Here is a 279,769-nt window from a genome sequence, read left to right on the forward strand (position 1 = left end):
GACGTGCCCGTAATAGGCGCGGGCAGAATCGCGATCTGCCCGCACCTATTAACTAGTTAAATGCCGCTGTCAAACGCAGACAGCGGCATTTAACTACCGCTTCCGGCCGGGCGGCCGGAAATGACGTCATCGCCGACCCCGTCACATGATCGGGGGTCGGCGATGCTTGTGAATGGTAACCATAGAGGTCCTTGAGACCTCTATGGTTACTGATTGCCCGTCGCTGTGAGCGCCACCCTGTGATCGGCGCTCACAGCACACGTGCAATTCTGCTACATAGCAGCGATCAGCAGATTGCTGCTATGTAGCAGAGCCGATCGTGCTATGCCTGCTTCTAGCCTCTCATGGAGGCTATTGAAGCATGGCAAAAGTAAAAAAAAAAAGTTTAAAAAAATGTGAAAAAAATAAAAAAAACATAAAAGTTTAAATCACCCCCCTTTCGCCCCAATCAAAATAAATCAATAAAAAAAATATCAAATCTACGCATATTTGGTATCGCCGCACTCAGAATCGCCCGATCTATCAATTAAAAAAAAGTATTAACCTGATCGCTAAACAGCGTAGCGGGAAAAAAATTCGAAACGCCAGAATTACGTTTTTTTGGTCGCCGCGACATTGCATTAAAATGCAATAACGGGCGATCAAAAGAACGTATCTGCACCAAAATGCTATCATTAAAAACGTCATCTCGGCACGCAAAAAATAAGCCCTCAACCAACCCCAGATGATGAAAAATGGAGACGCTACGAGTATCGGAAAATGGCGCAATTTTTTTTTTTTTTTTAGCAAAGTTTGGAATTTTTTTTCACCACTTAGATAAAAAATAACCTAGTCATGTTTGGTGTCTATGAACTCGTAATGACCTGGAGAATCATAATGGCAGGTCAGTTTTAGCATTTAGTGAACCTAGCAAAAAAGCCAAACAAAAAACCAATGTGGGATTGCACTTTTTTTGCAATTTCACCGCACTTGGAATTTTTTTCCCGTTTTCTAGTACACGACATGCTAAAACCAATGATGTCATTCAAAAGTACAACTCGTCCCGCAAAAAATAAGCCCTCACATGGCCAAATTGACAGAAAAATAAAAAAGTTATGGCTCTGGGAAGGAGGGGAGCGAAAAACGAACACGGAAAAACGAAAAATCCCCCGGTCATGAAGGGGTTAATAATCGGGCCAGCTCGGCTACCTTGGTTTCACCGTTTTTCTGCAATTCTGGGTTCCATCCTCGTTTCTCTTCTGGACAGGTTGAGTCTTCGGACTGTCCTGGTGTGGATACTGTGGTGGACAGGTTGCAGCAGATTTGGACTCATGTAGTGGACAATTTGACCTTGTCCCAGGAGAAGGCTCAACTTTTCGCTAATCGCAGACGCCGTGTGGGTCCCCGACTTCGTGTTGGGGATCTGGTTTGGTTATCTTCTCGTCATATTCCTATGAAGGTTTCCTCTCCTAAGTTTAAACCTCGTTTTATTGGTCCGTATAGGATTTTTGAGGTTCTTAATCCTGTGTCTTTTCGTCTGACCCTTCCAGATTATTTTTCCATACATAACGTATTCCATAGGTCATTGTTGCGGAGATACGTGGCACCTATGGTTCCATCTGTTGAGCCTCCTGCCCCGGTTTTGGTGGAGGGGGAATTGGAGTACATTGTGGAGAAGATTTTGGATTCTCGTGTTTCAAGACGGAAACTCCAGTATCTGGTTCAATGGAAGGGTTATGCTCAGGAGGATAATTCCTGGGTTTTTGCCTCTGATGTCCATGCTCCCGATCTTGTTCGTGCCTTTCATGTGGCTCATCCTGGTCGGCCTGGGGGCTCTGGTGAGGGTTCGGTGACCCCTCCTCAAGGGGGGGTACTGTTGTGAATTCTGTGGCAGAGTTCACTCCTGTGGTCACAAGTGGTACTTCGGCTGATTCTCTCTGGGATCTTCCGTTTGAGGAGGAAAGTGGTACTGCAGCTTCTGAGTTTCCTCCCTCAGGTGATCTGGTGAGCTCGTTAGCTTCTTCTCTACTTAACTCCACCTGATGCTTTGATCTATGCTTCCTGTCAATGTTTCAGTGTGGGACTTGTTTTTTCCCTGGATCATTCCTGTGGCCTGCTGCTCTGCAATGCTAAGTTTTGCTTATGTTATTTTGTTGCTATTTTTCTGTCCAGCTTGCTTTATTGGTTTTTCTCGCCTGCTGGAAGCTCTGAGACGCAGAGGGACCACCTCCGTACCGTTAGTCGGTGCGGAGGGTCTGTTTGTCCCCTCTGCGTGGTTTTTTTATAGGTTTTTGTGCTGACCGCAAAGTTATCTTCCCTATCCTCGTTCTGTTCAGCTAGTCGGGCCTCACTTTGCTAAATCTGTTTCATCTCTATGTTTGTGTTTTCATCTTACTCACAGTCATTATATGTGGGGGGCTGCCTTTTCCTTTGGGGAATTTCTCTGAGGCAAGGTAGGCTTATTTTTCTATCTTCAGGATTAGCTAGTTTCTCAGGCTGTGACCAAGCGCCTAGGTTCTGGTCAGGAGCGCTCCACGGCTACCTTTAGTGTGGTTTGATAGGCTTAGGGATTGCGGTCTGCAGAGTTCCCACGTCTCAGAGCTCGTTCTATTATTTTGGGTTATTGTCAGTTCACTGTATGTGCTCTGACCTCCATGTCCATTGTGATTCTGAATTGCCTTTCATAACAGCCCACACCTGACATGGTGCTTATGGAAGCAACTGTGCCCGAGGGGAAGCGGGAGGTGCGCATGTCTCTCATCTCCTGACGTCTGGAGCGTCGCACTGGGCGCCTGATAGTGACGCGTGCGGGGATCAATGACGTCATTGGGGATTCCCCTGTGACCCGCACCGCCATGGGCTGCAGAGTGTGACGCACTTCCGGTGCAACTGATGAGACACATGCACCGTGAACGCCCAAAACACCGGCACACAATTATAGAGCCCTATAAAAAGACCGCTGGGACATACCTCAGGCATGTTCCCCCCCCCCCCCCCCGAAGAAGCCATCGCGAAACGCGCGTTGGGGCTATGGTTGTGGAGTCTTAAAGGACTATCTCGGGATAGGCAGTGGTGTTTTTTATTTATTGGTATATGGCAATTTATGGACTCTGCTTACTAGTGATTGCACATAACTAACATGGTGCCATATCAATTTTGAGCATGCTCCTTTCCATCCCAGCATTAGCACTTTATATATATTTATGAATTATTGATATATTTTTTGACGCACATTTTTTGTTATCAATCCCTCTCTGTATTAACTATTGTTGTCATAGTACAATTTTGTAAATTTATGTGCCTTTTTGTGATATAATAAATAAAAATATTTTAGTGCACTTTTTCTTTTTGGACTAATTACTCCCGGTTTTCTGGTTTTCATATTGATGAGGAGTGTCCATATGGGTATTACCCAAGCCCCAACTTTTCAGGCAAGGGACTATAATGTTATAACTATGTATTCTGTTCTGATTCTCCTGCTTCCTACTCAGCTTACATTGCCTTCTGTAACACACAGACACCGCTATATCAGAGACAACGCCGTGTTATTCCTTTTATGAATAACACTTATGAAGTTAATACTAAAATACAACATTATCATAGATTTATAGGTATTTTTAATTGTCTAAACAATAATCAAAGCATAAATATTTTCCATAACATGCTTCAACCATTCCTCGATCACACCCATCCTCAAACAGCCCTCCCTTGACCCATCCTGTGTCCAGCTATCGCTCCATCTCACTTCTCCCCTATGCCTCAAAACTACTGGAACAACACGTCCATCTTGAACTGTCCTTCCACCGCTTCTCCTGCTCCCTCTTTGACCGCTTACAATCTGGCTTCAGACCCCATCATTCCACTGAAACTGCCCTGAATAAAGTCTCCAATGGCCTACTAACTGCCAAATCCAAGCGACACTACTCTGTCCTCTTCCTCCTGGACCTGTCATCTGCTTTTTAGAAAGTCAACCAGTCCCTCTTACCACAGACTTTCATCTCTTGGCACCACAGATTTGGCCCCATTGTGGATCTCTTCTTACCTAACAGACTAAACATTCAGTGTCTCTCACTTGCTCATCACCTCAGTATCATCTCTATGCTGATGACACACAGATCTACCTCTCTGGGCCCGATATCACCTCATTAGTAACCAGAATCCCACAATGTCTGTCCGCTATTTCAGCCTTCTTCTTTGCTAGATTTTTAAAACATAATTCATCATCTTTCCCCCATCTCACTCAACAGACCTATCCGTCAAAGTCAATGCCTGCCCACTCTCCCCTGTCCCGCAACCTCGCGGTAACCCTGGACTCTATAATCTCTCCTTCAAACGACATAGCCAAGTCCTTCCCACTTCCTGCAAATTTCCAACTCAAAAATATTTCCCGGATCCGTACATTCCTTAATCAAGAATCTGCAAAAACCCTAGTCCATGCCCTCATCATCTCTCGCCTGGACTACTGCAACCTCCTGCTCTGTGGCCTCTGCTCTAACACTCTCGCTCCCCTTATCTATCCTAAACTCCGCTGCCCGACTAATCCACCTGTCTCCCCTCTATTCTCCAGCCTTTCTTATCTGTGAATCTCTTCACTGACTCCCCATTTCCCAGAGACCACTTAAAAACCCTCACCATGACATACAAAGCCATCCACAACCTGTCTCCTCCATACATCTGTGACCTCGTCTCCTGGTACTTACCTGCAGGCAACATCAAATCCTCAAAGATCTCCTTCCCCTCTTCCCAAATTTGCATACAAGATATTTTCCGTATGCTCCTCCTACTCTGGAACTCGCTACCACAACATATCAGACTCGCCTACCATGGAAACCTTCAAAAGGAAACTGAATAACCACTTCTTCTGGCTGAGTTACAACCGGCAGTAACCCTTGTTCTACCATAGCACTGCATGACCAGCTCTTCCCTCACCTACTGTATCCTCACCCATCCTTTGTAGACTGAGCCCTCCCGGGCAGGATCCTCTCCTCCTGTACCAGTCGCTGAGTTGTATTGTTCATGATTATTGTACTTGTTTTTATTATGTACACCTCTCGTCACAAGAAAACCGCCATGGAATGGCGTTATAATAATAATATAAGCGGAGACGATGTGGAGGCAATATATTAGAGGAGACCATGTATCATAAGAGGGACAGTGTGGATGTAAATTATTGTGCACGGAGCACAGTGGGGCGCTATTATTTATTCAGGGTCACAGCACAGACTTTTTTATGGCACAGCAGGGACAGATATTTTTATTCAGGGGGCGTTATAATGACCCTTATTGTTAAGGGCGCTGTGTCATCATATGCTGCAGAAGACCGGGAAAAAGGACATCTGTGGAGACGAGCTGTGGATGTGAAAACTTACCCTGGAATCAGGAGCAGAGGAAGAAAAGGATGTGAACAACGCAAATCAGAGAAGACGTCACCTATAAGGTACCGGGATTAAGGAGGTATTTACACTGGTCAAACGCGGCCTTTACATGATCACCTACCAGTTATATAATGCCGATCGGCAGTGGTTTAATAGTCTGAGAGCAGAGAATAGCATTGTTCTTGGCAGCACGTTTACACAGGATGATCTGCGGCCCAGAACAATATTTAGGCTTAAAAATGATTTCACCAAACAAACTAATGTTCTGCTCGTAGATCGGGTGATTGGCCGCCTGTTTAGATCGTCCAATCGGTACTGATTATCAGCCAGTGTAGACGCACCTTGTAGAGTAACTAAACTTTGGGAAGATTTTTATTTTGTGTTTTATGTAATTTGGTTCTGAGCAGATCGGTGGAGAACCCGATCCTGAGACCCCACCAATCACACAAAAGCTGTATTAAAGGTGCGAGTTCAGTAGACAAGCGCACACTCACACAGCGGGGTACAGATACAGAAGAAAGTCACAGAGGAGAATGGATGTAGTCACACATCGGGTAATATCACGGATCTGATAGTGAGATCTGTGACACTCAGAGCAGGAAATAATCTGACCCGATTTGTGACTCAGACTCGGACATTCAGGTCTATGGGGATCCATGAGGCACAGATGCAGATCGGAGGCTCCACATATTCTCCCATTTTCCATCACGGATCTGTTGCTTTGTGACAATCTTGAATGAAAATGTGACGGACAAAGGATTTTGTTATTGGCTTGGAAGCGAGGACCCCTCTACACACAGAAGCATCCAGGGTACAGCTAGGAGGACACCTGAGAAGATCGGTCTATTTGACTCAGAATGTAACACACGGATGTGGGAACATAGCCTTAGACTGTGAGACGAACCCGTTGATATCGGCGGGTGCGGCCTATATTAGTCTAGTGAGTATAAGGGGTTATCCAGGATTAGATCATTGTTTTACCATGCGCCTAAGAACAGGCAACTAGCTGATGTCTCCCAGCACGGAGCTGTTACAGACCGCTCCTGGCGGCGATTCTAAGGCTTCTGTTGATGTCACTTTGAAAAAGCAATGGCCTCTGTTCTGCTTTGTTGACAGACATGACTGTGGAGCTAGCTCTCATTCACCATGACATCGGCTGTAACACCCCATCGACAGAGCAGCCCGGAAGAGGAAGAACTGCTCTATTGCTGTGGAGCAGCTGAATCACCGGCAGCAGCGGTCAGTGACCGCTCTGAGCTGGCGCCGGACAGAACAGGCAGGAAGTTACCAACTACAGTAGTGTTCAAAATAACAGCAGTCCAATGTGACTGACCCGATTAATGACCATTTTTGGTATAAATTATATCAACACCTGTCACACATTTTACCAATTAGTGCTGTAGATTGTAAGAAAACCACCAGACTCCGCACTCATGATCTGCAGGTTTCCGAGTCTCTGTATTAGAATAATTAATTGAAAGGGGAAAGTGTTCCCAATAATATCAGTGTGGAGATGAATTACTGAGGTCAATCATTCTGTGAAGAGACAGGTGTGAATCCGGTGGCCCTTATATAAGGGTGAAGCCAGGACATGCTGTACATGCATTTATCCTTGGATGTCGGAGAAAAATGAGTCGTTCGAGACATTGTTCAGAAGAGCAGCGTACATTGATTGGAGAGGATAAAACTTATAAAGAACTGCAGACAATGAGCGGCTGTTCAGCTAAAATGATCTCCAGTGCTTTATAATGGAAATCCAAACCGGAGATGTGGAAGAAAACGTAAGACAACAATACTAATGGATGGAAGAATGGTAAAGGCTCAGCCAGTGATCGGCTCCAGGATGATCACAGACCGTCTCACGTTACCAATGATAGGCTCCAGGATGATCACAGTCTCACGTTACCAGTGATCGGCTCCAGGATGATCACAGTCTCACGTTACCAGTGATCGGCTCCAGGATGATCACAGTCTCACGTTACCAGTGATCGGCTCCAGGATGATCACAGTCTCACGTTACCAATGATCGGCTCCAGGATGATCACAGACAGTCTCAGGTTACCAGTGATCGGCTCCAGGATGATCACAATCTCACATTACCAATGATCGGCTCCAGGATGATCCCAGTCTCACGTTACCAGTGATCGGCTCCAGGATGATCACAGTCTCACGTTACCAATGATCGGCTCCAGGATGATCACAGACAGTCTCACGTTACCAGTGATCGGCTCCAGGATGATCACAGACAGTCTCACGTTACCAATGATCGGCTCCAGGATGATCCCAGTCTCACGTTACCAATGATCGGCTCCAGGATGATCACAGACAGTCTCACGTTACCAGTGATCGGCTCCAGGATGATCACAGACCGTCTCACGTTACCAGTGATCGGCTCCAGGATGATCACAGTCTCACGTTACCAATGATCGGCTCCAGGATGATCACAGTCTCACGTTACCAATGATCAGCTCCAGGATGATCACAGACCCTCTCACGTTACCAGTGATCGGCTCCAGGATGATCACAGTCTCACGTTGCCAATGATCGGCTCCAGGATGATCACAGACCCTCTCACGTTACCAATGATCGGCTCCAGGATGATCACAGTCTCACGTTACCAATGATCGGCTCCAGGATGATCACAGACCGTCTCACGTTACCAATGATCGGCTCCAGGATGATCACAGACAGTCTCACGTTACCAATGATCGGCTCCAGGATGATCACAGACCGTCTCACATTACCAGTGATCGGCTCCAGGATGATCACAGACAGTCTCACATTACCAATGATCGGCTCCAGGATGATCACAGACCCTCTCACGTTACCAATGATCGGCTCCAGGATGATCACAGACAGTCTCACGTTACCAATGATCGGCTCCAGGATGATCACAGACAGTCTCACGTTACCAGTGATCGGCTCCAGGATGATCACACACAGTCTCACGTTACCAGTGATCGGCTCCAGGATGATCACAGTCTCATGTTACCAATGATCGGCTCCAGGATGATCACAGACCCTCTCACGTTACCAATGATCGGCTCCAGGATGATCACAGTCTCACGTTACCAATGATCGGCTCCAGGATGATCACAGACCGTCTCACGTTACCAATGATCGGCTCCAGGATGATCACAGACAGTCTCACGTTACCAATGATCGGCTCCAGGATGATCACAGACCGTCTCACATTACCAGTGATCGGCTCCAGGATGATCACAGACAGTCTCACATTACCAATGATCGGCTCCAGGATGATCACAGACAGTCTCACGTTACCAATGATCGGCTCCAGGATGATCACAGACAGTCTCACGTTACCAATGATCGGCTCCAGGATGATCACAGACAGTCTCACGTTACCAGTGATCGGCTCCAGGATGATCACACACAGTCTCACGTTACCAGTGATCGGCTCCAGGATGATCACAGTCTCACGTTACCAGTGATGAGCTCCAGGATGATCACATACAGTCTCACGTTACCAGTGATAGGCTCCAGGATGATCACAGACAGTCTCACGTTACCAGTGATCGGCTCCAGGATGATCACAGACAGTCTCACGTTACCAGTGATTGGCTCCAGGATGATCACAGTCTCAGGTTACCTGTGAGGATTGTGACAGAAGACATACTCACCTCTCATTGCTGGGGGTCAGGTGCCGGTGTCCTGAGCAGGCAAGGACACTGGCACGCTATGGGGGACAGGAGCCGGAGTTGCATTTGCGATATTCACCTGTCCCCGTTCCACCACCGTGCACCGCTGTGTCTTCTGGGTCTCTACGGTGACTGTTCAGGCAGAGGGCGTGCACTAAACACGTCATCGCAGCCTCTGACCTGAACGTCACAGCCAGAGAACGTGTAAGACACAGCCCGGTGGTGGAACGGGGACAGGTGAATATCGCATGGCTCACCCTCTTCCATCATACTCACCGTACTTACGCGGTCTCTGCACTTCCCTGCTTCTCTGATGGTCTCCAGCACCGGCAGCTCCTTCCAGTACTAAGTGTTCACATGGTATCGCTCATTAAAGTAATGAATATGCGCTCCATGCCTATGGGAGTGGTGTCACGTGCATATTCATTACTTTAATGAGCGGTATCACGTGACAGCTGAACACAGGAAGAGCTGCCGGCACCGGAGACCATTAGAAAGTGGAGAGACCACGCCAGGAGGGGGTGAGTATGATGTGACAGACGCCGGCTCTTGCCGCTCCCCCTCCCCCCTGGGACAATGACTCGAGTATAAACCGAGAGGGGCACTTTCAGCTTAAAAAATGGGCTGAAAATCTCGGCTTATACTGTAGTATATACGGTACTTATTTTATACACTGACAAAGATCTAGCAGAGATTGTGAGACCTGGTTGTTCCTTCATTGCTAAGAGGGACGTTATTATCGGTAACATCATTTCTCCTAGTTTATATCTCTACAAGGAAGTCAACCGACACATGGGAGACAAATACCAAAGGTTTTATTGGATGTGGTCGACCTAAATGTGGTTTGTACAAGTATGTGCCCAGAGCAAAAATGTTTCCTCTACTGAACAGAATAATATAATATTGGACATCTCATTAGTTGTGGCTCCACACGTCACTGACATCATACAGTGTGAAGATTGCCCCCTGCAATATGTGGGGTGCACGGTCAGAATCTTAAGTCTCCACATTGGGGACACATTAGGGACATTCTCAGCCCCACAACACGTAATACATCTGCAGCATCACAACATTTCATACAACACAATAGGAATATCGGCACTTTACAGTTGTGGGTAGTGAATATGTTACCAGACCAGATAAGGGGGAGATTGGTATAAAAAGTACACCCCAGAGAAGCCTCGTGGATTCTGGAATTGGACCCCAGATTCCCCAGTGGTATGAATCTTCGTTCAGACCTCGCATCAATTTATTGAATTTTGTTTTTCTTTTCTCCTTTCTCTTGTATAGTAATTCTACATAATATACACATTATAGATGCTCACTCTTCATTCTTGTATAGCACGTATGCTTTCTGTTGTGGACATGTGATCATCCATAGGGGTAATGTAGACATATCGCACATGTCCATTTGTGGTTGACAGTTTCCTCTCTGCATGAGACACTGTGATGTGTATAAGACACAGGTTACTGGTTATTTATTATCACAGGAATAAGAACTGAACACAAATACCAGGTCGAAATACTTTTTGCTGCTATCCCCAGGATTTCATGCTTTCTTTTTAATCTTTCTTTAATTTTAATTTGGATTTTTCAATAAAAGTTTGTTTTTTCGTTCACACTGGAAACATGTGCTGGATTATCACTAACTTTCTAAGTCCCATTCATTCCTCCCAACCAGGATTTCTAAACCGAGCACTTCCCATGGATATCACCAAGCATGGAGAGGTGAGCTGAAAGCAGTTCTTTCTATAGATGAATGGCATGTATGGGTGATGTCTACATAGAAAGTATCTACTAAAGCCCATGCAGAAAATAGCCGGCCTATAATCTGCCAGGACACATGCTCAAAAATATGAAGACTCCTGGGACTAAATGTTTTTGGAATTGGTGGCTTCGAAACTGTATGGCACTGTAAAGGTGAGGACTACGATGATAAATGCACGGTACCTACAGTGAAGCATGGTGGTGGCAGTGTCTTTATGTGGTGCTGCATGAGCGCTGCTGTTGTCGGGGTCTACATGTCATTGATGGGATCATCAATTCACAGATGTTCTGCTCTGTAGTGAAAGAGAAGATGCTGCCATCACTCCGTGCTCTTGGTAGATTTGCATATTTTCAACATGACAATGATACAAATCACAAATCACACATGATCCACCCACGGCTGGTAAACGGTTAAATGCTGCTGTCAATCTCTGACAGAGGAACGATTACCGGAAGCGCTTCGGAAATCCCGCCCATCGGTGGACCCGTCACATGATTGAGGATCACTGATGAGTCGGTATTACAACCAGAGGTCTGAAGCAGACCTCTATGGTTGTCATTGCCAGATTGCTATACGCGCTGGCCCAATGGTTGGCGCTCATAGCAAGTGAGCATTTCTGCTACACACAAGCGATCTGATCATCACCTGTATGTAGCAGAGGCGATCAGACAACTGCAGCTTCTATTCTCACAGGGAGACTATTGAAGCATGCCAAAAGTAAAAAAAAAATGTTTTTAAAAGTACTAAAAATATAGAAAAGTTCAAATCACCCCCCGTACCATTCAAAATAAAACAATAAAAAGAAATCAAACCTACATATATTTGGCATCACCGCATTCAGAATCACCCAATCTATCAATATAAAAAGAACTAACCCGATCGCCAAAAGGTGTAATGAGAAAAATTTTTTAAAAAGTCAGAATTAAGCTTTTTTGGTCGCCGGTACATTGCAATAAAATGTAATAACGAGCCAACAAAATATTGTATATACAACAAAGTGGTATCAATAAAAATATCAGCTCAGCGGAAAAAAAAAAAGCCCTCACCCAGCCCAAGATCATGAAAAATGGAGACGCTACAGGTCTCGGGAAATTGCACTTTTTTTTTTTTAAACCAAAGTTTGGAATTTATTTTCACCGCTTAAACATAAAAAAACCTAGACATGTTTGGTGTCTATGAACTCGTAATGACCTGGAGAACCATTATAGCAGGCAGCGTCGGACTGGAGCATCTTGGGCCCACCAGAGAAAATCATTCTTGGGGCCCACTATGTAGCTACATAGAAATAGATACAAGACCACCAATTGTGTGGTAAAAAGCGCTGATATCAGGGTATAATATAAGGTAGTACACATCTTAATAATGTAGAAAGGGTTGGGGTAGCCCCCTCACAGAATATAATGTAGCCCCCTGAGAGAATGCAGTTCCACCACAGAATAAAATGCAGCCCCCCCATAGAGTATACTGTAGCCCCCCCATAATATAATGTAGCACCCTGAGTATAATGCAGTTCCCCCACAGAATATAATGTAGCCCCCCAGGGCCGTATTTCGATTTTCTGCTGCCCTAGGCACTTTTAGTGCTGCCTCCCCCTTTGGTGAATATGACACTATCGGCAGTGACTTTGGCAAGAATCGCTGTTGTGAAAGTCGCCTTTTGCAGCAGATCCGGCAATTTTTCTGCATCTGCCGCGTAACGGATCACTTACAGCAACACTGCGTTCGGCCTCATTCATTACCTATGGGATTTGCGGCACTTGCCGTGATCTGGCAAATGTGGTATCATACCTCCCAACTTTTGAAGGGAAAGAGGTATAAAGTTTGCGGCGCGCGTAGTGCGCTGCGGCAAATTTTAGGCCACTGTTATGAAAGGCAATTCAGTATCACAATGGACATGGAGGTCAGAGCACATACAGTGATCTGACAATAACCCAAAATAATAGAACGAGCTCTGAGACGTGGGAACTCTGCAGACCGCAATCCCTGATCCACTCCAAACACAACTAGAGGCAGCCGTGGATTGCGCCTAACTCTGCCTATGCAACTCGGCACAGCCTGAGAAACTAACTGGCCTGAAGATAGAAAATAAGCCTACCTTGCCTCAGAGAAATACCCCAAAGGAAAAGGCAGCCCCCCACATATAATGACTGTGAGTTAAGATGAAAAGACAAACGTAGGGATGAAATAGATTCAGCAAAGTGAGGCCCGACTTTCTTAACAGAGCGAGGATAGGAAAGATAACTTTGCGGTCTACACAAAACCCTAAAGAAAACCACGCAAAGGGGGCAAAAAGACCCTCCGTACCGAACTAACGGCACGGAGGTACACCCTTTGCGTCCCAGAGCTTCCAGCAAAACAATTAGACAAGCTGGACAGAAAAAATAGCAAACAAATAGCAAAGAAAAACTTAGCTATGCAGAGCAGCAGGCCACAGGAATGATCCAGGGAAAAACAAGTCCAACACTGGAACATTGACAGGAAGCATGGATCAAAGCATTAGGTGGAGTTAAGTAGAGAAGCACCTAATGACCTCACCAGATCACCTGAGGGAGGAAACTCAGAAGCCGCAGTACCACTTTCCTCCACAAACGGAAGCTCCCAGAGAGAATCAGCCGAAGTACCACTTGTGACCACAGGAGGGAGCTCTGCCACAGAATTCACAACAGTACCCCCCCTTGAGGAGGGGTCACCGAACCCTCACCAGAGCCCCCAGGACGACCAGGATGAGCCACATGAAAGGCACGAACAAGATCGGGAGCATGGACATCAGAGGCAAAAACCCAGGAATTATCTTCCTGAGCATAACCCTTCCATTTAACCAGATACTGAAGTTTCCATCTTGAAACACGAGAATCCAAAATCTTCTCCACAATATACTCCAATTCCCCCTCCACCAAAACCGGGGCAGGGGGGTCAACAGATGGAACCATAGGTGCCACGTATCTCTGCAACAATGACCTATGGAATACGTTATGTATGGAAAAAGAATCTGGGAGGGTCAGACGAAAAGACACAGGATTAAGAACCTCAGAAATCCTATACGGACCAATGAAACGAGGTTTAAACTTAGGAGAGGAAACCTTCATAGGAATATGACGAGAAGATAACCAAACCAGATCCCCAACACGAAGTCGGGGACCCACACGGCGTCTGCGATTAGCGAAACGTTGAGCCTTCTCCTGGGACAAGGTCAAATTGTCCACTACATGAGTCCAAATCTGCTGCAACCTGTCCACCACAGTATCCACACCAGGACAGTCCGAAGACTCAACCTGTCCTGAAGAGAAACGAGGATGGAACCCAGAATTGCAGAAAAATGGCGAAACCAAGGTAGCCGAGCTGGCCCGATTATTAAGGGCGAACTCAGCCAAAGGCAAAAAGGACACCCAGTCATCCTGATCGGCAGAAACAAAGCATCTCAGATAGGTTTCCAAGGTCTGATTGGTTCGTTCGGTCTGGCCATTAGTCTGAGGATGAAAAGCCGAGGAAAAAGACAAGTCAATGCCCATCCTACCACAAAAGGCTCGCCAAAACCTCGAAACAAACTGGGAACCTCTGTCAGAAACGATATTCTCTGGAATGCCATGCAAACGAACCACATGCTGGAAGAACAATGGCACCAAATCAGAGGAGGAAGGCAATTTAGACAAGGGTACCAGATGGACCATCTTAGAAAAGCGATCACAGACCACCCAAATGACTGACATCTTTTGAGAAACGGGAAGATCTGAAATAAAATCCATAGAGATATGTGTCCAAGGCCTCTTCGGGACCGGCAAGGGCAAAAGCAACCCACTGGCACGAGAACAGCAGGGCTTAGCCCGAGCACAAATCCCACAGGACTGCACAAAAGTACGCACATCCCGCGACAGAGATGACCACCAAAAGGATCTAGCCACTAACTCTCTGGTACCAAAGATTCCAGGATGACCAGCCAACACCGAACAATGAACCTCAGCAGTGGCGTAGGAAGGGGGGTGCGGGGGGGGCGGTCCGCCCCGGGCGGCACAATGCTGGGGGCGGCCGGCGCTGCAGGAGAAGAAGATAAAAAAAAAAAAAAAGACGCCCCTTTAAATCTTCGGGCGGCGCCGTCTGCCGCCACGACCAGGGCCAGCTCCCCCCACCCCCGGGTCCCGCCCCCGCCCCCCGCTCTAATACTCACCTCTCCTGGTTCCTGCGGCTTCAGCGTCCTCTGACTCTGCGACGTCTCAGAGCAGAGGGCGCGATGACGTCACTACTGTGCGCGCCGCTCTGCCTCTCTGTCCTGAGCGTCGCAGAGCCGGAGAGGCGCTGACTGCACCGGACCTGCGCTGGGAACGGGAGAGGTGAGGATTTTACTTTTTTTTTTTTTTTCTTTATGTCTGACTGTCTGGGGCTGGGGCAATGCTGGAGACCATGGGGCAGATTGCTGGACACACTGGGGCAGTACTGGAGACCATGGGGCAGAATGCTGGACACACTGGGGCAATACAGGAGACCATGGGGCAGATTGCTGGACACACTGGGGCAATACAGGAGACTATGGGGCAGATTGCTGGACACACTGGGGCAATACAGGAGACCATGGGGCAGATTGCTGGACACACTGGGGCAATACAGGAGACCATGGGGCAGATTGCTGGACACACTGGGGCAATACAGGAGACTATGGGGCAGATTGCTGGACACACTGGGGCAATACTGGAGACCATGGGGCAGAATGCTGGACACACTGGGGCAATACTGGAGACCATGGGGCAGAATGCTGGACACACTGGGGCAATACTGGAGACCATGGGGCAGAATGCTGGACACACTGGGGCAATACTGGAGACCATGGGGCAGAATGCTGGACACACTGGGGCAGTACAGGAGACTATGGGGCAGAATGCTGGACACACTGAATACTGGAGACCATGGGGCAGATCTCAGGACACATTGAGGCAATGCTGGAGACCCTGGGGCAGACTTCTGGACATACTGGGGCAATACTGGAGACCATGGGGCAGATTGCTGGACACACCGGGGCAATACTGGAGACCATGAGGCAGAATGCTGGACACACTGGGGCAATACAGGAGACCATGGGGCAGATTGCTGGACACACTGGGGCAATACTGGAGACCATGGGGCAGAATGCTGGACACACTGGGGCAGTACAGGAGACTATGGGGCAGAATGCTGGACACACTGAATACTGGAGACCATGGGGCAGATTTCAGGACACATTGAGGCAATGCTGGAGACCCTGGGGCAGACTTCTGGACATACTGGGGCAATACTGGAGACCATGGGGCAGATTGCTGGACACACCGGGGCAATACTGGAGACCATGGGGCAGAATGCTGGACACACTGGGGCAATACAGGAGACCATGGGGCAGATTGCTGGACACACTGGGGCAATACTGGAGACCCTGGGGCAGATTGCTGGACACACTGGGGCAATACTGGAGACCCTGGGGCAGATTTCTGGACACATTGAGGCAATGCTGGAGACCCTGGGGCAGACTTCTGGACACACTGGGGCAATGCTGGACACTGGGGCAGATTGCTGGACACACTGGGGGTAATATACTGGACACACTGGGGCAATGCTGGACACTGGGGGTAATATGCTGGACACACTGGGGCAGACTGCTGGACACACTGGGGAAAGGCTGGACACTGGGGCAGATTGCTGGACACACTGAGGGCAGATTGCTGGACACACTGGGGGTAATATGCTGGACATACTGGGGCAGATTGCTGGACACACTGGGGGTAATATGCTGGACACACTGGGGCAGATTGCTGGACAACATGGGGGTAATATGCTGGACACACTGGGGCAGATTGCTGGACAACATGGGGGTAATATGCTGGACACACTGGGGGCAGGACTTGAGGCATGGGCAGAATGTATATACGGGGCATGATTGGAGACACGGGGCAGGATTGGATCATGGGGCAGGACGGATACGATGGAGGCTGGTGGGGCAGGATGGGGAGATCATATGGGGTAGAATGGATACTCATGAGGGCAGGATACGACAACATATGGCTGGAGCCAGGAATGAGATAAACGGGGCCAGGGTGGGGAATATTATTACCATAGGGGATAATTAAGGGATATTGTTACTGCAGTGATGTATTTATTTTATTTTTTGAGTATACTGTTTTAAATGGGGGGGCGGTCCTGTTACTGTGCAGAGTGACACTATATCACCTTTTTTTCTTCATGTGGTGTAATGTAGAAGTTGTGAAAAATTAAGTAATGTGTTCTGCAAGCGGAGCTCGAGATAACTGTGTTATTTCCTGCAGAAACGAGTCCTTGCTGGAAGGAATGATGGCGGTCTGTGCTGGATAAAAGATGAAGGACTTCACCTAGAGACGTCACTGGTGAGTCAGTGTTACCTATACACTGACACTATACACTGTATACTATATAGAGGTCCTGTGTATAATGTCACCAGTGATCTCTATTACCTCTACACAGACACTGCATACTAAGTACAGATCTCCTGTGAATACTGGCACTTATGGTGATAGTATTGTGGGTTTTTTTTTATTACTGATCAGTATTGTAGTATTCAGTCACTATGTGGTGGTAATATGTGGTCTGGAAATGGTGCGGTGGTATTTGTCCCTTGTATGTAGTATTATTCGGTCACTATGTGGCCTGGTCATGGTGTGGTGGTATTAAGTCACAGGTGTGGCATGTGGGGGTGACACCATTAGGCCCAGTTTAAGTTCTACAAAACAGGAAAACCATTTTTGGTAACCTTTGTGTGTATTGAGCTGGGGGGGGGGGGGATGGGGGGGGGGCGCCAAACTCGGGAACAGCCCCGGGCGGCAAAAGCTCTAGCTACGCCTCTGAACCTCAGAGATAACTTTATTTGTCCACCTATCCGGGACAAACAGTTTCTCCGCTGGACAACGATCAGGTTTATTAGCCTGAAATTTTTGCAGCACCCGCCGCAAATCAGGGGAGATGGCAGACACAATTACTCCTTCCTTGAGGATACCCGCCGGCTCAGATAAACCTGGAGAGTCGGGCACAAAACTCCTAGACAGAGGATCCGCCTTCACATCTTTAGAGCCCGGAAGGTACGAAATCACAAAGTCAAAACGGGCGAAAAACAGCGACCAACGAGCCTGTCTAGGATTCAAACGCTTAGCAGACTCGAGATAAGTCAAGTTCTTATGATCAGTCAATACCACCACGCGATGCTTAGCTCCTTCAAGCCAATGATGCCACTCCTCGAATGCCCACTTCATGGCCAGCAACTCTCGGTTGCCCACATCATAATTACGCTCAGCAGGCGAAAACTTCCTGGAAAAAAAAGCGCATGGTTTCATCACTGAGCAATCAGAATCTCTCTGCGACAAAACAGCCCCTGCTCCAATCTCAGAAGCATCAACCTCGACCTGGAACGGAAGAGAAACATCTGGTTGACACAACACAGGGGCAGAAGAAAAACGACGCTTCAACTCTTGAAAAGCTTCCACAGCAGCAGAAGACCAATTGACCAAATCAGCACCCTTCTTGGTCAAATCGGTCAATGGTTTGGCAATACTAGAAAAATTGCAGATGAAGCGACGATAAAAATTAGCAAAGCCCAGGAACTTTTGCAGACTTTTCAGAGATGTCGGCTGAGTCCAATCATGGATGGCTTGGACCTTAACAGGATCCATCTCGATAGTAGAAGGGGAAAAGATGAACCCCAAAAATGAAACCTTCTGCACACCAAAGAGACACTTTGATCCCTTCACAAACAAAGAATTAGCACGCAGGACCTGAAAAACCGTTCTGACCTGCTTCACATGAGACTCCCAATCATCCGAGAAGATCAAAATGTCATCCAAGCACACAATCAGGAATTTATCCAGGTACTCTCGGAAGATGTCATGCATAAAGGACTGAAACACTGATGGAGCATTGACAAGTCCGAATGGCATCACTAGATACTCAAAATGACCCTCGGGCGTATTAAATGCAGTTTTCCATTCATCGCCTCGCCTGATACGCACCAGATTATACGCACCACGAAGATCTATCTTGGTGAACCAACTAGCCCCCTTAATGCGAGCAAACAAATCAGATAACAATGGCAAGGGGTACTGAAATTTAACAGTGATCTTATTAAGAAGGCGGTAATCTATACAAGGTCTCAGCGAACCATCCTTCTTGGCTACAAAAAAGAACCCTGCTCCTAATGGCGACGATGACGGGCGAATATGCCCCTTCTCCAGGGATTCCTTCACATAACTGCGCATAGCGGTGTGCTCAGGCACGGATAAATTAAACAGTCGACCTTTTGGGAATTTACTACCAGGAATCAAATTGATAGCACAATCACAGTCCCTATGCGGAGGTAGGGTATCGGACTTGGGCTCATCAAATACATCCCGAAAATCAGACAAGAACTCTGGAACCTCAGAAGGGGTGGATGACGAAATTGACAGAAATGGAACATCACCATGTACCCCCTGACAACCCCAGCTGGACACCGACATGGATTTCCAATCCAATACTGGATTATGGGCTTGTAGCCATGGCAACCCCAACACGACCACATCATGCAGATTATGCAACACCAGAAAGCGAATAACCTCCTGATGTGCAGGAGCCATGCACATGGTCAGCTGGGTCCAGTACTGAGGCTTATTCTTGGCCAAAGGCGTAGCATCAATTCCTCTCAATGGAATAGGACACTGCAAGGGCTCCAAGAAAAACCCACAACGCTTAGCATATTCCAAGTCCATCAAATTCAGGGCAGCACCTGAATCCACAAACGCCATGACAGAATACGATGACAAAGAGCAGATCAAGGTAACGGACAGAAGAAATTTTGACTGTACCGTACCAATGGTGGCAGACCTAGCGAACCGCTTAGTGCGCTTAGGACACTCAGAGATAGCATGAGTGGAATCACCACAGTAGAAACACAGCCCATTCAGACGTCTGTGTTCTTGCTGTTTAACTCTGGTCAAAGTCCTATCGCACTGCATAGGCTCAGGTTTAAGCTCAGGTAATACCGCCAAATGGTGCACAGATTTACGCTCACGCAAGCGTCGACCGATCTGAATGGCCAAAGACATAGACTCATTCAAACCAGCAGGCATAGGAAATCCCACCATGACATCCTTAAGGGCCTCAGAGAGACCCTTTCTGAACATAGCTGCCAGCGCAGATTCATTCCATTGAGTGAGCACTGACCACTTTCTAAATTTCTGACAATATACCTCTATCTCATCCTGACCCTGACAAAGAGCCAGCAAATTCTTTTCTGCCTGATCCACTGAATTAGGCTCATCGTACAGCAATCCAAGCGCCAGGAAAAACGCATCGATATTACTTAATGCAGGATCTCCTGGCGCAAGAGAAAATGCCCAGTCCTGAGGGTCGCCGCGCAAAAAAGAAATAATAATCAAAACCTGTTGAACTGGATCACCAGAGGAACGAGGTTTCAAGGCCAGAAATAGCTTACAATTATTTTTGAAACTCAGAAACTTAGTTCTATCTCCAAAAAACAAATCAGGAATAGGAATTCTTGGTTCTAACATAGATTTCTGATCAATAGTGTCTTGAATCTTTTGTACTCTTGCCGAGAGCTGATCCACAAATGAAGACAGACTTCTAATGTCCATCGCTACACCTGTGAACTGAACCACCCAAATGTCTAGGGGAAAAAAAGGCAAAACACAGTGCAAAGAAAAAAAAAATGGTCTCAAAACTTCTTTTTTCCCTCTATTGAGAATCATTAGTACTTTGTGCTTCCTGTACTGTTATGAAAGGCAATTCAGTATCACAATGGACATGGAGGTCAGAGCACATACAGTGATCTGACAATAACCCAAAATAATAGAACGAGCTCTGAGACGTGGGAACTCTGCAGACCGCAATCCCTAATCCTCTCCAAACAACACTAGAGGCAGCCGTGGATTGCGCCTAACTCTGCCTATGCAACTCGGCACAGCCTGAGAAACTAACTAGCCTGAAGATAGAAAATAAGCCTACCTTGCCTCAGAGAAATACCCCAAAGGAAAAGGCAGCCCCCCACATATAATGACTGTGAGTTAAGATGAAAAGACAAACGTAGGGATGAAATAGATTCAGCAAAGTGAGGCCCGACTTTCTTAACAGAGCGAGGATAGGAAAGATAACTTTGCGGTCTATACAAAACCCTAAAGAAAACCACGCAAAGGGGGCAAAAAGACCCTCCGTACCGAACTAACGGCACGGAGGTACACCCTTTGCGTCCCAGAGCTTCCAGCAAAACAATTAGACAAGCTGGACAGAAAAAATAGCAAACAAATAGCAAAGAAAAACTTAGCTATGCAGAGCAGCAGGCCACAGGAATGATCCAGGGAAAAACAAGTCCAACACTGGAACATTGACAGGAAGCATGGATCAAAGCATTAAGTGGAGTAAAGTAGAGAAGCACCTAACGACCTCACCAGATCACCTGAGGGAGGAACCTCAGAAGCCGCAGTACCACTTTCCTCCACAAACGGAAGCTCCCAGAGAGAATCAGCCGAAGTACCACTTGTGACCACAGGAGGGAGCTCTGCCACAGAATTCACAACAGGCCACGCCTCTGACTAAACCCATTTCACAACTAGTCACACCCATATCCACGTCCCAACCACACCCATTTAGCACGGCTGATCACACTGTTTTATATACATTAATTATAAACAAAAAGAAATATGGCAACACATAATGCTCCATACTGTATAATGGCCACAAATGATGCTCCATACTGTATAACAGCCACACATGATGCTCCATACTGTATAACGGCCACATATGATGCTCCATACTGTATAACGGCCACACATGATGCTCCATACAGTATAACGGCCACACATGATGCTCAATACTGTATAACGGCCACACATGATGTTCCATACTGTATAACGGCTACACATGATGCTCAATACTGTATAATGGCCACACATGATGCTCCATACTGTATAATGATCCCACGATGCTCAATACTGTATAATGACCACACATGATGTGCCATACTGTATAATGACCCCCCCTCCTGTATGCATGGCGGCTCATATCCTCCCCTCCTGTATGCATGGCTCATATTCCCTCCCCTGCATGCACGGCTCTGGCTCATGTTCCCCCCCCCGAATGCATGGCTCATATTCCCCCCTCCTGACCTCCTGAATGCATGGCTCTGGCTCATATTCCCCCCCAATGCATGGCTCATATTCCCCCCTCCTGTTTGCATGGCTCCGGCTCCTACTCCCCCCTCCTGTATGCATGGCTTCTCTCCACCACCACCCCACCCCCCCCGCTCCCGCATGGCGCGCCGGCTTATGTCCTCCTTCATCCCCCCCCTGTCCCTCATACTCACCCCGGCGTCACCTGTCCCGCACACCGCGTGGCCACGCCGACATCCCTCTGCCCCGACGCAGCACCTTCTTCCTGCGTGAGCGGTCATGTGATACCACTCATTAAGGTCATGAATATGCGCATATTCATTACCTTAATGAGCAGTACCACGTGACCGCTCATTCAGGAGGAGCTGCAGACGCCGAGACCAGGCATCGCTGGAGCAGGGTCAGGTGAGTATCGTCTTCAAGGAGGGTGGGTGTGAGGAAGGCGAGCGAGCGCGCGGGGGGGGGGGGGGTCCCTGGAGCATTGCCTGGTTCTCCGGTGGGCCAGTCCGAGCCTGATAGCAGGTCAGTTTTAGTGAACATGGTAAAACAAAAAAATCTGTGGAATTGCACTTTTTTTTTGCAATTTCACTGCACTTGGAATTTTTCCCCTTTTCCAGTTCACGATGTTAAAAACAATGGTGTCGTTCAAAAGTACAACTTGTCCTGCAAAAAAGACCTCACATGGCCATATTGATGGAAAAATAAAAAAGTTATTTCTTTGGGAACAAAGGGAGCGAAAAGCAAAAACGAAAATACCTCTGGTCATGAAGGGGTTAAAAAACATGGAGGCCATTACAAAATACTAGCTGTAGCAGTGTTCGATGTTGGGTGGACTCCTGTTTGCATCAACTTATTTGAGTAAAACTGAAGATTTTGTAATGCGAGTTATATGATTAAACTAACTTTCATGTTATTGGTTAATAATAATGTTCTATTCCGTATTGGCAACATATTAGCCACGTGTACTGTCGGCTGCTGCAACATTGACTTTAATGGTACAATCTCTGCTTCCTGTCATCTGCTGCCTATCATCCTGCAACAATTCCTTTAATGGTATATACCAGTGCCTGCTGAATGTTTGCTAAATTCATTTGTTGCATTGTATTCAATACTTACTGCTGTTCATCCATGCCGGGGTCACAGGAGATACTATCAGATGCAAGGTGTTGTAGCCAGGCCCAGTGCTTTTGATCTTGTAACCTCCCCTGGTGTTGGCCAATTTCTAATTTATCCCAAATAATGTCCCACAATCCCTCTCACCTGATCCTCTACTTAGTTCTATAAATTTAGTAGCATTCTAGGGGGGCACGTGTGCGGGTCAGACACGCGTCTCCCGGCAGCAAAGTATCACAGCAGCTAAAGTATCGTGAAGTAAAGTTATTTCGAGGGCAGTTAGTCACGGCATGAGTCAGGACCCCACTCTATGTATCTGTCTCTTTTGGGTATTTCTGCGGAATAAGCACTTCTTACTACTTTCAAATTACTAATACTGACCTACAAAGCCATCCATAACCTGTCTCCTCCATATATTTCTGAACTAATCTCCGGTCCTCCCAAGACCTCCTTCTCTCCTACACACTTATTCCCTCCTCACCCAACCGCCTCCAAGACTTCTCCCGAATATTATTATTATTATTTATTGTTATAGCGCCATTTATTCCATGGCGCTTTACATGTGAGGAGGGGTATACATAATAAAAACAAATACAATAATCTTAAACAATACAAGTCATAACTGGTACAGGAGGAGAGAGGACTCTGCCTGCGAAGGCTCACAATCTACAAGGGATGGGTGAGGATACAGTAGGTGAGGATAGAGCTGGTCGTGCAGCGGTTTGGTCAATCGGTGGTTACTGCAGGTTGTAAGCTTGTCGGAAGAGGTGCGTCTTCAGGTTCTTTTTGAAGGTTTCGATGGTAGGTGAGAGTCTGATGTGTTGTGGTAGAGGGTTCCAGAGTAGGGGGGATGCGCGAGAGAAATCTTGTATACGATTGTGGGAAGAGGAGATAAGAGGGGAGTAGAGTAGGAGATCTTGTGAGGATCGGAGGTTCCGTGTAGGTAAGTACCGGGAATATCCCCCATCATCTGGAATTCTGTGCCCCAACATGTCCGACTCTCATCCACATTAGCATCCTTCAAACGGAACCTGAAAACCCATCTCTTCAATTAAGCTTGCAACCTGTAATGACCTCATGGCCACCTCAACACCATCGGAGCTACTGCAACCCTGGACCTACTGTCTCCTTCCCCATAATCCTGTAGAATGTAAGCCCCCAAGGGCAGGGTCCTCGCCCCTCTGTATCAGTCTGTGATTGTTAGTTTACTGTAAGTGATATCTGTAATTTGTATGTAACCCCTTCTCATGTACAGCACCATGGAATCAATGGTGCTATAGAAATAAATAATAATTTGAGAAAGTGTTCTCGTGTTCAGTGAGGTATTAAAATCTTACTTATAAATCTTACTTATAAATCTTACTTATAAAGCACAGTAAACATAATTAGTTTCTTTCCTGTATGACTTCTCTTATGTCTAACAAGATTTGATTTATTTTTCTTTTCTTCTTATTCCACAGCTCTTTACAGATATTATCATCGCTGTCCCCAATGGGGCTCACAATATAAATTACCGTATATACTCGAGTATAAGCCGACCCCCCCCCCCTAATTTTGCAACAAAAAACTGGGAAAACTTATTGACTCCAGTATAAGCCTACGGTGGAAAATGCAGCAGCTACCGGTAAATGTCAAAAATAAAAAGATACCAATAAAAGTAAAATTAATTGAGACATCAGTAGGTTAAGTGTTTTTGAATATCCATATTGAATCAGGAGCTCCATATAATGCTCCATACAGTTCATTATAGCCCTATAAGATGCTCCATATACAAATATGCCCCATATAATGCTTCATACAGTTCATTATTGCCCCATAGATGCTCCATATAACAATGTGCCACATATAATGCTGCTGCAATAAAAATAAAATTACATACTCACCTCTCATCGCTGCTCCTCAGCGTCCTGTCTTTCCGCACTGACTATTCAGGCAGAGGGGGGCGCGCACACCAATACGTCATCGCGCCCTCTGACCTGAACAGTCACAGCGAGAGGACGGGAAGACGGAGCGACGCCCAGCGGGTGGAACGCGGACAGGTAAATATGAAATACTCACCTGCTCCAACGCGGTCCCTGGCTCCTTCTCCCGGACAGATAGTCTCCGGGCACGGCAGCTTCTTCCTCATCAGCGGTCACTGGTAACGCTCGTTACAGCAATGAATATGCGGCTCCACCCCTATGGGAGTGGAGTCCATGTTCATTACTTTAATGAGCGGTACCACGTGACCACTGAACAGAGGAAGAGCTGCGGCACCCGAAGACCATGGGACAGCGCCAGGAGCAGGTGAGTATGCGACAGTCCTCTCTCCCCCTCACCCGCCGCCGACCATGACTCGAGTATAAGCCGAGGGGCACTTTCAGCCCAAAAATTTGGGCTGAAAATCTCGGCTTATACTCGAGTATATAGGGTATATATAATTAATAATCAGAACTTTTTAAAGGGAACCTGTCACCCTGAAAATCGCGGGTGAGGTAAGCCCACCGGCATCAGGGGCTTATCTACAGCATTCTGTAATGCTGTAGATAAGCCCCCGATGTTACCTGAAAAAGGAGAAAAAGACGTTATATTATACTCACCCAGGGGCGGTCCCGCTGCTGGTCAGGTTGGATGGGTGTCTCTGGTCCGCTCCGGCGCCTCCCATCTTCATTACAAGACGTCCTCTTCTGATCTTCAGCCACGGCTCCGGTGCAGGCGTACTTTGCTCTGCCCTCTTGAGGGCAGAGGATAGTACTGCAGTGCGCAGGCGCCGGAAAGGTCAGAGGCCCGGCGCCTGCGCACTGCAGTACTTTGTCTGCCCTCAACAGGGCAGAGCAAAGTACGCCTGCGCCGGAGCCGTGGCTGAAGATCAGAAGAGGACGTCTTGTAATGAAGATGGGAGGCGCCGGAGCGGACCAGAGACACCCATCCAACCTGACCAGCAGCGGGACCGCCCCTGGGTGAGTATAATATAACGTCTTTTTCTCCTTTTTCAGGTAACATCGGGGGCTTATCTACAGCATTACAGAATGCTGTAGATAAGCCCCTGATGCCGGTGGGCTTACCTCACCCGTGATTTTCTGGGTGACAGTTCCCTTTAAAGAAAACCCAATCGGAGGGTAACACTTCATCAAAAATTAATACATAATGACCAATGACCATAGTGATGCCTCCAGAAAAAAGCAGAGCAAAAAGCTTGTCGGGGTGGAGGGATGCAAGACTTTCGTTACCTGTGGATACCCTTTCAGGTAAAACTAATTCCTTTAAACTTGTATTTATATCTACTGACTTTATTGGGATCCACTCTAGGCACTAAAAATTATAAACTGCACTTCGTTATCTTGATTCACATGCATACAGCACACTGGTACTATGGTGTCAGGAATATGATATATTTGATTGTCTATTATCACGCACACTGAGCTCTGCTACATCCAAGAGCTGAGTACAGACACACGATGTGGGCTTTTCCGACCTCCCTTCCGCCCAGCATTCCCCTTGCTGGCAATAAAGCTGTGATGTGAAACCAGTGTGCTCGGAGCAGACCTACTCCGCTTTGTGTAAGAGCATGGTCGGGGGCATTCCCTATGTTCTCTTAAACTAGTATATAATCGCATAGCTTAGGTCTGGAAGCAGGACAAATATATTTTTGGCCTCTGCATCAGCCAGGCCATCACACAGTGCAGTTTATAAGCACAGCGCCTAGCAGTGACCGAACCAGAGATGGACCCAGAGCAGGTTCCAGAGTGTTACCGTGGGGAAGGGACCCCGACGTTGCTTCTGGCTGTCCCTAGCCAGGAGTTCCATGCTGCTCTGCAATCAGATGCAAGCCTGGAGAATTTGAGACACCTTGCTGAGATGCCCACCTCCGTGACTGATAAGGAAAGGGTGTTCTGGGAACGAGGGAGTTTACTGGGAGAGAGTCCCCAGTCAATACCAAAAGGAGTGGTTGATAGGAAGACAGCTGGTGGTCCCATACCAATTCAGGGGTGAGTAGTTGCGAGTTGTTGCAGACTGCCCACGAGATCCCACTCGCTGGACACTTGGGGAATCAGCAAAACTAAGACCCGGCTACCTAAACACTTATATTGGCCCAAGATGGGGACAAATGCGACAAACTACTGCCGCTCCTGTATCACCTGCCAAAGAGTGGGGAATGCGGGGCCTGCTCTTAAGGCTACCTTGATCCCTTTACCAGTGATAGAGGAGCAGACTGGGAGCAGTACCTCCCATACCTGCTATTTGCTTACCGAGAGGTTCCGCAGGCCTCAACGCGAATCTCCCCCTTCGAGCTCCTGCACTGCAGGCGAGTCCGGGGACCCCTTGGGTTGGTAAGGGAATCCTGGGAAGAGGAGCCGAACCCTTCGGAAGTATCCATAGTGGAGTACGTCATGCATTCCGTGACAAAATGCAGACCTTGACGCAGTTGGTGCATGACAACATGACGCACTCAGGCTGACCAGAAGCACTGGTATGACCAGAACACCCGGGAGCGGACCTTCCAGGTTGGTCAAATGGTGTGGGTGCTGGTCCCCGTACCAAAGGATAAGCTTCAGCAGCCTGGGAAGGCTGGTATGTCATCCACCAACAGCTCAACCCAGTTGCCTACATGGTTTCGCTTGACCACGCTCGGGGTAAGTGAACGAACTATCACGATAATATGATGAAGGCTCATCACGAACGTGAAGCCTACGTCCTACCGGTTTGCAACCTGCCCGAAGACTAGGAGGAAGACCCCCTCCCGGACGTGCTGGCCCAAGCCAAGGCCGGTGGGTCTATCGAGGACGTGGAGGTAAGCGCCTTGCTAACCGAGCCCCAGCGGTTGCAGCTGTGAACCAGTCTGGAACCCTTCCGGGCCGTGTTCTCCAACCTGGAAGGACTGAGTTATCGGTCAACGAGGTGCAGCAGGTTAGGCACCAGGAGATGGATGAGATGTTATAGCTGGGGGTGATTCAAAGGTCCAAAAGCGTGTGGGCCTCACCTGTAGTCCTTGTGTCAAAGAAGGATTGGACCACCTGGTGCATGGACTACAGGGGGCTCAACGTCATCACAGCCTCTGACCCGCACCCAATGCCATGCATCGAGGAGCTGCCTGAAGCGGTTAGGTGGCACAAAATATCTGTCAATTATGGATTTGAGTTGGGGATACTGGCAGATTCCCCTGAGCCCCGAGGCGCAGAAGTCCACTTTATCACACCCTTCGGACTGTACAAGTCCACGGTCATGCTATTCGGCATGAAGGATGCCCCTGCCACTTTCCAGCGGATGGTCAACCACCTGCTTCAGGGACTGGAGAAGTACACAGTGGCGTACTTGGATGACATTGCCATCTTCAGTTCCTCCTGGGAGGAACACCTGCAGCATCTACAGGAGGTGCTCAGGCGAATTTACCAAGCAGGACTGACCATCAAGCCGGGAAAGTGCCAGATGGGCATGAGAGAGGTCCACTACCTGGGGCACCGGGTAGGCAGGGGCTTTATGAGGTCAGAGCCTGGGAAAGTGGACGCGATCGCATCCTGGCCCACCCCCAGGACCAAGAAACAGGTGATGTCCTTCCTGGGCACTGCAGAGTACTATAGGCGCTTCGTACAGAACTATCTCTCCCATGCTAAAAGCAGTCGACAGCAGTTGACTGTTCATGTTAGACTGACGCCAGCGAGTTTGGCCTCGGTGCTGTGCTCAGCCAGGTTGACTTGGGGAACCAAGAGAACCCCGTGTTGTACCTGAGCCGGAAGCTTCTGCAGAGGGAAGTGGCCTATTCCACCATCGGAGTGCCTGGCCATGGTCTGGGCCCTGCAACGTCCACAACGACCACAACCCTCTGCGCTTGCTACAGCCTGTGTCTGGTATGTACGGAAAAATATCCCCCCTGTGATTCATGACATATGGATATTAAAATTGTGTAGGTTTTGTTATAATTGATGCCTATGCAATATATTGATCTGTATCTCTCTTTGGGATGAGGCACCTCATTTTATATATTTTTTTGGTTTTAATATGAGTAATAAATATACATTTTTTTCTCATCTACCTCTTTTTGTACACTTCTTGACCTGATATTTTCTTCCATCGTTATTATATATTAAGATTTGATTTATGTATAAACGTGTGACGCCGAGTCACTACTTACAGACAAGCATAGAGAAAGGGTAGACAGAAGGTCTGAGGTCAGATACCTGACCATGTCTTTGTCCTGCTGCTCTTTATCTTGTGCCCTTCTGGTAACAGTCCGGTGTTGAATACCAGGAGGGTACATCAAGACTAGGGAGTAAGAAAAACAGACAGTCAGAGGCCAAGTACAGGGTCAGGGTTAGAGCATCAAGAGCAGAAGGGATAATCCACATGAATAGTCACGACAAATCCTACATCCGGCGACGAGATCAGAGAAAGACACAAATCAGACAAAGCTAAGCCCACACCAAACTAAGCTCAGCTATAGCTGACTCCAATCTGCTCACAGCTAACTAGCTAGAAAATGACCATCTGGGGAAATGCCTGAAGGCTTGACCAGATTGAGCAGCAGGGCCGTTGATCAAAATGCTGCGAGCCCAGAATGCCCCAGGATCGGATTGGATGAATGGACTGTCACTCACAACACTGACAGTCCAGCATACACCACATCCCATTGTGAGGTTGAGCCATTACTCACAGCCTCCCTAGTCCAGAGTAAAGATGAGACCATGACAAAAAGATTTCTCACATTCTGAATATGATTACAGCTTTTCTCTGTATGACTTCACTCATGTCTAACAAGATTTGATTTATTTACTAAAGATTTCCCACTTATTGAACATGAATATGGCTTAACTCCTGTGTGACTTCTCTTCAGAGATGTGATAATAAAATAATAATAATCTTTATTTATATAGCGCCAACATATTCCGCAGCGCTTTACAGTTTAACAGCTTCAAATACAACAGACATAAGTAACAATGTTAACAATACAATAATTAAAGCAACACAAGACGACCCTGCTCGTGAGAGCTTACAATCTACAATGAGGTTGGGAAATACAAAGTACAGGTGTGTATTTACAATGATGTATTTACAATGATGGTCCAGCCATCTTCAGGGGGTTGGGGATAGATGGAAGTAGTGAATGGGCTACACACAAACAAAATAACTGATTAGGGAACATGATAGGCCGCTCTGAACAAATGTGTTTCTAATTTCTTGGGGTAGAGCATTCCAGAGGATTGGCGCAGCACGAGAGAAGTCTTGGAGTCCGGAGTGGGAGGTACGGATTAGTGCAGAGGTTAGTCGAAAGTCATTTGCAGAGCGCAGCGGTCGGTTAGGCCGATAGACAGAAATGAGGGAGATGTAAGGGGGCGCCGCACTGTGGAGAACTTTGTGGGTGAGAACAAGTACTTTGAATTGTATCCTGTAATGAATAAGCAGCCAGTGTAATGACTGGCGAAGAGCGGACGTGTCCAAGTAACGATTAGCTAGATAGACGACCCTGGCTGCTGCATTAAGGATAGACTGGAGAGGGGAAAGTCGAGTGAGGGGGAGGCCAATTAATAGAGCATTGCAGTAGTCCAGGCAGGAGTGGATCAAGGTGACAGTGAGGGTTTTTGTTGTTTCTATAGTGAGAAAAGGGCGGATTCTAGACATGTTCTTTAGGTGTAAGCGGCATGAGCGGGCAAGAGATTGTATATGAGATGTGAAGGAGAGATCGGAGTCAAACAGAACACCCAGACAGCGTGCCTGCTGACGGGGTGTTATTATGGTGCCACCCACAGAGGGAAACATTAGGTTTAGGGAGGTTAGTGGAGCAGAAGTTCAGTTTTGGAGAGGTTGAGTTTCAAATAGAGAGCGGACATGATGTCAGAGACTGCGGACAGTCAGTGGTGTTCTGTAGTACAGCAGGAGTAAGGCCAGGGGATGATGTATATAGTTGTGCGTCGTCGGCATAAAGATGGTACTGAAAGCCAAATATGCTGATGGTCTGTCCAATTGGGGCCGTGTAGAGGGAGAAGAGAAGGGGGCCAACAACTGAGCCCTGAGGTACCCCGACAGTGAGAGAAAGAGATGAAGTGGAGGCAGAGAACAGAACACTGAAGGAACGGTCAGAAAGATAGGAGAACCAGGAGAGAGCAGTGCCCTTAATGCCAAGTGACTGGAGCCTACAGAGTAAGAGAGGGTGGTCAACAGTGTCGAAAACTGCAGAAAGATCGAGAAGAATGAGCAGAGTGGTCACCGTTACATTTTGCTGTCAGAAGGTCGTTGGTCACTTTGATGAGTGCAGTTTCTGTCGAGTGTAGGGGCGGAAGCCGGAGTTGTGAAGGGTCTAGGAGGGAGTGAATGGAGAGGTAACGGGTAAGGCGGGAGTAGACTAGGCGCTCCAAGAGTTTAGAGATGAAGGGGAGATTGGAGACCGGTCTGTAGTTGTTTGTGCAGGATGGGTCGAGGGTGGGTTTCTTTAGTAACGGAGTAATGATAGTGTTTGAAGGACGGGAAAATGCCTGAGAGTGAGAGATTAAAGATTGTAGTTAGGTGATTAGTGACGGCTGGAGAGACTGGAGATAAGAGGGAATGGGGTCGGTAGAGCATGTAGTCAGATGAGAAGAGAGGAGCCTGGATACGAATGGTTGAGGGATTAGATACTCTATTGTTTTAATGATGGTAGTAATTAACAAGATGAGCTGCTTTGTGGGGTGGGGGTGGGGGGCTTTGGGATCGAAGGGGGCTGTTTGAAGGGGGAGGGGGGGGAAAATACTCTATATTGAAAATGTAAATGTAACATGTTAATTGCCTTGTTATTCTAAATAAAAATTTATTTGAATTAAAAAAAGAGAGGAGCCTGGAGACTTCTTCTTTTGTGATGGGATCAAATGCGGAGAGTGAGCCAGGGGAGATGCAGGGAGCGATGGGAGTCACTGAACTTTGTGTCTGGGAGCGGATTTTCTGACGGATATTGTCTATTTTCTCTATAAAGTGGGAGGCCAGGTCATCAGCACAAATGTCTGTGATAGGGGCTTGAGCTTTTGGCCTGAGGAGGGAGTGAAAGGTGTCAAAAAGTTTCTTGGGGTTGTTGGATAGTGAGGAGATCAGAGTGGTGAAGTAGGTCTGTTTGGCAATGTGAAGGGCAGAGTTATAGGTTTTTAACATAAATTTGAAGTGTATGAAGTCTTCTGGTGTGCGAGTTTTCCTCCATAAGCGTTCAGCACACCTAGAGCATCGCTGGAGAAATCGGGTTTGTGATGTCAGCCAGGGCTGTTTTGTTCTGTGTTTGGAGGTTCTGAGGGTGAGGGGAGCTACTTGGTCTAGGGTTCTTCTAAGAGTGTCATTGAAGTGATGTACAGCCAGATCAGGACAGAAAAAATTTGGGACAGTGATGAGTGTAAGGAGTCTGACAGTGTTTGAGGGTTAATGGCTTGTAGATTTCTGACTGAATGGTAGGTAGGAGGGTGCTGGGGTGAGCGAGGAATTGTGAGCAAGGAGAGAATATTGTGGTCAGAGAGGGGAAGCGTTGAGTTATTTAAGTAGGAGATTGAACACAGCTGGACAAAGACCAGGTCAAGGGTGTTACCGTCCTTGTGTGTCTCAGAGGTTGAGAGCTGTGGTTAGTGATAGAAGCTGGGATGCAGATGTAGAAGTGGGGTTGTTTATGGGGATGTTGAAGTCCCCCAGGATAAGGGTTGGGAGTTCTGAGGACATGAAGTGCGGCAGCCAAGCAGAGAAATGGTCCAGGAAGTGGGTGGGTGAGCCTGGGGGCCAGTATATGACCGCTACTCTGAGGGAGAAGGGACGGAAGAGCCTGATGGTGTGGACCTCAAAAGAAGGAAATGAGAGTGATGGAGTTGGTGGGATGATCTGGAAGGTGCATTGTGGGGAGAGGAGTATGCCAACTCCACCACCAGGTCCGTTTGTGGGTCTCGGGGAATGGGAGAATTGTAGGCCACCATGGGAAATGGCAGCAGGGGAGACCGTGTCAGAATCCTGGATCCAGGTTTCAGTGAGGGCCAATAGATTTAGAGAGTTGTTCAGAAAGTAGTTGTGCAGGAAAGGAAGCTTGTTACATACAGACCGTGGATTCCAAAGGGCACAATTAAAAGAAGGAGATGAGGGAGTGGAAGTAATATTAAAAAGGTTAGAATGGTTTTGATATGAGGTAGGGTAGTAGTTGGAGTTGTGGGATGGTGGACCAGGGTTGGGTGAGATGTCTCTCGAAATCAGTAGGAGTAGCAAGATAAAAAGCAAGAAGTTTTTGGAATTGTAAGAAGTTTTTTTGTGCAGTGTGTTTTGGCAAGATGGACTGAGGTTTTTCAGGAAGGTGAGAAGTGCATGGGAGCTGTACATGGGAGGGAAGAATAAAGGGGATGAAGATGTGATGGAGGGGGGATTGGGCGGTGGGTGTGGATTGCAAGGGAACACAGGAGGATAGGAATAAAGCACATGGATAGCAGGGAGAGCAGAGTGTGGGTTACCTAACTGCCATGGAATAACTGCTATAACTTGATGCTTAGCTAATGCGATGCTTTGCTGAATGCGTGCAACCCCACACTTGCGTGCACCCCTAAGAATGAATCTAAATTTATAGGCCCCCAGTGCAGGGAGAGGACAGCGGGATTATGGGAGCTGGTTAGTTATAAATTAGGGACAGCTGCTCAACACATCCTGGTGTGGATAGATGATCAAAGATGCTCAAAGATGCAATCCTGGTAACATCTCTATACTAACACCTCTTCTGTGATAAGCATCTACAGAGACACCCCCTGGAGCTACAACAGTGAGTACTGAAAACCATGTAACTGATGATGAATTCTAGCACAGGAGTTGAATGACATGAAATTACCATTCAGGGAGCTAGCTGACACACAGAACATCATTGCAAGATACAGAGCATTCAGGATCCAGGGAGAGCTGGGGATATTCACTGCATACCATTCAGGGTGCTAGCTGACACACAGAAAATCATTGCAAGATACAAAGCATTCAGGATCCAGGGAGATGTGATTTATGTATAAAAGATTTACCAAATTCTGGACATGAATACGGCTTCTCTCATGTGTGAGTTCCCTGATGTTTAACAAGTTTTGATTTCTCTGTAAAGCATTTTCCACATTGTGAACATGAAAACGGTTTCTCCCCTGTGTGAATTCTTATATGTGTTGCAAGATTTATTTTTTGACTAAAAAATTTCCCACATTTTGAACATGAATATGGCTTCTCTCCTGTATGAATTCTCTGATGTCTAGTAAGATGCCCTTTAACCGCGAAGGACTTCCCACATTCAGAACATGATAATGGCTTTTCTCCTGTGTGAATTCTCTGATGTGTAATAAGACTATAGTTATGTTTGAAGGCTTTCCCACATTCTGAACATGAAAATGGCTTTTCCCCTGTGTGAATTCTCTGATGTTTAAGAAGACTCCCTTTATCGGTGTAGGATTTCTCACATTCTGAACATGAAAATGGCTTTTCTCCTGTGTGAATTATCTGATGTCTAATAAGACTCCATTTATCTGTGAAGGACTTCCCACATTCTGAACATGAAAAGTGGTTTTCTCCTGTGTGAATTCTCTGATGTCTAATACGACTTGTGCTATGTTTGAAGGATTTCCCACATTCTGAACATGAAAATGGCCTTTCTCCTGTGTGAATTCTCTGATGTCTAATAAGATCGCCTTTATCGGTGTAGGATTTCCCACATTCCGAAGATGAAAATTTGTTTTCTCCTGTGTGAATTCTCTGATGTCTAATACGACTAGTGTTATGTTTGAAGGATTTCCCACATTCTGAACATGAAAATGGCCTTTCTCCTGTGTGAATTCTCCGATGTCTAATAAGATCGCCTTTATCGGTGTAGGATTTCCCACATTGGGAAGATGAAAATGGCTTTTCTCCTGTGTGAATTCTCTGATGTCTAATAAGACTAATGTTATGTTTGAAGGATTTCTCACATTCTGAACATGAAAATGGCCTTTCTCCTGTGTGAATTCTCCGATGTCTAATAAGATCGCCTTTATCGGTGTAGGATTTCCCACATTCCGAAGATGAAAATTGCTTGTCTCCTGTGTGAGTTCTCTCATGTATAACACATTTTGATTTATTTGAAAAGCATTTCCCACATTCTGAACAGGAGTATGGCTTCTCTCCTTCATATTTGCTTTGAGTTAGATAATCTGAGCTTTTAGTAAATTCCTTGTCACACTGAAATCTTGTATCCACTTTGCCACCTGGAATTGTGGTAACAATACGAGATTGCTCAAAAGAGGGTTCCTCATTATTAGGATTATAAGAAAGTGAAGTGCTGTGAAGTCCAGGAGGTCCGTGAAGGGTAAAGAGGTTTTTTCCATTAGAGTGCTTCCTGATATCTTCTTTTTTACAATTTAGTGATAAACTGTTATTATCACAAGGATTTCCTATAAGAACGAAAGATAAAATTCACAAAAGGGATTTTGAAATTTAATGGAGCTCAAAACGAAGACCCTTGTCAGTGAAAGTACCAGTAATCTAGGACTAATCTCTCCCTAGATGAGCACTAAAGTTCACCTTACCTGCCAGCGGAGGTTAGCACCCTAGCTGTAGACGTGAAGGCACCCTCTCTGAACATCGGTAGCCCTAGGGACCCTAATGCACCCTGAACATCCTACACACTATAATATACATAAAAAAAATACACACATACAAAAACAATTAAAGGGAGTAACCAAGATATAAATATCTCAGTTATTGCTGTATGTTCCAGGAGGGATGCAGACAAGATGTGTAGTTACATTAATACCCCAACAAAGATTTGTGCAATCCATGTTACTGATGAATGTCTGATTATCTGACTGAAACGTCTATATTTTTTGGATTGCTTGCACAAATAAAAATAAGTTTAGTCTGCATTATATACGAGTGGCAAATTTTCTCCTCATTAATAACTCCCCATTGACACCTCTTAAAGGTGATTGTGGGGCACTACTACCTATGCTGCCATGATGCCTGTCGTGTTCGTACGCTTATGACAGCAACCGACTGGTGTAGGAGACCGTGAGGTTTGGTGCACACAGAAATATTGTGGTATTTTGTGTATAGCACAAGCGATTGAACCATCATAGCTTCATGTACCCTAAGGAGGCTACAATAGATTGAAAACATTTGAAATTAAAAAATAAAAAATAAAAGTGGAAAAAATAAAATAAAGAAGATATAACAATTTGACTCACACTTCCCGCCCATCAAAAATAACAGAAAATATAAAAATGCACGAGGTATCGCTATGTTTGGACTTTTACAATCTATAAAGATGTAAAATTAATTAACCCCTTTACCCCCAAGGGTGGTTTGCACGTTATTGACCGGGCCAATTTTTACAATTCTGACCACTGTCCCTTTATGAGGTTATAATTCTGGAACGCTTCAATGGATCCCGGTGATTCTGACATTGTTTTCTTGAGACATATTTTACTTCATGATAGTGGTAACATTTCTTTGATATTACCTGCGTTTATTTATGAAAAAAAATGGAAAATTGGCGAAAATTTTGAAAATTTCGCAATTTTCCAACTTTGAATTTTTATGCAATTAAATCACAGAGATATGTCACACAAAATACTTAATAAGTAACATTTCCCATGTGTCTACTTTACATCAGCACAATTTTGGAACCAAATTTTTTTTTTGTTAGGGAGTATAAGGGTTAAAAGTTGACCAGCAATTTCTCATTTTTACACCACAATTATTTTTTTACGGACCACATCTCATTTGAAGTCATTTTGAGGGGTCTACATGATAGAAAATACCAAGTGTGACACCATTCTAAAAACTGCACACCTCAAGGTGCTCAAAACCACATTCAAGAAGTTTATTGATCCTTCAGGTGTTTCACAGGAATTTTTAGAATGTTTAAATAAATATGAACATTTAACTTTTTTTCACAAAAAATTTGCTTCAGCTCCAATTTGTTTTATTTTACCAAGGGTAACAGGAGAAAATGGACCCCAAAAGTTGTTGTACAATTTGTCCTGAGTACGCTGATACCCCATATGTGGGGGTAAACCACTGTTTGGGCGCATGGCAGAGCTCGGAAGGGAATGAGCGCCATTTGACTTTTCAATGCAAAATTGACAGGAATTGAGATGGTACGCCATGATGCGTTTGGAGAGCCACTGATGTGCCTAAACATTGAAACCCCCCACAACTGACACCATTTTGGAAACTAGACCCCCTAAGGAACTTCTCTAGATGTGTGGTGAGCACTTTGACCCACCAAGTGCTTCACAGAAGTTTATGATGCAGAGCCGTAAAAATAAAAAATCATTTTTTCACAAAAATGATCTTTTTGCCAATTTTTTATTTTCCCAAGGGTAAGAGAAGAAATTGGACCCCAACAGTTGTTGTCCAATTTGTCCTGAGTACGCTGATACCCCATATGTAGGGGGGAACCACCGTTTGGGCACATGCGAGAGCTCGGAAGGGAAGGAGCGTCATTTGGAATGCAGACTTAGATGGATTGGTCTGCAGGCGTCACATTGCGTTTGCTGAGCCCCTAATGTACCTAAACAGTAGAAACCCCCCACAAGTGACCCCATATTGGAAACTAGACCCCCCAAAGAACTTATCTAGATGTGTTGTGAGAACTTTGAACCTCCAAGTGTTTCACTACAGTTTATAACACAGAGCCGTGAAAATAAAAACAAATCTTTTTTTTTTCCACAAAAAATTATTTTTTAGCCCCCAGTTTTGTATTTTCCCAAAGGTATCAAGAGAAATTGGACCCCAAAAGTTGTTGTCCAATGTGTCCTGAGTACGCTGATACCCGATATGTTGGGGTAAACCTCTATTTGGGTGCACAGGAGAGCTCGGAAGGGAAGGAGCACTGTTTTACTTTTTCAACACAGAATTAGCTGGAATTGAGATCGGACGCCATGTCGCGTTTGGAGAGCCCCTGATCTGCCCAAACAGTGGAAACCCCCCCAATTATAACTGAAACCCTAATCCAAACACACCCCTAACCCTAATCCCAAAGGTAACCCTAACCACACCCCTAACCCTGACACACCCCTAACCCTAATCCCAACCCTATTCCCAACCGTAAATGTAATCCAAACCCTAACCCTAACTTTAGCCCCAACCCTAACCCTAGCCCTAACGGGAAAATGGAAATAAATACATTTTTTACATTTTTCCCTAACTAAGAGGGTGATGAAGGGGGGTTTGATTTACTTTTATAGCAGGTTTTTTAGTGGATTTTTATGATTGGCAGCCGTCACACACTGAAAGACGCTTTTTATTGCAAAAAATATTTTTTGCGTTACCACATTTTGAGAGCTATAATTTTTCCATATTTTGGTCCACAGTCATGTGAGGTCTTGTTTTTTACGGGACGAGTTGACGTTTTTATTGGTAACATTTTCGGGCACGTGACATTTTTTGATCGCTTTGTATTCCGATTTTTGTGAGGCAGAATGACCAAAAACCAGCTATTCATGAATTTCTTTTGGGGGAGGTGTTTATACAGTTCCGCATTTGGTAAAATTGATAAAGCAGTTTTATTCTTCGGGTCAGTACGATTACAGCGATACCTCATTTATTTCATTTTTTTAGGTTTTTTTCGCTTTTATACGATAAAAACTAGTTTACAGAAAAAATTATTTTTGCATCGCTTTATTCTGAGGGTTATAACTTTTTTTTTTTCGCTGATGATGCTGTATGGTGGCTCGTTTTTTGCGGGACAAGATGACGTTTTCAGCGGTACCATGGTTATTTATTTCTGTCTTTTTGATCGCGTGTTATTCCACTTTTTGTTTGGCGGTATGATAATAAAGCATTGTTTTTTGCCACTTTTTTTTTTTACTGCGTTTACTTAAGGGGTTAACTAGTGGGACAGTTTTATAGGTTGGGTCGTTACGGACGCGGCGATACTAAATATGTGTACTTTTATTGTGTTTTTTTAATTTAGATAAAGAAATGTATTTATAGGAACAATATATTTTTTTTTTTTGGAATTTTTTTTTTTACACATGTGAATATTTTTTTTTTACACTATAACATTGCCCCAGTGGGCCCCATCATGTTATAGTGTAAGATCGCTGATCTGACACTTTGCTGTGCACTGTGTCAGATCAGCGATCTGACATGCACAGCTCCAGGCTTCACAGTGCCTGCTCTGAGTAGGCGCTGTGAAGCCTCCTCCGCGGCCATTTTGGATCCGGGCCTGCTGCAGAGAGGAGAGGTAAGAGACCCTCGCAGCAACGCGATCGCGTTGCTCCGAGGGTCTCAGGGAAGCCCGCAGGGAGCCCTCTCCCTGCGCGATGCTTCCCTATACCGTCGGCACACTGCGATCAAGTTTGATCGCGATGTGCCGGGGGTTAATGTGTCGGGAGCGGTCCGTGACCGCTCCTGGCACATAGTGCCGGATGTCAGCTGCGATAGTCAGCTGACACCCAGCCGCGATCGGTCGCTCTCCCCCCGTGAGCACGGCTGATCGCGCTGGACATACTATTCCGTCCTTGGGAATTAAGGCCCACCCTACATGGACGGAATAGTACATCCAATGACAGAAAGGGGTTAATTAACCCAGTCAGTAAACTCTATAAAGGGTGAAAATTGTGGAAGGTTTTGGCTGCTGCAAACACTGCAAAATCTGCAATAAGAGAAGATCAAAACCTCGCACCTACCCCAAAATGATAGCAGCAAAAATTGAGCTTTTTTTAAGCTTCACATCACTTGGAAATTTTTACTGCTTCCCCAAAGAGGCAAAAACAAAATACCGCACTATTAAAATTCAATAATTTATTTCACATATATATTTTTTTTTAAATAAAACAAGGGAATTTCAGATAATTGCTGAGGGTAAAACAAAGATCAGGGACTTGAGCAATGGGACATATATAATTACTGCCGTATTATTATTTATTATTATAGCGCCATTTATTCCATGGCGCTTTACATGTGAGGAGTGGTATACATAATAAAAATGGGTACAATAATTCTTGAACAATACAAGTCAGAACTGGTACAGGAGGAGGGAGGACCTTGCCCGCGAGGGCTCACAATCTACAAATTACACCTAATCAATTTATGTCTTCAGCAGTCAGCCAACGACACTTTGTAAAATGCCCAGTGCAATAAATCACTGTTATGCTAACTGTGTTAAAGTATAATGTAGGATGTAAAGTGCCTAGTGCAAATAGGTGCATTACCATATGCTAATGCCCATGTCTCAACTGAATCATAATACTTACATAAGTGATAGTCCCGTTGCCTGCACCCTCAGATACCCTGACAGTGCCGTTTCGCCGTACTGGCTTCCTCAATAGGGGGCATGTGCTGCCATTAGAACTGCCCGTCTATAAATATCCCCATGAATAGCTGATGTTACTGTCGGCCTCTCCGGTGAGGTTTTGCGCATGTGCCGGTCCTTGGACTTCCTCCCTTGTGAATAGTGACTTCCAGCTCATCACATCTGGAATGCAAGCGTGGAACGCTATGGGTCACCATCATGAGTGAGGCAGGAAAACACGGGGTAGTCCTGACTTGCGCATGCGCCAACTGGGCGCCGAACAACAAAGAAATATTGTATAACACTACAAGGAGAGATGGGCAGATGATGCGGTGCTGGTATTATAGAAATAAAAACTTTGTTGGATAAGGGCTTATGTGTATACTTTATAAACCATCAATCTGTAAGGTGCAATACAAATATTAATGGGTCAATTAATCTTATTTATACATACAAGGGAAAAACAATTAACCCAAAAAATGCTATATTACAAGTGTAATCAATACTCCCAGTATGTATGTAAACATATACAGTGGGGCAAAAAAGTATTTAGTCAGTCAGCAATAGTGCAAGTTCCACCACTTAAAAAGATGAGAGGCGTCTGTAATTTACATCATTGGTAGACCTTAACTATGGGAGACAAACTGAGAAAAAAAAATCCAGAAAATCACATTGTCTGTTTTTTTTAATCATTTTATTTGCATATTATGGTGGAAAATAAGTATTTGGTCAGAAACAAACAATCAAGATTTCTGGCTCTCACAGACCTGTAACTTCTTCTTTAAGAGTCTCCTCTTTCCTCCACTCATTACCTGTAGTAATGGCACCTGTTTAAACTTGTTATCAGTATAAAAAGACACCTGTGCACACCCTCAAACAGTCTGACTCCAAACTCCACTATGGTGAAGACCAAAGAGCTGTCAAAGGACACCAGAAACAAAATTGTAGCCCTGCACCAGGCTGGGAAGACTGAATCTGCAATAGCCAACCAGCTTGGAGTGAAGAAATCAACAGTGGGAGCAATAATTAGAAAATGGAAGACATACAAGACCACTGATAATCTCCCTTGATCTGGGGCTCCACGCAAAATCCCACCCCGTGGGGTCAGAATGATCACAAGAACGGTGAGCAAAAATCCCAGAACCACGCGGGGGGACCTAGTGAATGAACTGCAGAGCTGGGACCAATGTAACAAGGCCTGCCATAAGTAACACACTACGCCACCATGGACTCAGATCCTGCAGTGCCAGACGTGTCCCACTGCTTAAGCCAGTACATGTCCGGGCCCGTCTGAAGTTTGCTAGAGAGCATTTGGATGATCCAGAGGAGTTTTGGGAGAATGTCCTATGGTCTGATGAAACCAAACTGGAACTGTTTGGTAGAAACACAACTTGTCGTGTTTGGAGGAAAAAGAATACGGAGTTGCATCCATCAAACACCATACTTACTGTAAAGCATGGTGGTGGAAACATCATGCTTTGGGGCTGTTGCTCTGTAAAGAGGCCAGGACGACTGATCCGGGTATATGAAAGAATGAATGGGGCCATGTATCGTGAGATTTTGAGTGCAAACCTCCTTCCATCAGCAAGGGCATTGAAGATGAAACGTGGCTGGGTCTTTCAACATGACAATGATCCAAAGCACACCGCCAGGGCAACGAAGGAGTGGCTTCGTAAGAAGCATGTCAAGGTCCTGGAGTGGCCTAGCCAGTCTCCAGATCTCAACCCTATAGAAAACCTTTGGAGGGAGTTGAAAGTCCGTGTTGCCAAGCGAAAAGCCAAAAACATCACTGCTCTAGAGGAGATCTGCATGGAGGAATGGGCCAACATACCAACAACAGTGTGTGGCAACCTTGTGAAGACTTACAGAAAATGTTTGCCCCTGTCATTGCCAACAAAGGATATATTACAAAGTATTGAGATGAAATTTTGTTTCTGACCAAATACTTATTTTCCACCATAATATGCAAATAAAATGTTAAAAAAACAGACAATGTGATTTTCTGGATTTTTTTTTCTCAGTTTGTCTCCCATAGTTGAGGTCTACCTATGATGTAAATTACAGACGCCTCTCATCTTTTTAAGTGGTGGAACTTGCACTATTGCTGACTGACTAAACACTTTTTTGCCCCAACGTATAAGAATAACATTCATTAAAACATACAAATAATGACAATATTAATAATAAATTATATAGACATGGGCATTAGCATATGGTAATGCACCTATTTGTACTAGGCACTTTACATCCTACATTATACTTTAACACAGTTAGCATAATGCTATGTGCACACTTTGCAGATTTCCTGCGGATCCGCAGCGTTTTTTTCCGTGCAGAAACGCTGCAGATCCGCAAGTGATTTACAGTACAATGTAAATCAATGGAAAAAAAATGTTGTGCTAATGGTGCGGAAAATTCCGCACGGAAAAGCTGCGGATTAAAAGAAGTAGCATGTCCCTTCTTTTGTGCGGATCTGCAGCGTTTTTGTACCCATTTCATTATAGAAATCTGCAGGGGTAAAAACGCAAGAAATCTGCAGCAAATCCGCATAAAAAAACGCATCAAATCCGCACCTGCGTTTTCTGCCAAGAGATGCAGAATTCGCACAAAAAAATTCCAGAAGCAAATCCGCAATGTGTGCACATACCCTAACAATGATTTATTGCACTGGGCATTTTTACAAAGTGTTGTTGGCTGACTGCTGAAGACTAAAATTGATTAGGTGTAATACGGCACTAATTATCGTATATATGTCCCATTGCTCAAGCCCCTGGTCTTTGTTTTACCCTCAGCAATTATCTGAAATGTCCTTGTTTTATTTAAAATATATATGCGAAATAAATTGGATTTTAATAGTACGGTATTTTGTTTTCACCTCTTTTTTCTTTGTGATACACATGGGGGATTTGGTCCGTATTAAGCATTTTGAGGTTACGATTATATGATTGGACGAAGTCATCCAAAAGTACAACTCGTTCCACACAAAAAAAAGCCCTCATATGGCTACATCAAAGGAAGAATAACAAAGTTATGGCTCACAGAAGGAGAGGATAAAACAAAAGCGCAAAAATCGCTCTGGAGGGAAGGAGATTGGGATATAGGAACCCTTCAATTCTTAGGGTTGGTAAACAAGTAACTTTTACTTATTAGTTTCCCGAGAAAGTATTCGGCCAAGATTTATGAAGCCATCGTCCTTTACCGTATGGTTGGCATTGGAGGATGAAATCATGACCTCCACCCGCTTTATTGCATCTCCTATGTCCCATTTTTTCTTTCTCATTTATTCATGGATTATATCTGGAGGATTCTTTATGGGAGCTCTTCTTCCTGTCCGCTGCTTTTCCAAGATTTTGATGAAGGACACAAATAAAGACTATCTTTCCTTCAAACGGAATAGCGCAGAGCTTGGTTACAGAAATAGTGTCACCTTACCAGTATTACTTCAAACTATGCGAATCTTGTCGATTTGGCCAGGACTGCCGTACGAGCCGCCATACGCACTTGCTCCACAGACATCCACAAGGATTCCAGCACATAGTTTAGTCATAAGGTTACGAAAGTTTTTCATCCTATATTTCCTTTTGTTCTTCAAATGGAAGATTTCCCTTCATGTCCCTGGAAACCACTAATTTCCTCTCTGGGTGAGGCCACTCTTGAAGGGTAATTTTCTTTACATTTTCACGAGGAATGAAAACGTCTTCTGTGAGGCCTCAGTCCAAATATTTCTACCTGCATGGACCATGATTCTCTATGTTCGCTGTCCAGCGTACAGCTTTCAGAGGGATATCCATCTTATCATTTATTACTGACACCACAGATACAACAAACATTGGAGAGACCTGTCATCAACTGGAGCAGGGCTGGGCTGAAGAAGCCGACTGGGTATATCATCTGGCAAGACAGGTCTGTCTCTATAGTTCCCGGCTTTTCAAATTATTTTTCTTTCTCACCACACCCGGTACAAAGAAACAAGTGACTCATCATCCACACTGGCCAATTTTGAAGTAATTAGTGTATTACATCATGGCGGAGTGCATGACATCAATCACTGGAGTGGTGCAATAAATGCAATCATGCGACTTTGGTGAGAGACACCAGAGTAAAGCTTAAGATGCCTTGGGACCGCACCAGGGAAGGAGCTGGGAGGTATACCAAACAAAGAAAACCCCTTTAAAGAAAAATAAAATTTAAACTTTATTATTTATGAAGTTAAAATCATAGGTATAATGGATCTAAATAAATAAATATATATATATATATATATATATATATATATATATATATATATATATATATATATATATATATATATACACACACACACACAAATACATATATACATACAATGTAGGGTCTTATCCGGGTGAAGATGCTTTAGCCATCACAAATCAATTAAGCTGATCCAAAAATCTCAATGGGACTGAGGTGAGTTGTGCCTACCCTCACTGGCCCTACCTGACTGCAGAGGTTGGCACTCTAATAGGTCGATGTGGCGCCCCCATTCAATGTGGACTAGCCCTATGTGACCCTACTGTGGCCTCCCTTAAAACCAACCACCACCATCACCCAAGTGCTGAAATGCGTAAATATATAAATGCTGCTGTCTGGTTATAAAACCCTGTTTAGCTGAAGAAAACAGAATTAGACTTACCGGTGATTTGGTTTCTAAGAACCCTCCACAGGAGGATATCACCCCACCCAAATAGGGATGGGAAATACAAAAAGGTCAAAGTAGCCCACCCACATCCTCTCTTCTGTGTTTTTTCAAAGGACTACAAAGGTAAGAATGCTTCAAAAATTTTTATTTACCACCGGATTTTAAACAATGGGTGGGAATTACCCGTGCTGTCAAGGGGGCTTCTTAGAAACTGAATTACCGGTAAGTCTAATTCTATTTTCTCAAATTACCCTCCACGACAGCACCGCAAGAGAAATACCAACGACTATTATTAGGGAAGGACAATGGCCTGGAGAACTTTTCTCCCAAAGGCTAAGTCTTTGATGGACGTCAAGTCTATAGGGATTGGAGAAGGTATGGACCAAGGACCAGGTAGCGGCTCTGCAGATCACCTGGATGGAAGCGATTGCCTTCTCGGCCCAGGAGACAGCCTTAGTGGATCGAGCTGTAAATTTTTCTGGGGGCGAAAGATTCTGGTTTCGATAAGTTTCGCAAATTGCTTTCTTGATAGTGATGTGCGAATATACTAGTTACTCGAGATTTCCCGAGCATGCTCGGGGGTCCTCCGAGTATTTTTTAGTGCTCGGAGATTTAGTTTTTCTTGCTGCAGCTGAATGATTTACATCTGTTAGCCAGCATAAGTACATGTGGGGGTTGCCTGGTTGCTAGGGAATCTCCACCTGTACTTATGCTGGTTATCAGATGTAAACTATTGAGCTGCGTCAAGAAAAACGAAATCTCCGAGCACTAAAAAAAAAAATACTCAGGACACCAGAGCATGCTCGAGAAATCTCAAGTATATTCGCTCATCACCATTTCTTGATCCAGTTGGCAATAGTGCTTTTTGATGTTTTCTTCCCATTATTTTGGGCCATAGAGCTGGATGAAGAGATTCTGATCCTTCGTCCGAGATTGTGTTTGTTGAAGGTAGTGAACGACCAGTCTTTGCACATCTAAGGAATGAAATTCTTACTCTTTATAATTTGCTGTGCTGGCATTTGGCAAAAGGAGGGAAGAATAATTTCCTGTGATCGGTGAAATTCTGAGACCACCATGGGCAAAAAGGATGGGTCCAGTCGAAGAACAAGTCTATCACCCAGAATTCTCAAATAGGAGTCTTTGATTGAGAGAGCCTGAAGGTCTAGAGGACTAGACGCACACCAAGATACAAAGGCTTTCCATATTTTATGACGGATGGTATTGGTTACTGGTTTTCAACTTTTTTGGAGAGTCTGTATAACTATCGGAGAGGCCTTTACTTTTTAGGATTGCGAACTCAGAAGTCAAGCAGCCAGACACAGACTTTCGGGGTCCAGGTGGTAGATTGGACCCTGGTGACAAAGGTTTCTTCTTCTAAATTCAAGCTGTTCAGAGTGCCGTACAAGCTTCTCTTCGGCCAGAGAGATGCCACTAAAATTATTTTTACCTTCTAGGTTCTTATTTTTGGGAGCATCCTTGGCAGGACTGGAATCGGCGGAAATGCATAAGCCAGGCTGGTTCTCCAGGGATCAGCAAATGCGTCCACCTCCATGCAGGCATCGTTTGGGTTCTAGGAGGAGTACGGATTTCTTTTGCATTCTGATGACTAGCAAACAGGTCTGCTTCTGGATGTCCCCATCTTATGGTTAGCATTTGGAAAACCTCTATATTTAAGCTCCATTTGCTTGAATGCACATCTCTTCTGCCCAGAATATTGACCTGGATATTGAAGAGCAGATAGAGAGAGATGCTCTTCTGTCAAGAAAAGACTCTTGTTGAGACTGCTTTTTGATCTTTGCGATTACTTGATGACGGAGGTGAGCAACCGTGGTCAAGTTGTCTGAGTAAACCCTTACGTGGATGCCTTGAATTATGGATGATGCTAATCGGAGTACCTTTTCTACTACCTTCAGGTCTCTGAAATTGGTGGATAGATGGCTGATCTCCCTTCTCCGGAGCCCCTGGAAGGAAGTGTAGCAGATCATAACTCCTCCCCCAGCCTCTTCTGCTGGCATCCACTGGTATTGTTGATAGGGGGTTCTGAATCCAGCAGACTCCTCTCTTTAGGTTCCCTTGATCAAGAGACTAGGTAAGAGAGCACATTACCCGAACGGGGGCTAGAATCTTCCTGTTCAGAGATTCTGGGGATCCGTCCCAATTTGAAAGGATGTAGGTCTGTAAAGTTATGGTATGCGCTTATGCCCAGGTTACAGTCTAAATGCATGACGCCATGGAGCCCAGGTCTGACATCGCAAATCTTACGGATACTGATTTCTGGCTTCACAGGAAGGTAATTTTACATTGGATATATTTCTCTTTTGGCAAGAAGGATGTTTGTCTCCCGAAGTCCAGTACAATACCCAAGAAGGTTTTTGTAGTGGAAGGGACTAAGTCTGACTTCTAATGGTTCACCAGCCATCCAAGGGATGTCAAAATCTGAATTGTTTACTGTAGATGTTCTTTAACGGATTATACAGAAGTTTTCTTTCCTGATGAAAGCAAAGACTTCTACCATGATCCTTGTAAAGATACGAGGTGCTGACGATATTCTGAACGGCAATGGAAAAATGGAAGTGCAGTATTGGTTTTCCTTAGGTAACTGCAAATCTTAAAAATTTAGGTAGGTTGGATAAATGAGGACATGATAATAAGCCTCCTGTAAATCGATGGTAGCCATGACGAAGTTCTGCTGTCAAGGAGTTACCGCGACAGAGTAGTACCAGAAGAACACAGCATCTAATGGCTCCTGCTCCACCGCTGAAAATAAGCACTTCTCCAGTATATTGAATGTTTGTTTTCTTTCAGCCGGACAGGGGTTAATCGGCCATGTGGTAATCCCTGAATTCAGCTGTGATTGGTTAGCCACTCTCCTCTCCTATAAAAGCTAGGCTTTCAAGCCAGATCCTTGTCTGAGATAGCACTTGCTAGATAGACCTGGAGTAGTGAGGAGCTGGTGTCTGGAGAGCTGGAGGAGTTTATTGTGCAACAGTATAGAACATATGCAACATAGAAGAGGATTCTTTACTGTTAGGGCAGTGAGAATCTGGAATTCCTTGCCTGAGGAGGTGGTGATGGCGAACTCAGTCGAGGGGTTCAAGAGAGGCCTGGATGTCTTCCTGGAGCAGAACAATATTGTATCATACAATTATTAGGTTCTGTAGAAGGACGTAAATCTGGGGATTTATTATGATGGAATATAGGCTGAACTGGATGGACAAATGTCTTTTTTCGGCCTTACGAACTATGTTACTATGTTAGTTGTTTGGTGTGTACGCTTGGAAATTCCTCATCCTTACCTACCTTACTTTCTTCTCCCTTTCTTCACACCCTGGTGAATTCCTCAGTCATTTGTGAGAGTATATTTTGTGTGAGTGGAATTTTCTTTTACCCTTGTCTTGGTTCCCGTTTGTCGGGTTGGTACTGTGGTACACGGTAGCGCCTCTCTTCCCCGGGTGTGGAAAGGGACAGACGCAGAGCTGCAGTTAGGAAACCGGGCAAGGGCAGAGGTCCCAGCATCTTCGCCATCTGAGGTATCTCGGGGAACAGGGTGAGTTAGGGCGCCCTCTAGTGCTAGGGCCAGGAAAGGAGCCCCTGGTCCCAGTTTACTCGCCAGTCCAATCGTGACATCTGCCCTATCAGGTGGGCTATCTAACAGCCGTGAGACATCAGGTGCGGATATGCGAGAATATCACTCGAATACCTGCGATATCCAAGCATGCGATGCAAACTCGTGCAGCAAGCAATTGTCTCATCACTTATGATGACATACAGTGCCTTGCGAAAGTATTCGGCCATTTGGAACTTTTCAACCTTTTCCCACATATCATGCTTCAAACATAAAGATATCAAATGTTAATTTTTGGTGAAGAATCAACAAGTGGAACACAATTGTGAAGTTGAACGAAATTTATTGGTTATTTTAAATTTTTGTGGAAATTCCAAGACTGAAAAGTGGGGCGTGCATTATTATTGGGCCCCTTTACTTTCAGTGCAGCAAACTCACTCCAGAAGTTCATTGTGGATCTATAAATAATCCAATGTTGTCCTAAATGCCTAATGATGATAAATATAATCCACCTGTGTGTAATCAAGTCTCCGTATAAATGCACCTGCTCTGTGATAGTCTCAGGGTTCTGTGTGAAGCACAGAGAGCATCATGAAGACCAAGGAACACAACAGGCAGGTCCGTGATACTGTTGTGGAGAAGTGTAAAGCTGGATTTGAACACAGAATGATTTCCAAAACTTTAAACATCCCAAGGAGCACTGTGCAAGCGATCATACTGAAATGGACGGAGTATCATACCACTGCAAATCTACCAAGACCCGGCCGTCCCTCTAAACTTTCATCTCAAACAAGGAGAAGACTGATCAGAGATGCAGACAAGAGGCCCATGATCACTGTGGATGAACTGCAGAGATCTACAGCTGAGGTGGGACAGTCTGTGTTATATACTGTTTGGCCTGTGTTACATACTGCGTGGCCACTGTTATATACTGCGTAGCCTGTATTAACGCATCGGGTATTCAAGAATATGTCGTGGCCTGTGCTATATACTATGTGGCTGCTATATACATACATATTCTAGAATACCCGATGTGTTAGAATCGGGTCACCATCTAGTAATAATAATAATCTTTATTTATATAGCGCCAACATATTCTGTAGCGTAACAGTTTCAAACACAACAGTCATAAGTAACAACGTTGGCAATACAATATTTAAAGCAAAATAAGATGACACTGCTCATGAGAGCTTAAAATCTACAATGAGGTGGAGGAGATACAGAGTACAGGTGTGTATTTACAATGATGTATTTACAAATGATGGTCCAGCCATCTTCAGGGGAGGTGGGATAGATGGAGATAGTGAATGGGCTACACACACACAAACATAAAATTACTGATTATTGAACGTGATAGGCCGCTCTGAACAAATGTGTTTTGAGGGAGCGCCTAAAACTATGCCAATTGTGGATGGTCCTAATAGCTTGGGGTAGAACATTCCAGAGGATTGGCGCAGCGCGGGAGAAGTCTTTGTACACTGCACAAAACTGGCCTTTATGGAAGAGGGGCAAGAAGAAAGCCATTTCTCAAAGATATCCATAAAAAGTGTCACTTAAAGTTTGCAACAAGCCACATGGGAGACACACCAAACATGTGAAAGAAGGTCCTCTGGTCAGTTGGAACAAAAATCAAACTTTTTGGCAACAATGCAAAACGACATATTTGGCGTAAAGGCAACACATCCCATCACCCTGAACACACCATCCCCACTGTCAATCATGGTGGTGGCAGCATCATGGTTTGGGCCTGCTTTTCTTCAGCAGGGACAGGGAAGATGGTTAAAATTGATGGGAAGTTGGATGGAGCCAAATACAGGATCATTCTTGAAGAAAACTTGTTCGAGTCTGAAAAAGACCTGAGACTGGGACGGAGATATGTCTTCCAACAAGACAATGATCCCAAACATAAAGCAAAATCTACAATGGAATGGTTCACAAATAAACGTATCCAGGTGTTAGAATGGCCAAGTCAGTCCAGACCTCAATCCAATAGAGAATCTGTGGAAAGAGCTGAAAACTGCTGTTCACAAACGATCTCCATCAAACCTCACTGAGCTCGAGCTGTTTGCCAAGGAAGAATGGGCGAGAATTTCAGTCTCTCAATGTACAAAACTGATAGAGACAAACCCCAAGAGACTTGTAATCGCAGCAAAAGGTGGCGCAACAAAGTATTAAGTTACAGGGGCCGAATAATACTGCACGCCCCACTTTTCAGTTTTTGAATTTCCACAAAAATTTAAAATCTACTATATAATTGTCTAAGGGTCACTTCCGTCGGTCTTTCTGTCACAGATATTCATTGGTCGCGGCCTCTGTCTGTCATGGAAATCCAAGTCGCTGATTGGTCGTGGGCGTTTTGCCACGACCAATGAGCGACGGGCACAGTCCGGAGGCAAAATGGCCGCTCCTTCCTCCCTGCAGTCAGTGCCCGCTCCATACTCCCCTCCAGTCAGCCCTCACACAGGGTTAATGGCAGCGTTAATGGACCGCGTTATGCCGCGGTGTAACGCACTCCATTAACGCAGCTATTAACCCTGTGTGACCAACTTTTTACTATTGATGCTGTGTATGCAGAATCGATAGTAAAAATATATAATGTTACAAATAATAATAAAAAAAGTTATTCTCACCCTCCGACATGCGCCCTCTCCTTGGCAGTGCAAGTGGCAGATTCCGGTGGCAAGGATGCTACGTGAGAAGGACCTTCCATGACATCACGGTCATGTGACAGCGACATCATCACAGGTCCTGCACTCATACCAACCCTGGGACCGGAAGCTGGTGCGTGCACCGCACACAAGCGCCAGGACTACAAGGGGCTCTCGGATGGGGAGTATATGTTTATTTTATATTTTAAGTCTTTTTTAACCTGTTACATACGTGGCTGTGCAATATACTACGTGGCTGTGCAATATACTACGTGGTTGGCCTATATACTACGTGGCTGGCCAATATACTACGTGGCTGGCCAATATACTACGTAGCTGGGCAAAATACTACGTAGCTGGGCAATATACTACGTAGCTGGGCAATATACTACGTGGTTGGGCACTATACTACGTGACTGGGCACTATACTACGTGACTGGGCACTATACTACGTGGTTGGGCACTATACTACGTGGGCTGTGCAATATACTACGTGGGCTGTGCAATATACTACGTGGGCTGTGCAATATACTACGTAGACATGCATATTCTAGAATACCCGATGCGTTAGAATCGGGCCACCATCTAGTAGCCAATAAATTTCGTTCAACTTCACAGTTCTGTTCCACTTGTTGTTGATTCTTCACCAAAAATTTACATTTGGTATCTTTATGTTTGAAGCACGATATGTGGGAAAAGGTTGAAAAGTTCCAGGGGGCCGAATACTTTCGCAAGGCACTGTATTCAATATGATGACCTAATGATTAAATGATTATCAAATGTGTAGTACATTTGGGTTCAAAATCCTCATTATGCCCCTGGATAAAATCCTTGATTGGTGTGGTGTACAAAATGAGGTGCTTTTTTTTTTTTTTTTGGGAGGGGGGGGGGGGGGGGGGGTCCTGCTGTTTAGGCATCTTAGGGGCCCTGCAAATGGGACATGGTGCCCCGCCATCTCTTTCTGCCAAATTTGTGTTCCAAAATTCAAATATTGCTCCTTCCGCTCCGAGCCTTGCCGTTTGTCCAAACAGAGGTATCAAACTGTTGGGTCAACTTTTCGGTGTTACCTCTTGCGAAAGTGAGAAATTTGGGGCTAAAGCAACATTTTTGTGAAAAAGATGAACTTTTTCAGTATGACTACCTAATGTTATCTGTGTTGTACCTGTGGCTTCAAAATGCTCACTATACCCCTGGTAAAATCCTTGAGGGGTGTAGTCCCCAAAACGTGGTAACTTGTGGGGGGGATTTCCACTGTTTAGGCTCATCAAAGGCTCTCCAAACGCAACACGGTGTCAACTAATGATTCCAACAAATTTTGCATTCAAGAATTCAAATTGCACTTCTTCCCTTCCGAGCCCAGCTGTGCACCAAAACAGTAGTTTTCCTCTACATATTGGGTATTGATCAGAAGAAATTGCACAACAATTTTTTGGGTCCATTGTCTTCTGTTACCTCTGTGAAAATAAACAAATTTGAGTCTAAAGTAACATTTTTGTGAAAAAAACTTAAATGTTTATTCTCTTTCCTTCCACATTAATTTCTCTGAAGCACTTGAAGAGTTAATAAACTTTTTGAATGTGGTTTTGAGCACTTTGAGGGGTGCAGTTTTTAGAACGGCTCTCCAAACACGATATGACACCCTTAGACCATGCCATCAAAGTCGGATTCCAAAATATCACTTATTCATTTCTGAGACCTAAAGTGCGCTCAAATGGTAGTTTTTCCCCCCATATGGTGTATGTACGTACTAAGGAGAAATTGTACAACACATTTTGAGATCAATTGTATCCTGTTACCCTTGTGAAAATAGCAATTTTGGGCTAAAAACATTTTTGTGGTAAAAATTAGATTTTTTTTTCACGTCTCAACGTTATACACTTTTGTGAAGCACCTGGGATTCAAGATGCTCACCACACATCTAGATAAGTTCCCTGAGGGGTCTAGTTTCCAAAATGGTGTCACTTGTGGGGGGTTTCCACTGTTTAGGCACATCAGGGTCTCTCCAAGCGCAACATGGTGTCCGATAATTATACCAGCAAATTTTGCACTCAAAAAGTCACATGGCACTCCTTCCCTTCTGAGCTGTGGCATGCACCCAAACAGTAGTTTCCTCCACTTATGGGGTATCAGCGTACTCAGGAGAAATTGCACAACAATTTTTTGGGTCCATTTCTTCCTATTACATTTGTGAAAATATAAAAAAATTGGATCTAAAGTTTTGAGAAAATTTAAATGTTCATTTTTTTTTCCTTCAGCGTTGCTTCAGTTCCTATGAAGCACCTGAAGGGTTAATAAACTTCTTGAATGTGGTTTTGAGCACCTTGACAGGTGCAGTTTTCAGAATGGTGTGACATATCTCTCTGATATAAGAGAATACAAAATAATAGCTTGAAAATTGCTAAATTTTCGTCAACTTTACACTTTTTTTTTTTCACAAATAAACGCAAGCCTTCTACACAACCTGGATTTACTCTCTGGAATATCGATCCTCTGGGGATTACCTGGCTCTAACAAGAGAGAAGAGATCTGCAGAAACATCCCCCTCCCTGTTCCTTCCTCTCACCGTCCCTCTTTCCATCTCTTCTGCTTTTCTCTCTTCTCTTCGCTTTCTTTCGTCTTCTTCTCCTGACCTTACTTACACGTTGCCGTTAGATCACTGACTATGAGACTATAATTAGGGAATTAATATTCTGCCCTCAGTATAAGTCCGATGATAAGTTCTAGACTGTGCAGAATCCTGGGAACTGACACCACTGTACTCGGATTATTACTCTCCGGTGATCGTCTGATATCACCGCGGTTACTGCCCCGATTGTAACACTTGTAAATTTATAAACCAATAAATAAAGATAAATCTAGAATAAATTCTCCATCAGCGGCAGAGAATCATCTGCACGACCCGAATGTGAGGTCCGATCAGCCGTTATAGGAGACTCATCCCACAGAGAAAACACGGAAATATCTGTGTCTGCATCACTAATAGCAACCGACCAACGCTGAAGAGACAATCTGATGTCAGGGGAAGGTTTCCTCTCACCTCGTGGTGTAAGAGGCCGGAGCTCCTCCATCATCACATCCTGGTACCGATCCTGGTGTCCTTCTAGATACTCCCACTCCTCCATGGAGAGATAGACAGCGACGTCCTGACACCTTATAGGAACCTGACAACAGCCACACCGTCATCACCCAGAATCCTCCAGTGCTGTATAATGTCCCAGCAGTCACCTCTCCGCTCATCACCCAGAATCCTCCAGTGCTGTACAATGTCCCAGCAGTCACCTCTCCGCTCATCACCCAGAATCCTCCAGTCCTGTATAATGTCCCAGCAGTCACCTCTCCGCTCATCACCCAGAATCCTCCAGTCCTGTATAATGTCCCAGCAGTCACCTCTCCGCTCATCACCCAGAATCCTCCAGTGCGGTATAATGTCCCAGCAGTCACCTCCCCGCTCATCACCCAGAATCCTCCAGTGCTGTATAATGTCCCAGCAGTCACCTCTCCACTCATCACCCAGAATCCTCCAGTGCTGTATAATGTCCCAGCAGTCACCTCTCCGCTCATCACCCAGAATCCTCCAGTGCTGTATAATGTCCCAGCAGTCACCTCTCCGCTCATCACCCAGAATCCTCCAGTCCTGTATAATGTCCCAGCAGTCACCTCTCCGCTCATCACCCAGAATCCTCCAGTGCTGTATAATGTCCCAGCAGTCACCTCTCCGCTCATCACCCAGAATCCTCCAGTGCTGTATAATGTCCCAGCAGTCACCTCTCCGCTCATCACCCAGAATCCTCCAGTCCTGTATAATGTCCAAGCAGTCACTTCTCCGCTCATCACCCAAAATCCTCCAGTCGTGTATAATGTCCCAGCAGTCACCTCTCCGCTCATCACCCAGAATCCTCCAGTGCTGTATGTCCCAGCAGTCACCTCTCCGCTCATCACCCAGAATCCTCCAGTCCTGTATAATGTCCCAGCAGTCACCTCTCCGCTCATCACCCAGAATCCACCAGTGCTGTCCTGTATTATGTCCCAGCAGTCACCTCTCCGGTCATCACCCAGAATCCTCCAGTCCTGTATAATGTCCCAGCAGTCACCTCTCCGCTCATCACCCAGAATCCTCCAGTGCTGTATAATGTCCCAGCAGTCACCTCTCCGCTCATCACCCAGAATCCTCCAGTGCTGTATAATGTCCCAGCAGTCACCTCTCCGCTCATCACCCAGAATCCTCCAGTGCTGTATAATGTCCCAGCAGTCACCTCTCCGCTCATCACCCAGAATCCTCCAGTGCTGTATAATGTCCCAGCAGTCACCTCTCCGCTCATCACCCAGAATCCTCCAGTCCTGTATAATGTCCCAGCAGTCACCTCTCCGCTCATCACCCAGAATCCTCCAGTGCTGTCCTGTATAATGTCCCAGCAGTCACCTCTCCGCTCATCACCCAGAATCCTCCAGTGCTGTCCTGTATAATGTCCCAGCAGTCACCTCTTTGGTCATCACCCAGAATCCTCCAGTGCTGTCCTGTATAATGTCCCAGCAGTCACCTCTCCGCTCATCACCCAGAATCCTCCAGTGCTGTCCTGTATAATGTCCCAGCAGTCACCTCTCCGGTCATCACCCAGAATCCTCCAGTCCTGTATAATGTCCCAGCAGTCACCTCTCCGCTCATCACCCAGAATCCTCCAGTGCTGTCCTGTATAATGTCCCAGCAGTCACCTCTCCGCTCATCACCCAGAATCCTCCAGTGCTGTCCTGTATAATGTCCCAGCAGTCACCTCTTTGGTCATCACCCAGAATCCTCCAGTGCTGTCCTGTATAATGTCCCAGCAGTCACATCTCCGCTCATCACCCAGAATCCTCCAGTGCTGTCCTGTATAATGTCCCAGCAGTCACCTCTCCGGTCATCACCCAGAATCCTCCAGTCCTGTATAATGTCCCAGCAGTCACCTCTCCGCTCATCACCCAGAATCCTCCAGTGCTGTATAATGTCCCAGCAGTCACCTCTCCGCTCATCACCCAGAATCCTCCAGTCCTGTATAATCTCCCAGCAGTCACCTCTCCGCTCAGCAGCTCAATCATCTTGTTGCTGAGCTCCAGGATCTTCTTGTTCCTCTCATGTAGCAGGGAGTGCGGGGGAGGCTCTGTGATGGGGCCCGGGCTCCGCCCTCCTGACTCCTGGAGACGGATGATGGGAGTCACACCGCCCCCCGGTGTCTTCCTCACTATTGTGTAATCCTGTGTATGGAGAGAGACACTTAGGCCGGCGTCACACTAGCGAGTTTTACGGACGAGAGGTGCTGAAAATCCGGATTGCACACGGTACAATGCTTCTCTATGGCCCAGCTCCTATCAGCCGTATTTTACTGATCCGTATTACACGGTCTTGTACGGCCGTAAAAAAATCGCAGCATGCTGCAATGGGCATTGTATTGCGCGGACTGCCGGGAGCAGGGGGTCGGGAGCAGGGGGACACCGTGCACATATTTGCGCCCTGATTACGCTGTGGCACTTCATGCCACAGCAATTTGTTACTTACGCCATTCCTTTCCGCCGGCATTTTCTTCGTCCTCCTGCTGCCGGAATCGGCGCCTGCGCAGTCCGCGCTTTCCGGCGCCATTTTCTTGGACACACACTGCAGTGTGTCTTCAAGAAAATGGCGCTGGAAAGCGCAGACTGCGCAGGCGCCGATTCCTGCACTGTGTCTTCAAGAAAACGGCGCCGGAAAGCGCGGTCTGCGCATGCGCCGATTGCAGGAGCAGGGAGAAATTCATGGCCCGGAGTCAGGGGGCCTAAAAGTAAGAAATCGCTGTGGCATAAAGTGCCACAGCGTAATGAGGGCGGGATCCTGTGCACACACTACCTGATTCCGTTCCGCCGCCATTTTCGTGGTCCTCCTGCTGCCGGAATCGGCGCCTGCGCAGTCCGCGCTTTCCGGTGCCATTTTCTTAGAGACACACTGCAGTGCGTCTTCAAAAAAATGGCGCCGGAAAGCGCGGACTGCGCAGGTGCCGATCACGGCAGCAGGAGGACCAAGAAAATGGCGGCGGAAAGGAATCAGGTAGCGTGTGCACAGGATCCGCACATGACAGGAAGGTGATGCAGGATGGAGCAGCACATGACAGGATGGGGACGCAGGATGGAGCAGCTCACGGCAGGATGGGGAAGCAGGATGGAGCAGCTCACGGCAGGATGGGGACGCAGGATGGAGCAGCTCACGGCAGGATGGGGACGCAGGATGGAGCAGCTCACGGCAGGATGGGGACGCAGGATGGAGCAGCTCACGGCAGGATGGGGACGCAGGATGGAGCAGCTCACGGCAGGATGGGGACGCAGGATGGAGCAGCTCACGGCAGGATGGGGACGCAGGATGGAGCAGCTCACGGCAGGATGGGGACGCAGGATGGAGCAGCTCACGGCAGGATGGGGACGCAGGATGGAGCAGCTCACGGCAGGATGGGGACGCAGGATGGAGCAGCTCACGGCAGGATGGGGACGCAGGATGGAGCAGCTCACGGCAGGGTGGGGACGCAGGATGGAGCAGCTCACGGCAGGATGGGGACGCAGGATGGAGCAGCTCACGGCAGGATGGGGACGCAGGATGGAGCAGCTCACGGCAGGATGGGGACGCAGGATGGAGCAGCTCACGGCAGGATGGGGACGCAGGATGGAGCAGCTCACGGCAGGATGGGGACGCAGGATGGAGCAGCTCACGGCAGGATGGGGACGCAGGATGGAGCAGCTCACGGCAGGATGGAGCAGCACATGACAGGATGGGGACGCAGGATGGAGCAGCACATGACAGGATGGGGACGCAGGATGGAGCAGCACATGACAGGATGGGGACGCAGGATGGAGCAGCACATGACAGGATGGAGACCATATACCAATATAAATGCTCAAAAACCCCCAATCAACAAAGAACCAAGGACAAAGAATAAATGATACTCAAAATAGGAGGACACAAATCCTATATAAAAATAATGCCTTTATTTAAGTATATATGGCGATGGCACCAACACTGTGCCTGTACTTGGAGATAAGAAAATAAAACACTAAAATTATTTTATAAAAAAAAAATATATATATATATATATATATATATATATATATATATATATATATATATATATATATATATATATATATATATATATATATATATATATATATATATATATAAATATACACATGTATTTTCTTGGGGACGGACCAAATAAACAGGAGTTAAACCATACGCAAAGACACATAGGAAGTAGGGGGGCTACCACAAAAACCACCAATATCTATGCAATATAACCAGCCAAGGGTATTAATTAACTATGCAAACCAAAAGTGCGTAGTGCATATGAATATAACTAGAAAAAATAGTCATATCTCCATCATAAAATGACTGCAATCAAAAAGCCATGGTATGCTAATACTATGCCAAAAATATATTAATATCCAAGTGCAACATATGCAAGTGTGCCAAAAAACAGCAAAAACAGATGATTACACAAAGATGATTACACAAACAGATGATTACACAAAGCACTCCATGGCTCAGCACCACCCTACATCTCCTCTCTGGTCTCAGTCTACCACCCTACCCGTGCCCTCCGCTCCGCTGATGACCTCAGGTTAGCATCCTCAATAATCAGAACCTCCCACTCCCGTCTCCAAGACTTTACACGTGCTGCGCCGATTCTTTGGAATGCACTACCTAGGATAATACGATTAATCCCCAATCCCCACAGTTTTAAGCGTGCCCTAAAAACTCATTTGTTCAGACTGGCCTACCGCCTCAATGCATTAACCTAACGATCCCTGTGTGGCCTATATTAAAAAAAAAAAAAAAAAAAAAATTAATTAACTGGTTCATGCAGCTTTACATGAACACCCAAGCCTTACACTATGGCTGGTCCGAATAACTATAGCAATTGTTACCATCCACCTCTCGTGTCTCCCCTTTTCCTCATAGTTTGTAAGCTTACGAGCAGGGCCCTCACTCCTCTTGGTATCTGTTTTGAACTGTATTTCTGTTATGCTGTAATGTCTATTGTATGTACAAGTCCCCTCTATAATTTGTAAAGCGCTGCGGAATATGTTGGCGCTATATAAATAAAAATTATTATTATTATTATTAAAGTCAAAGAACCAGATAATGTGTAGTACCATGAGAAAAAAGAAAATATAAAAAATACTAGAAAAAATACGTAATAGTGTGAGGTGAGGGAGAAAAATAATATAATACTTAATGGGAGGTATGAAGCATAAATAAGGTGGTGGGATATGCCTGGATCAAAAGAGGACAGCGCTGCAGAGCTATATGCGGTGTCAAACAAAGAGCTGTGTGCCGTATTGGTCAAAAGACTATGTGCCAAAGGAAGGTCAGGCTCAAATAGCAGGATAAACTTAGAGATCAATACTCGTACCTGAATACGTCCGTCCCTCCAAGATACAGCGCACCCCGACGCGCGTTTCGGACGCTAATCCTTCGTCACCCCCTGGTCCGTCCCCAAGAAAATACATGTATATTTATATATATATATATAATTTTTATAAAATAATTTTAGTGTTTTATTTTATTTTCTTATCTCCAAGTACAGGCACAGTGTTGGTGCTATCGCCATATATACTTAAATAAAGGCATTATTTTTATATAGGATTTGTGTCCTCCTATTTTGAGTATCATTTATTCTTTGTCCTTGGTTCTTTGTTGATTGGGGTTTTTTGCCTTTTTCCGAGTGGTTAGCCATTTATTTCCTAGTGTATTGACCCTTGTCCACCTAGATACACATTACTATTATGCCATGATATATATGTGTAAATATATTTTTTCTTTGCTCTAGGATTTTAGTGGATTGGTTCTGTACACTTTTGTTCAATATAAATGCTCGCCACCCGGGCGTAGAACGGGGTCAATAGCTAATATACACCGCAAGTCTAGGTAGCTACGTTCCCCTGCTTTCCATTCATTCCCGGGGTTTTTACAGACAGGGCGGCTGCATTAGCAGGCTCCTGCTTGAAAAATTATTTAACCCCTTCAGATGGATTTTACAGTGTGGGACAAGACTGAACGACGGAAGGTATGGGATATTGTTGTTTTTTATTTTAACTTTGTTTCAGGTGACAAGGGTCTTCAATTGGATTGCGAGTATAATAAAATATTACAACAACCTGTCTATTTCATTAAAATACTTTTTTCATAATGTGTGTGTGCTTTATTAACCATTTACTACTATTGGATTAATAATGGATAGGTGTCTTATTGACGCCTCTCCATTATTAATCTGGCTTAATGTCACCTTACAATAGCAAGGTGGCATTAACCCTTCATTACCCCATATCCCACCGCTACACGGGAATGGGAAGAGAGTGGCCAAGTGCCAGAATAGGCACATCTTCCAGATGTGCCTTTTCTGGGGTGGCTGGGGCAGATGTTTTTAGCCAGGGGGGGGGGGGGCAATAACCGTGGACCCTCTCCAGGCTATTAATATCTGCCCTCAGTCACTGGGAGCCCACGCCAATTTTTTCTGTGATTTAACCCTTTAACAGCTAGAGCCCCCAAATTTTACACACATACACTTCTTACATTACTAATGAGGAATATGCAAAAAAAATGGGGACATGAGATGGTTTACTGTATGTAAACCATGTCTCATATCATGTTAGGTTTGGGAAGGAGATAGCAAAAGCCGACAATTGAATTACCGGCTTTAAAGCTATCTAGCGCTGTATGAAATATAGTGTATGTATGTATATATATAGACTGTATATATGTTTTAACGAATATTTGAGCCCATGGATCCATTGTGTGTCCGTTTTGCAAGCAGACGAGAAAACCTCACAGTACGGATTACATACGGAGGATGACATGCGCAAAATACGCTGGCACACCCTGCCTACGGATGACATTTACGGATCACTATTTCGGGAACATTTCTGCGTATTACGGCCATAAATAACAGACTGTATTTCCCTACACCGAGTGTGACGCCGGCCTTAGGGAGAAGAATTCCTTCCCGACTCCAGATCTGACAATCAGTAGAAATCCCGGGATCAATAACCGTCTCCAGTAATCTGGGGCCATAACCGGGAATATTATTCCCCTCCGGACAGACATCCCGGCCCCTCTACAGCTCTTATAGGGAATCCCCATGACAACTCCTCCGGGCAGAGAGCTCCACACAATCACTGCTCTTACAGTAAAGAATCCTTCTCTCTATTCTGGATGTCGGACTTGTCACAGAACACAATAAAGCTGATAGAAATGTAGAGGAGTTACCTCTCCGCTCAGCAGGGAGATGATCTCCAGGGCGAAGTGGAATAATCTTCTGGTGGTCTCATCCCTGTCCTCGTCCATCCTCGGGGTCATTCAGGAGGAGGAGGGATGAGCACTGGATCAGCTGGAGGGATCTCGTCCTGCCGGCGTCTTCATGATGGAGGAGAAGATGGAAATCACAGGGGACGACAGAACGACAATCACTAAATTCTGCCAAATATCAACATTTATCAGGAAGAATCTGGAGGAAAAGCCACAAAACTCCACCGCAGCCTCCTCCGCCGATCTGACCGCTCATTATCAGCCTTGTAGGAGGAGGACGGTCACCATGGTAACTACATCACCAGCAGAGGACGGTCACCGTGGTAACTACACCACCAGCGGGGTCGTGAGATGAGGAGGAGACGCTGCACATGGCACGCACTAAACGTCCCTTCACACTCAGCGACGCTGCAGCGATACCGACAACGATGTCGATCGCTGCAGCGTCGCTGTTTGGTTGCTGGAGAGCTGTCACACAGACCGCTCTCCAGCGACCAGCGATGCCGGTAACCAGGGTAAACATCGGGTTACTAAGCGCAGGGCCGCGCTTAGTAACCCGATGTTTACCCTGGTTACCATCGTAAAAGTAAAAAAAAACAAACACTACATACTTACCTTCAGCTGTCTGTCCTCCGGCGCTGTGCTTTCCTGCACTGACTGTGAGCACAGCGGCCGGAAAGCACAGCGGTGACGTCACCGCTGTGCTTTCCAGCTGGCCGGCGCTGACACAGGATGCAGGAGGAGTGCAGAGAAGCAGAGCGCTGGGGACAGACAGCTGAAGGTAAGTATGTAGTGTTTTTTTTTTTACTTTTACGATGGTAACCAGGGTAAACATCGGGTTACTAAGCGCGGCCCTGCGCTTAGTAACCCGATATTTACCCTGGTTACCAGTGAAGACATCGCTGAATCGGCATCACACACGCCGATTCAGCGATGTCAGCGGGTGATCCAGCGACGAAATAAAGTTCTGGACTTTCTGCAGCGACCAACGATGGCACAGCAGGGGCCTGATCGTTGCTGTGTGTCACACTGAACGATATCGCTATCCAGGACGCTGCAACGTCACGGATCGTTAGCGATATCGTTCAGTGTGAAGGTACCTTAAAAAGAATGAACATAATAATGTATAGGTGCACAGATATATGGAGGTGTTATAGATTTTTTAGGCATCTTGGATATGAAATGAACATTAAATATATGTAGACAATTATGAAATGACCACAGATCCCATATAATCCGGTGTATATTATATTATATTCCTGAGCTTTATAGCTGGGGAAGGAACATGGAATATAAGTAGATGATATGAGATCTGTGGTCATTTCCTCTATTATCCCAGCTTTGCTCAGTGGATGATTTCACAAACTCCCCTCTCCCACTCTCCGACCACAACCTTCTTTCATTCTCTATCAAGAACTGCCATCCCGCTCAGGTCACCCCCACTTTCCACACTTATAGAAACATACAGGCCATTAACACCCAGAAACTTATGATGAACTTGCAGTCCTCATTGGCCCCAATCTTCTCCATCTCATGTCCTGATTCTGCTCTGAAGCATTACAATGAAACCCTGCAAAGTGCTCTGGATGAAGCTGCTCCTCCTATACATAAAACAACTCGGCACAGACGGCAACAACCGTGGCACACGCTGCAAACACGTTTCCTGCAGCGGTGCTCCAGGTGCGCAGAACGTCTGTGGAGAAAATCTAATCTACCCAAAGATTTCATCCATTATAAGTTCATGCTAAAGACATACAATTCTGCCCTTCAGCTCTCCAAACAAACCTACTTCAACACCCTCATCACCTCCCTGTCCAATAACCCTAAACGTCTCTTTGACACGTTCCAGTCCCTACTCAACCCAAGAGAGCAGGCCCCAACCATGGATCTCCGTGCTGACGATCTGGCCAATTACTTCAAAGAAAAAATTGACCACATTCGACAGGAAATCATCTCCCAATCTCTTCATAACATGCACTGTCCTCCCTCCCCCACTGCATCTAGTTCGCTCTCTGACTTTGAAGCAGTTACAGAAGAAGAAGTAATCAGGCTCCTTGCATCTTCTCGCCCGACCACTTGCACCAGTGACCCCATTCCGTCACATCTCCTCCAGTCCATTTCCCCGGCTGTCACCTCTCACCTAACAAAAATATTCAACCTTTCCCTCACTTCCGGTATTTTTCCCTCCTCATTTAAGCATGCCATCATACATCCATTACTTAAAAAACCATCCCTCGATCAAAACTGTGCCGCAAATTATAGACCTGTCTCTAATCTTCCCTTCATCTCTAAACTCCTCGAACGCCTGGTCCACTCCCGTCTTACCCGCTATCTCTCAGATAACTCTCTTCTCGACCCTCTTCAATCTGGTTTCCGCTCTTTACACTCTACTGAAACTGCCCTCACTAAAGTCTCTAATGACCTACTAACGGCTAAATCTAATGGTCACTACTCCATGCTAATTCTCTTGGATCTCTCTGCAGCATTCGACACTGTGGATCATCAGCTCCTCCTCACTATGCTCCGCTCCATCGGCCTCAAGGACACCGTTCTCTCCTGGTTCTCCTCCTATCTCTGTGACCGATCCTTCACTGTATGTTTTGCTGGTTCCTCCTCCTCTCACCTTCCCCTTACTGTTGGGGTTCCTCAAGGATCAGTCCTAGTCCCCCTCCTCTTCTCGTTGTATACTGCCCCTATAGGACAAACAATCAGAAGATTTGGTTTCCAGTACCATCTCTATGCTGACGACACCCAATTATACACTTCTGCTCCTGATATCACACCGACCTTTTTAGAAAACACCAGTGATTGTCTTACCGCTGTCTCTAACATCATGTCCTCCCTCTATCTGAAACTGAACCTGTCAAAAACTGAACTCCTCGTGTTTTCTCCCTCTACTAACCTACCTTTGCCTGACATTGCCATCTCTATGTGCGGTTCCACCATTACTCCAAAGCAACATGCCCGCTGCCTTGGGGTCATCCTTGATTCTGACCTTTCATTCACCCCCCACATCCGATCACTGGCTCGCTCTTCTTACCTGCATCTCAAAAACATTTCTAGAATTCGCCCTTTTCTTAATTTCGACTCTGCAAAAACTCTTACTGTTTCACTTATTCATTCTCGTCTGGACTATTGTAACTCTCTACTAATCGGCCTCTCTCTTACCAAACTCTCCCCGCTCCAATCTGTCCTGAATGCTGCAGCCAGGATCATATTCCTCACCAACCGTTACACCGATGCCTCTACCCTGTGCCAGTCATTACACTGGTTACCCATCCACTCCAGAATCCAGTACAAAACTACTACCCTCATCCACAAAGCACTCCATGGCTCAGCACCACCCTACATCTCCTCCCTGGTATCAGTCTACCACCCTACCCGTGCCCTCCGCTCCGCTAATGACCTCAGGTTAGCATCCTCAATAATCAGAACCTCCCACTCCCACCTCCAAGACTTTACACGTGCTGCGCCGATTCTTTGGAATTCACTACCTAGGTTAATATGATTAATCCCCAATCCCCACAGTTTTAAGCGTAGCCTAAAAACTCACTTGTTCAGACTGGCCTACCGCCTCAATGTATTAACCTAACGATCCCTGTGTGGCCGATATATATATATATATATATATATATATATATATATATAAAAAACAGGTTCCTCGTATCATGTTCTCATATTATGCAGTTAATAGCCCTCTGTGTCTGTACTGCTACATACTTAAGCAGGTAACTGGTTCATGCAGCTTTACATGAACACCCGAGCCTTACACTATAGCTGGTCCGAATAACTAAAGCAATTGTTACCATCCACCTCTCGTGTCTCCCCTTTTCCTCATAGTTTGTAGCTTGCGAGCAGCAGGGCCCTCACTCCTCCTGGTATCTGTTTTGAACTGTATTTCTGTTATGCTGTAATGTCTATTGTCTGTATAAGTCCCCTCTATAATTTGTAAAGCGCTGCGGAATATGTTGGCGCTATATAAATAAAAATTATTATTATTATCTCCATATAATTCATGTTCATTTCATATCCAAGATGCCTGAGAATCTACAGCACGTCTCCACATCTGTGCAGCTCTACATCCCCCACACAACAGTGAGGAGCCGCAGTCACAGGGAGCAGGAGCCTCCACAGGAACAGCTCTGATCTCACCCCACACTCTCCTCTCACAGATTTACCACAAACCCTCCTGTAATCTCACCGGAATGGCGGGAAATCTGCTGCTGGCTGACACCAGAGAACACGAGCTGCACACAACCAGGACGGAGCTGCTGCACTGAGGGTAAATACTAGAGTGTATGGGCTCCTTCCAGGTGTGACGTCATTTCCGGGGCGTGTCCTATCGGGAGGGGGCGTGTTCTGAGTGCACATCATGGGCGGCACAGAAAGCAGCATGTCAGCCTGCTGGAGCTGGAGCTCGTGGACGGCACATAGTGGTCAGTGGTCTCAGGGTGAAAAAATGCTACTTACTGCTCGCTATTAGGGGGCACCTGATGCTGGCTGTTGTGGGGGACCCCTTTTGTGGAATTTTGGGGGGCACGTGCTGCTGGCTATTTTGGGGGACCCCTGTGATGAGATTTTTTGGGGGGAAACCCCTGTGGTGGGATTTTGGTGGTGATCTGCTGCTGGCTGTTGTGGGGGACCCATTTGGTGGAATTTGGGGGGCACCTGATGCTGGCTATTGTGGGGGACCCCTATGGTGGGATTTTGGGGGGCACCTGATCCTGGCTATTGTCTGGGACTCCTGTGGTGGGATTTTGGGGGGCACCTACTACTAGCTGTTGTCGGGGACCCTTCTGATGGTATTTGGGGGACCTGCTGCTGGCTGTTGTGTGGGACCACTGGTGGGATTTGAGGGGGGCACTTGCTGCTGGCTATTGGGGGGGACCCCCCTGTGGTGGGATGTGGGGGTGACCTGCTTGTGGAGGGATGTGGGGAGGCGACCTGCTTCTGGTGGGATGTGGGGGGGGGCGACCTGCTTCTGGTGGGATGTGGGGGGGCCACCTGCTTGTGGTGGGACGTGGGGAAGCGACCTGCTGCTTACGGAGGGATCCCTTTTATTGGGGGGGTGACCTGCTTTATTGGGGGGTGACCTGCTTACTGGGGGATCCCCTTTATTGGGGGGCGACCTGTTTATTGGTTGGGTTTGGGGGGGGGGGCTGATGAGGGTTTAGGCTGGGTGGAGTGGATGTCCGATGAGGGTTTAGGCTGGGTGGAGTGGATGTCCGATGAGGGTTTAGGCTGGGTGGGGGGTGGAAGTTCGATGGGGGTTTGTGAGGGTTGGATGTCCGGTGGGGGTTTATTCTTGGGTGGGCGTGGTGTACAATGGGAGTAATGCTTGGAGGAGGGGTGGACGTCCGATGGGGGTTTATGCTGGAGGGGTTAAGCTGGGGTGGCATCCGATGGGGGGGGTCTGATGGGATTTATGGTTGGGGGCAGGGGGGTCATATGGGGATTTACGCTAGTGGGAGGGAATGTCTGGTGGGCTCTGGGTCCGCTGGTTAAAGGGACACTGTCACCTGAATTTGGAGGGAACAATCTTCAGCCATGGAGGCGGGGTTTTTGGGTGTTTGATTCACCCTTTCCTTACCCGCTGGCTGCAATATTGGATTGAAGTTCATTCTCTGTCACCGTAGTACACGCATGCGCAAGGCAATCTTGTCTTGCACAGGCATGTACTATGGAGGACAGAGAATGAACTTCAATCCAATATTGCAGCCAGCGGGTAAGGAAAGGGTGAATCAAACACCCAAAAACCCCGCCTCCATGGCTGAAGATTGTTCCCTCCAAATTCAGGTGACAGTGTCCCTTTAATGTGAGGTGGAGGTTTCTGACTGGGGGAGCGAGGTTATGCTTTGTGACCTTCTGGTTGATGTGGGGGGGCTAATGCTTCATTGGGGTACGCAATAAAACATGGGTGCTTATGCTATGCAAAGAAAAAAATGTAGGTATTTCCTGTAGAGTAGGCTACACCACCAACTGGCACAAAGCTAATCCATTTTAGCTTAAAGGGAACCTGTCACCTGAATTTGGCGGGACCAGTTTTGGGTCATATGGGCGGAGTTTTCAGGTGTTTGATTTACCCTTTGCTTACCCGCTGGCTACATGCTGGCCGAAATATTGGATTGAAGTTCAATCTCTGTCTTCCGTAGTACATGCCTGCGCAAGGCAAGATTGCCTTGCGCAGGCGTGTACTACGGGGGACAGAGAATGAACTTCAATCCAATATTGCGGCCAGCAGGTAAGGAAAGGGTGAATCAAACACCCGAAAACTCCTTCCCTTTAATGTCAGTAGGAGGCAGACATGGGTCTGGACCGCCCAGCCCAGTTTTCTGCCTTAGGTTTTTTTTTGGGGGGGTTTATTAACGATTTTCCTTTTTTCTTTTTTCAGATATGGCTTTTGAGGGCGACAGTGGAATTGTCACTCTAATCTCCCACCTAGAATTGTCACTACCGTATCATCTGTGGTCTACGAGGCAAGGCTCTAACACTTCAAGAGTGTTTGGGGTTCCCCGGAGGACCGTTCATGCCACGAATCGCCCTACCCTCTCGCCTCTCTGCGTCCAGGTTATTCCATGCCCATCTTCATCATCGCTCTGCGTAAAAGGATTTGTGATCATAAGGACTGGTATATCCTACCATGCAGTGAGGGGGCTACTTTAAAAAAAAAAAAAAAAAAAAAAAACAGGACAAATATGTCCTAGTTTTCCCCTGAGCAATATGGACGTCTCCTGAGGAAACCTTCCTATTCATGCAGCCTCCATGTTTTCCAGAGGCTCCTGTGACTCTGCTCTTAAAATATCCAGGCTTCGCTCTAGGTCTTCTCTGGTGGCCGGACCACACTGCCAGCGCCCTGAACAATCATGCACGCCAACTTTCTAGTGCGTCCTACTCTGCGCCTATCAGTTTGAGTACTTCGCTTCTGCAACAGAGGACTAAAGTCTGCCTCCCAAGAGATCTGCTGTTCAATTTTGGTTGTTTTGGAAATGTTCTGTCCAAAAAAACGACGGGACAACTCTCCGACCCGCCAGGAAAAGACGAGACCTTCCTTTAGGCCAGCCCCCTCCTGGCATCCATGAACCCACCAGCACTGGTCTGCTAGGCCTGGATCTAGCAGACTCTCTTCGACATGATGGGGCGTTCCCACCTTGGATGTTTCTCAGGGTCGGCTGCCGTTTCCTTCACAATTCAAGGCCGATATTATGACCTCTTTTCCGGGACACCGAAACCTCAGACATCGGAGGCAGGCCTGGGGGTGGGGGCAGAGCCACATACCCTACCGACAGTCCTGCCCGCATTCACCAACAGCATATTACAGTTTTACAATACTTTAGAAATGCATAAAATGAAACAATTTTCAACAGCAGAAAAAAAAAAAAAGGCAGCAACACTTACCTGCCCAGATTTTAGAACAAATGCACTGCAGGGTGCAGCCAGCCCATAAAGCAAGATGTTAGCAACACAGGTGCAAAATACCAGATCAATACCAGGCTGTTGATCTGGTATTTTGCACCTGTCTTGCTAACATCTTGCTTTATGGGCTGGCTGCACCCTGCAGTGCATTTGTTCTAAAATCTGGGCAGGTAAGTGTTGCTGCCTTTTTTTTCTGCTGTTGAAAATTGAATTTTTGTAGACCTTGAGTCTCTAGTGGCTTTGCTATTTAGAGTAGAATAAAATGAAACAAGCAAAGGCATAAAGTTATTCAATGCAAAAAAATGCAGTTTTATAAAATTAGAAATGTTTCTATATCTAATGTTAAAATATTTATCCAGTATTTCTATAAGTAAAAGTCTGAGATTTATGTGGGAAATAGTAATTTGTTTCTTTTAAACCAGTTCTGAATGTAAATAAAACATTGCTCTGATTAAGTCTCCACATTGTATTTTAGCCTTTCATTTCATGATGTATCTGTGTAAGACATGTAAGGTGCTATAATAACAGCCTTAGGCCGGTTTCACACGTCCAGATAATTCCAGTACCGGAGTTATCAGTGTGCTCACGTGGCACATCAGTGTGGCATACGTGCGGCAGCCATGTGCTGCCCGTGTGCCGACTGAGGACCACACGGACCGTGCAGGAGACAGCGCTACAGTTAAGCGCTGTCCCCTGCTTTTGGTGCTGAAGCAGGCATTCATTCCTTCTCCCCAGCAGCGTTCGCTGGATAGAAGGAATGAAAAATCAAGGTGTGTGTTTTTTCTCTAGTAGCCTTCCACGACAGCCACCAGGAGGTTGTCTCCATTCCCTAATGGGGGACAGGAAGCACAAGAGGTTAAAAACCCCTCCCACCTCCCATTAACCAGTGTCTTTCCTGTCCCCCATGGGGCATGGAGAGGTTCCTGGTGCGCTGCTGCGGCGGCTCTAGCAGAGTACCTGAATCAGATCTTTCGCCGGGCACTTATGGTCGGGTCCCCCGCGGCTTCCTCCTGCTTTGTGTCTCCCGTCTCCTCCGGATTCTGGGACCGCGTTCCCGGTCCTCCTGCGTCCTCTCGCGGGGACAAAGCTGGCCGGTGAGCCCACCCGGAGGCCTCCCTGAGCTCTCCGGCGTCTCCCCCTCCAGCGCGCGCTGTTCGGCGACCCGGAAGTCAGTGGCGCCACTTCCGGGTCGGCGCTCCTGCACAGGAGCGACACAAGTCCAGAGCAATGGATTACCGAACGGCGTGCGAGGCACGCTGCATCCTCGCACGCCTGCCTGGGACTGCGGAGGGGGAGGGGCGGCTAATTGCACACGCTGGTTGCAGACTTATTTTCTATATAAGCTGCGAAGACGTCTCAGGTAAGCCTGCTGTAAGCATGGACTAGTCTTGCCCTGCAGCTGCAGAGCCCAGCGCTCCTCAGGCCCTAGTAAGTACGGCAGAGGGTGTCCCATTTAAAGGTACATAATATACCTTTTCTTACACGGCTTCCTCTCTCATTGCAGGGAGTCAAGCCAGGCCCTAAAAACATTACCAAGCGTAGATGTGCTACCTGTAATGCGAAAATGCCACCAGATTGGGAGAAAAAGTTATGCCAACCTTGTACGGATAAAATCGTCAGAGCGGAACACCCTTCTTTGATTGATGAAATCCGCTCCTTGGTTAGGCAGGAGGTTCAAACCTCCTTGGCTACACTCGCCCCACCTCCACCTCCGCCACCATCCTCACCTGGTCCATCTCTCCCCAAAAAGAGGAAAATCCAGGAGTACTCTGAGTCAGAGTCCGAGGAGTCCTATACGTCCTCCTCTGTCAAGTGGGAAGACACGTTACCCCATAAATCTGCAGAGATCAGGAAATACCTTTTTTCCTCAGAATATATTGAGGATTTGGTATCGGCTGTGAGGAACACAATGGGGCTAAAAGAGGAATCAGTGCCTCAGTCTATACAAGACGAGCTGTTTGGTATACATACTGAAAAGCAGCCCGGGTTTCCCGTCCATAAAAGCATAATTGATATGATTAATAATGAATGGGAATTACCCGAGAAACGGCTAACAACGCCTCCAGATTTTAAGCACCGATTTCCTCTTGATGAAGACTCGATAAAATGGAACATTCCAAAAATTGATGTCCAAGTGGCTAGAGTGGCTAAAAAGACGGCTCTGCCGTTCGAGGATTCTTCCCAATTAAAAGACCCCTTGGATAGGAAGATTGAGAGTCTTCTCAAAAAATCCTGGGAAACGTCTACCTCAGCCCTCCGGTACAATATAGCATCCACATGTGTTGCCCGCTCGCTCTTCCGTTGGATAGAAGAGTTAGAAAGCCACATCTCTCAGGGTACCCCAAGAGAAGAAGTACTGGACTCTTTGCCTATCTTGCACAGAGCAACAGGGTTCCTTGCAGACGCCTCACTGGAATCTATCCGTGTGGCCGCCAGATCCTTGGTCCAGACAAATTCAGCCAGAAGAGCTCTCTGGTTAAAAATGTGGAGCGGAGATGTTACGTCAAAAATAAAACTGTGTTCTATTCCCTTTAAGGGTGAATATGTGTTTGGGCCCTCCTTAGATGATATCTTAGAGAAAGCCACAGACAGAAAGAAAACCCTCCCTGAACAGAAGCCTCCCAGGAAGCGTTTTTTTCGGCCCTCCCAGCCCCACCCCTCCCAGGGTAGAGGGAAAGGAAAATCCGGAAGGTGGAGTTATGCTAAGGGGAAGCCTAAAAACATCCTTATTCCCCAACAAACACAACAAGAGAAGCAATGACTCCGATCCGGTAGGGGGGAGGCTTTCGGACTTTGTCCACAGTTGGCAGAATATCTCCAACAGCCCCTGGGTGGTGAGTGTTATCCAACAGGGTCTGCTGATAGAGTTCGATGCGCCTCCTCCCAGGATCGTAAGAGTCACCTCCCTGTCATCTCGGGAGACTCAAAAGTTGATGATGGCCGGAATTCAGGACTTGCTAAACTCAAGAGCTATTTCCTTGGTTCCAGTGAACGAGCGGGGGGAAGGCCACTATTCCCGTATCTTCATAGTAAAAAAGCCTTCCGGACAATCTCGGATTATAATAAATCTGAAGGCTCTCAACAGATACATAACATACCGCAAGTTCAAGATGGAGTCAGTAAAAACAGCCATCCCTCTAATAGCTCCTCACTCATATATGGCAACAATAGACCTCAAGGATGCCTATTTCCATATTCCAATACATCCTTGCCACAGGAAATACCTGAGATTTGCGGTTCAATTCAACCAAAAGATCTTACATTTTCAGTACAACGTTCTCCCCTTCGGGATCTCCTCAGCCCCAAGGGTGTTCTCCAGAGTCATGGCGGAAGCAGTAGCCCATATCAGGAGTCAAGACATCGCCATAGTCCCGTACTTAGACGACCTGTTAATAATTGGTCCTTCCGCCGAAGTTCTCAATCAGAGAGTTTCCAAAACTCTGAACATCTTACAGGGGTTGGGTTGGATTCCAAACCTGAAAAAATCTCGGCTGTCACCATCAAAGGTGAGGAAATTCCTTGGAGTCCTCCTGGATTCAGAAGGTCAAAAGTCCTTCTTACCAGAGGAACATCGGATAAATTTAATTTCCAAGGTCTCACACTTCAGGAAACAACGTTCTCCGACCTTACGAACTGCGATGTCTCTTCTGGGATCGATGACGGCCTGTATACAATCAGTCCAGTGGGCTCAGAGCCACTCCAGAGTTCTGCAGGCGCACATCTTAGGGAACTGGAACGGGAATCCAAATTCCTTAAACAGAAGAGTTTACACTCCAGGGAAGGTAAAGGCCTCGTTAACCTGGTGGTCGATCCAATCAAACCTGCTGAAGGGTGTAGACTGGGTGCAAGATCCGCTAATTACGGTGACAACAGACGCCAGTCAAAAAGGTTGGGGAGCAGTGGTCTCACAAATCCCATTCCAGGGTCACTGGAATCAGAGAGAAAGTTCCAGTTCCTCCAACCTCAGAGAATTGTTGGCAGTGGAGAGGGCCCTTCTGGCAGCCAGCAGTCTCATTATAGGTCAACATGTCAGAATTTATTCGGACAATATGACGACTGTCGCGCATCTAAAACACCAGGGGAGTCCAAAGTTCAACCAACTAAAAGCAATATCAAACAGGATATTTTGCTGGGCAGAGAAACATCTCCTCTCACTTTCAGCGTTACACCTCAAGGGGTCGGTGAATGTCCAGGCAGATCGCCTAAGCCGTCACGACTTGCATCCAGGAGAATGGAGCCTGAAGACGGACGTTTTCAAAATGTTGACAGACAGGTGGGGTCTTCCCGATATAGACCTTCTAGCGTCCAGCCAGAATGCACAGGTCAAGAACTACTTCTCCCTAAACCCCAAAGACAGGTCTCAGGGAGTAGACGCCTTCGCTCATACTTGGAAGTTCCATCTGGCTTACGGGTTCCCTCCAATACCGTTACTTGCGAAGACCCTCCGGAAGATCCGGGACGATCAGGTCCAGACTATCCTAGTAGCTCCAGCGTGGCAGAAGAGGAGCTGGTACCACCTCATCGAAGAATTAAAGGTGGACGGTCCAGTCTTTCTTCAGGTATCAGAAGATCTTCTCTGCCAGGGCCCCTTTTATCACCCGGAGCCACAGAAGTTCAAACTGGCAGCCTGGCTATTGAAGCCCAGGTACTAAGAGCTAAGGGCCTTTCAGAGTCAGTAATCTCTACTCTACAAAAATCTAGGAAACCTATTACCAATGCCATATATGGAAAAATCTGGAAAAGATTCTCCTCGTGGTGTCATCCTCATAAACCTGACCCTTTTCATCCTAATATTTCACAAATATTAGATTTTTTACAAAAGGGATTAGAATTAGGGCTGAAGCCAAGTACCTTGAAAGTTCAAGTGTCAGCCTTGAGTTCCGTCTTCGATCAGGATCTTGCAGGTCATCGTTGGATAAAGAGGTTTATGGTCGCGGCATCAAGACATTGTCCAAGAAAACAAATTTTTGTGCCATCCTGGGACCTAAACATAGTTCTAAAGGGTCTTACGGCTCCTCCATTTGAGCCACTATCATCTTGTTCCTCGCATCTTCTGTCCTGCAAGACGGCCTTCTTGGTTGCAATTTCTACCGCAAGAAGAGTGGGGGAAATACAAGCTCTCTCAATTAGAGAGCCTTATCTTACCATAAGAGATGACTCCATCGTATTCCGTCCAGATCCTTGTTTCCTACCGAAGGTAGTGTCAGAATTCCATCGATCACAGGACATAGTCCTCCCATCGTTTTGTCACAATCCTTCAAATCCGGAAGAACACAGGTTCCATACTTTGGACGTACGACGTATAGTTTTATACTACTTAGATTATACTAAATCATTTAGAATTGACAAAAATCTCTTCGTTCATCTTTCTGGCAGAAACAAAGGCAAGAAGGTAGCGAAGAGTACCATTGCCAACTGGATAAAAAAGGCCATTTCTGAAGCATACCTAAATCAGAATATTGCTGTTCCTGCGGGCCTAAAGGCTCATTCCACCAGATCTACTTCCGTCTCTTGGGCTGAAAGGGCTGGCGCTTCTTCGGAGCAGATTTGCAGGGCAGCAACATGGTCTTCTCTACACACATTTACTAAACATTATAGATTGGATTTCTGGTCCAATCAGGATCTTGCTTTTGGCCGAAAGGTTCTTCAAGCTGTGGTCCCTCCCTAAATACAGAATTGGTTGGCATCCCTCCTGGTGGCTGTCGTGGAAGGCTACTAGAGAAAATAGAATTATTCTTACCGTTAATTCGGTTTCTAGGAGCCTTCCACGACAGCATTAATTCCCTCCCGATGTTCTTGGATATTTTTCTGAGAACCTAAAGGTAACCGGTGCTATGGGTTCAGTTGTAAGTCACTGGTTAATGGGAGGTAGGAGGGGTTTTTAACCTCTTGTGCTTCCTGTCCCCCATTAGGGAATGGAGACAACCTCCTGGTGGCTGTCGTGGAAGGCTCCTAGAAACCGAATTAACGGTAAGAATAATTCTATTTTTTGTTTTTTTTTTCTTTTCTTTGATAAAAATAAAGTTTGGGGTCACCTCCCGCCTCCCATCCCCCGTGCGCCCGCCCGCTTGCAGAGAAATACTCACCCAGCTCCCGCAATGCCTCCTCTCAATGCTGGCAGCTTGTCCTGTGTGAGCGGTCACGTGGTACCGCTCATTAGTGAGTGAGTATGTGACAGCCGCCGCTCCCTGCCGACCCCCCTGCCGACAATGACTCGAGTATAAGCCGAAAGGGTCACTTTCAGCCCAAAAAGGTGGGCTGAAAATCTCGGCTTATACTCGAGTATATACGGTATGTACGGTACAGCACTCTAGAAGGGTGTGTATAAGGGCATATAGGTGCTGGTGGTACTATATATGGGGAAAACCTGGTGACAGGTTCCCTTTAACCCCTTTCTGACATGACATACTATCCCGTCGAGGTGGGGTGGGCCCGTATGACCACCAACGGGATAGTACGTCATACGCGATCGTCCGCGCTCACAGGGGGAGCGCGGCCGAGTGTCAGCTGACTATCGCAGCTGATATCCGCCACTATGTGCCAGGAGCGGTCACGGACTGCCCCCAGGACACTAACCCCGACACACTGTGATCAAACATGATCGCAGTGTTCCGGCAGTATAGGGAAGCATCGCGCAGGGAGGGGGCTCCCTGCAGGCTTCCCTGAGACCCCCGGAGCAACGCGATGTGATCGCATTGCTGCGAGGGTCTCTTACCTCCTCCTTCCAGCAGGCTTGGATCCAAAATGGCCGCGGCATCCGGGTCCTGCAGGAAGGTGGCTTCACAGCGCCTGCTCAGAGCAGGCGCCGGGAAGCCTTCAGAAGTGCATGTCAGATCGCTTATCTGACACAGTGCACAGCAAAGTGTCAGATCAGCGATCTTACACTATAACATGATGCCCCCCCCTGGGGCAATGTTATAGTGTAAACAAAAAAAAAATATTCATATGTAAAAAAAAATTCCCCCCCCAAAAAAATAAATAAAATATTGTTCCTATAAATACATTTCTTTATCTAAATAAAAAAAAAACAATAAAACACATTTAGTATCGCCGCGTCCGTAACAACCCCACCTATAAAACTATATCACTAGTTAACCCCTTCAGTGAACACCGTAAAAAAAAAGAGGCAAAAAACAATGCTTTATTCTCGTACCGCCAAACAAAAAGTGGAATAACACGCGATCAAAAAGACTGATATAAATAACCATGGTACCGCTGAAAACGTCATCTTGTCCCGCAATAAACGAGTACAGCATCATCAGCAAAAGAATAAGTTATAGTCCTCAGAATAAAGCGATGTAAAAATAATTATTTTTTCTATAAAATAGTTTTTATCGTATAAAAGCGCCAAAACATAAAAAAATGATATAAATGAGGTGTCGCTGTAATTGTACTGACCCGAAGAATAAAACTGCTTTATCAATTTTACCAAACGCGGAACGGTATAAACGCCTCCCCCAAAAGAAATTCATGAATAGTTGGTTTTTGATCATTCTGCCTCACAAAAATCAGAATAAAAAGTGATCAAAAAATGTCACGTGCCCGAAAATGTTACCAATAAAAATGTCAACTCGTCCTGCAAAAAACAAGACCTCACATGACTCTGTGGATCAAAATATGGAAAAATTATAGCTCTCAAAATGTGGTAACGCAAAAAATATTCTTTGCAATAAAAAGCGTCTTTATAGAGGAAAAGTATAATAGAAACATGCACCACTTCTGAATTTATCACCCACTCCTGGTTTTGGCTACAAATACTAATGTAAAATACTGACCAAATACTGATAGTGTGACGGCAGCCTAATCCGCAAAGTGTGCACATAGCCTAAGAGTGGGACATTTTCAACACCGGATTCTGGATTTGATTAATGCAGGACTAAATTTGTGGTTTATATTATTTTCTGCCCATGTTTATTATTTTACATTGAGAAAACCATAAGATCTATGTTCATAAGATTTCGGGAACACTTTAACTCCATCTCCACAGGGAAATGCTCGCCGCGTTTTATAAAACATATCCAGGAGGCTCATGATTCCGATCCCCATTGCCTACAATTTGCAGGGTTAGAAGTGGTTAAACCACCAAAAAATGGGGGTGACCATAACAAAATTCTTCTACGTCAGGAAGCTAAATGGATTATTCAAGCGAACGCGCAGGGCCCCCTAGGTCTTAATGAAAGGTTGGATTTTTCGCGCTTCTTATAGCTTTCTACTTCTTAATTCTATGCCTTGTTTAATATGTCTTAGAAAAGAAATGTAAAAATATGCTTTTGATATGAATTGGTGATATTATCAACGAAATACAATGTTAGGTGGTTGTTTTTAGATGTTTTGTTCATGTGTTACACATGTTTTAATTATTTAAAAAAAAAAAAAAAATTTTTTTGAGGTCATGTGTTGACGGTTAAAAGGAAATGACACACCTTCCATTCTATCTGGACCCGTTGAAGCGTTTACCACGCGAAACGGCCGTAGTCCGTGATCCTAACCAGTTCGCCTTGCAATTATCCTGCCCTCTGTAACCATGTCCACAGCACGTTGTTAAAATAAAGGACGTTTTTTTTTTTTACTGGAAGACTTGTGTGGTGCTGCTATTTTCTTCTTGTTTGGATACACATATTTGGTATCACCGCATTCAGAATCATCCAATCTATCAATATAAAAAAAGAACTAACCCGATCCCCAAAAGGTGTAACAAAAAATTCAAAAAGTCAGAATTACGTTTTTTTGGGTCGCCGGTACATTCCAATAAAATGTAATCACGAGCGAACAAAAGATTGTATATACAACAAAGTGGTATAAATAAAAAAAACATCAGCTCTGCAAGCAAAAAATAAGCCCTCACCCAGCGCAAGATCATGAAAAATGGTGCATTTTTTTTTTTTTGCCAAAGTTTGGAACTTTTTTCACCGCTTAAATATAAAAGAACCTAGACATGTTTGGTGTCTATGAACCCGAAATGACCTGGAGAATCATTGACAGGTCAGATTTAGCATCTCCTGAACATGGTAGAAAAAAAAAAACCAAACCTGTGGAATTGCACTTTTTTTGCAATTTCACCGCACTTGGAATTTTTTCCCCTTTTCTAGTAAACAATATAAAAGTCTCGCACTCAACTTTAGTCTCATGGATTAGTGAATTTTATTGGTGCAAGGTAGCACTGGAAACGTTTCAGCTCACATGGAGCTTTCATCAGTCACTACAACATGTGAAAAGATATATGTACATAAGAAACATGAAAAAACATAAAGTGTGTACATCAAATACAAAATAAATATAAACAAACAAAAGTATATACAAAATAACGCAGGGTCCTGTGTTAGCCAGAGATATACTGAATAAATGTACAAAACGTATCGCGTAGCAGTGAAAACACGCTAGTGCATACTTGCTCGATATAGGTTATAATGAGTGGAAGAAACACACATACCGTGCTGTGCCTTATAAGTGTTTGACGGACAGGTCCTAAATTGATATAGAGTTGGTGCTTGATACCTAATGTGGCATGAAAGAATAGAAATAAAGTGGAGGAATGACGTGAACCCTGGGTGACAGAGTCCTATAGAGACGGATATATACTTACAGCCAAAAGACGTGGGAGGATAAGACCGTGGTCCTGTATTTAGAATTTAAACTATAGAATAGAGGAGCTGTGAATAAAAATGGAGGGGAATGGATGGTACCGTGGTCCCCTACGGCAATGTTGCATGTGATGTGGGCAGTCTCATGTATAAAAATTACCTTGTACTAATAAATAGTTCTGGAGAGGGCCATGGGCCTCAAGATAACCAGCAAAATAGTAAGGGCTGTAAAAGATAGTATAGATCGGGGAGTGGATGGTTAACCATAAACATAATAGCTAAATAGCATCACACTACAAGAAGCCGTATGCTATACCTTGTATATATAATGTCCGCGGTGGGAGGAAGTAGCCTCCTATCTGACCATAAACGGAACAGGGGCTGCAAGGAGTATAATGGCGATCAGAAACAACGGAGCAGGGCGTACATAACCTATCCCTAAGAGGGGCCACAGCTGAGAGGAAAAAGAAATGCCTTCTGTGAAGAGCCGCCTGGATCTGGGTCACGTCCCCTGAGACGCGGAGTCCACCGCACGTCTGACAGGAGTAACGTGAGGCGCGCTATTTAAGCCCAGCACTGGCGATCTGATAGGAGCGCCGAAACCGGAAGTGACGTTGCGAGTCCCGGCAACGGGCGGAAGTAAATGGCCGTGCGTACCACTGAGAGGAACTTCGTTCCACCAGTGTAACGCTAGAGAATATCTGCCTAAAACTATGTTATATGGAGCAAGGATGGAAGCGCCATGTGAAAAACAAGGATGGGGCTCCCGACGAATCAATGTCTGGATAAGGGTTAATTATGATGTGCAGGGTGGGTGGGATAGGAGGAGGAGTCATGGGAGGGGAATAGTTGTAATGCCAGAGACCATGGTGAGCAGTAGAAGGGGGCCTGTTTAGGACAAAGATGCGTGCATAGTACACTTTTTATGCAGATAGGTAATAGCTTAGACTCGAGTGTGACATACTATCTACAATATGACAGAGTAAGATGGTGACAACATGGTCATTCGTATATAAGTGCATATCCATAGTGGACGGTGACTTAGACAAGGTGCTCCAGATGGTGACTCATGATGTATCAATCATCATTAGTATAGGCGGTTCTAAAAGACAAAATACAGAGTCAGAACTTATGCATGCACAACAACCACATAATTACGATATATATGTCACAGAATCGATATGATAACCTCATACAAAAGCCAACATTTCATATTCCTAAGTGAGATTACTGAGTACGGTATGTGTGTATAGAGTTAATATAATAACCTCATACAAATGCAGACAGTTCATAGTCCCTATTCAGACCTCTGGGTGATTGGATACCCTATGTGTGGATCCAGTATGCTTCACGTTTCTTTAGCATAAGGATCCTGTCTCCCCCCCTGCGTTGTACAGGGACATGTTCTAGAACCTGAAACCTTAGTTGAGAAATGTTATGTTTCAGTGCATGAAAATGATGAGGTAGTGGAAGTAATAAATTTTGGCAGCGAATCGTCGATTTATGCTTGGACACTCTGTCCCTAATGGACTGTGACGTTTCACCCACATATAATAACCCACACGGGCATTTTATCACGTATATTACATACGTAGAGTCACATGTAAAATAACCCCTGATCTTGAATTCCTTGCCCGAGCGTGGATGCCTGATAGATCCGCCTTTTTGGACATTGTTGCACTGGACACACCTTAGGCAAGGAAAGGTACCCTCTCTAGGTGTGCCCAAAAACCTTTGTCGTGTAGTAGTGTTTGTGCCGATATCTGCCCTTACTAAATTGTCTCGCAAACTAGGGGCCCGTTTAAAACAGGGGAGAAAAGGATTCTGGAATTCCCTCACGTTTGGATAGGCATTAGCGAGGATAGACCAGTTACTTCGTATGGTTCTGTGTAACCTGTACATGAAAGGGTGAAACGAGTGCACAAATGGGATGCGTGAGTTGGTATCAATCTTGGGTCTATTGGTGGTGATTTTGGATTGTTCCAGGAGGGGTAAGGGGTATCCCCTAGCTCTAAATTTCTGGGTCATCTCTTGTTTACGTAATTCTCTGGTATCTAAATCAGAGACAATACGTTCCACCCTATGATACTGCGCTCTGGGTATGGATCTTTTGGTGGATGATGGGTGGAGGCTATTAAAATGTAAAAGACTATTGCGGTCCGTGCTCTTGGAGTAAAGGTCTGTGCTTAGAAGGCCGCTAGAGTCTTTTACCACCATAGTATCTAGGAAATTCATTCTCCATAGATTATAGCTCATGGTGAACGTGATGCCGGGCCAAGATGTGTTGAGAAAAGATAGGAAGGTATGTAGGGACTCTTCCGAACCCCGCCATATACAGAAAACATCGTCTATATATCTTTTCCATATACTGACGTTATCCCTGAACAGGGGACTAGGGTAGATCTTGCTCTCTTCGAAGTCAATCATATATGCATTTGCATAAGGGGGTGCTGTGTGCGACCCCATAGCGGTCCCTCGTTTTTGTAGATAGAACGTATCCTGGAATAGGAAGTAGTTGGATGTGAGTACAATATTGAGTAGATCAATGCATAGTGACGTATGGTCTATGTCCCTATCTGTGCTCTCAAGAAGTTGACGGGTCGATTGGATACCTTCCCTGTGGGGAATGGAGGTATAAAGATCCCTCACGTCGAGGGTAACAAAGTAGGCGTCTACCGGAATAGTTTTAGTCTCATTGATGAGGTGTAGGAAAGAGCCAGTGTCCAATAGAAACAATTTTGACCTCTGAATGAGTGGGGTGAGTATCCGTTCGATATACCTCGCCATAGGGGATAGTATAGAATCCGTGGAGGCCACTATGGGTCTCCCCGGTGGGTTCTCTAGATTCTTATGGACCTTCGGCAAGGTGTAGAACACCGGTGTTATGGGATTGGGGTTTAGGAGAAACTCGCATGTTTTTTTGGTCAAAATGCCCCGGTCTGTATAGTGATGGAGTATAGTCTCAATTTTCTGACGATTGCCAGGTAGAGGGTCCCTATCCAATGGCTGGTAAATTGAGTCGTCACTTAACTGTCTTGTAATCTCCGCTAGGTATTTATTTTTGTCCATTACTAGTGCCCCACCCTTATCAGCCGGTTTGATTACTATGGTTCTGTCTTCTTGAAGATTTTTGAGAGAGTGTCTCTCCTCCACAGTAAGGTTAGGGGGGTAGAATAAGTGTCCCCTCCCCATATCCTTTTTTAATTATATAAATGAGTCTTTAACAAACCCAATGAACGTCTCAACCGCGTGATAACTTTGTGGGGGTCTAAAATGGCTTATGTTACGTAAGCCTAAACTTGCTGATGATAGCAGTTTCGGGTTATTGTTCACCAGGGTCATGTCTAAGGTAGGAGGAATAGTGGTAAAATGTGCTTTCAATCTAATAGACCGAAAAAATCTCTGGAGATCCATATCTAGATCGAAGGTGCGGCACCGATACGACGGACAAAAAGAGAGACCTTTCTGTAGGAGTGAGTGTTCTGCCACACACTTTTTTTTTTTCTGGGTCTTTTGACACTTAAGCTTTATTCAGGAGAGACATGATGTAATGTTCTCCAGCTCTTTCCTTTACTTTATTTTTTATATTAGTGACTTATGTTATTCTTATGTATTTTTCAGAAGGACATTTAATCTCTTGAGAAAGGCTTCCTTAGCCGAAACGTTGAGAAAGAAAGTGTATGTCCGTTAAAGTGTACAGAAAACTTCTTTTTTTGGAAATCTTTTGTTATAGCATATATTGCTGAAATTTGCTGGAAAATAAACCATAATCTCATTTGGACTTCACAGTGTGCCGGAGTTTTTTCATCTATACATATTGATTTTCTCCTGAGCACCTCTAATTACAGTGAGCACCTCATTTATCGCAATATAATATATCTTTCACTCATTTGTTATGGCTGGTAATTCAGTACCACAATGGACATAGAGGTCAGTGCACATACAGTGACCTGGCAATAACCCAAAAAATAAGAACGAGCTCTGAGACGTGGGAACTCTGCAGACCGCAATCCCTAATCCTCTCCAACACAACTAGAGGCAGCCGTGGATTGCGCCTAACGCTACTTATGCAACTCGGCACGGCCTGAGAAACTAGCTAGCCTGAAGATGGAAAATAAGCCTACCTTGCCTCAGAGAAATACCCCAAAGGAAAAGGCAGCCCCCACATATAATGACTGTGAGTTAAGATGAAAAGACAAACGTAGAGATGAAATAGATTTAGCAAAGTGAGGCCCAACTTCCTGAACAGAGCGAGGATAGAAAAGGCAACTTTGCGGTCAACACAAAACCCTACAAAATCCACGCAAAGGGGGCAAAAAGACCCTCTGTACCGAACTAACGGCACGGAGGTACACCCTCTGCGTCCCAGAGCTTCCAGCTAGCAGAAAAAAAACAAATTGACAAGCTGGAATAGAAAAAAACAGCAAACAAATAGCAAAGAGGAACTTAGCTATGCAGATCAGCAGGCCACAGGAACACTCCAGGAGGAATCAGGTCCAACACTAGAACATTGACTGGAAGCAAGGATCCAAGCACCAGGTGGAGTTAAATAGGGTAGCACTTAACGACTTCACCATATCACCTGAGGAAGGAAACTCAGAAGCCGCAGTACCACTTTTCTCCACCAACGGAAGATCACAGAGAGAATTAGCCGAAGTACCACTTGTGACCACAAGAGGGAGCTCTGCCACAGAATTCACAACAGTACCCCCCCCTTGAGGAGGGGTCACCGAACCCTCAACAGAGCTCCCAGGACGACCAGGATGAGCCATATGAAAGGCACGAACAAGATCGGGAGCATGGACATCAGAGGCAAAGACCCAGGAATTATCTTCCTGAGCATAACCCTTCCACTTAACCAGATACTGGAGTTTCCGTCTAGAAACCCGAGAATCCAAAATCTTCTCCACAATATACTCCAACTCCCCCTCCACCAAAAGCGGGGCAGGAGGATCAACAGATGGAACCACGGGTGCCACGTATCTCCGCAACAATGACCTATGGAATACGTTATGTATGGAAAAAGAATCTGGAAGGGTCAGACGAAAAGACACAGGATTAAGGACCTCAGAAATCCTATACGGACCAATAAAACGAGGTTTAAACTTAGGAGAGGAGACCTTCATAGGAATATGACGAGAAGATAACCAAACCAAGTCCCCAACCCGAAGTCGGGGACCCACACAGCGTCTGCGATTAGCGAAACGTTGAGCCTTCTCCTGGGACAAGGTCAAATTGTCCACTACATGAGTCCAAATCTGCTGCAACCTGTCCACCACAGTATCCACACCAGGACAGTCCGAAGGCTCAACCTGCCCTGAAGAGAAACGAGGATGGAACCCAGAGTTGCAGAAAAACGGTGAAACCAAGGTAGCCGAGCTGGCCCGATTATTAAGGGCGAACTCAGCCAAAGGCAAAAAGGACACCCAGTCATCCTGATCAGCAGAAACAAAGCATCTCAGATATGTCTCCAAGGTCTGATTGGTTTGTTCGGTCTGGCCATTAGTCTGAGGATGGAAAGCCGAGGAAAAAGACAAGTCAATGCCCATCCTACCACAAAAGGCTCGCCAAAACCTCGAAACAAACTGGGAACCTCTGTCAGAAACGATATTCTCTGGAATGCCATGTAAACGAACCACATGCTGGAAGAACAATGGCACCAAATCAGAGGAGGAAGGCAATTTAGACAAGGGTACCAAATGGACCATCTTAGAGAAGCGATCACAGACCACCCAAATGACTGACATCTTTTGAGAGACGGGAAGATCTGAAATAAAATCCATAGAGATATGTGTCCAAGGCCTCTTCGGGACCGGCAAGGGTAAAAGCAACCCACTGGCACGAGAACAGCAGGGCTTAGCCCGAGCACAAATCCCACAGGACTGCACAAAAGTACGCACATCCCGCGACAGAGATGGCCACCAAAAGGATCTAGCCACTAACTCTCTGGTACCAAAGATTCCAGGATGACCAGCCAACACAGAACAATGAACCTCAGAGATGACTTTATTCGTCCACCTATTAGGGACAAACAGTCTCTCCGCTGGGCAACGATCAGGTTTATTAGCCTGAAATTTCTGCAGCACCCGCCGCAAATCAGGGGAGATGGCAGACACAATTACTCCCTCTTTGAGGATACCCGCCGGCTCAGATACACCCGGAGAGTCGGGCACAAAACTCCTAGACAGAGCATCCGCCTTCACATTTTTAGAGCCCGGAAGGTATGAAATAACAAAGTCAAAACGGGCAAAAAACAACGACCAACGAGCTTGTCCAGGATTCAACCGCTTGGCGGACTCGAGATAAGTCAAGTTCTTATGATCAGTCAAGACCACCACGCGATGCTTAGCTCCTTCAAGCCAATGACGCCACTCCTCGAATGCCCACTTCATGGCCAGCAACTCTCGATTGCCCACATCATAATTTCGCTCAGCAGGCGAAAACTTCCTGGAAAAGAAGGCACATGGTTTCATCCCCGAGCAATCAGAACTTCTCTGCGACAAAACAGCCCCTGCTCCAATCTCAGAAGCATCAACCTCGACCTGGAACGGAAGCGAAACATCTGGCTGACACAACACAGGGGCAGAAGAAAAAAAGACGCTTCAACTCTTGAAAAGCTTCCACAGCAGCAGAAGACCAATTGACCACATCAGCACCTTTCTTGGTCAAATCGGTCAATGGTTTAGCAATACTAGAAAAATTGCAGATGAAGCGACGATAAAAATTAGCAAAGCCCAGGAACTTTTGCAGACTTTTCAGAGATGTCGGCTGAGTCCAATTATGGATGGCTTGGACCTTAACAGGGTCCATCTCGATAGTAGAAGGGGAAAAAATGAACCCCAAAAATGAAGCCTTCTGAACACCAAAGAGACACTTTGATCCCTTTACAAACAAAGAATTAGCACGCAGGACCTGAAAAACTGTTCTGACCTGCTTCACATGAGACTCCCAATCATCCGAGAAGATCAAAATGTCATCTAAGTACACGATCAGGAATTTATCCAGGTACTCTCGGAAGATGTCATACATAAAGGACTGAAACACTGATGGAGCATTGGCAAGTCCAAATGGCATTACTAGATACTAAAAATGGCCCTCGGGCGTATTAAATGCAGTTTTCCACTCATCGCCTCGCTTAATACGCACAAGATTATACGCACCACGAAGATCTATCTTGGTGAACCAACTAGCCCCCTTAATCCGAGCAAACAAATCAGATAACAATGGCAAGGGGTACTGAAATTTAACCGTGATCTTATTCAGAAGGCGGTAATCTATACAAGGTCTCAGTGAACCATCCTTCTTGGCTACAAAAAAAGAACCCTGCTCCCAATGGCGATGATGACGGGCGAATATGCCCCTTCTCCAAAGACTCCTTCACATAACTCCGCATAGCGGCGTGCTCAGGCACAGATAAATTAAACAGTCGCCCTTTTGGGAATTTACTACCAGGAATCAAATCGATAGCACAATCACAATCCCTATGCGGAGGTAGGGTATCGGACTTGGGCTCATCAAATAGATCCCGGTAATCAGACAAAAACTCAGGAACCTCGGAAGGGGTGGATGACGAAATAGTCAGAAATGGGACATCACTATGTACCCCCTGACAACCCCAGCTGGACACAGACATGGATTTCCAATCTAATACTGGATTATGGACTTGTAGCCATGGCAACCCCAACACGACCACATCATGCAGATTATGCAACACCAGAAAGCGAATAACCTCCTGATGTGCAGGAGCCATGCACATGGTCAGCTGGGTCCAGTACTGAGGCTTATTCTTGGCCAAAGGCGTAGCATCAATTCCTCTCAATGGAATAGGACACTTCAAGGGCTCCAAGACAAACCCACAACGCCTAGCATACTCCAAGTCCATCAAATTCAAAGCAGTGCCTGAGTCCACAAATGCCATGACAGAATACGATGACAAAGAGCAGATCAAGGTAACGGACAGAAGAAATTTTGACTGTACCGTACCAATGGTGGCAGACCTAGCGAACCGCTTAGTGCGCTTAGGACAATCAGAGATAGCATGAGTGGAATCACCACAGTAGAAACACAGCCCATTCAGACGTCTGTGTTCTTGCCGTTCAACTCTGGTCAAAGTCCTATCGCACTGCATAGGCTCAGGTCTAAGTTCAGGTACTACTGCCAAATGGTGCACAGATTTACGCTCGCGCAAGCGTCGACCGATCTGAATGGCCAAAGACATAGACTCCTTCAGACCAGCAGGCATAGGAAATCCCACCATGACATCCTTAAGGGCTTCAGAGAGACCTTTTCTGAAAATAGCTGCGAGCGCACCTTCATTCCACTGAGTGAGTACGGACCACTTTCTAAATTTCTGACAGTATACCTCTATTTCATCCTGACCCTGACACAGAGCCAGCAAATTCTTCTCTGCCTGATCCACAGAATTAGGTTCATCGTACAGCAATCCGAGCGCCAGGAAAACGCATCGACATTACCCAATGCAGGATCTCCTGACGCAAGAGAAAATGCCCAGTCCTGAGGGTCGCCACGCAAAAAAGAAATAACGATCCTAACTTGTTGACCTGGGTCACCAGAGGAACGAGGTTTCAAAGCCAGAAATAGTTTGCAATTATTTTTGAAACTCAGAAATTTAGTTCTATCTCCAAAAAACAAATCAGGAATAGGAATTCTCGGTTCTAACATAGAATTCTGAACCACAAAGTCTTGAATACTTTGTACTCTTGCCGTGAGCTGATCCACACATGAAGACAGACCTTTAATGTCCATTGCTACACTTGTGTCCTGAACCACCCAAATGTCTAGGGGGAAAAAAAAAAAAAACACAGTGCAAAGAAAAAAAAATGGTCTCAGAACTTTTTTCCCTCTATTGAGAATCATTAGTACTTTTGGCTTCCAGTACTGTTATGGCTGGTAATTCAGTACCACAATGGACATAGAGGTCAGTGCACATACAGTGACCTGGCAATAACCCAAAAAATAAGAACGAGCTCTGAGACGTGGGAACTCTGCAGACCGCAATTCCTAATCCTCTCCAACACAACTAGAGGCAGCCTTCGATTGCGCCTAAAGCTACCTATGCAACTCGGCACGGCCTGAGAAACTAGCTAGCCTGAAGATGGAAAATAAGCCTACCTTGCCTCAGAGAAATACCCAAAGGAAAAGGCAGCCCCCACATATAATGACTGTGAGTTAAGATGAAAAGACAAACGTAGAGATGAAATAGATTTAGCAAAGTGAGGCCCAACTTCCTGAACAGAGCGAGGATAGAAAAGGCAACTTTGCGGTCAACACAAAACCCTACAAAATCCACGCAAAGGGGGCAAAAAGACCCTCCGTACCGAACTAACGGCACGGAGGTACACCCTCTGTGTCCCAGAGCTTCCAGTTAGCAGAAAAAACAAATTGACAAGCTGGAATAGAAAAAACAGCAAACAAATAGCAAAGAGGAACTTAGCTATGCAGATCAGCGGGCCACAGGAACACTCCAGGAGGAAACAGGTCCAACACTGGAACATTGACTGGAAGCAAGGATCCAAGCACCAGGTGGAGTTAAATAGGGTAGCACTTAACGACTTCACCATATCACCTGAGGAAGGAAACTCAGAAGCCGCAGTACCACTTTTCTCCACCAACGGAAGATCACAGAGAGAATCAGCCGAAGTACCACTTGTGACCACAAGAGGGAGCTCTGCCACAGAATTCACAACACTCATTATAACCTATATCGAGCAAGTATGCACTAGCGTATTTTCACTGCTACGCGATACGTTTTGTACATTTATTCAGTATATCTCTGGCTAACACAGGACCCTGCGTTATTTTGTATATACTTTTGTTTCAGTTTATATTTATTTTGTATTTGATGTACACACTTTGTTATGTTTTTTCATGTTTCTAATGTACATATATCTTTTCACATGTTGTAGTGACTGATCAAAGCTCCATGTGAGCTGAAACGTTTCCAGTGCTACCTTGCACCAATAAAATTCACTAATCCATGAGACTAAAGTTGAGTGCGAGACTTTTATATTGATTGCTGATGGTTTGGGAACCTAGTCTTTGCACCACATATATAGCAGTGCACACGGTTTATTTGTATACTTTTCTAGTAAACGACATGGTAAAAATAATGGCATCATTCAAAAGTACAACTTGTCCCGCAAAAAAACACCTCACATGGCCATAGTGACGGAAAAATAAAGTTACTTCTCTGGGAAGAAAAGGAGCGAAAAGCAAAAACTAGAAAATAGCTCTGGTCATGAAGGGGTTAAAAATCATGAACGCTATTACAAAATACTAGCTGTAGCAGTGTTCGATGTTGGGTGGACTCCTGTTTGCATCAACTTATTTGAGTAAAACTGAAGATTTTGTAATGAGAGATACCGTATTTTTCGGACTATAAGACGCACCGGACCATAAGACGCACCCCAAATTTGGGGTGAAAATTGCAGAAAAAAAGATTTTTTATAAGATGGGGGTCCGTCTTATTGTCCGAATTTACAGTATCTTACCTGAGGGCTGGCGGTGGCAGAGCAGGGTCACAGGAGGCAAGGTGTCAGCATAGGTGGGGTGATGCTGGGATGAGGAGGTGCTGGGATGAGAAGGTGCTGGGATCAGGAGGTGCTGGGATGAGGAGGTGCTGGGATGAGGAGGTGCTGGGATCAGGAGGTGCTGGGATGAGAAGGTGCTGGGATCAAGAGGTGCTGGGATCAGGAGGTGCTGGGATCAGGAGGTGCAGTGAGAGTGGTCCCAGGCTTACCGTGCAGGCAATGCAGGCTTACCGTGGCGGCAGAGGTCCGGTGGCAGAGGTGCAGCGGCAGAGGTGCGGTGGCAGAGGTGCAGCGGCAAGGAGGCGCAGTAAGCGGGGTCCCTTTCCCCGGTATGGTGATGCAGCAGCCCGGTATGCAGCAGAGCCGGGTGAATCCTGTTGTTATCGGTGGGCACGGCCATCTTCCTGAGGCCGCGCGTGCGCAGATGGAGCGCTCTGCTTCCCGGGGCTTCAGGAAAATGGCCGCCGCGATCTCCATCTGCGCACGCGTGGCCTCCCGCGGCCATTTTCCTGAAGCCCCGGGAAGCAGAGTGCTTCATCTGCGCACGCGCGGCCTCAGGAAAATGGCCGCACCCACCGATAACAACAGGATTCACCTGGCTCTGCTGCATACCGGGCTGCTGCATCACCTCACCGGAGAAAGGGACCCCGCTTACTGCGCCTCCTCTGCCGCCGCACCTCTGCTGCTGCACCTCTGCCACCGGACCTCTGCCGCCACGGTAAGCCTGCATTGCGACTATTAGACGCAGCCCCCATTTTCCCCCCTTTTTTTGGGGGGAAAAAGTGCGTCTTGTAGTCCAAAAAATACGGTATATGATTAAACTAATTTTCATGTTGATGGTTAATAATAATGTCCTAAAGAAACTCTGTAATGATAATGTGAATATGCCATGTTTGAGTCTGCCTAACTTTATAAGACACACGCTGTGGGCATTCCGACCCCCCACTCTAGCTCTTCTGCCTGCTGATATGTGTGTATGTGTGAATCCTAAACCTCTCATTTCCTCCTCTCAAAAGAGTGTTTATTGCTTGTTGCGCCCGCAGACAATTCTCCCATCTAGTACCAGTTAAAACTGGTCTAAGTCCCTCTCAAAGGTATGGATTTCTATTGTTCTTGTAAACTGATATATCACGGCACAGAATTGGGCTAGAAATACACGAGTTTCATATTTTAGATGTCCATCAATAGACCTATCATCCACTGAAAGCGTGAGCAGGAGGCGCAGTGAGTGCAAAGTGCAGTTTTCTCCTCAAGCAGTTCATGTAATGGTTACACTTAAAAGAATGCCCCTGACGTGGGGAACATCATGAGCATTGGTTCGTACTTATGTGAGGTTCACACAGCGAGATATGCGTAAAAGATGGTTTTCATATTGTAAGAGGAGGTTTCAGCTACTAAGTGATGTCACTACAGGGGGAGTGCCTGGGAGTTGGGCTGTGAGATATCTCAGTGGGACAGCATTCTTGCAGTGTCTTTTTGCGAGGGGATTCAGCTGCAGACAGTCTGTGCAAACTGACCTGAGAATAAGTGGGGAAGGTCCCCTCCCCCAGCCAGCACACAGCGTACCATTGAATGATATGAAAGAATCGTAAGTCAATTTTCACTGGTAATCCCATTTTATTTGTAATTGTATATACACGATTCATCCCCTTTATAATATCGCTTTAATATTTTTGTAAATACTGCCTATCTTTTACGAAGCAAAATATATAATCTTACTAAGCTTGTCTCTTCTGCTCTATACAAACTGTGTCCTCTGAGGTGAATTACGCTACTGATTTGGGTTGGCTCCGGACCCGTTATTCTTTGGTGCAATCGGAACTGGTGGCGGCATACCTTGCCCTGTGCAATCGGGCACCTCTGCAGCGACCGGCGACGTTGTAAATTATTGATCCCGCCTATGTGGGAGTAGTTATATGGCCCTTGCTGTAGCATGCTTGTCACGGTTCACACTGTGCTGTCGACCCTAGGTCACGGGTCCCACCAATGTGTCAGGGATCCCGGGGAGGATATCTTTATCATCCCCACTACTCACACCAATTTGTAATGAACCGGGGTTGTTTGATTGCCCCTGGTTCCTTCTGAAGGAGATTTATTTATATCCCACTTCCCAGTTCCGAATTTGAACTTGCAGTTCTCTGGCACCCCCCTTACCCTCAGGTCTGACTAGGTACTGCACCTAGGGTAATTAGTCGTCAGAAAGGATGCCTGCTATGTACTGGCTATTGGACACACTGCAGCGAGGGCAATATAACTACTCCCACAGAGGCGGGAACAATAATTATCAATGCTGCTGCTGCAAAGATTCCCAATCACACAGAACAAAGTATGCTGCCACTATCTCCGATTAACGGGTCTGGAGCCAACCCAAATCAGTAGCGTAATTCACTTCAGAGGACACACAGTCGTATAGAGCAGAAGACACAAGCTAGCAATTAAATATTTTATTCCATGAAAAATTAGGCTGTGTTTACAAAGTATAAAAAGATATTAGAAAGTAGACAATTCATGTATACATTACAGATTACAAAATAAAATATGATGAATGGTGAAAAGATTGCCTTGCGCAGTCGTGTACTACGGAGCACAGAGAATGAACTTCAATCCAATAGTGCGGCCAGCATGCAGCCAGCGGGTAAGGAAATGGTGAATCAAACACCCAAAAACTCCATCCATATGACCCAAAACCGGTCCCACCAAATTCAGGTGACAGGTTCCCTTTAAAGGCTTTACAGTATTGGTCACCTGAAGATTAAAGCCACACCCTGCATAGGGCTTTGTGTCTATACTAACGAATGCAGTGGAGGCTGGAAGGGGGGTCAAATCTGCAGCGTGTGTGTGACATGGTACTTTCTAGACTAATCTCACATTATGACATTGTTACAGTATTGTGACACCTCCCCTTTTGGACTGCGATATGGAGGCAGAACCTCTCAGTACTCTTCCATGAACACCTCAGGCTCCAGCGTAGCAACCTCTATTTGTTCCACTCACAGCTTGTAGCTAGCACAGAAGGTTGTGGTCAGTCACCACAGTGAAGGTGCGACCGTACAAGTAGGGCTGTAACTGTTGCAGGGCCAGACTATGGCCAGGCACTCCTCCTCGATGGGGGAATAGACCACTTCCCTCGGCTGAAGCTTCCGGCTCAGACACAACATGGGGTGCTCTTGGTTCCCGGAGTCGACCTGGCTGAGCACAGCACCGAGGCCAAACTCGCTGGGGTCTGTACCAAGAACGTTCGACTGCTTTGGACGGCTTTTTAACACAGGTGCGTTGCACAGTGCTGTTTTCAATGCCTGGAAGGCCCCCTCACAGCCGTTAGTTAAGTTGAGGATGTGGGGTAGCTTCTTCCTGGTGAGATCCATCAAGGGTTTTGCTAGGTTAATATAGTTCTGTACGAAGCGCCTATAGTACCCTGCAATGCCCAGGAAGGACATCACCTGCTTCTCGGTCCTGGGGGTGGTCCAGGACACGATCGCGCCCAGGTTCTGGCTTTATGGACTTCCCACCTACCCGGTGCCCCAGGTAGTGGACCTCTGTCATGCTCATCTGGCGCTTTCCTGGCTTGATGGTCAGACCGGCTCGGTGAAGCCGCCTGAGCACCTCCACGAGATGCTGCAGGTGTTCGACCCAGGAGGGTCTGAAGATGGCAATGTCATCCAGTCCCTGAAGCAGGTGATAAACCATCCGCTGGAAAGTGGCAGGGGCATTTTTCATGCCAAAAGGCGGACTTCTCCTGTGCCTCGGGGCTCAGGGAAATCTGCCAGTATCCTCGACTCAGATCCATTATGGTCAAGTATTTTGCACCAGCTAACTTCTTAAGCAGCTCCTCGTTGCGCGGCATTGGGTGCGCGTCAGAGGTTGTGATGGCGTTGAGCCCCCTGTAGTCCACGCAGAACCGAGTGGTCCGATCCTTCTTTGGCATGATAACTACAGGTGAGGCCCACGCCTGTTGAATCAACCCCAGCTGTAACATCTCATTGATCTCCTGGCGCATAACCTGCTGCACCTCGTCAGAGATCCGATAGGGTGTTCGCCGTAGTGGGCATGATTCCCGGTGTCCAATTCGTGGACTGCTACCTCAATCCTTCCCAGTCGGTTAAAGAGAACACGGCCCGGAAGACTTTCAGCTTGGTCCGCAACTGCAACCACTGGTGTTCGGTTAGCGAGGTGCTTACCTCCACGTCCTCAATAAACCCACCGGCCTTGGCTTGGGCCAGCATGTCCAGGAGGGGGTTTTCCTTCCCATCTTCGGGCAGGCTGCAGACCGGTAGGACGAAAGATTCACGTTCGTGATGAGCCTTCATCATGATGACGTGCAAGGCCTTTTGCCAACCCTGAGCGTGGTCAAGCGTGACCACGTAGGTGACCGGGTTGTGCTGTTGGTGGACGATGTACGGGCCTTCCCAGGCTGTCTGAAGCTTATCCTTTGGTATGGGGACCAGCACCCACACCTTTTGACCAACGAGGTAGGTCCGCTCCCGGGCATTTTGGTCGTACCAGTGCTTCTGATCAGCCTGAGCCTGCATCATATTGTCATAAACCAACTGCGTCAAGGTCTGCATCTTGTTAAGCATGACATACTCCACTATGGAAGGGTTCGTCTCCTCTTCCCAGGATTCCCTTACCAACCCAAGGGGTCCCCAGACTCGCCTGCCGTACAGGAGCTCGAAGTGGGAGAACCCCGTCGAGGCCTGCGGAACCTCTCGGTAAGCGAAAAGCAGGTGTGGGAGGTACCACTCCCAGTCGCGCCCTTGGGTCTCAACCAGCATGCGTAGCATCTGTTTGAGGGTACCACTGAAGCGCTCACACAAGCCATTGGTCTGTGGGTGATACGCACTCGATACCAGATGCTTCACCTGCATTCTCTTACAGAGAGCCTCCATTAGGCGAGACATGAATTGGGTCCCTTGATCGGTAAGCATCTCCCTGGGAAATCGTACCCATGAAAAGATGGCCAACAGTGCATCCGCCACCTTATCTGCCCTAGTTGAGGACAGAGCCACTGGGTACTGGGTAGCATAGTCTACCACAATAAGGATGTATTGCTTTCCAGAGCTGCCGGGGACCGCCAGAGGGCCCACAATGTCCACTGCGATCCTCTGGAAAGGCTCCTCAATCACTGGCAAAGGGATCAGGAAAGCCTTAAGAGCAGGCCCCGCCTTCCTCACTCTTTGACAGGCGACACAGGAGCATCAGTGGTTTGACACATCTGTCCCCATCTTGGGCCAATAGAAGTGTTGAGACAGCCTGGCCTTAGTTTTGCTGATCCCCAAGTGTCCAGCAAGCGGGATCTCATGGGCAATCCGCAACAACTCAACCCTGAATTGGTACGGGATGACCAGCTGTCTTTCCCTCAACCACTCATTTTGAGATTTTCCGGGTACTGTCTCCCGGTACAACCTTCCTCGTTCCCAGAACACCTTCTCATTATCAGTCATGGAGGTGGGCATCTCGGCACGTTGTCTCAAATTCTCTAGCTCGCATCTGAGCGCAAAGCGGCCTGAAACTCTTGGCTAGGGGAAGCCAGAAGCTAAGTCAGGGTCCCTTCCCCACGGGAACCCTCTGGGACCTGCTCTGGGTCCATCCCTGGTTCAGTCACAACGATGACTGAGGCGCATCCAGAAGTCAGAACATTATCTGCGTTCTGGGAACTCTGTGGGTGACAGCAGCTACATAGGCTGTCTCCCCGGGGATTTCCACAGACCCATCAGCTGGCGCTGCTATGGGCTCTACCTCACCATCCACCCCCATTACCTCAGGAGCAGTGCTACTTATGGGCCAGTTACCTTCCTCAGTGGCACTGGTCAATTGCATGGCATCACCTTCCTCACGGTTCCCATGCACCTCCCCATTTTCTTGAGCATCGACGCTTGCACCTGTTAGGGGTTCCTCAGCCATCCCACTCTGCGGAGTGACGTGGCTGAGCACTCCTGCACCTGTGGACACATCAACCTTTGCGGCAAAATGGTTATTAGGTTCAGTTGGCACTTTTACATCACTTTCAGCAACATTCCTAGGGAAAGAATGGTTATCAGATGCATCATTACTTGATAAAGCATGGTCAGGTAACACATGCGATTTCCCATTGCTGTCATCGGTATTCGATCGGGGAGGAGAGTCAGGGACATAGTATGCAACCATTCTCTCCAAATCAGTCCCCAATAAAACATCTGTTGGCAAGTTATCGGACAGCCCCACTTCCTTCACCCCGCTCCCACCACCCCAATCCATATAAACCAGGGCCACTGGCAGGGGACAGTGGATACCCCCAATCCCAATGATAGTCAGGGTTTTCTCCGGAATGATCTTTCGGATGAGGGTCCGTTCAGCCCCAGTGTCCTTGAGGCCTGTAGCGACATGGCCCCCCACGGTGACATGATGCACTTCTTCACACAAACTCCTCACCCACCAAAAGAAGTGCTGCATTAGGCCCTGGGGCCTTGGCTGGGCGGTTCTTCTGCTTCTACAGATACAGTTATATGAAAAAGTTTGGGCACCCCTATTAATCTTAAGCTTAATGTTTTATAAAAATTGTTTTTTTTGCAACAGCTATTTCAGTTTCATATATCTAATAACTGTTGGACACAGTAATGATTCTGCCTTGAAATGAGGTTTATTGTACTAACAGAAAATGTGCAATCTGCATTCAAACAAAATTTGACAGGTGTATAAGTATGGGCAACCCACCAGAAAAGTGACATTAATATTTAGTAGATCCTCCTTTTGCAAAAATAACAGCCTCTAGTCGCTTCCTGTAGCTTTTAGTGAGTTCCTGTATCCTGGATGAAGGTATTTTTGACCATTCCTCTTTACAAAATAATTCCAGCTCAGTTAAGTTTATTGGTCGCCGAGCATGGACAGCCCTCTACAAATGATCCCACAGATGTTCAATGATATTCAGGTCGGGGGACTGGGATGGCCATTCCAGAACAGTGTAATTGTTCCTCTGCATGAATGCCTGAGTAGATTTGGAGCGGTGTTTTGGATCATTGTCTTGCAGAAAGATCCATCCCCTGCGTAACTTCAACTTTGTCTCTGATTCATGAACATTATTGTCAAGAATCTGCTGATACTGAGAGGAATCCATGCGTCCCTCAACTTTAACAAGATTCCCGGTGCTGGCATTGGCCACACAGCCCCAAAGCATGATGGAACCTCCACCAAATTTTACTTTGGGTAGCAAGTGTTTTTCTTGGAATGCTGTGTTTTTTGGCCGCCATGCATAATGCCTTTTTCTATGACCAAACAACTCAATCTTGGTTTCATCAGTCCACAGGACCTTCTTCCAAAAAGAAATTGGCTTCTCCAAATGTGCTTTTGCATACCTCAGCCGACTGTTTGTGGCGTGCTTGCAGAAACGGCTTCTTTCGCATCACTCTCCCATACAGCTTCTCCTTGTGCAAAGTGCGTTGTATAGTTGACCGATGTACAGTGACACCATCTGCAGCAAGTTGATGCTGCAGCTCTCTGGTGGTGGTCTGAGGATTGCCCTTGACTGATCTCACCATTCTTCTTCTCTGCCTTTCTGATGTTTTTCTTGGCCTGCCACTTCTGACCTTAACAAGAACTGTACCTGTGTCTTCCATTTCCTTACTATGATCCTCACAGTGGAAACTGACAAGTTAAATCTCTGAGACAGCTTTTTGTATCCTTCCCCTGAACAACTAGGTTGAATAATCTTTGTTTTCAGATCATTTAACAGTTGTTTTGAGGAGCCCATGATGCCACTCTTCAGAGGAGATTCAAACAGGAGAACAACTTGCAAGTGGCCACTTTAAGTAGCTTTTCTCATGATTGCATACACCTGGCTATGAAGTTCAAAGCTCAATGAGGTTAGAAAACCAAAATAAGTGCTTTAGTAAGTCAGTAGAAAGTAGGTAGGGGTATTTAAAACAAGAAAATGATAAGGGTGCCCATACTTATGCACCTGTCAAATTTTGTTTAAATACAGATTGCACATTTTCTGTTAGTACAATAAACCTCATTTCAAGGCAGAAACATTACTGTGTCCAACATTTATTAGATATATGAAACTGAAATAGCTGTTGCAAAAAAAAACAATTTTTATAAAACATTAAGCTTAAGATTAATAGGGGTGCCCAAACTTTTTCATATAACTGTAGTTGGTGTCAGGTCGCCATTATCACCGCCGCGGCCCCTGCTGTCCGCTTTTACTTACCGCTCCTCGGCGTCCCGGCGCGCTCCTGTTCCAGCGCCGCCTTCTCTGCTCGCTCTCCCGGCTCCTGCTTCCTGTCGGGCGCGCACACACTAGGGTGTCCTGCGCATGCGTACTCTGCCTTCCCTGCTCCGGTCAGCCCTGTGTCTCGCTGGCAGCGCTGACGTTACTAGCAGCGCTCCTGCGCGTCCACAGCGCCCTCTACTGGGAGCACTTGTATGCGCACTCTGCCTTTTTCTTTGGACACTCTTTCCCCTGCTCTCTGTGGTCCTGGAGGACCATGACCTGGAAGGTACGCTGCCACTCTGCATTTAAGGCCGCCTCTTCCTTTTGGCTGTGCCTGTCTGTCATTTGTTTTCTGGCAAATGCCTCTGGCTCCCTCGCTTCCTAGCATACCTTACGTTCTCCCTGCTGCTTGTCTCTGACTTTTCGTTTCTGTGTATTATCATTAACTGTCTCCGTACTTCCCTTGCAGCTCCAGTTCTCCTGTACCTTCGTTTCTTCCCGGTGTTCCAGATCCTCTGCCTAGTCCTTCCGCCATCGTCTCCTGCGCTTCCGTGGTCTCGTGTCTCCATCCTGTCTTCCGGTTTGTCCTTCCATTCTCTGTCTGTCTAGTCAGTTCCCGTTACCCGTTCCGCTTCTCCTTCTTCGTTCTCTTTTCCATCGTCCCTGCCCTGACCTTTTCCTTTCCTTGTACTTTGGTACCGGCTGCCGTTCAGTAGTCTCCCCTGGGCCTGCTCCTAACGCTCCCTGTATAGGGGGCGGTCCACTCGTCCTGGGGAGGTTCGCTGTTTCGGTCCAGTGGGTCCACTTATCTCGCTTTCCTGGTTCCTGAGTGTAACAGTTGGTGCCGATATGACCAGTCCATTCGCAGGAAAAACAATGACCTACCACCGATTTGTTTGCAAATGGATTGGTTATATCAGTGCCTACTGTCCAGAGAAGCAGAGGATCCCCCAGCCAAGGCCCCAGGGCTTAATGCAGCAGTTCTTTTGGCGGGTGGGGCGGTTGTGAGGGTGTGTGACAGCGTGCAGCACATCACCGTGGAGGGCCATGTCGCTACAGGCCTCAAGGACACCGGGGTAGAACAGACCCTCATCTGACCCGAACTGGCGGCTCCTGAAGAGATCATTCCGGGGAAAACCCTAACAGTCACCGGGATTAGGGGCATCAGCTGTCCCTTGCTAACGGCCCGGGCTCATATAGATTGGGGAGCTGGGAGGAGACCCTGATGTCACTTCTGGCTGCCTCCAGCCAGGAGTTCCAGGCCGCTCTGTGCTCAGATGCGAGCCTGGAGAATTTGAGACACCTTGCCAAGACGCCCACCTCCCTGACTGATAAGGAGAGGGTGTTCTGGGGACGAGGGAGGTTGTACGGGGAGACAGTATCCGGAAAATCGCAAAAGGAGTGGTTGAGGGATAGACAGCTGGTCATCCCGCACCAATTCAGGGGTGATGCGGATTGCCCATGAGATCCCACTCGCTGGACACTTGGGGATCAGCAAAACTAAGGCCCGGCTGTCTCAACATTTCTATTGGCCCAAGATCGGGACAGATGTGTCAAACTACTGCCGCTCCTGTATCACCTGTCAAAGAGTGGGGAAGGCGGAGCCTGCACTTAAGGCTCCCCTGATCCCTTTGCCACTGATAGAGGAGCCTTTCCAGAGGATAGAAGTGGACATTGTGGGTCCGCTGGCCGTCCCCAGCAGTTCTGGAAAGCAATACATCCTTACTGTGGTAGACTACACTACCCGGTACCCAGAGGCAGTGGCTCTGTCCTCAACTAGGGCAGATAAGGTGGCGGATGCACTCTTGGCCATCTCAACTGGGTAGGATTTCCCAGGGAGATGCTTACCGATCAAGGGACCCAATTCATGTCTTGCTTAATGGAGACTCTCTAAAATAAAATGCAGGTGAAGCGTCTGGTATCGAGTGCATATCACCCACAGACCAATGGCTTGTGTGAGCGCTTCAATGGTACCCTCAAACAGGTGCGCCGCATGCTGGTTGAGACCCAAGGAAGCGACTGGGATTGGTACCTCCCGCACCTGCTATTCGCTTGCCAAGAGGTTTCACAGGCACTGACGGGATTCTCCCCCTTCGACCTCCTTCACGGCAGTCGAGTCCGGGGACCCCTTGGGTTGGTAAGGGTATCCTGGGAAGAGGAGCAGAACCCTTCTGAAGTGTCCATAGTGGAGTATGTCATGCGCTACCGAGACAAGATGCAGACCTTGACGCAGTTGATGCATGACAACATGACGCAGGCTCAGGCTAACCAGAAGCACTGGTACGACCAGAACGCCCAGGAGCAGACCTACCACGTGGGTCAAAAGGTGCGGGTGCTGGTCCCCGTACCAAAGGAAAAGCTTCAGGCAGCCTGGGAAGGCCTGTACATTGTCCACCAACAGCTCAACCCAGTCACCATGCTCGGGGTAGACGAACGGCCTTTCACGTCAATATGATGAAGGCTTATCACGAACGTGAAGCCTACGTGCTACCAGTCTGCAACCTGACCGAAGACAGGGAAGAAGACCCCCTCCTGGACATGCTGGCCCAAGCCAAGGCCGGTGGGTCCATCGAGGACGTGGAGGTAAATGCCTTGCTAACTGAACCCCCAGTGGTCGCAGCTGCGAACCAGGCTGGAACCCTTCCGGGCCGTGTTCTCCAACCGACCTTGAAAGTCTGAGTTAGAGGTCCACGAGGTGGACACCACTACGGCGAACACCCTATCGGATCTCCGACGAGGTGCAGCAGGCTATGCGACAGGAGATCGATGAGATGTTACAGCTGGGGGTGATTCAATGGTCCAAAAGCACGTGGGCCTCACCTGTAGTCCTCAAGCCAAAGAAGGATCGGACCAAACAGGGGGCTCAACGCCATCACAGCCTCTGACGCACACCCAAAGCTGCGCATTGAGGAGCTGCTTGAGCGGTTAGCTGATGGAAAATTTCTGTCCATTATGGATTTAAGACGTGGATACTGGCAGATTCCCCTGAGCCCCGAGGCGCAGGAGAAGTCCTCTTTTATCATAGCCTTCCGACTATAAGAGTCCACAGTCATGCTATTCGGCATGAAGAATGCCTCTGCCACTTTCAAGCGGATGGTCAACCACCTGCTTCAGGGACTGAAGAAGTATGCAGTGGCGTACTTGGATGACATTGCCTTCTTCAGTTACTCCTGGGAGGAAGACCTGCAGCATCTACAGGAGGTACTCAGGCGAATGCACCAAGAAGGCGTGACCATCAAACAGGGAAAGTGTCACATGGGCATGAGAGAGGTCCACTACATGTGGCACCGGGTAGGCAGGGGATTCATGAGGCCAGAGCCTGGGAAAGTGGACACGATCGCGTCCTGGCCCACCCCCAGGACCAAGAAACAGGTGATGTCCTTCCAGGGCACTGCAGGGTACTATAGGTGCTTCATACAGAACTATAGTAGCCTGGCAAAACCCTTGACGGACCTCACCAGGAAGAAGCTACCCCAAACAGTCGACTGGACGTAAAGCTGTGAGTTGGCTTTCCGGGCTTTGATAACAGTCCTGTGCAACTCTCCTGTGCTAAAAGCAATCGACAGTAGTCGACATTTCCTGGTACAGACAGACACCAGCGAGTTTGGCCTCGGTGCTGGGCTCAGCCAGGTCGACTTGGGGAACCAAGAGCACCCCGTGTTGTACCTGAGCCGGAAGCTTCTGCCGAGGGAAGTGGCCTAGTCAACCATTGAGAAGGAGTCCTTGGTCATGGTCTAGGCCCTGCAATGTTTGTAGCTTTACTTCTACGGTCGCACCTTCACTGTGTTGACCGACCACAGCCCTCTGCGCTGGCTACAACTTCTGTCTTGTACGAACGGAAGGTTGCTGTGTTGGAGCCTTGCGCTTGAGCTCTATGACTTTACAGTCAAACACAAAATGGGCAGTGAGCATGGCAATGCAGACGGGCTATGCCGCTGTGGCGAACCTGCAGAGGTGCGTATGGAGTACCAAAAGGTCCTGCCTCCGTAGCACAGTCCAAAAGGGGAAGGTGACAGGAATATGATGTGTTTGTCTATTATCACCCAAGAGCTGAGTACAGACACACGCTGTGGGCTTTTCCGATCCCCCTTCCTCCCAGCTTTCCCCTGCTGACAATACAGCTGTAATATGAAACCAGTGTCCTGGGAGCAGGCCTACTCGGCTTTGTGTAAGAGCATGGTCGGGGGAGGCATTCCCTATGTTCTCTTAAACTGGTATATAATCGCACAGCTTAGGTCTGGAAGCAGGACAAATACATTTTTGGCCTCTGCATCGGCCGGGCCACCACTCTGCATTTTCTAAGCGCAGTGCCTAGCAGAAATGGAGGAACGGATTACGACTTAACCAGGTCACCCAGCTACCCCATGTGTAGACTTATATGGAAGCTAGCCTCGTGAGCAATACATTCGTCATCACTCTACGAGGTTCCCAGCGCACGTTAGGACGAATATGAGTTTTAATAAAGTTCTCAGACTCTCTGGAAAGGGGAGTGGAGTCCATAGCTCCGCCCACTCAGTGACATCACAACCAGGGGGTATAAGTGAGGGGGAGCTCATTTTTCACTTGTCGTTGCCCAGGAAAAGAGTTAACAGCAGCTCTGCAAGGTGGTCTGATGCATTTTGATTCCTCCCCCCAGCAGCATGGCCAGCCATGATCTGAAATGATGAGAACTGTAAGTGTTTTTTTCAACTTTAATCTCTTTTTATTTGCAATCATTCTGTACATATGATACTTGTGTCCTTTTATAATATCTTTTTATACGTTTGTAAACACTACCTTTTGGAGTAAAATATAGAAAATTACTAGCTTCATTTCTCCTTGCTCCATAACGTACTGTCAAGTCCTCTGAAGTAAATTATGCTACTAATTGAGATTGCTCCTGATCCATTATCAATTCAGGAATAGGAGCGGGGGGCAGCGGAAAGTGTCCTGAGCAGTTGGGAAAACTGGTAGCAATGGACAGCATTGATAATTATTGTTCCCGCCTGAGTGGGAGTAGTTATATCACCCTTGCTGCAGTGTGCCCATTAGCCAGTACATAGTAAGCCAGCCTTTCTGGCGTTTAATTATCCTAGGTGCAGTACTCTGTGTGACCTGAGGGTAAGAGGGACGCCAGAGAGCAGCAAGTTCCAAACCGGAACTGGGATATAGATAAATCCCCTTCAGAAAAGAACTGGGACCAACCAAACAACCCCAGTTCATGACATATTGGTGTCAGCGGTGGGGATGATAAAAATCGTCATTATGTATTAAGATATAGTAAGATCATATATTAAGATATGTATAAATGTGTGACGTTGAGTCACTACTCACGGACACGCCTAGAGAAAGGATAGACAGAATCAGCTGTGGAGGATATCCACTAAATAAAACATAACCTTTAATGATAAAATGCTAAAAAATGCACACCCAACAAGACACAAACAACAAATAAAGTGCTCAGGTGAACCAGTGCTCAATATAAAAACTCAGGGTTGTGAGGCAGAGGCAGGGCTGAGGTTCAGATATCTACCCTGTAGCCCCTGTGTAACTCCTGTCCTGACAAGGACAGGCCCCAAATGGACCTCACTATAGGGGACCAACATACCCAATGTATATGAAGGCAGAGTCCTTAATCCTTTAAAGTCCAGTTTCTTCCTCCTCTTGATTCTGTCTTGAGCCAGAGGGTACTTGTATGGTGTGACTATTGCACACTATTGCTTCTCTTGTTAGAGAAAGGATAGACAGGAGGTCTGAGGTCAGATAACAGGAGGGCAAAAGATAAAGAGCAGCAGAAAAAGTCGTGGTCAGGTAACAGTCCAGGGTCAAATACCAGGAGGGTACGTCAAGACTAGGGAGTAAGAAAAACAGACAGTCAGTGGCCAAGTACGGGTTCAGGTACCTGCAGTCAGAGAGCGCCAAGAGCAGAAGGGATAATCCACATGAATATTCACGACAAATCCTACGTCCGGCAACAAGATCAGAAAAAGACACAGACAGAGCTAAGCACACACCAAACTAAGCTCAGCTACAGCTGACACTGATCTGCTCACAGCTTGCCAGCTAAACAGCTAGAAAATTACCAAGGATGAGAGGCATCTGGGGAAATGCCCGAAGGCTTGACCAGATTGAGCAGCAGGGCTGTTGATCAAAATGCTGCGAGCCCAGAATCCCCCAGGATCACATTTGATTAATAGACTGTCACTCACAACACTAACAGTTCAGCATACACCAGATCCCCTTGTGAGGTTGAGCCATCACTCACAGCCTCCCTAGTCCATGAATACGGCTTCTCTCCTGTGTGAGTTCTCCGATGTTTAACAAGTTGTGATTTCTCTGTAAAGCATTTTCCACATTGTAAACATGAAAACGGTTACTTCCCTATGTGAATTCTTAGATGTGTTACAAGATTTGCTTTTCGGTTAAAACATTTCCCACATTCTGAACATGAATATGGTTTCTCTCCTGTATGAATTCTCTGATGTCTAATTATTTTATTATTATTATTATTATACATTTTTATAGCGCCATTTATTCCATGGCGCTTTACATGTGAATACAGGGCAAATATAGACAAATACATTAAACATGAGCAGATAACAAGGCACACGAGTACATAAGGAGGGAGGACCCTGCCCGCGAGGGCTCACAGTCTGCAGGGGGTGGGTGAGGATACACTAGGAGAGGGAAGATGCCCTTTAGCTGTGAAGGACTTCCCACATTCCGAACATGAAAATGGCTTTTCTCCTGTGTGAACTCTCTGATGTCTAATAAGAATCTTTTTTACTGTGAAGGATTTCTCACATTCTGAACATGAAAATGGCTTTTCTCTTGTGTGAATTATCTGATGTCTAATAAGACTCGATTTATCTGTGAAGTACTTCCCACATTTTGAACATGGGTTTTCTCCTGTGTGAATTATCTGATGTCTAATAAGACTCGATTTATCTGTGAAGTACTTCCCACATTCTGAACATGAAAATGGCTTTTCTCCTGTGTGAACTCTCTGATGTTTAATAAGACTCCCTTTATCTATGAAGGACTTCTCACATTCTGAACATGAAAATGGCTTTTCTCCTGTATGAATTCTCTGATGTATAATAAGATAACTTTCACGTGAGAAGCATTTCCCACATTCCGCACATGAAAATGGATTTTGTCCTGTGTGAGTTCTCTCATGCACAACAACTTGTGATTTATATAAAAAACATTTCCCACATTCTGAACATGAAAATGGCTTCTCTCCTGTGTGAATTCTCTGATGTCTAATAAGACACCCTTTAACTGTGTAGGCCTTCCCACATTGTGAACATGAAAATGGCCTTTCTCCTGTGTGAATTCTCTTATGTATAACATATTTTGATTTCTTTGTAAAGCATTTCCCACATTCTGAACAGGAGTATGGCTTCTCTCCTTCATGCTTGCTTTGACTTAGATAATCTGAGCTTTTAGTAAATTCCTTGTCAGACTGAAATCTTGTATCCTCTTTGTCACCTGGAATTGTGGTAACAGTGCAAGATCTCTCAGGAGAGGGTTTCTCATGATTAGGAGGATTATAAGAAAGTGAAGTGCTGGGAAGTCCAGGAGGTCCATGAAGGGTAATGAGGCTTTCTCCATTAGAGTGCTTCCTGATATCTTCTTTTTTACAATTCAGTGATAAACTGTTATTATCACAAGGAGTTCCTATAAAGATGAAAGATAAAATTCACAAAAGGGATTATGAAATTTGATGGAGCTCAAAATGAAGACCCTCGTCAGTGAAAGGATTGGTAATGAGGAAGACAACTACATGCTATAACATTATCACAATAGGTAAAGTGAATAACATTTATAAAATGGTGAAATTGGCACAAATAGACCTCTAAAAATTAACCTTTATTAATGTATTTTAAAGGGTTAAAAATACTTGATTATCTTAAAAAGGTGAAAAAATGGAGGGTCAGTAGTGGGAAAAAAAAATCTAGGTCTAATCTCTCCCTAGATGAGCCCTAAAGTTCACCCTACCTGCCAGTGGAGGTTGGCACCCTAGTTGTAGACGTGATGGCACCCCTGCTGAACGTCGGTAGCCCTAGGGATGCTAATGCACCCAGAACATCCTACACACTATAATAGACAAAAAAAACACACACATACAAAAACAATTAAAGGGAGTACCTAAGATATAAATATCTCGTAGTTATTGCTGTATGTTCCAGGAGGGATGCAGACAAGAGGTGTAGTCACATTAATACCCCAACAAAGATAATATGGCCAGAGCATACAATCACATTAATAGTCAACTTTGGGGCTACAATTTAGACAAAGAAAATCTATGATCCATATCGCTATTACACAGTGCCTATAATATTTACATGGTCTAGAATATCACTAATGGAACGCCAATCAAATGGGTGCACAGTCAGATATCACATGACAAGGTACTATTAGATAATTAGCTCCTTTCTGTTCACTGAATTCAAAAGCCTAATGCCCAATGTGATATCTTCTGTTTGCCCCTCCCCACAAAAAATGGGTGCATAACTGAACATAAATTCGCTATACAAAAATCCCTCACAATATAGGTATTAATCCACTCTCCTACTCTCGTAACTTCAGAAACCAGCACATAACTGGGTACATATTCCAGTATCAATAGCCATGAGGAAGAAATTCCACACAGTCGCGGTACTTATCCGCCATTCTTAACTCCCTCTTAGCCAAGGGTTCATCAGGGGATCCAGGGTTGAGGGCTTCAGTGTTCCTTCTGGCCTTAAGGTACCGTCACATTTAGCGACTTTAGAGCGATAACAATAGCGATCCGTGACGTTGCAGTGTCCTGGATAGTGATATCGTTGTGTTTGACACGCAGCAGCGATCAGGATCCTGCTGTGATATCGCTGGTCGTTGCTGAAAGTCCAGAACTTTATTTCATCACTGGATCACCCGCTGACATCGCTGAATCGGCGTGTGTGACGCCGATTCAGCGATGTCTTCAATGGTAACCAGGGTAAACATCGGGTTACTAAGCGCAGGGCCGTGCTTAGTAACCCGATGTTTACCCTGGTTACCATTGTAAAAGTTAAAAAACAAACACTACATACTTACATTCTTGTCACGTCCCTCGGTGTCAGCTTCCCTGCGTCCCCCAGTGTCAGCGCCGGATGGCCGTAAAGCAGAGCACAGCGGTGACGTCACCGCTCTGCTTTCCGGCCGGCTCTTACACAGTGCAGGGAAGCTGACGCTGGGGGACGCGACAGGAATGTATGTAGTGTTTTTTTTTTAACTTTTACAATGGTAACCAGGGTAAACATCGGGTTACTAAGCGCGGCCCTGTGCTTAGTAACCCGATGTTTACCCTGGTTACCCGGGGACTTCGGCATCGTTGGTCGCTGGAGAGCTGTCTGTGTGACAGCTCTCCAGTGACTAAACAGCGACGCTGCAGCGATCGGCATCGTTGTCTATATCGCTGCAGCGTCGCTAAATGTGACGGTACCTTTAGTCAACACTATATTTCCGTTAACAGATAACAGATCTGAGTGGGACTTGCTTTCTTTGTGGATTGAGTTGAAGCTTTTATTGGGATATTTTAGATAACGTTTGGGATCACATTTATCCGGCGCGCTACGCTGAGCACTTACTTTGTGGCTTCCATCTAAATCTCTGAGTGATGTGATTCAGATGAAAACCCTGAGGGATCCATCCACTATAATGAGGCAACAGAGTTACTCTCGACTCCATCAGGCCTCTGTTCAGCGGTATCCTTTTCAGAATTGCCTCCATCTGCCTCATTATAGCAGAGCACAGGATAAATGTGAGCCGAGCCTTACTGCGATCTTTGGGAGGCAGAATGAAAATAAATGAACAGCATGTGAAGAATTGGCTTTATTTCTTTTTTACACGGTTCATCGTGCGGTATAAGTGATTAGGCGAATTTACTCTTCGGGTCGGTGCGATTACAGCGATACCAGATTTATAGCGGGTTTTTATGTTTGGCTGCTACCACACACAAAAAGATGTTTTCTATTGCGAAAACTAGTTTTTGCATCCCCATATTTTGAGAGCTATAATTTTTCCATATTTTGGTGCACAGAGGGTTTGTTTTTTGCAGGACGAGCTGCCGTTTTTATTGGTACCATTTTTGGGCACATGACATCTTTTGATCACTTTCTATTCTGATTTTTGGTAAACAGAATGAACAAAAAACAGCAATTCAGGAATTAATTTTTGTTTTGTTTTTATACTGTTCCACGTGTGGTAAAATTGATAAGGCAGCTTTATTCTTCAGGTTTTTTTTATGTTTTGGCACTTTTACACAATAAAAACTATTTTAGAGAAAAAAATATGTATTTTTGCATCATTTTATTCTGAGAGCTATAATTTTTTTTTTCTGCTGATGGAGCTGTATTGTGGCTTGATTTTTTGCTAGACAAGATGACGTTTTCAGCTGTACCATTTTTATTTACCTCCCATCTTTTTGATCGCGTTTTATTGCACTTTTTTTCAGTTCGGTGGTATGATGATAAAGCATTATTTTTTTGCCTCGTTTTTCATTTATTTCTTTTAATGATGTTCACTGAAGGAGGTTAACTAGTGAGACATAAATAAATGTGTTTATTAGAAAATATTTATTCCATTTTTTCTTTAGTTAGGGATAAAAAAAAAAAATATTTTTACACTTTTTTTTTTTAAATTGTCCCATAATGGGACATCACTGATCTGACACTGCACTGCAGAGCATCAGATCAGAATCTTACAGACAGGGAAGGAGGCATGATGGTGCCTGCTGAGAGCAGGGGCCCACAAACCACCTTCCCTGTACGACCCCGCAGCCATCTTGGGTCCGGGGGTCTCCATGGAGACCATCAGGACAAAGTGATAGCATTGCGTTGTCCTGATGGAAGCGCGCAGGGAGCCCCCTCACTGTGCGATCCTCCTCTATGTCGATGTCACTACTGACGGCGGCATCAGAGGGATAAAATGCCCGCGATTGGTGCTAGCACCAATCGTGGGCGTTGCAGCGGGGTGTCACATACAGCTGATACCTGCACACGATAACCGCAGTGCTCAGTGTGAGGCTGCGCGATCGTGCTGCCGTACATATACTTTTCTTTGCATGAACGCACCTCCAGCAGAGCAGTATAGGTGCGGCGCATGTCGGAAAGGGGTTGATGACTTCAGATTTATTACGGTATGTTGCAACAGTCTCCCACCGATTTCTTTATTGAAAACAGGCCCGAGCAGTAACAGAGACCCCATTCTAACTCTGGCACTGGAACCAGTGCTCCTGAATTCACCAACTTCTTTACATCTGCCAGCAGCCTTGTTGTGACCTGGGGAGACTGGATAGTTGTCAGGTGGAATCTTCCTTGGGTACCTGCACGAATTGTATCTTGTAACCCTCTGCTATCGTTTGCATTATCCATTTGTTCCTCGATACCTCTCTCCGTGCCAGAAGAAAGTTGTGGAGTCTTCCCCCCACTTTCCTTGGGTCCTTGCTTATGAGCACTATTTGTTGAACCGGAAAGGCACGTCTTCCTTTACTGCCCTTCGGGTAGCTCCATCTACCGGTCTTCCCTTTACCTTTGTATTCCGGTTTCTGATGGGAAAAAGGCCTTTGAATGGATGAAACTTTTTTTAAGTTTCTCTTCCGGAAACCCCTTCTTTTAATCTGACACCCTTTCCAACATGTTGTCCAGTACAGGACCAAACATTCGAAGGCCAGAAAAGGGGATGGAGCACAATTTAATTTTAGAGTGACAACCCCCTGATCACATTTTCAGCCATATTGTTCGCCTAGCTGTATTGGCTAGTACCTCATTCCTTGCGACAAATCTAATGGAATCTGCTGAGGTGTCCGCCATAAAACCTGTCGCCATTTTGAGTAACGGCATAGATTCCAATATCTACTCTCTAGGTATCTTCTTCCTTACATGAGCCTCCAACTCTTCCATCCATACATTCATGGATCTTGCCACAGAGGTACATGCTATATTAGCCTTAATTATAGCTGCAGATGTCTCCCATGAGATGACCCTCTGCCTTTCTGGCCTTAGGATCTTTTAGTCATGATGAGTTTTAAAAGGGGATAGCCACCTTAGGAATTTCTTCCCAAATTTTATGTCCTCAGACTCAAAAGGTAGACATGATCTCAAACTTCCTGGAATTGTCAGTCTCTTTTCCACATCTTTCCACTCCTCTAGGATCATGGCTTTAATATGGTTAATGACAAGGAACACTATGTTCGTACAGCTCCTTAAACCTCTGAACACTTCATCTTGCATTGAGGGGGCTGGTGGGTATCCACCACCTTCATAGTATTCCTGACGGCTGATAATAGAGCGTCAGTATCTTCCCAAGAGAAAAGCTTCTTCTTTTCCTCTGCGGGTATTGTAACAAATTCTTCACTTTCCTCTTGTTCAGGGTCAGTGTAATTTGATAATTTCTCCCCTTCTGGTCTGGATTTCATCTCCCCTCATGATCTTTTTTACCTGGGAGCCATCCGGGAGGATTGTGGGGTGACAAATTCTGTGACGGAATACTGAACCTTCTCTCTAATTATGGTCCTTATATCGGTCATAAATGAGGGGCGTTCATCTTTACCCACCTTGGCAATACACTCAGGGAATAACTGTTTCCCATGTGTCCGGCAGTTTAGTATTACACATGGCACATCTCTTTCCTTTCTGTTTAGGTGTGGATGGCGTCATGGACCTTTTGGAAAAATGAGAAATTGCTTCTCAACTTTTAACCCTCATAACTTCCTAACAAAACATCAACAGCAGGTGAAGAATTGGTTTTATTTATTGTTTACGCCGTTCCTCGTGCGGTATAAGTGATTAGGCGACTTTTTTTCTTCAGGTCGGTGAGATTACAGCGATACCAGATTTATATCGGATTTTATGTTTGGCTGCTGTCACACACTAAAAAAAAACATTTTTTTGTTGCAAAAACTAGTTTTTGCATCACATTTTGAGAGCTATAATTTTTCCATATTTCTGCCGACAGTCATGAGACGGCTTGTTTTCTGCAGGACGAGATGACGTTTTTATTGGTACCATTTTCGGGCACTTTACATTTTGTGATCGCTTTCTATTCTGATTTTTGAAAGGCAGAATGAACAAAAAAACAGCAATTTCAGAATTGTTTTTTTCTTTTTTAATGCAGTTCTGAGTGTGGTAAAATTAATAAAGAAGCTTTATTTTTTTGGGTCAGTACGATTACAGCGATACCACATTTTTTTTTATAGTTTTTTATGTTTGGCGCTATTACAGAATAAAAATTATTTAATAGAAAAGATTATTTTTGCATCGCTTTATTCTGAGAGTTATAACTTTTTTATTTTTCCACTGATGGAGCTTCATTGGGGGACACAGGAAACCATGGGAAGTAACAAACAGTCCTCTAGGGTTTGATAACAAACAAGGACTAATCGCACTCTGACCAGATACAATCTATACAACAGAAGGATAAAGAGAAGGAAGAGAATGGAACGAGGATGACTCAGGAAAGGAAGAAAGAATGCTGTACAGTGTTCAACACGAGACGCAAGCCCCAGCAAGGCACACGGGAGGGCCGTGAGAGATTTAGTAAGCGTGCTCACCCCACAGGAAATCTCGAACAAATGAAATGGAAAACTGAGGAACAAACTAGGCTTAAGATCCAACAATAGGGGGTAAGGGGAAAATAAGAGGGTTTCCCTACTTAGATCATAATCACGCCATGATCGGAGGAACCGGAGCCTGAATGCTGCGTTTCACGAGCAGGCTGTGAAACTGGAATAGTCAAAATAGCAAAGATGATGGATATGGAAAACATATATAGAAGTTTCCAAGTGGAGACTGTAAGAAAGTTGACTACCTCCATTGTTGAAGAAGGCGGGAGGAAGGTGAAGGGTTCGAGTGTAGGCGACTGTGAAAGTGTTGGAAAACAATCGCTGAGTTGTGGAATCTGAGACAGGACTGAAAAACCTCGTAGAGCACCCTGGATCTCTTCAGGACGATGTAGGGTATGCGCCTCCATAAACAACTATGGACATGAACAGTTGGATGAAAGAAAACGGAGATCCGTCTGATGAGACAACCAATCTCAAGGCATGTCCGATTCACTAAATAGTGGAGAGAAAGAAAAGTAGACAGCTGCTGCTATTGACCATAAGGTACATGACGGGTGGTGGGTCTGACTCACCGCACAGGGGACAGGACACTAGTACCACTGCTGCAATCGGCTCTCAACACCCTGTGACTGATTGTGGATATAACCCAGAAGAAGAGTTTCCGCGAGACAGAAAAAAAAAAGCACACTGCTGTCCCGCATATAGAGGGAGAAAGGCGCGCTGTGATTGGATGAAAACAGTGGACAGGAAGTGCTGGAGAGACCAAGTGACTGATTGGCTGGGATGATGGGGGGGGGTATCCTAGTTCCAGGTAGAGGCCCAGAGCTGAGCCAGGGACAAAATTTAGAAACCAGGAAGAACCAGGGTGGTGAGGGAGTCGCAGCTGGACTAAAAGACTAGGAAATAAAGCCCCTAATGAGCTGTGCATGACCCAGAAATGAGGAAAGGGAAGGAAACCACAAGTCTGCAATAATAATGATCAAGCACGTAATCCAAAGCCAGCAGCAGCTCCAACAGCAGCTCTAGCAGCACCGGGAGCAGCAGCACCAGCTGGCACAACAGGAGACAAGTAAGCAGCTGATCCAACAGCTCCAGCAACTGCAGATTGAGTTACTCAGAGGTAATGCATGGCACAGCGGCAGCTTCAACCCCAATGTCAGCTGATGATTTTTCTGTCCAGAAGGTGGTGAGGATAGCCTTGCAGAAAATGACACCACGTGATGACAGAGAGGCCTTTTTAACAGTTTTTGAAAGGGTCACAGATACGGAGAAACTCCCACCAGAGTAGTGGGTGGAAGTCCTGAAGCCATACTTAATGGGGGAGCCACAAAAAGCCTATTATGATTTTTGTTTACAGGACACAAAAAAAAATATGCAAGACTGAAAACAGAAATTTTCGGGCACTTGGGGGTGACAATGTCTGTCAGGGCACAACTGGTCCACTGCTGGGCATATCACTGTGACAAATCTCCTCGCTCCCAAAGGTTTGATCTGCTGCGCCTCGTCCAGAAGTGTTTACAGCCACAGTCCTATACACCAAAGCAGATGGTGGAGCGAGTTTTAATGGACTGGTTCGTGTACTCCCTTCAGAGCCCGTTGCACACTTGGGTTGCCCAGGAAGATCCCCGGAACCCCTATGACTCGATCAGACTGATCAAAAGGCATCAGGGTCAAAAGGTCCTTGAGGAGACAACCAACTCCCTACTGGGGTGGGGGGGGGGCGGAAGTTAAGAAGGGGGTGGGGAGTCCAAAGTCCAAGGGGGTAGTCGAGGTTGTGCAGAGGGCCTCACTAAGTTGAGACAAAAAAGAGTTAGCTCCTATCCTGCAGTATACACCCTCATGCTGGCTTCCAAAGACCCAGTTCAGTGTAAAAGCAGTAGGAGATTAATAATAATATATTACAAAACATTAGAGTATTACATGTCAGAGAAAGTCAAGAACCAAAAAGGTAACGAGCCGAACAGGCTAACAGGGTGGGTGCTGTGTCCCCCAATGAGTGGCTCGGAGAAAAGGATTTTACGGCGAGTACACAAAAATCCCTATTTCTCCTTCGCCAAATTGGGGGACACAGGACCATGGGACGTCCCAAAGCAGTCCCTGGGTGGGAAACATTACAACCAGATAACTCCGTGTACCATCTGACTATAAATGCGCGACGGCCGCTTGCAGATTCCGTCTGCCAAGGCCCGCATCCGCAGAAGAATGAATGTGGACATTGTAGTGCTTTGTGAAAGTATGCAGGCTTGAACACGTTGCGGCTTTGCAAACCTGCTCCGCCATTGCCTGGTGCAGGATGGCACAGGAAGCACCCATCGACCGAGTGGAGTGTGCTCTAATCCCCGCCGGGAGAGGTCTGCCCCTGACCCGATAGAATTCTTGGATAGCAGACCGAATCCATCTGGCCATCGTGGCCTTAGACGCAGCCAAACCCTTTCTGTGACCCTCCGGGAGAACAAAGAGGGAGTCCGACTTGCGTAAATGAGCAGTTCTGGAAATGTACCTCCTAAGGGCCCGTACCACATCCAGGGTATGAAGGGCCTTTTTGACCCCGTGTTTTGGCTGTGGGCAGAAGGAGGGAAGAATGATGTCCTCATTAAGGTGAAAGGATGAGACCACCTTAGGGAGAAAGGCCGGAGATGGGCGTAGGAATACCTTGTCCTGGTGGAAGGCAAGGAAAGGCGCCCGGCAGGATAAAGCGGCCAATTCTAAGACCCGCCTGATAGATGTCACTGCTACCAGGAAGGCAACCTTCCAGGAGAGGACAGTTAGCGGGACATCCTGCAGAGGTTCAAACGGAGGTTCCTGAAGAACGCTCAGAACCAAATTGAGATCCCAGGTCTCTAACGGCATTCTGTAGGGGGGTACCACATGGGAGCCCCCCTGAATAAAGGTCCTGACTTGCAAATTGGCAGCGATCTTATGTTGGAACAACACGGATAAAGCTGAGATCTGACCCTTGAGGGAACTCAGCGCCAGGCCGGAATCCAAGCCGGACTGTAGGAAATCCAAAATGGAACGGACTGAGAAAACGAGCGGAGGGCGACCTCGGAGCCTGCACCACGAGAAGAAGGTTTTCCAGGTGCGGTGATAGATGCAAGCGGAAGATGCTTTGCGAGCACTTATCATGGTGGGAATGACCTGCTAAGAGAAACCAGCTTGAGTTAGAATACAGGTTTCAACGGCCACGCCGTTAAACGTAGGGCCCCTGAGCTCTGGTGGAAGATCGGCCCTTGGCGAAGCAGGTCTTGGGCGGTCTGGTAACTGCCAGGGAACGTCGGATACGAGCTGAACGAGCTCCGCGTACCATGCGCGCCGTGGCCAATCCGGGGCGACAAGGATGACCGGAACCCCCTCCGTCTTGATTTTTCGGATCACCTTCGGCAGTAAGGGAAGCGGAGGAAACACATACGGGAGTTGGAACCGATGCCACGGGGATATCAGTGCGTCCACCCCGATGGCCTGGGGATCCCGAGAACGTGCTATGAAGTTGGGAACTTTGGCGTTCAGTCTGGACGCCATCAGATCCACGTCCGGGGTTCCCCAGCGAAGGCAGATTTGCCGGAAAACCTCTGGATGAACTTCCCACTCCCCCGAGGCAAGACCCTGACGGCTGAGAAAGTCCGCCGCCCAGTTCTCGACGCCCGGAATGTGCACCGTAGAAATGGTAGAGTGGTTGGTCTCGGCCCAACGAAGAATGTGGGAGACTTCCTGCATCGCCGCCCTGCTGCGGGTACCCCCCTGATGGTTTATATACGCTACCGCTGTGACGTTGTCCGATTGAACTCGAATTGGGTGACCCGCGAGCAGGGGGTGAAAGCGTCTCAGGGCGAGTCTGATAGCTCGAATCTCCAGGATGTTTATAGGGAGCCTCGATTCCCGAATTGCCCACCGCCCCTGGGCAGAGTGGTGAAGAAACACCGCTTCCCAACCGAGGAGACTGGCGTCGGTAGTTAACACTAGCCAGCGGTTTGGGAGAAAAGACTTCCCCTGGAGGAGAGATGGTCCCAGAGTCCACCATGTGAGGGCTTGCCTGATCCGTGGGGGCAAAGGGCATGGCCGATCGAGGGATAAGGGACTCCTGTCCCAGTTGTCCAGCAGAGCCTGTTGTAATGGGCGGAGATGGAGTTGAGCGAAGGGGACCGCTTCTATTGCAGCCACCATCTTTCCCAGGATCTTCATGGCAAACCGGATGGGCCGTGGGCGAGGATGACAGAGTGTCCGAACTCCCTGCTGAAGCTCTTGGGCCTTGGACCGAGGAAGCAAGACCAGTCCCCTTGATGTGTCCAGGATCATGACTAGGAAGGAGATCCGTCGGGCAGGAATGGGAGAGGACTTGTCCGAGTTGATTAACCAGCCCAGGCGCGAAAGAGAATCCAAGGTAATGTGGACGCTTGCTTCGCAGGCCTGATAAGACGGACCTTTTATGAGGAGGTCGTCCAAGTATGGCAACACGACCACTCCTCGAGAATGAAGAATGGCCATGACAGCCGCCATGACTTTTGTGAACACCCTGGGTGCCGTGGCAAGACCGAAGGGTAGGGCCGTGAATTGAAAATCGTCCTCTAGGATGGCAAAACGGAGGAACCTTTGATGAGGCAGAAAGATTGGGATATGAAGGTAAGCATCTTTGATGTCGATTGATGCTAGAAACTCCCCTCTCTCCATCGAGGAGATGACCGACCGGAGAGATTCCATCCTGAAGTGCCGTACTTTTACGTACTTGTTTAGGAGCTTCAGGTCCAAGAGGGGGCGTACCGTCCCGTCCTTTTTTGGGACGACGAAGAGGTTTGAGTAGAAACCTCTGAATCGCTCGTGTTCCGGAACCGGAACGATGACCCCGCTTTGGCGGAGGGATTCGATAGCGAGGTGAAGGGCGCGAGACTGAGCTCCCGAACTGGGGAGACGAGAGGGAAAAAAACGTGCTGGAGGGGAGGCGGAGAATTCTATTTTGTAGCCAGACGACACCAGATCCCTGACCCATTCGTCGTGGACGACGGAGAGCCAGACTTGCTGAAAAAGAAGCAGACGTCCGCCTACTTTGGAGGTGTTGACTGGAATAGTCCCCGAGTCATTGTGGAGGGAATCTGGCAGGCCTGGACCCTCTGGTTCTGGGTTGCCTAGGCTTTCCTCGCCAGGACTGATTCGGCCTGAAAGAAGGTCGAGAGTCTCTGTCTGATCGTGCGGATCGATCTGATCTGGATGAGGGGGTAGAATTGGACCAGAATGAGCCTCTGCGAAAGGGCCGAAAGCGAAAATACTGTTGTCGCTGAAAAGTAGCTTTGGGCCTGTGTTGCGGGAGGAACTTGCTCTTTCTAAAAAAAAACTTGCTCTTTCCTCCTGTAGCATCGGAAATAAGCTGGTCTAGCTTTTCTCCAAAAAGACGCCGCTCTGAAAAGGAAGGAAAATCAGAGACTTCTTTGAGGAGGAATCTGCACGCCACTCTCTGAGCCAGATAGCTCTCCTAATGGTGATGGCGTTGGAAGCTGCAGCTGCTGCACAGTCCGCTGCGTCGAGGGACGCAGGGCCGGCGTCAGCACCCGGCACAGCGGGCAAATGCTGGGGCCTTGGGAAGAAAGAGGGGCCCACTAGCAGCTGGGAGAGCAGAGCAGGAGATAACATGCTCTCTCCGCCCACAAAGTCACTGCTGGCTGCGTTCTCTTAACCCCTATGTGCCAGCTCTGACACAAGCATCTTCTCACTCAGTCAGTGCAGCCAGGCAGGCACACATAGGGGTTAACAGAAGGCAGCCAGTGTGACTGTTTGTGGGCGGAGAGAGCACTTTCTCTGCTCTGGCCCCTGGCTGGCTGCAGACAGTGCTGCTGAACTGAACTTATCAGGAAGATTCCGGAGGAGCCTGAGTGAGTGCAAAGGTATCCAGCAGTGGTTGCAGTTGTGGCTCAGTCTGCTGCTGTCTGTCTCTGCTGCCTAAAAATGTGGGTGATGTCTGGAGGAGCAGCTGGTGGGGTGCAGCCTGCAGCCACCCAGCTCTCCCAGAACCCCAGAATACATGCATGCTGCACCAGTTGGGTAGGAAGAAGCTTAACCCCTTCCCATCTGTATGAAGGTTATTGCTAAACCTTAAAGATAACAATCTGACCCACATAAATGGGGTTAACCAGATGCCAGGAGGAAGGGGAGCTGCTGCCATGGATAAAACTGAGCTGTGGGCTGTACGTTGGGGCCCCGTGGCCCCAGGCTGGTGACTGGAGGGACTCTGCCCTGTGCTGGCATGTGGGTGATTTCTGCTCCGGAGTCTCAGCTTCTCTCCTCCAGGTCACACTGTGCAGTCACAGCAACATTGGTTGTCTCTGTCCAGGTCCCAGCAGCTGCCACTGCTCCCACCAAGGACATGGCATCACTTAACCCTTCCCCTGCGACCACCGGCAACAAATCCACATTATTCCTTGATTAAATCAGGTTCCAACCCAATAGAGGAGCAGACATTTCCTGCTGCCATTAGGGTCCGGGAGGGGGTGACATTGACTGCCCTGCTACTCTGTAGTGGGGGGTGACAAGGGTAACATGGGGTAACGATGAAGGAGAAATGCACAGGATAATAGTGAGCATGACAGAGGGCAGTGTATGGTATGGAGCAGTCAGGGGGTGGGCTGCAGGATCCCCCCATACTGTACATGATTGCTCGGGACAGGGAGGCGTTTAATGAGCTTCTAATGACGGGGCACTAATTGGGTCATTAGGGTTTGTGGAAAGGATTCAGCATCAGGTCCCTCATTAATGCCCGAGCGATGTTACTTTGTAGCACAGATCTGTTAGGGCCGCAAAACCAAACAACGTTGTTTATGTAGAAAAGTCTTTGTTTCATAGAAAAACTCAAAACAGAAAAGATTTTCTGATACAACAACGCCCTGCTCACGACACTGCACAGCACCTCTCCTGTATAAATACACTGCACAGCACCTTTCCTCCTGTATGTATACATTGCACAGCACCTCTCCTGTATATATACACTGCACAGCACCTTTCCTCCTGTATATATACACTGCACAGTACCACTCCTCCTGTCCTGTATATATACACTGCAGAATTTACAATAGCTGTCACTCATGTAAGAAGTGAAATCTGGCATTGTACTATACATTTCTCTGCCGTATCTGTGCATCATAAATCGGGTATGTGTTAAAGGGGGAGGGGGCCCACTGAGACTCTTTCGCCCGGGGCCCTCAAAAACCTGGAGCCGGCCCTGGAGGGACGCATACATCACATAATCTCCAGCCATGGCAATTTGTTTGGCCAGATCCGCCACCTCAGACGGAAGTTCCTGTTCCTGAATGGATTTCGTGAGGGCATCTGCCCAGTAAACCATTGCCTTGGCAACCCAAGCCGCAGAGAAGGAGGGAGATAGAGAGGAACCTGAGGCTTCGTACACTGAGCGAGCTAGGGAGTCTAGCTGGCGTTCTGTGGGATTCTTAATAGAAGCACCATCAGGAACGGATAAAAGAGTTTTGGTTGCCAAGCATGAAACCGGAGGATCTACTAGTGGAGATTCCATCCAATCTTTAACAAGATCTGCTGAAAAGGGATATTTCGATTCCAGGGCCTTTTTGCCTGTAAAACGCTTATCCGGACGCTCCCTGTGTCACCTGACTATATCCAGGAAATCTGGGTGAGAGGCGAAAGTCTTATGTGAACGCTTGCTTCTCGTAAAGGAAACGGAATGGTCCGGAGCAGAATTAGAGTCATCGTCCACTTTTAGTGCATAATTGACTGCCTTGATGAGGGAGTCGACAGTAGACCTAAACTCAGGGGCATCCGGGTCTAAGGATGCATCAGACTCATATTCAGAGTCGTGATCGCTGCGGGACCCCAGAGAGGGTGAGCGAGAAGAGGAGCTACCCGAGGCTGACTGGTGCGGTGAGTGCTCAGGGGAGGTAGTGCGGATTCGTTTTCTGGATGACTGTGCCTCCTTCCGGTGAGGGCGGCCCCTGCTGGCCGACGATTCCCCTGTTACTGAGGGGTCTCTTAACCCAGGAAAAAGAGAACCCCGCTCCCCAGAGGGGTCCTTAATGGATTTAATCGCTTTGGCTAGCGAATCCACAGACTGTGAAAGTGACGCGACCCACTCAGGGGGACACTGGGGTCGGTGGTGGAGGAGGGCTCCTGGGCACCTGGGGCATCGCAGGCTGGGCAGAGAAGGGAGCTCTGAAGCCGAGGGAGTGGAGCCTGGCAGGTGGTACACGCAGTAAAAAAAGGTAGTATGCACCTTGGTAGCCTTTCTGGTCCTTGACTGGGACATGGTGTACCCTAATGTAAATTATTATTATTATTATACATTTTTATAGCGCCATTTATTCCATGGCGCTTTACATGTGAATACGGGGCAAATATAGACAAATACATTAAACATGAGCAGATAACAAGGCACACGAGTACATAAGGAGGGAGGACCCTGCCCGCGAGGGCTCACAGTCTGCAGGGGGTGGGTGAGGATACACTAGGAGAGGGTAGAGCTGGCTGATAGTAAATGATAGTGCTCAGGGTCTGTAGGGGAAGCGAGGGCGACTCTGCAAAGGAGAAACTAACGAGGTCTCCTTACCCGTGGTCCTGTGTCCCGCAGAGAGAGAGGAGCAGTGGCGGTGCAGGTGGAGCGACAGCCGGCGTTCAGAACGCTTAACGTGGAGGAGCTGAAGCTGCGGCGTGCAGAGAGGAAAAAAAGATGGCCGCCAGGGGTTGGGAGGGTAATCTCGCAGAGAGCGAGAAGCGCCAGGACAGGGGGGCGGAGCCGCAGAATTATGTGAAAACGGGGCGGAGCCTATCGGAATCCGGCCTGTGCTAGGCCGAAGCCGGGGACTAAGGCTATGTTCACACCTTGCGTCGGGTCCCTGCGGGTTCTCCCGCAGCGGATTTGATAAATCTGCAGGGCAAAACAACTGCGGTTCTCCCTGCAGATTTATCGCGGTTTGTTCCGCGTTTTCCGCTGCGGGTTTCCGCCTATACTATTGATGCTGCATATGCAGCAATATAGGAAACAGGAACAGGAACAGGAACACATGGGCTACTTGCACAGTGAACAAGTCTGTATGATCATGTTCACACACCACCAAGAAACCTGAAGACACAAAAGAATATAGTAAAACCAAAAACACTCAGTTTGAAAAAATGTTGCAGTAATCCGCAAGTGCTAGTAAAAGATGTAAAAAACAGGGTATTTGGTTGATACGTTTTTTGCAAAAAATGTATACTAAGCTGCTCTACCAATCTTCACGGTATACCCTTATCAGAGCAGTCCTAACTAATGTATGCAATCCCTATCTGGTGTATTTAAAAACCTGATCATCTGTATATAACCTGTGTGAACAGGGTTCAGAGAGGAAAAATCCATGTGTGCATACAGGGTAGAACAGCTTTTGTGCAGATAGCCCAAGAGGAGTGGTGGAACTCCCCAGTCTTGTAGACACAAGAGAACAATTATGGAAACAGGAGCAATATGCAGCATCAATAGTAATGTTAAAAATAATAAAAATTGGTTATACTCACCCTCTGATGTCCGGATCTCCTGGGCGCTGCACCCGGCGGTCCGGTTCCTAAGATGCTGTGGGAGAAGGACCCTTCGTGACGTCACGGTCATGTGACCGCGACGTCACCGCAGGTCCTGGTCGCACAGCAACTCTGACCGGACGGCCGCGTGCAGCGCCCAGGAGCTCCGGACATCAGAGGGTGAGTATAACCAGATTTTTTATTTTTTAACCCCAAATACGGTTCCCAGGGCCTGGAGGAGAGTCTCCTCTCCTCCACCCCGGGTACCACCCGCACATTATCCGCTTACTTCCCGCAACGTGGGCACAGCCCCATGCGGGAAGTAAGCGGTTCAATGTATTCCTATAGGTGCAGAATCGCAGCGATTCTGCACAAAGAAGTGACATGCTGCGGGTTGTAAACCGCTGCGTTCCCGCGCGGTTTTTCCCGCAGCATGTGCACAGCTGTTTGCGGTTTCCATAGGGTTTACATGTTACTGTAAACGCTATGGTAACTGCTGCGGACCCGCAGCATCAAAATCGCGGCGGTTCCGCGGTAAAAACCGCTAAGTGTGAATATAGCCTTAATTTGCGGCTTCAGCCCGGCGCGCGGCTGCGGAGCGTCGGCCACTAAGAGAGACCCTGACAAAAAGTGAAGGAGACCTCCTGAACCGCTGGGACGACCAACCCCCACCCCACATGACATGGCACTTACCCTGAATAGAGGGGGGATGCAGAGGAGCTCACTGCAGGTGAGCTGTGCCCGGGGTGAAAAAGGACAGTGCAGGGTTGGTGGAAGCCTCTATCCACCATCCCAATAAAAAGGGGGGTGGAGAGGAACCGTCCGCCTCCTTCCATCATCCGCTCTGTCAGTGGTGATGCAGTGGGGGCTGCATGGACGCCACAATGCAAGGTGCCTCTGAACAGCCGAGGGAAAACCTGGTGGGCAGGGCAGTATGTCCGGCAATAAGGCCTGGCTGCAGAAGAGGATACTGTAGGTGACACTCCAGTGCTTGTCTGATAAGGAAGGGGGGAGATCGGTCCCTAGAAAGGGGCCCGTCGCCCCTAGAATCAGCTCAGGCAGTGGCTTCCCACGCCGCAGGAGAGGATACGGAGAGGTAAAACTCCCGTGCTCGCCTGTTGTTGGTTCGGAGGAGATCGGAACATGAAAGAATCCGTCGCGCCCTTCGTCCGGAATAGAAGGTTTAAATCCAGTGTGTCTCCTACGGACACTAAGCTTGAACTGGGTCTCTGGAAGCCAGCATGAGGGTGTATACTGCAGGGGAGGAGCGAACTCTTTTTTGTCTCAACTTAGTGTCAGCCTCCTAGTGACAGCAGCATAACACCCATGGTCCTGTGTCCCCCAATGTGGCGAAGGAGAAATAGGTATATTTATGTAAAAACAAAAATAAAGTCCACATATTTGGTAATTCTGCATCCAGAATGAACTGACCTATAAAACTGTCCCACTAGCTAACCCCGCAAAAGCACAAGCCACCAAACAGCTCCATCAGCAGAAAAATAAAAAAGTTACAGCTCCTAGAACAAAGCAATGCAAAAATAATTATTTTTTCTATAAAATAGTTTTTATTGTGTGAAAGCGCCAAAAAACAGAAAAAAAAACTATATAAATGAGGTATCGCTGTAATCGTACTGACCCGAAGAATAAAACTGCTTTTATCAATTTTACCACACGGTGAATGGCATAAAAAAAATTCCTGAGTTGCTGGTGTTTGTTCATTCTACCTCCGAAAAATCGGAATAGAAAGTGAACAAAAAAAATGTGCCGACGTCTACTCGTCCCGTAAAAAATAAGCCATCACATGACTCTGCGGGCCGAAATATGGAATAATTATAGCTCTCAAAACATGGTGATGTGAAAACTTTATTTTGCAATAAAAAGCGTCTTTTAGTGTGTGACAGAAGCCAAACATAAAAACATCGCAGTAAGGCTCGGCTCACATTTATCCTGCGCTCTGCACTGAGCGCTTACGCCAGGGCTTCTGTGCAAATCTCTGAAATATGCGATTCAGACAGAAACCCCGGCGGAAGATTCCCTATAATGAGGCAGATAGAGGCAGTGTGGACACCGTGTGGCTTATGATCCGGAGGTGTCTGTCTTTTTCGACAGAGTAACTTTGCTGCCTCATTATAGTGAATGGACCTGTCCATCATGTTACCTGAATTACGTCACTCGGAGATTTAGATGGAAACCCGAAGTATGTGCTCAGTGTAGAGTTCAGGATAAATGAGATCCAAAATGGGCCCAACAAATGCTTCTACTCAATCCACACATTACTGATAGTACAAAGGTTCTGCAAAAGCACTTTGGCTTCTAGCCCCAAAAAGAAATTCAGCAAATTCTGCACTCCCAAATTCAAATGCCCCCCAGTGTGCATAAACCACATGCCCACATGTTTGGCATTTCTGTTGCGATGAGAGCCTGCCTAATTTATGGGTGCACGGGCTGGGCTTAATGTCCTGGTCACTACAACGTATTGGTCATTACTACAGCAGTTTGCAATTTTGACTCAACAACATCCAGTGCTGCCTGTTTATGGAAAAGACCCATGGAGTCAAAATAGACACTACATCTGTAGATGAATTCTCAAAGGGGTGTAATTTCCAAAATGGGGTCACTTGAGGGGAATCTGTATATGGAGTCTGCAAACTATTCTAGGAAAATCTGCACTCCAGAAGGCAAATAGCCCTCTGTAATCTCACCATATGGCTAAAAAGTACTGCACAGCCATACAGTATATGAGGTATTTCCACATTCAGCAACAGTTGTGGGACACACCAATCACTCTCAGACAAAATTGCACTCCAGAATTCAGTTGGTGTTCCTTCCTTCCCGAGCCTTGCTGTGCATGGAAACAGTAGTTTTCCACCACATATAGGATATCGGCGTATACAGAAGAAATTGCACAACAAATTTTGGGGTCCAATTTCTCCTGTATTACTTACGAAATTCCAAAATTTGGACCTAAATCAACAAGTTTGTGGTAATGTTTTTTTAAATATTTTCACGGCTCAATGTTATAAACTTCTGAACTATGAGTTCAAGGTGCATACCACACTTTTACATATATTCCTTGAGGGGTGTAGTTTCCAAAATGGAGTCACTTGTGGTTTGTTTCACTGTTTAGGAGCATAAGGGCCCTGCAAACATGACATGGGGTCCGCCATCTATTACACCCAATTTTGATTTCCTAAAGTCGAATGGTGCGCCTTCCTTTCCGAGCCTTGCTGTTCGCCCAAACAGTAGTTTTCTACCACATATAGGGTATCGATGTACTCAGGAAAAACTGCGCTACAAATTGTATGGTCCATTTTTGTAAAATTTGAGGCTAAAGCAATGTTTTTTTTGGGAAAAATAAAATCTTCATGTTTTCCCTCCACATTTCTTTAATTCTTATGAAGCTACTAAATGTTTCTTCTTGTATGTGGTTTTGAGCACTTTGAGGAGTGAAGATTTTTAAATGGTGTCATTTTTGGGTATTTTCTGTCACATGGGCCTCTCAAAGTCACTTCAAATGGGATGTGGCCCCTAAACAAATGATTTTGAAAATTTTGTTGGAAAAATGAGGAATTGCTGATAAAATTTTAACCATTTCAATTTCCTAACAAAAAAAAATATGTTTAAAAAAATAAAGTAAAGTAGATATATGGTAAATGTAACTTGTAGGCATAAAAATTCAAAGTTGCAACATTTTCTAATTTTTTTTGTCAAATGATCGATTATTTCATAAGTAAATGCGAAAAATAATTACCGTATATACTCGAGTATAAGCCGAGATTTTCAGCCCAAATTTTTGGGCCAAAAGTGCCCCTCTCGGCTTATACTCGAGTCACGGTGGGCGGCAGGGGCGGCGGGTGAGGGGGAGAGGGCGCTGAGGCATACTCACCTAGTCCCAGCGATCCTGACGCTCCCCCTGCCTGTCACACTGACTCCGGGTGCCGCAGCTCTTCCTGTCAGCGGTCACGTGGGACCGCTCATTAGAGAACTGAATATGGACTCCACTCCCATAGGGGTGGAGCCACATGACATATTCATTCCTCTGAGCGGTGCCAGTGACCGCTGACAGGAAGAGCTGCGGCACCCGAAGACAGTGTGACAGGCAGGGGCAGCGTCAGGAGCGGCAGGATTAGGTGAGTATTTTACATTCACCTGTCCGCGTTCCACACGCCGGGCGTCGCTCCATCTTCCCGGCGTCTCTGCGCTCTGACTGTGCAGGTCAGAGGGCGCGATGACGCATATAGTGTGCGCGGCGCCCTCTGCCTGAACAGTCAGTGCAGAGAGACGCCGGGACGGGACGCTGGAACGAGACGCCGGGAGCTGCAATCAAGAGAGGTGAGTATGTGTTTTTTTTTAATTATTATTATTGCAACAGCAGCAGCAACGGCACAGATTTATAAGGAGCATAAATGGGGCAATAATGAACGGTGCAGAGCACAATATGGCACAGCTATGGGGCAATAATGAACGGTGCAGAGCACAATATGGCACAGCTATGGGGCAAGAATGAACGGTGCAGAGCACAATATGGCACAGCTAGGGGGCAAGAATGAACGGTGCAGAGCACTATATGGCACAGCTATGGGGCAAGAAAGAACGGTGCAGAGCACTATATGGCACAGCTAGGGGGCAAGAAAGAACGGTGCAGAGCACTATATGGCACAGCTATGGGGCAAGAATGAACGGTGCAGAGCACTATATGGCACAGCTATGGGGCAAGAAAGAACGGTGCAGAGCACTATATGGCACAGCTAGGGGGCAAGAATGAACGGTGCAGAGCACTATATGGCACAGCTAGGGGGCAAGAATGAACGGTGCAGAGCACTATATGGCACAGCTAGGGGGCAAGAATGAACGGTGCAGAGCACTATATGGCAGAGCTATGGGGCAAGAATGAACGGTGCCGAGCACTATATGGCACAGCTATGGGGAAATAATGAATGGTGCAGAGCACTATATGGCACAGCTATGGGGCAATAATGAACGGTGCAGAGCACTATATGGCACAGTTATGGGGCAATAATGAATGGTGCAGAACACTATATGGCACAGCTATGGGGCAATAATGAACGGTGCAGAGCACTATATGGCACAGATATGGGGCAAAAATGAACGGTGCAGAGCACTATATGGCACAGCTATGGGGCAATAATGAACGGTGCAGAGCACTATATGGCACAGCTATGGGGCCATAATGAACAGTATGGAGCATCTATTTTTATTTTGGAAATTCACCGGTAGCTGCTGCATTTTCCACCCTAGGCTTATACTAATGGCAAAATTAGGGGGGTTGGCTTATACTCGGGTCGGCTTATACTCGAGTATATACGGTACCAAAATTGACCTCGAATATAAAGTACAACGTGTCACAATAAACAGTCTCTGAATCACTGGGATACCTTGAAGCGCTCCAGAGTTATCTCATGAAGTATCATCTCTATGCTGACGACACACAGATCTCCATCTCTGGACCAGATATCACCACCCTACTAACCAGAATCCCTATTATTACAGACCCTCTTATCCCTTGGCATCACAATCTTGGCTCTATACTGGATCTCATCATACCTAACAGACCGGACATTCAGCGTCTCCCACTCAAACACCACCTCGCCCCCTATCTGTCGGAGTCCCACAAGGTTCAGTCCTTGGGCCCCTGCTCTTCTCCATTTACACCTTCGGCCTGGGACAGCTCATAGAATCTCATGGCTTTCAGTATCATCTCTATGCTGATGACACACAGATCTACATCTCTGGACCAGATATCACCACCCTACTAACCAGAATCCCTCAATGTCTGTCCGCTATTTCATCCTTCTTCTCCACTAGATTTCTAAAACTTAACATGGACAAAACAGAATTCATCATCTTTCCCACATCTCATGCGACCTCCCCAACGATCCTATCCATTACAGTAAACGGCTGCCCACTCTCCCCGGTCCCACAAGCTCGCTATCTCGGGGTAATCCTTGACACTGATCTCTCCTTCAAATCACATATCCAGGCCCTTTCCACTTCCTGCCGACTTCAACTCAAAAATATATCACGGATCCGTTCATTCCTCAACCAAGAATCTGCAAAAATCCTAGTCCTTGCCCTCATCATCTCTCGCCTTGACTACTGCAACCTCCTGCTCTGTGGCCTCCCCTCTAACACTCTTGCACTCCTCCAATCTATTCTAAACTCTGCTGCCCGACTAATCCACCTGTCCCCCCGCTATTCCCTGGCCTCTCCCCTCCGTCAATCCCTTCACTGGCTCCCCATCACCCAGAGACTCCAGTACAAAACCATAACCATGACGTACAAAGCCATCCACAACCTGTCTCCTCCATACATCTGTGACCTCGTCTCCCGATACTTACCTACACGTAACCTCCTATCCTCACAAGATCTCCTTCTCTACTTCCCTCTTATCTCCTCTTCCCACAATCGCATACAAGATTTCTCTCGCGCATCCCCCCTACTCTGGAACTCTACAACAACATATCAGACTCTCGCCTACCATCGAAACCTTCAAAAAGAGCCTGAAGACCGACCTCTTCCGACAAGCCTACAACCTGCAGTAACCACCGATCGACCAAACCGCTGCATGACCAGCTCTACCCTCACCTACTGTATCCTCACCCATCCCTTGTAGATTGTGAGCCCTCGCGGGCAGGGTCCTCTCTCCTCCTGTACCAGTTGTGATTTGTATTGTTCAAGATTATTGTACTTGTTTTTATTATGTATACCCCTCCTCACATATAAAGCGCCATGGAATAAATGGCGCTATAATAATAAATAATAATAATAAAGTGACACTGGTCAGAATTGTAAAATTTAAACTGATCACGAAGGTGAAAATAGACTCGAGGAGTGAAAGGCTTTAAGAAAAAAATCTCAACATCCCACCTTGATATAAACACTGGGATTTTTGCCCATTTCTCAAGGCAAAACGTCTCCAGTTACTTCAAGTTAGATGGTTTCCTCTGGTGAACAGCGATCTTCAAGTCTGACCACAGATTCTCCTTGGATTAAGGTCTGGACTGACTCGGCCACTCCAGAAAATGTACATGTTTCCCCTTAAAACACCGGAGTGTTGCTTTAGCAGTACGCTTTGGGTCATTATCTCGTTGGAAGGTGAACCTTCATCCCAGTATCAAATCACTGACAGACAAACAGGTTTTGCTCAATAATATCCCTGTATTTCGCACCATTCATCTTCCCCTCGATCATTTTTCCTGTCCCTGCTGCAAAAAATCACCCCTACAGCATTATGCTGCCACCACCATATTTCACTGTGGGTATGGCGTTCTTGGGCTGATGAGCTGTGGTGGTTTGACACCAGACATAGGGTTTTCCCTAGTGTCCAAAAAGTTCAATTTTGGTCTCATCTGACCACGGCTCCTTCCTCCATACAACTGGCGAGTCTCCCACACATCTTTAGGCAAACTCAAAATGAGCCTTACAATTTTTTTGTATAAGTAAAGGCTTTTTTCTACCCACTCTTCCATAAAGGCCACCTCTGTGGGGTGTGTGGCTTATTGTGGTCGTATGGACAGATATTTCGTCAGTACGATCTCATGTCCCTCTTGAAATGTGCAGGGTGAGAGGCCAGAATCAATAAATGGAAATGTAAAGACTCACTCCACAGAGTGTCCAAGTGTGGGATCACTTGTCTCCTGGGACTCATGGATGAGCATGTTTCTTGTGCTCCCGCCTGCAAACTGTATGGTGTTAATTTTGTTAAATAAAATATGTAGCCCTGAAAATGAATTTAATTTTAGAGTCACCTGCTGACTCTCCAAAATGTATGACTAAGGGTCACCTTATGGTGCTCAAAAAATTATGAGTGAGTGCTGCCTGATGGCCCTTCAAAATTTGTAATTGAGGGTCCTCAAAAAAATGTGTTGCGAGGGCCGCCTGATAACCCTGTTAATATGGTGTAGCAGGAGGAGAACAAGAAAAATAAAAAAAACATGAACTGTATCCCCATTTTAGGGTGGAAAGGGTGCATGGGAATACAGATGTGCCTATTAGTTATCATGACCCCGGCAGGAATAAAACCCCCGGAATAACCTTAAGCAGGGAGGGAGAAGTGACTGCGGCCTGCAAGCCTTAGATCTGAGTCAACTCTGTGTAAAATAAAAATAAAGATGCCGTCATACAATGGGAGAAAGACCCAAATGTAACTCCTGTGTGAATAAATGGACAAAGGACTGGTGGTGTTCTGTCCCCAGGATGGGTTGGAGAACTTTACCCCACATGAATATTCATTGGCAAAGGTCTCCAAGGAGATAAAAACATGTTTTGAACCCCAGTTTTGATCTATGTGAAGCCTTGTGGGCTGCCTGAGGCTCTGAGCCGGCACAGGAGGAACTGGCGCCCACCTTAGATGGAGTCCGATGCCTGAAGGTCCTTGTGCTAGTTATATCCCGTGCCCCTGGATCTGGGACTCCTTGTTCTTGGCCTCAGAAGTCCCACTCCTTCTAAATGAAATGTTTTCTGAGGCCCTATTCTACGTATATTCCGGGGGGGGGGGGGGTCTTACATTCCCTCCTTCTCATTTTTGATAGGTCTTGCACATAGGCTTCAGCAGTCTACGAGTCCCAAAAATTCAGAAATCTCATGCACACGATTCCTTTTTTTTCTTGACAAATGGAAAACTGCTGCATTTTTTAAAGAAGTAGGATGTCGAGTCTTTTAGTCATTTTACAGTGTTTTTTCACCATTAAAAAAGCGCAAAAATGCAATAAAAACACTGTGAACATAGCATAAGGGGAGGAGGAGGGTTTTTTTCCCTCTCCCATTACTTTTGCCACATAAAGAAGTCATACAGGAAAGGATGTTTCCTAACCTTTTATTCCTGTAAATTCCATTTTATCTGCGCTTTTGTATGTTTTATTGTCAGTCCATAAAAGTGGCGCAATACTCTGACAACATTGTTCACAGTAGTGACCTGGGAGTCAGAGATGTGTCCAGGCGTCTTCCCCCTGCTGTTCCCATGTTACTTGAGCTCTGTTTCCATCCATGTCATAGATTTTACTACAATATCACATGCCAGTCATCATCATCATCACGTGCCGGTCATTATTACACACCTGTGGAAACATCTCCCAGAATCTCCTCCTTCCCGTCACTCACACACGGCTGATCCCCCCTCGTCATCACTTCTTCTTCTGTCTCTTCCTTCACTTTATTCTTAGTCGGATCTTCCTCCTGATATATCAGATGTAACAATCAGCACAACACATTTAGTAGCATCTTGAGGGGGGCACGCGTGTGGGGTCAGGCACGCACATCCCTGCAGAAAAGCATCACGGCAGCTAAGCATCGAGACGCCGCAGTTATTTCAACGGCCGGAGTCAGGACCCCACTCTATGTATCTGTCTTTGGGTATGTCTGCTGAGTAATCACTTATTTTTACTCGGATCTAGCTTTGCTATTAACCCTTCACCATGTTTACATATGCCCTTACAGTGTTTGCTCCACTAATTCGGTCTCTCCTTTGCTATCCACAAACCCCAGCACCCTAACCAAATAATCATCTCCTCTTCCTTCTTTCCTCCCCACCTGACCTCCTCTGCTGACCTGCGCCTCAAACCTCAAATCTGTCCTAATAAAACATAAAACAAGCTGCCCACTCTCCTTCTCCCACCTGCTCTCCCTCTCTCTGCTTCTCCTCACTGCTGGTGACATATCTCCCAACCCTGGACCCCCACAGCTCATACCTCCCATTACTACCCCCTCCTACCGCTCCCTATCTAATATGAACTACCGCAATCTTTCCAACATAAATCCCGTGCCCCTGATGCCCACCCCCCTGCTCCCTCTCTCTGGAGCACTCTGGAATGCCCGCTGGATCTGCAATAAGCTTCATGTGATTCACAACCTTTTTCTCTCTCACAAGCTTGCCTTCCTCGGCCTCACAGAAACATGGCTGACACCCTCTGACACTGCTTCCCTGCTGCGCTGTCTTATGGCGGCCTCCACTTCACCCACACCCCTCGCCCCGGCAACAGACACGGTGGAGGAGTGGGCCTTCTCCTTTTTTCAAACTGCACCTTTAACATAATCCCACCTTTACCCTCCCTTATCCTCCCCTCTTTTGAAGTCCACTCTGTCCACATCTACTCTCACTCCAATCTCCAAGTGGCCGTCATATACCGACCTCCGGGCCCGGCCACTGCCTTTATTGACCAATTCTCCACCTGGCTCCTTCACTTTCTTTCCACTGATATTCCCACTATCATGATGGGTGACTTCAACATCCCCACTGATGGCCTTCAGTCAACAGCCTCCAAACTTCTATCCCTTACTTCATCTTTTGGACTTAGTGGTCCTCCTCAGCCACCCACACAGACGGACATACCCTAGACCTGGTCTTCACCCGTCTCTGCTCTCTAACTTCACCACCTCCCCTCTCCCTCTATCCGACCACCATCTGCTCACCTTCTCATCCCTGTTCTCCTCACCGGTCACCTACGTCCAGCAACATGTGCACCCCTGCAGAAACCTTGCACACCTAGACACCCACACACTCTCTGACTTTATCCTACCACTGGCATCCATATCCTCACTCCACGACACAGACAGGGCCGCTGCTTTCTACAATATATACACGTGGCGTTTTCTCATCATCTCCTCTGTTTAATGACTTTTTTTTAAAACATAGGTCGCAGGATTATTATAATCTTTACCTGCTCGCTTGCTATTCATGGATACCTGACATGTTTTCTATATTCTCTATAGTTTCTATGATTGTATAAAGAACTCTTAGCTATGTCTGTATAATTTGTATATAGTACTGTAGCACTGTAAATAATTATGTGTTGATACACTGTCTTTTTTTCTATTTTGTTACAGCACTTTATTGTGATCAAGGCCACTGAGTGGCCTATCACCTTTCGTTTCGTCTTCATCATCATATCCCAAATAAAATGTTCACTTCAGCAAAATGTATTTGAACTGGATGAGTGCAGTGATTTTGTTTCATTTCAAGTATTTATGGGTCCACTGGCTCCTTTCACTTGCACCATCAAACTCTGTAAATAGTCGAGTGCTAGCTCTTCGTTCCTTCTACTTTCTACAATGCCACTCTCGCATCAGCTATTGACACAGTTTCCCCTCTCGTTCATAGCAGAGTGCGACTTATCATTAGACAACCCTGGCACAATAACACCACTAAAAAGCTATGGCAAGTGTCCAGGGTTGCAGAGAGGCATTTGAAAAAAAAACAAATTCGCAAGTCAAATTCACAGCATTCAAACAGGCAACACTCGCTTTCAAATCTACTCTCACCTCTGCTAAGCAGGCCTACTTCACAACCCTCGTATCCTCCCTATCCTACAACCCCAAACAGTTATTCAAAACCTTTAACTCCCTCCTCCACTCTCACTGCCCTCTCCAACCTCCCTCATCTCTGCTGAGGACTTTGCCACACACTTTAAAAATAAGATCGACCTAACAAGGCAAATCTTCATTGTTCAACCACCACAACCCCTTTGTACACCAGACCAATGCCCAAACCCCATAACCTCCCTATCCAACATCACTGAAGGGGGGCTTAATTGTCTCCTCTCCAAATCGCACCTCACAACCTGTGCGCTCGACCCCATCCCACCCCAGAATCCTCCAGTCCTGTATAATGTCCCAGCAGTCACCTCTCCGCTCATCACCCAGAATCCTCCAGTGCTGTACAATGTCCCAGCAGTCACCTCTTCGGTCATTACCCAGAATTCTCCAGTCCTGAATAATGTCCCAGCAGTCATCTCTCCGCTCATCACCCAGAATCCTCCAGTCCTGTATAATGTCCCAGCAGTCACCTCTCCGCTCATCTCCCAGAATCCTCCAGTGCTGTACAATGTCCCAGCAGTCACCTCTTCGGTCATTACCCAGAATTCTCCAGTCCTGAATAATGTCCCAGCAGTCATCTCTCCGCTCATCACCCAGAATCCTCCAGTCCTGTACAATGTCCCAGCAGTCACCTCTCCGCTCATCACCCAGAATCCTCCAGTGCTGTATAATGTCCCACCAGTCACCTCTCCGCTCATAACCCAGAATCCTCCAGTCCTGTATAATGTCCCAGCAGTCACCTCTCCGCTCATCACCCAGAATCCTCCAGTGCCGTCCTGTATAATGTCCCAGCAGTCACCTCTCCGCTCATCACCCAGAATCCTCCAGTCCTGTACAATGTCCCAGCAGTCACCTCTACACTCATCACCCAGAATCCTCCAGTGCTGTATAATGTCCCAGCAGTCACCTCTCCGCTCATCACCCAGAATCCTCCAGTCATGTATAATGTCCCAGCAGTCACCTCTCCGCTCATCACCCAGAATCCTCCAGTCCTGTATAATGTCCCAGCAGTCACCTCTCCACTCATCACCCAGAATCCTCCAGTCCTGTATAATGTCCCAGCAGTCACCTCTCCGCTCATCACCCAGAATCCTCCAGTGCTGTATAATGTCCCAGCAGCCACCTCTCCGGTCATCACCCAGAATCCTCCAGTGCTGTATAATGTCCCAGCAGTCACCTCTCCACTCATCACCCAGAATCCTCCAGTCCTGTATAATCTCCCAGCAGTCACCTCTCCGCTCATCACCCAGAATCCTCCAGTCCTGTATAATGTCCCAGCAGTCACCTCTCCGCTCATCACCCAGAATCCTCCAGTCCAGTATAATCTCCCAGCAGTCACCTCTCCGCTCAGCAGCTCAATCATCTTGTTGCTGAGCTCCAGGATCTTCTTGTTCCTCTCATGTAGCAGGGAGTGCGGGGGAGGCTCTGTGATGGGGCCCGGGCTCCGCCCTCCTGACTCCTGGAGATGGATGATGGGAGTCACAGCGCCCCCCGGTGTCTTCCTCACTATTGTGTAATCCTGTGTATGGAGAGAGACACTTAGGGAGAAGATTCCTTCCCGACTCCAGATCTGACAATCAGTAGAAATCCCGGGATCAATAACCGTCTCCAGTAATCTGGGGCCATAACCGGGAATATTATTCCCCTCCGGACAGACATCCCGGCCCCTCTAAAGCTCTTATAGGGAATCCCCATGACAACTCCTCCGGGCAGAGAGCTCCACACAATCACTGCTCTTACAGTAAAGAATCCTTCTCTCTATTCTGGATGTCGGACTTGTCACAGAACACAATAAAGCTGATAGAAATGTAGAGGAGTTACCTCTCCGCTCAGCAGGGAGATGATCTCCAGGGCGAAGTGGAATAATCTTCTGGTGGTCTCATCCCTGTCCTCGTCCATCCTCGGGGTCATTCAGGAGGAGGAGGGATGAACACTGGATCAGCTGGAGGGATCTCGTCCTGCCGGCGTCTTCATGATGAAGGAGAAGATGGAAATCACAGGGGGACGTCAGAACGACAATCACTAAATTCTGCCAAATATCAACATTTATCAGGAGGAATCTGGAGGAAAAGCCACAAAACTCCATTGCAGCCTCCTCCGCCGATCAGACAATAGCAAGGTGGCATTAACCCTTCATTACCCCATATCCCACGGCTACACGGGAATGGGAAGAAAGTGGCCAAGTGCCAGAATAGGCGCATCTTCCAGATGTGCCTTTTCTGGGGTGGCTGGGGGCAGATGTTTTTAGCCGGGGGGGGGGAGGGGCAAATAACCATGGACCCTCTCCAGGCTATTAATATCTGCCCTCAGTCACTAGCTTTACCACTCTGGCGGAGAAAATTGCGCGGGAGCCCACACCATTTTTTTCCACGATTTAACCCTTTATTTTACAAGATACAGCGCCCAAATTTTGCACATACACACTACTAACACTAACACTAAAAAGGGATATGAGATGGTTTACTGTATGTAACCATGTCTCATATCATGTCGGGTTTAGGAAGGAGAAAGAAAAAGCCGGCAATTGAATTACCGGCTTTTCTGCTATCTCGCACTGAATTAAATATAAATACAGTATATATATATATATATATATGACTTAATGGTATATATATATATATATATATATATATATATATATATATATATATATAAAATATTTATATATACACTAGATGGTTGCCCGATTCTAACGCATCGGGTATTTTAGAATATGCATGTCGACGTAGTATATTGCCCAGCCACGTAGTATATTGCCCAGCCACGTAGTATATTGCCCAGCCACGTAGTATTGTCGGGGTCATCACGACAATACTCTTCCTTCACCAGTCATTCCAAATTAAATTAAGAGCATTGGTACCGGATAAGCCTGAGGAGGTGGTGATGGCGAACTCAGTCGAGGGGTTCAAGAGAGGCCTGGATGTCTTCCTGGAGCAGAACAATATTGTATCATACAATTATTAGGTTCTGTAGAAGGACGTAGATCTGGGGATTTATTATGATGGAATATAGGCTGAACTGGATGGACAAATGTCTTTTTTCGGCCTTACTAACTATGTTACTATGTTACTATGTATGTAAAATGCTGGTTCAATCTCAGTGCATGCTCGTGCTTCTACAAGTAGTAGGAACGTCACAGAAACTGACTTTATTTCCTGTTACACAGCATTATATGGTCTATTGGGGGAAGGTGTGCAGAGGGCGGGTTTAGGCGGGGTTTAAGCAATATATGTCTAGTATTCAGTCTCTCTGGTTGGTTCTGACGTCATCTGGTGGATCCTCCTGTCTCCACGTCACTCAGGTTTCCATTTCAACAGAAGTGATACTTTAGCTTCATAAACGAAACTAGCTTCTCAACAGAAACAAACTAGGGCAAAGGTGAATACTGGCAGCCATCTTAAATACAGTTACATTTGCATCAGCAAGCAAAGGGAAAAAACTTATTGTTTCACAGCATAAGAATATAAAAGTATAAAAACTGTATGAAAATATATCTTTTCACCTTGACAATCCCCCCTAAACACTAAGTTTTTCCCTAAAAAGAAAGATCCTTCGAGACTGTCCATGTGATGGGGAAAGAGGAGGTGGATTTCTTCATCCAGACACCTCAGAAGCTCTCCCCTTGTGAGAGGCCACCAGGCAGCTGAACCCTTCACTAGCTTCACATGGAGTTCTCCCGCTGTCCCTAAACTAAATCTCTTAGCGTCATCTGAGAATAGGGGGTATTGTCTAACTTCTTGAGGGGGACGTACTTAGGGATCTCCTCTGGATCAGTGCCATCGTACTATGGTGGGTCTACTTCTTGGTTGAGGAAGGTGCCAGTCGGAGTTGCTTCAGCAATAACCTTTTTATACAAAGGGATAACACAACAGAGGATTATCGATCCAACTACAAGAAGAGCAATCAGTACCAGACAAGCTTGTTGAAGAAATCCTTTGAGCCCACCCAACCAGCCGGAAAAGAAAGATGTGTCTACTCCAGCATTAGTTTTTAATTCTGCTGCTAACCCATTTATCTTTTTAAGAGCTGTCATGGTCTTTCCATTTACCCCAGAGTTCTGAGGGATATAGGTACAACATTCCTCTCCCACCATCCCACAGACTCCTCCTTTCTAAGCTAAAATCATATCAAGGGCTAGTCGGTTTTGGAGGGTCATTCTAGTATTAGGGCCCAATTCCTCAACAATACCCTGGAAAGCATCACAGGTAAAATTGACAAACCTTTGTTCACTGTAATATATATAATTGATCCAATCAACATTTTTGTTAATCTGCACCTGTGGGATTATGGAAGCAAAGCCAGCATAGATCTGGTTCTGGGCTTTAAATTGGTCAGGCACTCCCCTTGGCACTCCAATAGCATCGACATATACTAATGGATCTTCTTCATAACTCATATGGAGCTGATCGAGACTTCTCCTCTTTCTGGTATATTCATCAGGTGTCTCTGGATCCCAAGGTAAAATCTTGAACTGCATAGCTAGTTTAACAAGGGTGCATTGACCTGTCCAGGTATTAGGCAACCTAGGACGGAGCTTACCATCTCCACAGAACCAATAAATATTGTACATATACTGTGTATGATTAGCTAGCAAGTCAGTATCTAGGGAGCTGTTCCCTTTGCAGAAACCTGTCTCGAAGACCCCTACTGGTGTACCTGTAGTGTCATGGGAATTATAGCAGGTATAATTATCAGCTAATACGGTTATCCCTCCTGGGACCTTTAGTTTGGGTTCTTCATGAATTAGTGGGACATAGTCTGAGCAATCAGTGGACTTTAGACCCTTCAACAGATTCATAACACAGGCAGTGGTATTGTCATCAGGAAAAGACAATGCATCTGTGTATAGATGTGTATTTGCTGCAGCAAAAGCAATACATCCTACAGAGATATTCTGGACTTTCACATTGTATCTTACCCATTCTAACCATAAATTTTTTCTGGGGGCTGTTTGTGTTTCTATAGAGAAGACTTCTTGCCAACTGAGACCTGGAATGGGGATTACTTCGTTAACTACATTTTGCAAACATTCACCTGGGCCTGTTTTAGGTGTACTGGTAACGGGGGCCTTGGTTGGTCTGAAGCTAATATCCTGGAGCTGTATATGGCCTAAATTCCCATAGTATCCACCATTAAACACATTATGAAAATATCTTCCCAGTACAAACGTCTGCAGGTCAGCTGATTGGGGGCTTTCAAGATTCAGGAGGAGGGGGTGACAGTTTCTACCCCATTTACAGCCCCTAGGTGGTTGTAAAAGGGCTGTTAGATGCATTCTCCATCCTTAGGGGACATGGCTTCACTAGGTCTATATCCCCAATCATACCCCGTATTCCAGGCAGCATCTGACCAATAATAACAATTATTATTGTTATCTCTGGTAACACATATATAAAACTGGATGATTCCCTCTACCACTTGTTGAGTCTCGAGGCACTTGACTACATCGCAGAAATCAAATCGCCAGATATTTACCGGGGTCGTTAGGTTTACCCAGAGAATAGTGGCCCCGGAATTCTTATTTACAATGGGGGCCGAAAGGGTAGGGGCGAGGATAGCCCCTGGCCCTAGGACCAAAAACAACAACATTTTTCTTTAATCACTGCTGCGACTAAACGCTGGTCCGGTCTCTTTTACAGTGTGAAGCGTGGATCCAGGTGCTCTTTCTTTCAAGTTTTACTGACATAGGAATAATGAGGAGGACCTGGTAGGGACCGTCATACAAGGGTTCTAGTCCGTGTTTTCTGACATGGCTTTTCACGACCATAAAACCACCAGGCTTCAAATTGTGACAAGTGTCGATTTCTGCTGAATCTGGAAGGGAAGAAGAAACTAAAACATGGGTGTTAGCAACATTTTTACTAAGCTGAATAACATATTGAACAGCACGGTCAGTTTCTTCTGACAACTACTGAGACTGAAATTTGCAACTGAGAACCTAGCACCAAACAATATCTCATATGGGGACATGCCATGTTTTGCAATAGGGGTAGTACGAATGTGTAAGAGCCCTAGCCATGGAGCCGTAGTCTCCTGCATCAATTTGGTCAATTGTCCCCTCAGTGTGCCATTCAGCCTCTTAACTTTCCCACTGGATTGTGGAGAGTATGGAGGGCTACAGTGGATCCAAGCATTGTCAGAACCTCCTGATACACATGAGAAGAAAAGGCCGGGTCTTGGTCACTTTCAACAACTTCTGGAACACCATATCTGCATTTGACTTCCATCACCAGTTTCTTTGCTGTGGTCTTTGCAGTCACGTTGGTAACGGAGAATGCTTCTGGCCAACTGGAGAACATGTCGACAACCACCAGACAATATTCATACCTTCCAGACTTAGGCAACGTGATATGGTCCACCTGGAGCCTTTGGAAAGGATAGTCGGGCTTAGCAAGATACTTTGGGGGTACACGTTGAAGTTGACCGGGATTGCAGGTCTGACAGATGTTACATGCACGGTTGAGTGCTGTCAGGACTGTAGAAATACCTGGAGCCCAGTAGAATTTTTGTACCAGGTCAAGGGCCTGTTTTCTTTTTTTTTCTTTTTTCCTCGATATGTGGGCCCATGTGCCAACGTGGCAATAGCAGGGTACATCCGCTTAGGGAGACACACAAGTTGGTCCTTTTTCCAGAGACCATTGTCCATACATGCTCCATCAGCCGTCCACTGTTTCACTTCTTCCTTTGGAAACATTCTCTGCATCGTCATTAAGCGGTCTCGCCGGTTCTGGCAGAAAACCTCAGTCTGGCGTAGATCATCAGGTTCCTGTAGAGTCAGTGTTTCTTGTAACTGTTTACGCTGAGAGCGTGTGGTCACCATAGCTGGTATGGTTAGTTTAACAGGCAGAAGAGCAGCGGCTTTTGCTTGCATATCCGCAAAGGCGTTACCACCAGCCTGTGGACTGTTCCTAGGACCGTGCTCCTTAACCTTGATAATGGCCACCTGAGTAGGTAATTTGATTGAGTCCATGAGGGTTTTAACAGCTTCAGCATTCTTCACTGGAGTCCCGGCAGTAGTAACAAACCCTCGATTGGCCCATAGGGCTCCGAAACCATGAGCAATACCAAATGCATACTGTGAGTCCGTGTATATATTAGCCCGCCTGTCTTTGGCCAGAACACATGCAGTAGACAGAGCCTGAAGTTCTGCTTCTTGTCCTGACAGGGAGGGAGTGCAGCTGCGTGCACTAAAGTGTCTTCCGTAGTAACAGTGTATCCGGTGTGGAATCTGCCAAAATCATCAGCATATCTTGAACCGTCTTTCAGGGCATTGTAGAGAGGTTGCATTATGCGGGATGCGTCCGGTATTCACTGACAACAATAAGTACATAGTCCAAGGAAACGCTGGAGTTCAGTCTCATCTTTTGTAGCTGACTGCTATTTTTCTTTTTTCTTTCTTCTGTGAGGTGTCTGGCACCCTGAAGGAGACAGTGACCCAAAAATATCATTTGACCAAGGCAGAACCGAAGTTTCGAGGCCGAAACCCGACAGTTCAGATCTGCCAGATACTTGAGAAGGCTAACAGTGGCAACAATGGCTTCCTGCTCTGTCCGTGCACACAACAAAAGGTTACCCACATACTGAAGCAGCGTGACATAAGGATATTCTAACTGCCAGGGTAAAGGACACTCGCCCATATATTTTTTGCAAACTGATTGGGAAAGGGCGTGTAAGATACAGATCTCATTATATTCATCTGCGTAGGGGTTATATAACATAAATACCATTTGACCATCATCTTGGAATTATATTCTGGAGCGGAACTGTGATAATAAATCTGCCCCCATAGGGGGCATAGGCAGCATCAATAGTAAAAACTTGGTCACACAGGGTTAATAGCAGTGGTAATAGAGTGTGTTACCCGCAGCATAATGCGGTCCGTTACCGCCGGCATTAACCCGCTGTGAGCGGAGGGGTGTATGCGGGCGCCGGGCAGTGACTGCGGGGAGTAAGGAGCGGCTATTTTCTTCCGGACTGTGCGCATCGCTGATTGGTCGCGGCAGCCATGACAGGCAGCTGGCGAGACCAATCAGCGAACGAATAACCGTGACAGACAGAAGGACAGACGGAAGTGACCCTTAGACAATTATATAGTGGATATATATAGACTGTATACATGTTTTAACGAACATTTGAGCCCATAAATCCATTAGATGTCGGTTTTGCAAGCCTGCGAGAAAATATCGCAGTACGGATGCCAAACGGATTACATACTGAGGATGCCATGCGTAAAATACGCTGCCACACCCTGCCTACGGATGACATACGGATCACTATTTTGGGAACATTTCTGCGTATTACGGCTGTAGAAACCGACCGTATTTTCATACGCCGAGTCTGACGCCGGCCTAACCCTTGCTGCCATTGGACGGAATAGTACGGCGATGTCAGTATGTCTCCCTTTGAGGTGGGCTCCGGCGGTGAGCTGGGACATGTCAGCTGTTTTGAGCCCACAATAGGCACGGGTGGAATCGTGATCCACTCGCCGCTATTAACTAGTTAAATGCCGCTGTCAAACGCTGACAGCGACAATTAGCGAGTGCTTCAGGTCATCCGGCCAGAAACGTGCGCATCGGGGACCCCCGTCACATGATCGTCGGCATGACAACCAGAGGTGTCCTTGAGACTTGTACAGTTGTTGATGCGGAATGCTGTGAGCGCCACCCTGTGGTTGGCAGCCATAGCAAGTCTGTAATTCTGCTACATAGGAGCGATCTGAGCATCACCTCTATGTAGCAGAGCCGATCGGGTTGTGGCAGCTTCTAGCCTCCCATGGAGACTATTGAACCATGGCAAAAGAAAAAAAAAAAATGTTTTAAAAATATGAAAAAAAAAAAATTATACAAAAGTTAGAATCACCCCCGTTTCACCTCATTCAAAGAAAAAAAAAAAAAATAAAACCTACACATATTTGGTATCGCTGCGTTCAGAATCGCCCGATCAATGAAAAAAAGGATTAACCTGATCGCTAAACGGCGTAGCGAGAAAAAAGTCAAAATGACAAAATTATGTTGTTTTGGTCACTGCGACATTGAATTAAAATGCAATAACGGCGATCACAAGATCATATCTGCACCAATAAGGTATCAATAAAAACGTCAGCTCTACACGCAAAAACATAACACCTCACCCGACCCCAGATCACGAAAATGGAGACGCTACAGGTATCGGAAAATGGCGCAATTTATTTTTTTTAGTAAAGTTTGGAATTTTTTTTCACCACTTAGATAAAAGAGAATCTAGACATGTTTGGCGTCTATGAACTCGTAATGACCTGGAGAATCACAATGGCGGCTCAGTTTTAGCATCTGGTGAACCTAGCAAAAAAGCCAAACAAAAAACCAGTGTGGGATTGCACTATTTTACAATTTCACCGCACTTGGAATTTTTTTCCCGTTTTCTCTCACAAAACATGGTAAAACCAATGATGTCGTCCAACAGTACAACTCGTCCCGCAAAAAATAATCCCTCACATGGCCATAGTGATGGAAAACTAAAAAAGTTATGGCTCTGGGAGGAAGGGGAGCGAAAAACGAAAACAGCTCCGGTCATGAAGGGGTTAAGTAGCAACTTGGCTCCGTCACTAAGGGGTTAACGTCCCGAACACTGAGGAGCCGCAGTCACAGGGAGCAGGAGCCTCCACAGGAACAGCTCTGATCTCACCCCACACTCTCCTCTCACAGATTTACCACAAACCCTCCTGTAATCTCACCGGAATGGCGGGAAATCTGCTGCTGGCTGACACCAGAGAACACGAGCTGCACACAACCAGTTCAGCCCCGCCCCCTGATCACATGACCGTGACGTCACCACAGGTCCTTCACCGTAAGTCAGCCCCGCCCCCTTATCACATGACGGTGACATCACCATAGGTCCTTCATCCCTTCTCTCCTGAGCCCCGCCCCCTGATCACATGACGGTGACGTCACCACAGGTCCTTCCGCTCTCAGTGCAGCAGCTCCGTCCTGGTTGTGTGCAGCTCGTGTTCTCTGGTGTCAGCCAGCAGCAGATTTCCCGCCATTCCGGTGAGATTACAGGAGGGTTTGTGGTAAATCTGTGAGAGGAGAGCAGTGATGGGCAGTCCGACTCTTTTTCTAAGTAAATCTGCGTTTCCCTCAGTCCTCGCTCCCGTTGTTTCCCTCCGTCCTCGCTCCCGTTGTTTCCCTCCGTCCTCGCTCCCGTTGTTTCCCTCAGTCCTCGCTCCCGTTGTTTCCCTCCGTCCTCGCTCCCGTTGTTTCCCTCCGTCCTCGCTCCCGTTGTTTCCCTCCGTCCTGGCTCCCGTTGTTTCCCTCAGTCCTCGCTCCCGTTGTTTCCCTCCGTCCTCGCTCCCGTTGTTTCCCTCCGTCCTCGCTCCCGTTGTTTCCCTCCGTCCTCGCTCCCGTTGTTTCCCTCCGTCCTGGCTCCCGGTGTTTCCCTCCGTCCTCGCTCCCGTTGTTTCCCTCCGTCCTCGCTCCCGTTGTTTCCCTCCGTCCTGGCTCCCGTTGTTTCCCTCCGTCCTGGCTCCCGTTGTTTCCCTCCGTCCTCGCTCCCGTTGTTTCCCTCCGTCCTCGCTCCCGGTGTTTCCCTCCGTCCTGGCTCCCGTTGTTTCCCTCCCGGTGTTTCCCTCCGTCCTCGCTCCCGGTGTTTCCCTCCGTCCTCGCTCCCGGTGTTTCCCTCCGTCCTCGCTCCCGTTGTTTCCCTCCGTCCTGGCTCCCGTTGTTTCCCTCCGTCCTGGCTCCCGTTGTTTCCCTCCGTCCTGGCTCCCGGTGTTTCCCTCCGTCCTCGCTCCCGTTGTTTCCCTCCGTCCTCGCTCCCGGTGTTTCCCTCCGTCCTCGCTCCCGGTGTTTCCCTCCGTCCTCGCTCCCGGTGTTTCCCTCCGTCCTCGCTCCCGTTGTTTCCCTCCGTCCTCGCTCCCGGTGTTTCCCTCAGTCCTCGCTCCCGTTGTTTCCCTCAGTCCTCGCTCCCGTTGTTTCCCTCCGTCCTCGCTCCCGGTGTTTCCCTCCGTCCTCGCTCCCGGTGTTTCCCTCAGTCCTCGCTCCCGTTGTTTCCCTCAGTCCTCGCTCCCGTTGTTTCCCTCAGTCCTCGCTCCCGGTGTTTCCCTCAGTCCTCGCTCCCGTTGTTTCCCTCCGTCCTGGCTCCCGGTGTTTCCCTCAGTCCTCGCTCCCGTTGTTTCCCTCCGTCCTGGCTCCCGTTGTTTCCCTCCGTCCTGGCTCCCGTTGTTTCCCTCCGTCCTGGCTCCCGTTGTTTCCCTCCGTCCTGGCTCCCGTTGTTTCCCTCCGTCCTGGCTCCCGTTGTTTCCCTCCGTCCTGGCTCCCGTTGTTTCCCTCCGTCCTGGCTCCCGTTGTTTCCCTCCGTCCTCGCTCCCGTTGTTTCCCTCCGTCCTGGCTCCCGTTGTTTCCCTCCGTCCTGGCTCCCGTTGTTTCCCTCCGTCCTGGCTCCCGGTGTTTCCCTCCGTCCTCGCTCCCGGTGTTTCCCTCCGTCCTGGCTCCCGTTGTTTCCCTCAGTCCTCGCTCCCGTTGTTTCCCTCCGTCCTGGCTCCCGTTGTTTCCCTCCGTCCTGGCTCCCGGTGTTTCCCTGTACAGTGACAGCCTCATTATCCCCCTGTATAAGTCTCTAGTGACGCAGTACAGACTGTTTTGCTGTTTCCTCAGATTGTCGGCTCTTGTGACCAGGCTCCTGCTACTCGGTTGTAGTCTTATGTGTGACTTTCTAGTATGCGGCCTTTTTTTGTACCTGTCCTTTCTGAATTAGCGAGTGCTGTGATGTGCTGGCGCTGTATGAGATTATAATTCATGTTACCAGCACTGGTGAAAGAAAATAAAGCTTAGGCTCCGAGCCTGCGAACATGAAATTCGCAGTCATCCTGATTCGGGGGCGTCTACATTGACAACCATACGGTTTTTGGATGCGCTGCCAGGTATCAGGATGTCTGCAGATTTTTTAACACCCAAAATTCGCAACAAGCTGCGTTTTGGGAGCACATGAGAAATCCTGATGCAAACGCAGCTCCATGCGTCCCTATGTTAAGTATAGAGATGTAATCTGGATCAGAATTGCTCCACATCACAACGCACCGCACCAAAGCGCTAGTGTGAAAGCAGCCCCACCCATGCAGCCCCCATCTATATACATAATTGTCTAAGAGGTACTTCCATCCGTCTGTCTGTCTGTCCTTCTGTCACGGTTATTCGTTCGCTGATTGGTCTTGGCAGCTGCCTGTCATGGCTGCCGTGACCAATCATCGACGGCCACAGTCCGATTACTCCCTCCCCTGCAGTCAGTGCCCGGCGCCCGCTCCATAATCCCCTCCGCTCACCGCTCAACAGGGTTAATGACAGCGGTAACGGCCCGCGGTGTAACGCACTCCGTTACCGCTGCTATTAACCCTGTGTGTCCCCAACTATTTACTATTGATGCTGCCTATGCAGCATCAATAGTAAAAATATGTCATGTTAAAAACAATAATAAAACAAAACCTGCTATACTCACACTCCGCCGCCTTTCTCGCTCCTCGGGACACTCCCGGGACCGCTGCATTGCAAGCGGCAGCTTCCGGTTCCGTCCCAGGGCTGGTGTGCAACAAGGACCTGCCGCGACGTCATCATAGGTCCTGCTCACACCAGTCCTTGGACCGGAAGCTGCCGCTTGCAATGGAGCGATCCCGGGAGCGTGGAGAGGAGCGGGAAAGATGCTAAGTATAGCAGGACTTCAACGGGCTATAGGTGAGTATATGTTTATATATTTTTTTTAAGTCTCTATACTACGTGGCTCTGTGCTGGGCAATATACTACGTGACTGGGTGTTACCAATGCCGCTTCTCGGCATCGTCGCTGCTCTGCCTGGAGTCCGCGGCGCTCGTCGCTCTGTCGCTGGGCCTGCTTCCGCCCGTCCTGCTCCTGGTCCTGTTGGCGCCGGATCTTCCTCTGCTGCAGCGCGCTCCCGGCGTTCCCCTTCCGGGTCCTTTCGCTTCTATGGTCCCTCTGCACTTCCAGTGTCCGGGTCTCCGGCTGGTGCGCTCTCTTTGCGCAGGCGCTCTAGCTTTCCTCAGGGGCGCAGGCGCAGGTTCTCTGTTTCCTCTTCATGAGGTCAGTCTTCTCCTACCCAATCCTGTTCCTGCCTCTACTATAAGAGGTAGGCTCTCCGGTTCTCTGGTGCCAGATTGTTTTAGCTCTTTTGCTATTGCCTTTGGCTCTCTCAGGTTCCCTCTCCTACGTGCTCTCTGTTTTTAGTCTGTGTTATCGCTCCCCTCCTGCTCCTGCCCTCTCTTGGTTTTGTTCCTTTCACTTGCTTTCGCCCTGCCTTTGGTTCTTATCCTCCTTTGTTCTTTTTGTTTGTTTCCTCAGCGTCCTCTCCGCTTCAGCTTCCCAGTGTTCCAGATTCGTCCTCGGATTCCTATTTGTTTTCTCATATCCAGCCTTCTCCTTTCCCTTCTTCCTGGAGCCGTCCCTCCTGGTATCTTCACCGTGGGTAAGTGACCTCTGGGCCTGCCCCTAGCGGTCCCTGTATAGGGGTCGTTTTCCATCTTAGGTCGCTCGCCCAGGGGTAGGTCTCCCCACGGTCCAGAGGGTCCACTCTTGCTCTTCTCGAATCGCTATACTGGGCAATATACTACGTGGGCTGTTCTATATACTATGTGGCTGGCCAATATATATTACGTGGCTCTGCTATATACTACGTGACTGGGCAATATACTACGTAGCTGGACAATATACTATGTGGCTGGGCAATATACTAGGTGACTGGGCAATATACTACGTGGCTGGGCAATATACTACGTGGCTGGGCAATATACTACGTGGCTGGGCAATATACTACGTGGCTGGGCAATATACTACGTGGCTGGGCAATATACTACGTAGCTGGGCAATATACTACGTGGCTGGGCAATATACTACGTGGCGGGGCAATATACGTGGCTGGGCAATATACTACGTGGCTGGGCAATATACTACGTGGCTGGGCAATATACTACGTAGCTGGGCAATATACTACGTGGCTGGGCAATATACTACGTGGCGGGGCAATATACGTGACTGGGCAATATACTACGTAGCTGGACAATATACTACGTGGCTGGGCAATATACTAGGTGACTGGGCAATATACTACGTGGCTGGGCAATATACTACGTGGCTGGGCAATATACTACGTGGCTGGGCAATATACTACATGGCGGGGCAATATACGTGACTGGGCAGTATACTACGTAGCTGGGCAATATACTACGTGGCGGGGCAATATACTACGTGGCTGGGCAATATACTACGTGGCGGGGCAATATACGTGACTGGGCAATATACTACGTAGCTGGACAATATACTATGTGGCTGGGCAATATACTATGTGACTGGGCAATATACTAGGTGACTGGGCAATATACTACGTGGCTGTGCAATATGCTACGTGGCTGGGCAATATGCTACGTGACTGGGCAATATACTACGTGGCTGGGCAATATACTAGGTGACTGGGCAATATACTACGTGGCTGGGCAATATGCTACGTGGCTGGGCAATATGCTACGTGACTGGGCAATATACTACGTGGCTGGGCAATATACTAGGTGACTGGGCAATATACTACGTGGCTGGGCAATATACTAGGTGACTGGGCAATATACTAGGTGACTGGGCAATATACTAGGTGACTGGGCAATATACTAGGTGACTGGGCAATATACTAGGTGACTGGGCAATATACTACGTCGATGGGCAATATACTACGTGGACATGCATATTCTAGAATACCCGATGCGTTAGAATTGGGCCACCATCTAGTGTTATATACATGCTCCGAATCCATGTTATTACCATTAGCACGCTATAACATAGGGCACAGCATGCATAGTCTCCATTATGTCTGCATACTGTTCCCATACAGGGTCATCACTTTCCCATACAGCACGTCCCTTGCTTCCGAGCATGCTCAGTCCCGCATAACGGATCCGTGCTCCATAGAGCTCCATGGTAATTCCAGACGTGTAGCCACGGATCCGTGCGTGGCCCTGCGTGTTTTTCAGATGACACAAAGCTGCAACAAGTTGCGTTTTTCTGTGTCTGGTAAAATATGGAGACACATGGATCTGTGGGAAAACGGTGATAACTGGATGCACACGCAAGGCCCATCTGTCACCACTGAAAGTCAGTGGAGATGAAAACGGATCCGTGTGCAGCCATTGTCACACGCAATGCGAAATATGCAAGTGTGAAACCAGCGTAACTATATATAATGATTGGAGCTGTACTAGATCTACCACAGGTTCCGCCTAAAATCACTTTATATTACCCTCAGCAGCAACAACCGACATCATCCATCCTCCTCCCTGTATGTTCCAGTCCTGAATCCTCCTCAGTCCTGACTAATACTATGAGACCAAACAATCTGCGGAGTCCATCCTCCTATACATACAGATATATATCTATATAAATATATCTATCTATCTATCAGTATATAATGACATGGATGAGGTCAGTAAAGTATTATTATTATTATTATTTATTTCTATAGCACCATTGATTCCATGGTGCTGTACATGAGAAGGGGTTACATACAAGTTACAAACATCACATACAGTAAACTAACAATGACAGACTGATACAGAGGGGCGAGGACCCTGCCCTTGCGGGCTTACATTCTACAGGATTATGGGGAAGGAGACAATAGGTTGAGGGTTGCAGTAGCTCCGGTGTTGGTGAGGCGGTAGCTCCGGTGTTGGTGAGGCGGTAGCTCCGGTGTTGGTGAGGCGGTAGCTCCGGTGTTGGTGAGGCGGTAGCTCCGGTGTTGGTGAGGCGGTAGCTTCGTTGGTGATGAGGCAGCAGCGGTGTCAGTGCAGGCTGTAGGCTTTCCTGAAGAGATGGGTTTTATTCAGTCGCCATGACAGCACAACGAGAGAGGGGATCCGCCCTTCAGGGACAGGAAACCTCAGACATAAAAAGGGCGGCACCTCACTCCCCCGCCAGTTGGTTTCCTGTCCCTGACAGTGGAACCTCTTCAGGCAGACCTTTTGAAGAAGGTTGAAGAAAGAAGTCTTCCCACTCCTGACAGGCCGGATCAGGTAGCGGGGGTCCCCTGCCTCGGCCTAGTCAGGAGGCCGGTAGCACCACACGGCAGGGGGACTGTTAGTGTCGGTGAGAGCAGGAGGAAGCAACCCCAAGGGGTTAGCTTCTAGGTGTCACATTACCTTGTGAGTATACGCCGCCGTGTCTACGTGGCCTCTGGGGTCTGTCCACTCCTGCCTTGGTGGTCCGTCTTGGCCGGAGGACGCTGCCGTCCTCTGTTCGGCGCGTCTGCCCTCGGCGCCGCAGCTGTGACCGGAAGGGGCGTGTCCGGATGACGCAGCGAGCGGCGCCGGGCGGTGGCGCGGCCGCGCACGCGCGGTAGCGTTCTTTCGCCGGCTAATGGCGGCGCCCAGGGGCAGGGGGAGGATACTGGCCGCAGGGAGTTCGGCGCTCAGCGTGGGGCACGGCGTGCAGTGGCCAGAGCCTATCGGTAGTTAATACCGATCGTTGACACCTGGAGGAAGCCCTGCTGACCCCCATCCGGGGGTGGTACCCAGGGGGATGTATTTAAGAGCCGCACAGATGCCCATCCTGGTTCCTGTCCATTTCCTAATGGAGTCACCGGAGGGAACTCCGCAGCTGTGCGGTGAACAGCAGCAGCCTTTGGAGCAGCCACAAACAGGAAAGTCTCAGAGAAGCTCCCAGCGGCGTTCCAGTGGCAGTAGTCGTGCTGGTGGAGCTAAAGCTGCTCAGAGGTCCACCAAATCCTCGGGCCGTAGGAATTCTCCGGCCAAAGAGGACCCCCCGATCACGGTACCGTTTACTTCAAGGATGGGTAAGTGAGCTACGTGAAAGTACGCTTTCTGATTGGTGTCCCTCCTTGTATTCCCTCTCTCCTTATTTAGGGGAAAAAATGTGCTTCCAAAGCTAAACATAGGGAGTGTGCCGTTTGTACAGAGCCTCTCCCAGATGGGCATAAAAAGAAGCTGTGCAGATCCTGCATACAGCACTTAATCGAAGAGGAGGCCCCTGACCTGACGTCTACCCTTAGGGACATGGTCAGACAGGAGATCAGGGACTCCTTAAAATCCAGTCCTCATAAGAAACAATCTAAGAAGAGAATACTAGGTTCATCCCCTGTATCAGAGATGGATTCCGATAGTGTGAGCTCGGATTCTCATCCATCATCTTCATCATCAGAGGACGTAGAGTCTAGCCGAACATGTCTATCATTAGATAGGATTAATCATCTGGTGAAAGCTGTCAACAACACCATGGGGATTGAAGAGACTCAGCCAGAATGCTCCATTCAGGACATTATGTTCAGGGGCATAGACCGTAAATCCCGAAGGGTTTTTCCTGTGGTGGAGAAAATCAAGTCTCTGATTATGAAGGAGTGGAAGAAGCCCGAAAGAAAGGGGTCACTTCCGCCAGCATTTAAGAGAAGATACCCGTTCGAGGAAGAAGCTTCAGCTTCTTGGGACAAAGTCCCGAAGTTAGACGCAGCAGTGGCCAAAGCATGCAAAAACTCTTCTCTTCCATTTGAAGATTTAGGTAACTTAAAGGACCCGCTCGATAGAAAGGCTGATGTGTTCCTTAAAGGAGCTTGGGAGACTTCTGCGGGATCCCTGAGACCGGCAGTGGCGGCTACTTGCACAGCTCGGTCCTTGATGGTGTGGCTAGGCCACCTGGAAGATCAACTTAAGGATAAAGTTCCTAGAAGTGAAATCCTATCATCTATGCCCATGATCCAAGATGCTGCAGCCTTCCTTTCGGATGCATCAGCGGATTCGGTCAGGCTGGCCGCAAGATCCTCAGCCTTATCCAACGCAGCCCGCAGAGCACTTTGGATTAAATGTTGGCCAGGTGATTTACAAGCTAGGTCAAGACTATGCGGCATCCCCTGTGAAGGAGTTCATCTGTTCGGTCCGGTACTTGATGAGCTGCTTGAGAAGGCGGGCGACTCTAAGAAGCGGTTCCCTCTATTAAGAAAACCTTTTTATAGGCGTGACTACAGCAGGGGATGGTCTTATCGCCGCAGATCTGATAGAGAACCAAATAGAGATTCATCCAGATATTACGGCAGCAGCAGAAGAAGAGGTAGGGGGTATATGTTTAACACCCCTCGGGACTCGAAGAAAACTCAATGACTAGCGGTCCAGGTGGGCGGTAGGCTTTTAGCTTTCTACCCAGCCTGGTTGAGGATCACCAACAGTCCATGGATACTCAGTATCATTAAAGAGGGATTAAAGTTCCAGTTTCATCAGATCCCTCAGGACAAATTTAAACTAACTCCTATCCGTTCTTCTCCTGCAGAACAGTTGGCGTTGGAGTCAGAAGTTCAGGATCTCAGACAAAAGGGGGTTCTTATTCGGGTACCCACGGAAGAGCGAGGTAGGGGGTTCTATTCCCCGTTATTCTTGGTAAAGAAGCCAGATGGGTCATACCGTACCATTATTAATCTGAGAGGCCTGAATGAATTCTTGCTAATCCCATCCTTCAAAATGGAATCTGTGAAAACGGCAATAAAGCTTCTTTTTCACGAGTGCTTCATGGTGGTCTTAGATCTAAAAGACTCCTATTACCATGTTCCGATACATGCAGATCACCAGCGTTTTCTCAGGGTGGCGATTTCTCTTGCCGGCACAGTGGAGCACTTCCAATATCAGGCACTCCCCTTTGGTGTTGCAGTCGCACCCCGGGTCTTTACTAAGGTTATGGTAGAGGTTATGGCACACCTTCATGAGCAAAACATACTGATAATTCCTTACTTGGATGACTTACTGATCGTGGGGCATTCAAAGTTACACTGTAAAGAACAGTTAGAGAAAGTGATGGTAGCACTTCGTAACTTAGGTTGGATTGTCAATCTTAAAAAATCGCGTCTTCAACCCTCCACATCACAGCAGTTTTTGGGTCTTATTGTAGATTCAGCTCAGCAGGAATGTCGCCTGCCAGACTCAAAAGTCGATGCTATCCACCGGCTGGCCTCTAGAGCAATTAAAAATCCCGTAGTCTCCTTAAGAAGTGCTATGTCTCTTTTGGGGTCACTTACTTCTTGTTTTCCGGCGGTGATGTGGGCACAGTTTCACTCTAGGTCTCTTCAGTGGGATGTTCTACGTAATTTTCGGCGACTAGGCGCCAACCTAGATAAGAAATTCACTCTATCCGTAGGGGCCACGGTTTCACTAAGGTGGTGGACGCACATCCCTAATCTGCGTAAAGGGGTACCTTGGACATATCATATATCACGAGTAATAACAACTGATGCTAGTCCCACGGGGTGGGGAGCACATTGGGAAAATAATTACGTTCAGGGTCTATGGTCCCGATCTGAGCAGGACTCGTCTTCCAATCTGAAAGAATTGATGGCGGTGGAACGCGCCTTGGATAGGTTTCTTGTACCTCTACAGGGTAGACATGTTAGAATACTCTCTGACAACCAGGTGACAGTTGCTTATGTGAACCGCCAAGGAGGCACACGGTCTACGTCATTAATGAACGTTACAAATCGTATTTTTCAGATGGCCGAAAATCACCTACTCTCCCTTACGGCCCTTCATATAAAGGGGAAACTAAATACCACGGCCGATTACTTAAGCCGCAACAAGCTCAAACAAGGGGATTGGTCTCTAAAACCGGCTGTCTTCAATCAGATCGTACGGTTGTGGGGATGTCCAGAAATAGATCTGTTTGCCAGTCGAGGAAACAAGAAGCTCCATCAATTCTGTTCCCTAGACCCAAGAGACAACCCGTACGCAATCGACGCTCTTCTGATCTCCTGGAACTTCAGTCTCGCCTATGCGTTTCCCCCTCTGAATCTAATTCCTTTAGTTCTGAGGAAGATTCGGGAAGACAAAGCCCGAGTTATATTAATAGCTCCATTCTGGCCCAGAAGGTCTTGGTTCCCATGGTTAAGAAGCATGTCCATTTCCCAACCATGGATTCTCCCAGAAATTCCAGACCTCCTCTCCCAGGGTCCAGTTTTGCATCCACGAGTAGCCAACTTACATCTGACAGCGTGGAACTTGAGAGGTCACTTCTGAAAAAGAAGGGATTCTCTCAGAACCTTGTAAATACGCTGCTTAAGAGTAGGAAAGCCTCCACGACTAGCATTTATGTTAGGATATGGAGGAAGTTCCTATCAAGCTCAGGAGCACAGATCGATCAGAAACCTGATATTGCTCAGATCCTAGAATTTCTACAGAAGGGCCTAGATTTAGGCTTAGCCACCAGCACCCTTAGAGTTCAGGTTTCGGCTCTAGGGGCACTATATAATTCCAACATAGCTAGTAATCACTGGATAACAAGGTTTTTCAAAGCGGTCACCAGATCCAGGCCGGTTGTTAAACAAAAGATAGTGCCATGGGATCTAAATCTTGTGCTCTAGGCTCTAACACAAGCTCCGTTTGAGCCCATTGACTCTGTCCCGATCAAGATCCTGTCTGTCAAAACAGCCCTCTTAGTTGCCCTCACATCGGCAAGAAGAGTTAGTGATCTGCAAGCATTGTCCAGGCAGCGTCCGTATATGCAAATTACGGAAGATAGAGTGGTGATGAGGCCTGACCCTCTTTATCTTCCAAAGGTCGCGTCAAAATTTCATAGGTCCCAGGAGGTAATCTTGCCTTCATTTTGTCCTAATCCCTCTAACAATAAAGAACAGAGATTTCATTGTTTGGACGTGCGTAGATGCCTTCTCAGATATATTGCAGTAACAGACGCCTGGAAAAAAGATCATTCCTTATTTTTATCCTACCAGGGAGTTAGGAAGGGGCTTAGGGTATCAAAGAATACGCTAGCCAGATGGATTAGGGAGGCCATATTTCTTGCTTACACCGCAGGTGGCGTGGAAATTCCAGATGGCATAAAGGCACACTCCACTCGTGCGGTAGCCACATCTTGGGCTGAGAGGGCAGAAGTGTCGATTGAAGACATCTGTAAGGCGGCCACATGGTCTTCTCCATCCACCTTTCTTAGACACTATAGGTTAGATCTAGGTGGCTCCTCCGACCTCACGTTTGGGAGAAGGGTGCTGGAGGCTATTATCCCTCCCTAGTCACTTTTCACTTCTCTGAAAGTCTCTCGTTGTGCTGTCATGGCGACTGAATAAATACGTACGCTACTCACCTGGTAGCAGTGTTTTTTCAGGAGCCATGACAGCACCCTTATATTCCCTACCCTCTTTGTTTATGGGTTCAACACTTCCTTTAGAAAATTCCTAAGTTTATTCACTGGGTGAATTGTACCATATATTAATATTGTCTATGTGCTACTAACCTAGAAGGTCCTTTCATACTCTGTAAACCAACTGGCGGGGGAGTGAGGTGCCGCCCTTTTTATGTCTGAGGTTTCCTGTCCCTGAAGGGCGGATCCCCTCTCTCGTTGTGCTGTCATGGCTCCTGAAAAAACACTGCTACCAGGTGAGTAGCGTACGTATTTCAGGTTCCGTCTGAAGGATCCGACTGTGGTTGATAGTCGTACGTGTTGGGGCAGAGAGTTCCAGAGGATGGGGGATATTCGGGAGAAGTCTTGGAGGCGATTGGATGAGGAGCGAATAAGTGTGGTGGAGAGAAGGAGGTCTTGGGAGGACCGGAGGTCACGTGAGGGAAGATATAGAGAGATTAGTTCAGAGATATATGGAGGAGACAGGTTGTGGATGGCTTTGTAGGTCAGTATTAGCAATTTGAACTGGATACGCTGAGGGAATGGGAGCCAGTGAAGAGATTTGCAGAGGGGGGAAGCGGAGGAGTAGCGAGGAGAGAGATGGATTAGTCGGGCAGCAGAGTTAAGGATGGACTGGAGAGGTGCAAGGGTGTTAGCAGGGAGGCCACAGAAAAGGATGTTGCAGTAGTCAAGGCGGGAAATGATGAGGGTGTGCACAAGCATTTTAGTAGATTGGGGGTTGAGGAAAGGACGGATTCTGGAGATATTTTTGAGCTGGAGGCGACAGGAGGTGGAAAGAGCTTGGATGTGTGGTTTGAAGGACAGGGCAGAGTCGAAGGTTACTCCGAGGCAGGGGACTTCGGGTACAGGGGAAAGCATGATGTCATTGACTGCGATAGATAGGTCAAGTAAGGAAGATTTGTGGGATGGAGGAAAGATGAGGAGTTCAGATTTGTCCTCATTGAGTTTGAGGAAGCGAGAGGAGAAGGAGGATATGGCTGATAAGCACTCTGGGATTCTGGACAGCAGAGCGGTGACGTCTGGGCCAGAGAGGTAGATCTGAGTGTCGTCAGCATAGAGGTGGTACTGGAATCCATGGGACTTTGAGTTGTCCCAAGCCAAGTGTATAGATTGAGAAGAGTAGGGGTCCTAGAACAGAGCCTTGGGGGACTCCAACAGAGAGAGGGTGGGATGAGGAGGTAGTATGGGAGTGGGAGACGCTGAATGTGCGGTTGGAAAGGTACGAGGCGATCCAGGATAGGGCGAGGTCTTTGATGCCGAAGGAGGAGAGCATCTGCAGTAGGAGGCAGTGGTCAACTGTGTCGAAAGCAGAGGACAGGTCTAGAAGGAGGAGTACAGAGTATTGTCCAGTAGCTTTGGCGGTGAGTAGGTCGTTAGTGATTTTGGTCAGGGCAGTCTCAGTTGAGTGATGGGGGCGGAAACCAGATTGTAGATTGTCAAAGAGCAAGTTAGATGAGAGGTGGGAGGAGAGTTCAGCATGGAAGTGCTGCTCCAGGAGTTTGGAAGCAAATGGGAGCAGTGATATTGGGCGATAGCTGGACACAGCAGTTGGATCGAGGGTTGGCTTTTTAAGGATAGGCGTGATTGTGGCATGTTTGAACGCAGAGGGGAAGATGCCAGAAGTTAGTGATAGGTTGAAGAGGTGGGTTAGGGATGGCATAAGTGTGGTGGTGAGGTTGGGGAGGAGGTGGGATGGGATGGGGTTGAGCGCACAGGTGGTGAGGTGGGATTTGGAGAGGAGACAATTAAGCCCCCCTTCAGTGATGTTGGAGAGGGAGGTTATGGGGTTTGGGCATTGGTCTTGTATACAAAGGGGTTGTGGTGGTTGAACAATAAAGTCTTGCCTTGTCTGGTCGATCTTATTTTTAAAGTGTGTGGCAAAGTCCTCAGCAGAGATGAGGGAGGTTGGAGGGGGCAGTGGGGGGCGGAGGAGGGAGTTAAAGGTTTTGAATAACTGTTTGGGGTTGTGGGATAGGGAAGATACGAGGGTTGTGAAGTCGCCTGTTTAGCAGAGGTGAGAGCTGATTTAAAAGCGAGTGTTGCTTGTTTGAATACAGTGAAGTCGTCTTGCGAGTGTGTTCTCTTCCAACGCCGCTCCGCAACCCTGGACACTTGCCTTAGCTTTTTGGTGGTGTTATTATGCCAAGGTTGTCTATTGATACGTCGCGCTCTGCCATGGACGAGAGGGGCAACCGTGTCAATAGCTGATGCGAGAGTGGCATTGTAGAAAGCAGTGGCACTGTCTGTGTCGTGGAGTGAGGATATGGATGCCAGTGGTAGGATGGAGTCAGAGAGTGTGTGGGTGTCTAGGTGTGCAAGGTTTCTGCGTGGGTGCGCATGTTGCTGGATATGGATGATTGGTGAGGAGGACAGGGATGAGAAGGTGAACAGATGGTGGTCGGATAGAGGGAGAGGGGAGGTGGTGAAGTTAGATAGAGAGCAGAGACGGGTGAATACCAGGTCTAATGTATGTCCGTCTATGTGGGTGGCTGCGGAGGACCACTGAGTAAGTCCAAAGGATGAGGTAAGGGACAGAAGTTTGGAGGCTGTTGAGTGAAGGGTATCAATGGGGATGTTGAAGTCACCCATGATGATGGTGGGAGTGTCAGCAGAGAGAAAGTGAAGAAGCCAGGTGGAGAATTGGTCAATAAAGGCAGTGGCCGGGCCCGGAGGTCGGTATATGACGGCCACTTGGAGGTTGGAGGGAGAGTAGATGCGGACAGAATGGACTTCAAAAGAGGGGAGGATAAGTAAAGTATATCTTTATTTGGGACTAAGGTAGCTCATATCCTGACTCCAGCACTGAAGGATGGTGTTACACTAATCCTTGCAGTCTGAGGGCACTTAAGGGTTAACAGTCCACAGCTCCCTCTCTCCTCACTGCTCCTCCCACATGAGCCACAGTCACTTCACTACCCTGAATCTGATAAACTGCAGGCGCCAGCAGGGAAGAAAAAAAAAAAAAAAAAAGACTCGGCTCACTCACACTGCAGAGCCGACTCCTTTCCTTCACAGCAGAGAGCCGGCGAAGGACACATCACTAGAGGAGAGTGTGGGGTGAGATCAGAGCTGTTCCTGTGGAGGCTCCTGCTCCCTGTGACTGCGGCTCCTCAGTGTTGGGGACGGGCAGCATTGTATGGGGGATGTGCAGCGTCTGCTCCTCATCTCATGGCCCCCGCTGGAGGTGTAGTTACCACGGTGACCGTCCTCTGCTGGAGGTGTAGTTACCACGGTGACCGTCCTCTGCTGGCGGTGTAGTTACCACGGTGACCGTCCTCTGCTGGAGGTGTAGTTACCACGGTGACCGTCCTCTGCTGGCGGTGTAGTTACCACGGTGACCGTCCTCCTCCTACGAGGCTGATAATGAGCGGTCAGATCGGCGGAGGAGGCCGCGGTGGAGTTTTGTGGCTTTTCCTCCAGATTCCTCCTGATAAATGTTGATATTTGGCAGAATTTAGTGATTGTCGTTCTCTCGTCCCCGGTGATTTCCATCTTCTCCTTCATCATGAAGACGCCGGCAGGACGAGATCCCTCCAGCTGATCCAGTGCTCATCCCTCCTCCTCCTGAATGACCCCGAGGATGGACGAGGACAGGGATGAGACCACCAGAAGATTATTCCACTTCGCCCTGGAGATCATCTCCCTGCTGAGCGGAGAGGTAACTCCTCTACATTTCTATCAGCTTTATTGTGTTCTGTGACAAGTCCGACATCCAGAATAGAGAGAAGGATTCTTTACTGTAAGAGCAGTGATTGTGTGGAGCTCTCTGCCCGGAGGAGTTGTCATGGGGATTCCCTATAAGCTGTAGAGGGGCCGGGATGTCTGTCCGGAGGGGAATAATATTCCCGGTTATGGCCCCAGATTACTGGAGACGGTTATTGATCCCGGGATTTCTACTGATTGTCAGATCTGGAGTCGGGAAGGAATCTTCTCCCTAAGTGTCTCTCTCCATACACAGGACTACACAATAGTGAGGAAGACACCGGGGGACGCTGTGACTCCCATCATCCATCTCCAGGAGTCAGGAGGGCGGAGCCCGGGCCCCATCACAGAGCCTCCCCCGCACTCCCTGCTACATGAGAGGAACAAGAAGATCCTGGAGCTCAGCAACAAGATGATTGAGCTGCTGAGCGGAGAGGTGACTGCTGGGAGATTATACAGGACTGGAGGATTCTGGGTGATGAGCGGAGAGGTGACTGCTGGGAGATTATACAGGACTGGAGGATTCTGGGTGATGAGCGGAGAGGTGACTGCTGGGACATTATACAGGACTGGAGGATTCTGGGTGATGAGCGGAGAGGTGACTGCTGGGACATTATACAGCACTGGAGGATTCTGGGTGATGAGTGGAGAGGTGACTGCTGGGAGATTATACAGGACTGGAGGATTCTGGGTGATGAGCGGAGAGGTGACTGCTGGGACATTATACAGGACTGGAGGATTCTGGGTGATGAGTGGAGAGGTGACTGCTGGGACATTATACAGCACTGGAGGATTCTGGGTGATGAGCGGAGAGGTGACTGCTGGGACATTATACAGGACTGGAGGATTCTGGGTGATGAGCGGAGAGGTGACTGCTGGGAGATTATACAGCACTGGAGGATTCTGGGTGATGAGCGGAGAGGTGACTGCTGGGAGATTATACAGGACTGGAGGATTCTGGGTGATGAGCGGAGAGGTGACTGCTGGGACATTATACAGGACTGGAGGATTCTGGGTGATGAGCGGAGAGGTGACTGCTGGGACATTATACAGCACTGGAGGATTCTGGGTGATGAGTGGAGAGGTGACTGCTGGGACATTATACAGGACTGGAGGATTCTGGGTGATGAGCGGAGAGGTGACTGCTGGGAGATTATACAGGATTGGAGGATTCTGGGTGATGAGCGGAGAGGTGACTGCTGGGACATTATACAGCACTGGAGGATTCTGGGTGATGACGGTGTGGCTGTTGTCAGGTTCCTATAAGGTGTCAGGACGTCGCTGTCTATCTCTCCATGGAGGAGTGGGAGTATCTAGAAGGACACCAGGATCGGTACCAGGATGTGATGATGGAGGAGCTCCGGCCTCTGACACCACGAGGTGAGAGGAAACCTTCCCCTGACATCAGATTGTCTCTTCAGCGTTGGTCGGTTGCTATTAGTGATGCAGACACAGATATTTCTGTTCTGTGGTCACCTACTACTCCCATCATCTCATCATCACATGACACAATCTATTCCATCACTGTGTGTCTCCACAGATGGATCCAGGAGGAGAAATCCACCAGAGAGATGTCCCCGTCCTCTGTATCCCCAGGACTGTCCGGAGGAGAATCACAACATCCCGGAGGATCATCAGGTAGACGGTGCTGAGCCCTGTGCCGGATCTGTATATGGGGGGACATTTCTCATCGAGGTCATAGAGGTCACAGATTTTGGTGGTTTCTTGTATTCTTTTTATTATGATGATTATTATTTATATTTATTTCTATAGCAGCATTGATTCCATGGTGCTGTACATGAGAAGGGGTTACATACAAATTACAGATATCACTTACAGTAAACTAACAATCACAGACTGATACAGAGGGGCGAGGACCCTGCCCTTGCGGGCTTACATTCTACAGGATTATGGGGAAGGAGACTGTAGGTTGAGGGTTGCAGCAGCTCTGGTGTTGGTGAGGCGGTAGCTCCGGTGTTGGTGAGGCGGTAGCTCTGGTGTTGGTGAGGCGGTAGCTCCGGTGTTGGTGAGGCGGTAGCTCTGGTGTTGGTGAGGCGGTAGCTCCGGTGTTGGTGAGGCGGTAGCTCCGGTACTGATGAGGAGGCAGCGGGGTCAGTGCAGGCTGTAGGCTTTCCTGAAGAGATGGGTTTTCAGGTTCCGTCTGAAGGATCCGAATGTGGTTGATATCGGACGTGTTGGGGCAAAGAATTCCAGAGGATGGAGGATATTTGGGAGAAGTCTTGGAGGCGTTTGGGTGAGGAGCGAATAAGTGTGGAGGAGAGAAGGAGGTCTTGGGAGGACCGGAGATTGTGGATGGCTTTGTAGGTCAGTATTAGTAATTTGAACTGGATACGCTGAGGGAATGGGAGCCAGTGAAGGGATTTGCAGAGGGGGGAAGCGGAGGAGAGAGATGAATTAGTCGGGCAGCAGAGTTAAGGATGGACTGGAGAGGTGCAAGGGTGTTAGCAGGGAGGCCACAGAGGAGGATGTTGCAGTACTCCAAGGCGGGAGATGATGAGGGCATGCACAAGCATTTTAGTAGATTGAGGGTTGAGGAAAGGACGGATCCTGGAGATATTTTTGAGCTGGAGGCGACAGGAGGTGGAAAGAGCTTGGATGTGCGGTTTGAAGGACAGGGCAGAGTCAAGGGTTACTCCGAGGCAGGGGACTTCCGGTACGGGGGAATGCGTGATGTCGTTAATTGTGATAGGTAGGTCAGGTAAGGAAGATCTATGAGATGAAGGAAAGATGATGAGTTCAGATTTGTCCACATTGAGTTTGAGGAAGCGAGAGGAGAAGGAAGAGGATATGGCTGATAGGCACTCTGGGATTCTGGACAGCAGGGAGGTGACATCTGGGCCAGAAAGGTGGATCTGAGAGTTATCAGCATAAAGGTGGTACTGGAATCCATGGGACTTTTTGAGTTGTCCCAGGCCGAGTGTATAGATTGAGAAGAGTAGGGGTCCTAGAACAGAGCCTTGGGGGACTCCAACAGAGAGAGGGTGGGATGAGGAGCTAGCGTGAGAGTGGGAGACGCTGAATGTGCGGTTGAAAAGGTAAGAGGAGATCCAGGATAGGGCGAGGTCTTTGATGCCAAAGGAGGAGAGGATCTGTAGTAGGAGGCAGTGGTCAACTGTGTCGAAAGCAGAGGACAGGTCTAGAAGGAGGAGTACAGAGTATTGTCGGTTAGCTTTGGCTGTAAGTAGGTCGTTAGTAATTTTGGTCAGGGCTGTCTCAGTTGAGTGATGGGGGAGGAAACCAGATTGTAGATTGTCAAAGAGCAAGTTAGATGAGAGGTGGGAGGAAAGTTCAGCGTGGACGTGCTGCTCCAGGAGTTTGGGAGCGAATGGGAGCAGTGATATTGGGCGATAGCTGGACATAGCTGTTGGATCGAGGGTTGACTTTTAAGGATAGGCGTGATTGTGGCATGTTTGAAAGCAGAGTGGAAGGTGCCAGAAGTTAGTGATAGGTTGTAGAGGTGGGTTAGGGAGGGGATAAGAGTGGTGGTGAGGTTGGGGAGGAGGTGGGATGGGATAAGAGTGGTGGGGAGGTGGGATGGGCTGGGGTCGAGCGCACAGGTAGTGAGGTGCGATTTGGAGAGGAGACAATAAAGCCCCCCTTCAGTGATGTTGGATAGGGAGGTTATGGGTTTTGGGAATTGGTTTTGGTATACAAAGGGGTTGTGGTGGTTGAACAATGAAGATTTGCCTTGTTTGGTCGATCTTAGTTTTAAAGTGTGTGGCAAAGTCCTCAGCAGAGATGAGGGAGGTTGGAGAGGGCAGTGAGAGCGGAGGAGGGAGTTAAAGGTTTTGAATAACTGTTTGGGGTTGTAGGATAGGGAGGATACGAGGGTTGTGAAGTAGGCCTGCTTAGCAGAGGTGAGAGTAGATTTGAAAGCGAGTGCTGCCTGTTTGAATGCAGTGAAGTCGTCTTGCGAATTTGTTTTTTTTCAAATGCCTCTCTGCAACCCTGGACACTTGCCATAGCTTTTTAGTGGTGTTATTGTGCCAGGGTTGTCTATTGATATGTCGCACTCTGCCATGAACGAGAGGGGAAACTGTGTCAATAGCTGATGCGAGAGTGGCATTGTAGAAAGTAGAAGGAGCGAAGAGCTAGCACTCGACTATTTACAGAGTTTGATGGTGCAAGTGAATGGAGCCAGTGGACCCTTAAATACTTGAAATGAAACAAAATCACTGCACTCACCCAGTTCAAATAAATTTTGCTTAAGTGAACATTTTATTTGGGATATGATGATGAAGACGAAACGATTGGTGATAGGGCAATTTTTAACGTTTCAGCCACTCAGTGGCCTTGATCACAATAAAGTGCTGTAACAAAATAGAAAAAAGACACAGTGTATCAACACATAATTATGTACAGTGCTACAGTACTATATACAAACTAGCTATTGAACCCGTTCTACGCCCGGGTGGCGAGCATTTATATTGGTATATGGTCTCCATCCTGGTATGTGCTGCTCCATCCTGCGTCCCCATCCTCTCATGTGCTGCACCCATCCTGCATCCCCATCCTGTCATGTGCTGCACCCATCCTGCGTCCCCATCCTGTCATGTGCTGCTCCATCCTGCGTCCCCATCCTGTCATGTGCTGCACCCATCCTGCGTCCCCATCCTGTCATGTGCTGCTCCATCCTGCGTCCCCATCCTGTCATGTGCTGCACCCATCCTGCGTCCCCATCCTGTCATGTGCTGCACCCATCCTGCGTCCCCATCCTGTCATGTGCTGCACCCATCCTGCGTCCCCATCCTGTCATGTGCTGCACCCATCCTGCGTCCCCATCCTGTCATGTGCTGCACCCATCCTGCGCCCCCATCCTGTCATGTGCTGCTCCATCCTGCGTCCCCATGTTGTCATGTGCTGCACCCATCCTGCGTCCCCATCCTGTCATGTGCTGCACCCATCCTGCGTCCCCATCCTGTCATGTGCTGCACCCATCCTGCGTCCCCATCCTGTCATGTGCTGCACCCATCCTGCGCCCCCATCCTGTCATGTGCTGCGTCCCCATCCTGTCATGTGCTGCACCCATCCTGCGTCCCCATCCTGTCATGTGCTGCACCCATCCTGCGTCCCCATCCCAGTATGTGCTGCACCCATCCTGCGTCCCCATCCTGTCATGTGCTGCACCCATCCTGCGTCCCCATCCTGTCATGTGCTGCTCCATCCTGCGTCCCCATCCTGTCATGTGCTGCACCCATCCTGCGTCCCCATCCTGTCATGTGCTGCACCCATCCTGCGTCCCCATCCTGTCATGTGCTGCTCCATCCTGCGTCCCCATCCTGTCATGTGCTGCACCCATCCTGCGTCCCCATCCTGTCATGTGCTGCACCCATCCTGCGTCCCCATCCTGTCATGTGCTGCACCCATCCTGCGTCCCCATCCTGTCATGTGCTGCACCCATCCTGCGTCTCCATCCTGTCATGTGCTGCACCCATCCTGCGTCCCCATCCTGTCATGTGCTGCACCCATCCTGCGCCCCCATCCTGTCATGTGCTGCTCCATCCTGCGTCCCCATCTTGTCATGTGCTGCACCCATCCTGCGTCCCCATCCTGTCATGTGCTGCACCCATCCTGCGTCCCCATCCTGGTATGTGCTGCACCCATCCTGCGTCCCCATCCTGTCATGTGCTGCACCCATCCTGCGTCCCCATCCTGCGTCCCCATCCTGTCATGTGCTGCACCCATCCTGCGTCCCCATCCTGTCATGTGCTGCACCCATCCTGCGTCCCCATCCTGGTATGTGCTGCACCCATCCTGCGTCCCCATCCTGTCATGTGCTGCACCCATCCTGCGTCCCCATCCTGCGTCCCCATCCTGTCATGTGCTGCACCCATCCTGCGTCCCCATCCTGTCATGTGCTGCACCCATCCTGCGTCCCCATCCTGTCATGTGCTGCACCCATCCTGCGTCCCCATCCTGGTATGTGCTGCACCCATCCTGCACTTCCATCCTGTCATGTGCTGCACCCATCCTGCGTCCCCATCCTGCGCCCCCATCCTGTCATGTGCTGCACCCATCCTGCGTCCCCATCCTGTCATGTGCTGCACCCATCCTGCGTCCCCATCCTGTCATGTGCTGCACCCATCCTGCGTCCCCATCCTGTCATGTGCTGCACCCATCCTGCGTCCCCATCCTGCGTCCCCATCCTGTCATGTGCTGCACCCATCCTGCGTCCCCATCCTGTCATGTGCTGCTCCATCCTGCGTCCCCATCCTGTCATGTGCTGCACCCATCCTGCGTCCCCATCCTGTCATGTGCTGCTCCATCCTGCGTCCCCATCCTGTCATGTGCTGCACCCATCCTGCGTCCCCATCCTGTCATGTGCTGCACCCATCCTGCGTCCCCATCCTGTCATGTGCTGCACCCATCCTGCGTCTCCATCCTGTCATGTGCTGCACCCATCCTGCGTCCCCATCCTGTCATGTGCTGCACCCATCCTGCGCCCCCATCCTGTCATGTGCTGCTCCATCCTGCGTCCCCATCTTGTCATGTGCTGCACCCATCCTGCGTCCCCATCCTGTCATGTGCTGCACCCATCCTGCGTCCCCATCCTGGTATGTGCTGCACCCATCCTGCGTCCCCATCCTGCGTCCCCATCCTGTCATGTGCTGCACCCATCCTGCGTCCCCATCCTGTCATGTGCTGCACCCATCCTGCGTCCCCATCCTGGTATGTGCTGCACCCATCCTGCGTCCCCATCCTGGTATGTGCTGCACCCATCCTGCGTCCCCATCCTGTCATGTGCTGCACCCATCCTGCGTCCCCATCCTGCGTCCCCATCCTGTCATGTGCTGCACCCATCCTGCGTCCCCATCCTGTCATGTGCTGCACCCATCCTGCGTCCCCATCCTGTCATGTGCTGCACCCATCCTGCGTCCCCATCCTGGTATGTGCTGCACCCATCCTGCACTTCCATCCTGTCATGTGCTGCACCCATCCTGCGTCCCCATCCTGCGCCCCCATCCTGTCATGTGCTGCACCCATCCTGCGTCCCCATCCTGTCATGTGCTGCACCCATCCTGCGTCCCCATCCTGCGCCCCCATCCTGTCATGTGCTGCACCCATCCTGCGTCCCCATCCTGTCATGTGCTGCACCCATCCTGCGCCCCCATCCTGTCATGTGCTGCACCCATCCTGCGTCCCCATCCTGTCATGTGCTGCACCCATCCTGCGTCCCCATCCTGTCATGTGCTGCACCCATCCTGCGTCCCCATCCTGTCATGTGCTGCACCAATCCTGCGTCCCCATCCTGTCATGTGCTGCACCCATCCTGCGTCCCCATCCTGTCATGTGCTGCACCCATCCTGCGTCCCCATCCTGTCATGTGCTGCACCCATCCTGCGCCCCCATCCTGTCATGTGCTGCACCCATCCTGCGTCCCCATCCTGTCATGTGCTGCACCCATCCTGCGTCCCCATCCTGTCATGTGCTGCACGCATCCTGCGTCCCCATCCTTGTATGTGTTCCTTAGGGGGTCTACTTTCCAAAGTGGTGTCACTTGTGGGGGGTTTCAATATTTAGGCACATCACTGGCTCTCCAAACGCAACACGGCGTCCCATCTCAATTCCTGTCAATTTTGCATTGAAAAGTCAAATGGTGCTCCTTCTCTTCCGAGCCCTCCCATGCGCCCAAACAGTGGTTTACCCCCACATATGGGGTATCAGCGTACTCAGGACAAATTGTACAACAACTTTTGGGGTCCATTTTCTCCTGTTACCCTTGGTAAAATAAAACAAATTGGAGCTGAAGTAAATTTTTTGTGAAAAAAAGTTAAATGTTCATTTTTATTTAAACATTCCAAAAATTCCTGCAACACACCTGAAGGGTTAATAAACTTCTTGAATGTGGTTTTGAGCACCTTGAGGGGTGCAGTTTTTAGAATGGTGTCACACTTGGGTATTTTCTATCATATAGACCCCTCAAAATAACTTCAAATGAGATGTGGTCCCTAAAAAAAAAAATGGTGTTGTAAAAATGAGAAATTACTGGTCAACTTTTAACCCTTATAACTCCCTAACAAAAAAAAATTTTGGTTCCAAAATTGTGCTGATGTAAAGTAGACATGTGGGAAATGTTACTTATTAAGTATTTTGTGTGACATATCTCTGTGATTAATTGCATAAAAATTCAAAGTTGGAAAATTGCGAAATTTTCATAATTTTCGCCAAATTTCCATTTTTTTCACAAATAAACGCAGGTAGTATCAAAGAATTTTTACCACTATCATGAAGTACAATATGTCACGAGAAAACAGTGTCAGAATCACTGGGATCCGTTGAAGCGTTCCAGAGTTATAACCTCATAAAGGGACAGTGGTCAGAATTGTAAAAATTGGCCCGGTCCATAACGTGCAAACCACCCTTGGGGGTAAAGAGGTTAACAAGGGTTGAGTCCAATTTTAAGAGAGACTATAAATTGTATGGTACAGGAGGTAAAGACAGATGCACGTACCCTTTGTGGTTGTTCGTTTCTGTCATTGGGCGTTACGTCGTTCTAACATACTCAAAAGTGGAGATGGCCAAGTTTTAACCTGTTTAGAGGTGATAGGAGATGATGAGAAAACGCCACGTGTATATATTGTAGAAAGCAGTGGCCCTGTCTGTGTCGTGGAGTGAGGATATGGATGCCAGTGGTAGGATAGAGTCAGAGAGTGCGTGGGTGTCTAGTTGTGCAAGGTTTTTGCGGGGGTGCACATGTTGCTGGACGTAGGTGACCGATGAGGAGGACAGGGATGAGAAGGTGAGCAGATGGTGGTCGGATAGAGGGAGAGGGGAGGTGGTGAAGTTAGAGAGCAGAGACGGGTGAAGACCAGGTCTAGGGTATGTCCGTCTGTGTGGGTGGCTGAGGAGGACCACTAAGTCCAAAAGATGAAGTAAGGGATAGAAGTTTGGAGGCTGTTGACTGAAGGCTATCAGTGGGGATGTTGAAGTCCTCCATCATGATAGTGGGAATATCAGTGGAAAGAAAGTGAAGGAGCCAGGTGGAGAATTGGTCAATAAAGGCAGTGGCCGGGCCCGGAGGTCGGTATATGACGGCCACTTGGAGGTTGGAGGGAGAGCAGATGTGGACAGAGTGGACTTCAAAAGAGGGGAGGATAAGGGAGGGTAAAGGTGGGATTATGTTAAAGGTGCAGTTTGAAGAAAGGAGAAGGCCCACTCCTCCACCACGTCTGTTGCCGGGGTGTGGGTGAAATGGAGGCTGCCGTAAGACAGCGCAGTAGGGGAGGCGGTGTCAGAGGGTGTCAGCCATGTTTCTGTGAGGCCGAGGAAGGCAAGCTTGTGAGAGAGAAAAAGGTCATGAATCACATGAAGCTTATTGCAGATTGAGTGGGCATTCCAGAGTGCTCCAGAGAGAGGGAGCAGGGGGGTGGGCATCAGGGGCACGAGTTTTATGTTGGAAAGATTGCGGTAGTTCATATTAGATAGGGAGCGGTAGGAGGGGGTAGTAATGGGAGGTATGAGCTGTGGGGGTCCAGGGTTGGGAGATATGTTACCAGCAGTGAGGAGAAGAAGAGAGCAGGTGGGAGAAGGAGAGTGGGCAGCTTGTTTTATGTTTTATTAGGAGAGATCTGAGGTTGAGGCGCAGGTCAGCAGAGGAGGTCAGGTGGGGAGGAAAGAAGGAAGAGGAGATGATTATTTGGTTAGAGGGTGCTGGGGTTTGTGGATAGCAAAGGAGAGACCGAATTAGTGGAGCAAACACTGTAAGGGCATATGTAAACATGGTGAAGGGTTAATAGCAAAGCTAGAGCCGAGTAAAAAGAAGTGCTTACTCAGCAGACATACCCAAAGAGAGATACATAGAGTGGGGTCCTGACTCCGGCCGTTGAAATAACTGCGGCGTCTCGATGCTTAGCTGCCGTGATGCTTTGCTGCAGGGATTGCGTGCCTGACCCCACACGCGTGCCCCCCTTAAGATGCTACTAAATGTGTTGTGCTGATTGTTACATCTGATATATCAGGAGGAAGATCCGACTAAGAATAAAGTGAAGGAGGAGACAGAAGAAGAAGCGATGACGAGGGGGGATCAGCCGTGTGTGAGTGACGGGAAGAAGGAGATTCCGGGAGATGTTTCCACAGGTATGTAATAATTACCGGCACGTGATGATGACTGACATGTGATACCGTAGTAAAATCTCTGACATGGATGGAAACGGAGCTCAAGTGACATGGGAACAGCAGGGGGAAGACGCCTGGACACATCTCTGACTCCCAGGTCACTACTGTGAACAATGTTGTCAGAGTATTGCGCCACTTTTATGGACTGACAATAAAACATACAAAAGCGCAGATAAAATGGAATTTACAGGAATAAAAGGTTAGGAAACATCCTTTCCTGTATGACTTCTTTACATGGCAAAAGTAATGGGAGAGAAAAACCCTCCTCCACCCCTTAGGCTATGTTCACAGTGTTTTTATTGCATTTTTGCGCTTTTTTAATGGTGAAAAAACACTGTAAAATCACTAAAAGACTTGACATCCTACTTCTTTAAAAAATGCAGCAGTTTTCCATTTGTCAAGAAAAAAAAGGAATCGTGTGCATGAGATTTCTGAATTTTTGGGACTCGTAGACTGCTGAAGCCTATGCACTAAGTGCAAGACCTATCAAAAATGAGAAGGAGGGAATGCAATACCCCCTGGAATATACGTAGAATATATATATATACAGACAGACAGACAGACGGAAAAACCCTTAGACAATTATATATCAGAGACCGGCACAGCATCGACGTAGAAATCCCACGTCTCTGATTGGTCGAGGCCGCCAGGCCTCGACCAATCAGCAACAGGCACAGCGATGATGATGTCATAAAGGACGTAGACATCTCACGTTTCTGATTCAGCGACGGGCACAGTATCGACATAGATGTCATAATGGTTGCCATGGCGACGATGATGTCATAAAGGTTGCCTCGACCAATCAGCGACGGGCACAGTCTGCCGCGAATTCTGGAATCATCATTGTCCATATACTACGGGGACATGCATATTCTAGAATACCCGATGCGTTGGAATCGGGCCACAGTCTAGTATATATATAATTGTCTAAGGGTTTTTCCGTCTGTCTGTCTGTCTGTCTGTCCTGGAAATCCCACGTTTCTGATTGGTCGAGGCCGCTAGGCCTCGACCAATCAGCGACGATGATGTCATAAAGGACGTAGAAATCCCACGTTTCTGATTCAGCTACGGGCACAGTATCGACGTAGATGTCAATGGTTGCCATGGCGACGATGATGTCATAAAGGTTGCCTCGACCAATCAGCGACGGGCACAGTCTGCCGCGAATTCTGGAATCATCATTGTCCATATACTACGGGCACATGCATATTCTAGAATACCCGATGCGTTAGAATCGGGCCACAATCTAGTATATATATAATCTTCAAGCCACTTTCTGCCCCTGAAACTGTGCAGTGTAAAACAGTGGGCCTGTATTTTTCTGCACTGTCCCACACCTAAGAAGGGAGATTTATATTGCCAATCAGTGCATCTGTGCCAGTCCTGTCTGCGGTATCTGTCAGTCATTTTCTGCCACATAAACTATACTGTAATACAGTGGGCCTGATTTATTCACTAGTCTCCCATAAAAAATAAAATAAGGGGAGATTAATATTGGCAAATCTGTGCATCTGTGCCAGTCCTGTCTGTGGTATCTGTAAGTCATTTTCTGCCACAGAAACTATACTGTAATACAGTGGGCCTGATTTATTCACTAGTCTCACATAAAAAAAATAATGGGAGTTTAATATTGCCTAATCTGTGCATCTGTGCCAGTCCTGTCTGTGGTATCTGTAAGTCATTTTCTGCCACAGAAACTATACTGTAATACAGTGGGCCTGATTTATTCACTAGTCTCACATAAAAAAAATAATGGGAGTTTAATATTGCCTAATCTGTGCATCTGTGCCAGTCCTGTCTGTGGTATCTGTAAGTCATTTTCTGCCACAGAAACTATACTGTAATACAGTGGGCCTGATTTATTCACTAGTCTCACATAAAAAAAATAATGGGAGTTTAATATTGCCTAATCTGTGCATCTGTGCCAGTCCTGTCTGTGGTATCTGTCAGTCATTTTCTGCCACAGAAACTATACTGTAATACAGTGGGCCTGATTTATTCACTAGTCACTAGTCTCCCATGGTCGTGGGAAAAGCAATATAGCACCTAAGTCTCGAGTTGTTGAGCCAGCGTCATCGTCTGGCTACACAAAGCCTCGAACGCTCCCTTTTCTGGGAGTAGGAAAACCGCTTTTAAAGCCGGAGCAGCAGGAACAAGTTTTGGCTTTCCTTGCTGACTCTGCCTCTAGCTCTTTCGCCTCCTCTTCGGAAAGTGCAAAATTTAAAAGCAGTGCGTCGTCAGTCGATGTTCCCGGTCAGGAACAAATCGCTTCCTTGTGTTCTTCACCCAGAACAACAGAGAAAGATGCGTCAGGCGACACAACCGGTTACTCCATGGAGCTCTTTACACATACCGTGCCTGGGTTAGAAAGGGAAATTGTTAACAGGCCATGCCCATTACAAGATGAATCGGACATGGAGTGCACAGATCCACAGCCAGATTATAATGCTGTTCCTTTGACTCAGATCACAACATTGCCCTCGCAGTGTACTGAGCCAGAATCTGACCCAGATGAGACTATGGAGCCCCGTCACGAACGCTATAGCACCGGCTTACACGGTGACACAGAGGAAGGTGCACAGGAAATAGAAGAGGAGGTTATAGATGACCCAGTTGTTGACCCCGATTGGCAGCCATTGGGGGAACAGGGTGCAGCCGGCAGTAGCTCTGAAGCGGAGGAGGAGGAGCCGCAGCAGGCATCAACATCGCAACAGCTTCCATCTGCCAGGCCCGTATCTGGCCAAAAACGTGTGTCAAAACCAAAAACAGTTGTAGGACAGCGTGGCCATCCGGTTAAAGAAGCTCAGTCTGCAATTCCTGAAAAGGTATCCGATAGTAGGAAGAGTGCAGTCTGGCATTTTTTTTAAACAAGATCCAAATGATCAGCACAAAGTCATCTGTAAGAAATGCTCAAGGACCTTCAGCAGAGGTCAGAATGTTAAAAATCTAAATACAAGTTGCATGCGTAGACATTTAACCACCATGCACTTGCAAGCCTGGACTAACTACGAAACGTCCCTTAACGTTGTTCCACCCTCTCACAATGAAGCTAGTCAGCAACACTACATCCCTTCCCTCACTGTAAGCCCACCGTTAACCACACCACCTGCAGCAAATGTGGAGGTTTCGTCGCAAGGCCAAAGCAGTCAGGGAATCATCAGGTTCATGGTAGGAAACACTGTATGTAGGCCAACAGCAAGAATACCATCGCCAACCCTCTCTGTCTGCCATGTCCACCGGCACCCCCGCAAGTTCCACCATATGCAGCTCTCCAGTCCAGCTCACCCTACAAGAGACTCTCTTTAGGAAAAGCAAGTACTCATCCTCTCATCTGCGTACACAGGGTTTGAACGCCCACATTGCTAGACTAATCTCATTAGAGATGATGCCCTACTGGTCAGTTGAAAGTGAAGCTTTCAAAGCCCTGATGGACTACGCTGAACCACGCAACGAGCTACCCAGTCAACACTTCTTTTCGAGAAAAGCCATCCCAGCCCTCCACCAGCATGTAAAAGACCGCATTGTCCATGCACTCAGGCAATCTGTGAGTACAAAGGTGCACCTGACAACAGATGCATGGACCAGTAGGCATGGCCAGGGGCGTTACGTGTCCATTACGGCACACTGGGTTAATGTGGTGGATGCAGGGTCCACAGGGGACAGCCATATTGGGATAGTTCTGCCTAGCCCACGGTCTAGGAAACAGTTGGCTGTAGGCGTTCGCCACCCCTTCTCCTGCTCCTCGTTCTCCAGCAGAAGCGAGAGCTTGTCCACAGAGCGCAGTCGCACGACCACTCCATCCGCAGCTGCCACTGTTGCACACGAGGTGTCCCATTATGGAACAGCTAGTGGCAAGCGTCAGCAGGCTGTGTTGGCAATGAAGTGTTTGGGCGACAACAGACACACCGCAGAAGTTCTGTCCGAGTTCTTGCAGCAAGAAACTCAATCATGGCTGGGCAGTGTACATCTTGAGGCAGGCAAGGTAGTGAGTGATAACGGAAGGAATTTTATGGCTGCCATATCCTTTCACAACTGAAACACATTCCTTGCCTGGCTCACACCTTAAACCTGGTGGTGCAGTGCTTCCTGAAAAGTTATCCGGGGTTATCCGACCTGCTCCTGAAGGTGCGAAGACTTTGCTCGCACATCCGCCGTTCGCCCGTACACTCCAGCCGTATGCAGACCTATCAGCGTTCTTTGAACCTTCCCCAGCATCGCCTAATCATAGACGTTGCAACAAGGTGGAACTCAATACTGCACATGCTTCAGAGACTGTGCGAACAGAGGTGTGCTGTTATGTATTTGTGGGAGGATACACATACACGGGCAGGCAGTAGGATGGCAGACATGGAGTTGTCAGGTGTGCAGTGGTCGAAGATACAAGACCTCTGTCAAGTTCTTCAGTGTTTTGAGGAATGCACACGGCTGGTGAGTGCAGACAATGCCATAATAAGCATGAGCATCCCCCTATTGCGTCTGCTGATGCAAAGTTTGACGCACATAAAGGAGCAGTAGTCTGCAGCCGAGGAAGAGGAAAGCCTTGATGACAGTCAGCCATTGTCTGGTCAGGGAAGTCTACTGGACGAGGTGGCGGGCGAAGAGGAGGAGGAGGATGATGGGGATGAGTATTTTTTGGATGAGGAAGCTTCTCAGGGGGCAATAGAAACTGGTGGCGTTGCAAGGTCAGGTACAGGGTTTTTGAGGGAGACAAGTGACGTAGATTTGCCCGAAAGTGCTCCTCAACCCAGCACAAGCGCAGATTTAACAACTGGAACTTTGGCCCACATGGCGGATTATGCCTTGCGTATCCTAAAAAGGGACCCCCCCGCATTATCAAAATGATGAGCGATGACGATTACTGGTTGGCCTGCCTCCTGGATCCACGCTATAAAGGGAAATTGCAAAATATCATGCCACATCAGAACCTTGAACAAATATTGGCAACCAAACAAGCAACTCTTGTAGACCATTTGATTCAGGCATTCCCAGCACACAGCGCCGGTGATGGTTCTCACACGAGCTGCAGGGGGCAACAGGGCAGAGGTGTTAGAGGTGCACAAATCAGAAGTGGCGTTGGACAGAGGGGTTTTCTGACCAGGTTGTGGAGTGATTTCGCAATGACCGCAGACAGGACAGGTACTGCAGCATCAATTCAAAGTGACAGGAGACAACATTTGTCCAGTATGGTTACTAACTATTTTTCCTCCCTTATCGATGTTCTCCCTCACCCGTCATTCCCCTTTGATTACTGGGCATCCAAAATAGACACCTGGCCTGAATTGGCCGAATATGCATTACAGGAGCTTGCTTGCCCAGCAGCTAGTGTGCTATCAGAAAGAGTGTTCAGTGCTGCTGGTTCAATATTGACTGAAAAAAGGACTCGTCTGGCTACCCAAAATGTTGATGATCTAACCTTCATTAAAATGAACCACAACTGGATTTCTAATTATTTTGCCCCACCTTTCTCGGCTGACACCTAGCTTTCCTGTAAAAAGGTCTTGCTTTTGGACTGGTCTCTTAATTTGCAGCTGCTGTATGTCCAGCATACGACATGTTTATACCTCCCTAAATGGGCTGACTCCCCCCACGGGGCCGTGGTCACCACTTGGGGCAAGCACCCGTGAGAGTGCCGTTTGTCTGAAGAGGTGGATGTGCCCACTTTTGGGCGACAGCCCTGGCACTGGGTCCCTCATAGTACAATGAAGTGTCTCTGGCGGTGGTGGTGCGCACCCAACGTCAGACACACCATTGTAACATGAGGGGCCCTGGGCCAGTACCGCCGGCCACAAGAGAGTGTCTCCCACCCCCCCAAGCTCAAACAGTGCTCTACCACTTGCAAAATTATCTCTCACTGCTCCACCAATGTTTAGTCTATGCGGTGACATCCTTCAATACCTGGCACTGACAATACCAATTTGTTGACATGTATGATGCTAGTTAAAATATTCAGGGGCCCTGTCCTACATTTACACCAGTAAATACTTTGCGCCAAATGACAATGTCTGAAACTCAGCAGAGGAGCCCACCCCTGTACCAAAGTATGCCACCTGTTTTTTTTGTTTTTTTTTTTGTTTGTTTTTGCGAGACATCTATTTATTATTTTGGAGTACTAACTGTGTCAGACACTCCTTCCAATTGTCCTCCGCTGACCACACCAATGCTGCCTGTGCACCCCTGCAACATAATTAAACCTGCATTGAGCCAATTTTTTTTTTTTAGGCCTAGTAAGTCTGTATGCGGTTCCTCCTGACAATTGTCCTCCGCTGACCGCACCAATGCTGCCCGTGTACCCCTGTAACCTTTTTTTAAACCTGCATCGAGCCAACGTTGTGGTGTAAGGCCTACTACCAGTGTCTGTCTGCGCCACTCAATATAGCTGTCCTCTTCTTAAAAATGCTGAGCTGCAATTGTCAGGTTTTTAGCCTATCGGAATTTGAAAACTGCATTAGGCCTACATGTTTGGTTGGGTTCTACAAACTGTGTCTGCTGCTCCAAGGTGTTCTCCAGGTTGCCTTTCCTGAGCTTCTATCTTGAGGCTCTCGTTAAATTGTTTTAATCTAACAACTGCATTGGGGCTACTAGTTTGGTTGGGTTCTACAAACGCTGTCTGCCACTCCAAGGTGTTCTCCAGGTTAATTTGCCTTAGCTTCAATCTTCAGGCTTTCGGCCTATATTTTTAATAAGAAACTGCATTTGTGCTACTAGTTTGGTTGGGGCATACTAACGGTGTCTGCCGCTCCTTGCTGTTCTCCTGGTTTGTTTTCCTGAGCTTCAATCTTCAGGCTTTCGGACTATTTTTTAAAATATAACAGTGGGAATACCGCGCTACAGGTGGCTAGAACTGATGAATGTGCGAGATAATTATACAGAACCGCATATGATCCTGAGCGGTGACTGCTATAAGATATGTAAATAACCGATTAGGGATCGTACTCATTGATAGTGACTACTAATGATATAGTCCTTACTTGGTACCGCCGTATAGATATCGCCACACGGGTGAACTGTGAGCCTCAGATGCAGATGACGAACTTGCGCTCATAGAAGTCCGATGTGTCGGAGCCAAGTCCCGTCCCTCTGGTAGGTGAGTATGCAGCTATCAGGAACAGCCGTTAGCGGTGGCTGTGGGTATGGCAGGCAAGGGCTGCTTGAGTTGCGTGTAGAGCCAGAGACGTCCCGGCCGGAGGCATCCCTGGATACACGTGGAAGATGGCCGACACCGCCGAGCAGTGAGTGACGTCATCTGCATCTGAGGCTCACAGTTCACCCGTGTGGCGATATCTATACGGCGGTACCAAGTAAGGACTATATCATTAGTAGTCACTATCAATGAGTACGATCCCTAATCGGTTATTTACATATCTTATAGCAGTCACCGCTCAGGATCATATGCGGTTCTGTATAATTATCTCGCACGTTCATCAGTTCTAGCCACCTGTAGCGCGGTATTCCCACTGTTATATAGTAGTTTCTTTTGTTTGCTTGTCGGATTGGGCACATTATCCGACTGGGATACCAGCGGCACTTGTGGAGGCCCTACATATAGTTTTAGCGCCAGTGTATTCTATTGTATAGTATTTTTTAAAATAGGAAACTGCAATTTGGGCTACTAGTTTGGTTGGGGCGTAATAACGGTGTCCAGGGCTGCCACTAGAAATTTCGGGGCCCCATACTGGCAAAATTTCCCCCTTGAGACTCCGCCCAGGCTCCACCCCAGCCCCGCCTCCAGGCTCCACCCCTCGAACTGTCCACAGTCCCACCGCTCTCTCTTGGAAAAACTCCACTTCTCACCTATCACACATTAACAGTTCCCGTCACCAGATCACACATATAGCCGGCAGCTTTTGTTTTGGCCAAAAGAATTTTTAAGCCACCAAAATGACAAGGTAGACACTTTTGGCCGGGCCCTACTCTACTGTAACCTATTAAATATTTGTTAAAATATGCAATACAATTTAGAATATTTTTATTTATTTTTCAATTTTTAAAATGACCTATAATACCACATACAAGGAACAAATACCACAGCACCATGACCAGACACCATATCACCACAGTGACCTACAATACTATCTACAAGGCACAAATACCGCCACACCATGACCAGATGACATATTACCACCACAGTGATCGAATAATATCAAATACAAGGAACAAATACCACAACATCATGACCAGACCACATATTACCACCACCACATAGTGACTGAATACTACAATACTGATCAATAATAAAAAAAAACCACAATACTATCACCATGAGTGCCATTATACACAGGAGATCTGTACTTGGTATGCAGTGTCTGTGTACAGGTAATACAGTGATTACCAGTGACATTATACACCGGAGCTCTGTATATAGTGTATAGGCAGGGCCGCCATCAGGGCATTACAGCCGTGACTGGCGTAAGGGGCCCAGTGAGCAGAGGGGGCCCGCATCGGGCCCCCTCTTACCTGCTCACCGGGCCCCTACCGGCAGCCGCAGGCTGAACCGGGCCCTTAGCGGCGGCCGGCGCTGCAGCTGTACGCTATTGACATGCGGGCCCGCGCCCGCACGTCAATAGTTAACAGCCGCCAGCCGCAGCGTGCAGGTCGCCGGCGTCTGACGTCATTGTCAGTCGCCGGCGAGTGCACAGTGCAGCTGCGTGGAGAGATCAGGAGCGTGGCAGGTATGTAGAACTTTTTTTTTTTTTCTATTAAGAGCGGAGAGCGGCGATTGGGGGGAGGTTTGGGCAGAAGGCTGGACACAGAGGGGGCAGAAGGCAGCTGGACACAGGGGGGCAGTAAAGCTGGACACAGAGGGGGCAGAAGGCCGCTGGACACAGGGGGGCAGAAGGCCGCTGGACACAGGGGGGCAGTAAAGCTGGACACAGAGGGGGCAGAAGGCAGCTGGACACAGGGGGGCAGAAGGCAGCTGGACACGGGGGCAGAAGGCCGCTGGACACGGGGGCAGAAGGCCTCTGGACACAGGGGGGCAGTAAAGCTGGACACAGAGGGGGCAGAAGGCAGCTGGACACAGGGGGGGCAGAAGGCAGCTGGACACAGGGGGGCAGAAGGCAGCTGGACACAGGGGGGCAGAAGGCAGCTGGACACAGGGGGGCAGAAGGCCGCTGGACACAGGGGGGCAGTAAAGCTGGACACAGAGGGGGCAGAAGGCAGCTGGACACAGAGGGGGCAGAAGGCAGCTGGACACAGAGGGGGCAGAAGGCAGCTGGACACGGGGGCAGAAGGCCGCTGGACACGGGGGCAGAAGGCCTCTGGACACGGGGGCAGTAAAGCTGGACACAGAGGGGGCAGAAGGCAGCTGGACACGGGGGGCAGTAAAGCTGGACACAGGGGGGCAGAAGGCAGCTGGACACAGGGGGGCAGAAGGCAGCTGGACACAGGGGGGCAGAAGGCAGCTGGACACAGAGGGGGCAGAAGGCAGCTGGACACAGAGGGGGCAGAAGGCAGCTGGACACAGAGGGGGCAGAAGGCAGCTGGACACAGGGGGGCAGTAAAGCGGGACACGGGGGCAGAAGGCAGCTGGACACAGAGGGGGCAGAAGGCAGCTGGACACAGGGGGGCAGAAGGCAGCTGGACACAGAGGGGGCAGAAGGCAGCTGGACACAGGGGGGCAGAAGGCAGCTGGACACAGAGGGGGCAGAAGGCAGCTGGACACGGGGGCAGAAGGCCGCTGGACACGGGGGCAGAAGGCCTCTGGACACAGGGGGGCAGAAGGCCGCTGGACACAGAGGGGGCAGTAAAGCTGGACACAGAGGGGGCAGTAAAGCTGGACACGGGGGGGGCAGAAAGCTGGACACGGGGGGGGGGGGGGGGGGCAGAAAGCTGGACACGGGGGGGGGCAGAAAGCTGGACACGGGGGGGGGGGGGCAGAAAGCTGGACAGGGGGGGGGGGGCGGGGCAGAAAGCTGGACACGGGGGGGGGGGCAGAAAGCTGGACACATGGGGGGCAGAAAGCTGGACACATGGGGGGCAGAAAGCTGGACACATGGGGGGCAGAAAGCTGGACAGAGATGGGGCAGAGTGCTGGACAGAGATGGGGCAGAGTGCTGGACAGAGATGGGGCAGAGTGCTGGACAGAGATGGGGCAGAGTGCTGGACAGAGATGGGGCAGAGTGCTGGACAGAGATGGGGCAGAGTGCTGGGCAGAGATGGGGCAGAGTGCTGGGCAGAGATGGGGCAGAGTGCTGGGCAGAGATGGGGCAGAGTGCTGGACAGAGATGGGGCAGAGTGCTGGACAGAGATGGGGCAGAGTGCTGGACAGAGATGGGGCAGAGTGCTGGACAGAGATGGGGCAGAGTGCTGGGCAGAGTGCTGGACAGAGATGGGGCAGAGTGCTGGACAGAGATGGGGCAGAGTGCTGGACAGAGATGGGGCAGAGTGCTGGACAGAGATGGGGCAGAGTGCTGGACAGAGATGGGGCAGAGTGCTGGACAGAGATGGGGCAGAGTGCTGGACAGAGATGGGGCAGAGTGCTGGGCAGAGTGCTGGACAGAGATGGGGCAGAGTGCTGGACAGAGATGGGGCAGAGTGCTGGACAGAGATGGGGCAGAGTGCTGGACAGAGATGGGGCAGAGTGCTGGACAGAGATGGGGCAGGATTGGAAACAGATGGGGCAGGATGGGGAGATCATATGGGGTAGAATGGATACTCATGAGGGCAGGATGGGAGAACATATGGCTGGAGCCTGGAATGAGACACACGGTGGCCAAGATGGCGAATATTACCATAGGGGCTAATTAAGGGATATTATTATTGCAGTGATGTATTTATTTTATTTTTTGAGTATACTGTTTTAAATGGGGGGGCGGTCCTGTTACTGTGTAGAGTGATACTATGTTGCCTTCTTCATGTGGTGTAATGTAGAAGTTGGGAAAATTAAGTAATGTGTTCTACAAGCGGAACTCGAGATAACTGTTTTATTTCCTGCAGAGACGAGTCCTGGCTGGATAAAGTGATGGCGGTCTGTGCTGGATGAAAGATGAAGGACTTCACCTAGAGACGTCACTGGTGAGTCAGTGTGTTACCTATACACTTACACTATACACTGTATACTATATACAGAGGTCCTGTGTACAATGTCACCAGTGATCACTGTATTATCTATACATTATATACAGAGCTCCTGTGTGTAATGTCACCAGTGATCACTGTATTACCTGTACACAGACACTGCTTACTAATTACAGATCTCCTGTGCATAATGGCACTGATGGTGATAGTATTGTGGGTTTTTTGTATTACTGATCAGTATTGTAGTATTCAGTCATTGTTGGTAATATGTGGTCTGGTCATGATGTGGAGGTAATATGTGGTCTGGTCATGGTGTAGCGGTATTTGTTCCTTGTATTTTATATTATTCGATCACTGTGGTGGTAATATGTCATCTGGTCATAGTGTTGTGGTATTTGTTCCTTGTATGTAGTATTATAGGTCATTTTAAAAATTGAAAAATAAATAAAAATATACCTAAATTGTATTGCATATTTTAACAAATATTTAGTAGGTTACAGTAGAGTAGGGCCCGGCCAAAAGTGTCTACCTTGTTGTGGTGGCGGCTTAAAAAATCTTTTGGCCAAAACAAAAGCTGCCGGCTATATGTGTGATCTGGTGATGGGAACTGTTAATGTGTGATAGGTGAGAAGTGGAGATTTTCCAAGAGAGAGTGGTGGGACTGTGGACAGATCGTGGGGTGGAGCCTGGAGGCGGGGCTGGGGTGGAGCCTGGGCGGAGTTTCAAGGGGGCCCCGAAAATTTTGCCAGTATGGGGCCCCAAAATTTCTAGTGGCAGCCCTGTGTATAGGTAATCCAGTGATCACTGGTGACATTATACACAGGACCTCTGTATATAGTATACAGTGTATAGTGTCAGTGTATAGGTAACACACTGACTCACCAGTGACGTCTCTAGGTAAAGTCCTTCATCTTTCATCCAGCACAGACCGCATTCACTTCATCCAGCCAGGACTCGTCTCTGAAGGAAATAACACCGTTATCTCGAGTTCCACTTGCAGAACACATTACTTAATTTTCCCAACTTCTACATTACACCACATGAATAAGGCGACATAGTATCACTCTACTGTTGTGAATTCTGTTGTCGAACTCCCTCCTGTGGTCGTGAATGGTACTTCGGCGAGTTCTGTCTATGGGCTCCCTCTGGTGGCTATGAGTGAAGCTCCTGCTTCTGAGGTTCCTTACACGGGTGACGTGGTTTATCCTTTGGTTGGCTGCTCTATTTAACTCCTCTCAGATCGTTACTCCATGCCAGCTGTCAATGTTTCTGCATTTGTTCAGTTCGCTCCTGGATCTCTCTGGTGACCTGCCTTCTCCTGCAGAAGCTAAGTTCCTGATAGTCATTATTTGTTCACTGTTTTCTTGTCCAGCTGGTTATCATGATTTTGTCTTGCTAGCTGGAAGCTCTGGGATGCAGAGTGGCCCCTCTGCACCGTGAGTCGGTGCGGAGGTCTTTTTTTTGCACACTCTGCGTGGTCTTTTGTAGGTTTTTGTGCTGATCGCAAAGTTACCTTTCCTATCCTCTGTCTATTTAGTAAGTCTGGCCTCCCTATGCTGAAACCTGTTTCATTTCTGCATTTGTGACTTTCATCTTTACTCACAGTCAATATATGTGGGGGGCTTCCTTTACCTTTGGGGAATTTCTCTGAGGCAAGGTAGGCTTTATTTTCCATCTCTAGGGCTAGATAGCTCTTAGGCTGTGACGAGGCGCCTAGGTCTTGGCAGGAGCGCTCCACGGCTATTTCTAGTGTGTGTGATGGGATTAGGGCTTGCGGTCAGCAGAGTTCCCACATCCCAGAGCTCGTCCTGGATGAGGTTTAACTATCAGGTCATTCCGGGTGCTCCTAACCACCAGGTCATAACGCTCTACACAGTAATAGGACTGCCCCGCCATTTAGAACAGTATACTCAAAAAATAAAATCAATACATCACTGCAGTAATAATATCCCTTAATTAGCCCCTATGGTAATATTCGCCATCCTAGCCCCCGTGTCTCATTCCTGGCGTCAGCCATATGTTCTCCCATCCTGCCCTAATGAGTATCCATCCTGCCCCATATGATCTCCCCATCCTGCCCCATCTGTCTCCATCGTATCCATCCTGCCCCATGATCCTGCCCCATCTGTCCCCAATCCTGCCTCCAGTGTCTCCAATCATGCCCGTATCACCATTCTGCCCCGTTTCCAATCATGCCCCCTGTGTCTCAATTCTGCCCCATCTGTCTCCAGTCATGCCGCCATGTCTGTCATCCTGCCCCCTGTGTCTCCAATCATGCCCCGTTTCTCCATTCTGCCCTGTGTCCAGCAATCTGCCCCTGTGTCCAGCAATCTGCCCCTGTGTCCAGCAATCTGCCCCTGTGTCCAGCAATCTGCCCCTGTGTCCAGCAATCTGCCCCTGTGTCCAGCTTTCTGCCCCTGTGTCCAGCTTTCTGCCCCTGTGTGCAGCTTTCTGCCCCTGTGTGCAGCTTTCTGCCCCTGTGTGCAGCTTTCTGCCCCTGTGTGCAGCTTTCTGCCCCTGTGTGCAGCTTTCTGCCCCTGTGTGCAGCTTTCTGCCCCTGTGTGCAGCTTTCTGCCCCTGTGTCCAGTAATCTGCCCCTGTGTCCAGTAATCTGCCCCTGTGTCCAGCTTTCTGCCCCTGTGTGCAGCTTTCTGCCCCTGTGTGCAGCTTTCTGCCCCTGTGTGCAGCTTTCTGCCCCTGTGTGCAGCTTTCTGCCCCTGTGTGCAGCTTTCTGCCCCTGTGTGCAGCTTTCTGCCCCTGTGTGCAGCTTTCTGCCCCCCCGTGTCCAGTTTTCTGCCCCCCCCCGTGTCCAGTTTTCTGCCCCCCCCCCGTGTCCAGTTTTCTGCCCCCCCCCCCGTGTCCAGTTTTCTGCCCCCCCCCGTGTCCAGTTTTCTGCCAACCCCGTGTCCAGTTTTCTGCCCCCCCCGCCCCCTGTCCAGTTTTCTGCCCCCCCCCCGTGTCCAGCTTTACTGCCCTGGGCGCGGGCCCGCATGTCAATAGCGTTATACAGCTGCAGCGCCGGCCGCCGCTAAGGGCCCGGTTCAGCCTGCGACTGCTGGTAGGGGCCCGGTGAGCAGGTAAGAGGGGGGCCGATGCTCACCGGGCCCCATACGCCAGTCACGGCTGTAATGCCCTGATGGTGGCCCTGACGGTGTCTGCCGCTCCTTGGTGTTCTCCACTTTGCTAAGACTAGCTTCAATCTTCAGGCTTTCGGCCTATTTTTTAAAATAGGAAACTGCATTTGGGCTACTTGTTTTGTTGGGGCCTACTATCGGTGTCTGCCGCTCCTTGCTGTTCTCCACTGATCAAAGCAGTGCCGCCTGTTTAATACTGTTACCAATTTTGAACTGCATTTAGCCTACTTACTGATTTGGGCCTACTCTCTGTGTCAGCCTCTCATTACAGTTGTACTCCACTGAACAAAGCAATGCCCCCTGGTTAGTCCTGTTACCAATTTTGAACTGCATTTAGCCCACTTTATTCTTTGGGCTTATATCTGTGTTTCCTCCTCATCCTGCCCATTGCCCAGCCAGTGATAGATGAGTCTGCTGGTACATTGCCCTAGAATGCTACATTCCCCGTGCATGCTACACAGCCAGAATCTGACCCTGCTGAAAGTCAGGTTCCTCTTCCCGCATACCATACCACCTTACACGGGGACAAAGAGGAAGGTGCAGATGAAAGTGCAGGTTCCTTCATCAGGTGGGGGGGGCATACTCGTTGGCGACGTCACTGGCACAGGGCCTCTCATAGTACGCAAAAGTGTCGCTGCCGGTGGGAGGCGCCCTTGCCGTGCAAACACACCGCTGTACTTTGAGGGGCCCTGTGCCAGTGCCAATGTGAACGAGTGGGCCCCCCTGGTTGAAATACTTACCTCTCCCTGCTCCACCACCGTGACGTAGTCCATGTTTCCTGGGCCCACTAAAAACTTGAACCAGCCCTACCCCCCACAACTTTAGCCAAATGACCCCCAATTTACAATGCCTTACTATTATTATAAGGTAAATTAAGATTGACAAGCTTCAGTAACAAGAATGGATGTTTTTGGCATTAAAATGGGCACTGTAGGTGTTTTCCTGGCCTCCACTCACTGCCGACTATGCTTCCCCTTTGACTTGCATTGGGTTTCGTGTTTCGGTCAATCCCCGACTTTTTGCGATAATCGGCCGATTTCACTCGACTCGACTTTTGAGATAGTCGGCTTTCGCGAAACCCGACTCGACCCTAAAAAAGTAAGTCGCTCAACCCTACTGTTTACCAGAGGAAACCATCTAACTTGAAGGAACTGGAGAAGTTTTGCCTTGAAATATGGGCAAAAATCCCAATGTTTATATCAAGGTGGATGTTGAGATTTTTCTCTTTAACTCTTTCACTCCTCAAGTCTATTTTCACCTTCATGATCAGGTTAAATTTTACAGTTCTGACCAGTGTCACTTTAGGAGATAACTCTGGAACGCTTCATGGTATCCCAGTGATTCAGAGACTGTTTTTTGTGACACATTGTACTTCATGTTCGAGGTCAATTTTGGTCATTATTTTTTGCATCTTAATTTTTATGCCTATAAGTTACACTTACCATATGTCTAATTTACTTTACTTTATTTTTTTTAAACTTTTTTGTTAGGAAGTTGAAATGGTTAAAATTTTATCAGCAATTCCTCATTTTTTCCAACAAAATTTACAAAACCCTTTTTAGGGGCCACATCCCATTTGAACTGACTTTGAGGGGCCCATGTGACAGAAAATACCCAAAAATGACAACATTTAAAAAACTTTACTCCTCAAAGTGCTCAAATCCACATACAAGAAGTTTATTAACCCTTTAGTAGCTTCATAGGAATTAAAGAAATGTAGGGGGAAAACATGAAGATTTTACTTTTCCCCACAAAAATATTGCTTTAGCCTCAAATTTTACAAAAATGGACCATATAATTTCTAGCGCAGTTTTTCCTGGGTACGTCGATACCCCATATCTGGTAGAAAACTACTGTTTGGGCGCACGGCAGAGCTCGGAAAGGAAGGAGCACCATTCGGCTTTAGGAAATCAAAACTGGGTGTAATATATGGCGGACCCTATGTCGTGTTTGCAGGGCCCATGATGTGCCTAAACAGTGAAACAAACCACAAATGACCCCATTTTGGAAACTACACCCCTCAAGGAATATACCGTATATACTCGAGTATAAGCTGAGATTTTCAGCCCATTTTTTTTGGGCTGAAAGTCCCCCTCTCGGCTTATACTGGAGTCATACCCAGGGGTCGGCAGGGGAGGGGGAGCGGGGGCTGTCTAATTATACTCTCCTGCTCCTGGTGCGGTCCCTGCAAGGTCCCTGGCTTCCCCGGTGCCGACAGCTTCTTCCTGTACTGAGCGGTCACATGGTACCGCTCATTACAGTAATGAATATGCGGCTCCACCTCCCATAGGGGTGGAGCCGCATATTCATTACTTTAATGAGCGGTAACGGTGACCGCTCAATACAAGAAGAAGGGGAAACAGGGACTGCACCGCGCCAGGAGCAGGTGAGTATAATGGGGAGGGGAGCGCGATATTCACCTGCTCCTCGTTCCTGTTCCGCTCTGTCTTAAGCGTCTTCTGCAGTGACGCTCGGTTCAGAGGGCGCGTGACGTGGTTAGTGTGCGCCCTCTGCCTGAACGTCAGTGCAGAAGACGCTGAAGATGGAGCGGTGCTGGAACGAGGAGCAGGTGAATATTGAAAGTGTCGGGGGCCTGAGCAACGGAGAGGCGAGTATGTGATATTTTTTTTTTTTTTTTTTTTTTTTTATCGCAGCAACAGCAAATGGGGCAAGTGTCTGTATGGAGCATCTTCTGGGGTCATAACATTTGTGCAGCACTGTATGGCTCAAGTGTCTGTATGGAGCATCTTATGGGACCATAACGTTTGTGCAGCACTATAATGGGGCAAGTGTCTGTATGGGGCCATAACGTTTGTGCAGCACTATATGGGGCATCTGTCTGTATGGGGCTATAATAAACATTTGTGCAGCATTATTTGGGGCAAATGTGTCTATGGAGCATCTTATGGGGCCATTATTAACCTTTATGCAGGATTATATGGGGCATATTTTAATATGGAGCATCTTATGGGGCCATCATAAACTTTATGGAGCATTATATGGGGCGTATTTTGTATGGAGCATCTTAGGCTACTTTCACACTGGCGTTTTTTGTCCTCCGTCGCAACGCGTCGTTTTGGACAAAAAACGCATCCTGCAAAAGTGCTTGCAAGATGCATTTTTTTCTCCATAGACTAACATTAGCGACGCATTGACACACGTCGCAACCGTCGTGCGACGGTTGCGCCGTGTTGTGGCGGACCGTCGGCTGCAAAAAACGTTACATGTAAAGTTTTTTGCTGCCGACGGTCCGCCATTTCCGACCGCGCATGCGCGGCCTGAACTCCGCCCCCACCTCCCCGCACCTCACAATGGGGCAGCGGAAGCGCTGGAAAAATGCATCCGCTGCCCCCCGTTGTGCGGCGCATTCACTGCTAGCGTCGGTACGTTGGCCCGACGCACTGCGACGGGCCCGAGTACGTTGCTAGTGTGAAAGTAGCCTTATGGGGCCATTATTAACCTTTTATGCAGGATTATATGGGGCTCCTAATTCAATATGGATATTCAAAAACACTTAACCTACTGATGCCTCAATTAATTTTACTTTTATTGGTATCTATTTTTACTTTTGACGTTTACCGGTAGCTGCTGCATTTCCCACCCTAGGCTTATACTCGAGTCATTAAGTTTTCCCTGTTTTTTGTGGCAAAATTAATGGGGTCGGCTCATACTCGAGTATATACGGTATGTAAAAGTGTAGTATGCACCTTGAACTCATAGTTCAGAAGTTTATAACTTTGAGCTGTGAAAATATTAAAAAAAATTCCCACAAACATGTTGCGCTAGATCCAAATTCTGAATTTTCATAAGTAAAACAGGAGAAAGTGGACCCCAAAATTTGTTGTGCAATTTCTCCTGTATTTGCCAATATCTTATATGTGGTGGAAAACTACTGTTTGCATGCACGGCAAGGCTCAGGAAGGAAGGAACGCCAACTGAATTCTGGAGTGCTATTTTGGGAGAGATTGATGATGCGATGTCACATTTGTAGAACCCTTGATATGCCAAGACAGCGGAAACCATCACAAGTGTCCCGATTCTGGAAACTACACCTCTTGAGGAATTCATCTAGGGGGGTAGTGAGAATTTTTAGCCATGAGGCTATTCACAGAAATGTAGAACATTAGCTGAGTCAATAGAAAATTAGCCTTTTTTTTCCACTAAAATATTGCTTTGGCCCCAAGTTTTCAATTTTCAAAATGGTGAATAAAAGAAAATGAACTTCTTCTGCGAACACCAATACACCATATGTGGTCAATAACTACTTTTGAGGCACAGTGCAAAGCTCAGAAAGGAAGATGCGCCATATTGGAGTTCAGATTTTACTGTTATGGTTTGAGTGTGTCATGACCCACTGGAAGATCTCCTGATGTGCCAGAACAGCAGAACCCCCCCCCCCCATCAGTGACCCCATTTCACAAACTACACATCTCAATGAACTTATGTAGGGGTGCAGTGATCATATTGACACCACAGGTGTGTCACAGAATTTTATACCTTTGGGCAGTGAAGAAAATATAATTATTTTGGCCCCAGATTTTACATTTTCACAAGGTAAAATGGATAAAAATGGCACCAAAATGTGTCCCACAACTGTTGCTGAATGTGGCAATACCTCATATATGGCTGTACAGTACTTTTTAGTCATATGATCAGATTCCGGAAGGCCATTTGGCTCCTGGAGTGCAGATTTTCCTAGAATAGTTTGCGGACTCCATATACAGAGCCCCTAAGTGCTAGAATAGCAGAATTCCCCTCAAGTGACCCCATTTTGCAAATTACACCCCTTTGAGAATTTATCTACAGGTGTAGTGATGATTTTGACTCCATGGATCTTTTCCAGAAACAGGCAGCAATGGATGTTGTTGAGTGAAAATTGCAAACTGCCGTAGTAATGACCAATACGTTGTAGTGACCAGGACATTATGCCCAGCCCGTTCTTCTGGAGATATGCACCCGTAAATTAGGCAGGCTCTCATCGCAACAGCAATGCCAAACATGTGGGCGCTAAATGTGGGGCTCAGAATAGAGGGGCACATTTGAATTTGGGAGTGCAGAATTTGCTGAATTCCTTTTTGGGGTCGAGAAGCCAAAGTGCTTTTGAGAACCTCTGTACTATCAGTAACGTTGAAGCCCCCTATATTTCCATTGAGAGATGACGGACCTGAGTGGATTGAGTAGAAGCTTTTGTTGTGCCCATTTTGGATCTCATTTATCCTGCACTCTGCCCTGAGCACTTACTTCGGGTTTCCATCTAAATCTCCGAGTTATAGGGAATGTTCTGCTGCGGTTTCTGTCTGAATCGCATATTTCAGAGATTTGCACCGAAGCCCTGGTGTAAGCGCTCAGTGCAGAGCGCAGGATAAATGTGAGCCGAGCCTTACTGCGATGTTTTTATGTTTGGCTTCTGTCACACACTAAAAGACGCTTTTTATTGCAAAATAAAGTTTTCACATCACCATATTTTGAGAGCTTTAATTTTTCCATATTTTTTCCATGACTTTTTTTGTCGCTTTCTATTCCGAGTTTTCGGAGGCAGAATGAACAAACACCAGCAACTCAGGAATTTTTTTTATGCCATTCACCATGTGGTAAAATTGATAAAGCAATTTTATTCTTGCGCTTTCACACAAGAAAAACTATTTTATAGAAATAATAATTATTTTTGCATTGCTTTATTCTGAGAGCTATAACTTTTTTATTTTTCTGCTTGTTTTTTTTTGCGGGGTTATCTAGTGGGGCAGTTTTATAGGTCATTTCATTCTGGATGCAGAATGTACTTTATTCTTGTTTTTACATAAATATACATATTTTTTTTTCTTTTCTTTTTTTTATCTTGTGGCGCTGACCGAAGCCTCTTAGTCCATGCTCCTGGCACAGTCACTGGCTGACCCTGAGATTGTCATGCCAACTTCGGGTCACCATGACGACCATCGGGCACTCGCAATGACGTCACGGTGGTGCCGATCGGAAGGAAGAGGAAGCCCCTCCCTCTCCCAAACTCCTAAATTTTGCTATCAGTATTAATCTAGGTATCTAGGAGGGTGAACAGCCAGGGGAAGTGCAGGCACCGCTACTGGCATTGATACCCAAGTCTCCCAGCGGCGATTGCGAGGGTATAGCTCCTGTGCTGGCACGATCGCCATGACGTACCTATACGTTAAAGGTAGTGAAGGGGTTAAAGAAGAATAAAAACATAGTAACTCGTCTAGTAATAGGAGGACGGCAGGTTCTCTCCTCTTAGTGATCCCAGAGGATCCTGTCCAGGAGGAGGGAGGCCGTGTCCTCATGGTGACGTCATGAGATCTCAGAAAACAATCACTGGTAAATGGTAGCCGTCCTTCCCCCAATCTCCATAACGGCGAATTAGGAGAAAAGAAACCGCTGGATAGAAATGTGGAGCTTTCTCCAGCTCCTCTGTGGTTCCATCTCTGGTGGAGGGAACTTGGAGAAGTTGTGTTTCTTAGTGCGGCTCCTCCATCTGACTGACGAGGGTCTTCTCTGTCCCTCTCCTCAGGGTCCTCATCCTCCGGGTGCAGAGCAGAGAGCATTAGGCTTTGGCCTCGCTGATTATCACTTCATACTTGGGGTCCACAATGTACTAGGACCTCGGTACCGGTGGTGAGGACCACAACAATGTAATTTAGTCCCTGATACATAAACCTAGAATTACCGGTTCTGAGAGACGTGTCTCATATATAGACAGATACACGGCCGGTGATGTATTCAGTCTGTGTCTCCACAGATGGATCCAGGAGGATAAATCCACCAGAGAGATGTCCCCGTCCTCTGTATCCCCAGGACTGTCCGGAGGAGAATCACAACATCCCGGAGGATCATCAGGTAGATGACACTGAAGCCTCCACAACATCTGACCATGAAGTGATGGGACCTGAGCTCATCTTACATTTTTCTCTTTAGGGTGAAGATCTGGTTGATATTAAGGTTGAGGTTATACATGGAGCACAAGAGGCGATCGCAATATGGGCCGATCAGCAGGGTGAGGAGGGGAGACTGTCATGTCTGTTCTGTGGTCACCTACTACTACTCCCATCATCTCATAATCACATGACATAATCTATTCCATCACTGTGTCTCCACAGATGGATCCATGAGGAGAAATCCACCAGAGAGATTTCCCCGTCCTCTGTATCCCCAGGACTGTCCGGAGGAGAATCACAACATCCCGGAGGATCATCAGGTAGACGGTGCTGAGCCCTGTACCGGATCTGTATATGGGGGAACATTTCTGATCGAGGTCATAGAGGTCACAGATTTTGGTGGTTTCTTGTATTTTGCTGATTGTTACATCTGATATATCAGGAGGAAGATCCGACTAAGAATAAAGTGAAGGAAGAGACAGAAGAAGAAACGATGACGAGGGGGGATCAGCCGTGTGTGAGTGACGGGAAGGAGGAGATTCCGGGAGATGTTTTCACAGGTGTGTGATATTAACCGGCGCATGGTGATGATGATGACCGCCGGTATGTAATAATGACGGCAGTGTGTGATATCGTGTGGAGTCTCCGGTACAGTGAAGCTTTATCTTCTGTCCTCATCACAGCAGAAGCGTCCGGTGATGGTGCGGCTGCTCCTGTAGACTCCGGCGGTGCACCGATGAATAACGGGGCTGCCTTCACACCTCTTCACAATTATTTAGGAAGCACAGATTTAGTTTTCCTTTACCTTTGTGAATATTCCTCCCATCCTTTCTGTCCGTATTTTTCTTCCACAAGTCCCGTGCTGCCATATAAATGACTGAGCTTGTGTTCCAGGTTATGAATCTCCCCGTCCTATGGATCTCGGTGATGTAGCAGCCTCTGCCTGGTGCTGACGAGTGATGACACATGTCACATGTAGAGTCGTCCTACCTGTCCCCTCTGTTTGCCTCCCACTACTTCCTACACTGAGGCCGATGTTTTGGTCACTCTACATCCAGGCCGGCCGCCCGGTGGCATGAAGAGCCCTGTGGTAAGTCAGTAAGTGCCGTGCTATGGAGGTGTGGGTCAGACATACGGCTGTCATCCCTCTGCCACTATGGAGGCCATCTTGGCTGTAGGAGAACCAGAACACCGGTCTCAGGCGGAGGCAAGCGGAGGACACCAGGTAGGTGACAGCACATGACAAATGTTTAGTCTCTCCTCTGTGCCGGGGTGGAGAATTGCTTTATCATAAAAGGGATTACGAGCTTGTATCTACAAACAGATGTGATACATCCGGCCCCGTAACCCCCCAGCGTATAATACCCGGCTCTGTACCCCCCCATCCCGCCCCCCCAGCGTATAATATTCGGCCCTGTAGCTCCCACCCCGGTGTATAACATGCGGTTCCTCCTCACATATGGGTTCTCACAGGAAATGTTGGGTAAATAGAGCCTGGAGGGGCGTAATTAGGGGATGATCTGTACAAAATAGGACAGATTTAACCCTTTTACCCCCAAGGGTGGTTTGCACGTTAATGACCAGGCCAATTTTGTTCATTCTGGCTCCCAAAAATCAGAATAGAAAGTGATCAAAAATGTTATGTGCCCAAAAATGGTACCAATAAAAACCTCAACTCGTCCGACAAAAAAGCAAGCCCTGACATGACTCTGTGGGCCAAAATATGAAAAAATTATACCTCTCAAAATATGATGCAAAAACTAGTTTTCGCAATAAAGAGCATCTTTTAGTGTGTGACAGCAGCCAAACACAAAAACCCGCTATAAATCTGGTATCGCTGTAATCGCAGCGACCCGAAGAGTAAATTCGCCTAATCACTTATACCACACAAGGAACGACGTAAAAAATAGGCCAATTCTTCACATGCTGTTCATTTTTTTTCATTCTGCCTCCCAAAGATCGCAGGAAGGCTCGGCGCACATTTATCCTGCGCTCTGCTATAATGAGGCAGATGGAGGCACTGTGGCCGCCGTCTGACCTGTGATCCGGTTGTGTCTGTCTTTTTAGGATTGCATAAAAGTCCCGTCAGCCACAGTTTTATGCACTTCTGAAAAGGACACAGCTGAACAGAGGCCAGATGGGGTCGAGATTAACTCTGCTGCCTCATTATATTGAATGGATCCATCATGGGTTTAATATCAAGAGATTTAGATGGAAACCCCAAAGTAAGTGCTCAGCGTAGCGTGCCGGATAAATGTGATCCCAAACGGTATCTAAAATATTCCCAATAAAAGCTTCAACTCAATCCACCAAAAAAGCAAGTTCCCACTCAGGGCTGTCATCTGTTAACGGAAATATAGCATTGACTACGGCCAGAAGGAACACTGAAGCCCTCAACCCTGGATCCCCGGATGAACCCTTATACTTCCTAAGGGGGAAACACATTGGGATAAGAGGGAGCTAAGAATGGCGGATAAGTACCACGACTGTGTGGAATTTCTTTCTCATGGCTATTGATACTGGAATATGTACCCAGTTATGTGCTGGCTTCTGAAATTAGGAGACGAGGAGAGTGGATTAATACCTATATTGTGAGGGATTTTTGTATGGCGAATTTATGTTCAGTTATGCACCCTTTTTTTGATGGGGGGTAAACAGAAGATATCACATTGGGCATTAGACTTTTGAATTAAGGGAACAGAAAGTAGCTACCGTATTTTTCGGACCATAAGACGCACTTTTTTTCCTCCAAATTTTGAAGGAAAGTGTGGATGTGTCTTATGGTCGGAATGTAGCATGTGGGGAGGGGGCAGCAGCGAGTGAGATCGCACTGTGATCCCACTTGCAGGAGGCAGAAAAATGTCCCGCTGCCCGAATCCAGCGCTGGGGAAACCACATGGTCCCGATGATTAACCCCTTTCTACCATTGGACGTACTATTCCGTCCATGTGGGGTGGGCCTTACTTCCCAAGGACGGAATAGTATGTCCAGCGCGATCAGCTGCGCTCAAGGGGGGAGCGCGGCCGGGTGTCAGCTGACTATCGCAGCTGACATCCGGCACTCTGTGCCAGGAGCGGTCACGGACCGCCCCCGGCACATTAACCCCCGGCACACTGCGATCAAACATGATCGCAGTGTTCCGGCGGTATAGGGAAGCATCGCGCAGGGAGGGGGCTCCCTGCGTGCTTCCCTGAGACGATCGGTACAAGGCAATGTGCTCACCTTGTACCGAGCGTCTCCTCCCTGCAGGCCCTGGATCCAAAATGGCCGCGGCTGCATCCAGGTCCTGCAGGGAGGTAGCTTACCAAGTGCCTGCTCAGGGCAGGCACTGGTAAGCCAGGAGCAGGGCACGCCAGATCGCTGATCTGACACAGTGCTCTGCAAAGTGTCAGATCAGCGATCTGTCACTATATAGTGATGTCCCCCCTGGGACAAAGTAGGGCTACGTTCACATTTGCATTGCGTCGGGCGCAGCCGCGGCGACGCATGCGTCATGCGCCCCTATATTTAACCCCTTAGCGACCGCCGATACGCCTTTTAACGGCGGCCGCTAAGGGTACTTAAACCACAGCGCCGTTAATTAACGGCACTGTGGAAAAAGTCCATAGCGCCCCCCAGAGGCCGATTTTCTCCGGGGTCTCGGCTGCCGAGGGTAGCCGAGACCCCAGAGAACATGATTCGGGGGTTTTTTAACCCACCCCGCATTTGCGATCGCCGGTAATTAACCGTTTACCGGCGATCGCAAAAAAAAAAAAAAAGCGATCTCTTTTTAATTTCTCTGTCCTCCGATGTGATCGCACATCGGAGGACAGAGAAAAGGGGTCCCAGGTGGCCCCCCCAATACTCACCTAGCTCCCCCGATGCTCCTCGTGTCTCCCGGTGGGCGCCGCCATCTTCAAAATGGCGGGCGCATGCGCAGTGCGCCCGCCGGCCGGCACCGGGAGAATCTTTGGGGTCTCGGCTGCCGGGGGTAGCCGAGACCCCAAAGAGCACGATCGGGGTCGGTATTACCGACCCCTGTTTTGCGATCGCCGGTAATTAACTGTTTGCCGGCGACCGCAAAAAAAAAAAAAAAAAAAGTAAAGTGTAATTCTCTGTCCTCTGATGTGATCGCACATCAGAGGACAGAGAAATAGGGGGATTCGGGGACCCTAGCATACTCACCTAGGTCCCTGGATCCTCTTGCTGCTCCTCCTGGCCGCCGGCAGCAGAACATGGCGGACGCATGCCCAGTGCGCCCGCCATCTGTCTCCATCTGCCGGCCGGCAGGAGAACAGCAGTTGGGGCTAAAATTAGGGGTAGGGTTAGGGGTAGGGTTAGGGTTAGGGGTAGGGTTAGGTTAGGGGTAGGGTTAGGGGTAGGGTTAGGTTAGGGTTAGGGGTAGGGTTAGGTTAGGGTTAGGTTAGGGGTAGGGTTAGGTTAGGGTTAGAGTTAGGTTAGGGTTAGGTTAGGGGTAGGGTTAGGGGTAGGGTTAGGGGTAGGGTTAGGTTAGGGGTAGGGGTAGGGTTAGGGTTAGGTTAGGGGTAGGGTTAGGTTAGGGGTAGAGTTAGGTTAGGGTTAGGTTAGGGGTAGGGTTAGGTTAGGGGTAGGGCTAGGGTTGGGGCTAAATTTAGGGTTAGGGTTGGGGCTAAATTTAGGGTTAGGGTTGGGGCTAAACTTAGGGTTAGGCTTCTTTCACACTTACGTCGGTACGAGGCCGTCGCAATGCGTCAGCCCGACATACCGACGCACGTTGTGAAAATTGTGCACAACGTGGGCAGCAGCTGTAGTTTTTCAACACATCCGCTGCCCAATCTATGTCCTGGGGAGGAGGGGGCGGAGTTACGGCCACGCATGCGCGGTCAGAAATGGCGGATGCGACGTACAAAAAAACGTTTCATTGAACGTTTTTTTGTGCCGACGCTCCGCCAAAACACAACTGATCCAGTGCACGACGGATGCGACGTGTGGCCATCCGTCACGATCCGTCGGCAATACAAGTCTATGGGCAAAAAACGCATCCTGCGGGCACATTTGCAGGATCCGTTTCTTGTCCAAAACGACGGATTGCGACGGAATGCCAAACGACGCAAGTGTGAAAGTAGCCCTAGGGCTAGGGTTAGGGTTGGGGCTAAAGTTAGGGCTAGGGTTGGGGCTAAAGTTAGGGTTAGAGCTGGGATTAGGGTTAGGGTTTGGATTAGGGTTCGTATTAGGGTTAGGGTTGGCATTAGGGTTACGCTTGGGATTAGGGTTAGGTTTGGGATTAGGGTTAAGGTTAGGGTTGTGATTAGGGGTGTATTGGGATTAGGGTTAGGTTTGAGGTTAGGGTTGAGATTAGGAGTAGGGGTGTGTTGGATTTAGGGTTTTGATTAGGGTTATGGTTAGGGTTGACATTAGGGTTGTTTTGGGGTAAGGGTTGTGATTATGGTTAGGGTTAGTGATTAGGATTATGGATGAGGTTGGGATTAGGGTTAGGGGTGTGTTGGGGTTAGGGTTGGAGCTAGAATTGGGGGGTTTCCACTGTTTAGGTACATCAGGGGGTCTCCAAACACGACAGCCAATTTTGCGCTCAAAAAGTCAAATGGTGCTCCCTCCCTTCTGAGCTCTGCCGTGCGCCCAAACAGTGGGTTACCCCCACATATGGGGCATCAGCGTACTCGGGATAAATTGGACAACAACTTCTGGGGTCCAATTTCTCTTGTTACCCTTGTGAAAATAAAAACTTGGGGGCTACAAAATCTTTTTTGTGAAAAAAAAAAATATTTTTTATTTTCACGACTCTGCATTCTAAACTTCTGTGAAGCACTTGGGCATTCAAAGTTCTCACCACACATCTAGATAAGTTCCTTTGGGGGTCTAGTTTCCAAAATGGGGTCACTTGTGGGGGGTTACTACAGTTTAGGTGCATCAGGGGCTCTGCAATCGCAACATAATGCCCACAGACCATTCTATCAAAGTCTGCATTCCAAAAAGGCGCTCCTTCCCTTCCGAGCTCTGCCGTGCGCCCAAACAGTGGTTTACCGCCACATATGGCGCATCAGCGTACTCGGGATAAATTGGACAACAACTATTGCAGTCCAATTTCTCCTGTTACCCTTGTGAAAATAAAAACTTGGGGGCTACAATATCTTTTTTGTGGAAAAAAAAATATTTTTTATTTTCACGACTCTGCATTCTAAACTTCTGTGAAGCACTTGGGCATTCAAAGTTCTCACCACACATCTAGATAAGTTCCTTGGGGGGTCTAGTTTCCAAAATGGGGTCACTTGTGGAGGGTTTCTACTGGTTAGGTACATCAGGGGCTCTGCAAACGCAACATAATACCCGCAGACCATTCTATCAAAGTCTGCATTCCAAAACGGCGCTCCTTCCTTCCGAGCTCTGCCGTGCGCCCAAACAGTGGTTTACCCCCACATATGGGGTACCAGCATACTCAGGACAAATTGGACAACAACTTTTGGGGTCCAGTTTCTCTTGTTACCCTTGTGAAAATAAAAATTTGGTGGCTAAAAAATCTTTTTTGTGGAAAAAAAAAATATTTTTTATTTTCACGGCTCTGCATTATAAACTTCTGTGAAGCACTTGGGCATTCAAGGTTCTCACCACACATCTAGATAAGTTCCATGGGGGGTCTAGTTTCCAAAATGGGGTCGCTTGTGGGGGATTTCTTCTGTTTAGGCACATCAGGGGCTCTCCAAACGCGACATGGCGTCCGATCTCAATTCCAGCCAATTCTACATTGAAAAAGTAAAACGGCACTCTTTCTCTTCCAAGCTCTGCGGTGCGCCCTAACAGTGGTTTACCCCCACATATTGGGCATCGACGTACTCAGGAGAAATTGCACAACAACTTTTGTGGTCTAATTTCTCCTGTTACCCTTGTGAAAATAAAAATTTGTGGGCAAAAAGATCATTTTTGTAGAAAAAATGCAATTTTTTTTTTCACGGCTCTACGTTATAAACTTCTGTGAAGCACATGGGGGTTCAAAGTGCTCACCACACATCTAGATAAGTTCCTTAAGGGGTCTAGTTTCCAAAATGGTGTCACTTGTGGGGAGTTTCCACTGTTTAGGTACATCAGGGGCTCTCTAAATGTGACATGGTGTCCAATCTCAATTCCAGCCAATTCTGCATTGAAAAAGTCAAACGGCGCTCCTTCACTTCTAAGTTCTGCGGTGCGCCCTAACAGTGGTTTACCCCCACATATGGGGTATTGGCGTATTCAGGAGAAATTGCATAACAAAATTTATGGTTACATTTCTGTTTTTACACATGTGAAAATAAAAAAAATGGTTCTGAATTAAAATGTTTGCAAAAAAAAGTTAAATGTTCATTTTTTCCTTCCACATTGTTTCAGTTCCTGTGAAGCACGTAAAGGGTTAATAAACTTCTTGAAAGTAGTTTTGAGAACCTTGAGGGGTGCAGTTTTAGAATGGTGTCACACTTCATTATTTTCTATCATATAGACCCCTCAAAATGACTTCAAATGTGATGTGGTCCCTAAAAAAAAATGGTGTTGTAAAAATGAGAAATTGCTGGTCAACTTTTAACCCTTATAACTCCCTAACAAAAAAAAAATTTATTTCCAAAATTGTGCTGATGTAAAGTAGACATGTGGGAAATGTTATTTATTAACTATTTTTTGTGACATATCTCTCTGATTTAAGGGCATAAAAATACAAAGTTTGAAAATTGCAAAATTTTAAAAATTTTCGCCATATTTCCGTTTTTTTCATAAATAATCGCAAGTAATATCGAAGAAATGTTACCACTAACATGAAGTACAATATGTCACGAAAAAACAATCTCAGAATCAGCGGGATCCGTTGAAGCGTTCCAGAGTTATAACCTCATAAAGTGACAGTGGTCAGAATTGCAAAAATTGGCCTGGTCATTAAGTACCAAATTGGCTCTGTCACTAAGGGGTTAACATGGGGGGCGCATGGACATGCGTTGTGTTGCGTTTTGTGACGCATGTGTTTTTTTGGCGCAAGCGTCAGGGCGCAGGGGACACAGCAAGTTGCATTTTTTTTTGCGCTATAAAAATGAACACATGCGTCCCAAATGCTGCGTTTTGCTTGCGTTTTGCGTGCGTTGCGTCGGCAACAACGCAAATGTGAACGTAGCCTAAAAAGTTTTTAAAAAAAATTTGCATGTGTAAAAAAAAAAAAAATCCTAAATAAATAATAAAAAAAATATTGTTCCAACAAAAACATTCCTTCATCTAAATAAAAAAAACAATAAAAGTACACATATTTAGTATCGCTGCGTCCGTAACGACCCGACCTATAGAAATGTCCCACTAGTCAACCCCTTCAGTGAACACCGTAAAAAAAGGGCAAAAAACGCTTTATCATACCGCCGAACAAAAAGTGGAATAACACACGATCAAAAAGACGGATATAAATAACCATGGTACCGCTGAAAACTGCATCTTGTCCCGCAAAAAACGAGCCACCATGCAGCATCATCAGCGAAAAAATAAAAAAGTTATAGTCCTGAGAATAAAGAGATGCAAAAATAATTATTTTTTTCTATAAAATAGTCTATCATATAAAAGCGCCAAAACATTAAAAAATGATATAAATGAGGTATCGCTGTAATCGTACTGACCCGAAGAATAAAACTGCTTTATCCATTTTACCAAACGCAGAACGGTATAAACGCCCCCCCTCAAAAGAAATTCATAAATGGCTGTTTTTTGGTCATTCTGCCTCACAAAAATCGGAATAAAAAGCGATCAAAAAAAGTCACGTGCCCGAAAATGTTACCAATAAAAACGTCAACTCGTCCCGCAAAAAACAAGACCTCACATGACTCTGTGGGCCAAAATATGGAAAAATTATAGCTCTCAAAATGTGGTAACGCAAAAAATATATTTTGCAATAAAAAGCGTCTTTCAGTGTGTGATGGCTGCCAATCCTAAAAATCCGCTAAAAAAACCCAGTATAAAAGTAAATCAAACCCCCCTTCATTACCCCCTTAGTTAGGGAAAAATAAAAAAAAAATTAAAAAAATGTATTTATTTCCATTTTCCCGTTAGGGTTAGGGCTAGGGTTAAGGTTGGGGCTAAAGTTAGGGTTCGGGTTGGGGCTAGGGTTATGGTTAGGGCTAGGGTTAGGGCTAGGGTTAAGGCTACAGTTAGGGTTGGGGCTAAAGTTACAGTTAGGGTTTAGATTACATTTACGGTTGGGGATAGGGTTGGGATTAGGGTTAGGGGTGTGTCAGGATTAGGGGTGTGGTTAGGGTTACCGTTGAGATTAGGGTTAGGGGTGTGTTTAGATTAGGGTTTCAGTTATAATTGGGGGGTTTCCACTGTTTAGGCACATCAGGGGCTCTCCAAAAGCGACATGGTGTCCGATCTCAATTCCAGCCAATTCTGCGTTGAAAAAGTGCTCCTTCCCTTCCGTGCTCCTTCCCTTCTGAGCTCTGCCATGCGCCCAAAAGGTGGTTCCCCCCCACATATTGGGTATCAGCGTACTCAGGACAAATTGGACAACAACTTTTGGGGTTCAATTTCAACTGTTACCCTTGGAAAAATACAAAACTGGGGGCTAAAAAATAATTTTTGTGGGAAAATTTTTTATTTTATTTTCACGGCTCTGCGTTATAAACTGTAGTGAAACACTTGGGGGTTCAAAGCTCTCACAACACATCTAGATGAGTTTCTTAGGGGGTCTACTTTCCAAAATGGTGTCACTTGTGTGTGTGTGGGGGGGGGGGTTCAATATTTAGGCACATCGGGGGCTCTCCAGACGCAACATGGTGTCCCATCTCAATTCCTGTCAATTTTGCATTGAAAAGTCAAATGGCGCTCCTTCCCTTCCAAGCTCTCCCTTGCGCCCAAACAGTGGTTTACCCCCACATATGGGGTATCAGCGTACTCAGGACAAATTGTACAACAACTTTTGGGGTCCATTTTCTCCTGTTACCCTTGGGAAAATAAAACAAATTGGAGCTGAAGTAAATTTTTTGTGAAAAAAAGTTAAATGTTCATTTTTATTTAAACATTCCAAAAATTCCTGTGAAGCACCTGAAGGGTTAATAAACTTCTTGAATGTGGTTTTGAGCACCTTGAGGGGTGCAGTTTTTAGAATGGTGTCACACTTGGGTATTTTCTATCATATAGACCCCTCAAAATGACTTCAAATGAGATGTGGTCCCTAAAAGAAAAAAATGGTGTTGTAAAAATGAGAAATTGCTGGTCAACGTTTAACCCTTATAACTCCCTAACAAAAAAAAATTTGGGTTCCAAAATTGTGCTGATGTAAAGTAGACATGTGGGAAATGTTACTTATTAAGTATTTTGTGTGACATATCTCTGTGATTTAATTGCATAAAAATTCAAAGTTGGAAAATTGCGAAATTTTCAAAATTTTCGCCAAATTTCCATTTTTTTTCACAAATAAACGCAAGTAATATTAAATACATTTTATCACCAGGATCCGTTGAAGCTTTACTACGTTATAACCTCATAAAGGGACAGTGGTCAGAATTGTAAAAATTGGCCCGGTCATTAACGTGCAAACCACCCTTGGGGCTTAAGAGGTTAAAGTGCAGTGAATATTCATTAGCTGCTTCCCCGCCCACCTGTCAGCTGAGCAGTGAGCAGGAGCAGCACCTGAATACTCCTTCACTGAAACAAACATGGTTTCCCCAGCGCTGGATTCCTGCAGCAGCTGGGGAGATCTATGTCCGGTGGAGGAGGGGGCAGGAGCAGGGGCCAGGGGAGATGAGATCACTGCATACCTGCCTGGCTGGACGCTGAGGCATAAGGACCTGTGTGATGTCATGAAGAGGGCCGGCTGGAGCATCACATGACAGCACAGAACCCTCCCTCCCACAATTAAAAGGCTAGTCTTTACAGCACACAATAAAGCACTCTGCCTCTCCTGTGGTGAACTATACCACCCAGCATGCCGTACGATCTGCAGGGCATGCTGGGAGTTATAGTTCTTCCAATGGGATCTTAAAGCAGCACTCCAGTGTTATTTTTCAGTGCTGGAGTGGTGCTTTAAATATAAGCCCTGTGCCCCCCTTCTTACACTCACCCTCCAGCGTCTTCATATAGTACTTTACAGACACCACACTGGTCCCGCAGCTTCCAACATAATAACATACTATTATATACTATTATATATAATAACACCACATATAACAGTATGTTATTCAATTTTACCACTTTTTTTTTTTTTTTTTTGCTTCAAAGAGAAAAAAATATATTTTCCACCTCTAAAACCTGGGTGCGCCTTATAGTCCGAAAATTACGGTAATTATCTAATGGTACTTTGTCATGTGATATCTGACTGTGCACCCATTTGATTGGCGTTAGTGTATTCAAGACCATATAAATATTATAGGCACTGTGTAATAGCGATATGGATCACAGATTTTCTTTGAAAATACCCAAAAAGTGGAGCATAAATTAAACTAGCTCAACTATATATATATATTTATACACTAGATGGCGGCCCGATTCTAACGCATCGGGTATTCTAGAATATGCATGTCCACGTAGTATATGGACAATGATGATTCCAGAATTCGCGGCACACTGTGCCCGTCGCTGATTGGTCGAGGCAACCTTTATGACATCATCGTCGCCATGGCAACCATTATGACATCTACGCCGATACTGTGCCCGTCGCTGAATCAGAAACGTGAGATGTCTACGTCCTTTATGACATCATCGACGCTGTGCCCGTTGCTGATTGGTCGAGGCCTGGCGGCCTCGACCAATCAGAGACGCGGGATATCTACGTCCTTTATGACATCATCGTCGCTGTGCTCGTTGCTGATTGGTCAAGGCCTGGCGGCCTCGACCAATCAGAGACGCGGGATTTCTACGTCGATGCTGTGCCCGTCTCTGATTGGTCGAGGCCTGGCGGCCTCGACCAATCAGAGAGTCGGGATTTCCAGGACAGACAGACAGACGGAAAAACCCTTAGGCAATGATATATATAGATATATATATAATACTAGATTGTGGCCCGATTCTAACGCATCGGGTATTCTAGAATATGCATGTCCCCGTAGTATGTGGACAATGATGATTCCAGAATTCGCGGCAGACTGTGCCCGTCGCTGATTGGTCAAGGCAACCTTTATGACATCATCGTCGCCATGGCAACCATTATGACATCATCGTCGCTGTGCCCGTTGCTGATTGGTCGAGGCAACCTTTATGACATCATCGTCGCCATGGCAACCATTATGACATCATCGTCGCTGTGCCCGTCGCTGATTGGTCGAGGCAACCTTTATGACATCATCGTTGCCATGGCAACCATTGACATCATCGTCGCTGTGCCGCGGCCTCGACCAATCAGAGACGCGAGATTTCCAGGACAGACAGACAGACAGACAGACAGACGGAAAAACCCTTAGACAATTAGATATATATCTATATAGATATATATCTATATCTATATATATCTATATCTATCTATATATCTATATCATATATATATATATATATATATATATATATATACATACATACATACATACATACATACATACATACATACATACATACAGTGGGGCAAAAAAGTATTTAGTCAGTCAGCAATAGTGCAAGTTCCACCACTTAAAAAGATGAGAGGCGTCTGTAATTTACATCATAGGTAGACCTCAACTATGGGAGACAAACTGAGAAAAAAAAATCCAGAAAATCACATTGTCTGTTTTTTTAACATTTTATTTGCATATTATGGTGGAAAATAAGTATTTGGTCAGAAACAAAATTTCATCTCAATACTTTGTAATATATCCTTTGTTGGCAATGACAGAGGTCAAATGTTTTCTGTAAGTCTTCACAAGGTTGCCACACACTGTTGTTGGTATGTTGGCCCATTCCTCCATGCAGATCTCCTCTAGAGCAGTGATGTTTTTGGCTTTTCGCTTGGCAACACGGACTTTCAACTCCCTCCAAAGGTTTTCTATAGGGTTGAGATCTGGAGACTGGCTAGGCCACTCCAGGACCTTGAAATGTTTCTTACGATGCCACTCCTTCGTTGCCCTGGCGGTGTGCTTTGGATCATTGTCATGTTGAAAGACCCAGCCACGTTTCATCTTCAATGCCCTTGCTGATGGAAGGAGGTTTGCACTCAAAATCTCACGATACATGGCCCCATTCATTCTTTCATGTACCCGGATCAGTCGTCCTGGCCCCTTTGCAGAGAAACAGCCCCAAAGCATGATGTTTCCACCACCATGCTTTACAGTAGGTATGGTGTTTGATGGATGCAACTCAGTAATCTTTTTCCTCCAAACACAACAAGTTGTGTTTCTACCAAACAGTTCCAGTTTGGTTTCATCAGACCATAGGACATTCTCCCAAAACTCCTCTGGATCATCCAAATGCTCTCTAGCAAACTTCAGATGGGCCCGGACATGTACTGGCTTAAGCAGTGGGATACGTCTGGCACTGCAGCATCTGAGTCCATGGTGGCGTAGTGTGTTACTTATGGCAGGCCTTGTTACATTGGTCCCAGCTCTCTGCAGTTCATTCACTAGGTCCCCCCGCGTGGTTCTGGGATTTTTGCTCACCGTTCTTGTGATCATTCTGACCCCACGGGGTGGGATTTTGCGTGGAGCCCCAGATCGAGGGAGATTATCAGTGGTCTTGTATGTCTTCCATTTTCTAATTATTGCTCCCACTGTTGATTTCTTCACTCCAAGCTGGTTGGCTATTGCAGATTCAGTCTTCCCAGCCTGGTGCAGGGCTACAATTTTGTTTCTGGTGTCCTTTGACAGCTCTTTGGTCTTCACCATAGTGGAGTTTGGAGTCAGACTGTTTGAGGGTGTGCACAGGTGTCTTTTTATACTGATAACAAGTTTAAACAGGTGCCGTTACTACAGGTAATGAGTGGAGGAAAGAGGAGACTCTTAAAGAAGAAGTTACAGGTCTGTGAGAGCCAGAAATCTTGATTGTTTGTTTCTGACCAAATACTTATTTTCCACCATAATATGCAAATCAAATGTTAAAAAAACAGACAATGTGATTTTCTGGATTTTTTTTTCTCAGTTTGTCTCCCATAGTTGAGGTCTACCTATGATGTAAATTACAGACGCCTCTCATCTTTTTAAGTGGTGGAACTTGCACTATTGCTGACTGACTAAATACTTTTTTGCCCCACTGTATATATATATATATATATATATATATATATATATATATATATATATATATATATATATATATATATATATATATATATATATATATATATATAATTTCGGAAAACCGAGAGAAAATGGACACAGGGCAGTAATAAATGGTTGAATATTACAATTTTATTAACAAATAATTAAAACCAAAAATATATATAGACGTATCAGACTTACAATTTTAACATGAAAGACGACACCCTAGTGCCACGTCAGAGCAGGAGGTATACAGAGTATTACACAAATGTGTAGCTTTATTGGAGCTAGTATATACACAGGATACTGTATAGTCCTATGAGAGGGCTAATTAACCAAATAATGTCCTGAATTAACCTAATACATAAATATACAGAAAATGGCATAGATTCAGTCATTCTACATGTTACAGCAGTACCGAGAGGGATATAATAAAGTGCATAGTGCTTTCATACCGCTTCAATATAAGCTGCCATATAAGATCAGTATCAAAAGAGAATATTTATAACTGTAAGGTGAGAAATAGAGGACCAGGACACAAAAGTGCAAAAAAGTGAAAGTACACGGCTATAAATACCAATTAATCCAAAAAGACTCCCCACTAATGTGTAATAGTGTATTAAAGCACACAGAGATATTAAGGCCAAGTTCACACAGCGTTGCTGGTGTCCGTTAGACGGACTACGTTACACCGCGGTGTAACGCAGTCCGTTAACGCCGCCATTAATTGCTATGTCGGACGCATCGCTAGCACACGTCCACAATGGGCGTGCGCTAGCGATGTGCCGTCATTGAATGACGGACCCTGGGGCGCGGGCTGCAGCGTTTCCGGGTCCGTCACTGCTAGCGCAGATAATGAAAAAACAACACAAGAAATAGACCATAAAAGGGGATCACCCAAGGCAATGGATTAAATATGAAAATTACAAATTTTATTAGAATAACACTCATGGACATAGGAAACAACCACATGGAGCACACAATTAAAAGCATTTAAAATTGGTCACACATAGGACCTAGAAACATGAACAAATAGCCCATAATAGAACCCTCCTCCTAGATGCGATCCCTCCCCAAACGCACTGTAATGGCTAATAATAATATATAGTACAGTGTAAGATGTCTGCATGAACAGCACTATTGGAATATAGGGTAAAGCAACACAACCTAAGGAGTATAGTTGTGACCATGATATATAATGCACCAGTCTGTGAATACCTCACACCAGCAGGATTACCTATGTAACACAAATAAGCAGATATGAAAAAAAAAAAAAAAAACCTTTTTGCAATAACGTAAGACATAGACAAAAGCTTAATAAAGCATACACAGTGAATCAGATTGACCCCAAACCACACATATGGCATGTAGGTCTACTCCATTAAGGTATAGAGTTGTATATAATGCAGAGTTAGTTGTGTAGCGCTTCCACTGGTCTAGTCTAACGTGGTATATAACCTGTGCCATTAAATTGCAAAAGCTCCCATAGTAAGGGAAATAAAAGATCTGCTGAGGAGTGAGGATTCAGATCACCAGTAACAAGAAACCAGTATGCAAACCCAAGAGCTGTTCAAGCTCTGTACATAGCCAAGGGGGGTATCAACAGGAGGAGCAGAGACCCTACGCGTGTCGCCACACCAGTGGCTTCGTCAGGGGTAGCTCCGAATTTGTAATTTTCATATTTAATCCATTGCCTTGGGTGATCCCCTTTTATGGTCTATTTCTTGTGTTGTTTTTTCATGGCTTAGTATAGCATAGACCAGGTTGGATCCCAGTTTCCTATGTGGTGCCCCCACTCTAGTTATTAGGTTGCTAGCGCAGATAAAGCATCTGCTAGCTCTATCTGCGCTAGCGCGATCACATACCGGCACTTGCGTTAACAGCAGCCCGTTAACACATGTGTTGAACGGGCTGCTGTTAACGCAGTGTGAACCTGGCCTAAATAATTTTGCCACAAGAGAGAGGGTTACTGAGACCAACCTGCTATCGTAGTCAAGACAGGGAAAAGTCAAAACCGCACCCTTTTTTTTCCTAAGGTCTCAGCGGACACAGGGGCGCACGTCCAGAGCCAGGGAGCCCATCCTGGACAACGTACCAAGACTTCAGAGAAAAAAGACAGCGCCACAATGGATGGTGAAAAAATAGAGACTCATATTTATTCTGCCTTCTGTAGCGACGTTTCGGTCAACAGACCTTTATCAAGCACAGTGCTTGATAAAGGTCTGTTGACCGAAACGTCGCTACAGAAGGCAGAATAAATGTCTCTATTTTTTCACCATCCATTGTGGCGCTGGCAACCTGCTATTGTAGACGTGGGTGAGAAAGAATCCCAACGCGCGTTTCGCTTAATGCTTCCGGGGGGAGTCATAGATTTTCCTAGTCTTTGGGGTTACAATTTAGACAATTAATGTGATTACATGCTCTGGCCATATTATCTTTGTTGGGGTATTAGGCTGCCGTCACACTAGCAGTATGTGGTCAATATTTTACATCAGTATTTGTAAGGCTAGGTTCACATTGCATTAGGGCAATCCGTTTAGCGCATTCGCTAACGGACTGCGCTAACGCAATGTCCCAAAAGGGATCGCGTTTAGCGATCCCGCTAGCGCAGATGCCCGATCTGCGCTAGCGAGGAACGGACCTCGAACGTTGCAAGCAGCGTTCGAGGTCCGTCCGAAACTAACGGGACATCGCTAGCGCATGCCAAAAATGGCATACGTTAGCGATGCGTTAGTTACATTGCCGTCAATGGCAGCGCTAACGGACCCGTTACATTGCTTTAGTGGCGCTGTGTAACGGATCCTGTTAGCGTACTGCCACTAACGCAATGTGAACCTAGCCTAAGCCAAAACCAGGAGTGGGTGATAAATGCAGAAGTGGTGAACATGTTTCTATTATACTTTTCCTCTATTTGTTCCACTCCTGGTTTTGGCTACAAATACTGATGTAAAATACTGACCAAATACTGATCGTGTGACAGCAGCTTTAATGTGACTACACATCTTGTCTGCATTCCTCCTGGAACATACAGCAATAACTACAAGATATTCATATCTTGGGTACTCCCTTTAATTGTTTTTGTATGTGTGTGTTTTTTGTGTATATTATAGTGTGTAGGATGTTCAGGGTGCATTAGAGTCCCTAGGGCTACCGACGTTCAGCGGGGGTGCCATCACGACTACAACTAGGGTGCCAACCTCCGCTGGCAGGTAGGGTGATCTTTAGGGCTCATCTAGGGAGACATTAGTCCTAGATTTTTTTTTTCCCCCTACTGACCCTCCAGTTTTTCACCTTTTTTAAGATAATCAAGTATTTTTTACCCTTTTAAGTACATTAATAAAGGTTAATTTTTAGAGGTCTATTTGTGCCAATGTCACCATTTTATAAATGTTATTCACTTTACCTATCATTGTGATAATGCTATGGCATGTAGTTGTCTTCCTTATTACCGGTACTTTCACTGACACGGGTCTTCATTTTGAGCTCCATCAAATTTCAAAATCCCATTTGTGAATTTTATCTTTCATCCTTATAGGAAATCCTTGTGATAATAACAGTTTATCACTAATTTATAAAAAAGAAGATATCAGGAAGCACTCTAATGGAGAAAACCTCATTACCCTTCATGGACCTCCTGGACTTCACAGTACTTCACTTTCTTATAATCCTCCTTATCATGAGGAACCCTCTCCTGAGCAATCTCTCATTGTTACCACAATTCCAGGTGACAAAGTGGATACAAGATTTCAGTGTCACAAGGAATTTACTAAAAGCTCAAATTATCTAACTCTAATCAAGCATGAAGGAGAGAAGCCATACTCCTGTTCAGAATGTGGGAAATGCTTTACAGATAAATCAAAATGTGTTAAACATGAGAGAATTCACACAGGAGAAAAGCCATTTTCATGTTCAGAATGTGGGAAATCCTTCACAGAAAAAGGGACTCTTATTAAACATCAGAGAATTCACACAGGAGAAAAGCCATTTTCATGTTCAGAATGTGAGCAATCCTTCACAGAAAAAGGGACTCTTATTAAACATCAGAGAATTCACAGAGGAGAAATGCCATTTTCATGTTCAGAATGTTGGACATCCTTCAAACATAACAGTAGTCTTATTAGACATCAGAGAATTCACACAGGAGTGAAGTCATTTTCATGTTCAGAATGTGGGACATCCTTCAAACATAACAATAGTCTTATTAGACATCACAGAATTCACACAGGAGAGAAGCCATTTTCATGTTCAGAATGTGGGAAATCCTTCAAACATAACAATATTCTTATTAGACATCACAGAATTCACACAGGAGAGAAGCCATTTTCATGTTCAGAATGTGGGAAGTCCTTCATAGATAAAGGATATCTTATTATGCATCAGAGAATTCATGCAAGAGATAATCCATTTTCATGTTCAGAATGTGGGAAGGCCTTCACGGTTAAAGCGCGTCTTATTAGACATCAGAGAACTCACACAGGAGAAAAGCCATTTTCATGTTCAAAATGTGAAAAATCCTTCACAGATAAAGGGAGTCTTATTAGACATCAGAGAATTCACACCGGAGAAAAGCCATTTTCATGTTCAGAATGTGAGAAATCCTTCACAGATAAAGCGAATCTTATTAGACATCAGTTAATTCACACAGGAGAAATCCCATTTTCATGTTCAGAATGTGATAAATCCTTCACAGATAAAGGGAGTCTTATTAGACATCAGAGAATTCACACCGGAGAAAAGCCATTTTCATGTTCAGAATGTGAGAAATCCTTCACAGATAAAGGGAGTCTTATTAGACATCAGAGAATTCATTCAGGAGAGAAGCCATATTCATGTTCAAAATGTGGTAAATGTTTTAACCAAAAAACAAATCTTGTAACACATCTAAGAATTCACACAGGGGAGAAACCGTTTTCATGTTTACAATGTGGAAAATGCTTTACAGAGAAATCACAACTTGTTAAACATCGGAGAACTCACACAGGAGAGAAGCCGTATTCATGTTCAGAATTTGGTAAATCTTTTATACATAAATCACGTCTTCTCTGAAGAGAAGTCACACAGGAGATAAGCCATATTCATGTTCAATGTGTGGGAAATCTTTAGTAAATCAAATCTTGTTAGACATGAGTGAAGTCATACAGAGAAAAGCTGTATTCATATTCAGAATGTGGGAAATCTGGGCTCACAGCATTTTGATCAACAGCCCTGCTGCTCAATCTGGTCAAGCCTTCGGGCATTTCCCCAGATGCCTCTCCTCCTTGGTAATTTTCTAGTTATTTAGCTGGCTAGCTATGAGTATATCGGTGTCAGCTGTAGCTGAGCTTAGTTTGGTGTGTGCTTAGCGCTGTCTGATTGTGTCTTTTTCTGATCTTGTTGCTGGACGTAGGATTTGTCCTGACTATTCATGTGGATTATCCCTTCTGCTCTTGACGCTCTCTGACTGCAGGTACCTGACCTCATACTTGGTCTCTGACTGTCTGTTTTTCTTACTCCCTAGTCTTGACGTACCCTCCTGGTATTTGAGCCTGGACTGTTACCTGACCACGACTTTGTCCTGCTGCTCTTTATTTTGTGCCCTCCTGGTATTTGACTTGAGACCTCCTGTCTATCCTTTCTCTAGGATTGTCCGTGAGTAGTGACTCAACGTCACACATTTATACATATCTTAATATATGATCTTAATATATCTTAATATATAATGACGATGGAAGAAAAGGTCGGGTCAAGAAGCGAACAAAAAGAGGTAGATGACAAAAAAATATACATTTATTCATATTAAAACCAAAAAAATATATTAAAGGGAGCCTGTCACCCCGAAAATGGTGGCTGAGGTAAGCCCACCGGCATCAGGGGCTTATCTACAGCATTCTGTAATGTTGTAGATAAGCCCCCAATGTATCCTAAAAGATGAGAAAAAGACGTTAAATTATACTCACCCAGGGGCGTTCCCGCCGTTGGTCCGGGTCCGGCGCCTCCCATCTTCATCAGATGATGTCCTCTTCTGGTCTTCATGCTGCTGCTCCAGTGCAGGCGTACTTTGTCTGCCCTTTGTCTGCAGGCGCCGGGCCTCTCTGACCTTTCTCGGCGCCTGCACACTGCAGTACTTTGCTCTGCCCTCAACAGGGCAGACAAAGTACGGCTGCGCTGGAGCAGCAGCATGAAGACCAGAAGAGGACGTCATCTGATGAAGATGGGAGGCGCCGGACCCGGACCAACGGCGGGAACGCCCCTGGGTGAGTATAATTTAACGTCTTTTTCTCATCTTTTAGGATACATTGGAGGCTTATCTACAACATTACAGAATGCTGTAGATAAGCCCCTGATGCCGGTGGGCTTACCTCACCGGCGATTTTCGGGGTGACAGGTTCCCTTTAAATGAGGTGCCTCATGTCAGAGAGAGATGCAGAACAATACATTGCATAGGCAACAATTATAACAAAACCTACACAATTTTAATATCCATTTGTCACGAATCACAGTGGGGATATTTTTATCATCCCCACCGCTGACACCAATATGTCATGAAGCGGGGTTGTTTGGTTGGTCCCAGTTCTTTTCTGAAAGGGATTTATCTATATCCCACTTCCCAGTTCCGATTTTGAACTTGCAGCTCTCTGGCGCCCATCTTACCCTCAGGTCAGACAGAGTACTGCACCTAGCATAATTAGTCGCCAGAAAGGCTGCCTTACTATGTGCTGGCTAATGGGCACACTACAGCGAGGGTGATATAACTACTCCCACTCAGGCGGGAACAATAATTATCAATGCTGTCTGTCACTACCAGTTTTCCCAACTCCTCAGGACACTTTCTGCTGCCACCAGCTACTATTCCTGAATTGGTAATGGGTTAGGAGACAACCCAATTAGTAGCATAATTTACTTCAGAGGACTTGACAGTACATTATAGAGCAAGGAGAAATGAAGCTAGTAATCTTATATATTTTACTCCAAAAGGTAGACAGTGTTTACAAACGTATAAAAAGATGCAGAATGATTAGAAATAAAAAGGGATTAAAATTGAAAAAAACACTTACAGTTCTCTCATATCATTTCAGATCATGGCTGACCATGCGGCTGGGGGAGGAGCAACATTAAAATGCATCAGAGCAGCTAGCAGTGCTGCTGTTAGCTCTTTTCCTGGGCAAAAACAAGTGAAAAATGAGCTCTCCCTCACTTATACCCCCTGGTCGTGACATCACTGAGTGGGCAGAGCTATGGACTCCACTCCCCTTTGCAGAGAGACTCAGAACTTTATTAAAACTCATATTCGTCCTAGCGTGCGCTGGGAACCTCGTAGAGTGATGACAAACGTATTGCTCACAAGGCTAGCTTCCATTTAAGTCTACACGGGGGGTAGGTGTGTGACCTGGTTAAGCTGTACTTTGTTCCTCCGTTTCTGCTAGGTGCTGCGCTTAGAAAACGCACTGAGTGGTTGCCCTGCCAATGCAGAGGCCAAAAATGTATTTGTCCTGCTTCCAGACCTAAGCTGCGTGATTATATACCAGTTTAAGAAAACATAGGGAATGCCCCCCCCGACCATGCTCTTACACAAAGCGGAGTAGGCCTGCTCCCAGCACACTGGTTTCACATTACAGCTGTATTGTCAACAGGGGAAAGCTGGGAGGAAGGGGGTCGGAAATGCCCACAGCATGTATCTGTACTCAGCTCTTGGATGTAGCAGAGCTCCGTGTGCGTGATAATAGACAATCAAATACATCATATTCCTGACACCTCCCCTTTTGGACTGTGCTACGGAGGCAGGACCTTTTGATACTCCTCCATGCACACCTGCAGGTTCGCCGCAGTAGGATAGCCTGTGTGCATTGCCATGCTCACTGCCCGTTTTGTGTTTGACTGCAAAGTCATACTGCTCAAGGGCAAGGCTCCAGCGCAGCAACTTATCGTTCGTACCAGACACAGGTTGGTGCCAGCGCAGAGGGTTGTGGTCGGTCAACACAGTGAAGGTGCGACCGTAGAGGTAGGGCTGCAAATGTTGCAGGGCCCAGACCATGGCCAGGCACTCCTCCATGGTGGAATAGGCCACTTCCCTCAGTAGATGCTTCCGGCTCAGGTAGAACATGGGGTGCTCTTGGTTCCCCGAGTCGACCTGGCTGAGCACAGCACCGAAGCCAAACTTGCTGGTGCCTGGAAAGGTCGACTGCTTTTAGCACAGGAGAGTTGCACAGGGCTGTTTTTCCCTTCCCCCATGACGGCACACCTGAGAGAGGGGATCCGCCCAGTCAGGACAGGAAACCCTACTGAAAATAAAAGGGCGGTACCTCTCTGTCGCTTCAGTTGGGTTTCCTGTCCTGACAGGGACCCTTGCGCTGAACACGGCGGTTCCACTTACCCAGCTCCCGTCCCGGCGTGCAAGAACAGGCAGCGCCTGTACGTCAGAGCTTGTGGTCTGAAGGGGCCGTCTGCAGGTCCTCCGGGGCTCTGCGTCCGAGCGGGCGTTGGTGCAGCACCGTCCGGGCCAGGTTCCTTCCGTGGCTGCCGCGCCGCCCTCCTCTCTCTGCCGTGCGTCGCCCGTCTGACGTCACACACAAGGCACGCTGGGAATGGGCGTGCCCGTGTGTCGTCATAGGCGGGTGCCGGATCCAAGATGGCGGCACCCATGAAGAAAACGCCGGCCAGTGGATAGAGACTCCGGCGGCATGGCAGAGCAGGGTAGGGGCCACTATTGGGCACCGGAGGAGGTGGGGAGTGCAGTGGATCCCCCATAAAAGGGGTGATAACCATAGAAGACGCACTCGTGCCCTGAAACTTCATGGAAGTGAGGCAGCAAGAGCAGTAGCAGCCGCCATCACAGCAGCAGCAACAGCAGGAGCTCTCGCCAGATGCCTTGCTGAGCCACCAGCATACCAGGAGCAGCCGCTCAACTGGTAGGAGCAGCGGTCATCTTGTCCGGCAAGATTCGTCAGCGTCCAAGAGGGACGCTTCACGTGCATCTATCCAGCCTCCAAAACCGGTACCCTTCATTGGCGGCGGTGGTGAGTGAACTACGTGAATGTCACCCTTATGGTAACAGAGTCCATTTTTTTCTGTTTGTTCACTAGGGGTCCAGGAAGTCTAGCGGGAAAACAAAGAACCGAGAGTGCCCTTTGTAAAGACCCGCTTGCAGTTCAGTGTCAGAAAGATCTCTGTGCTGACTGCATTAATAAAACCATACAAGAAGAGACCCCTAATTTCGCCACTAGCCTTAAAGCCATAATACAGGCAGAAATTAAAAAAAAAAACTCCTTAAAAATTACCCTTAATAAACAGAGAAGGAAAAAGCCGTAAGGCGTCTACTGAGTCAGATGCCTCTCAGAGACAGGAGAGTCATAAATCATCTCGATCTCCCTCTACCTCCTCGGCCTCTATCCAGTCTTCAGATTCTTCCTCGGACAGTGATTCAGGAGGTCGTCCATGTTTTCCAACGGAGGACGTAGACAAATTAGTCAAAACAGTTAGATCTGCTATGGGTCTTAAGGAGGAGAAGACACCTAGGTCGCTAGAAGATTTCATGTTTGGTGGCTTAGAAGAGAAAAGGAAACGCACGTTTCTGGTAAATGCAAAAATCAAAGCATTAATTGAGAAGGAGTGGAGAAAACCTGAAAAAATGGGTTCTTTACCTTCTTCATCCAAAAGGAGATATCCTTTTGAGGATAAAGACTCTGAATCCTGGGAGAACATCCCTAAAATTGACGGGGCAGTAGCCAAATGTTTAAAAAGATCGTCTCTTCCATTAGAAGAATCGGGTGTTAACCCCTTAGCGACCGCCGATACGCCTTTTAACGGCGGCCGCTAAGGGTACTTAAACCACAGCGCCGTTAATTAACGGCGCTGTGGAAAAAGTGAATAGCGCCCCCCAGAGGCGGATTTTCTCCGGGGTCTCGGCTGCCGGGGGTAGCCGAGACCCCAGGGAACATGATTCGGGGGGGTTTTAACCGACCCCGCATTTGCGATCGCCGGTAATTAACCGTTTACCGGCGATCGCAAAAAAAACCCCGCGATCTCTTTTTAATTTCTCTGTCCTCCGATGTGATCGCACATCGGAGGACAGAGAAAAGGGGTCCCAGGTAGCCCCCCAATACTCACCTATCTCCCCCGATGCTCCTCGTGTCTCCCGGTGGGCGCCGCCATCTTCAAAATGGCGGGCACATGCGCAGTGCGCCCGCCGGCCGGCACCGGGAGAATCTTTGGGGTCTCGGCTGCCGGAGGTAGCCGAGACCCCAAAGAACATGATCGGGGTCGGTTTTACCGACCCCTGTTTTGCGATCGCCGGTAATTAACTGTTTACCGGCGACCGCAAAAAAAAAAAAAAAGTAAAGTGTAATTATCTGTCCTCTGATGTGATCGCACATCAGAGGACAGAGAAATAGGGGGATTCGGGGACCCTAGCATACTCACCTGTGTCCCTGGGTCCTCCTGCTGCTCCTCCTGGCTGCCGGGGAAAAGAAAATGGCGGGCGCCTGCGCAGTGCGCCCGCCATCTGTCTCCATCTGCTTGCCGGCAGGAGAACAGCAGTTGGGGCTAAAATTAGGGGTAGGGTTACGGGTAGGGCTAAGGCTAGGGCTAAATTTAGGGTTAGGGTTGGGGCTAAATTTAGGGCTAGGCTTCTTTCACACTTACGTCGGTACGGGGCCGTCGCAATGCGTCGGCCCGACATACCGACGCACGTTGTGAAAATTGTGCACAACGTGGGCAGCGGATATAGTTTTTCAACGCAGCCGCTGCCCAATCTATGACCTGGGGAGGAGGGGGCGGAGTTACGACAACGCATTCGCGGTCAGAAATGACGGATGCGACGTCCAAAAAAATGTTTCATTGGACTTTTTTTGTGCCGACGGTCTGCCAAAACACAACTGATCCAGTGCACGACGGACGCGACGTGTGGCCATCCGTCACGATCCGTCGGCAATACAAGTCTATGGGCAAAAAACGCATCCTGCGGGCACATTTGCAGGATCCGTTTCTTGTCCAAAACTGCGGATTGCGACGGATGCCAAACGACGCAAGTGTGAAAGTAGCCTTAGGGCTAGGGTTGGGGCTAAAGTTAGGGTTAGAGCTGGGATTAGGGTTAGGGTTTGGATTAGGGTTGGCATTAGGGTTACGCTTGGGATTAGGGTTAGGTTTTGGATTAGGGTTAAGGTTAGGGTTGTGATTAGGGGTGTATTGGGATTAGGGTTAGGTTTGAGGTTAGGGTTGAGATTAGGATTAGGGGTGTGTTGGATTTAGGGTTTTGATTAGGGTTATGGTTAGGGTTGACATTAGGGTTGTTTTGGGGTAAGGGTTGTGATTTATCGTTAGGGTTAGTGATTAGGATTATGGATCAGGTTGGGATTAGGGTTAGGGGTGTGTTGGAGTTGGGTTGGAGCTAGAATTGGGGGGTTTCCACTGTTTAGGTACATCAGGGGGTCTCCAAACACGACAGCCAATTTTGCGCTCAAAAAGTCAAATGGTGCTCCCTCTCTTCTGAGCTCTGCCGTGTGCCCAAACAGTGGGTTACCCCCACATATGGGGCATCAGCGTACTCGGGATAAATTGGACAACAACTTCTGGGGTCCAATTTCTCTTATTACCCTTGTGAAAATAAAAACTTGGGGGCTACAAAATCTTTTTTGTGGAAAAATATATATATATATTTTTTTTATGACTCTGCATTATAAACTTCTGTGAAGCACTTGGGCATTCAAAGTTCTCACCACACATCTATATAAGTTCCTTGGGGGGCCTAGTTTCCAAAACGGGGTCACTTGTGGGGGGTTACTACTGTTTAGGTACATCAGGGGCTCTGCAAACGCAACATAACGCCCACAGACCATTCTATCAAAGTCTGCATTCCAAAACGGCGCTCCTTCCCTTCCGAGCTCTGCCGTGCGCCCAAACAGTGGTTTACCCCCACATATGGCGCATCAGCGTACTCGGGATAAATTGGACAACAACTATTGCAGTCCAATTTCTCCTGTTACCTTTGTAAAAATAAAAACTTGGGGGCTACAATATCTTTTTTGTGAAAAAATATTTTTTTTTTATTTTCACGACTCTGCATTCTAAACTTCTGTGAAGCACTTGGGCATTCAAAGTTCTCACCACACATCTAGATAAGTTCCTTGGGGGGTCTAGTTTCCAAAATGGGGTCACTTGTGGAGGGTTTCTACTGGTTAGGTACATCAGGGGCTCTGTAAACGCAACATAATGCTCGCAGACCATTCTATCAAAGTCTGCATTCCAAAACGGCGCTCCTTCCTTCCGAGCTCTGCCGTGCGCCTAAATAGTGGTTTACCCCCACATATGGGGTACCATCATACTCAGGATAAATTGGACAACAACTTTTGGGGTCCAATTTTTCTTGTTACCCTTGTGAAAATAAAAACTTGGGGGCTAAAAAATCTTTTTTGTGGAAAAAAATATTTTTTATTTTCACGACTCTGCATTATAAACTTCTGTGAAGCACTTGGGCATTCAAAGTTCTCACCAAACATCTAGATAAGTTCCATGGGGGGTCTAGTTTCCAAAATGGGGTCACTTGTGGGGGATTTCTACTGTTTAGGCACATCAGGGGCTCTACAAACGCGACATGGCGTCCGATCTTAATTCCAGCCAATTCTACATTGAAAAAGTAAAACAGCACTCCTTCACTTCCAAGCTCTGCGATGCACCCAAACAGTGGTTTACCCTCACATATTGGGTATCGACGTATTCAGGAGAAATCGCACAACAACTTTTGTGGTCTAATTACTCCTGTTACCCTTGTGAAAATAAGAATTTGTGGGTGAAAAGATCATTTTTGTGTAAACAAAATCGATTTTTTTATTTTCACGGCTCTACGTTATAAACTTCTGTGAAGCACTTGGGGGTTCAAAGTGCTCACCACACATCTAGATAAGTTCCTTAAGGGGTCTAGTTTCCAAAATGGTGTCACTTGTGGGGGGTTTCCACTGTTTAGGCACATCAGGGGCTCTCTAAACGTGACATGGCGTCCCATCTCAATTCCAGCCAATTCTGCATTGAAAAAGTCAAACGGCGCTCCTTCACTTCTAAGTTCTGCGGTGCGTCCAAAAAGTGGTTTACCCCCAGATATGGGGTATTGGCGTATTCAGGAGAAATTGCATAACAACATTTATGGTTACATTTCTGTTTTTACACATGTGAAAATAAAAAAAATGGTTCTGAATTAAGATGTTTGCAAAAAAAAGTTAAATGTTCATTTTTTCCTTCCACATTGTTTCAGTTCCTGTGAAGCACGTAAAGGGTTAATAAACTTCTTGAATGTGGTTTTGAGAACCTTGAGGGGTGTAGTTTTTAGAATGGTGTCACACTTCGTTATTTTCTATCATATAGACCCCTCAAAATGTTTTCAAATGTGATGTGGTCCCTAAAAAAAAAAAGGTGTTGTAAAAATGAGAAATTGCTGGTCAACTTTTAACCCTTATAACTCCCTAACAAAAAAAAATTTTGTTTCCAAAATTGCGCTGATGTAAAGTAGACATGTGGGAAATGTTATTTATTAACTATTTTTCGTGACATATCTCTCTGATTTAAGGGCATAAAAATACAAAGTTTGAAAATTGCAAAATTTTAAAAATTTTCGCCATATTTCCGTTTTTTTCATAAATAATCGCAAGTAATATAGAAGAAATGTTACCACTAACATGAAGTACAATATGTCACGAAAAAAAAATCTCAGAATCAGCGGGATCCGTTGAAGCGTTCCAGAGTTATAACTTCATAAAGTGACAGTGGTCAGAATTGCAAAAATTGGCTCGGTCATTAAGTACCAAATTGGCTCTGTCACTAAGGGGTTAAAGACCCGCTTGATAAAAAAAAGCAGATGGTTTTCTGAGACATATCTTGGAAGCCTCAGCGGAGGGCCTGAAGCCAGCAATTGCTGGGACATGTACGGCCCGTGCTCTAATGGTCTGGCTACAGCAGATAGAGGATCAGCTAAGGGACAAAGTACCCAGAAGCGACATCCTTGCAAATATATCTTTAGTGCAAGGAGCAGCAGCTTTCTTGGCAGACTCTTCTGCAGATTCCGCAAGACTAACGGCCAGAGCAGCGAGCTTGTCCAATGTGGCAAGAAGAGCCCTTTGGCTCAAGGGTTGTCCGGGGGATTTGCCATCTAAACACAAGCTGTGCTCCATTTCATGTGACGGCCAACTTATTTTTGGGAAAAAACTAGAAGAGATCCTGGAACATGCAGGAGATAAAAAGAAAGTTTTTCCCAATATCCCTAAAGATTCCAAAAAAACGTTTTTTTTTTGGAGGAGAAGATATAACAGAGGTCGCCCCTCAGGGGAGCTGAAAAATTGGGACTTTAAGGATAAGAGAGGATTGGGCTATGTGTTTAAAGGGCCCTCTACATCGGCAAAAAAATCCCCCCCAATGACATTACGGCGGATAAATATCTCCCCCAGTACCTGGGTCGTGAATATTAGACGGCCTAAAAATAAAATTCATCCGTCCACCCAGGCGAAACTTAATAATAACTCCCCGAAGAAAGTCCCAGCAGGAACAATCTGCCCTGGAAACCGAGGTCTTGAGACTTATCCACAAAAAGGTTTTTCAGGAAGTCCCGACTCAGGAAGAAAGAGGCGGATTTTACTCCCCCCTCTTCTTAATCCAAAAACCGGATGGCTCTTGGAGAACTATAATAAATCTAAGGAAGCTTAACCAATCGATAGAGAGCTACTCCTTCAAGATGGATAAGCATAAACCATATAAGGTACCATAAGTGGAATGGTGCTGTTGAGACCAACTTCCGTACGCATGTCTCACATCAGTACACCAACAGGACTCTCCCTATTGAATATATATCACATTAGAAAAATTGGAGATAAGTCCAAAAATAACAAAAGTAACAAGTTTATTAAATATACATGAACAATAAAATACAAGACTAGAATCGGGAAAATACAGGGCAAGAGTCCTGACAAACAAGATGGAAAACGGCCAACATGGGTAAGAAAATCGGCAAAGTGCCGTAAATGTAGTAACCGGGGTAGTAAACTAGTATTAGGTCCAGAGACAAGTATGAGTCAGATATAATATATAGTGCGCACTACCATCTGACTACAGCCCGGTACATTAACCACCAAATGTGCTTACCCATGACGTGCCAAGTCAGGACCGGTGCCCCTGCCGCCACCGACGCGCGTTTCGCCTTCTTTATCAAGGTGCGGTAGTTTGCCGTGTGTACAGCCACCCTTAAATACCCCACAATACCATGCTCACTTGTGCGGCGCATGTCTACGAGTCAGTGCGTCGGTCATTGCATCACTTCCGGCAAATATCCGACACGTGAGCCAGGGAAAAGAGTAGAACGCCGCTGGATCTCACATGTCAGCGTTGGTATGCCTTAAGCGATGCCCCAGAGCGCATCGATCCGAGACATGCGCACATGAGCATGGAAAGATGTTATGGCAGAGGGAATACCGGAAGTAAACGAACACATAGCGCTGCAGATCGGACATATCAAAATATTATGCAAGTATTAAAACATATATACAAAATACCAGTACACAACAAAAAAAGAGAAGAGAGCCATACAGAGGAATAACAGCCAATGTGTAAATAATCAAAAGACAAAATATGCAATATAAAAAAGAGATTAATAGGTCAACAAGACCAAATAAGTGCACAGTGTATACATTAATATACCCCTATGTAGTGCAAATAATGCACATTACAAATGCTAATAAAGTGCACACATGATACTTTACAAAGACAATATTTATAAATAATATAAACAGCAGAAATATCAGAAATATCCAATTATGTACACAATTCCATAAATATATAATAGAACGGCATCATAAAAATGCGAAATTTGTGCCACCAGTGATGAGCTCTTCCTCCTAATACTAGGCTCGAAACCAAAAAAGGAAGAATAACATTTCTCCCAAAAGTGATAAAAAAGCCCGCACAAACGCTCTTGAGGTAATTAATTTTTCCTCCCGCACTCTCTCCGATTCCCAAAAACAGGTTTTGGAATTAGGACTTACCTTCTCTCCATCTAATAATTTCGACTTTTTTATAGCATTAAAGGACCTCCACCTGTTCTCCCGCAAGATCATCCTTAGGAGGCTACATTCTCGCACCTCTAATTATGGTGACCTTTCTGATATCGAGACTGAGACTTTACACATCCTCGAAGAATTGGAGGAGGAATCCAATACTGGCAGGGTAAGTGTGCCACCACCCCCCATTTCGGCCAGATGCACCACTTTTCCCCCCTTGTCAATTTGTCCGCAGGTTGAGATCTTCACACGCCTGGTAACTGAGGATTTTAAATCCATTAACAACAAACATAAAAACAACAACTTAACGTTTCAACAGAGACAGGCTTTATGTGAGATTAAAACCTGGGACGATATCGTTATCAAACCATCTGACAAGGGGGGGAATGTGGTGCTGTGGCCTGTTGAGAAATATGAGAGGGAGGCGATGAGACAACTGCGGGATAAGGATGTGTACACCCAACTCCCTCAGAGCCCCCTCTCAGCTTTTCAGAAGCAACTTACTACCATTCTTGAATTGGCATATGAAAGAGGTATTATCTCTAAAAAAATGTTGGGGGGTTTGGTGGCTCATAACCCAGTGATTCCGACATTCTATCTTCTCCCCAAGATCCACAAGGATCCTGTCTCTCCTCCAGGTCGTCCAATTGTCTCTGGCATGGGGGGGTTGTGTGAATCGACCTGTAAGTTTATTGAATATTATTTACATCCACAGGTCGAGACACTTCCCTCCTATGTCAGGGACACTAATGATGTGCTTAGGCGACTGGATGGCCTACATGTGGACGCGGATGTGCTGATTGTCACGGCGGATGTTGAGGCATTGTACACCAACATCCGCCATGAGGATGGCATTGCAGCATCTAGATTCTTTCTTGAGAACAGCAATCTTGATCCTGATATGCGTGAATTGGTGTTGGAGCTGTTGTGGTTCGTCCTGACACATAATTTTTTTACTTTTAAATATCGTTTTTTCCTGCAGCGACGTGGGACCGCCATGGGAGCGGCATGTGCGCCAGCTTACGCTAATTTATTTTTGGGATTTTGGGAGCGTGATATATTATTGGATGGCGCACCTGCCGCTCCCCAGGTTCTTAATTGGTATAGATACATCGATGATGTGCTTTTTATGTGGCAGGGCCCCGTCGCTGAACTTCAGGAATTTATGTTGGGACTGAACCGCAACGGCTCCAACATACACCTCACATACTCGTACCATCACAGAGAAATATCATTTTTGGATATTAGGATCTTGGTACAGAATGATGGGTCTATTTACACCGATTTGTTTCGTAAGGAAACATCGGTCAATACTTTGCTGCATGCCTCCTCTGCACATCCGCGTTCCACAGTTAGGTCCATCCCGGTTGGACAATTTCTCCGGGCTAAGCGTATCTGCACTACCCCGACTCTGTTTGAGAGACAGGCTGTGGATCTTGGGGAGCGGTTTGCAGATAGAGGTTACAGTAGACGGTGTGTTAAGCGTGGATACTTACGTGCCAAAAGTACTCCTAGGGATGGTCTGCTGGTAGACTGGGAGGTCTGCTATGCCAAATAGTACCAAAAAGGATGGTGAGTTGCGTTTTATCTCCACCTTTAATCACAGGTGGGATTTGATGAGATCGATTTTGAATCGCCACTGGTCCGTTCTTCAAACGGACCCTATTCTCCAGAAATGTCTGCCACCTCACCCCCTCATGACAGCGAGAAGAAGCAATAACCTACGCGACATTTTGGTCAAAAGCCACTATGTCACAAAGCCATCAAAACTTTCAGATTGGTGCCTCAAGAAAAGGTTTCTTTCCCTGCGGCGAATGTTTGGCGTGTAGGAATCTCAGGCGTGCCACATCCTTCACTTCCTCCGATGGCCAAAAAGAATATAAAATCAATAGCTACATCACATGCAAATCGACATTTGTTGTTTATTATGCTGTGTGCCCATGTGGCCTTGTCTACATTGGGCTCACATCACGCGAATTGCGGGTTCGCATTCGCGAGCATGTGAGGGATATCGAGGCCGCTCGGGGAGTGGAGGATGTGGGCACCCTGAAATCGATTCCAAGACACTATCGCCTGAAGCATGATTGTAATTCAGGGGGTTTTAGAGCCTGGGGCATTGACCAGATTCACGCTGGCATAAGGGGAGGTGACTTGGGGCGCTTACTGGCTCAGAGGGAATGCCGGTGGATTGTGACACTTGACACTATGTCACCGGCAGGTCTCAATGAGCATTTGAGCTTTTGTTCGTATTTGTAATGTTGGTGTCTCCCTGTATCTGCACTCTGTTATAGTATAGGGTCGTGTGTATGTTTGATTATAATTTATTTTCTTTTTATTTTCTTGTATTTAGTTCATAGCATATGTCTGTATATATGGATGCATCGTGATATATCCGGTACCATTGGATCGTTTCGAGCCTAGTATTAGGAGGAAGAGCTCATCACTGGTGGCACAAATTTCGCATTTTTATGATGTCGTTCTATTATATATTTATGGAACTGTGTACATAATTGGATATTTCTGATATTTCTGCTGTTTATATTATTTATAAATATTGTCTTTGTAAAGTATCATGTGTGCACTTTATTAGCATTTGTAATGTGCATTATTTGCACTACATAGGGGTATATTAATGTATACACTGTGCACTTATTTGGTCTTGTTGACCTATTAATCTCTTTTTTATATTGCATATTTTGTCTTTTGATTATTTGCACATTGGCTGTTATTCCTCTGTATGGCTCTCTTCTCTTTTTTTGTTGTGTACTGGTATTTTGTATATATGTTTTAATACTTGCATAATATTTTGATATGTCCGATCTGCAGCGCTATGTGTTCGTTTACTTCCGGTATTCCCTCTGCCATAACATCTTTCCATGCTCATGTGCGCATGTCTCGGATCGATGCGCTCTGGGGCATCGCTTAAGGCATACCAACGCTGACATGTGAGATCCAGCGGCGTTCTACTCTTTTCCCTGGCTCACGTGTCGGATATTTGCCGGAAGTGATGCAATAACCGGCGCACTGACTCGTAGACATGCGCCGCACAAGTGAGCATGGTATTGGGTATTTAGGGGTGGCTGTACACACGGCAAACTACCGCACCTTGATAAAGAAGGCGAAACGCGCGTCGGTGGCGGCAGGGGCACCGGTCCTGACTTGGCACGTCATGGGTAAGCACATTTGGTGGTTAATGTACCGGGCTGTAGTCAGATGGTAGTGCGCACTATATATTATATCTGACTCATACTTGTCTCTGGACCTAATACTAGTTTACTACCCCGGTTACTACATTTACGGCACTTTGCCGATTTTCTTACCCATGTTGGCCGTTTTCCATCTTGTTTGTCAGGACTCTTGCCCTGTATTTTCCCGATTCTAGTCTTGTATTTTATTGTTCATGTATATTTAATAAACTTGTTACTTTTGCTATTTTTGGACTTATCTCCAATTTTTCTAATGTGATATATCCTTCAAGATGGAGTCTATAAACACGACCATAAAACTTCTCTTCCAACACTGCTTCATGGCAGTGATAGACTTAAAAGATGCGTACTACCATATTCCAATACATCAGGAATATCGAAAATACTTGAGAGTAGCTCTCTATATTCAGAATCAGGTAAAGCATTATCAATATACAGCCCTTCCATTCGGCCTGTCTACAGCCCCCAGAGTTTTCACCAAAGTAATGGTGGAAGTAATGTCATACTTCGGTCCCGGGATGTAGTAATTGTTCCATATCTGGATGATTTCCTTGTAATAGGGAGGTCAGAGTCCCACTGCACTAATCAAGTATCAGTGGTAACATCAACTCTAATGGAGCTGGGTTGGATAATAAATATCCCCAAGTCAAGATTACTACCAGTAAAACTACAGTGGGAAGTTCTCTCAGCTCAAAGACTGTTAAGAGGGCATTTAGAACGAAATCTATGTCTCTCCCTGGGCGTAAGGGATTCCCTAGTTTGGACGGTGGAAAACCACCTGACGATGGGGGTCCAGTGGCAAAATCCGGTCAAAGACATCATCACGACCGACGCAAGCAGTACAGGTTGTGGGGCTCACCTGAGGTCTCACTCTGTACAAGGAACCTGGTCCTTACTAGAAAAAAACTATGGGTCAAACGAAAAAGAGCTATGGGCAATGGAAAAAGCCCTAAGACATTTTCTCCCTTTACTCCGGGGTCGCCATACTCGAATCCTGACGGACAATCGAGCAGTGGTGGCGTATATCAATCATCAGGGGGGGATGAGGTCCAAAGGCCTCATGGAAGCATCAAATCTCTTTCAGTTAGCAGAACAACACCTGTCATCCCTGACGTCACTACACATCAGAGGCATAGAAAACACACAAGCAGACTTCCTGAGTCGCAGAGGCTTAAGACAGGGGGAATGGTCCCTAAACCCCCAGATATTCCAACAAATAGTCCAAGCCTGGAGCACACCAGAAATAGACTTGTTTGCCAACTCATAACAAAAAAGTCAAAAAGTTCTGCTCCTTAAATCCAAGAGAACATCCCTTCGCAGTAGATGCCCTACTGATACCCTGGAAGTTCTCTCTGGCCTAGCATTCCCCCCAATAGTGATGATTCCAGCTGTGATCTGGAAGATCAGAGAGGATCAAGTGAAAATTATCCTCATAGCTCCATTTTGGCCAAGGAGACCATGGTTCTCCCTTCTAAGGCAGATGTCGGTAACGGAACCATGGATTCTGCCAGAGGTTCCGGACCTGCTAACCCAGGGCCCAGTGACCCACTCTCAGGTGAAGGGCTTCCATCTGGTAGCCTGGAATTTGAGAGGGCGTTACTAAGTCGCCAAGGATTCTCACCGGGTTTAATCTCCACCCTATTGAAAAGCAGAAAACCCATAACCTCTAGGATCTATTGTAGGACATGGAAAAAATTTCTTAACTTCCTGGGTGAACCATTGGGGGAGGTGGCTCCAGTGGGTCCTATCCTATGATTTCTGCAAGCAGGATTACATCTTGGGTTAGCAACCAGCACCCTTAAAGTTCAGTTTTCAGCCTTGGGGGCCCTATATAACTGTAATCTTGCCTCAAATAGATGGCTTTCACGATTCATTAAATCTTGTAGATCTCGACCGGTCGTTATCCCAAAAATCCCTTCTTGGGATCTAAATTTAGTCTTAGAAGTCCTACCTAAACACCCTTTTGAGCCCTTGCAGGAGTTATCACCTAAGTTACTTACCCTTAAAACAGTTCTACTAGTAGCCTTAACATCGGCACGTAGGGTAAGTGATTTACAGGCCATGTCAATATGCCCTCCTTATACTCAGGTTTTTGATGACAGGATCGTTTTAAGACCAGACCCAGCGTATCTCCCCAAGGTGGTTCAAAAATTCCATAGGAGTCAAGAGATTACTTTACCATCATTCTGTAGTAATCCTAGAAATCCAGGGGAACAAAAGTTCCACATGCTAGATGTAAGAAGATCTATGTTACAATACTGTTGTGAATTCTGCTTCTGGGTTCCCTCCAGTGGTTGTAGGTGGGAATGCAGTTGGCTCTGAGTCGCAGTCCTGGCCAGGTGTATCTGCTGATTGCAGTTCTGACTGGGATATTTAGGTGTGCAGGATTCATTAGTCCTTGCCAGTTGTCAATGTTTCTTGGGAAGTGTTGGATCCCTTTCTGGCTTCTCCTGCTTAGCTGCCAATTCAGCAAAGATAAGTGTCTGTTTATTTTTCTGTGGCACACATGCAGTGTGCTTATATTCTGTGCTATTCATTTGTTTTCTCTGGTCCAGCTTAGACTGTGTCAGTGTTTTCTCAGTCTTGTTGGATTCTCTGGAGTTGCAGATATACAACTGTAAACTGTTTTTTGCTTTGAGACCTCAATCCTCCGGTGATTCCATTCAGCAGGTTAAAATCGTCATCTCCCTGCTGCGTGGCGACCCGCAGGATTGGGCATTTTCCCTGGAATCTGGGAATCCGGCTTTGCTTAATGTAGACTCCTTTTTTCAGGCTTTAGGATTGTTATATGATGAACCTAATTCTGTGGATCAAGCTGAGAAGACCTTGTTGGCCCTGTCTCAGGGTCAAGAGGCAGAATTGTATTGTCAGAAATTCAGAAAATGGTCTGTGTTGACTAAATGGAATAATGATGCTTTGGCGGCAATTTTCAGAAAGGGTCTTTCTGAATCCGTTAAAGATGTTATGGTGGGGTTTCCCATGCCTTCTGGTCGGAGTGATTCTATGTCTCTGGCCATTCAGATTGACCGGCGCTTGCGGGAGCGCAGAAGTGTGCGCACTGTGGCGTTATCCTCAGAGCAAATTCCTGAGCCAATGCAGAGTGAAAGGATTCTGTCTAGAATGGAACGACAAGGTTTCAGACGTCTCAATAGGTTGTGTTATTATTGTGGCGATGCTTCTCATGTCATTTCTGTCTGCCCTAAGCGGACAAAGAGGATCGCCAGTTCAATTACCATCAGTACTGTACAACCTAAATTTTTGTTATCTGTGTCCTTGATCTGCTCATTGTCATCATTTTCTGTCATGGCGTTTGTGGATTCAGTCGCCGCCTTGAACTTAATGGGCTTTGAGTTTGCCAAGCGTTGTGGTTTTCCCTTGCAGCCTTTGCAGAACCCTATTCCTTTAAGGGGCATAGATGCTACACCCTTGGCTAAAAATAAGCCCCAGTTTTGGACACAGGTGACCATGCGCATGGCGCCAGCCCATCAGGAAGATTGTCGATTTCTGGTGTTGCATAATTTGCATGATGCTATCGTGCTGGGTTTTCCGTGGTCGCAGGTACATAATCCTGTGTTGGATTGGAAGTCCATGTCTGTGACTAGTTGGGGTTGTCAGGGGGTTCATAATGATGTTCCTTTTATGTCAATCTCCTCTTCTTCCTCTTCTGAAATTCCAGAGTTTTTGTCTGATTTTCAGGATGTATTCGATGAGCCCAAGTCCAGTTTCCTTCCACCGCACAGGGACTGCGATTGTGCTATTGACTTGATTCCAGGCTGTAAGTTTCCTAAGGGTCGACTTTTCAACCTGTCTGTGCCTGAACATACCGCCATGCGGAGCTATATTAAGGAATCTTTGGAGAAAGGGCATATTCGACCATCTTCTTCACCGTTGGGAGCGGGGTTCTTTTTTGTTGCTAAAAAAGATGGTTCTTTGAGACCCTGTATTGATTATCGCCTCTTGAATAAGATCACGGTCAAGTTTCAATACGCTTTACCTTTGCTTTCCGATTTGTTTGCTAGGATTAAGGGTGCTAGTTGGTTTACGAAGATTGACCTTCGGGCGGCATATAATCTTGTTCGTATTAAGCAGGGTGATGAATGGAAAACTGCATTTAATACGCCCGAAGGCCATTTTGAATACCTTGTGATGCCATTCGGACTCTCTAATGCTCCATCTGTTTTTCAGTCCTTCATGCATGATATTTTCCGGACTTATCTTGATAAATTCTTGATTGTATATTTGGACGATATTTTGATTTTTTTCCGATGATTGGGAGTCTCGTGCAACAGGTCAGGATGGTATTTCAGATCCTTCGTGACAATGCTTTTGTTTGTGAAAGGGTCTAAGTGTCTCTTTGGGGTGCAGAAGGTTTCTTTTTTGGGCTTTATTTTTTCTCCCTCGTCTATAGAGATGGATCCGGTTAAGGTTCAGGCCATTCATGATTGGATTCAGCCCACATCCGTGAAGAGCCTTCAGAAATTTTTGGGTTTTGCAAATTTTTATCGCCGTTTCATTGCTAATTTTTCCTGCGTGGTTAAAACCTTGACCGATTTGACGAAGAAAGGCGCTGATGTGGCGAATTGGTCCTCTGCGACTGTCTCTGCCTTTCAGGAGCTTAAACGTCGATTTACTTCTGCTCCGGTGTTGCGCCAACCGGATGTTTCTCTTCCGTTTCAGGTTGAGGTTGACGCTTCTGAGATTAGGGCAGGGGCCGTTTTGTCTCATAGGGATCCTGTTGGTTCCTTAATGAAACCGTGTGCCTTCTTTTCCCGTAAGTCTTCGCCTGCTGAACGCAATTATGATGTCGGCAATCGGGAGTTGTTGGCTATGAAGTGGGCGTTTGAGGAGTGGCGACATTGGCTTGAGGGAGCTAAGCACCGTATTGTGGTCTTGACCGATCATAAGAATCTGATTTACCTCGAGTCTGCCAAATGGCTGAATCCTAGACAGGCTCGATGGTCCTTGTTTTTTTTCCCGTTTTTATTTCGTGGTCTCGTACCTTCCGGGTTCTAAGAATATTAAGGCTGATGCCCTCTCTAGGAGTTTTTTGCCTGATTCTCCTGAGGTCTTAGAACCGGTCGGTATTCTGAAAGAAGGGGTGGTCCTTTATGCCATTTCCCCTGATTTACGACGGGTTCTTCAGGAATTTCAGGCTGACAAACCTGACCGCTGTCCTGTGGGGAAACTGTTTGTTCCTGACAGATGGACTAGTAGAGTGATTTCTGAGGTTCACTGTTCCGTGTTGGCTGGTCATCCTGGCATTTTTGGTACCAGAGACTTGGTTGGTAGGTCCTTTTGGTGGCCTTCTTTGTCACGTGATGTGCTTTCTTTTGTGCAGTCCTGTGGGACTTGTGCGCGGGCCAAGCCTTGTTGTTCCGTGCTAGTGGGTTGCTTTTGCCATTGCCAGTCCCTGAGAGGCCCTGGACGCATATTTTGATGGATTTTATTTCTGATCTTCCGGTCTCCCAGAAGATGTCTGTTATCTAGGTTGTTTGTGACCGGTTCTCTAAGATGGTTCATTTGGTGCCTTTGCCTAAATAGCCTTCCTCTTCAGATTTGGTTCCGTTGTTTTTTCAACATGTGGTTCGTTTGCATGGTATTCCGGAGAATATTGTGTCCGACAGAGGTTCCCAGTTTGTTTCTAGGTTTTGGCGGGCCTTTTGTGCTAGGCTGGGCATTGATTTGTCTTTTTCTTCTGCATTTCATCCTCAGACAAATGGCCAGACCGAGCGAACTAATCAGACTTTGGAGACTTATTTGAGATGCTTTGTGTCTGCTGATCAGGATGATTGGGTGGCCTTCTTGCTATTGGCCGAGTTTGCCCTTAATAATCGGGCTAGTTCGGCTACTTTGGTTTCGCCTTTCTTTTGTAATTTTGGTTTTCATCCTCGTTTTTCTTCTGGGCAGGTTGAGCCGTCTGACTGTCCTGGTGTGGATTCTGTGGTTGACAGGTTGAAGCAGATTTGGACTCATGTGGTGGACAATTTGGTGTTGTCTCAGGAGGAGGCTCAACGTTTTGCTAACCGTCGTCGGTGTGTTGGTTCCCGGCTTCGGGTTGGGGATCTGGTCTGGTTGTCTTCCCGTCATGTTCCTATGAAGGTTTCTTCCCCTAAGTTTAAGCCTCGGTTTATTGGTCCTTATAAGATTTCTGAGATTATTAATCCGGTGTCTTTTCGTTTGGCGCTTCCAGCCTCTTTTGCTATCCATAATGTCTTCCATAGATCTTTATTGCGGAAATATGTGGTGCCCGTTGTTCCCTCTGTTGATCCTCCGGCCCCTGTGTTGGTTGATGGGGAGTTGGAGTATGTGGTTGAGAAGATTTTGGATTCTCGTTTTTCGAGACGGAGGTTTCAGTACCTTGTCAAATGGAAGGGTTATGGCCAGGAGGATAATTCTTGGGTTTTTGCCTCTGATGTCCATGCTGCTGATTTGGTTCGTGCCTTTCATCTGGCTCGTCCTGGGGGCCCTGGTGAGGGTTCGGTGACCCCCTCCTCAAGGGAGGGTACTGTTGTGAATTCTGCATTTGGGCTCCCTCCGGTGGTTGTAGGTGGTAATGCAGTTGTCCCTGGATTGCAGTCCTGGTCAGGTGTATCTGCTGATTGCAGTTCTGACTGGGGTATTTAGGTGTGCAGGATTCATTAGTCCTTGCCAGTTGTCCATGGTTGTTTGGAAGTGTTGGATCTTGGTCTGGTTCCTCCTGCCTTGCTGCCTAATCAGCAAAGATACGTGTCTGGTTTTGTTTCTGTGGCACACATGCTGTGTGCTTGATAATTCAGTGCTATTCATTTGTTTTTTTCTTGTCCAGCTTAGATTGTGTCCGTATTTTCTCAGTCTTGTTGGATTCTCAGGAGTTGCAGATATACGTTCCACGTCTTTAGTTAGATGGTGGAATTTTTTGTATTATCTGCTGTGGATATTTTTGGAAGGGTTTTAATACTGACCGCTTAGTATTCTGTCCTGTCCTTTTCTATTTAGCTAGTGTGGCCTCTTTTGCTAAATCCTGTTTTCTGCCTGCGTGTGTCTTTCCTCTCCAACTCAGTCAATATTTGTGGGGGGCTGCCTATCCTTTGGGGTTCTGCTCTGAGGCAAGGTAGAATTCCTATTTCCATTTATAGGGGTATTTAGTCCTCCGGCTGTGTCGAGGTGTCTAGGATTTGTTAGGCACACCCCACGGCTACTTCTAGTTGCGGTGTTAAGTTCAGGATTTGCGGTCAGTACAGTTTCCACCTACTCCAGAGAAAGTTTCATGCGGCTCCAAGGTCACCGGATCATAACAGAGTAACTCATGTTTTTGAACACACTGATTATTTTGAACACTACTGTATCTGCTTTTTATTTTTTAGCTCACAGTAATAAAATGAATATAGTCTTGAATAACTCCTTTACCTACTATCTAAAGGGTGTGGGTACTTTCAGTCTGACTTTTACCAGTAGGATGTGACCACATAAGGTGCCTAGGGCAGCACGAATGTCACATACGGCCCCCAGGCACAACCCTAATAAAATGATATTGTGAAAACACCGACTTTCAATTAATTATTTTACTACAGAGACTCAGAAACCTGCAGATCATGAATGCGAAGTCTGGTGGTTTTCTTACAATCTACAGCACCAACTGGTAAATTGTGTGACATGTGGTGATATAACTTATATATGTATACCAAAAACAGTGATTAATCTGGTCAGTCATATTGGACTGCTGTTATTTTGAACACTACTGTAGTTGGTAACTTCCTGCCTGTTCTGTCCGGCGCCAGCTCAGAAGAGTCACTGACCGCTGCTGCCGGTGATTCAGCTGCTCCACAGCAATAGAGCAGTTCTTCCTCTTCCGGGCTGCTCTGTCGATGGGGTGTTACAGCCGATGTCATGGAGAATGAGAGCTGGCTCCACAGTCATGTCTGTCAACAAAGCAGAAGAGAAACCATTGCTTTTTCAAAGTGACATCAACAGAAGCCTTAGAATCGCCGCCAGGAGCTGTCTGTGACAACTCCGTGCTGGGAGACATCAGCTAGTTGCCTGCTCTTAGGCGCATGGTAAAACAATGATCTAATCCTGGATAACCCCTTAGGCTGGAGTCACACACAACGTATAAAAATACGGTCCGCAAAAATGTTCCCTGAACAGTGATCCGTATGTCATCCGTAGGCAGGGTGTGGCTGAATATTTTGCACATGTAAACCTCCGTATGTCATCCATATGGCATCGGTACAGCGAGATTTTCTCGCCGGCTTGCAAAATGGACATAGAATGGATCCATGGGCTCAAATATTCGTGAAAACATATATACAGTACAGACCAAAAGTTTGGACACACCTTCTCATTTAAAGATTTTTCTGTATTTTCATGACTATGGAAATTGTACATTCATACTGAAGGCATCAAAACTGTGAATTAACACATGTGGAATTATATATTTAACAAAAAAATGTGAAACAACTGAAAATATGTCTTATATTCTAGGTTCTTCAAAGTAGCCACCTTTTGCTTTGATGACTGCTTTGCACACTCTTGGCATTCTCTTGATGAGCTTCAAGAGGTAGTCACCGGGAATGGTCTTCCAACAATCTTGAAGGAGTTCCCAGAGATGCTTAGCACTTGTTGGCCCTTTTGCCTTCACACAAGGTCCAGCTCACCCCAAACCATCTCGATTGGGTTCAGGTCTTTTGACTGTGGAGGCCAGGTCATCTGGCATAGCACCCCATCACTTTCCTTCTTGATCAAATAGCCCTTACACAGCCTGGAGGTGTGTTTGGGGTCATTGTCCTGTTGAAAAATAAATGATAGTCCATCTAAACACAAACAGGATGGAATAGCATGCCGCTGCAAGATGCTGTGGTAGCCATGCTGGTTCAGTATACTTTCAATTTTTAATAAATCCCCAACAGTGTCACCAGCAAAGCCCCCCCCCACACCATCACACCTCCTCCTCCATGCTTCACGGTGGGAACCAGGCATGTAGAGTCCATCCGTTCACCTTTTCTGCGTCACACAAAGACACGGTCATTGGAACTATAGATCTCAAATTTGGACTCCTCAGACCAAAGCACAGATTTCCACTGGTCTAATGTCCATTCCTTGTGTTCTTTAGCCCAAACAAGTCTCTTCTGCTTGTTGCCTGTCCTTAGCAGTGGTTTCCTAGCAGCTATTTAACCATGAAGGCCTGCTGCACAAAGTCTCCTCTTAACAGTTGTTGTAGAGATGTGTCTGCTGCTATAACTCTGTGTGGCATTGACCTGGTCTCTAATCTGAGCTGCTGTTAACCTGCGATTTCTGAGGCTGGTGACTTGGATAAATTTATCCTCAGAAGCAGAGGTGACTCTTGGTCTTCCTTTCCTGGAGCTGTCCTCATGTGAGCCAGTTTCTTTGTAGCGCTTGATGGTTTTTGCAACTGCACTTGGGGACACTTTCAACGTTTTCCCAATTTTTCGGACTGACTGACCTTCATTTCTTAAAGTAATGATGGCCACTCGTTTTTTCTTTACTTAGCTGCTTTTTTCTTGCCATAATACAAATTCTAACAGTCTATTCAGGAGGACTATCAGCTGTGTATCTACCTGACTTCTGCACAACACAACTGATGGTCCCAAGCCCATTTATAAGGCAAGAAATCCCACTTATTAAACCTGACAGGGCACACCTGTGAAGTGAAAACCGTTCTCGGTGACTACCTCTTGAAGCTCATCAAGAGAATGCCAAGAATGCACAAAGCAGTAATCAAAGCAAAACGTGGCTACTTTGAAGAACCTAGAATATAAGACATAATTTCAGTTGTTTCACACTTTTTTGTTAAGTATATAATTCCACATGTGTTAATTCATAGTTTTGATGCCTTCAGTGTGAATGTAAAATTTTCATAGTCATGAAAATACAGACAAATCTTTGAATGAGAAGGTGTGTCCAAACTTTTGGTCTGTACTGTATGTGTCTCAATGACCTATATATATATACCCCTATACTATGTGTAGACATTTATTTTAGCTGTTCTATTCTAACCTGTCAGTGTCATTTTACTGTACACCGCGCTGAGTTACCTGCTTTTCTATAGAACACCGCTGCAAATTTCTCGTAAGTCACAGGCATGGTCCTTGTGTAATCCGTATTTTTCTCACCCCCATGGACATTAATTGGTGGATTTTTTGCGCAATACGCTGACAAATGCAGCATGCTGTGATTTTCTCAGCCCACAAAATACGGCCGAGAAATATATGGCTGATGGGAGCTGCCCCATAAACATTGGTCCGAGTGCAATGCGTTGTTTTTGCGCCTCTCATACGTCCGTGTTCCTCTCTAGTGTGACCCTGGCCTTATACTCACTAGACTAATATAGGCCGCACCCGCCGATATCAACGTGTTTGTCTCACAGTCTAAGGCTACGTTCCCACATCTGTGTGTTACATTCTGAGATAAATAGACCGATCTTCTCAGGTGTCCTCCTAGTTGTACCCTGGATGCTTCTGTGTGTAGAGGGGTCCTCGCTTCCAAGCCAAAAAGAAAATCCTTTGTCCGTCACGTTTTCATTCAAGATTGTCACAAAGCAACAGATCCGTGATGGAAAATGGGAGAATATGTGAAGCGTCCGATCTGCATCTGTGCCTCATGGATCCCCATAGACCTGAAATGGCCGAGTCTGAGTCACAAATTGGGTCAGATTATTTACTGCTCTGAGATCTCACTATCAGATCCGTGATATTACCCGATGTGTGACTACATCCATTCTGCTCTGTGACTTACTTCTGTATCTCTACTCCGCTGTGTGAGTGTGCGCTTGTTTACTGAACTCGCACCTTTAATACAGCTTTTGTGTGATTGGTGGGGTCTCAGGATCGGGTTCCCCACCGATCTGCTTAGAACTAAATTGCATAAAACATAAAATAAAATTGTTCCCAAAGTTTAGTTACTCTACAATGTGCATCCACACTGGCGCATAATCCGGTACCGTTCGGCCGATCTAAACAGGCGGCCAATGACCTAATCTACGAGCAGAACATTGGTTTGTTTTGTGAAATCGTTTTTAAGCCTAAATATTATTCTGGGCAGCAGCTCATCCTGTGTAAACGTGCTGTCAAGAACAATGCTATTCTCTGCCCACAGAACCATCATAGTACAGCTCACCAGCTATTAAACCACTGCCGATCACCTTCATATAACCGGTCGGTGGTCATGTAAGTGCCGCGTCTGACCAGTGTAAATGCCGCATTAGATCCCGGTACCTTATAGGTGACGTTTTCTCTGATTGCAGTTGCTCTCATCCTTTTCTTCATCTGCTCCTTATTCCAGGGTAAGTTTTCACATCCACAGCTCGTCTCCCGAGACGTCCCTTTTATCCGGTCTTTTGCAGCACATGATGACACAGCGCCCTCAACAAGGTGTCATTAATAATGCTGCCTGCATAAAAATATCTGCCCCTGCTGTGTCCTAAATAAGCATGTGCTGTGCCCCGGAATAAATAATAGCGCCCCACTGTGCTCTGTGCACAATAAATGACATCCACACTGTCCCTCTTATGATACATGGCCTCATCTACAAAATATTACCTCCACAGTCTCCAGTTATTATTATTATAGCACCATTTAGACCATGGCACTTTACATGTGAGGAGGGGTGCACATAATAAAAATAAGTACAATAATCATGAACATTAACAGTCACGGACTGGTACAGGATGGGAGAAGACCCTGCCCACAAGGGCTCAGTCTACATTATAGAATGCTGTAGATAAGCCCTGAAAGGCGGTAGCTGTATCTTAAATTGGCCAAACCTGGTGACAGGTTCGCTTTAAGGGCATCAGACTACAAGGGATGGAATACAAATATACAGCTCAATGCTCTGACCTATAAAATATTTAGAAAACCCTGTATCATTTCCTTTGCACCTCACAAATACTTGCTACGTATTGTTAGTGTCACAGGAAATCCCAATAAGATACATCTTCTATATCCCTCAATAAAAGTCACCATTCCCCTTCAAGTGATATAATTAGTAAATTGAGTTAACCTGTATTCTCAATATAACTAGCATGCAGATGCCATAAAGAGGTCGTCCTTATAGACAGTACTGTGTGCACAGACAACATGAATTCTGCTCCACTCACTGCTGAGCCGTCTCCACCGGAGCTGCCGGAATCTCCTCCATTCTCCTGTCAACGCTGAGCTGACTACACCGGAGCTGCCAGAATCTCCTGCATTCTCCTCCAGTCACCGCTGAGCCGTCTACACAGGAGCTGCCGGAATCTCCTCCATTCTCCTGTCACCGCTGAGCCGTCCACAGCGGAGCTGCCGGAATCTCCTCCATTCTCCTGTCACCGCTGAGCCATCTACACAGGAGCTGCCGGAATCTCCTCCATTCTCCTCCTCTCACCGCTGAGCCGTCTACAGCGGAGCTACCGGAATCTCCTCCATTCTCCTTCTGTCACCGCTGAGCCGTCTATACCGGAGCTGCCAGAATCTCCTCCATTCTCCTCCAGTCATCACTGAGCCGTCTACACCGGAGCTGCCGGAATCTCCTCCATTCTCCTCCTGTCACCGCTGAACCGTCTAAACCGTAGCTGCCGGAATCTCCTCCATTCTCCTCCTGTCACCGCTGAGCCATCTCCACCGGAATCTCCTCCTGTCACCGCTGAGCCGTCTAAACCGGAGCTGCCGGAATCTCCTCCATTCTCCTCCTGTCACCGCTGAGCCGTCTACACCAGAGCTGCCGGAATCTCCTCCATTCTCCTGTCACCGCTGAGCCGTCTACACCGGAGCTCCCGTAATCTCCTCCATTCTACTACTGTCACCGCTGAGCCGTGTACACCGGAGCTGCCGAAATCTCCTCCATTCTCCTGTCACCGCTGAGCCATCTACACCGGAGCTGCCGGATTCTCCTCCATTCTCCAGTCACCGCTGAGCCGTTTACACCAGAGCTGCCGGAATCTCCTCCATTCTTCTGTCACCGCTGAGCCGTCTACAACGGAGCTGCCGGAATCTCCTCCATTCTCCACCTGTCACAGCTGAGCCATTTACAGAGGAGCAGCCGGAATCTCCTCTATTCTCCTCCTGTCACCGCTAAGCCGTCTACACCGGAGCTGCTGGGATCTCCTCCATTCTCCTCTTGTCACCGCTGAGCCATCTACACTAGAGCTGCCAGAATCTCCTCCATTCTTCTCCTGTCACAGCTGAGCCGTCTACACCAGAGCTTCCAGAATCTCCTCCATTTTCCTCCTGTCATCGCTGAGCCGTCTACACCGGAGCTGCCAGGATCTCCTCCATTCTCCTGTCACTGCTGAGTCATCTACACCGGAGCTGCCAGAATCTCTTCCATTCTCCTCTTGTCACCGCTGAGCCATCCACACCATAGCTCCCAGAATCTCCTCCATTCTCCTCCTGTCACCGCTGAGCCGTCTACACAGGAGCTGCCGGAATCTCCTCCATTCTACTGTCACCGCTGAGCCGTCTTAACCGGACCTGCCGGAATCTCCAACATTCTCCTCCTGTCACTGCTGAGCCGTCTACACCGGAGCTGCCGTAATCTCCTCCATTCTCCTCCTGTCACCGCTGAGCCATCTACACCGGAGCTGCCGGAATCTCCTCCATTCTCCTGTCAACGCTGAGCCGTCTACACCGGAGCTGCCAGAATCTCCTCCATTCTCCTCCAGTCACCGCTGAGCCGTCTACACTGTAGCTGCCAGAATCTCTTCCATTCTCCTGTCACCGCTGAGCCGTCCACACCGGAGCTGCCGGAATCTCCATTCTCCTCCTGTCACCGCTGAGCCATCTACAGCGGAGCTGCCAGAATCTCCTCCATTCTCCTCCAGTCATCGCTGAGCCGTCTACACCGGAGCTGCCGGAATCTCCTCCATTCTCCTGTCACCGCTGAGCCGTCTACACCGGAGCTCTCGTAATCTCCTCCATTCTACTCCTGTCACCGCTGAGCCGTGTACACCGGAGCTGCCGAAATCTCCTCCATTCTCTTGTCACCGTTGAGCCATCTACACCGGAGCTGCCGGAATCTCCTCCATTCTCCTCCAGTCACCGCTGAGCCGTTTACACCAGAGCTGCCGGAATCTCCTCCATTCTCCTCCTGTCACCGCTGAGCCGTCTACATCGGAGCTGCCGGAATCTCCTCCATTTTTCTCCTGTCACCGCTGAGCCGTCTACAACGGAGCTGCCGGATTCTCCTCCATTCTCCACCTGTCACAGCTGAGCCATTTACAGAGGAGCAGCCGGAATCTCCTCCATTCTCCTCCTGTCACCGCTGAGCCGTCTACACCGGAGCTGCCGGAATCTCCTCCATTGTCCTCCTGTCACCGCTGAGCCGTCTACACCGGAGCTGCCGGAATCTCGTCCATTCTCCTCCTGTCACCGCTGAGCCGTCCACACCGGAGCTGCCGGAATCTCCTCCATTCTCCTCCTGTCACCGCTGAGCCGTCTACACCGGAGCTGCCGGAATCTCCTCCATTTTCCTCCTGTCACCGCTGAGCCGTCTACATCGGAGCTGCCGGAATCTCCTCCTGTCACCGCTGAGCAGTCTACACCGAAGCTGCCGGAATCTCCTCTATTCTCCTCCTGTCACCGCTGAGCCGTCTTCACAGGAGCTGCCGGAATCTCCTCCATTCTCCTCCTGTCACCGCTGAGCCGTCTACACTGGAGCTGCCGGAATCTCCTCCATTCTCCTCCTGTCACCACTGAGCCGTCTACACCGGAGCTGCCGGAATCTCCTCCATTGTCCTCCTGTCACCGCTGAGCCGTCTACACCGGAGCTGCCAGAATCTCCTCCATTCTACTCCTGTCACCGCTGAGCCGTCTACACCGAAGCTGCCGGAATCTCCTCCATTCTCCTCCTGTCACCGCTGAGCCGTCTACACCGAAGCTGCCGGAATCTCCATTCTCCTCCTGTCACCGCTGAGCCGTCTACACCGAAGGTGCCGGAAACTCCTCCATTCTCCTCCTGTCACCGCTGAGCCGTCTACACCTGAGCTGCCAGAATCAAGGTTCTTCACCACTTCTCTCCAGAGCCCCGCCCCCTGATGACATGACGGTGACGTCACCACAGGTCCTTCCGTTCTCAGTGCAGCAGCTCTGTCCTGGTTGGGTTGTGGCTAAATCCAAGTCGGCTAAAGGCCCTGGTTCCACTGTGCACTGGGATTTAGCTTTCTCACACAGAGTCGGCTATTTCCTGGTTGCAGAGGGACAAGGTCCTTTAGCCGACTTGGATTTCGCCTGCTCTATATAAGGCCGGCGTCACACTCGGCGTAAGACAATACGGTCCGTATATTACGGCCGTAATACGCAGAAAAGTCCCCAAAATAGTGGTCCGTAGCTCCTCCGTATGCAGGGTGTGTCAGCGTATTTTGCGCATGGCATCCTCCGTATGTAATCCGTATGGCATCTGTACTGCGTGTTTTTCTTGCAGGCTTGCAAAACCAACATGGATATACAAGGGATCCATGTGTAAAAAAAAAACATATATACTGTCATATATATATATATATATATGTCAGTAGACACATATATGTATATATATCAATATTTCATACAGCGCGAGATAGCTTTAAAGCCGGTAATTCAATTGCCGGCTTTTGCTCTCTCCTTCCTAAACCCGACATGATATGAGACATGGTTTACATACGCTAAACCATCTCATATCCCCATTTTTTTTGCATATTCCACACTAGGGTTGAGCGAAACGGGTCGGCCATTTTCAGAAGTCGCCGACTTTTGGCTAAGTCGGGTTTCATGAAACCCGACCCGACCCCTGTGTGGGGTCAGCCATGAGGTTGGCGATCTTCTGAATCTGGTATCGGAATTCCGATACCGAGTTCCGATATGTTTGCAATATCGGAAATCGGTATCGGAATCCATATTTAAGTGTAAAATAAAGAATTAAAATAAAAAATATTGCTATACTTACCCTCTGACGCGCCCTGGTGTTAACCGGCAGCCTTCCTTCCTTAGAATCAGCGCGTGAAGGACCATTAGATGACGTCGCGGCTTGTGATTGGTCGCGCGACCGCTCACGTGACCGCTCACGTGACCAATCACAAGCCGCGACGTCACCGAAGGTCCTTCAAGCGCTGATTCTTAGGAAGGAAGGCTGCCGGAAAGAAGCAGGGCGCGTCCGAGGGTGAGTATATACCTAATAGGAATATACTCACCCTCGGACGCGCCCTGCTTCTTTCCGGCAGCCTTCCTTCCTAAGAATCAGCGCTTGAAGGACCTTCGGTGACGTCGCGGCTTGTGATTGGTCACGTGAGCGGTCGCGCGACCAATCACAAGCCGCGACGTCATCTAAAGGTCCTTCACGCGCTGATTCTAAGGAAGGAAGGCTGCCGGTTAGTACCAGGGCGCGTCAGAGGGTAAGTATAGCAATATTTTTTATTTTAATTCTTTATTTTACACTTAAATATGGATCCCAGGGCCTGAAGGAGAGTTTCCTCTCCTTCAGACCCTGGGAACCATTGGAAACCCAATGCACTGCATTGGGTTTCGTGTTTCGGCCGACCCCGACTTTTCTATAGGATCGGCCGATTTCACTCGACCCGACTTTTGAGAAAGTCGGGTTTCGTGAAACCCGACCTGATCCTGTAAAAGTATAAGTCGCTCAACCCTATTCCACACTACTAATGTTAGTAGTTTGTATATGCAAAATTTGGCCGTTCTAGCTATTAAATTAAAGGGTTAAATGGCGGAAAAAATTGGCGTGTGCTCCCGCGCAATTTTCTCCGCCAGAGTAGTAAAGCCAGTGACTGAGGGCAGATATTAAGAGCCTGGAGAGGGTCCACGGTTATTGGCCCCCCCCCTAGCTAAAAACATCTGCCCCAGCCACCCCAGAAAAGGCACATCTGGAAGATGCGCCTATTCTGGCACTTGGCCACTCTCTTCCCATTCCCGTGTAGCGGTGGGATATGGGGTAATGAAGGGTTAATGCCACCTTGCTATTGTAAGGTGACATTAAGCCAAATTAATAATGGAGAGGCGTCAATTATGACACCTATCCATTATTAATCCAATAGTAGTAAAGGGTTAAAAAACAAACACATTAAAAAGTATTTTAATGAAATAAACACAAAGGTTGTTGTAATATTTTATTCTACGCTCAATCCATCTGAAGACCCTCGCTCTGTAACAAAGAAAAAATAATAAACCAACAATATACATACCTTCCGAAGATCTGTAACGTCCCATGATGTAAATCCATCTGAAGGGGTTAAAATATTTTACAGCCAGGAGCTCTGCTAATGCAGCGGTGCTCGTGGCTGCAAAACCCCGGGGAATGAAGGTAAAGTAGGTCAATGACCTATGTTTACCTTAATTCGCGGTGAGGCGCCCTCTGCTGGTTGTCCTCATATGAACTCGAGCCTGAGAGCTTTCTAGGAAAGTTCCCACGCTCGAGGGACAACCAGCAGAGGGCGCCTCACCGCAAATGAAGGTAAATGTAGGTCATTGACCTACTTTACCTTCATTCCCCGGGTTTTACAGCCACGAGCACCGCTGCATTAGCAGAGCTCCTGGCTGTAAAATATTTTAACCCCTTCAGATGGATTTACATCGTGGGACGTTACAGATCTTCGGAAGATATGTATATTGTTGGTTTATTATTTTTTCTTTGTTACAGAGCGAGGGTCTTCAGATGGATTGAGCGTAGAATAAAATATTACAACAACCTTTGTGTTTATTTCATTAAAATACTTTTTAATGTGTTTGTTTTTTAACCCTTTCCTAGTATTGGATTAATAATGGATGTGTCATAATTGACGCCTCTCCATTATTAATCTGGCTTAATGTCACCTTACAATAGCAAGGTGACATTAACCCTTCATTACCCCATATCCCACCGCTACACGGGAATAGGAAGAGAGTGGCCAAGTGCCTGAATAGGCGCATCTTCCAGATGTGCCTTTTCTGGGGTGGCTGGGGGCAGATGTTTTTAGCCAGGTGGGGGGGGGGGGCAATAACCGTCGAACCTCTCCAGGCTATTAATATCTGCCCTCAGTCACTGGCTTTACTACTCTGGCGGAGAAAATTGCGCGGGAGCCCACGCCAATTTTTGTACGCCATTAAACCCTTTAATTTAATAGCTAGAATGGCCAAATTTTGCATATACACACTACTAACATTAGTAGTGTGGAATATGCAAAAAAAATGGGGATATGAGATGGTTTACTGTATGTAACCATGTTTCATATCATGTCGGGTTTAGAAAGGAGATAGCAAAAGCTGGCAATTGAATTACCGGCTTTAAAGCTATCTAGCGCTGTATGAAATAATAATATATATACATATATGTGTCTCACTGACATATATATATATATATATATATATATATGTATATATATATATATATATATATACCTATTCTATGTGTACACATTTAGTCTACCTATTCTACTGTAAGCTGTCAGTGTGATTTTACTGTACACTGCACAGATTTGTCAGCTTTTCTCTCTAATACCGCTGCGTATTTCTCGCAAGTCACACTGCTGGTCCGTGTGTAATCCGTATTTTTCTGGCTTCCATAGACTTGCATTGGCGATTTTTTTGCACAATACGGTGACAAACGCAGCATGCTGCGATTTTCTACGGCCGTAGAAAGCCGTATAATACGGATCAGTAAAATACGGCTGATAGGAGCAGGGGCATAGAGAATAATTGGGCCGTGTGTAATGCGTGTTTTACGGACGTATTTTATGCGCTCATACGTCCGTAAAACTCGCTAGTGTGACGCCGGCCTAAGAATGCTAAATCCCAGTAGACAGAAGGACCCTTATTGTATATAGATAGATATGAATCCTGTCATGTGATTTTTTTGCAGTAATATTGAGCCGCAGACTAGATATGACATCTGATTACACATTTATTTATATGTGACAATTATACGCAAGAATTTTCCCCTTAATCTCAGTGTGAACAATATTCTGCGCCAATCTCAGCTGCGTCCCGTTTTATTTACAGGTGATCATTTTTGTAGATTACACAACCACAGATTTTTTCCATGCATGCACCTAGGAGTGTTTTAACCCTCCGGCGATTTTCCTTTTTTTTTTTTTTTTTTTTTTTTTAAATTTTCCTTCCCATAATTTATTTATTTTTCCATCCACATCGCCGTTGGGAATTTTTTTTATTTTGGCGGGATGTTCTTATTGATGCCATTTTGACGCAGATACCATGTTTTGATCACCTCTTATTTCATTTTATTGCAATGTTGCAGCGACCAAAAAAAAGTCATTATGGTGTTTCGAGTTTTGTTCTCGTTATGCTGATCAGATTACTTTACATTTTGATTGGTCAGACCTTTCTGAACACGTCAATTCCAAATTTGTGTATTTTTTTTAATTGAGCAAAAGCAGGCTAAATCCAAGTTGGCAGAAGGACATGGTCCAGGGCCGGCTCCAGGTTTTTGAGGGCCCCGGGCAAAAGAGTCTCAGTGGGCCCCCCCTTTAACAAATACCACGATTCATGATCACATATAACACAGCCATGTAGTATATAACAGCCCACGTAGAATACAACACAGCCACGTAGTATATATCACAGCCCACGTAGCATATAACAGCCCACATAGTATATAGCACAGCCACGTATTATATAACACAGCCCACGTAGTATATGACATGGCCCACGTAGTATATAGAACAGCCATGTAGTTTATAGAACAGCCCACGTAGCATATAACAGCCCATATAGTATATAGCACAGCCACATGGTATATAACACGGCCCACATAGTATATAGAACAGCTATGTAGTATATAGCACAGCCCACGTAGCATATAACAGCTCATATAGTATATAGCACAGCCCACGTAGTATGTAACACGGCCCACGTAGTATACAGAACAGCCATGTAGTATATAGCACAGACATGTAGTATACAGCACAGACCCCCTCCTCCAAAGAATGGCCCCATAGTTCAGTACTCGCTGTTATAGTTACAGAAAAAAAATACTCCTCACCTCTCAACGTGCCCGCGTTGCTCCCTGCTCCGGTCTCGGCGGCTGCGGCTGCACTGCCTGACACACAGCGAGTGCGCAATGACGTCATCGCGCACCCGCAGCGGCAGTGTCAGAGGCAGAGTGGGGAATGATGGGAGAGGAAGCATCTGGTGATGCTCTCTCCTCCATCATTTGCTTTAAACTTTACTGGCAGATGCCGGTATAGTCCAATGCAGCGGCGGGGGAGTTGGCGCTGGCGACATGCGGGCCCTCCTGCCTCACAGAGGCCCCATAGCGGCTGCATGATGTGGGCCCCTGGAGGAGCGGGGGCTCTAGGCAGCTGCCTGCCCCTAACGCTGGCCCTAAGTGGGCCCCCCTGTCTCGCCAGGGCCCTGGCATTTGCCCGGGTACGCCGGGTGCTGACGCCGGCCCTGATCCCGAGTATAAGAGACTTGGCGCCGTCCTGCTCTCCGCATTCTGTTCCTGCTTCAGCGAGAGTAGGGAGAGCTGCTGCCGAGATAGGGTCAGAATCGTGGTTTTTAGAGGTAGTGTAGGTCCGCAACTTTGACATCCACAACTCCTCAGAAACCAAAAGTCCTTTTTATGGCTAATTCGTGGGTCCCGATATTGCAGCGCTAGGCAGGCAGGGCACAGCATATCCACATCAGTGCAAGGCCTGCAGGCACTGTACGTGCGTCCATTGCTCCAAAGCTCCATAACTGCCTGCTGCTGCAGCTTATTTACTGTCTATATATCTATTTTTCCTTCTTTTTTTTTCTTCAAAAATTCCCCTCCCCCCCCCCCCAAAAAAAAATACAGTCTGTTCTGTCAGACTGAGGCCTGTTGAAAAGTTATAGTTTGTCAGGCATACGTAGCATAGTTGTGTGTGCCACCCTTGTGCCCCCTTTTTTTGGTGTTTTAAATTCACCAAAAAAGGCCTCATATATCTCTATGCTCCAAGTTTGGTCATTGGAGGCCGGTGTACTTATTTTTTGGCTGTGTGATAGTCAAATTCTATACAGCAATATTTCACATCAAAAAAATTGAAAGGCCACAGATTTGTCAGTGTGGTATTTCCGTTACAGCTGTCATATATCTCTGTGCTCCAAGTTTGGACATTGGAGGCCGATGTACTTATTTTTTGGCTGTGTGATACTCAAATTCTATACAGCACTATTTTGCATAAATTAACTTAAAAAAAAATTTAATACAGTCTGTTAGGTCAGGCTGAGGCCTGCCTGGTGTTTGGGTTTGAAAAATCGTAGATTTGCAGGCATACTGATCACATATTATTTCGCTACTAATAAAGACATTTGTGTTGAGCATTTGAAATAGTGTAGTAGTCCATTTAAAATGGTTAAGGCAAGGGGCAAGGGATGGGGAAGTGGACGTGATGCTGATGGTGCATCCAGAGGACGAGGCCGTGGGCAAGGTGAAAGTGGGCAATAACAAAGACCCACATCTTCTCGCTCGACATTCCTGTCCCAGTTTTTAGGGGACCGCAGCAAACCACTATTGAAGCCAGAGCAGTGTGTAACGATTGATGGTTGGATAGCGGATAATGCTTCTGGATCGCCCCCCCAGATAGGGCAATGGGGTACTCAGAGCCGAGCCCTTCTTCTGTTCTTAGTGGGAATGTCACGGTGGCTGACCCGGTCCGTGGCCCTAGGGGAATGCGTTGTAATTTGGGGAAAGGTCTTTAAAGGGATAATGTTCGTGACGCCACCTGTGGTATTCGGTCAGGGTGACCGACGCTGCTTAGGGGTCCGCTGGGGTGATGTTATGGCAGCTAGATGGTATACCTTCCCACAGGTGAAGTATGTCCCCAGGGCTTCCCAGTAAGGTGCATGGTGGAGATGTAAGGCGCAGTGAATAACGAGGACACAAGGTTGCAGTCTCTTTACCTTTACTGAAGGCTTCAGCATCCACAGTCCAGGGTACAGACCACAGGGTAGGCAGAGTCCAGTCGGTCTAAAGGCAAATCCAGAGTTCTCCTTATCCAGGTGGAAATCAGTAGCCTTCCTCTAGTACCTGGGTGTTGTAGTCCCTCCCTGCTGAGCTTCTCGGTGAGGGTCTCACAACTGTTGCTGATGTTCTAGATGTTATTTCTCTTTCTCTCTGTCCCCCTGATGGATAGGATAGGACAAACCCGTATGACTGGTGGCCTGAGGCTTTTTACAGGGGCTCTAGAGACGCCCCAGCCCCCACAAGTTGCCACCGTGCCTCCTGGGTATATGGTCGGGCAGCCAACGTGGAATCAACTGTCCTGCCAGTCTCTGAAGTAATTGCATAGAGATCTTTACTCCCTCGGTATTCTGGCTACCGGATTTTGCGTCTCAGAAGGAGGCAGTATGTTGCAGGGCAGAACTCCTTCTGGATTTCTCTCCTTGTGCTATGACTTCGTTTCTCACTCACTGCAGCACAATTCCTTTCAATATCTCTTTCTTTGGATGCTGCTGCACGTGGGGCAGGTTGTTGTGAATTCTGTGGTCGAGTTCCCTCCTGTGGTCATGAGTGGTACTTCGGCTGGTTCTGTCTATGAGCTTCCTCTGGTGGATGTGAGTGGGGCTGCGGCTTCTGAGTTTCCTTCCTCAGGTGACGAGGTTAAGTCGTTAGGTGCTGCTCTATTTAACTCCACCTAGTTCTTTGTTCCTTGCCTCCAGTCAATGTTCCAGTATTGGTCTTGCTCTCTCCTGGATCGTCTTGTGGCCTGTCTGCCCTGCATAAGCTAAGTTCTGCTTGTGTTGCTTTTGTTTGCTGTTTTTTCTGTCCAGCTTGCTTTATTGGTTTGTCTTGCTTGCTGGAAGCTCTGGGACGCAGAGGGAGCACCTCCGTACCGTTAGTCGGTGCGGAGGGTCTTTTTGCGCCCTCTGCGTGGTTGTTTGTAGGTTTTTGTGCTGACCGCAAAGTTATCTTCCCTATCCTCGGTCTATTCAGTAAGTCGGGCCTCACTTTGCTAAAATCTATTTCATCTCTGTGTTTGTATTTTCATCTTTACTCACAGTCATTGTATGTGGGGGGCTGCCTTTTCCTTTGGGGAATTTCTCTGAGGCAAGGTAGGCTTATTTTTCTATCTTCAGGGCTAGCTAGTTTCTCAGGCTGTGCCCGAGGCGCCTAGGTCTGGTCAGGAGCGCTCCACGGCTACCTCTAGTGTGGTGTGATAGGATTAGGGATTGCGGTCAGCAGAGTTCCCACGTCTCAGAGCTCGTCCTATGTTATTAGTAGCTATCAGGTTACTTTGTGTGCTCTTAACCACCAGGTCCATTGTGTTTCTGAACCACCAGTTCATAACAGTACTGGAGGCCCAAAGTACTAATGCTTCTCAATAGAGGGAAAAGAGAAGTTCTGAGACCATTTTTTTTTTCTCTGCACTGTGTTTTGTCTTTCTTTTCCCCTAGACATTTGGGTGGTTCAGGACACAGGTGTAGTGATGGACATTAAAGGTCTGTTTTCTTGTGTGGATCATCTCGCTGCAAGAGTACAAAATATTCAAGACATTGTGGTTCAAAAATCTATGTTAGAACCTAGAATTCCTATTCCTGACTTATTTTCTGGAGATAGAGCTAAGTTTCTGAATTTCAAAAATAATTGTAAACTGTTTCTAGCTTTGAAACCCCGCTCCTCTGGTGACCCAGTTCAACAAGTTAAGATCATTATTTCTTTATTACGTGGCGACCCTCAAGACTGGGCATTTTCCCTTGCGCCAAGAGATCCTGCATTATGCGATATTGATGCGTTTTTTCTGGCGCTCGGATTGCTGTATGATGAACCTAATTCAGTGGATCAGGCAGAGAAAAATTTGCTGGCTCTGTGTCAGGATGAGGTAGAGATATATTGTCAGAAGTTTAGGAAGTGGTCTGTGCTCACTCAATGGAATGAATGTGCGCTGGCAGCAATTTTCAGAAAGGGTCTCTCTGAAGCCCTTAAGGATGTCATGGTGGGATTTCCTATGCCTGCTGGTCTGAATGAGTCTATGTCTTTGGCCATTCAGATCGATCGACGCTTACGTGAGCGTAAAAATGTGCACCATTTGGCGGTATTATCTGAACATAAACCTGAGCCTATGCAATGTGATAGGACTTTGACCAGAGCTGAACGGCAAGAACACAGACGTCGGAATGGGCTGTGTTTTTATTGTGGTGATTCCACTCATGCTATCTCCGATTGTCCTAAGCGCACTAAGCGGTTCGCTAGGTCTGCCACCATTGGTACGGTACAGTCGAAATTTCTTTTGTCCGTTACTTTGATCTGCTCTTTGTCACCCTATTCTGTCATGGCATTTGTGGATTCAGGCGCTGCCCTGAATTTGATGGACTTGGACTTTGCTAGGCGCTGTGGGTTTTTCTTGGAGCCCTTGCAGTATCCTATTCCATTGAGAGGAATTGATGCTACGCCTTTGGCCAAGAATAAGCCTCAGTACTGGACCCAACTGACCATGTGCATAGCTCCTGCGCATCAGGAGGATATTTGCTTTTTGGTGTTGCATAATCTGCATGATGTGGTCGTGTTGGGGTTGCCATGGCTACAAGTCCATAACCCAGTATTGGATTGGAAATCTATGTCTGTGTCCAGCTGGGGTTGTCAGGGGGTACATGGTGATGTTCCATTTCTGTCTATTTCATCATCCACCCCTTCTGAGGTCCCAGAGTTCTTGTCGGATTACCGGGATGTATTTGATGGGCCCAAGTCCAGTGCCCCACCTCCGCATAGGGATTGCGATTGTGCTATCGATTTGATTCCCGGTAGTAAGTTTCCTAAGGGTCGACTGTTTAATTTGTCTGTGCCTGAGCACGCCGCTATGCGGAGTTACGTAAAGGAATCCTTGGAGAAGGGTCATATTCGCCCGTCGTCGTCGCCATTGGGAGCAGGGTTCTTTTTTGTGGCCAAGAAGGATGGTTCGTTGAGACCTTGTATTGATTACCGCCTTCTAAATAAAATCACAGTCAAATTTCAGTACCCCTTGCCGCTGCTGTCTGATTTGTTTGCTCGGATTAAGGGGGCTAGTTGGTTCACCAAGATAGATCTTCGTGGTGCGTATAATCTTGTGCGTATTAAACAGGGCGATGAATGGAAAACAGCATTTAATACGCCCGAGGGCCATTTTGAGTACCTGGTTATGCCATTCGGGCTTTCCAATGCTCCATCAGTATTTCAGTCCTTTATGCATGACATCTTCCGAGAGTACCTGGATAAATTCCTGATTGTATACTTGGATGATATTTTGGTCTTCTCGGATGATTGGGAGTCTCACGTGAAGCAGGTTAGAATGGTGTTCCAGGTCCTGCGTGCGAATTCTTTGTTTGTGACGGGGTCAAAGTGTCTCTTTCGTGTTCAGAAGGTTTCATTTTTGGGGTTCATTTTTTCTCCTTCTACTATCGAGATGGACCCTGTTAAAGTTCAGGCCATTTATGATTGGACTCAGCCGACATCTCTGAAGAGTCTGCAAAAGTTCCTGGACTTTGCTAATTTTTCTCGTCGCTTCATCAATAATTTTTCTAGTATTGCTAAACCGTTGACTGATTTCACCAAGAAGGGTGCTGATGTGGTCAATTTGTCTTCTGCTGCTGTAGAAGCTTTTCAGGAGTTGAAGCGTCGTTTTTCTTCTGCCCCTGTGTTGTGCCAGCCAGATGTTTCGCTCCCGTTCCAGGTCGAGGTGGATGCTTCTGAGATTGGAGCAGGGGCTGTTTTGTCGCAAAGAAGTTCTGATGGCTCGGTGATGAAACCATGTGCCTTCTTTTCCAGGAAGTTTTCGCCTGCTGAGCGTAATTATGATGTTGGCAATCGAGAGTTGTTGGCCATGAAGTGGGCATTCGAGGAGTGGCGTCATTGGCTTGAAGGAGCTAAGCATCGCGTGGTGGTCTTGACTGATCACAAGAACTTGACTTATCTCGAGTCTGCCAAACGGTTGAATCCTAGACAGGCTCGTTGGTCGCTGTTTTTCTCCCATTTTGACTTTGTGGTTTCTTACCTTCCGGGCTCTAAGAATGTGAAGGCGGATGCCCTGTCTAGGAGTTTGGTGCCCGACTCTCCCGATTTGCCTGAGCCGGCGGGTAATCTCAAAGAGGGGGTAATTTTGTCTGCCATCTCCCCTGATTTGCGGCGGGTGCTGCAAAAATTTCAGGCTAATAGACCTGACCGTTGCCCAGCGGAGAAACTGTTTGTCCCTGATAAATGGATGAGTAGAGTTATCTCTGAGGTTCATTGTTCGGTGTTGGCTGGTCATCCTGGAATCTTTGGTACCAGAGATTTGGTGGCTAGATCCTTTTGGTGGCCGTCTCTGTTGCGGGATGTGCGTTCGTTTGTGCAGTCCTGTGGGATTTGTGCTCGGGCTAAGCCCTGCTGTTCTCGTGCCAGTGGGTTGCTTTTGCCCTCGCCAGTCCCGAAGAGGCCCTGGACACATATCTCTATGGATTTTATTTCGGATCTCCCCGTCTCTCAAAAGATGTCGGTCATTTGGGTGGTTTGTGATCGCTTCTCTAAGATGGTCCATTTGGTACCCTTGTCTAAATTGCCTTCCTCCTCTGATTTGGTGCCATTGTTTTTCCAGCATGTGGTTCGTTTACATGGCATTCCGGAGAACATCGTTTCTGACAGAGGTTCCCAGTTTGTTTCGAGGTTTTGGCGAGCCTTTTGTGCTAGGATGGGCATTGATTTGTCTTTTTCCTCGGCTTTCCATCCTCAGACAAATGGCCAAACTGAACCAACCAATCAGACCTTGGAAACATATCTGAGATGTTTTGTTTCTGCTGATCAGGATGATTGGGTGTCCTTTTTGCCTTTGGCTGGGTTCGCCCTTAATAATCAGGCCAGCTCGGCTACTTTGGTTTCGCCGTTTTTCTGCAATTCTGGTTTCCATCCTCGTTTCTCTTCAGGGCAGGTTGAGTCTTCGGACTGTCCTGGTGTGGATACTGTGGTGGATAGGTTGCAGCAGATTTGGACTCATGTAATGGACAATTTGACATTGTCCCAGGAGAAGGCTCAACGTTTCGCTAACCGTAGGCACTGTGTGGGTCCCCGACTTCGTGTTGGGGATTTGGTTTGGTTGTCGTCTCGTTATATTCCTATGAAAGTTTCCTCTCCTAAGTTTAAGCCTCGTTTCATTGGTCCGTATAGGATTTCTGAGGTTCTTAATCCTGTGTCTTTTCGTTTGACCCTTCCAGCTTCTTTTTCCATCCATAATGTATTCCATAGGTCATTGTTGCGGAGATACGTGGCACCTGTGGTTCCATCCGTTGATCCTCCTGCCCCGGTTTTGGTTGGGGGGGAGTTGGAGTATACAGTGGGGCAAAAAAGTATTTAGTCAGTCAGCAATAGTGCAAGTTCCACCACTTAAAAAGATGAGAGGCGTCTGTAATTTACATCATAGGTAGACCTCAACTATGGGAGACAAACTGAGAAAAAAAAATCCAGAAAATCACATTGTCTGTTTTTTTAACATTTTATTTGCATATTATGGTGGAAAATAAGTATTTGGTCAGAAACAAAATTTCATCTCAATACTTTGTAATATATCCTTTGTTGGCAATGACAGAGGTCAAACGTTTTCTGTAAGTCTTCACAAGGTTGCCACACACTGTTGTTGGTATGTTGGCCCATTCCTCCATGCAGATCTCCTCCAGAGCAGTGATGTTTTTGGCTTTTCGCTTGGCAACATGGACTTTCAACTCCCTCCAAAGGTTTTCTATAGGGTTGAGATCTGGAGACTGGCTAGGCCACTCCAGGACCTTGAAATGCTTCTTACGAAGCCACTCCTTCGTTGCCCTGGCGGTGTGCTTTGGATCATTGTCATGTTGAAAGACCCATCCACGTTTCATCTTCAATGCCCTTTCTGATGGAAGGAGGTTTGCACTCAAAATCTCACGATACATGGCCCCATTCATTCTTTCATTTACCCGGATCAGTCGTCCTGGCCCCTTTGCAGAGAAACAGCCCCAAAGCATGATGTTTCCACCACCATGCTTTACAGTAGGTATGGTGTTTGATGGATGCAACTCAGTATTCTTTTTCCTCCAAACAAGACAAGTTGTGTTTCTACCAAACAGTTCCAGTTTGGTTTCATCAGACCATAGGACATTCTCCCAAAACTCCTCTGGATCATCCAAATGCTCTCTAGCAAACGTCAGACGGGCCCGGACATGTACTGGCTTAAGCAGTGGGACACGTCTGGCACTGCAGGATCTGAGTCCATGGTGGCGTAGTGTGTTACTTATGGTAGACCTTGTTACATTGGTCCCAGCTCTCTGCAGTTCATTCACTAGGTCCCCCCACGTGGTTCTGGGATTTTTGCTCACCGTTCTTGTGATCATTCTGACCCCACGGGGTGGGATTTTGCGTGGAGCCCCAGATCGAGGGAGATTATCAGTGGTCTTGTATGTCTTCCATTTTCTAATTATTGCTCCCACTGTTGATTTCTTCACTCCAAGCTGGTTGGCTATTGCAGATTCAGTCTTCCCAGCCTGGTGCAGGGCTACAATTTTGTTTCTGGTGTCCTTTGACAGCTCTTTGGTCTTCACCATAGTGGAGTTTGGAGTCAGACTGTTTGAGGGTGTGCACAGGTGTCTTTTTATACTGATAACAAGTTTAAACAGGTGCCATTACTACAGGTAATGAGTGGAGGAAAGAGGAGACTCTTAAAGAAGAAGTTACAGGTCTGTGAGAGCCAGAAATCTTGATTGTTTGTTTCTGACCAAATACTTATTTTCCACCATAATATGCAAATAAAATGATAAAAAAAACAGACAATGTGATTTTCTGGATTTTTTTTTCTCAGTTTGTCTCCCATAGTTGAGGTCTACCTATGATGTAAATTACAGACGCCTCTCATCTTTTTAAGTGGTGGAACTTGCACTATTGCCGACTGACTAAATACTTTTTTGCCCCACTGTATAGTGGAGAAGATTTTGGATTCTCGTATTTCGAGACGGAAACTCCAGTACGTGGTTAAGTGGAAGGGTTATGGTCAGGAAGATAATTCCTGGGTCTTTGCCTCTGATGTTCATGCTGCCGATCTGGTTCGTGCCTTTCATTTGGCTCATCCTGGTCGGCCTGGGGGCTCTGGTGAGGGTTCGGTGACCCCTCCTCAAGGGGGGTTACTGTTGTGAATTCTGTGGTCGAGTTCCCTCCTGTGGTCATGAGTGGTACTTCGGCTGGTTCTGTCTATGAGCTTCCTCTGGTGGATGTGAGTGGGGCTGCGGCTTCTGAGTTTCCTTCCTCAGGTGACGAGGTTAAGTCGTTAGGTGCTGCTCTATTTAACTCCACCTAGTTCTTTGTTCCTTGCCTCCAGTCAATGTTCCAGTATTGGTCTTGCTCTCTCCTGGATCGTCTTGTGGCCTGTCTTCCCTGCATAAGCTAAGTTCTGCTTGTGTTGCTTTTGTTTGCTGTTTTTTCTGTCCAGCTTGCTTTATTGGTTTGTCTTGCTTGCTGGAAGCTCTGGGACGCAGAGGGAGCACCTCCCTACCGTTAGTCGGTGCGGAGGGTCTTTTTGCGCCCTCTGCGTGGTTGTTTGTAGGTTTTTGTGCTGACCGCAAAGTTATCTTCACTATCCTCGGTCTATTCAGTAAGTCGGGCCTCACTTTGCTAAAATCTATTTCATCTCTGTGTTTGTATTTTCATCTTTACTCACAGTCATTATATGTGGGGGGCTGCCTTTTCCTTTGGGGAATTTCTCTGAGGCAAGGTAGGCTTATTTTTCTATCTTCAGGGCTAGCTAGTTTCTCAGGCTGTGCCCGAGGCGCCTAGGTCTGGTCAGGAGCGCTCCACGGCTACCTCTAGTGTGGTGTGATAGGATTAGGGATTGCGGTCAGCAGAGTTCCCACGTCTCAGAGCTCGTCCTATGTTATTAGTAGCTATCAGGTTACTTTGTGTGCTCTTAACCACCAGGTCCATTGTGTTTCTGAACCACCAGTTCATAACAGCAGGTGCAGCTCCGTGAACCCTCGTCCTCTGCAGAAGTCAGTCTGCGTCTGGCTCTCTCCCTCTCCAGCCAGCTTCTTGCCTCTCCTTCTCTGACTGTTCTAACTTTCTGTCCAGACTACCAGTTTTACCTAATTGTGAGGAGTGCCCTAGTAGATAGAAACATAGCTCCCCCTGGCAGACTGAAGTGTGAAGTGTGTTATGTGGTTTGTGATACCTGATAAGGTGATCTCCTTTATTGCCATCAGACGTAACATCACTCCCCCTGGTGGAAGAATGACATTACTGCAACGACCAGGACTTTGGGGCGCTGCACTTCCAGTCACTTAGCCACCACCACCACCTTGTCTTCCACACCGTCTGAGTAGCCGTGAGTGTGGCCAGGATATTCCTCACCCTGATCCTCCTTCCTCCCACCATGCCGAGTGCCCTGAGACAACTGATCCCACACTTGGACACTCTGAAGAGCTGTTCAGTTTTCCATTTCAAGGGAAAAGAAAACAACAATACAGTAGCAAAAGACATGCAAAATTTTAAAATGCTATAAAACAAGTTAAGTTAACTATGCTTCCCTTTATGGGAGGTGAGAACACTTGAATGTTAGAAACAGGAACACATTTACATTGTGCGTGACTTTAAGTCAAGTAGAAAACAATTATTATCTAACTATGAAATACAAGTACCCGTACAGGTATACTATCTAACAAGTGCAAGTACCTTCTAAGGGTATACTATCATTAAACCTTAAAGTGCGAATCAACGTTTTCTTTATCTCTCTTCTACACATGCAGGACTATCTGTCTACCCCCACGGGCCTACTGCATTTCCTTTCCTACAACCTATCATTTTATTTAAAGTACTTACTTTTTCAGTTCCTTCTTCAACTAGGAGCTACAGATTCTCACACCTGTTCAGCTGTTCTCCTACATACCAGCCTCGCCTAGCTGATGTTCCGCGACAAGCTCCATTTACTTTATTCAACAGTGCCTTATCTTCAAACATTTTACTACGGTACATATTACTAACTATGTAACCGTTATCACTATCTAACTGCTTAAGGCAACATTATCAAAATGTAACTAGTAAACATCCCCTTTAAGGGTAAACTCAGGTCTTTTGAGGTAGTGCAACAATCACATCAACATTCAAGTCTGTTTTAACAACAACAATGATGTGAGGGAACCGTGACGAACCCCCGAACGTTGGTCTTGGGTGGGTACAAGACGTTTAATCCTGACCCGGAATTCTGCCACACCAACTGGTTTTTCTTCAGGTCTGTAACGTAAAACAATTATCAACTTCTGCTAAGGGGCAGTCTCTGTAAAAGCCCCTTGTGTAAAACCAGTAGGGAGCACCTTTAAGAAGGTGCAAACTATATACAGGCAGTTTGTGATCATGCACAGTTCATGATTCTGCAGTTCTTTTGAAACAATGATAAGCTTGTGCCAAACTGAGGATCCCTTTAACGTGGGACCCCTTTAAGGAATAACCCTAGACGGTTCAAGCAGCAAAAAGGAAATGTTTTTAAGAACTATTTACAGTCTTCAGGTCCTTCGAGGTTTACTTATGCCACTCTGGGGATAGTACTGGTGGGGGTAGTCCCTTTGGGTACTGCTGACTACCCAGTACTACATAGAGTGCATCTGCACTCCTGATGGGAGTCTGTGTGCTGACAGTTCTTTGCTCCACCAGAGCACCAGCACATCTGGAGCACAGAATGACAGGTGCTCTTTCAGGAATGGCGGCGGTTATTGTTTCCCTCACCTGGCCAGATGAGGGCGGTGTCAGGCAATGTGGAGCCTCTGGTGACAACGGCTCAAAATCTCTAGGTGGCGATGGCAGGGAGTCGATGGGCACTAGGAGGGTCTCGTCGGTGGCCGGGGCAGGTTCGGATTGCTTATCTGCCGCTGCGGCGTCTCCGGTGCCTGTCTCCTCCACTGCAGATGGTGGCCCCGTCGGCTGGCTGCGCTGCTGCTCCTGGACGCTGGCAGCTGCGCGGAACCAGGATTTCCGGAGCTGGTGGCATAGCTCCTCGACTTCCGCGCCGAGAACCTCCGGGTTCATACAAGGCGACGGGCCTCTTCGGCTTCTGATTGATGGAGAGCACTGCCGGTGTTCTCCCCTCCTCCTCTTCTGGAGGGCGGTTCCTTCTTCCTCCACCATCCCAGACTAGGAGGTGGATTCCTTTGGTTGATGGGCATATTTTTCTGACGTAGTAGTATCTGTGAGGGGCTGGCTCAATTTTCACGCCGTTCTTCCAGGCTACGCCCATGACGACGCGCCCCACTCCTCCAGCACGCCACATGGTGCTGTAATGGCGGCGGTCGTGGAGGGAATTTTGGCGGCAAATGGCAATACACAGTCTTTCAGCACAAACAGTTCAAATACGATTCTGGCACAGTTCTTAGGCGCACATGACCCAATTTTTCAGGCTTAAGTAGATCCTGTTCGTGACGCCAAGTTGGATCGCCCCCCCAGTTAGGGCAATGGGGTACTCGGAGCCGAGCCCTTCTTCTGTTCTCAGTGGGGATGTCACGGTGGCTGACCCGGTCCGTGGCCCTAGGGGAATCCGTTGTAATTTGGAGAAAGGTCTTTAAAGGGATAATGTTCATGACGCCACCTGTGGTATTCGGTCAGGGTGACCGACGCTGCTTAGGGGTCTGCTGGGGTTATGTTATGGCAGCCAGATGGTATACCTTCCCACAGGTGAAGTATGTCCCCAGGGCTTCCCAGAGTGTAGATGGTGGATGGTGGAGATGTAAGGCGCAATGAATAACGAGGACACAAGGTTGCAGTCTCTTTACCTTTACTGAAGGCTTCAGTATCCACAGTCCAGAGCACCAGATCACAGGGTAGGCAGAGTCCAGTCGGTCTGAAGGTAAATCCAGAGTTCCTCTTATCCAGGTGGAAATCAGTAGCCTTCCTCTAGCACCTGGGTGTTGTAGTCCCTCCCTGCTGTGCTTCTCGGTGAGGTTCTCACAACTGTTGCTGATGTTCTAGATGTTATTTCTCTTTCTCTTTGTCCCCCTGATGGATAGGATAGGACAAACCCGTATGACTGGTGGCCTGAGGCTTTTTACAGGGACTCTAGAGATGCCCCAGCCCCCACAAGTTGCCACCGTGCCTTTTGGGTATATGTTCGGGAAGCCAACGTGGAATCAACTGTCCTGCCAGTCTCTGAAGTAATTGCATAGAGATCTTTACTCCCTCGGTATTCTGGCTACCGGATTTTGTGCCTCAGAAGGAGGCAGCCTGTTGCAGGGCAGAACTCCTTCTAGATTCCTCTCCTTGTGCTATGACTTCGTTTCTCACTCACTTCAGCACAATTCCTTTCAATATCTCTTTCTTTGAATGCTGCCACACGTGGGGCAGGCACAGCTCCGTGAACCCTCGTCCTCTGCAGAACTCAGTCTGCGTTTGGCTCTCTCCCTCTCCAGCCAGCTTCTCACCTCTCCTTCTCTGACTGTTCTAACTTTCTGTCCAGACTACCAGTTTTACCTAATTGTGAGGAGTGCCCTAGTAGATAGAAGCATAGCTCCCCCTGGCGGACTGGAGTGTGAAGTGTGTTGTGTGGTTTGTGATACCTGGTAAGGTGATCTCCTTTATTGCCATCAGACGTAACATCACTCCCCCTGGTGGAAGAATGACATTACTGCAACGACCAGGACTTTGGGGCGCTGCACTTCCAGTCACTTAGCCACCACCACCACCTCGTCTTCCACACCGTCTGAGTAGCCGTGAGTGTGGCCAGGATATTCCTCACCCTGATCCTCCTTCCTCCCACCATGCCGAGTGCCCTGAGACAACTGATCCCACACTTGGACACTCTGAAGAGCTGTTCAGTTTTCCATTTCAAGATTCAGAAATCTCTCCCAGTCAACTTGAAGTGGGGAAAGATGAGATAGCATGTAGCGATGCCCAAAGCTTTGACCAGCGCCAGTCACACGAAGGCAATGGTGGGAAAGTGTCACAAGAGGTGGACGATGATAAGACACAATTGCTAGAAAGTCAGGAGGAGAAACAGGGTGCGGATGTGGAAGACGAGGTGGTGGATGACATAGTAACTGACCCAACCTGGCAGGAGGACATGCGTAGCGAGGACAGCAGCACAAATGGGGAAGGAGGCATATCCTCCCAACAGGCAGGGAGAAGCAGTGTGGTGGCCACAGACAGAAGGCGTGCATCCGTTCCCCGTAACATCAACATGAGTGAAGTTGCCATTCCACCTGTGAAATCTTCCCAAGTCTGGTTATTTTTTAAAGACTCTGCCGATAACCCTAAACAGGCCATTTGCTGCACCTGCCATGCCCGCTTCAGCAAGGGTAGCAAAACAACCAGTCTAACCACCAGAATGATCAGGCACATGCAAGCAAAGCACCCGACTTTGTGGTCTAAACCCCAGGCTCGAGGACCACTGCCTGCTGGTCACACCACTGCTTCTTCCACTGTATAGCATAGAAGCAAATCCCCAGTACACCGTGCATGTGAAGATGCCTCTAGCCCTGCACCTGTTGTGGCCCACAGTCAAGCAGCACCATCAGCAAGCCCGTCCACATCCTTGTCCCAGCACCGCGTTCAGTTGTCTATAACCCAGTCTTTGGAACGCAAGCAGAAATACCCAGCCAACGCCCCACAGCCCACAGTCCTCAATTCTAATATTTCTCTTCTGCTTGCGCTAGAAATGCTGCCTTTTAGGCTTGTTGAGATGGAAGCTTTCCGCGACCTGATGGGGGCGGTCGTTCCAAGGTACTCGGTCCCCAGTCGCCATTTCTCCCAGTGTACCGTACTGGCATTACAACAGCATGTGTCCCACAACATTACCCGTGCCCTCAACAATGCTGTTACTGGCTAAGTCCACCTAACCACGGACACGTGGACAAGTGCTTGTGGGCAGGGACAGTACATCTCAATCACGGCACACTGGGTTAAGATAGTGGAAGCCGGAACCCAGTTGGACCTTGGGATGGAACACATCCTCCCCATGCCGAGGATTGCTGGCCCTATATCAATCAGGGTTGCCCCCACAGTCTACAGCTCCTGCACCTCCTCCTCATCTTCTTCCTCCATCTCTGAAATCAACACATCAGTCAGAAGCTGGAAGCACTGCAGCACTGCCTCAGCCAAGCAGCAACAGGCTGTGCTGAAGCTAATCTGCATAGGTGACAAACCGCACAATGAAGAAGAGTTGTGGACAGCACTGAAAGAGCAGTCAGATGTTTGGATGACACCGCTGAACCTACAGCCAGGCATGGTCGTGTGTGAAAATGGCCGTAACCTTGTGATGACTCTGAGGCAAGGTGATCTCACACACGTACCTTGTTTGGCCCATGTGCTTAACCTCTTGGTTCAACATTTTCTGAAAAGCTACCCGGAGCTGCCGGATCTGCTAGTGAAAGTATGCCGTCTGTCTGCCCATTTTAGAAAGTCAGCTACAGCTTCAGCCACCCTTGCTGTGCTTCAGCAGCGTTTTCAGATTCCAGCTCACCGACTGTTGTGTGATGTCCCCATCCCCACGTGCTGGAACTCTACGCTGCATATATTGGAAAGGATTTGTGAGCATAAGAGGGCCGTTGTTGACTACCAACATCAACAAGGCCGTCGAATTTCAGGTCAGACTCCACACATAAGACCTCAGGAGTGGACATGGATGTCAGACATATGTAATATCCTCCAAAACTTTGAGGACTGCACTAAGATGGTGAGTGGCGATGATGCCATAATTAGCATCACTATCCCGCTTCTCAGCATTCTGAAAAACTCTCTGCTCACAATCAAAGAGGATACATTGCAGGCGGAACACGAGGACATGGAGCAAGGAAACATACAGGGGAATTACACTCAGCCCAGCCTCATGTCTTCTCAAAGTGGATTGGTAGGCAATGAGGAGGAGGAGGAAGAACAGGAGCTAATTTCATGTGCTATAGATGGTACTACAAACACATCTGTATTAGCTTCTGTTCAGCGGGGATGACCTGAGGACAGGGAGGAGAAGGATGAGGAGGACAGCATCGTCAGTCATCCTGTTGGTGAGGACACGGAAGTCTTGCCTGTTAGCAGTCTGGCATGCATGGCTGACTTTATGTTGCGCTGCTTTTCACGTGACCCTCGGATTATCAAAATTTTGGGTGACACTCATTACTGGTTGGTGACACTTCTAGACCCACGCTGCAAGGATAACTTTCAATCTCTTCTGCCTGAGGCAGAAAGGTGTACTAAAATTTTGCAGTACCACAGGTAGCGGAATTACTTAGAAAATTCCCATGTGAGAACGATGGCAGCAGACGTCAGAGTTTGTTGTACAACCAAGGACTCCAAGCAAGAGAGAGACAGAAGTACAATCCAGCTCAGGCAGGGGAACAATGGCCAAGTTCTGGGACAGTTTTCTCAGACACTCCCATCGTGGCGGCACAGAGGCAAGGGGTGCTGTCACCAGAAGTGCAATGTTTGGGAAGATGGTGAGGGAGTACATTGCAGATCGTACAAACGTCCTCCGTGATTCTTCTGTGCCTTTGAATTATTGGGTATCCAAGCTGGACACGTGGCATGAACTGGCTCTCTACGCCTTGGAGGTCCTGGCCTGCCCTGCTTCTAGCGTTCTGTCAGAGAGGGTTTTTCAGTGCCGCTGGAAGAATTATAACAGATAAGCGCATCCGCCCGTCAACTGAAAATGCTGACAGGCTGACTGTTATAAAAATGAACAAGGCCTATATTGGGAAACACTTCTGTACACCACCAAGTGAAAACAGCAAAACATAACCTCAAATACATTCTCTCTTTTGGGGCGGTGTATTCTCATGCACCTCTTCACAACCACACATGGGTATACGCTTTCAAATTGGGTCTGTTTGTTCTTATCTTCATCCTTATCCTCATCCAGAACCTATATATCACCAGGGTGAACGTGGGCTGTACGGTGCATTTTGGCCAAGGGTGCTGTGATGGCACTCTTTTATTTTTTTTTTTAAAAAGGACAACACATTAGGGAACTGGGCATGACATTACATTGGGCCTACTTCTTAACTCGGTCTCCTGCAAACTGTCCTGTACCTGCCAGTAGATCACCAGGGTGAACGTGCACTGTACTGTTACAGGCCAGTGAATTTTAGGCAAAGGGGCTGTGATGGCACTATTTTTTTAAGTTCAAAAAGGACAACACATTGGGGAATTGGGCATGATATTACATTGGGCCTTCTTCTTAACTCGGTCGCCTGCAATCTGTCCTGTACCTGCCAGTAGATCACCAGGGTGAACGTGCTCTGTACAGTGCATTTTGGCCAAGGGGGCTGTGATGGCACGCTTTTATTTTTTTAAAAAAGGATCCCACATTGGGGAATTGGGCATGACATTCCATTGGGCCGACTTCTTAACTCAGTCTCCTGCAATCTAAAATGTTCCTGCCACTAGATCACCAGGGTAAACGTGCTCAGTACTGTCATAGGCCTTTGATATTTGAGCTAGGGGCATGCGATGGCACTAGAGTATTTTTTAAAAAGGTACCCCCATTGGGGAATTGTTTGGCAGATCATGCACTGCATTACAAGTCTCAGAGACCCACACCACTACATTGGCCCTAATTCTAAACTCTGTTTCCTGCAACGTCTCTTCCTTATCTACGACGACATGATCTGGGTGAACATGCTTTGTATTGTTATAGGCCCGTGAAGTTTGGGCAAGGGTGGCTGTGATGGCAATAGTATATTTTTTAAAAAGGTACACCCCATTGGTGAAACCACATCCTTGATGGTAAACACTTCACATTTGTGTATCTTAACCCCTTTACCCCCAAGGGTGGTTTGCACGTTAATGACCAGGCCAATTTTTACAATTCTGGCCACTGTCCCTTTGAGATTATAACACTGGAACGCTTCAACGGATCCCAGTGATTCTGACATTGGTTTCTCGTGACATATTGTACTTCATGATAATGGTAAAATTTCTTTGATATTACCTGCGTTTATTTGTGGGAAAAAAAACCGGAAATTTGGCGAAAATTTTGAAAATTTCGCAATTTTCCAAATTTTAATTTTTATGCAATTAAATCACAGAGATATGTCACACAAAATACTTAATAAGTAACATTTCCCACATGTCTACTTTACATCAGCACAATTTTGGAACCAAAATTTTTTTTTGTTAGGGTGTTATAAGGGTTAAAAGTTGACCAGCAATTTCTCATTTTTACAACACCATTTTCTTTAGGGACCACACCTCATTTGAAGTCATTTTGAGGGGTCTATATGATAGAAAATACCCAAGTGTGACACAATTCTAAAAACTGCACCCCTCAAGGTGCTCAAAACCACATTCAAGAAGTTCATTAACCCTTCAGGTGTTTCACAGGAATTTTTGGAATGTTTAAATAAAAATGAACATTTAACTTTTTTTCACAAAAAATTTAATTCAGCTCCAATTTATTTTATTTTACCAAGGGTAACAGGAGAAAATAGACCCCAAAAGTTGTTGTACAATTTGCCCTGAGTACGCCGATACCCCATATGTGGGGGTAAACCACTGTTTGGGCGCATGACAGAGCTCGGAAGCGAAGGAGCGCCATTTGACTTTTCAATGCAAAATTGACTGGAATTGAGATGGGACTCCATGTTGCGTTTGGAGAGCCCCTGATGTGCCTAAATATTGAAACCCCCCCACAAGTGACACCATTTTGGAAAGTAGACCCCCTAAGGAACTTATCTAGAGGTGTGGTGAGCACTTTGACCCACCAAATGCTTCATAGAAGTTTATAATGCAGAACCGTAAAAATAAAAAATCATATTTTTTCACAAAAATTATCTTTTCGCCCACAATTTTTTATTTTCCCAAGGGTAAGAGAAGAAATTGGACCCCAAAAGTTTTTTGTACAATTTGTCCTGAGTACGCTAATTCCCCATATGTGGGGGTAAACCACTGTTTGGGCGCATGGGAGAGCTCGGAAAGGAAAGAGCGCTGTTTGACTTTTCAATGCAAAATTGACAGGAATTGAGATGGGACGCCAGGTTGCATTTGGAGAGCCACTGATGTGCCTAAACAATGAAACCCCCCACACGTGATACCATTTTGGAAAGTAGACCCCCTAAGGAACTTATCTAGATGTGTGGTGAGCACTTTGACCCACCAAGGGCTTCACACAAGTTTATAATGCAGAGCCGTAAAAATAAAACAAAAATTTTTTCCCACGAAAATTATTTTTTAGCCGCCAGTTTTGTATTTTCCCGATGGTAACAGGAGAAATAGGACCCCAAAAGTTGTTGTCCAATTTGTCCTAAGTACGCTGATACCCAATATGTGGGGGGACCACCGTTTGGGTGCATGGGAGGGCTCGGAAGGGATGGAGGGCCATTTGGAATGCAGACTTAGATGGAATGGTCTGTAGGCGTCACATTGCGTTTGCCGAACCCCTAATGTACCTAAACAGTAGAACCGCCCCACAAGTGACACCATTTTGGAAAGTAGACTCCCTAAGGAACTCATCTAGATGTGTTGTGAGAGCTTTGAACCCCAAGTGTTTCACTACAGTTCATAACGCAGAGCAGTGCAAATAAAAAATTATTTTTTTCCACAAAAATTATTTTTTAGCCCGCAGTTTTGTATTTTTCCATGGGTAACAGGAGAATTCAGACCCTAAATATTGTTGCCAATTTGTCCTGAGTACGCTGATACCCGATATGTGGGGGGAACCACCGTTTGAGCGCATGGCAGAGCTCGGAAGGGAAGAAGCATAATTTGGAATGCAGACTTAGATGGATTGGTCTGCAGGCATCACATTGCGTTTGCAGAGCCCCTAATGTACCTAAACAGTAGAAACCCCCCACAAGTGACCCCATATTGGAAGCTAGACCCACCAAGGAACTTATCTAGATGTGTTGTGAGAACTTTGAGCCCCCAAGTGTTTCACTACAGTTTATAATGCAGAGCCGTGAAAAAAAAAAAAATTCCCCCCAAAATTATTCTTTAGCCCGCAGTTTTGTATTTTCCCAAGGGTAACAGGAGAAATTGGACCCCAATAGTTGTTATCCAATTTGTCCTGAGTATGCTGATACCCCATATGTGGGGGGGAACCACCGTTTGTGCGCATGGGAGGGCTCGGAAGGGAAGGAGCGCCATTTGGAATGCAGACTTAGATGGAATGGTCTGCAGGCGTCACATTGCATTTGCAGAGCCCCTAATGTACCTGAACAGTAGAAACCCCACCACAAGTGACCCCATATTGGAAACTAGACCCACCAAGGAACTTATCTAGATGTGTTGTGAGAACTTTGAGCCCCCAAGTGTTTCACTACAATTTATAACGCAGAGCCGTGAAAATAAATCTTTTTTTCCCACAAAAATTATCCTTTAGCCCCCAGTTTTGTATTTTCCCAAGGGTAACAGGAGAAATTGGACCGCAAAAGCTGTTGACCAATTTGTCCTGAGTACGCTGATACCCCATATGTTGGGGTAAACCCCTGTTTGGGCGCACGGGAGAGCTTGGAAGGAAAGGAGCATTTTTCTAGTTTTTCAACACAGAATTGGCTGGAATTGAGATCGGACGCCATGTCGCGTTTGGAGAGCCCCTGATGTGCCTAAACAGTGGAAACCCCCAATTGTAACTGAAACCCTAATCCAAACACACCCCTAACCCTAATCCCAACGGTAATCCTAACCACACCTCTAACCCAGACACACCCCTAACCCTAATCCCAACCCTATTCCCAACCGTAAATGTAATCCAAACCCTAACCCTAACTTTAGCCCCAACCCTAACTGTAGTCTTAACCCTAGCCCCAACCCTAACCCTAGCCCTAACCCTAAGCCTAATGGGAAAATGGAAATAAATACATTTTTTTATTTTTTTTTTATTTTTCCCTAACTAAGGGGGTGATGAAGGGGGGTTAGATTTACTTTTATAGCGGGTTTTTAGTGGATTTTTATGATTGGCAGCCGTCACACACTGAAAGACACTTTTTATTGCAAAAAATATTTTTTGAGTTACCACATTTTGAGAGCTATAATTTTTCCATATTTGAGTCCACAGAGTCATGTGAGGTCTTTTTTTTTTGCGGGACGAGTTGACTTTTTATTGGTAACATTTTCGGGCACGTGACATTTTTTGATCGCTTTTTATTCCGATTTTTGTGAGGCAGAATGACCAAAAACCAGCTATTCATGAATTTCTTTTGGGGGAGGCGTTTATACCGTTCCGCGTTTGGTAAAATTGATAAAGCAGTTTTATTCTTCGGGTCAGTACGATTACAGCGATACCTCATTTATATCATTTTTTTATGTTTTGGCTCTTTTATACGATAAAAACTATATTATAGAAAAAATAATTATTTTTGCATCGCTTTATTCTGAGGACTATAGCTTTTTTATTTTTTTCGCTGATGATGATGTATTGCGGCTCGTTTTTTGCGGGACAAGATGCAGTTTTCAGCGGTACCATGGTTACTTATATGTCTTTTTGATTGCGTGTTATTCCACTTCTGTTTTGGCGGTATGATAATAAAGCGTTGTTTTTTGCCTCGATTTTTTTTTTCTTATGGTGTTTACTGAAGGGGTTAACTAGTGGGACAGTTTTATAGGTTGGGTCGTTACGGACACGGTGATACTAAATATGTGTACTTTTATTGTTTGTTTGTTTTTTATTTAGATAAAGAAATGTATTTATGGGAATAATATTTTTTTTTTCTTTATTTAGGAATTTATTTATTTTTACACATGTGGAAATTTTTTTTTTAACTTTTCTCCCAGGAGGGAACATCACAGATCGCTGATCTGACAGTTTGCACAGCACTCTGTCAGATTAGCGATCTGAATTACAGCGCTGCAGGCTTACCAAGCACCTGCTCTGAGCAGGCACTTGGTAAGCCACCTCCCTCCCTGCAGGACCCGGATGAAGCGGCCATTTTGGATCCGGGCCTGCTTCAGGGAGGAGAGGTAAGAGACCCTCGCAGCAACGCGATCACATCGCGTTGCTGCGGGGGTATCAGGGAAGCCCGCAGGGAGCCCCCTCCCTGCGCGATGCTTCCCTATACCGCCGGCACACCGCGATCATGTTTGATCGCGGTGTGCCGGGGGTTAATATGGCGGGGGCGGTCCGTGACCGCTCCTGGCACATAGTGCCGGATGTCAGCTGTGATAGGTGAGCGCGGCCAATCGCGCTGGATGTACTATTCCGTCCTTGGGAAGTAAGGCCCACCCCACATGGACGGAATAGTACGTCCAATGGCAGAAAAGGGTTGAAGAGCTCACTGGAAAAGCTCCTTTTTGTGTTGCCTGGTTCCTCAAATTGGACACAATACACTTCATATAAATTTGATAATGCAATGCTGTTAGTTTGACTCAGTAGTTTATTACAAATATTTCTTTTTCCACTATATTAGTTTCTCTCCTTGAGAGCCATATCTTTGGCTGCCTCAAATGTACAAATGTCGAATATACAAATGGCGATTTGTAAACAAGATTGAAATACTGTACACCGAATGCATTCAGACAATCACATAGCTGCATGTCTTGTAAAACATTTACAGATGTGACAGACAATGCTCATAGTGACACAATCATGATAAATGTTTGTTTTCTCACTTCAGAAACAGTTTGAAGCCCCTATATGTTTGCTGTTTATTATTGTAAAACATTAAGGTTTACTGAAACTCTGCCTGTGGTGGTTTGATCTAAATCCTTGTGGCTTTTGTTTTCTAGTGGTTTATGGCCCCTCGTCTGATGACTCCATGATATCTCAGTTTCATACAACCTTGAAAGCTGGCCAGTTGAAGGTCTGGGGGAAACTAGAGTTACTACATAGTGTAAATCACTATATAAGACCAGAGAAACATGACTAAGACAGATGCGAAAACTGGGGTACCTGTACATGTACAGTGTGCTGATACCTGCATAATTGGGGACGCCCATGCAGTGTAGGTAATCTTCCAGGGGTTCTCTGTCTTGGTGTTGCTTCTCGGATATTCCAGACGGATGATTTTTAAAAGCCTCTTGGTGATGATCTAACTATACTGCGTGTAGTTGATCTTCATATATACGTAATCAGTATATTTATGTAATCCTTATATGTAATTATTAACCTTTGTTATTGTTAACATATACAAAAATGTACGCACTCACACTATTCAATCTTAATATTCCTTGAATTTTGTAGTTTGCAATGAAATTGTTTTGTATTGCAATTAGACTTTTTTAAAGCCGTATCTGAACCTTAGTGTTAATAACCTAGCAAACACAATTGCCAAATTCTCCTGTAAATAATTCTGAAAAGAGGGAACCATCATACCATATAAAATACGAGTGGATTTTCATGGGCACATCCAGTATGTGGGTTCCAATGCCTAATGGGGTGCATATGAGTATGCAGCAGGGCTGGCCTTGCCGCCAATGTGTAAAACAAAGGAGTACGGAGTACAAAATGCATATTGTGAAGTGAATTTTCATGGGCCCATCCACTATGTGGGTTCAAAGGCTTATTGGGGTGCATATGAATTGGTAGCAGGGCAGGCCTTGAATTCAATGCAACACTTTTTTAGGAGTCCCCCCTTGACATCTTATGACAGAGGTATTGTGGTGAGTTGTAATTCTTGGCAGCCCATCCACTCACAGCATAGGCTACAACAGCTTAGGAGACCCACTGTTTCATAATGGCCCTTTAAGAAGATTAATGCCACCTGATGCACCATTAAAAATAAGCTCTGTGACTTTAAGAGTCCCTCCTTCATAAATTAAACAAGATGGGTCTGCGTATGTGTCCCATACCACATGGCCAGCTAGGGGTGTTACATGTTACAGTGACATTTCCCAGTGAATGCATTTGTAGTGGTTGAAAGCAATGTTAAAGTTGAAAAACACTTCAAAAACGCTGAGTCTGAACTAAGCCCAAGTGGGGGAGGAAATTTTCGGTCTGGGGTTAAATATTTGGCCTTACAGGCAAGTCATTAACCTGCAAAGGATGTACCTTACTTACATATTTCCCAGCAAAACTTGATTTGGTTTTGTTTTAATGTGTTTTTGTGGCACTGGGAAAAATGGCATGAATCTTGGAAAAAAATGATTAAAGCTGTGAACTAGGAGTCAGGAATGCTTTCTGGGGCGTTCCCCATGATGTTCCTGTGTCATTTGAGCAGTGTTTCTGTTAGCAGCGGGTTAATCAGCGTGATGTCCACAACGAGCAACAGAGAATGTTCATTTATTAAGAATCAAGAACATCCAGCTTATAACATGAGAACAGGATCAATCTGGTTTCTGAGAGAGAGAGAGATATCTGCTGTAAGTCCTTTCAGCTTCAGCTACACACAAGAAATGTGCTCACAGGGAAAGGGGAGGAGGAACATCCTGTCTGTAAATGAGGACTCCCTTTTTTTTACTTTGTTGACATGTGAACAATATGGATGCAGATATATAAATCACATCATATTAAACAAACAATAGTTGTTGCAATACATACAGATCAATATGCATTAGGCTAACACCCCCACTCAACAACTACTTATTCTGTCAGTCCCATAGTGGTTCTCAATTCTTGGAACCTAGGTCGTGGCAATGGCTTGGTCAAAATATCAGCTAACATTTTTTCAGTTTCACAATAAACAAATTGAATTACGCCACGATCTATTAAATCACGTAGATGATGACATCTGACGTCGATGTGCTTCGTTCTAGCACTGATCTTTTCACTGCATGCAAGTTTAATGCATCCTTGGTTGTCCTCATATATCACCGTTGGCTGAGTTAACGGTTTACCAAGATCATCCATCAGTTGTCTTAGCCAAATGATCTCCTGACTTGCATAGGCTGCCGATACATACTCAGCTTCTGTAGATGACAAAGCAACAGATACTTGTTTTCTACTAGACCAGGAGATTGAACTTTCTCCAAGTTTAAATACGTATCCGCTTGTGGATTTACGATCTTGCGAATCACCAGCCCAATCTGAGTCAACATAGCCGGTGAGTTTTAGATTTCCTGCTGCAGATATTTTTAAATTTACACTTTGTGTCCCTTTTAAATATTGGAGAACTCTTTTAACGGCATTCTAGTCCTTTTAGCGCGGTTTCTTCACATATCTGCACAATATTCCAACTGCTGTTGTAATATCTGGTCGAGTCGTAGTTGATATATATAGAAGTGCCCCCACTGCCTGTCGATATTTCTCATTGTTAGGCAACAGGTCATCTTCTTCCAGTTTCAGGTAGGATGATTCCATTGGCGTTGATACACCTTTGGCCTCCGTCATTCCGAACTGATCCAAAATCGAATTAATCTTTGCACTTTGATTTAAAAGAAAACTTCCATCTTCCTCTCTCTGGATGTGGATTCCTAGATAATATGTCACATTTCCTAGGTCTTTCTTTTCAAAATGCTGGTTCAAAATTTTAGTAATTTTCCCAATTTCAGCTTCTTCTTGATGAACAACAATTACATCGTCCACATATAAGAGAATATACATCCATTTTCCATCTGTATATCTCGTGTACAGGCATGGATCCGCTTGACCTCTTTTAAATCCTTCTTCTAACAAGACTTTGTTCATTTCCATGCTCTCGCCGATTGCTTAAGACCATAAAGAGATTTTTGCAGTTTGCAAACAAGATTCTGCTCACCTTACTTTACATAACCTTCAGGTTGAGTCATGTATAAGTCCTCAATGTCACCATTTAAAAATGCAGTTTTGATATCCAAATGTCTGACAAACATCCTTTGTACTGCAGCTACCACCAACAATGCTCTAAATGTTGTCTGCTTAGCGAACGGGGAAAAAGTAGCATCATAGTCTTCGCCATATTTTTGAGAATATCCTTTTGCGACCAACCTCGCTTTAAATCTGTGGACTTTACCTTCAGAATCATATTTGGTTTTAAATACCCATTTACACTTAATTGCCTTTTTATCCTGTGGTAACTCAGTGAGTTTCCAAGTTTGAAGTTGATGAAGCGAGTTCATTTCTTCATTCGTGGCATTGATCCACTTTGTTCTTTCATGGGCGGGTAGTTTCTGCATTTCATCCCATGACTGTGGTTCTGACTCAGGCAGTGTCTTCACAATGTAGGATAAACGTTTAGCTGGTATTCCTTTGTTTGATCTTGACGTCCGTCTAATTTCAGGTTCACTTAGGCCTCTTGTTGTTCCTTCAGTGGTTGAAGAGTCCAGCCAGACTTCTACATTCTTTTCTTCGTTGTCTTGTAATTGTGATTGAGATTGTTGTTGTTGCTTCATCTGGACTACTGGCATAATGTCATAAAACTTGGGTGACACGAAGTTTTCATCAAACACTACATCTTTATTTATTGTGACCTTGTTTGTCTCTGGGTGTAAAATTCTATAACCTTTCTGGGTTTCACTGTAGCCTACCAGGATGCCTTCCTTGGCATGAGATTCCCACTTGGTTCGTTTTTCTTTGGGAACATGTGCAAATGCTTTTCTTCCAAAAATCCTTATATGTTGTAGTTTTGGTTTTGTACCATTCCATTGCTCAAATGGAGTTTTATCTGTCGCTTTACTTGGTAGTCTGTTCTGAAGATAACAAGCCGTCATAATAGCTTCGCCCCAATATACTGTAGGCAAATTTGCATCAAATAACATACTCCTTGCGCTTTCACAGAGTGTCCGGTTCCTTCTTTCTGCTACACCATTTTGCTCAGGGTTGTATGGTACAGTAGTTTGAAATATGATTCCATTTTGCTGTAAAATGCTCTGTGTTTCATTACTTGTATACTCAGTTCCATTATCTGCACGTAAAGTTTTTGGCATTCTTCCAAACTTGTTGTGTACTTCAGCTAGATATATTCCAAGTTTCTCTGGAACTTCATTTTTCCTGTGAAGTCAATAGACAACTGTATATCTTGAATTGTCATCAATAAATGTAAGAAAATATCTCTTCTTTCCAGGGGTCTGAGTACGCATTGGACCACAGATATCCGTGTGTACTAAATCTAGTGGTTGTTCTGTTCTTGTAGTACTTTTCTTAGGAAAGGCCTTTCTGGACATTTTCCCTTTGATACAGCTGGAACACCTCATTGTCTGATTACATGAATCAATTGTAATATCAGCTAATTGTTCTTGAAATAACTTTCTTATTGCTTCTGGGTCTCTATGCGCAAGCCGCCTGTGCCATACATGAATACAGTTCTTGTGCAGTTCTTGCTTAGCTGTGCACACACACTCTTTACATTTCAACTGATACAGTTCATCTCTGATTTTTCCTTTTGCTAATGTGTTACCCTCCTTTGAGATGATGCAGCTATCTTCCTTAAATGTAACTTCATTACCTTGTTTTGTGAGCTTTTTCACAGATAATAGATTACTTTCAAGACTAGGCACATATAGTACATCTTTTACATGGATCCTTCTACTTTGTGTTGCAGAGATGTTACAATCAATATAACCGTCTCCTATGCCTTCTGAGTTCATGCACTGACCGTTTGCCATTATCACTTGCTCTGATTTATTTTGGTTAAGCTTAGTAAAGAAGTCTCTGTCATTGGTCATGTGACTGGTTGCACCAGAATCTATACACCACGCATGCTTTGATTTAAATGCATTGACTGATGTGAATGCAGCTTCAGTATTTGCCGAATCGTTGTTTCCAGATACAGCACTCTTAACTCTCTGTTGGCTGTTTTGCTTTTTCAACTGATTCATTTTAGCTTTCCAGACTCTGCATTCAGCTTTTAAATGACCTGGCTTCTTGCATACAAAACATTCACGTGTCTCTTTAAGGTGGGTTCTGCTGGTGGACACATCATGTGTTTGTAAAGCAGTTTCCTTGTTACACATCTTGCTGCTCACATTTTCTGCCTTTCTCTTATATTCATCTACAAGCTTTCCAAAGGCTCCAGGTGGACCATATCACGTTGCCTAAGTCTGGAAGGTATGAATATTGTCTGGTGGTTGTCGACATGTTCTCCAGTTTGCCAGAAGCATTCCCCGTTACCAACATGACTGCAAAGACCACAGCAAAGAAACTGGTGATGGAAGTTATATGCAGATATGGTGTTCCAGAAGTCGTCGAAAGTGACCAAGGCCCGGCCTTTTCTTCTCGTGTATCAGGAGGTTCTGACAATGCTTGGATCCACTGTAGCCCTCCATACTCCGTACCATCCACAATCCAGTGGGAAAGTTAAGAGGCTGAACGGCACACTGAAAGGACACTTGACCGAAATGATGCAGGAGACTACGGCTCCATGGCCAGGGCTCTTACACATTCGTACTACCCCTATTGTAAAACATGGCCTGTCCCCATATGAGATATTGTTTGGTGCTAGGTTCTCAGTTGCAAATTTTCAGTCTCAGTAGTTGTCAGAAGAAACTGACCGTGCTGTTCAATATGTTATTCAGCTTAGTAAAAATGTTGCTAACACCCATGTTTTAGTTTCTTCTTCCCTTCCAGATTCAGCAGAAACCGTCACTTGTCATAATTTGAAGCCTGGTGGTCTTATGGTCGTGAAAAGCCATGTCAGAAAGCACGGACTAGAACCCTTGTATGACGGTCCTCCTCATTATTCCTATGTCAGTAAAACTTGAAGGAAAGAGCACCTGGATCCACGCCTCACACTGCAAAAGAGACCGAACCAGCGCTTAGTCACAGCAGTGATTAAAGAGAAATGTTGTTGTTGTTTTTGGTCCTAGGGCCAGGGGCTATCCTCGCCCATACCTTTTCGGCCCCTATTGTAAATAAGAATTCCGGTGCCACTATTCTCTGGGTAAACCTAACGGCCCCGGTAAATATCTGGCGATTTGATTTCTGCGATGTAGTCAAGTGCCCCGAGACTCAACGGGTGGTAGAGGGAATTATCCAGTTTTATATATGTGTTACTAGAGATAACAATAATAATTGTTATTATTGGTCAGATGCTGCCTGGAATACGGGGGATGATTGGGGATATAGACCCAGCGAAGCTACATCCCCTAAGGATGGGACGGGTAGGAGTCTTCGTGGGAGAATGCATCTAACAGCCCTTCTACAACCACCTAGGGACTGTAAATGGGGTAGAAACTGTCACCCCCTCCTCCTAAACCTTGAAAGCCCCCAATCAGCTGACCTGCAGACGTTTGTACTGGGAAGATATTTTCATAATGTATTTAGTAGTGGATACTATGGGAATTTAGGCCATATACACCTCCAGGATATTAGCCTCAGACCAACCAAGGTCCCCGTTACCAGTACAACTAAGATAGGCCCAGGTGAACGTATGCAAAATATAGTTAACGAAGTAATCCCCATTCCAGGTCTCAGTTGGCAAGAAGTCTTCTCCATAGAAACACAAACAGCCCCAAGGAAAAACTTATGGTTAGAATGGGTAAGATACAATGTAAGAGTCCAGAATATCTCTGTGGGGTGTATTGCTTGTGCTGCAGCAAATACACATCTATACACACATACATTGTTTTTTCCTGATGACAATACCACTGCCTGTGTTATGAATCTGTTGAAGGGTCTAAAGCCCACTGATTGCTCAGATTATGTCCCACTAATTCATGAAGAACCCAAACTAAAGGTCCCAGGAGGGATAACCGTATTAGCTGATAATTATACCTGCTATAATTCCCACGACACTACAGGTACACCAGTAGGGGTCTTCGAGACAGGTCTCTGCAAAGGGAACAGCTCCCTAGATATTGACTTGCTAGATAATCATACACAGTATATGTACGATATTTATTGGTTATGTGGAGATGGTAAGCTCCGTCCTAGGTTGCCTAATGCCTGGACAGGTCAATGCACCCTTGTTAAACTAGCTATGCAGTTCAAGATTTTACCTTGGGATCCAGAGGCACCTGATGAACATACCAGAAAGAGGAAAAGTCTCGATCAGCTCCACATGAGTTATGAAGAAGATCCATTAGTATATGTTGATGCTATTGGAGTGCCAAGGGGAGTGCCTGACCAATTTAAAGCCCAGAACCAGATCTATGCTGGCTTTGCTTCCATAATCCCACAAGTGCAGATTAATAAAAATGTTGATTGGATCAATTACATATATTACAGTGAACAAAGGTTTGTCAATTTTACCTGTGATGCTTTCCACGGTATAGTTGAGGAATTGGGCCCTAACACTAGAATGACCCTCCAAAACCGACTTGCCCTTGATATGATCTTAGCTGAGAAAGAAGTAGTCTGTGGGATGGTGGGAGAGGAATGTTGTACCTGTATCCCTCAGAACTCTGGGGTAAATGGAAAGACCATGATAGCCCTTAAAAAGATAAATGGGTTAACAGCAGAATTAAAAACTAATGCTGGAGTAGACATATCTTTCTTTTCCGGCTGGTTGGGTGGGCTGAAAGGATTCCTTCAACAAGCTTGTCTGGTACTGATTGCTCTTCTTGTAGTTGGATCGATAATCCTCTGTTGTGTTATTCCCCTGTATAAAAAGGTTATTGTTGAAGCAACTCCGACTGGCACCTTCCTCAACCAAGAAGTAGACCCACCAGAGTACGATGGCACTGATCCAGGGGAGATCCCTAAGTATGTCCCCCTCAAGAAATTAAACAATACCCTCTATTCTCAGATGATGCTAAAAGATTTAGTTTAGGGACAGCGGGAGAACTCCATGTGAAGCTAGTGAAGGGTTCAGCTGCCTGGTAGCCTCTCACAAGGGGAGAGCTTCTGAGGTGTCTGGATGAAGAAATCAACCTCCCTTTTCCCATCACATGGACAGTCTCGAAGGATCTTTCTTTTTAGGGAAAAACTTAGTGTTTAGGGGGGATTGTCAAGGTGAAAATATATATCTTTATACACTTTTGTACTTTTATATTCTTATACTGTGAAACAATAAGTTTTCCCCTTTTTGCTTGCTGATGTAAATGTAACTGTATTTAAGATGGCTGCCAGTATTCACCTTTGCCCTAGTTTTGTTTCTGTTGAGAAGCTAGTTTCGTTTCTGAAGCTAAAGTATCACTTCTGCTGAAATGGAAACCTGAGTGACGTGAAGAGAGGAAGATCCACCAGATGATGTCAGAACCAACCAGAAAGACTGAATACTAGACACATATTGCTTAACCCCAATTGCAATTGTTACCATCCACCTCTCGTGTCTCCCCTTTTCCTCATAGTTTGTAGCTTGCGAGCAGCAGGGCCCTCATTCCTCCTGGTATCTGTTTTGAACTGTATTTCTGTTATGCTGTAATGTCTATTGTCTGTACAAGTCCCCTCTATAATTTGTAAAGCGCTGCGGAATATGTTGGCGCTATATAAATAAAAATTATTATTATTATTAACCCCGCCCTCTGCATACCTATTCCCCCAATAGACCATATAATGCTGTGTATCTGGAAATAAAGTCAGTTGTTGCTGTGACATTGCCACTACATGTGGAAGCACGAGCATGCACTGAGATTGAACCAGCATTTTGTCTGACTCATTCTTATCCGGTACCAATGCTCTTAATTTAATATGGAATGACTGGTGAAGGAAGGATATTGTCGTGACGACCCCGACACTTTCATCTGACGTACTCCAATGTCAGCTCATCATCTGGGCGTGCATCTAGTGCAGTTACCAGCGTGTCATAGCTTTCTGGGAGACCACTAAGTAATAGTGCTGCTACATGGAAGTCCTTCATATCTTCCCCAATGCCCCGCAGGCGCTCTACGGTCTCCAGAGTATTTCTAATGTAGTCCTGCATGTTCTGGCCATTGTGTAGCTTAGACTGATACAACTTTCTCATTAGATATAGTTTATTACTTAAATTTATTCTCTCATGTACTTTCTGCAACTGCTCCCACATTTCCTTTGCAGATTCACACATACACACATGCACAATCTGATCATCCTCTATACTGAGTGATATGGTGCTCTGTGCTTTCTGATCCATTTCTAGCCATTTCTGTGGTACTGGGTCAGGCTTAGGGTCCTGAGTGTATTTCCACGTACCTTTTCTTAGCAGCAGCTTCTTCAACTTGGATTTCCAGGATTGGTAGTTCTGGTTATTCAGGCTTGGCACTGTAAACTTTGTTGAGTTGCTGCTGGTGGCCATTTTACTTCTCAGTTTGCTGTTGTCTTTCTATCTCTGTGCTCTGGAGGTTTGGGATTGCTTTGACTCCTGGGCCCATAACCTGTTAGCAGCGGGTTAATCAGCGTGATGTCCACAACGAGCAACAGAGAATGTTCATTTATTAAGAATTAAGAATATCCAGCTTACAACATGAGAACAGGATCAATCTGGTTTCTGAGAGAGATATCTGCTGTGAGTCCTTTCAGCTTCAGCTCCACACAAGAAATGTGCTCACAGAGAAGGGGAGGAGGAACATCCTGTCTGTAAATGAGGACTCCCTTTTTTTTAACTTTGTTGACATGTGAATATGCATGTACAGTGGGGCAAAAAAGTATTTAGTCAGTCAGCAATAGTGCAAGTTCCACCACTTAAAAAGATGAGAGGCGTCTGTAATTTACATCATAGGTAGACCTCAACTATGGGAGACAAACTGAGAAAAAAAAATCCAGAAAATCACATTGTCTGTTTTTTTAACAATTTATTTGCATATTATGGTGGAAAATAAGTATTTGGTCAGAAACAAACAATCAAGATTTCTGGCTCTCACAGACCTGTAACTTCTTCTTTAAGAGTCTCCTCTTTCCTCCACTCATTACCTGTAGTAATGGCACCTGTTTAAACTTGTTATCAGTGTAAAAAGACACCTGTGCACACCCTCAAACAGTCTGACTCCAAACTCCACTATAGTGAAGACCAAAGAGCTGTCAAAGGACACCAGAAACAAAATTGTAGCCCTGCACCAGGCTGGGAAGACTGAATCTGCAATAGCCAACCAGCTTGGAGTGAAGAAATCAACAGTGGGAGCAATAATTAGAAAATGGAAGACATACAAGACCACTGATAGTCTCCCTCGATCTGGGGCTCCACGCAAAATCCCACCCCGTGGGATCAGAATGATCACAAGAACGGTGAGCAAAAATCCCAGAACCACGCGGGGGACCTAGTGAATGAACTGCAGAGAGCTGGGACCAATGTAACAAGGCCTACCATAAGTAACACACTACGCCACCATGGACTCAGATCCTGCAGTGCCAGACGTGTCCCACTGCTTAAGCCAGTACATGTCCGGGCCCGTCTGAAGTTTGCTAGAGAGCATTTGGATGATCTAGAGGAGTTTTGGGAGAATGTCCTATGGTCTGATGAAACCAAACTGGAACTGTTTGGTAGAAACACAACTTGTCGTGTTTGGAGGAAAAAGAATACTGAGTTTCATCCATCAAACACCATACCTACTGTAAAGCATGGTGGTGGAAACATCATGCTTTGGGGCTGTTTCTCTGCAAAGGGGCCAGGACGACTGATCCGGATACATGAAAGAATGAATGGGGCCATGTATCGTGAGATTTTGAGTGCAAACCTCCTTCCATCAGCAAGGGCATTGAAGATGAAACGTGGCTGGGTCTATCAACATGACAATGATCCAAAGCACACCGCCAGGGCAACGAAGGAGTGGCTTCGTAAGAAGCATTTCAAGGTCCTGGAGTGGCCTAGCCAGTCTCCAGATCTCAACCCTATAGAAAACCTTTGGAGGGAGTTGAAAGTCCGTGTTGCCAAGCGAAAAGCCAAAAACATCACTGCTCTAGAGGAGATCTGCATGGAGGAATGGGCCAACATACCAACAACAGTGTGTGGCAACCTTGTGAAGACTTACAGAAAACGTTTGACCTCTGTCATTGCCAACAAAGGATATATTACAAAGTATTGAGATGAAATTTTGTTTCTGACCAAATACTTATTTTCCACCATAATATGCAAATAAATTGTTAAAAAAACAGACAATGTGATTTTCTGGATTTTTTGTTCTCAGATTGTCTCCCATAGTTGAGGTCTACCTATGATGTAAATTACAGACGCCTCTCATCTTTTTAAGTGGTGGAACTTGCACTATTGCTGACTGACTAAATACTTTTTTGCCCCACTGTAGATATATAAATCACATCATATTAAACAAACAATAGTTGTTGCAATACATACAGATCAATATGCATTAGGCCAACAGTTTCCATCATTTTTAGATGTTTTTAGACCTTGCAAGGACCCCCGGGGGGGGGGGGGATCGCGGTAAAAATACTCAGGTCTCCCATAGACTTACATTGGGTTCTTTGTTCTGGTCGAGTACCCGAGTATTTCAATTTGCTCGACCCGAGCAATGAGCACCCGAGCATTTTAGTGCTCGCCCATCACTATTCAGAAATCAATATTTTGTGGAATAACCATGATTTTTAATCACAGCTTTCATGCATCTTGGCATGCTTTCCAGCGGTGTTTCACACTGCTTCTGGCGCAAAAATGTCAGCAGTTCATCTTTGTTTGATGGCTTGTGACTATCCATCATCCTCTTGATCACATTCCAAAAGTTTTCCAATTGGGTTCAGGTCTGGAGATTGGGCTGCCCATGACAGGGTTTGATGTGGTGGGTTCTTAATTTTTGCCAGAGCTGTATATATTACCCCAATTGCCACTGCACAAAAGTAATCAGGAAGAGCTGAGTCGATGCTCAAGAATTAGAGCTTCTAATAGATGCTCCATTTCTCATGTGGCGGAGGACTAGTCTTATTAGTGTTGGTAGGGGCCAATATCCATGGACCTTCACAGCTTTTTAATATCAGCCCTTAGCTGTCTGTTTTGCCTTAGCTGGTTATTAAAAATGGAGGGGGCCCCAATTAAATTTTTTGGGTGCGTCCACACATTTTTTAATAACCAGCAAAGAAAAAGCAGACAGCTGTTCACTGATTAATAAGCTGAAAAGTTAAATGTTTATTGGACGCTTCCCAGCATAATGAGACCAGCTCACAGCCAATGTGGTCTCGAACTTTCGTACTGTTAAATGGGGGTAGTAAGCGGTAAAGGTGAAAAATGGAACAAAAAGAGGGTAAGCAGGACAATAGCCCTGAAAACAAAGGTGGATAGTAAGATCACTTAACCCCTTCATGACCGTGGGATTTTTCGTTTTTCTGTGTTCGTTTTTCACTCCACTCCTTCCCAGAGCCATAACTTTTTTATTTTTCCATCAATTTGGCCATGGCCGGCCGGAAGCGGTAGTTAAATGCCGCTGTCTGCGTGTGACAGCGGCATTTAACTAGTTAATAGGTGCGGACAGATCACGATTCTGCCCGCGCCTATTACGGGCACATGTCAGCTGTTCAAAACAGCTGACATGTCCCGGCTTTGGTGCGGGCTCACCGCGGAGCCCTGCATCAAAGCAGGGGATCTGACCTTGGACGTACTATCCCAGCTGCGTTGGCGACTTCCTCTGCCTTGTGTTTCTTTTGTCAGGTGGGAATGCAGTCAGTAGTGCCCCTACCAGCATGTGCTTGTATTCACACATTTTGCCATCCCACCACAGTGACGGAAGTATTGATGGTACTTTGTCTTTGCAGCAGGGATCCAGCAGAGTGGCCACCCAGTAATAAGTAGGGGTATGATCTGGGCAACTCTGTTGTCGTTGCGCAGGCACAGCAGACTGTATTGGCTCATCCCGCCCTCTCTCTGTTGGAGTCCCTCAAGGCTCTGTCCTGGGGCCCCTACTTTTTTCCATCTACACCCTTGGCCTAGGACAACTCAAAGTCCCATGGCTTCTAGTATCACCTGTATGCTGATGACACTCAGATCTACCTCTCTCGCCCAGATGTCATCTCTCTGCTGTCCAGAATCCCGAAGTGTCTTATCAGCCATAACCTCCTTCTTCACCTCTCATACCGAACTCATCATCTTTCCTCCATCTTGCGTATCCTCCCTACCTGATCTATCTATTATGGTAAACGGCATCACGCTCTCTCCCACACCTGAAATCCGCTGCCTCGTGGTAACTCTTGACTCTGCCCTGTCCATCAAACCACACGTCTAAACTTTTGCCACCGCCTGTCGCCTCCAACTCAAACATATTGCCAGAATCCGTCCCTTCCTCTGCCCTCAATCTACTAAAACGCTTGTGCATGCCGTCATCATCTCTCACCTAGACTACTGCAACATCCTCCTCTGTGGCCTTCCCGCTAACTCTCTTGCACCACTCCAGTCTGTCCTCAACTCTGTTGCCCGGCTAATCCACCTCTCCTCCCCTCTGCAAATCCCTCCACTGGCTCCCAATTCCCCAACAAATCCAGTTTAAACTACACACTGATCTACAAAGCCATCCACAACCTGTCCCCTCCCTATATCTGTGAACTATTCTCCCAATATCTTCCCTCACGTAATCTTCGATCCTCCCAAGACCTCCTACTCTCCTCCACACTTATTCATTCCTCACACAACCGCCTCCAAGGTTTCTCCCCAATATCCCCCATCCTCTGGAATTCAACGCCTCAACACGTCCGATTAGCCACCACCCTCGGATCCTTCAGACAGAACCTGAAAACCCATCTCTTCAGGAAAGCCTACAGCCTGCCATAACCATTCTGCCGCCTCACCATCGCCAGAGCTGCAGCACCCCCGACCTTCTGTCTCTTCCCCATTATCCCATAGAATGTAAATCCGCAAGGACAGGGTCCTCTCCCCTCTGTATCGGTCTGTCATTGTAAATTTGTTCACTGTAAATGATATCTATAACCCGGTATGTAACCCCTTTTTCATGTACAGCACCATGGAATTAATGATGCTATATAAATAATAATTCATGCCAGGCTGCCCAGAGGCAAAGACAATCTGTCCTCTGTGGGAGGTGTATGGTCTATGTCCTCCCTGCCATGCTCCAGTGATGCCTGTGAGTGCCACCCTGTTGTGTTCACGACATGAAGTGTAGTTACACAGAGCGACTCGCCCGTGCGTGCTGCAGCTGAAACTCCAGTATTGCTTCTGCTCGCACAGCCTCTACAGCGTATTCAACTTTTGAGTTCCACCTTGTTGATATGTCACATATGAGGCGCTGAGCGAGAAGGCAGAAGTGACGCTGCAGAGCAAACCGTCGAACAGCTGCAGGGTGTGAACGCCATAATCGTGCACAGATGACCTCTCACATATGGGTAATTTTTAAGAAAGATTTGCACCACTAAACTTGACACATGTGCCAGGCAAGGGATGTGGTCAAACCGGCTAGGCCTAGAGCTGCTACCAGATTTAGCCCGTTATCGCACACCACCAGGCCTGGATTTAGGTCCAGCGGCACCAACCACTCATCAGTCTCGTTTATTCCTTGTCCACAACTCTTGCGCAGTATGGAACTTGTCCCCCAAAATGATGAGTTTGAGAACAGCCTACTGTCTTTTCCCCCTGGCTGTGTTGAAGTTGCTGGTGCAAATCTTACTGCTAGGTGATGGAGTAAGCGGAGTAGGCCACATGGGCAGAGCAATGTCGAACAATAGATGTAGGACATGCGCTACGACGCTTTCCTCCTCTGTCCCAGCTGCCACATTTACCCAGTGTGCAGATAGGGAGATGTGACGTCCCTGCCCATGCTTACTGGTCCACGTATCGGTAGTTATCTGGACTGTGCCACTGATGGCGTTGCACAGTGCACACCTGATTTTGGTTGCAACATTAGTGGTGGATGAGAACCACGTACTTCGCAACAGCCACTACCATCATTTTTTTAAAATGTTTTTTCTCCATCAGCTGGAATGGCAGTGTTTCAAAGGCCAGGAATTGGTAAATGCTGTTATTCAGGACCAGGGCCTGTGGGCGGGTAGTGGGGTATTTCCTCTTTATGGGGTTTGGGTGATGGAGAGATGAACACTTCCATGGGACAGGGCGGAGATGCTCGGTGACACTGCTGGTGGTGGTGCTCTCACATCCTGTCTTTGCGGGTAGGCTGTTGTTCGCGAGCTGGATGAAGAGGTCAAGACAGCAGCAGAAGAGGGAGCAGGAGGAAAGCTCACATCTGTCATGTTTTTTAAGGTGTCTACTCTACTGCAGCTCGTACTTAGAACTCAGATGCAGGTGGTGCTCAGGTTAAGAAAATGTTAAAAAACAAAATCAGAAGAGACTGCTTCATGACTTTAGGCTGATACTGCTTGGCCGATTTGCAAGAGGGTGAGGTGGTAGAAAGATGCCCACGGTCCTCAGGTGAAAACTCTGCGCTTTCAGCAGTGGACAGAACTGGAGGCGCTCTCAGCCATCCAATCTAACACCGTCTGCACATGTTCATGCCTCACTATCCATCCAGCAGTGCTCGTGCCTAGGATATGGTGCACAACATCCCGTGGACTGCATGCACCAGAGGAACGTGTTTCATGTAGACACGTAATGGGCACAGATCAACCATGTCATCTCCTTGAAGCAGGTACACCTTCACCACGACCTTCATTTGATGCTCTCCTCATGTCACCCCCCAACAATAATTCCCAGTAGAGAAGAGGCTGAATTAGGGCACTCTGAACCATGCTTCATTACTGGCAGTGTGCATCAGGTTGTTACGGCATGCTGCACAAGGGTGGTAAATAAACAGTATATGGTAATTGTCTACATTTTTCTTAAAAAAAAAAAAAAAGAATTAGTAAAATATTAAAATTTGAGAATCATCAGTGGTTGATAACCTTTTAAAGGAGAAGTGTAACAATGATTGTAGCCGGCATCTCCTCCGGTGTCTATCAGGCTCAGTATAGGAGGACGCTGACAGCAGTGAGTACAGAAAGCGCTGCCGTCCTCATCCAGGAGAATGGATGATTTGTTCTCACTTCTCATTGCTGTGCTCGCCCAGGTTTTTATTAATCTTAGGCTACTTTCACACTAGCATTGTTTTCAATACGTCGCAATGCGTCGTTTAGGGGAAAAAACGCATCCTGCAAAGTTGTCTGCAGGATACGTTTTTGCCCCATAGACTAACATTAGCGACGCCTTGCGACGCATTGACACACGTTGCAACCGTTGTGCGACGGTTGCACCGTGTTGTGGCGGTCCGCTGGGAGCAAAAAACGTTACATGTAACGTTTTTTGCTGCCGACGGTCCGCTTTTTCCGACCACACATGCACGGCCGGAACTCCGCCCCCACCTCCCGGCACCTCACAATGGGGCAGCCGATGCGCTGAAAAAATGCATCCGCTGCCTCCATTGTGTGGCGCATTCAATGCTAGCGTCGGTAACCTCGGCCCGACGCACTGCGATGGACTGAGCCCGACACTAGTGTGAAAGTAGCCTGAGAGCCAAG

General features: G+C 46.7%; 2 protein-coding genes, 2 long non-coding RNA genes and 1 pseudogene across 4 annotated transcripts; 3 read left to right on the forward strand and 2 right to left on the reverse strand.

Annotated features, from left to right (window-relative positions):
- Positions 1–29,845: 29,845 nt before the first annotated feature.
- Positions 29,846–132,062, reverse strand: LOC138658325 (zinc finger protein 271-like). The gene is made up of 7 exons (XM_069745794.1): positions 131,835–132,062; positions 129,273–129,390; positions 104,037–104,792; positions 103,817–103,874; positions 103,516–103,618; positions 98,693–98,697; positions 29,846–34,966 (listed from the first exon to the last, which is right to left on the reverse strand). Exons 1-7 carry the CDS (start codon positions 132,060–132,062, stop codon positions 34,021–34,023), a joined length of 2,214 nt encoding a protein of 737 aa, XP_069601895.1. The 3' UTR covers positions 29,846–34,020.
- LOC138657480 (uncharacterized) lies at positions 65,769–67,972 on the forward strand. The gene is made up of 2 exons (XR_011317053.1): positions 65,769–65,837; positions 67,793–67,972. It is a non-coding gene; the product is annotated as an uncharacterized lncRNA (long non-coding RNA).
- An 804-nt stretch (positions 132,063–132,866) lies between the features above and the next one.
- Positions 132,867–141,297, reverse strand: LOC138657486 (uncharacterized). The gene is made up of 3 exons (XR_011317058.1): positions 141,239–141,297; positions 133,348–133,494; positions 132,867–133,045 (listed from the first exon to the last, which is right to left on the reverse strand). It is a non-coding gene; the product is annotated as an uncharacterized lncRNA (long non-coding RNA).
- A 140-nt stretch (positions 141,298–141,437) lies between these two features.
- LOC138658365 (gastrula zinc finger protein XlCGF66.1-like) lies at positions 141,438–158,031 on the forward strand. Its single transcript, XM_069745814.1, has 6 exons — positions 141,438–141,551; positions 144,849–144,972; positions 156,199–156,345; positions 156,646–156,825; positions 157,646–157,815; positions 157,986–158,031. The coding sequence occupies exons 3-6, from the start codon at positions 156,256–156,258 to the stop codon at positions 158,029–158,031; spliced, it is 486 nt and encodes a 161-aa protein (XP_069601915.1). The 5' UTR covers positions 141,438–141,551; positions 144,849–144,972; positions 156,199–156,255.
- Positions 158,032–187,784: 29,753 nt separating this feature from the next.
- LOC138657445 (zinc finger protein 271-like) lies at positions 187,785–207,482 on the forward strand (annotated as a pseudogene).
- The last annotated feature ends 72,287 nt before the right edge of the window (positions 207,483–279,769 follow it).

The sequence above is a fragment of the Ranitomeya imitator genome, chromosome 1 (genome assembly GCF_032444005.1).
Source record: "Ranitomeya imitator isolate aRanImi1 chromosome 1, aRanImi1.pri, whole genome shotgun sequence".
Taxonomy (NCBI): Eukaryota; Metazoa; Chordata; class Amphibia; order Anura; family Dendrobatidae; genus Ranitomeya; species Ranitomeya imitator.

Coding starts and splice junctions, on each gene's coding strand:
- LOC138658325 (XM_069745794.1), bottom strand. CDS start 132,062: ATGACCGAAGAGGTGACTGCTGGGACATTGTACAGCACTGGAGGATTC. Junction 104,793..129,272: donor TCTGGGAGATGTTTCCACAG/GTGTGTAATAAT, acceptor TCATCTTTATAG/GAACTCCTTGTGATAATAAC. Junction 103,619..103,816: donor TCGGAATGTGGGAAGTCCTT/CACAGCTAAAGG, acceptor AAAAATGTATAA/TAATAATAATAATAAAATAA.
- LOC138658365 (XM_069745814.1), top strand. CDS start 156,256: ATGACCCCGAGGATGGACGAGGACAGGGATGAGACCACCAGAAGATTA. Junction 156,826..157,645: donor TTGAGCTGCTGAGCGGAGAG/GTGACTGCTGGG, acceptor GGCTGTTGTCAG/GTTCCTATAAGGTGTCAGGA. Junction 157,816..157,985: donor AGATTGTCTCTTCAGCGTTG/GTCGGTTGCTAT, acceptor CTGTATCCCCAG/GACTGTCCGGAGGAGAATCA.